We start from the raw sequence: 250,440 nt of genomic DNA on the forward strand, positions 1-250,440 counted from the left end.
AGTAACCATATCTCCACAGGACCTTCATATACCCTGTGACTGCGGTCACGTGACTGGGATCAACCAATCAGCGCGGCCTCATCGGCGCATGCGCTCTGAGGTCGGCAAGCACCGCTGCACAGAACAGGCGTCATGCTGAACACAGGACACCGGTCAAAAGACCAAGGCGCCCGTGTACAACATAAAGACGCCCATCTGTCAGCAGCACAATTACCACCGCAGAGAGATGCGCACAGCCGCCCATAATTGTATCCCATATATAGGGTAAATGGAAATCCCAAAAATCCATACCGTTAGATGAATGATTTTTAAAGGGGTCATGGCCATACAAAAGAATCATCACATACATACATGGATATGCATCACATATAGCCCAGGCGATAAAGAGTCTCATATATTAAATACATCAAATGCATAAAACGAATATATGGTCATGACACATACAACTATAAAGGCCACTAGATCCGATTCACATGTTTGATATAATATGCTCATAATTATATCCCATACATGGGAAGAACCCTAAGGTCCATGCAGACAATAATCCTAATCGGGTCATGACCGTAAAAAAAGTCATCACATATATATAAATGTACATCGTATATGACATAAACAGTGAAAAAATCTCACATACTAAGTACATAAAATACATAGAATACAATATATGGTCATGATTCCCACAACTGTAGAGACTGCTGGATGCGGTTCACATAGATATGGTACAGGGTGAGGGTCCAAGGAGACATATGGTGTCCTCAAGGTCACTAAATATAATTGACATACAAGAAAAGATTAGTGAAAATAAAGAGTAAAAATTAAAAATAATATAAAAACAACACACTGCCAGAAAAAAGGAGGGAGTGTGATATAGACCTGTGGAGGAAAAAGGACAGGAGGAATTCTCATTACCTATTGTGAGAATCATGTGGGAATAGTGGATGAGGGCAGGTATATCTCGCCCAGATTCCTTTCCTATGTGGCCTAGTCTGGTCAGTATCGCACCTGCTTGCTAATGAATAATGGGAGGTGGATATAAAAGGATGCCAGGTGGTTGTGTGAGTGTCTCAGCCTGGGAACACAGAGAGTCTGTCTGTGTGAGACACACACGTGAGTGAAAGCAGTGCCCACTGCAACTGTGGTTTGGCTGGACGGGAGAAGCCCGCCAGTTGGTAGTTAGGTTGTCCATTGTTTAGTTAGTGCCGGACAGGCAAGGATTTGTTTTATGTTTTATTTCCTTTTGCATTGCTTTCACCGTTAATAAACCTGACCCAGGGTCAGTTACACCCGAATCCCAGCTCTGCGCCTGAGTTTCATGCTGAATGCACGTGACCTTTGACCCCAGCAAAGGCGATCACGGAGTGTTTTATTACATTGTGGTGGAGAACGCGGGCATCACGTTGCAAGCATGAGCATGGAGGACGTGGTGAAAACGCTGGTACAGTCCACCGCCGTCCAGCAAGAAGCTAATCGGGTGATAATGGCCCAGCTGAAGGAGTTGGTGGACATGACAGTTACCGATCGTTCGCTTCTCCAGCAGGTGGCGCAGCGCTTGGCAAGCTTACCTGAGCTTAACCCGGAAGCCGAGTCGAGAGTGATTCACGTGAGTCGGTATAGGCAGAAGATGACGACCGAAGATGACGTCGAGCCATACCTGACCACGTTTGAACGGACAGCGGTGCGAGAAAAATGGCCGAAGGCACGATGGGCCGGCCTGATTGCCCCGTTTCTTTCCGGTGAGGCCCAAAAGGCGTATTATGACTTGGAACCTGAAGCTGCGCAGGACTTTGACAAATTGAAAGCCGAGATCTTGGCCCGGCTGGGAGTGACAACCGCTGTCCGTGCACAGAGAGTGCATCAATGGACTTATCAGCCGGATAAACCACCGCGGTCACAGATGTTCGACCTGATCCACGTGACGAAGAAGTGGCTACAACCCGAGGTGTTGACAGCGCCAGAGATAATCCAGAGAGTCGTCATGGACAAGTACTTGAGAGCTCTACCGCCAGCCCTGAGGAAGTGGGTAAGCCATGGAAATCCTACGACGGCAGATCAACTGGTGGATCTGGTTGAACGTTACTCCGTGGCGGAAGGACTCCGAGACGACGCTACCCCACCTTGTTCTTCATCATCTCCACGTGGAACCGGTATGACTGTTCCAGGGAGTAGGGGAGATGGAAAAATCCCTAAGACAGTGGGGGAGGAAAACGGGACTGCCCGCACTGCGAGGCCGAGAGTAACGAACTATGGTCTAAGCAAGGGGCCCGTTAGGTGTTTCCGCTGCCAAGAGATGGGACATATTGCTGCGAACTGTCCGGTCACTACTGAACCCATGCAGTGCGACGTCACAGACTCTAAAAACCGCATGTCTATGGTTGCACGGGTAGTGAGTGTGAATGCCGGTCAAAAGGATGTGGAAAAACACTTGTGTGATTTAACTGTTGATGGCAAAAATGTGGTGGCATTGTTAGACTCGGGAAGTGTGGTGACTCTGGTGAAGGCCAGTCTGGTGTCAGACCCGACTGGACCATCAGACAAATTTTCTGTAACGTGTGTGCATGGAGACACCTGTTCGTACCTCACCGCGGTCATATGCATTACTACTTCCTATGGGTCTGTGCAACATAAAGTGGGACTCGTCCCTGCGTTATTGCATGATGTTATCCTGGGCCGGGATTTTCCCCACTTCTGGCAATTGTGGGAGAATCAGTTGATGCCCTCGGGTAATAGTGTACATGATTCTTCTCCGAGGGCTCGTGTGGGTCCCGAACCCCTGGAAGAGGTCTCCCCGGAAGACTCGGGGGAAGAGTCTGCTGGAAATGACCTACAGTTCCCGTTTTCAGTCATGACGGGTGATACGGAGGAGACCGGGGAAGAGGAGGAGGCCGACAGCCGTCCACCTCCCCATTTGCCAGATTTAGAAGTTCAGAAAGATGACTTCCAAAGCGAGCAAATAAAGGATCCTTACCCTTTCTCAGGCTAGGACAAATGTAAAAGTGATAAATGGGGTACCCGTAGAACCTGGCTCTAGGCTGGCATATCCTTACATGGTTCTGGAGAATGATTTACTCTATCAGATAGAGAAAAAGGGGGAAGACACGGTGCGACTATTAGTCGTGCCAAAACCCTACCGGCGGCAGGTGCTAGACCTGGCCCACGGACATGTGATGGGAGGTCACCTGGGTGTCCAGAAAACCACCGAAAGGATATTACACTGTTTTGTTTGGCCCGGCATGCATCACGATGTTCGTGTATATTGTGAGTCTTGTCCTGACTGCCAAGCCTCTGCACCTAAGCCCCGGTTCTGTAGCCCTTTGGTACCCCTACCTATTATTGAAGTCCCGTTTGAGAGGATTGGGATGGATTTAGTTGGGCCCCTTCCACGGTCTGCACGTGGACACCAACATATCCTGGTCATCTTGGATTATGCCACTCGTTACCCGGAGGCCATACCTTTGCGTAACACGGCCACCAAGACGATTGCCAAGGAACTGGTGCATGTGTTTAGTCGGGTCGGTATACCAAAACAGATACTAACCGACCAGGGGACCCCCTTTATGTCCAGGGTAATGAAGGAGCTCTGCCGATTGTTACAAATCGAACCATTACGCACATCCGTGTATCACCCTCAAACAGACGGGTTGGTCGAACGGTTTAATAAAACTCTGAAGCAGATGCTGAGAAAGGCGATAGACAAGGATGGGAAGAACTGGGACTATTTACTTCCGTATTTGCTTTTTGCCATCAGGGAAGTGCCCCAGTCTTCCACGGGGTTCTCGCCTTTCGAGTTATTGTACGCCCGACGTCCTCACGGACTGTTAGACGATGCAAAAGAAACCTGGGAGGGTCAGGTCACTCCGTTTAAAACGGTGATAGATCACATCACACAAATGCAGAACCGTATTGCGGCTGTTATGCCTATCGTCAAAGAACACATGATGCAGGCTCAAGGAGCCCAAAAAAGAATCTATGATAGGGGCGCCAAGATCCGTACGTTTGCACCCAGAGATAGGGTGTTGATCCTGGTCCCCATGGTGGACAGTAAGTTCCTGGCAAAGTGGCAGGGCCCCTTTGAGATCAAGGAAAGAGTTGGTGAAGTAAACTACAAGTATACCAGGCAGGTAAACGGAAACCTGAACAGATTTATCATGTAAATCTGATAAAGCCCTGGAAGGATCGGTCTGCCTTGTCAGCGGAGCTGGCCCGTCCTGTCTGCTCGCATACCATACCGGAGGTACGGGTTGCAGAGACTCTCTCGGAGCGGCAAAAGACTGAGGTCAGGCAGTTTCTACTTCACAACCAAAAGTTTTTCTCAGAAAAACCCGGGCAGACTACGCTAATAAAACATGACATCTTAACGGAACCTGGTGTCACAGTTCACGTAAAGCCCTACCGAATCCCGGAAGCGCGCCGTGAAGCCGTTTCCCGAGAAGTGAAGGCAATGTTAGAGTTAGGTGTCATTGAGGAATCGCACAGTGCTTGGTCCAGCCCAATTGTGCTAATTCCTAAACCGGACGGCACCATCCGATTCTGCAATGACTTCAGGAAACTGAATGCGGTCTCAAAATTTGATGCCTACCCCATGCCCCGGGTCGACGAGTTAATAGATCGGTTAGGAAAAGCCCGGTATATTACGACCCTAGACCTAACAAAGGGGTATTGGCAGATCCCTCTGGTGGAGGCTGCCAGAGAAAAGACAGCATTTGCTACCCCAGAAGGTCTATTTCAGTATGTGTATATGCCGTTTGGACTGCACGGAGCACCGGCGACCTTCCAGAGACTGATGGATCGAGTCCTGAGGCCACATAGGCAGTACGCTTTGGCCTATTTGGACGACATTGTCATTTACAGCTTGGACTGGGAGACTCTTCTCCAGAAAGTACAAGCTGTGATTGACGACCTGTGGGAGGCAGGTCTAACCGCGAACCCCAAGAAATGTCACATTGGGCTAGAAGAAGCCCGGTATTTGGGGTATGTAATTGGGAGGGGTGTTGTTAAACCCCAGGTTGATAAGATTCAGGCGGTTCAGGACTGGCCGCAACCTGTCAACAAGAAGCAGGTGCAGGCCTTCCTGGGGATCGCCGGTTATTATCGCCGGTTCATACCCAATTTTGCAGCCATCGCTACCCCCCTGACGGATCTTACAAAAGGGAAAGACTCCGTCATGATTAAATGGAGTTTAGCGGCTGAAGAAGCCTTCCATAGCCTAAAACGGGCACTTTGCTCTCAGCCCGTACTGGTGACTCCGGACTTCCGCAGCGAGTTTGTGGTACAAACAGATGCCTCTGATACCGGTATCGGGGCCGTACTCTCACAAGTGAGGGACGGATTGGAACACCCAGTCCTCTATCTCAGCAGGAAGCTGAATAAACACGAGCAAAGGTATGCAGTCGTAGAAAAAGAGTGCCTCGCCATTAAGTGGGCTCTAGAGGCCCTCAAATATTACCTGGTGGGCCGAAAGTTCAGGCTGATCACTGACCATGCCCCTCTCAAGTGGATGCACTTGAACAAGGAACGGAATAGCCGGGTGACCCGGTGGTACCTTGCCCTGCAGGCCTACACTTTTACGGTGGAGCACCGCCCAGGGGTACAGATGGGAAATGCAGATGCCCTGTCCCGAGTGCACTGTTTGGCGGGTGTCATTGCTCGACCGGAGTGGTCTGAGCAGAAGGGGGGGATATGTGAGAATCATGTGGGAATAGTGGATGAGGGCAGGTATATCTCTCCCAGATTCCTTTCCTATGTGGCCTAGTCTGGTCAGTATCGCACCTGCTTACTAATGGATAATGGGAGGTGGATATAAAAGGATGCCAGGTGGTTGTGTGAGTGTCTCAGCCTGGGAACACAGAGAGTCTGTCTGTGTGAGACACACACGTGAGTGAAAGCAGTGCCCACTGCAACTGTGGTTTGGCTGGACGGGAGAAGCCCGCCAGTTGGTAGTTAGGTTGTCCATTGTTTAGTTAGTGCCGGACAGGCAAGGATTTGTTTTATGTTTTATTTCCTTTTGCATTGCTTTCACCGTTAATAAACCTGACCCAGGGTCAGTTACACCCGAATCCCAGCTCTGCGCCTGAGTTTCATGCTGAATGCACGTGACCTTTGACCCCAGCAAAGGCGATACCGGAGTGTTTTATTACACTATATATTATATGCCTATAAACATACCCATATATCCATATGGAATATACTATAAAGAGAATAATGCAAATCATCCCATTGGGAATCCATTAACAAAAAAGAAAATAATATCCGGGACCAATTAATGCATAATTGTTAAATCCCCAAAGACTATAGGAATGGGGCGAAGCTCAAAACTTCATTGAGTCCATTAGGGGTCATGGTGTCCAGTTGAATGAACCACCTGAGTTCCATCTGTGATAAAAAAATGTTTGTTGTGACCCCCCCTAATCCCCATATGAAGCGCATCAATCCCTCTAGTTCTCTTCTCATCAGATGGGACAAGGGAATTCCAGATTAGACAGAGAATTTCCTGTGGAACTTCAAACGTGATTTACTATGCCACGTGCCCTTGTCCCAAAATATATGTGGGTCTGACAACAAGAGAACTCAGGATTCGAGTGCGCGAGCATGTGCGGGACATTGGCGCGGCCAAGACAGTGTCGATATTGGGGATCTGGAAACCATTCCCCAACATTTTAGATCATGTCATAATAGCGATGCGACCTTATTGAAGATTAGAGGGATTGATGCGCTTCATATGGTTTATATGGCTTCATACTCTAATTACACCAGAGAGGTTTCACCACTAGTTACTCATTTATTACTGATGGAGACTGTGGAGTTTGATCATTTCAGTAGTTCCTAATCAGGCCCCATCATTAATATCTGACGTGTGTCACTTTATGTGGTGGTAAGTTTGGAATTCTTCACAAAGGATAATAGAAAACAAATGGATCTTAGAAATTATTTTCCAGCTTCGCACTATACCCTACATACGGTTGTACACTACTGTCTGGGCACACGGCAGTGTTCAGAAGGGAAGGAGCGCCATTTAGCTATATGAATGCAGATCTAGCTGGAATAGTTTGCAGACACAATGTATTGGGAGCACTGTTCATGGTCACCTGGCAGCTCAAAAGATGTCCACCATGAACATGCTTGGCTCTATCTTCTCTGCTTTCTATATCACAAGGATTGCCTTGCTCATCGCCCTTTAACACAATTACATGGATCTCGACTTACACTGGGACCCCTAGGCTTGGACCATGGTGTTACCTGCTATTGTGTGGTGTTAGATGGCGAGAAGAATAGTCAGGTAGCTGGGTCAGAACCAGAAGGACAGAATCAGAAGACACAAGAGTAGTCAGTAAACGGGCCACGGTCACAGCAGGAAACAAATACACAAGCCACAAGGTGAGCACAGAGGACTGAACCAGAGGAGAACAGCGCTGTATTTGGCGGATTCCGGCCATGTGCTTTGCGCTTTAGTAGGGTGTGCTACTTTCCAATTGGCTGAAGTAGGGAGCAGATTACTCCAGCTGGACAGCAGGAACAGATCCCAGATGAGATTGGACACACCATATGCAGAAGCCCTAATATAACTAAATGACAGAAAACCAGAATAGTCGAAATCCCAATAAAGTGATTCCATTTTATAAATTAATTCACTGCGGGTTATAAACCTTAGGAGGAGTGAATATTTTGACTCCACAGCCACTTTCTGGGAATTAACACGCAGTGGATGTTTGAGAGTGAAAATTACACATTTGCCATTTTATTACCCAGCACATAGTGCCCAGATTGTGCTCCTGGAGACACACACCAAATATTAAGTGGATTCTTCTCACTATAATATTGCTAAATACAGGGATCCTAAATGTTGTTTGCGCACACTGCAAGACCCCGAAGTGAGAGCGGATTTTGCTGGATTGGTTTATAGAAACCTTGTTGCTTTTCAACAGCCTTTGAGCCACTGATAGTGCGGGAACCTCTGTTTTTCAATTGACAGATGATGGACCTGAGTGGGGACTTGTTTTTGTGAGATGAGAATTGGTATTATTTTCGCCTACATAACATTGATTGGTTTCTTTATATTTGATATTTGGGAGGCAGAATGAACAAACAGTTGAACACCGCACACTACTGGTTCATCCAACAAGATTTTCTATTAGACTGTGAACTGTCATTGTCTTGGTAAATAATTAAACTTTTTACATAGCTTGCCATTTTTATGGACAGTATAAGTAGTAACGTTCAAAAATATAAAAAACTCAAGGATATTTTATTTAAAAAAAGTTTTTTTATCTTAGCAGATGACTGTACCAGGAGATCAGAGCAACGGATGACATCTTCAATTTTTAAATCTGATGATCTTGAGATCCTACAAGATATAACTGAAATGATTACTGTTACTCCAGATATATCATCTATTCACAGCAAAGATCTGTCCTCTGATCCTATGAAACAGGTCCCATCTTCTGATTCATTACTGACTACTAAGGAAAATCAAAGTCACAAAAGAGGCATTAAAAAACAAACTGCTCCTAAAGCAAAGAAGTCATTTTCATGTTCAGAATGTGGGAAATATTTTGTATGGAAATCGCATTTTGTTACTCACCAGAGAACTCACACAGGGGAGAAGCCTTTTTCATGTTCAGAATGTGGGAAATATTTTGCACAGAAATCACATTTTGTTATCCACCAAAGAACTCACACAGGAGAGAAGCCTTTTTCCTGTTCTGAATGTGGGAAATGTTTTAATAATAAATCTTATTGTGTTAAGCACCAGAGAACTCACACAGGGGAGAAGCCTTTTTCATGTTCAGAATGTGGGAAATGTTTTATGAATAAATCAGATTGTGTTAGGCACCAGAGAACTCACACAGGGGAGAAGCCTTTTTCATGTTCAGAATGTGGGAAATGTTTTGCACATAAATCACATTTTGTTACCCACCAAAGAACTCACACAGGGGAGAAGCCTTTTTCCTGTTCAGAATGTGGGAAATGTTTTAACACTAAATCAGAATGTCTTAAGCACCAGAGAATCCACACAGGAGAGAAGCCTTTTTTATGTTCATAATGTTATAATGTTAGAATAGTTTTAACCAAAATTGAATCTTCATGGGTTGTCTCTTGTCATTCCTCATGTTTGCTGATGAAAGGATAAAACTAAACCTTATTGCAAATGTAAAACTATACCCATAATTCACCCCCTGAAGGTTAGTCGGAAAGTGACTAATAGAAAAAACATCTACCCCACATCTCAGTATATAGGGTGAGGTGACATATACACACTCACTCTCATTTCTACGGGTTTCATCATCCTCACCAAAGGCGACTCATTAAGAGACTATTTAATATTGACCTATAGTCAAGAGAGACTAAATGAGAAAAAAAAACCTAAAATCATATATCATGTTATCCGAAACAGTCAGAAAACTAGCCCCATATTGGCAGATCCCACACCTCAAACTATATACTTCGGAAGTTTATAAGCCACTCCAGTGTCAGGAATAGATAGTATGAATTTGAATTTACCAAACGGTTGCAATGAAATAAAGAGTGAAAAATTTAAAGGGGTCTGAATACTTTCCATACCCACTGTATCAGTAAAAATAACTCCTCTTTATTAGGTAAAGTGTAAAAGAATTGCACCATTTTCCGATACCCGTCGCGTCTCCATTTTTCATGATCTCGGGTTGGGTGAAGGCTTATTTTTTGTGTGCCGAGCTGACGATTTTAATGGATACTATTTTGGTGCAGATACGATCTTTTGGTCGTCCTTTATTGCATTTTAATGCAATGATGCAGCGACCAAAAAAAGTGATTCTGGTGTTTTGACTTTTTTCTCGTTATGCCATTTAGCGATCGGGTTAATTCTTTATTATAGTGATAGATCGGGCGATTCTGAACGCGGCTATAACAAATATGTGTATGTTTGATTTTTTTATTGTTTTATTTTGAAAAGGGGGGTGATTTGAACTTTTATATTGTTTTTTATATTTTTTAAAAATTTTATTTTTACTTTTGGCATTGTGAAGACATCCAGCATTGTATCTTAATTAACCAGATGACTATTTTTTAGCAAATGAAGAATAATAGAATGTTATCTGTATGTTGGCTTTCAATTTAAGTGTTGATTTCTAGTTGGTCAAGAAAAGAGACTTTTGTGTGTGTAAGCCGGTAATATTGACTTTTAATGTGCGCTTATCCTTGATCACTAGTGATGTTTGCTGATATGCTAATTATACATTGTATTATGGAGCCAATTTGGTGACATCTAAAGCAGAGAGGGAAAAACTATGCAAATAGTTTAAATAATCAAGTAATGCTATAATAATCTCACCTCCATTCTTACCCTTTATGTAAATACTGAATGAGGGACACTTGTTAAGTGTAAAAATAGGTTACATGCCTCTGTATAAAGAGACTGAGAGAAACAGCCAGAGAGATTCTGCCAAGACATCTATTCATCCAAAGGACAAGAGACAGGACAGCAGCCACAACATCATCACAAGGGACACGGATCTATCATTCTATAGGAAACAACCTAGGGGTTTTCAGCGTTGGTTGGAAGAATACAGATCTGCTCCACTGACCATCACTGAACCATGGCTACATTTGGAGAAGCCAGGTTGTGATCTTTGGATCAACTGGCCTTGTACCTTGTATGGACTCAATGGACTGTCATCTTCCTACACTTTTTGTTACCTCCTCTCTGTGTGTATGTGCCACAGGTGGAGTAACAGACCCTGGAAGATGAAGCCAGGTTGTGATCCTCAGATCAACTGGCCTTGTATGGACTGTCATCTTCCTACACTTGTCATTACCTCCTCTCTGTGTGTGTGACACAGCTGGGTAGCGACCCTGGAAGATCTGAAGTCACAGAAGCTATTTTCCTGGCGGGTCAGTGGAAGGGTGAGACTGTAATGTGGCCCATCTTGAATATTTTGCTGGGACTGTTCTATGTGTTATCTGCCTGTTCTGTGGTAGAATAAAGCATTGCCCATACTTTTACCCTCACCCTGTGTTGTCTGAGTAGCGTTTTGAACATGTTAAAAGGAGATCAGGAGTTCGGCGGGACGATCCCTGGTCCATGCGGTTTTGGCTAGTGGGTGGCGCTCATAGCATTCCGGCAGTGACAAGCATAGAGGTCTGCTGGAGACCTCTGGTTGTCATGCCAACCCATCGGTGACCTATGATCATGTGACGGGGTCACCGATGGGCGGGATTTCCGATGTGCTTGCTGGAATTGCGCATTAAATGCCGCTGTCAGAGGCTGTTAGGGGCAAATGGCAGATGTTCAATACAGCTGACATGTGACGGAAAAGATGTCGGCTCACCGCCGGAGCCCACATCAAAGGGAGGAAGTACATTTACACCCAATGTTAGAAAGGGGTTAAAGGGGATTGTTTTTACAGAGCCAGAAGTGGTAATCAATCATGTATACATACAAATAATTACAGAAATACACAGCTCCTAATGGTAAATAGTATAGAGTTACCACAAGAAAATATAATTTGTGTAAACCAGGTGTAGATATAAAAATTCAGGCAAATGTCAAATGTAGCGCCATCTAGTGGCCATGTGCAAAAGTGCCATCATAGAGTAACATGTATCCTAAGAGAGCGTCACTATCAAGGTGGACATGAGATAAGTGCACCGTATTTATTGAGTGTAAGATAAATCCATACATAGATATATGTAACCGGATTGTAGATCTATCACTGGATATCAGTGTATAAGGGGAATAGATCCTGTGCAATTATAGATGAATAGCTTATATAATGAGAGGACACAGAGCAAAGGGTATAAATAGTGAGAGAATAAAGAGCTAACAGCGCATTACATCCCTGGAGTACAGAGAGGAGATATAAAGTGCAGCCAGTGCTATATGGGATATCCCAGGAATACAGTACAGCCCATATAGTGTAAAGGAGGAACCATCCTAACAAGAGATGGAGATTACAGATCCTACAGACGACATGCTGGGAGTGTACAGAGAAAGATGGCAGATTCACCACTATTCCCTCTTACGGGCGTTTCACCCCGTCAGCTTCCTCAGAGGGTACGGATAAGTGTTTCCAACACGCCAAGGTCCTGCACTAATCCAGGCAAGGGGAGTAACTCTGGGGTAAAGTGGGGGTGTTCCTAAAGGAATTGGGGCTGATCCCCGGTCACATCTTCCCCAGTGAAGCAGGAGGATCAGGATGAAAACCTGTTGGTAAGACCAAGATGGATAATGCTGCATAGAGCCATCTGGTAGCGATCAGTCAGGTGAAGTGATAGTGAGGGGGTCCGGAAACAAAACAATGCAGGTGAAAAGGGCCAAATGTGACCCCACCAAGTGACCAGTGAGAGTGCAACTGTGCAACGGGTAAGAAAAGAGAATAAACAGTGATATGGTAAAGATATAAAGAGAAAAGCAGCTTAATAACAGTGATGATAATAAAATCTATGGGAAGTGTTTGTGGTGAAGTGTATACACTCCTAGAAATGTTTCCTCTACAATATAGAGATATAAATGATCAGTATTAGGACGTGTAACAAAGAGAAATCTGTTATTATATAGAGAGAATGTAATGAGCAATAAATGACGGGAATAATCGGGAATGAAATTGTTATTAATAATATAATGAGATCCCAGCACCTGACACTTCCCGGGATATATGGGATTATATTAGAATCCCAATTACCAACCGGAAAGATAACAACAAAGGGAAAAGGGCGGAACAAAAAACAAGCCCCAAACACCTCATAACCCACAATGTAAGGGCAGAAAAATACCGGAAATATAAGTTTCTATTCACACTGCAATATTAGTCACATGTGATCTGTGTCTCTCCCAGAAGAGAAGTCATCACAGCGTCATTCCCCGTAATAACCGTATAGAGGAGGAAATGATCGCGGAGAGAGCGTCCATTGTTAGAATAGTGGGGAGACACAGATGGGATCCAATGCTCCTGACTGTCCGGATGTCTAGAGGATCGTCACCATCGGAGAGTAAAGTGCAGATCGGCGATCTTGTGACCGTTGTATTATGGGGAAATAAGAAACAAACAAGACACATTGAGATCAGAGAAAACTGTTCTATGTAATAAAGAGTGCAGAGAACGAATTCCACCAAACCCCCTATAGGAAAGGGGAGAAGCGGAGAACTTCATCTACACCATTGGGATGTCAGGGATTTAATTGCCGGATCCATTTAGACAGGTAAGTATAATGTTTATTATTAATTTTATGCTATTACAAGCTTTGGATCAGAACTTTACAGTTTGGGTTCGTCCATCCCTAGTGACCAGATCTTTTTCCAGTCGCCCCGTATTGATAACCAGGACCCTATCGGTGCCAGAGACACGGAGTAAGCTGGAATCACAGGTATGTGTTTTATAGTCAACTCCTCTAAATCAGAAGCCATGAACATAATGCTGAACTGACACAACTAATTTCTATCTTTCCCTTTAAGTGGCAGAAAGACGCAATTAACCCCTTCATGCTGCGGCCCATTTTCGTTTTTTTGTTTCCATTTTTCCTTCCCTTCTTCCCAGAGCCATAACTCTTTATCTCTCTGGCCACATAGACATATGAGGGCTTGATGTTTGCGGGGCGAGTTGTACTTTTCAATGACTCCCTTAATTTTACCACATATTGTACTCAAAAATGAGGAAAAAATTCCAAGTGAGGTGAAATTGTGAAAAAAACAATTCTGACATTGTTTTTTGTGAATTGTTTTTGTCCATTTTGTGGTAAAATTGACCATGTAATATGATTCTCCTCATCACTATGATTACGGCAACACCGAACATGTCCAGTTTTTATTATTCTTTTAGTGGAGAAAAAAAAATCTGAGGTTTGCAAAGAAAGATTTTCTGAGTAGTTTCTCCATTTTCCGAGACCCGTAACATTGTTATTTTCCTCCGGTGGAGCTGTATGATGGATTATTTTTTGCAGGACGAGATAACGTTTTTATTAGTACAATTGTGATCGCTCATTACAGCATTTTTTGTGGAATTGTGCCAACCATAAAAACGTGATTTTGTCATTCTCACATTTTTTCTATTTCCGGTGTTTACTGATCGGTGTTATGAATGAGTCACCGGAGGAGGAAAAAAACAAAAATACAAGCTAAGTCTAGAAAACCGGAGAGGTTGGTAGCTATCGGATTGCAGACCCCTGCTCCTATCCACAACAACTAAAAGTAGCCGTGGGGGGTTCCTACGATGCCCTAGACCCTTCGATCACAGCCGGAGAACTAAATAGGCCTAAAGAAAGAAAGGGGAAAACTAAACTGCCCCAGAGCAGACCCCAAAGCAATAGGCAGCCCCCAACATACACTCACTGGCCACTTTATTAGGTACACCTGTCCAACTGTGTGTTAAGACTTAATTTCTAATCAGCCAATCACATGGCGGCAACTCAGTGCATTTAGGCATGTAGACATGGTCAAGACAATCTCCTGCAGTTCAAACCGAGCATCAGTATGGGGAAGAAAGGTGATTTGAGTGCCTTTGAACGTGGCATGATTGTTGGTGCCAGAAGGGCTGGTCTGAGAATTTCAGAAACTGCTGATCTACTGGGATTTTCACGCACAACCATCTCTAGGGTTTACAGAGAATGGTCCGAAAAAGAAAAAAAATCCAGTGAGCGGCAGTTCTGTGGCCGGAAATGCCTTGTTGATGCCAGAGGTCAGAGGAGAATGGGCATACTGGTTCGAGCTGATAGAAAGGCAACAGTGACTCAAATTGCCACCCGTTACAACCAAGGTAGGCAGAAGAGCATCTCTGAACGCACAGTGCGTCGAACTTTGAGGCAGATGGGCTACAGCAGCAGAAGACCACACTGGGTACCACTCCTCTCAGCTAAGAACAGGCATCTGATGGCTACTTTCAGCAGGATAATGCGCCATGTCATAAAGCTCGAATCATCTCAGATTGGTTTCTTGAACATGACAATGAGTTCACTGTACTCAAATGGCCTCCTCAGTCACCAGATCTCAATCCAATAGAGCATCTTTGGGATGTGGTGGAATGGGAGATTCGCATCAGGGATGTGCAGCCGACAAATCTGCGCCAACTGTGTGATGCCATCATGTCAATATGGTCCAAAATCTCTGAGGAATGCTTCCAGCACCTTGTTGAATCTCTGCCACGAAGAATTGAGGCAGTTCTGAAGGCAAAAGGGGGTCCAACCCGTTACTAGCATGGTGTACCTAATAAAGTGGCCAGTGAGTGTATAATGACGGAGAAGCAAGATGAAAACACTAACACAGATAGAAAGATAGGTTGAGCAAACGATGGGGCCCAAGCTAACTAAAAAAGGACAGGATAGAAAAGCTGCTGTCTGCAATCCATAAAAAACCCTACCAAAAAATGTCCCAACCGTCTGATAGGAAAAAACAGGCCCTGAAGTCGCTAGGACTTCAAAATGACTATATCAGCACTCAGGTAAATTCTGAAGACAGAGCAAAAAGACAAACTGATAAGAGACAAAAATGGAACTCAGCACACCCCCGACTGGGGATGGCTGAACTCCAAAAAACAAGGTAAACAAAACAAAACTAATAAGTTCAATAGCAGAGAAAAAACTTATCTTTGGGACTCAGACTGGTCTCCAAGAATCCAGCAGAGAAATCACCAGCGGCTCAGAAGGGCGTCGACTGCCTTATATCCAGTCAGAAGTTCTTGTTACCCAGTCATCATCTACCAGATCAGGTGTTTGGTAATCAGCCTCACTACCTTCCTTCACCAGAAGAGGGAGTTCATCAGACATCGACGGTGAAGGGGAAAATCAACTCACAACAGATCGGGTTAATTGTTTTTATGTTTTTTTACAGAGTGGTAAAAGACACAGGTAGTGCTGTACAAAAACAACAGATAATGTAACAAAAAAGAACAGCGAGCACTGAAGGAGATAAAAACTGCCAAGATCCTGTTATTAGAGAAGCCGATAAAGGCAATAATGTAGTGTTAGTAGCAATGGACAATATAGTAAGGAGCAGAAAGACAGCGATCAGAGAGCAGCACAGAGAAAAACAAGCGCTGATCCCACAAATAACGAGAAGGAACAACTAAGATCTTCTCTGAGATTTCACATCGAGAAGGGACGATTGTCTAAGAAATACCAGAGAAACTCTTCCCTGAATTTCCACACAAGCCACATTGGTATTATATTCCTAAAGTTCACAAAGACGCAGCGCCCCCACCAGGCCGCCCGATAGTGTGCGGGGTCGGATCAGTACCAGAATCTTTATCTACATTTATAGACCGGTGTCTGAGACCATTACTGAGAATAGCACCTGCTCACATCAAGGACACCGGAGATTATAGAGAATTGTGCCCGATATAGATTGGCAGGAGGGTTATAAATTGGCTTTGATCGACGTCGGGAGCTTGTACGCACGAATTTCACAAATCACAGGACTGGAAGCAATAAAAAATCTATGGAAAAAACTGCTGAAACAGATGACTATATTGGATTCATCCTGGAAAGCCTGAATGTTATATTGTCCCATAAGGCCTTCTCTTTTGGGGGCAGCTGGTCCACCCAGATGACGGGGACAGCGATGGGGCACCAGATGCTGCAGTTTCACTAATTTGTTCTTGTCAGACTGAAAATAAATATATTTATAGTGTAAACCCCCACCTGACACCTCCGTGCGGACCACCGGTACGTGGATGATGTGTTTCTGGTGTGGGCTGGTACAGAAAGGGGTTAATGATTTCATGAAATATTTGAACGAGGAGAATAAGGTTAATATGAGATTTATTCACAATTTGCACAGAATAACTTAGATTTCTTAGGTGTGAATATTATCTGCCATGGTCTCTATGAATTCACCCTTATTTCTACTGGTGAAAATTTTCCCGATCAAAACTCCCATGTCATGTTCCACCAGTTATGTTACATACGTGATTATATGCTCATACCAGAAATTATATGTGGGAAGGACGACCCAACCCCTCCACAAAAGGCTGAACTCACACCGTCCCAATACTCCATAGGGTTTTCTCCAACATGGGCTTTCACGTCACTGCACCATCAAACACAAGAAAGATTCCACACAACTGAGAATATTCCCCACAGAGGAGATTCCCCCACAGGATCAGAATCGCATTGGACAACTACATCGGGAAGAAATCTTCTGGATTTATAAACTAAACCCCCTTACTCCAAATGGGCTCAGTGAGATTACAGATGTTACAGAGGCTCCTGCTGCACCAGCCTGGGATAAGTCAGATCATCGCCGGATCCCCGAACACCTCCTGTGACCCGGCTCCACCAGCGCTGCCGATCCCCCCCCCGGGTTTACTGAATTCAGACTGTGGGACAGACCCCCATTTGACGCATTAACTTTTGCCCTATTATCCTTCTGAAAATTTGGGGTGCGTCTTATGGTCCAGTGCGGCTTATAGTCCAAACCAATGAAGGGACTGCTGGGACCGTAATGGGGTCCATCTGAGACCCCAATGCAGAAGCCTAATGTCCTGAGAACTGGACCTGCTGTACCACAAATTGACATTTCTCCAGGTTACCAAATAAATAGTTGTCACGTAGAACCTGGAGAACCTGTCTGACATGCTCAGCATGCTCCTCCAGAGGACGGGAGTAACTCAATATATCATCCAGGAAAATTACCACAAATCTACCGATCAGTGAGAAAAATATAATTACTGACATTGTCACAGACTGCCGGAGCATTGGTTACCCCGAATGGCGGCATCAGGTTGGGTTTTCTTACAGCGAATATCCGATTTATGTTGGGGCCCCCTGTCCCTGACAGCCGGTGTCGTTTCCCCTACAGAGGCTAATCCACAAGGGCCCTGAGGTGCGAGACTCGGGCGAGTTTCTCCCAAGTGTGACCCCGGCCTCAGCCAGACTCTGGAAGGGAGGAAATAACCGAGATTTGGACATTTTAGCTCCTGGTGTGGAGTCGATAGCACAATCATATGCCGCCATATAGTAGACGGCCAGTAACTGGTGAGAATTCCCTCATGTGTGGGGTCTATTTCCCTCCAGAGAAATCACACGTTACATTCCACACATAACACTGTGTAGAGGAGGCGGCGCGGGGTAATTGTGCCAGTAGTGAGGGGCGAATAATGGCGGGAATGTCACTGACTGAGGAGAAGTCTCCATGGAGCCTCTTCACTCCGGAGATCATGTGACCCCTGACTCCTCCCCTCCTGTGACCTCATCACAGGTCCTGTGCACAGAGCAGTCATATATGTGGAGTGCGGCTCTGCAGGTTAGTGATGGGCAGTCCGGCTCTTCTGGCTCCTTTCCCCACTTTTCTCCCTATTGTCCCTTCACTATAAAGCCTGGGCCTCATTATACAGCTGTACAGGGGTCTAGTGAAGGCTTTTTTGCCCTTTCCTCAGACTGTAGCTCGTGGGAACAGGCCCTCACTCCTGTCCCTTCACTATAAAGCCTGGGCCTCATTATATAGCTGTACAGGGGTCTAGTGAAGGCTTTTTAGCCCTTTCCTCAGACTGTAGCTCCTGGGAACAGGCCCTCACTCCTGTCCCTTCACTATAAAGCCTGGGCCTCATTATACAGCTGTACAGGGGTCTAGTGAAGGCTTTTTAGCCCTTTCCTCAGACTGTAGCTCCTGGGAACAGGCCCTCACTCCTGTCCCTTCACTATAAAGCCTGGGCCTCATTATACAGCTGTACAGGGTCTAGTGAAGGCTTTTTAGCCCTTTCCTCAGACTGTAGCTCCTGGGCACAGGCCCTCACTCCTGTCCCTTCACTATAAAGCCTGGGCCCCATTATACAGCTGTACAGGGGTCTAGTGAAGGCTTTTTAGCCCTTTCCTCAGACTGTAGCTCCTGGGAACAAGCCCTCACTCCTGTCCCTTCACTATAAAGCCTGGGCCCCATTATACAGCTGTACAGGGGTCTAGTGAAGGCTTTTTAGCCCTTTCCTCAGACTGTAGCTCCTGGGAACAAGCCCTCACTCCTGTCCCTTCACTATAAAGCCTGGGCCTCATTATACAGCTGTACAGGGTCTAGTGAAGGCTTTTTAGCCCTTTCCTCAGACTGTAGCTCCTGGGAACAAGCCCTCACTCCTGTCCCTTCACTATAAAGCCTGGGCCTCATTATACAGCTGTACAGGGTCTAGTGAAGGCTTTTTAGCCCTTTCCTCAGACTGTAGCTCCTGGGAACAGGCCCTCACTCCTGTCCCTTCACTATAAAGCCTGGGCCTCATTATACAGCTGTACAGGGTCTAGTGAAGGCTTTTTAGCCCTTTCCTCAGACTGTAGCTCCTGGGAACAAGCCCTCACTCCTGTCCCTTCACTATAAAGCCTGGGCCCCATTATACAGCTGTACAGGGGTCTAGTGAAGGCTTTTTAGCCCTTTCCTCAGACTGTAGCTCCTGGGAACAGGCCCTCACTCCTGTCCCTTCACTATAAAGCCTGGGCCCCATTATACAGCTGTACAGGGGTCTAGTGAAGGCTTTTTAGCCCTTTCCTCAGACTGTAGCTCCTGGGAACAGGCCCTCACTCCTGTCCCATCACTATAAAGCCTGGGTCTCATTATACAGCTGTACAGGGGTCTAGTGAAGGCTTTTTAGCCCTTTCCTCAGACTGTAGCTCCTGGGAATAGGCCCTCACTCCTGTCCCTTCTCTGTAAAGCCTGGGCTTCATTATACAGCTGTACAGGGGTCTAGTGAAGGCTTTTTAGCCCTTTCCTCAGACTGTAGCTCCTGGGAACAGGCCCTCACTCCTGTCCCTTCACTATAAAGCCTGGGCCTCATTATACAGCTGTACAGGGTCTAGTGAAGGCTTTTTAGCCCTTTCCTCAGACTGTAGCTCCTGGGAACAAGCCCTCACTCCTGTCCCTTCACTATAAAGCCTGGGCCCCATTATACAGCTGTACAGGGGTCTAGTGAAGGCTTTTTAGCCCTTTCCTCAGACTGTAGCTCCTGGGAACAGGCCCTCACTCCTGTCCCTTCACTATAAAGCCTGGGCCCCATTATACAGCTGTACAGGGCTCTAGTGAAGGCTTTTTAGCCCTTTCCTCAGACTGTAGCTCCTGGGAACAGGCCCTCACTCCTGTCCCATCACTATAAAGCCTGGGTCTCATTATACAGCTGTACAGGGGTCTAGTGAAGGCTTTTTAGCCCTTTCCTCAGACTGTAGCTCCTGGGAATAGGCCCTCACTCCTGTCCCTTCTCTGTAAAGCCTGGGCTTCATTATACAGCTGTACAGGGGTCTAGTGAAGGCTTTTTAGCCCTTTCCTCAGACTGTAGCTCCTGGGCACAGACCCTCACTCCTGTCCCTTCACTATAAAGCCTGGGCCTCATTATACAGCTGTACAGGGGTCTAGTGAAGGCTTTTTAGCTCTTTCCTCAGACTGTAGCTCCTGGGCACAGACCCTCACTCCGGTCCCTTCACTATAAAGCCTGGGGCTCATTATACAGCTGTACAGGGGTCTAGTGAAGGCTTTTTAGCCCTTTCTCCAGACTGTAGCTCCTGGGCACAGACCCTCACTCCTATCCCTTCACTATAAAGCCTGGGCCTCATTATACAGCTGTACAGGGGTCTAATGAAGGCTTTTTAGCCCTTTCCTCAGACTGTAGCTCCTGGGAACAGGCCCTCACTCCTGTCCCTTCACTATAAAGCCTGGGCCTCATTATACAGCTGTACAGGGGTCTAGTAAAGGCTTTTAAGCCCTTTCCTCAGACTGTAGCTCCTTGGCACTGGCCCTCACTCCTGTACCTTCACTATAAAGCCTGGGCCTCATTATACAGCTGTACAGGTGTCTAGTGAAGGCTTTTTAGCCCTTTCCTCAGTCTGTAGCTCCTGGCAACAGGCCCTCGCTCCTGTCCCTTCACTGTAAAGCCTGGACCTCATTATACAGCTGTACAGAGGTCTATTGAAGGCTTTTAAGCCCTTTCCTCAGACTGTAGCTACTGGGCACAGGCCCTCACTCCTGTCCCTTCACTATAAAGCCTGGGCCTCATCATACAGCTGTACAGGGGTCTAGTGAAGGCCTTTTAGCCCTTTCCTCAGACTGTAGCTCCTGGGAACAGGCCCTCACTCCTGTCCCTTCACTTTAAAGTCTGGGCCTCATCATACAGCTGTACAGGGGTCTAGTGAAGGCTTTTTAGCCCTTTCTCCAGACTGTAGCTCCTGGGCACAGACTCTCACTCCTGTCCCTTCACTATAAAGCCTGGACCTCATTATACAGCTGTACAGGGGTCTAGTGAAGGCTTTTAAGCCTTTTCCTCAGACTGTAGCTCCTTGGCACTGGCCCTCACTCCTGTCCCTTCACTGTAAAGCCTGGACCTTATTATACAGCTGTACAGGGGTCTAGTGAAGGCTATTTAGCCCTTTCCTCAGACTGTAGCTCCTGGGAACAGACCCTCACTCCTGTCCCTTCACTATAAAGCCTGGGCCTCATTATTCTGCTGTACAGGGATCTACTGAAGGCTTTTTAACCCTTTCCTCAGACTCTAGCTCCTGGAAACAGGCCCTCACTCCTGTCCCTTCACTATAAAGCCTGGGCCTCATCATACAGCTGTACAGGTGTCTTGTGAAGGCTTTTTAGCCCTTTCTTCAGACTGTAGCTCCTGGGCACAGACCCTCACTCCTGTCCCTTCACTATAAAGCCTGGGCTTCATTATACAGCTGTACAGGGTCTAGTTAAGGCTTTTTAGCCCTTTCCTCAGACTGTAGCTCCTGGGAACAGACCCTCAGTCCTGTCCCTTCACTGTAAAGCCTGGACCTCTTTATACAGCTGTACAGAGGTCTATTGAAGGCTTTTAAGCCCTTTCCTCAGACTGTAACTCCTGAGAACAGGCCCTCACTCCTGTCCCTTCACTATAAAGCCTGGGCCTCATTTTACAGCTGTACAGGGGTCTAGTGAAAGCTTTTTAGCCCTTTCCTCAGACTGTAGCTCCTGGGAACAGGCCCTCACTCCAGTCCCTTCACTATAATGCCTGGGCCTCATTATACAGCTGTACAGGGGTCTACTGAAGGCTTTTAAGCCCTTTCCTCAGACTGTAGCTCCTAGGAACAGGCCCTCACTCCTGTCCCTTCACTATAAAGCCTGGGCCTCATTATACAGCTGTACAGGGGGTCTAGTGAAGGCTTTTTAGCCCTTTCCTCAGACTGTAGCTCCTGGGAACAGACCCTCGCTCCTGTCCCTTCACTATAAAGCCTGGGCCTCATTATACAGCTGTACAGGGGTCTAGTGAAGGCTTTTAAGCCTTTTCCTCAGACTGTAGCTCCTTGCCACTGGCCCTCACTCCTGTCCCTTCACTGTAAAGCCTGGACCTCATTATACAGCTGTACAGAGGTCTATTGAAGGCTTTTAAGCCCTTTCCTCAGACTGTAACTCCTGAGAACAGGCCCTCACTCCTGTCCCTTCACTTTAAAGCCTGGGCCTCATTTTACAGCTGTACAGGGGTCTAGTGAAGGCTTTTTAGCCCTTTCCTCAGACTGTAGCTCCTGGGAACAGGCCCCCTTCACTATAAAGCCTGGGCCTCATTATACAGCTGTACAGGGGTCTAGTGAAGGTTTTTTAGCCCTTTCCTCAGACTGTAGCTCCTGGGAACAGGCCCTCGCTCCAGTCCCTTCACTATAAAGCCTGGGCCTCATTATACAGCTGTACAGGGGTCTAGTGAAGGCTTTTAAGCCCTTTCCTCAGACTAGCTCCTGGGCACTGGCCCTCACTCCTGTCCCTTCACTATAAAGCCTGGGCCTCATTGTACAGCTGTACAGGGGTCTAGGGAAGGCTTTTTAGCCCTTTCCTCAGACTGTAGCTCCAGGGAAAAGGCCCTCACTCCTGTCCCTTCACTATAAAGCCCAGACCTCATTATACAGCTGTACAGGGATCTACTGAAGGTTTTGTAGCCCTTTCCTCTGACTGTAGCTCCTGGGAACAGACCCTCACTCCTGTCCCTTCACTATAAAGGCTGGGTCTCATTATACAGCTGTACAGGGGTCTAGTGAAGGCTTTGTAGCCCTTTCCTCAGACTGTAGCTCCTGGGAACAGGCCCTCACTCCTGTCCCTTCACTTTAAAGCCTGGCCTCATTATGCAGCTGTACAGGGGTCTACTGAAGTCTTTTTAGCTCTTTCCTCTGTCTGTAGCTCCTGGGCACAGGCCCTCACTCCTGTCCCTTCACTATAAAGCCTGGGCCTCATTATACAGCTGTACAGGGGTCTGTTGTGAATTCACTTTCTGGCCTACCTCTGGTTGCTGGTGAAGGTAGTGGAGATGGTTGTATTGACAGAGGGGTTGCGAATTCTCTTTCTGGGCTGCCTCTGGTGTTTACAGGAGGTAATGGAGCTGATCTAATTAACAGAGGCCTGCCACCTGATAATGAGGAGGACGATTGGACATTGGGAGTTTCTGACTGGATTTTAGACAGCCGACTCCCTCTATCCCTACTGGTGATTTTTTCCTGCCTCCTGAGGCCTTAGTTTCCAGCTCAGTCCCTGCATGCTCAATCTAAGTGTTCTTTTGCTATTGTTCACATTTGATTTGGTTTTGTCTATTTCAGTTCTGTGTGGTCAGCCAGCCCCGCCTGCGGCTGTGCTGAATTTCCATCCTTATGTTACTGTTTGTGCCAGTTTGTTTTTGTCCCTTATTAGATTGGCCTCTCTTTGCTCTGTTTTCAGAATATACCAGAGTGCTGATATAGTGGGCGAAGTCTAGTGACTTCAGTATTTTTTCTATCAGACGTGTTGGGCATTTTTTGCAGGGTTTTTTGCGTGATTGCAGACAGTGTCTTTCCTTTCCTGTCCTGTCTAGTCAGTGTGGGCCCCATCGTGTGCTCAGTCTATTTTCCTACCTGCGTTTGTGTTTTCATCTTGTTTCACCGACAATATATGTTTGGGGGCTATCTATTCATTTGGGGTCTGCTCTGGTGCAGTTTAGATTTCCCCTTTCTGCTTTAGGCTTATTTAGTTCTCCGGCTGTGTCAAGGCATCTAGAATCATCGTAAGTACGCTCTACGGCTACTGCTAGTTGTGTGGACAGGATCAGGGGTCTGCATCCGCTTAGTTACCAACCTCTCTGGTTTTCTGTGGCTTAGCTTGGTCTTGCTTTCCTCCTCGGTGACCCAATCATAACAGGGGTCTAGTGAAGGCTTTTTAGCCCTTTCCTCAGTTTGTAGCTCCTGGGAGCAGGCCCTCACTCCTGTCCCTTCACTATAAAGCCTGGGCCTCGTTATACAGCTGTACAGGGGTCTAGTGAAGGCTTTTTAGCCCTTTCCTCAGTGTGTAGCTCCTGGGCACAGGCCCTCACTCCTGTCCCTTCACTATAAAGTCTGGACCTCATTATACAGCTGTATAGGGGTCTAGTGAAGGCTTTTTAGCCCTTTCCTCAGACTGTAGCTCCTGGGATCAGGCCCTCACTCCTGTCCCTTCACTATAAAGCTTGGGCCTCATTATACAGCTGTACAGGGATCTAGTGAAGGCTTTTTAGCACTTTCCTCAGACTGTAGCTTCTGGGAACAGGACCTCACTCCTGTCACTTCACTATAAAGCCTGGGCCTCATTATACAGCTGTACTGGGGTCTAGTGAAGGCTTTTTATCCCTTTCCTCATACTGTAGCTCCTGGGAACAGGCCCTCACTCCTGTCCCTTCACTATAAAGCCTGGGCCTCATTATACAGCTGTACAGGGATCTAGTGAAGGCTTTTTAGCCCTTTCCTCAGACTGTAGCTCCTGGACACAGGCCCTCACTCCTGTCCCTTCACTATAAAGCCTCGGCCTCATTATACAGCTGTACAGGGGTCTAGTGAAGGCTTTTTAGTCCTTTCCTCAGACTGTAGCTCCTGGGAACAAGCCCTCACTCCTGTCCCTTCACTATAAAGCCTGGCCCTCATTATACAGCTGTACAGGGGTCTAGTGAAGGCTTTTTAGTCCTTTCCTCAGACTGTAGTTCCTGGGAACAGGCCCTCACTCCTGTCCCTTCACTATAAAGCCTGGGCCTCATTATACAGCTGTACAGGGGTCTAGTGAAGGCTTTTTAGCCCTTTCCTCAGACTGTAGCTCCTGGACACAGGCCCTCACTCCTGTCCCTTCACTATAAAGCCTGGGCCTCATTATACAGCTGTACAGGGGTCTAGTGAAGGCTTTTTAGTCCTTTCCTCAGACTGTAGCTCCTGGGAACAGGCCCTCACTCCTGTCCCTTCACTATAAAGCCTGGGCCTCATTATACAGCTGTACAGGGGTCTAGTGAAGGCTTTTTAGTCCTTTCCTCAGACTGTAGTTCCTGGGAACAGGCCCTCACTCCTGTCCCTTCACTATAAAGCCTGGGCCTCATTATACAGCTGTACAGGGGTCTAGTGAAGGCTTTTTAGCCCTTTCCTCAGACTGTAGCTCCTGGACACAGGCCCTCACTCCTGTCCCTTCACTATAAAGCCTCGGCCTCATTATACAGCTGTACAGGGGTCTAGTGAAGGCTTTTTAGCCCTTTCCTCAGACTGTAGCTCCTGGGAACAGGCCCTCACTCCTGTCCCTTCACTATAAAGCCTGGGCCTCATTATGCAGCTGTACAGGGGTCTAGTGAAGGCTTTTTAGTCCTTTCCTCAGACTGTAGCTCCAGGGCACAGGCCCTCACTCCTGTCCCTTCACTATAAAGCCTGGGCCTCATTATACAGCTGTACAGGGGTCTAGTGAAGGCTTTTTAGTCCTTTCCTCAGACTGTAGCTCCTGGGAACAGGCCCTCACTCCTGTCCCTTCACTATAAAGCCTCGGCCTCATTATACAGCTGTACAGGGGTCTAGTGAAGGCTTTTTAGCCCTTTCCTCAGTCTGTAGCTCCTGGGCACAGGCTCTCACTCCTGTCCCTTCACTATAAAGCCTGGACCTCATTATACAGCTGTCAGGGGTCTAGTGAAGGCTTTTTAGTCCTTTCCTCAGACTGTAGCTCCTGGGATCAGGCTCTCACTCCTGTCCCTTCACTATAAAGCCTGGGCCTCATTATACAGCTGTACAGGGGTCTAGTGAAGGCTTTTTAGCCCTTTCCTCAGACTGTAGCTCCTGGGAACAGGCCCTCACTCCTGTCCCTTCACTATAAAGCCCGGGCCTCATTATACAGCTGTACAGGGGTCTAGTGAAGGCTTTTTAGCCCTTTCCTCAGACTGTAGCTCCTGTTCACCATGTGATCTCACCATAACCCTAACAAGCTACCGTATATACTTGAGTATAAGCCGAGATTTTCAGCCCAACTTTTTGGGCTGAAAGTGCCCCTCTCGGCTTATACTCGAGTCACCCCCACTGGTCTGTCTCCCCTGGTATACATCTCTTCTCTCGGGTGTTTCTTACCCCCTTCCTTCACAGCAGCAGCTACGCACACTTCACTTCCGGTCCCGCTCGTTTCATGAAACGAAACACGACCCTAGGATGAGGTCGGCCATGAGGTCGGCGACTTACGTGCCAAAGACGCGTTTCAAAAGTTTGTTTTGCGCTCTTTTTCAGCCAATCAGGATCCACGCACACTGTGGGCAACGTGATGACATAGGCATGGGTCACCACCATCTTTCAGAAGGGCATGCAAGTGATTGGCTTGCTTTGGTGGGCGTCACAGGGGGTATAAAAGGGCGTGCACGCCGACCGCCATCTTACTTCTGCCGATCTTAGTATAGGGAGAGGTTGCTGCTGATTCTGTAGGGAGAGCGTTAGGCAGGGAAGAAGACAAAATAACTGCTTCTGCTGCTAGCGATTTGGTCTGCACAACACACCAGTCACTGTGTGTGCAGTGCAAGGGGAGGCTATATAGTGGTGTATCAGTGGTGTTGGTTGTTGGGCTGCCTTCTAAGGCTTCCTGACATTCCTGCATTGCTGTTTACCCACTGCTCCGCAAACTGCTTTTTTAAAAGCAATCCCAATTTTTTTTTTGTCCTGCTGAGAAAACAAAAAAACTGCTTCTGCTGCTAGCAATTTGGCCTGCACAACACACCAGTCACTGTGTGTGCAGTGCAAGGGGAGGCTATATAGTGGTGTATCAGTGGTGTTGGTTGTTGGGCTGCCTTCTAAGGCTTCCTGACATTCCTGTATTGCTGTTTACCCACTGCTCCGCAAACTGCTTTATTAAAAGCAATCCAATCTCCCTTATCCTCTAGTCACTTTTGTCACAGCTGTGCCATCGAGCCTGTCACATAGCGCTCAGATATTCATTGGGCCTCACACAATCCAAAAGTGTCCAGTGTCCAAAAGTGTGTGCAGAGATTCAAAATCTCCCTTATCCTCTAGTCACTTTGGTCACAGCTGTGCCATCGAGCCTGTCACATAGCGCTCAGATATCAGTGGGCCTCACACAATCCAAAAGTGTCCATCCAGTGTCCAAAAGTGTGTGCAGAGATTCAAAATCTCCCTTATCCTCTAGTCACTTTTGTCACAGCTGTGCCATCGAGCCTGTCACATAGCGCTCAGATATCAGTGGGCCTCACACAATCCAAAAGTGTCCATCCAGTGTCCAAAAGTGTGTGCAGAGATTCAAAATCTCCCTTATCCTCTAGTCACTTTGGTCACAGCTGTGCCATCGAGCCTGTCACATAGCGCTCAGAAAACAGTGGGCCTCACACAATCCAAAAGTGTCCATCCAGTGTCCAAAAGTGTGTGCAGAGATTCAAAATCTCCCTTATCCTCTAGTCACTTTGGTCACAGCTGTGCCATCGAGCCTGTCACATAGCGCTCAGATATCAGTGGGCCTCACACAATCCAAAAGTGTCCATCCAGTGTCCAAAAGTGTGTGCAGAGATTCAAAATCTCCCTTATCCTCTAGTCACTTTGGTCACAGCTGTGCCATCGAGCCTGTCACATAGCGCTCAGATATCAGTGGGCCTCACACAATCCAAAAGTGTCCATCCAGTGTCCAAAAGTGTGTGCAGAGATTCAAAATCTCCCTTATCCTCTAGTCACTTTGGTCACAGCTGTGCCATCGAGCCTGTCACATAGCGCTCAGATATTCATTGGGCCTCACACAATCCAAAAGTGTCCAGTGTCCAAAAGTGTGTGCAGAGATTCAAAATCTCCCTTATCCTCTAGTCACTTTGGTCACAGCTGTGCCATCGAGCCTGTCACATAGCGCTCAGATATCAGTGGGCCTCACACAATCCAAAAGTGTCCATCCAGTGTCCAAAAGTGTGTGCAGAGATTCAAAATCTCCCTTATCTTCTAGTCACTTTGGTCACAGCTGTGCCATCGAGCCTGTCACATAGCGCTCAGATATCAGTGGGCCTCACACAATCCAAAAGTGTCCATCCAGTGTCCAAAAGTGTGTGCAGAGATTCAAAATCTCCCTTATCCTCTAGTCACTTTGGTCACAGCTGTGCCATCGAGCCTGTCACATAGCGCTCAGATGTTCATTGGGCCTCACACAATCCAAAAGTGTCCAGTGTCCAAAAGTGTGTGCAGAGATTCAAAATCTCCCTTATCCTCTAGTCACTTTGGTCACAGCTGTGCCATCGAGCCTGTCACATAGCGCTCAGATATCAGTGGGCCTCACACAATCCAAAAGTGTCCATCCAGTGTCCAAAAGTGTGTGCAGAGATTCAAAATCTCCCTTATCCTCTAGTCACTTTGGTCACAGCTGTGCCATCGAGCCTGTCACATAGCGCTCAGATATCAGTGGGCCTCACACAATCCAAAAGTGTCCATCCAGTGTCCAAAAGTGTGTGCAGAGATTCAAAATCTCCCTTATCCTCTAGTCACTTTGGTCACAGCTGTGCCATCGAGCCTGTCACATAGCGCTCAGATATTCATTGGGCCTCACACAATCCAAAAGTGTCCAGTGTCCAAAAGTGTGTGCAGAGATTCAAAATCTCCCTTATCCTCTAGTCACTTTGGTCACAGCTGTGCCATCGAGCCTGTCACATAGCGCTCAGATATCAGTGGGCCTCACACAATCCAAAAGTGTCCAGTGTCCAAAAGTGTGTGCAGAGATTCAAAATCTCCCTTATCCTCTAGTCACTTTGGTCACAGCTGTGCCATCGAGCCTGTCACATAGCGCTCAGATATCAGTGGGCCTCACACAATCCAAAAGTGTCCAGTGTCCACAAGTGTCTGCAGAAATTCAAAATCTCCCCTGTCCTATAGACACCTTGTACCTTGTTTTACATTACTATATAGTTTGTTGGATTTTGTCTACATTTCTACCAAAAATGAGGAAGGCTGGTGGAAGAGGCCGTGGAATTGGGCGGGGGTTGGCAGCTGGTAATGATGGTGTTGGTGGTGGATCTGATAGTAGTGGCAAGAGCAAAATAGGACCGAATGCAGGAGGTGCTGACCCTGCGTCATCGTCTGGCTACATAAGGCCTCGAACGCTTAGTTTTCTAGGAGTTGGCAAACCGCTTTTAAAGCCAGAGCATCAGGAAAAAGTTTTGTCTTACATTGCTGACTCAGCCTCCAGCTCTATCGCCTCCTCTTCTTCAGTTGTAAAAAGTAAAAGCACTGAGTCGTCATTGGAGGCTCATGTTCATGAACCACACCTTTCCTTGTGTCCTTCACCCCAACCAAGATTGAAGGATGACGCAGGCCATACTACTGATTACTCCATGGAGCTGTTTTCACATACCATGCCTGGATTATCAAGTGAAATGGTGAATTACCCAGGCCAAGATGAATCTGACATGGAGTGCACTGATGCACAGCCGCTGATGGATGATTCTGCTGGTACATTCACTCAGAGCACTACATTGTCCTCGCAGTGTACAGAGCCAGATTCTGACCCTGATGAGACTCAGGTGCCCCTTCCCGCACACTATACCACCATACACGGTGACACAGAGGAAGGTGCACATGACATAGAAGAGGAGGTGATGGATGACCCAGTTGTTGACCCAGATTGGCATCCATTGGGGGAAGAGGGTGCTGCTTCCAATAGCTCAGATGAGGAGCATCCACAGCAGACATCAACATCGCAACAGCTGTTATCTGGCAGGCCCGGAGCACTCCAAAGACAGGTTCCAAACATCAAAAGAGTTGCTGGACAGCTTGTCCAGAGGGCCAAAAGATCACAGCGTGCTAGGCCGCAAAATGTCTGCCAAAGTAGGAAGAGTGCAGTGTGGCACTTTTTTGAACAAAATCCTCATGATCAGGCCAAGGTTATCTGTAAGAAGTGCGCAAAGACCTTTAGCCGAGGGAAAAATCTGAAAAATTTGAATACCAGTTGCATGCTTAGACATTTAACCAGCATGCACTTGCAAGCGTGGACACAACACCAAACCTCAAGTGCCACATGTGCAACTGATCACAACGAAGGTAGTCAGCAACGCTGCATTGTTTCCCCCACTGTAAGCCCACCGGTTAGCACAGCAGAAAATGTTGAGGTGTCGTTGCAAGACCACAGCAGTCAGGGAATCCCACTGTTATATCAACGAAAGACTGATTCTAGGCCATCAGAAAGAACACCAACTCCATCACCATCATCAACCCTCTCTCAGTCCGCCCTGTCCACCGCTACTTCCACCATATGCAGCTCTCAAGTCCAGCTCACCCTCCCAGACACTATGAGTAGGTCAAGAAAGTACTCAGTCTCTCATCCGCGTACACTGGGTTTGAACGCCCACATTGCCAAACTAATCTCGTTTGAGATGATGCCCTTTCGGTTGGTGGAAAGCACAGCTTTCCGCGAACTCATGGCCTATGCAGTACCACGCTATGACCTACCCAGTCGCCACTTCTTCTCTCGCAAAGCCATCCCAGCCCTCCACCATCATGTGAAAGACCGCATTGTCAATGCACTCAAGCAGTCAGTGAGCGGAAAGGTGCACCTCACAACTGATGCATGGTCCAGTCGGCATGGCCAGGGCCGTTACGTGTCCATCACTGCACACTGGGTTAATGTGGTGGATGCAGGGTCCACAGGGGACAGCGGTGGTGGGACAGTGCTGCCTAGCCCATGGTATAGGAAACAGTTGGCTGTAGGCGTTCGACCCTCCTCCTCCTCCTCCTCCTCCTCCAGAAGCGAAAGCTCGTCCACAGAGGGCAGTCGTACGAGCACTCCATCTGCAGCTGCCACTGTTGCACACGATGTGTCCCCCTATCGAGCAGCTAGTGGAAAGCGTCAGCAGGCTGTGTTGCAGATGATGTGTTTGGGCGACAGACACACCGCCGAGGTGCTGGCCGAGTACTTGAAGCGACAAACTGAGTCATGGCTGGGCAGTGTACATCTTGAGGCAGGCAAGGTAGTTAGTGATAACGGCCGTAATTTTGTGGCAGCCATAGCCCTTTCAAAACTCAGCCACATACCTTGCTTGGCTCACACCTTGAACCTGGTGGTGCAGTGCTTCTTCAAAAATTATCCGGAGTTAACAGCCCTGCTCCAGAAGGTGCGAAGACTGTGCGCGCACATCCGCCGGTCGCCTGTACACTCCGTTCGTATGCAGAAGCTGCAGCGATTGCTCCACCTTCCCAACCACCGCCTCATTATCGACATTGCAACAAGGTGGAACTCCACCCTGCACATGGTGGAGCGGCTGTGCGAGCAGAGGCAGGCCATAATGCATTTGTTGGAGGATACACGGCCAGGCACTTTGAGAGCAGACATGGAGTTGACAGGTGTGCAGTGGTCGAAGCTGAAAGACCTTTGTAAAGTCCTTCAGTGTTTTGAGGAATGCACACGGCTGGTAAGCGCAGACGACGCCATCCTAAGCATGAGCATCCCACTTATGCGTCTGCTCATGCAAACTTTGACGCACCTTAAGGAGCAGGCGTCTGCAGCCAATGTTGATGAGGAGGAAGAGGAGGAGGGAATCCTTGATGACATTCAGCCATTGTCTGCTCAGGGACCTCTCCTGGACGAGGTGGAGGAAGAAGAGGAGGAGGAGGATGATGATGGGGATGATTACTTAGGGGAGGAGGATGCATCTCGTGGGGCAAGTGAAAATGTTGGCGTGGCAAGGTCTGGTACAGGGTTTGTGCGTGACTGGAGGGATGTGGATTTGCCAGAAAGTGCTCCTCCACCCAGCACTCGCAGTGCATCATTGACACCGGGAACATTGGCCCACATGTCAGATTATGCCTTGCGGATCCTAAAAAGGGACCCCCGCATTGCCAAAATGATGAACGATGACGACTACTGGTTGGCCAGCATCCTGGATCCACGCTATAAAGGCAAATTACAAAACATCATGCCACAGGAGAACCTTGACCTAATATTGGCTAATAAACAAGCAACTCTGGTAAATCGGTTGCTTGAGGCATTCCCAGCACACAGCAGCGGTGATGGTTCTCACATGAGCCATACGGGCCGGGGGCAGCTTGGCAGAGGTGTTCGTGGTGCACACAGCAGAAGTGGCGTTGGAGACAGGGGTTTCATGACAATGTTGTGGACTGATTTTTCAAATACCGCTCACACAACTGGTAATACTGCATCGATGGAAAGTGACAGGAGACAGCAGTTGTCAACTATGGTTACAAACTACTTTTCCTCCCATATCGATGTTCTCCCACACAGGTCATTCCCCTTTGACTATTGGGCCGCTAAACTGGACACCTGGCCTGAATTGGCCCAATATGCCTTACAGGAGCTCGCTTGCCCAGCTGCAAGTGTGCTATCGGAAAGAGTCTTCAGTGCAGCTGGATCAATCCTGACAGAAAAAAGGACCCGTCTGTCAACCCAAAATGTGGATGATCTAACCTTCATTAAAATGAACCACGCATGGGTTTCCAAGGATTTTGTCCCACCTTCCCCTGATGACACATAGGGTGACAGAAAAATGGCTTGCTTTGGTCCACCTCTTCCTGGTACTTCACCTATTTCGCCTTTTGCATCAGCTGAATGTCCAACATCAACATATGCCACTTTCTAAAACTCCCTAACTGTGCTGCCTCCCCCCCCATGGCCGGGGTCACCACCTAGCGCACGACACCGTGCGAGTGCCGTTGCCCTGGACAGGTGGGTAGGCCGACTCTTGGGCGCGGGCACTGGCACAGGGTCCCTCATAGTGCAATCAAGTGTCTCTGACGGTGGTGGTGCACACCCGCCGTCAGACACACCGCTGTACTATGAGGGGCCCAGTGCCAGTACCGACGCCCACGAGTGGGCCCCCCTTGCTTGGGCAGGGCCCCAGCATTTGCAATCTTTACCTCTCCCTGCTCCTCCGCTGTGTAATCTGGGCCGTCAAATCCATACTGTGCCTGACACCGTCTGAGCCTGCCTCCTGATGTATAGACATATATTTTGAATGTGTACGCTATCCATACATGTTATTCGGGGATATGGTACCCTTTCTAACCTTTGTGCAATCACGTGCAATCCATACTGGGCCTAACACCGTCTGAGCCTGCCTCCTGAGACATATATTTTGAATGTGTACGCTATCCATACATGTTATCCGGGGATACGGTACCCTTTCTAACCTTTGTGCAATCACGTGCAATCCATACTGGGCCTAACACCGTCTGAGCCTGCCTCCTGAGACATATATTTTGAATGTGTACGCTATCCATACATGTTATCTGGGGATACGGTACCCTTTCTAACCTTTGTGCAATCACGTGCAATCCATACTGGGCCTAACACCGTCTGAGCCTGCGTCCTGAGACATATATTTTGAATGTGTACGCTATCCATACATGTTGTCTGGGGATACGGTACCCTTTCTAACCTTTGTGCAATCACGTGCAATCCATACTGGGCCTAACACCGTCTGAGCCTGCCTCCTGAGACATATATTTTGAATGTGTACGCTATCCATACATGTTATCTGGGGATACGGTACCCTTTCTAACCTTTGTGCAATCACGTGCAATCCATACTGGGCTTAACACCGTCTGAGCCTGCCTCCTGAGACATATATTTTGAATGTGTACGCTATCCATACATGTTATCTGGGGATACGGTACCCTTTCTAACCTTTGTGCAATCACGTGCAATCCATACTGGGCCTAACACCGTCTGAGCCTGCCTCCTGAGACATATATTTTGAATGTGTACGCTATCCATACATGTTATCCGGGGATACGGTACCCTTTCTAACCTTTGTGCAATCACGTGCAATCCATACTGGGCCTAACACCGTCTGAGCCTGCCTCCTGAGACATATATTTTGAATGTGTACGCTATCCATACATGTTATCTGGGGATACGGTACCCTTTCTAACCTTTGTGCAATCACGTGCAATCCATACTGGGCCTAACACCGTCTGAGAATAATAGATGGGGCCCACCATACACTGGAACATTCCAAAGGTGGACATCAGACACTGGAGCAGCATTTACAGGGCCCATTATACACTAGAGCATTAGAAATGGGGCCCATTATGTTTGGAGCATTATTTGGGCCCATAAGACAGTGGAGCTTCATCCATGGGGACCAACATATACTGTAGCATTATGTGGAGCTCATCATATACTGTTTCAAACATTATATGGGACCAATGATTCTGTATGGAGAAATAGATGGGCCTCATCATGAGATGTAAAAAGTGAGGTATTTTTCATTGTACTATACCGCTATTTCTCTGCCGTATCGGAGCATGATGAGTTGTGGTATGTGATAAAGGGGCGCTCTTTCGCCCAGGGCACATGAAAACCTGCAGCCAGCCCTCCCCCCCACAACTTTAGCCAAATAACCCCCATTTTTCAGTGCGTAACTTGTATTATGAAGTTAATTAAGGTTGACAAGCTTAAGTAAGAAGAATTGATGCTTTTGGCATTCAAATGGGCACTGTAGGTGTGTTTCCTGTCCTCCTCTCACTGCCGACTTTTATTCCCCATTGACTTACATTGGGTTTCGTGTTTCGGGACGACCCCGACTTTTCCCTATAATCGGACGATCTTGCTCGACCCGACTTTTGGAAAAGTCGGGTTTCACGAAACGAAACGCGACCCTAAAAAACCAAAAGTCGCTCAACTCTAATCTCTTCATGTTACAGAAAGAGAAGAAATTCGAAGTGCACCTAAAGAAACAGAGGAATGGAAACATGTGACCCAGAGAAGCAGGAGGATCAGGAGGCAGTCAGCACCCATACTGCTCAGGAACCAGTACCAGGCTCTTACGCAGGAGAATGATGAAGAAATACATCAGGATAAGACTCTGCCCACAAACAGCAACCTTGTACACCTTCTGAATCCTCCTGGATGGAGAAAGAAAAATGTTGTGAAGAAGAAACGGAGAGTGGCGGTCATGGGGGATTCCCTGTTGAGAGTAAGAATACAAGGACAGAACAATGGAAAGGACACCATTGTAGGCATTTACTACAGGCCGCCTGTGCAAGCTGAAGATATGGATGAACTCTTTATGCATCAAATGGCCAAGTTCTCCAAAAATATGACATAGTTTTCATGGGAGATTTCAACTATCCTGACATTTGTTGGGAATCAGACAAAACTAGCAGGTCAAGGAAATTCTTATCCTCTCTTGCTAACAACTTTATCTTCCAAAAGATAGGGGAGAAAACAAGGGGAACTGCTACCTTGGATCTAATCCTTCTAAACAGGGAGGAAATGGTTGAGGAGGTAAAAGTGGCTGGGACCCTAGGAGGTAGCGACCATGCTATTTTAGAATTTTGGATAACTAGAGGAGGAAGACCTGTGAAGACTCAGATGTCAAGGTTAGATTTCAGAAAGGCAGATTTTAAGGGATTCAGAAAGAGAATTGGAGGGATCCATTGGCTGGATATCCTTAAGGACAAAACTGTCCAGGAAGGATGGGAAATCTTGAAAAATGAAATTCTCAAAGCACAATTGTTAACAATTCCAAAAAGAGGGAAGAACAGGAAGCATTTCAGGAAACCAGGATGGATGAACACAGAACTTAAGCACATGCTATAAAGGAAGAATGAAATGTTTATAAAATGGAAAGAGGGAGGCATATCTAAAGAAGAATATAATGCTGTCTGCAGAACTTGCAGGGCACAAATCAGATTTTCTTAAGCTGAAAATGAATTGAGGCTTGCAAGAGTTGTCAAAAGCAATAATAAAGGATTTTGGGGATATCTCAAAAGTAAAAGAAAAGTCAAAGATGCTATAGGATTTTACCGGATGAAAATGATGAAATGGTAAGAAAGGATGTTGAAAAGGCCGAACTTTTAAATTCCTATTTTGCATCTGTTTTCTCTCAGAAAGGAAATGTAACATCAACTGTTATTCACTGTCCTATTAAGGGGATAGAGGAATCCAGGATATCTATAAACAGGAAGATAGTGAGGAAACAGCTAACCTAAATGAATTCAAGTCTCCAGGTCCAGATGAACTACACCCCAGAGTACTGAAGGAGATAGCAGAAGACATTTTTGAACCCCTCTCCATAATATTTGAAAATTCTTGGAGTACAGGAGAAGTCCCAGAAGACTGGAGAAGAGCAAATGTTCCTATCTTCAAAAAGGGAAGAAAGTGGACCCAGGCAACTATAGGCCGGTGAGTCTGACTTCTATACCAGGAAAGATCTTTGAACAAATTATTAAACAACATGTATGTAAGTACCTGGATAAGAATGAAATGATTAAACAGAGTCAGCATGGGTTTGTAGCTAATAAGTCATGTCAGACTAACTTAATTTCCTTCTATGACAGAATCACTGATTGGGTGGATCAGGGAAATGCTGTAGATATAGTATATCTTGACTTCAGCAAAGCATTTGACAAAGTATCTCACACAATCCTTCTTGAAAAAAATGACTTGGTATGGAATGGACAAGGCAACTGTTAGGTGGATTTATAACTGGCTTAGTGATTGGACCCAAAGAGTGGTCGTAAATGGCTGCACATCCAGTTGGAAGAATGTCTCAAGTGGGGTACCACAGGGCTCTGTCCTGGGCCCTGTATTGTTCAACATCTTTATCAACGATTTAGATGAAGGAATTGAGGGTAAACTGATTAAATTTGCTGATGACACAAAGCTAGGAGGGATAGCTAATACTAGAGAAGAGAGAGAGAGGATTCAAAAAGATATAAATAAACTGGAGCAGTGGGCAGCAACTAACAGAATGGTTTTTATCAGGGAAAAATGCAAAGTACTACATCTGGGCAATAAAAATGAAAAAAGCATATACAGAATGGGAGGAATAGGGCTAAGTGACAGAACATGTGAAAAAGACTTGGGTATACTAATAGATCACAGACTGAATATGAGTCAACAGTGTGATGCAGCAGCAAAAAAGGCAAATGCAATTCTAGGATGTATTAACAGAAGCATACAGTCTAGATCACGTGAAGTCATTATTTCCCTCTACTCCTCTTTGGTCAGACCTCATCTGGAATATTGTGTCCAGTTTGGGGCACCACATTTTAAAAAAGACATCAACTGGAGCAAGTTCAGAAAATAGCGACCAGAATGGTGACCGGTCTGCAAACCCTGTCTTATGAGGAAAGGTTGCAGGATTTGGGAATGTTTAGTTTGCAAAAGAGAAGTCTGAGAGGAGACTTAATAGCTGTCAACAAATATCTAAAGGGCTGTCACATTGTAGAAAGATCATCTTTATTCTCAATTGTACAAGGAAAGACTAGAAGCAATGGGATGAAACTGAATGGGAGGAGGAGAGAGACACAGATTAGATATTAGAAAAAACTTTTTGACAGTTAGAGTGATCAATGAGTGGAACAGGCTGCCATGAGAAGTGGTGAGTTCTCCTTCAATGGAAGTCTTCAAACAGAGGCTGGACAGACATCTGTCTGGGATGATTTAGCGAATCCTGCTTTGAGCAGGGGGTTGGACCAGATGGCCCAGGAGGTCCCTTCCAACTCTACGATTCTATGATTCTATGATTCATATAGCATGGTCAGTTTTACCATAAAATGTACACCGTAAAAACAATTCACAAAAAACAATGTCAGAATTGCTTTTTTCACAATTTCACTGCACTTGGAATTTTTTCCTTGTTTTTGAGTACACTATGTGGTAAAATTAAGGGAGTCATTGAAAAGTACAACTCGCCCCACAAACATCAAGCCCTCATATGTCTATGTGGCCAGAGAGATAAAGAGTTATGGCTCTGGGAAGAAGGGAGGGAAAAATGGAAACAAAAAACGAAAATGGGCCGCAGCATGAAGGGGTTAATTGCGTCTTTCTGCCACTTACAGGGAAAGTTAGAAATTAGTTGTTTCAGGTCAGCGTTATGTTCATGGCTTCTGATTTAGAGGAGTTGACTATAAAGAAACATACCTGTGATTCCAGCTTACTCCGTGTCTCTGCCATCAATAGGGTCCTGGTTACCAATAGGGGGCGACTGGAAAAAATTCTGGTCACTAGGGATGGGCGAACCTGAACTGTAAAGTTCCGACCCTGTACCAAACACATACTGCTCGGTCATAAGGTCCTGAACATGGATTTCCATGGGAAACCCGTGTTACAGTTCGGGTCCAGGGCCTGTAATAGCATAAAATTAATAATAAATATTATACTTACCTGTCCAGCGACGTGTCCTCCCATCCCGCTGACTCCCGGCCACATCTGCTTCCGGGGCCGCGCATTATCTTCCGGCGGTATTCACTGCTCTCGGCAGTCTTTGGCTTTTTCCTGCAGTGTTCGTGTGGTGATGTCAGGGTTCATCCCGGTTCATGGGTCGGGCCATGACGTGGGGTGAACCCTGATGTAACCGCATGAACACTGCCGACGCCGGCTGAAAATTGCCGAGCAATGGAGTGAATAACCCGGAAGTTAATGAGCGGCCCCGGAAGTAGATGCGGCCGGGAGACAGCGGGACGGGAGGACGCGTCACTGGACCAGTAACTATAATTATAATGTTTATTATTAATTTTATGCTTTGTTTTACAGCCCCCCCGCCCCATTCCATATCTGTAAAGTCCAAGCTCGGGGTTCGGATGCAAGTTCGCGTCATCTCTGGCCCCAAGCTCAAAGTTTACAAAAAAACTCGGGAGAACCCACCGATCCCGATCATCGGGGGATTCGCCCATCACTACTGGTCACAATTAGAGACTAAATGGATCCGGCGATTAAATCCCTGACATCCCAATGGTGTAGATGAAGTTCTCCGCTTCTCCCCTTTCCTATAGGGGGTTTGGTGGAATTCGTTCTCTACACTCTTTATTACATAGAACAGTTTTCTCTGATCTCAATGTGTCTTATTTGTTTCTTATCTCCCCATAATACAACGGTCACAAGATCGCCGATCTGCACTTTACTCTCCGATGGTGACGATCCTCTAGACATCCGGACAGTCAGGAGCATTGGATCCCATCTGTGTCTCCCCACTATTCTAACAATGGACGCTCTCTCCGCGATCATTTCCTCCTCTATACGGTCATTACGGGGAATGACGCTGTGATGACTTCTCTTCTGGGAGAGACACAGATCACAGGTGACTAATATTGCAGTGTGAATAGAAACTTATATTTCCGGTATTTTTCTGACCTTACATTGTGGGTTATGAGGTGTTTGGGGCTTGTTTTTTGTTCCGCCCTTTTCCCTTTGTTTTTATCTTTCCAGTTGGTAATTGGGATTCTAATATAAGCCCATATATCCCGGGAAGTGTCAGGTGCTGGGATCTCATTATATTATTAATAACAATGTCATTCCCGATTATTCCCGTCATTTATTGCTCGTTACATTCTCTCTATATAATAACAGATTCCTCTTTGTTACACGTCCTAATACTAATCATTTATATCTCTATATTGTAGAGGAAACATTTCTAGGAGTGTATACACTTCACCACAAACACTTCCCATAGATTTTATTATCATCACTGTTATTAAGCTGCTTTTCTCTTTATATCTTTACCATATCACTGTTTATTCTCTTTTCTTACCCGTTGCACAGTTGCACTCTCACTGGTCACTCGGTGGGGTCACATTTGGCTCTTTTCACCTGCATTGTTTTGTTTCTGGACCCCCCTCACTATCACTTTACCTGACTGATCACTACCAGGTGGCACTATGCAGCATTATCCATCTTGGTCTTACCAACAGGTTTTCATCCTGAACCTCCTGCTTCACTGTGGAAGATGTGACTGGGGAACAGCCCCAATTCCTTTAGGAACACCCCCACTTTACCCCAGAGTTACTCCCCTTGCCTGGATTAGTGCAGGACCTTGGTGTGTTGGAAACACTTATCCGTACCCTCTGAGGAAGCTGACGTGGCGAAACGCCCGTAAGAGGGAACAGTGGTGAATCTGCCATCTTTCTCTGTACACTCCCGGCATGTCGTCTGTAGGATCTGTAATCGCCATCTCTTGTTAGGATGGCTCCTCCTTTACACTATATGGGCTGTGCTGTATTCCTGGGATATCCCATATAGCACTGGCTGCACTTTATATCTCCTATCTGTACTCCAGGGATGTAATGCGCTGTCAGCTCTGTATTCTCTCACTATTTATACCCTTTGCTCTGTGTCCTCTCATTATATAAGCTATTCATCTATAAGTGCACAGGATCTATTCCCCTTATACACTGATATCCAGTGATAGATCTACAATCCGCTTACATATATCTATGTATGGATTTATCTTACACTCAATAAATATGGTGCACTTATCTCATCCCCACCTTGATAGTGACACTCTCTTAGGATACATGTTACTCTATGATGGCACTTTTGCACATGGCCACTAGATGGCGCTACATTTGACATTTGCCTGAATTTTTATATCTACACATGGTTTACACAAATTATATTTTCTTGTGGTAACTCTATACTATTTACCATTAGAAGCTGTGTATTTCTGTAATTATTTGTATGTATACATGATTGATTACCACTTCTGGCTCTGTAAAAACAATCCCCTTTAACCCCTTTCTGACATCGGGTGTAAATGTACTTCCTCCCTTTGGTGTGGGCTCCGGCGGTGAGATCACATCTTTTCCGGCACATGTCAGCTGTTTTGAACATCTGCCATTTTCCCCTAACAGCCTCTGACAGCGGCATTTAATGTGCACTTCCAGCAAGCACCGGAAATCCTGCCCATCGGTGACCCCGTCACATGATCATAGGTCACCTATGGGTTGGCATGATAACCAGTGATCTCCAGCAGACCTCTATGCTTGTCACTGCCGGATTGCTATGAGCGCCGCCCACTAGCCAAAACCACAAACCAAGGATCATCCTGCCGAACTCCACCTCTCCTTTTAACATGGGCAAAACGCTACTCAGACAACACAGGGTGACGGTAAAACAGTGTGGGCAATGCTTTATTGTACTACAGAACAGGCAGATAACACATAGAACAGTCCCAGCACAGGACCCAAGATGGGGCACATTACAGAGTCTCAGCCTTCCGCTGACCTGCTGGGATAATAGCTTCTGTGACTTCAGATCTTCCAGGGTCGCTACCCCAGCTGTGGCACACACACAGAGAGGAGGTAACGACAAGTGTAGGAAGATGACAGTCCATACAAGACCAGTTGATCCGAGGATCACAACCTGGCTTCATCTTCCAGGGTCGAATACTCCACCGCACACATAGAGGAGGTATGACAAGCATAGGAAGATGACAGTCCATTGAGTCCATACAAGGTACAAGGCCAGTTGATCCAAAGATCACAATTTGGCTTCTGCAAACGTATCCATGGTTCAGTGATGGTCAATGGAGCAGATCTGTATTCTTCCAACCGAGGCTGAAAACCCCTAGGTTGTTTCCTGTAGAATGATAGATCCGTGTCCCTTGTGATGATGTTGTGGCTGCTGTCCTGTCTCTTGTCCTTTGGATGTATAGATGTCTTGGCAGAATCTCTCTGGCTGTTTCTCTCTCAGTCTCTTTATACAGAGGCATGTAACCCATTTTTAGACTTAACAAGTGTCCCTCATTCAGTATTTACACAAAGGGTAAGAATGGAGATGAGATTATTATAGCATTACTTGATTAAATTATTTAAACTATTTGCATAGCTTTTCCCGCTCTGTTTTAGAAGTCAACAAACTGGCACCATAACACAATGTATAATTAGCATATCAGCAAACATCACTAGTGATAAAGGATAAGCGCACAATAAAAGTCAATATTACCGGCTTACACAAACAAAAGTCTGTTTTCTTGACCAACTAGAAATCAAAACATAAATTTAAAGCCACAATACAAGTAACATTCCATTATTCTTCATTTGCTAAAAAATAGTTGTCTGGTTATTTAAGATACAATGCTGTATGTCTTCATAATACCAAAAGTAAAAATAAAATGTTTAAAAAATATAAAAAACAATATAAAAGTTCAAATCACCCCCTTTTCAAAATAAAACAATAAAAAAATCAAACATACACATATTTGTTATAGCCGCGTTCAGAATCGCCCGATCTATCAGTATAAAAAAGAATTAACCCGATCGCCAAATGGCGTAACGAGAAAAAAGGTCAAAACACCAGAATCACTTTTCTTGGTCACCGCAACATTGCATTAAAATGCAATAAAGGATGGCCAAAAGATCGTATCTGCACCAAAATGGTCTCCATTAAAATCGTCAGCTCGGCACACAAAAAATAAGCCCTCACCCAACCCGAGATCATGAAAAATGGAGACGCGACATGTATCGGAAAATGGTGCAATTCTTTTATACTTAACCTAATAAAGAGGAGTTATTTTTACTGATACAGCGGGTATGGAAAGTATTCAGACCCCTTTACATTTTTCACTCTTTGTTTCATTGCAGCCATTTGGTAAATTCAAATTCATACTATCTATTCCTGACACTGGAGTGGCTTATAAAATTCCGAAGTATATAGTTTGAAGTTTGGAATCTGCCAATATGTGGCTAGTTTTCTGTTTCGGATAACATGATACATGATTTTAGTTTTTTTTTTTTGTTTAGTCTCGTTTGAATATAGGTCAATATTAAATAGTCTCTTGATGAGTCGTCTTTGGTGAGGACGATGAAACCTGTAGAAATGAGAGGCTTGGAGAGTGAGTGTGTATACGTCACCTCACCCTATATACTGAGATGTGGGGTACATGTTTTTTCTATTAGTCACTTTCCAACTAACCTTCAGGGGGTGAATTATGGGTATAGTTTTACATTTGGAATTAATAAAGTTTACTTTTTATTATTTTGTAAGCAAACATGAGGAATGACAAGAGACAACCCATTTGAGGAGGTGCAATTTTGGTTAAAACTATTCCAACATTATGAACATAAAAAAGGCTTCTCCCCTATGTGACATCTCTGATGTTTATTAACAGTTGATTTCCAGGTAAAATATTTCCCACATTAAGAAAATGAAACTGGCTTCTCCTCTGTGTGACTGCTCTGATGTCTAACAAGAAGCGCTTTCTGGTTAAAACATTTCCCACATTAACAGGAAAAAGGCTTCTCTCCTGTGTGGGTTCTTTGATGGCTATCAAGACTTATTTTCCATTTAAAACATTTCCCACATTCTGAACATGAATATGGCTTTTCTGCTGTGTGGATTCTCTGGTGCCTAACACAACTTGATTTATTGTTAAAACATTTCCCACATTCTGAACAGGAAAAAGGCTTCTCCCCTGTGTGGATTCTCTGGTGCTTAACACAATCTGATTTACTGTTAAAACATTTCCCACATTCTGAACAGGAAAAAGGCTTCTCTCCTGTGTGAATTCTCTGGTGGGCAAAAAAATGTGCTTTCTGTGCAAAATATTTCCCACATTCTGAACAAGAAAAGGGTTTCTCCCCTGTGTGAATTCTTTGATGGGTAACAAAATGTGATTTATGTGCAAAACATTTCCCACATTCTGAACATGAAAAAGGCTTCTCCCCTGTGTGAGTTCTCTGGTGCATAGCACAATCTGATTTATTCCTAAAACATTTCCCACATTCTGAACATGAAAAAGGCTTCTCCCCTGTGTGAGTTCTCTGGTGTGTAACAAATTGTGATTTACGTGCAAAACATTTCCCACATTCTAAACATGAAAAAGGCTTCTCCCCTGTGTGAGTTCTCTGGTGTGTAACAAATTGTGATTTACGTGCAAAACATTTCCCACATTCTGAACATGAAAAAGGCTTCTCCCCTGTGTGGATTCTCTGGTGATTAACACAATCGGATTTATTGTTAAAACATTTCCCACATTCTGAACAGGAAAAAGGCTTCTCCCCTGTGTGAGTTCTCTGGTGGATAACAAAATTTGATTTGTGTTCAAAACATTTCCCACATTCTGAACAGGAAAAGGAAAAGGGCATCTCCCCTGTGTGAGTTCTCTGGTGTCTATCAAGAACCGATTTCTGATTAAAACATTTCCCACATTCTGAACAGGAAAAAGGCTTCTCCCCTGTGTGAGTTCTCTGGTGAGTAATAAAATGTGATTTCCATGTAAAACATTTCCCACATTCTGAACATGAAAATGACTTCTTTGCTTTTGGAGCAGTTTGTTTTTTAATGCCTCTTTTGTGACTTTGATTTTCCTTAGTAATCGGTAATGAATCAGAAGATGGGACGTGTTTCATAGGATCAGATGACAGATCTTTGCTTTGAATGGATGATGGTATATCTGGAGTAATAGCATTCACTTTAGTTGTATCTTGTAGGATCTCAAGATCATCAGATTTAAAAATTGAAGATGTCAGCTGTCCCTCTGATCTCCTGGTACAGTCATCTGCTAAGATAAATCAATTATTTTTTAATAAAATATCCTTGAGTTTTATATTTTTGAACACTTCTACTTAAACTGTCCATAAAAATGGCAAGCTATGTAAAGGCTTTAATTATTTACCAAGTCAATGACAGTTCACAGTCTAATAGAAAACCTTGTTGGATGAACCAGTAGTGTGCGGTGTTCAACTGTTTGTTCATTCTGCCTAACAAATATCAAATATAAAGAAACCAATCAATGTTATGTAGGCGAAAATAATACCAATTCTCATCTCACAAAAACAAGTCCCCACTCAGGGCCATCATCTGTCAATGGAAGAACAGAGGTTCCCACACTATTAGTGGCTCAAAGGCTGCTGAAAAGCAACAAGGTTTCCATAAACCAATAAAGCAAAATCCGCTCTCACTTCGGAGTCTTGCAGTGTGCGCAAACAACATTTAGGATCCCTGTATTTAGCAATATTATAGTGAGAAGAACCCACTTAATTTTTGGTGTGTGTCTCCTGGAGCACAATCTGGGCACTATGTGCTGGGTAATAAAATGGCAAATGTGTAATTTTCACTCTCCAACATCCACTGCGTGTTAATTTCCAGAAAGTGGCTGTGGAGTCAAAATATTCACTCCTCCTAAGGATTATAACCCTCAGTGAATTAATTTATAAAATGGAATCACTTTATGGGGATTTCGACTATTCTGGTTTTCTGGCATTTAGTTATATTTGGGCTTCTGCATATGGTGTGTCCAATCTCATCTGGGATCTGTTCCTGCTGTCCAGCTGGAGTAATCTGCTCCCTACTTCAGCCAATTGGAAAGTAGCACACCCTACTAAAGCGCAAAGCACATGGCCGGAATCTGCCAGATACAGCGCTGTTCTCCTCTGGTTCAGTCCTCTGTGCTCAGCTTGCGGCTTGTGTATTTGTTTCCTGCTGTGACCGTGGCCCCTTTACTGACTACTCTTGTGTCTTCTGATTCTGTATTGTGTCCTTCTGGTTCTGACCCAGCTACCTGACTATGCTTCTCGCCATCTAACACCACAGAATAGCAGGTAACACCATGGGCCAAGCCTAGGGGTCCCTGTGTAAGTCCAGATTCCATGTGAGGTTGTTAAAGGGCGATGAGCAAGGCAATCCTTGGGATATGGAGAGCAGAGAAGATAGAGCCAAGCATGCTCTCGGTGGACATCTTTTGAGCTGCCAGTTGACCACGAACAGTGCTCCCAATACATTGTGTCTGCAAACTATTCCAGCTAGATCTGCATTCAAATAGCTAAATGGCGCTCCTTCCCTTCTGAACACTGCCATGTGCCCAGACAGTAGTGTACAACCGTATGTAGGGTATAGTGCGAAGCTGGAAAATAATTTGTAAGATCCATTTGTTTTCTATTATCCTTTGTGAAGAATTCCAAACTTACCACCACATAAAGTGACACACGTCAGATATTAATAATGGGGCCTGATTAGGAACTACTGAAATGATCAAACTCCACAGTCTCCATCAGTAATAAATGAGCAGCTAGTGGTGAAACCTCTCTGGGGTAATTAGAGTATGGGTCTCTGAGACTTCACAATCTATACTATCGTAAGCTCCAATATTTTCTGTCAGATGAGTTTCAAAAAGAAATATTGGTCATTAAAAGAGAACTGTGTATAAGGCCGGTTTCACACGTCCTGATATTTCCGGTACCGGAGATGTCCATGTGTGTAATACTCGTGGCACACGCGTGACAACTATGTCAGCATCATTCTCCCCTGCTCTGCCGGCAGAGAGAATGATGAGAGTTATATTAACGTGAGAATGATGATAGTAGGTGCGGGCGTTTGGGACTATTACTCCCATCAGCCTACACCTGCTGCTGCCAAGAACAGTGACAGCAGGAGCGGATGATTGGAGTATTCCTCACCCACTGCCTGCGTTATAACTAAAAAAATGAATGAAAAAAACGGTGTGGGTTCCCCTGTATTTTCTATAACCAGTCTGGCAAAACTCACAAGTGAGGGCTGCAACCCAAGAATAGAGGGGTCCTTACACTGTTTTTTTAATTATATAAAGAAATAATTTAAAAACATGGCATGGAGTCCCCCCATTTCTGACAACCAGCCTTGCTAAAGCTGACAGTTGGGGGCTGGTATTCTCAGGCTTGTAAAGGGCCATGGATATTGACCCCCCAGCCTAAAAACAGCAGCCCACAGCTGCCTAGAAAAGGCACATCTATTAGATGCGCCAATTCTGGTGCTTTGCCCGGCTCTTCCCACTTGCCCTGTGTTTTGTTTTATTTCTAATAAAAGACTTTATTCTGGCTGCATCTTTATTTATCATATAACTATAGGATTAGTTATGGATAGGTGTCTTACTTTGATACCTGGTGATGAAATCTTTATTTGTAGCTTTCCGTTAATGAGATTCTCGTGCTCTGGGGTGGGGCTGTGGGTGGGGCTGTGGGCGGGGCTTTATGAGGTGTGCTGATTACATATTCATCTGTATTGGCTTATGACAGGTCGCTGATCCCTCACTGACCTGCCCCCCATTATTACATAATACATTTAATAGTGTGGATATTATTGGTGATAATGCCTATAATATTGTGGCTGTTGTGAGGCTTAGAAAAAAAATTACATCCAGTAAAATGTCACCAGTGGCCCCTGTCCAGTAGCCTGTATCTCTTACTTATAGATGCTACTGTGCAGGCGCCGCCATCACCGGTGACATTTTGCTGGATGTAATTTTTTTTCTAAGCCTCACAACAGCCACAATATTATAGGCAGTATCAACAATAATATCAATGCTATTATATGCATTATGTAATAATGGGGGCAGGTCAGTGAGGGATCAGCGACCTGTCATAAGCCAATACAGATGAATATGTAATCAGACCACATAAAGCCCCGCCCACAGCCCCGCCCCAGAGCACGAGAATCTCATTAACTGAAAACTACAAATAAAGATTAAACAACAACCACAAGACGGATTTCATCACCAGGTATCAATGTAATCAGTATAACGGCGCTGACCTGACAGTGTCTTTAGGTTACTGAGCACAATCCTGCTGACAGGGGCACTTTAAATTTAGATCTTATGCATTTGGAAGAGGCAATGGAGAGATTTTTTGAAGACTATCAGGGAGTTACAGACTCACATTAGGCAGGAAGGCCGATCCCACCACAATCAAACTATCATACAGAATGAACAGGTTAAAAAAAAAAGACAGAATAAAAAAATATGTTACATCCCCAACAACAACATATGTACGAGGGGAGAACACTAAACTGGAGCTGCCCTCATTTATAAAAAAAGAAAAGAAGCCAGCGCTGCTTAAGGTTAGAACGCATAACATAAAGTGCATATGCACATAATATCTAACTGTATTCAAAATGAGATATTTGAATACAGAAATGCTCAGGTACGGATTGCACTTAAAGTGGTCTTGCTTTTAATGTATCTAGGAGGCCGTAATGGCACAGTGTTTATTAAAAATGTAGAGTAGGACCCCCCACATGAGATTGCCTTGGCGTGGCGGGGTGGCTCAATTGAATTGATCAATTTTTTTGCCAAATATCTCATTTTGAATACAGTTAGATATTATGTGCATATGCACTTTATGTTATGCGTTCTAACCTTAAGCAGCGCTGGCTTCTTTTCTTTTTTTATATGTTGGTATATGGCTGACCACCACTTTTGCCGTGCGCGCTGGGTTATGTTCGCCATTTTTTCTGTGTTGACTGTGATGGATCTAGGCTGCTGTGCACACACACAGCAGCCCCGCCCTGCCCCAAGCCTTATTTAATTGTGCACCTGTGTCTGAACCTGCATTGCCCTTCATCTATGTTTGCTGGTCGGGCAATGTGTGGAGGGTAAACCTGATATGTCTGCATTCAGACCTGGTTGGCCTTCATCTGCACTTGCTTTTTCTGGCTTCATGGGAGCGATCCAGAAATGCTCAGGTACGGATTGCACTTAAAGTGGTCTTGCTTTTAATGTATCTAGGAGGCCATAATGGCACAGTGTTTATTAAAAATGTAGAGTAGGACCCCCCACATGAGATTGCCTTGGCGTGGCGGGGTGGCTCAATTGAATTGATCAATTTTTTTGCCAAATATCTCATTTTGAATACAGTTAGATATTATGTGCATATGCACTTTATGTTATGCGTTCTAACCTTAAGCAGCGCTGGCTTCTTTTCTTTTTTTATATGTTGGTATGTGGCTGACCACCACTTTTGCCGTGCGCGCTGGGTTATGTTCGCCATTTTTTCTGTGTTCACTGTGATGGATCTAGGCTGCTGTGCACACACACAGCAGCCCCGCCCTTCCCCAAGCTTTATTTAATTGTGCACCTGTGTCTGAACCTGCATTGCCCTTCATCTATGTTTGCTGGTCGGGCAATGTGTGGAGGGTAAACCTGATATGTCTGCATTCAGACCTGGTTGGCCTTCATCTGCACTTGCTTTTTCTGGCTTCATGGGAGCGATCCAGAAATGCTCAGGTACGGATTGCACTTAAAGTGGTCTTGCTTTTAATGTATCTAGGAGGCCGTAATGGCACAGTGTTTATTAAAAACGTAGAGTAGGACCCCCCACATGAGATTGCATTGGCGTGGCGGGGTGGCTCAATTGAATTGATCAATTTTTTTGCCAAATATCTCATTTTGAATACAGTTAGATATTATGTGCATATGCACTTTATGTTATGCGTTCTAACCTTAAGCAGCGCTGGCTTCTTTTCTTTTTTTATATGTTGGTATGTGGCTGACCACCACTTTTGCCGTGCGCGCTGGGGTATGTTCGCCATTTTTTCTGTGTTCACTGTGATGGATCTAGGCTGCTGTGCACACACACAGCAGCCCCGCCCTGCCCCAAGCTTTATTTAATTGTGCACCTGTGTCTGAACCTGCATTGCCCTTCATCTATGTTTGCTGGTCGGGCAATGTGTGGAGGGTAAACCTGATATGTCTGCATTCAGACCTGGTTGGCCTTCATCTGCACTTGCTTTTTCTGGCTTCATGGGAGCGATCCAGAAATGCTCAGGTACGGATTGCACTTAAAGTGGTCTTGCTTTTAAAGTATCTAGGAGGCCGTAATGGCACAGTGTTTATTAAAAACGTAGAGTAGGACCCCCCACATGAGATTGCCTTGGCGTGGCAGGGTGGCTCAATTGAATTGATCAATTTTTTTGCCAAATATCTCATTTTGAATACAGTTAGATATTATGTGCATATGCACTTTATGTTATGCGTTCTAACCTTAAGCAGCGCTGGCTTCTTTTCTTTTTTTATATGTTGGTATGTGGCTGACCACCACTTTTGCCGTGCGCGCTGGGTTATGTTCGCCATTTTTTCTGTGTTCACTGTGATGGATCTAGGCTGCTGTGCACACACACAGCAGCCCCGCCCTGCCCCAAGCTTTATTTAATTGTGCACCTGTGTCTGAACCTGCATTGCCCTTCATCTATGTTTGCTGGTCGGGCAATGTGTGGAGGCTAAACCTGATATGTCTGCATTCAGACCTGATTGGCCTTCATCTGCACTTGCTTTTTCTGGCTTCATGGGAGCGATCCAGAAATGCTCAGGTACGGATTGCACTTAAAGTGGTCTTGCTTTTAATGTATCTAGGAGGCTGTAATGGCACAGTGTTTATTAAAAACGTAGAGTAGGACCCCCCACATGAGATTGCCTTGGCGGGGCGGAGTGGCTCAATTGAATTGATCAATTTTTTTTGCCAAACATCTCATTTTGAATACAGTTAGATATTATGTGCATATGCACTTTATGTTATGCGTTCCAACCTTAAGCAGTGCTGGCTTCTTTTCTTTTTTTATATGTTGGTATGTGGCTGCACTCATTTATGGTGGACCATTGGAGCCACTATGAGTCCTGACCGGAAAAGTAGAGAAAGTATTAGCGCCCCCATTTCAGGAGAGATTGTGCAGTAATGTGAAATCCTTAGGCTGGAAAAGATAATGGAATTCATGACGTTTAGTAAATCTATGAAACCAGGGCTGGAGCCAACACATCTCCTACAGGTGTGGATAAATGTATATTACAGCCATCAGTCACGCACAGCTTAGAAATATATCATGGCACAGGTGTAATGTTTGTCCTGTAGTTTATCACAATCCTCCTTGAAATTACTGTATTTTTTGGACCATAAGACGCACCTAGGTTTTAGAGGAAATTAGGCAAAAAAAATTGAACCAAAAAATGTGGTCAATTCTGTACTTATTATCCCCTATCCTGGTTTACATGGCCCCCTCATCCCCATTCTGATACACATGGCCCCCTCATCCCTATCCTAGTATGCATGGCCCCCTCATCCCTACCCTGGTATCCATGACCTCATCCCCATCCTGGTATGCATGGCCCCCTCATCCCTACCCTGGTATGCATGGCCCCCTCCTCCCCATTCTGATACACATGGTCTCCTCATCCCTATCCTGGTATGCATGGCCACCTCATCCTTAAACTGGTATGCATGGCCACCTCATCCTGGTATGCATGGCCCCCTCATCCCTATCTTGGTATGCATGGCCACATCATCCTTATCCTGGTATGCATGGCCCCATCCATACCCTTGTATGCAGGGTCCCCATCTCATCCTAGTATGGATGGTCCCATCCCTATCCTGGTATGCATGGTCCCATCCCTATCCTGGTATTCAGGGACCCCATCTCGTCCTGGTATTCAGGGCCCCCATCTCGTCCTGGTATGCAGGGCCCCATCTCGTCCTGGTATGCAGGGCCCCATCTCGTCCTGGTATGCAGGGCCCCATCTCGTCCTGGTATGCAGGGCCCCATTTCATCCTGGTATGCAGGGGCCCATCCTTATAAGTGGCCCCCACCCACATTCCTATCCTGGTATGCATAGCCCCAACAGAAAACAGAAAAAAAACCAAACCATTACACTTACCTACCCGGCGCTCCCTTGCAGCGTCCTGCTCCGGTGCCAGCAACTGCTTTATGCTTGTAAGCAGCGCTGAGAACAGTGAGTATTCACAAATATTCATTTCTCTTAAGTAGCGGCACACGTGACCGCCAGTAACAGCAGGAAGCCGGTGGCTGACACTGCGCGCTACTGAAGAGCAATGAATACTCAATGCCCTTTGCGTACATAGTCCTGGCAGCTGTGCTCTGCTTGTGAGCAGCACATGACGTCCCTGCCATGCGCTGCTTACAAGCATATAGCAGTTGCTGGCACTGGAGCAGGACACTGCAAGGGAGCGCGGGGTAGGTAAGTTCAATGGTTTGTTTTTTAATGTTTTCTGAAGGGGCCATGCATACCAGGATAGGAATGGGGATGGGAGTGTGGGCCAATTATAAGGATGGGGCCATGCATACCAGGACCGGGGTTGGAGGCTAATCATATCAAGATACTATTATTAAAGAGAAATGAATATTCATTGCCCTCCAAGCCCATGGGAGTGGAATGCAGTGAATATTCATTTCTCTTTAGCAGCAAGAACAGGAGTTAGCCGCAGCCATCGGCTCCAGCCTCGTGTGACCCGCTGCTCCGCCGATGCCATTCCCCCACCTCCCCACCACAGCCAGAGCCGGTACATCCGGACTATAAGACGCACCCCCCATTTTCCTCCATATTTTGGAAGGAAAAAAGTGTGTCTTATAGTCCGAAAAATATGGTAGTTTTAACACAAATTGAAAAGTCAGGATAAAGGGAAACTCTGCTGTTATTGGACAGAAATTCACACTTGGCCTCACTGCACATTTACTGCTGTCGATCATAAAAGGGAAGTTTAGCCAGAAAGACTGGACCTGGTCTTGTAGGGACCATGAGACATTCAGCAGCACAGAAGGGAGAGAAGATTCATCCGATAAGATTTCAGGGATCTAGGAAGCCAACATCATCATTACCCTCCGCTTTCTTACAGGCTCAGCATAATATTTTTCTTCAAGTGAGTTTCTAACCTGTCAGCACATTCTACGTACGCTGTCATTTGACTGTAGTTTACAGAACTGGGCAGGTAAAGGTCAGTGTCTCCTAATCCCAGGGGGTAGGTGGATCCTCCAAGTCGTATGGTCTATAGAAAAGGGCTTTCAATGCCCAAAGTCATTTGAACAGTTTTGGGTGGAGGAGAATGTTGTGGTCTAGAGGCAAAATGGTGATCATGGTAATACGGCCGGACTACACCACCGATAAAGCAGCCACAGCCGGTGACTGAGAGGAATCTGTGACTTCTCTGCATTCAGTGGTTACTACTCACCTGGGTAGTCATATGTGGGAATCTCCTCTTTACACCACTCATCACCCCTCACATATGTCTCTGTAGTATTAATATGGGTCAGATCTTCACCCTGAAACAAATATTGTAAAAGTCACCGACAGATGGAGAAGTCCCATCTATGATCAGCTCTAATCCTGCCATCTCCACCGCTCTCATTACACAAGTATAAAACATATAATACTGGTGGATAAAACAAGACTGAGCACAAGACCTTCACAGCCGTCTACACATCATAGGGGAGATCTCCTGACACCTTCTCTCCATCTACCTGATGATCCTGAGGAGCACTGGGATCTTCTTGTTTACAGTCCTGTGGAAGAAGAGGACGGGGACATCTCTCTGGTGTTGTCCTCTTACTGGATAGATCTGGAGGAAACACACACAGGGACTGAATTCATTCTCTACATACAGATAATTATAGGCCGTGTGTATTTAGTCCTGTCTATTACCTGGTGATGTGAGGGGCTGGGGAACCTCCATTATGACGTTCTTGTACAGATCTTTGTGTCCTTCTAAATACTCCCACTCCTCCATGGAGAAATAGACAGCGACATCCTGACACCTTATAGGAACCTGACACATACAATGATACCGTCATCCCCCCAATCCCTTCATAATGTTACTGTATAATGTCCCAGCATTCCCAGCAGTGTCACCTCTCCAGTCAGCAGCTCCATCATCTTGTAGATGAGTTCTAGGATCTTCTGGTCATTGATGTCCTCATGGATCAGGGGGTGAGGTGGAGGCCCCGTGATTGGGCTCAGGGGTCTTCCCCATCCCTCAGACACAGGGTCCTGACAGCGATCACTAGAGGTCTTCTTCACCACTGTGTAATCCTGGTTATGGAGAGACACATTAATAAATCTCACTACAGACATTTCCAGAGTCCTCACCTCTCCAGTTCTGTCCATCTGTTATTCCCATAGATAAGAATGATGTAATGTGACGTCATCAGAGTCTCTCACCTCTCCAGTGAGACGGAAGAGGATCTCTAGGGTGAGGTGTAATATCCTCTCCGCCATCTTGTGTCTGTCAATATCCATCCCTGATGGGTAAATGAGGAAAATTCTCTTTTGTAGAAGATCTTCACTGAGAGGATCCGATATTGTAGAGACCTGAATGAGAAGAAGATGATCCGATGTAACATCATAAGAATCCTGTGTAATAATACAATTACTGGAGATAATAAGCGAAACATAGGAGGAGATTTATTATTCTACAGGGTTTAGTTTTCTTTCCTGATATCTACTAATAAAACCTATTGTAACAACTCCTGGAGTGGACTCTCTGGGCCGTGATATCAACCCACCCTGGGTGAGATGACCTAGTGAGTACCACCCCGTATACAGGGAGCGTCAGGGGTAGACCCAGGGGGATGAAGTACCACGACTGCTGGTACCAGGTGGCCAGCTCAAAGAAGGCACGAGAGACCGTGTCTAGCAGGGTGAATACAGGGGCACGCTGGGTACAGGAGGGTGCAGAGCGCATACTCGGAAGCATGCAGGGTATAAGAGAGTGCAGAGCGCATACTCGGAAGCAAGCCGGGTACACGCAGGGACCTGAGTACAAAGGGCGACCATGTAGGAACCCAGCTGGCCTAGCAGGGAAGCAAAGTGATAATCAGGCGCCTCCCCTAGCAGGAAGCAGCCTGATATACTAGTGGCTACTGCAGGTCAGGAAAGACTTCCGGGTCAAGAGATTCATTTAGAATAAGAGGCCAGAGACATGCGCAGCCACGGCCTAAGCAGAGGACGGAGCGCACACGAGTCACCGGATCCAGAGAGCGACCGTGAAACCAGAAGCGAGGACACCCAGTGGCACGCCCCTCGTCCAGAGACCTGCCAGGATGCCGAAGTAAGGTAAGTCGAGGCGGCGCAGCCCGGGTTGTAAGACCTATATATTTAGGCCACAGACAACAAGCAGTTTCTTTCTCGGAGTCGGCAGCTGAACATGTTACACGCGACATGTGAAATAACTACTTCATGATGAGGACGACATCTTCATCTTCTACTGCGGCTCTAGAGACAGATTTGGCCAGCGTCGGTCACTGCCTCCATCCGCACCGACCGTCTATATGAAGGTTTCCCGTCTTCCCCGCACTGGAATCTTCTCTCACGTTAGATCTCAGCTCTGAGTCACACACAGAAGTTTGAGGCTTTTAGAAAAGATTTTTTGTTTCCACAATCAACACAGACAGAAATGATCTGATCCCAAAGTCTCCATGTACAATGATTTATGGGGTTTATTTCTGGTCTTAGGCTTTCCTAATTAGCAAACGATATAATTCCTTATGATAACATATTATATAGACACAGAGGATGTCCCCAGAAGTTCCATAGGATTTGGGAAAGGTGGTGTAACTCACCCTTGTCACACATGGCTCTTAATGCCATGGTCTCCTTCATCTCGCGATACAATCCCTGATGTATATCCCTTCCAGAGTATGAAAGTGGTGATATGTGTGGACTTGAGAATATGTGTTAATTATAACCTGACCTGGTACGAGCTCAAAACTGATCTTTTTTGTCCTCTCTCTGTACATGAAGCCAGGATGGAGACACATGGGGGGCAGGATGGCTACACATGGAGGGGCCAGGATGGATATACATGGGGGGCCAGGATGGATACACATGGGGGGCCAGGATGGATACACATGGGGGGCCAGGATGGATACACATGGGGGGCCAGGATGGATACACATGGGGGCCAGGATGGATATACATGGAGGGGCCAGGATGGATACACATGGGGGGGCCAGGATGGATACACATGGGGGGCCAGGATGGATACACATGGGGGGCCAGGATGGATACACATGGTGGGGTCAGGATGGATACACATGGGGGGGCCAGGATGGATACACATGGGGGGGCCAGGATGGATACACATGGGGGGCCAGGATGGATACACATGGGGGGGCCAGGATGAATACACATGGGGGGGCCAGGATGGATACACATGGGGGGGCCAGGATGGATACACATGGGGGGCCAGGATGAATACATATGGAGGGGCCAGGATGGAGACACATGGGGGGCCAGGATAAATACATATGGAGGGGCCAGGATGGATACACATGGGGGTCATGCTGGATACATATGGGGGCCAGGATGGAGACACATGGGGGGTCAGGATGTTTAATCATGGGGGCCAAGATGGATACACATGGGGGGCCAGGATGGATACACATGGGGGGCCAGGATGGATACACATGGGGGGCCAGGATGGCCACACATGGGGGGCAGGATGGATATACATGAGGGCCAGGATGGATACATGTGGCGCCCCTGAGGGTTCAGTCGCCACAGAGGTACTGCACCTCCTCCTGAGGTGTGGTACCCCACTATCCAGTTAAGGTGGAGACACCTGACCACACTCCAACACCTGCACCCCACACGCAAAGTAGTGTAGCAAAGCACCTTCGGCGGCTCCCTGCTTGGAGTGTAGCATAGCACCCCTTGGTGGCTCCCTGCTTGGAACACGAAACGTGCTGGGAGATGGGTGGAGTTTAGTTCACATAAAAGAGCAGGAAGAGTTGAGTCAGTCGTTCAGTCTTTCATTCAGTCAGTGAGTGAGGATGTAGTAGGACAAAGTGTGAGACAGAGAAGATCCCCAGGAGAGGGATGGAAGAAGGAAGTGCTGCAGCAGGCCACAGTGCTCTGGGTCTGCTGGCACAGGAAAGAGACAGAGAAAGGAAGCTTGATTCTCCATTGGGAAGAAGGATTAGCATGGAACATGAGGAGAATAAGAGAACAAGGACCAGGGTTAGAGGAGAACCCTTTTCAAGTTCTAAGCGCAAGGCCGGGGTCCGGTCCCCGAGGTTGTACGGATACTAATGGTCCTGCAGCAGACACCGGAGGAATAGAAATAGTGACCACTTTATACCCACTCAAGACTTGGGGGCACAACAGCAACATATTAGTGAGCCGGGACTCAGTAGCAAGGAGTCACCGAAGCAGGCTACAGTTGTCTGCCGTACAAGTAGAGTTCATAGGAACATCTGACAGGAGGAACTTCAGTGTAACTCAGTACTAGGAGTACTTCACTCAAAGGCGCTATAAGAGGAGACGTTCAGAAAAGGCACATATGTTGGCGGAGTGTTGGAAAGGAGTACTTCATCTTGCCTGGATGTTGGTTGAGCTCCTGACCTGGAGGACACGGCAAGGATGCGGGCACCTGTACCACAACAGACTATGAGTAAACCTTTGGAACTACATGCCCTGGTGTCCTCCACTTATTCCTGCACCAACCCACTCCGCACTGCTACATCCCCTGCGCCCGACACTACACCATCTAAGTGTCACTTCACCTACACTGCCCTGGGACTACAGCCCTGCCTGTGGAGGGCTATATCATCACTGTTGCACCACACCATCTGTCCCAGAGGATCTGTCTGCAGCATCGGCTTACATCTCTATTGCCAAACACCACAGGTGGCGTCATGAATCACTCATCATAAGCACACTGAACATTCCCCTTTTACAATGGACGCCCAGGGCCACGGGCCGGGTCCCAGCTGCCGTGACATCTCCCATTGAAGCTCATCGGACCCGGTACCGAGTACCCCACAGCCCTGGGTGTGAGGGCGTCCCATTTTTGGTGTCACGAACAGGATGACGAAGCCCGGTGCCACCGGGTTCTGTGTGCCTACGATTTATTGGACTTAAAAAGTTTTGTGGAAATGTGCAGAAGACCCAATTTGATAGACTGTAAAATGAATGCTAAAAATGGCCGCCGGCGTGGAGAAGAAGGACGTGACAACATGGGTGGTCTTAAGAAAAGACCACGAACTGTCCTGGGCCTCCCCTGTCTGAACTTCTATGCGACAGCAACATGGCCCACCCCCCGAGGGGTTTGTATACTGGCCTGGTATGGAGGAGTAGGAAGGAGACGCTGCCCCCAGAAGGAGGAGCGGGGGCCGGTGGCGGGAAAAGAGGCGAGACAGGAAGAAGAAGAAGAAGGAAAGAACGCCATGATGGAAGGAGCGCGGAGGCCAGAAGAAAATGGCGGGGAGAAGCCATCCTCCCCCAAGCAACACCCGCGGAGCATACGGCCGCTGCGACACACCCTTTACAGCGGCCGCCACCACCTTCAGGCTGGTGCTGTCACTGGCCTGCCAGAGGAAGGTACATGAGGGTTCTGGAGGCTGTGGGACAGGAGCTGAGTCCCAGCCCGGCTCTAGTGCAGCCGCACAGGCTTTTACCGGCATGCCCCCGTCCTGTGCCAACACGGATGCAACTACCGGTCGTTCATTAGTCCACTCCCGGGGTTGCGGCTGCCATCATTCGTCCCTCAGTACCTAAGCAGGAGTCAGCACATCACAGGGAAGCACCGGGTATGGTCGCCGCCCCTGCCATGATCCTGGTACTAGGAGCCGTGCCTGTGGACAGAAATGGCCCGGTGATTACTCAAACCATGAGTGGTGGCATTCCAATTGCATCCAGCCCGCAACAAGCGGCCTTAGCACCAACTGTGGTACCACTTGGGATCCCAGAGCAGCATCTATCGGTACCGGCTACAGCCCTTGCTGACTTGTTGGCAGCAGAAGCACCACCTGCAGTAGCTGATGTGCACCCAGTACCGGTAGCAATGACCATCGCTGCCATTCCACCGGAGCCCGTGGCAACCCATCCCTCACCAGGAGAAAAGGAGTACCTGCAATTTGTAGACTGCCAGCAACAGGATGAAGACACCCAGATCATCTCCCCTGGAAGCAGCCCAAGTCAACAGCTTCCAGAACCCCAGGAGGGGATTACTAGCCATAATAAGTAACTTTGTTACCTAGGAGGGTATTTGCACCTTTGTGCCTTTTTCTATTTTGTTTAGTTTGTTCATCATGCTTTTGTTTTTCCAGTTGTTGCCCAGTTTTATTGGCAGCGTTTTTCATGCTTGAACTGTGGAGATCATGGACGCTGAATGATCCAGAACTGTATTGTAAATAGTTGCACCTCCTTTGGTGCCCTTTCTTGGTTTTACCTAGGTCTTTTATAAATAAGGCCTACCTCATCGTGGAGCATGGCTCCATTCCAAGGACACTGCAAGAGATCCTGGCTGGGAGCGGTGTCCAGCACGTACAAGAATTATTGAAGTTTTTTGATGTGAAGTATTTGATAATGTGCTTTATGAAAGTATTAATAGATAGAAAACAGCTTTTAATGAAGAGATGAGAAATTTGAATAAAGATAACTTCTAATAATAAGTAGAAAGTGTGAAAGGAAAGATGATGAAGAAATGTGTTGATGCAGAATACTTGAAGTGGTAGTAAGGTATTGCCAAAAGCACGTTTGAATTAGGTACTGTATTGAAACATAGATAGTTAGTTAAAAATTGTTTGCAACGTTCAAGAAACAGTGCCTCTCATATTGAGAAGATTAGATAAGAACTGTTTATTAGCATTACAAAAATTTTGTCCTTTGTTTGTCAACTTTTGTTTTCTTGCAGCCCGCGGACATGCTGTGTTTAACGGGGGGGTATGTGGCGCCCCTGAGTTCAGTCGCCACAGAGGTACTGCACCTCCTCCTGAGGTGTGGTACCCCACTATCCAGGTAAGGTGGAGACACCTGACCACACTCCAAGACCTGCACCCCACACCACAAAGTAGTGTAGCAAAGCACCTTCGGCGGCTCCCTGCTTGGAGTGTAGCATAGCACCCCTTGGTGGCTCCCTGCTTGGAACACAAAATGTGCTGGGAGGTGGGTGGAGTTTAGTTCACGTGAAAAAGCGGGAAGAGTTGAGTCAGTCGTTCAGTCTTTCATTCAGTCAGTGAGTTAGGATGTAGAAGGACAGAGTGTGAGACAGAGAAGATCCCCGGGAGAGGGATGAAAGAAGGAAGTGCTGCAGCAGGCCACAGTGATCTGGGTCTGCTGGCACAGGAAAGAGACAGAGAAAGGAAGCTTGATTCTCCATTGGGAAGAAGGATTAGCACGGAACATGAGGAGAATAAGAGAACAAGGACCAGGGTTAGAGGAGAACCCTTTTCAAGTTCTAAGCGCAAGGCCGGGGTCCGGTCCCTGTGGTTGTACGGATACTAATGGTCCTGCAGCAGACACCGGAGGAATAGAAGTAGTGACCACTCTATTCCCACTCAAGACTTGGGGGCACAACAGCAACATATTAGTGAGCCAGGACTTGGTAGCAAGGAGTCCCCCGAAGCAGGCTACAGCTGTCTGTCGGACAAGTAGGGTTCATAGGAACATCTGACAGGAGGAACTCCAGTGTAACTCAGTACTAGGAGTACTTCACTCAAAGGCACTATAAGAGGAGATGTTCAGAAAAGGTACATATGTTGGTGGAGTGTTGGAAAGGAGTACTTCATCTTGCCTGGAAGTTGGCTGAGCTCCTGACCTGGAGGACACAGTACGGATGCGGGCACCTGTACCACAACAGACTGTGAGTAAAGCTTTGGAACTACATGCCCTGGTGTCCTCCACTTATTCCTGCCCCAACCCGCTCCGCACTGCTACATCCCCTGCGCACGACACTACACCATCTAAGTGTCACTTCACCTACACTGCTCTGGGACTACAGCTCTGCCTGTGGAGGGCTATAACATCACTGCTGCACCACACCATCTGTCCCAGAGGATCTGTCTGCAGCATCGGCTTACATCTCTATTGCCGAACACCACAGGTGGTGTCACGAATCACTCATCATAAGCACACTGAACATTCCCCTTTTACAATGGACGCCCAGGGCCACGGGCCGGGTCCCAGCTGCTGTGACATCTCCCATTGAAGCTCATCGGGCCCGGTACCGAGTACCCCACAGCCCAGGGTGTGAGGGCGTCCCATACATATGGGGGCCAGGATGGAGACACATTGGAGGCCAGGATGGCTACACATGGGGGGGTCAGGATGGATACACATGGGGTCCAGGATGGATATATGGGGAAGGGCCAGGATGGACATATATGGGAGCAGGTTGCATATATGGGGGGCAGGACAAAAGACCAGGAAGCATATATATGGGGGTCCAGGATGCACAAATATGGGGGACCAGGATGGATATATGGGGGAGCAAGAAAAGGGACCAGGAAGGATATATGGTGGTCCAGGAAAGATATATGGGGGCAGTATAAGACATATGGCCAGTATGTATAGCTGGGGGTGTAGGATGGATATCTGGGAGCCAGGCTGGAAAAGGGACATAGGGGACCAGGCTGGAGCATATTATAAAATAAAGGGGGCAAGGCTGAGGGACTAAATTACTGTTTGAGGGCCAGAATGAGGAACACGCTATATTAATTTATCGTGACAAGTGGGAAACATAATTTCTTTAGGGTCCAATTAGGGACATTATTACTACTGTAATATAATTTACTTTTTAGGAAACATATTGGGGATCCGCACGACGGAGGCAAGCGCAAAGCAACAGGATTAACCACCTCTAAAATTTCGTAAGGACCAATAAACTTGGGACCCAACTTAGCAGAAGGAACCTTCAACCTTATATTCTTGGTGGATAACCATACCTTATCCCCCACTTGGAACGCCGGTCCCACCAATCGTCGTTTAGCCGCAAAAAATTTATACTTGCCCTGAGACTCTCCAATGTTCCTCTGGACCTCCCTACAGACCTCAACCTACTGCAGAATGGCCGAATCAGCCCCAGGACACCCCAAATCCAGCCAGGAAAATTCACCAAAATGAGAGTGAAAACCATAATTACAGAAGAACAGGGAAGTACCAGTGGACTGATTGACATGATTATTAAATGCAAATTCTGCCATAGGTAATGAAGAGCACCAATCATCCTGTCGAGATGTGTAAGACACCATAAAATATACTTCAAAGACTGATTGGTCTTTTCAGTCTGACCCTTGGTCTCGGGATGATAGGCTGATGAAAAAGTCAAACGGATACCCAGCCTTTTACAAAAAGCCCTCCAGAACTTAGACACAAACTGCACCCCTCTATCAAACACCACTCTCATAGGCACACCATGTAATCGCACAACATGCTCAATGAATAGTTTCGATAAAGTCTCAGCATTAGGCAGTTCCGCCAACGGTACAAAATGCGCCTGTTTTCTGAACCTAACCATTACTACCCAGACCACAGGTTTGCCATTGGAAGGAGGGAGATCAGTGACAAAATTCATGGACAGATGAGTCCAAGGTCTATCTGGAATTGGAAATGGCACTAATTCCCTGGCCAGCCAGTTATGGGAGGTTTTAGCACTGTCACATGTTTCACAGGAGGACACAAATACAGTGACATCAGAAGCCAATGAGGACCACCAAACAGCCTAGCAATGGCTTTACACGTGGCCGAGATTCCAGGATGCCCACTAAGAGCTGAGTCATGGAACTCCCAGAGCACCCTTAACTGATATTGGACCGGCACAAAGAACTTATCAGGCACAGACGGAGGAGCAAGAGACTGGGCCTCCCGAATCTCCTGCTCCAATGCCGAGAAAACCCCAGCCACAACTACTCCGCGCTGTAGAATGGAGGAAGGAGGTTCAGGAGGTGACATTGGATCCAAGCTGCGAGATAAAGCATCAGCCTTCACATTCTGGACCCAGGCCTAAAAGTGATAGAAAACTGAACATTGAGAAAAAAAAAAGTGACCACCTTGCCTGACTCGGAGTTAAACGTTTGGCGGACTCAATGTACGACAGGTTCTTGTGGCCAGTAATGACTGTGATTCGATGGACAGCCCCCTCCAAAAAGTGCATTAATTCTTCAAAAGCCAGTTTAATAGCTAATAACTCCCAGTTAACCACATCATAATTCCTTTCAGCAGAGAAAATTTTTTTTTCAAAAAGAAGGCACATGGTCTTAAACTGGTTAACGTGGTGGGCCTCTGGGACAACACTGACCCCACTCCCATCTCCGAGGCGTCCACTCCCACAATAAATGGTTCAGATAGATCACGTTGAATTAGTACAGGGGCAGACAAAAAAATTATTTTTTAGAAGAAAACGCCGCTAAAGCTGGAGCTGACCAGTTTTTGAGATCAGCCCCCTGCAAGTTAAATGCGTGAGGGGTTTAACCATCTGAGAAAACCACTTGATGAATTTTCTATAATTTCTATAATAATTGGCAAAACCCAGAAAACGCTGAAGACCTTTGAGATCTCGGGGTTTCACCCAATCCACAATAGCCTGTACCTTTCTAGGGTCCATGCGAAACCCCTCAGCAGACAAAATGAACCCCAGAAAGGACAATTCTTAAAAAAAAAATGAAGCCCTCCAGTTTAGTAAAGAGGGAGTTCTCCCTAAGCCTATGGAGGACTGCACGAAGGTAACCCATGTGCTTCTGTTTATCAGCAGAATTTATAAGGTTATCATCCAGATAAACTACCATGAAGCACCCAATAAAATCAGAAAAACAATTGATAATATTTTTAAACACTGCTGGAGCGTTAGTCAGGCCAAAAGGCATAACCAAAATCTCAAACAATCCCTTGGAGGTGAGAAATGCCGTTTTCCACTCATCCCCCTCCCGCACACGGATGAGATTATATGCTCCCCTGAGGTCCAACTTACAGAACCACCTGGCACCAGACAATTGATTGTACAAATCAGGAATAAGAGGGAGGGGTAAGTATTCCTTATGGTGATTTTATTTAATTCTCGAAAATCAAGGCATGGGCATAAACGACCATCTTTTTTTTTAACAAAAAAAGAACCCCGCCGCCACAGGAGAAACAGAAGGACAAATTTGTCCTTTATGAAGGCTCTTGGAGATATACTCCTTCATAGCAGCCTGCTCAGGGCCAGAGAGACTGTACAAACGGGCCTCAGGCAATTTGGCACCAGGAACGAGATTAACAGCACAATCAAATGGGCGGTGTGGTCATAAGACCTCAGCCTCCTTTTCGGAGAACACATCCTCAAAATCCTTTAGGTACTCTGGAATACCTTCCAGACTGACAGATGACACAGGTACATTTACAATGCACGCCATCAAACAATTAGGACCCCAATTAACAATGTCCCAGGATTCCCAGTTAATAATCGGGTTATGTACTCGTAACCAGGTAAATCCATGCACCAATCCCACAGGAAGATTGTCCAGAACAAAACATGTAATACGTTCTTGATGACAGTACCCCACCTTGAGGATAAACTCCTCGACGACAAACTTAATAACATTATTAGGAAGAGGTGTTTTATCAATGGCCACGATATTAATTGGAGTTCCCAACTTGACTGTCCCTAACTTACATTTGGCCACCAATTCAGAGTCAATCAAGCTCAAGATGACCTGAAGTCCACAAAAGCTGAAGTGGGAATAGAACAGCTCTGGACATAAAGTTCCTCTTCCAGCAGTAACTTAACCAATGAGGAAAAAGGTACCTGAGAGTCTGGGCAACCTCCTCGATAGTTAGTCAGACTTAGGTGTTTCCTGGCACATTGGGAATTGGAGGACAGGAGGGACAGTTCTTTTTCTAGTGTCTCGAACTACCACAGTAGAAGCAGAGTCTCCCTTTCCATCATTGTTTCCTCTCCTTTTCCTTGACGGCAGTGGCCCCCACCTCCATGGGCTCAGAATGTGGTGTAACGTCAAGATTACTCGGAAGAAATGGAACTTCCTGCTACATAACACCCCTCTTCTGTAGTCTTTGATCCATCCGGATGGCGTGAGTCATAGCCTCCTCCAAGGAACTACGTGGTGGATGGAGAGCCAGAGCGTCCTTCAGATGATCAGAGAGTCCCCTCTGGAACTGACACCAAAGAGCAGAGTCATTCCAGGACACCTCGGGGTACTATCGTCTCAACTCGGAACAATACCACTCGGCTGAGCGGTTTCCCTGAACAAGATCCATGATAGTGTCGTCTGCCAACCTGACACAGTTCGGTTCGTCATAGATAAGTCCTGAGGTCTCAAAAAACCTATCCACCGACATCCGTTCAGGGGCAGTAGGGAGCAGCGAGAAAGACCAGTATGGAGAATCCTCCCTGAACAAGGATATAATAATCCCCACCCGCTGACTCTCATGCCCAGAGGATCGAGATCTAAGCGAAAATAATAATTTGCAACTCTCAGTGAACGTACAAAACTTATCCTTCTCACCAGAGAAGATGCCAGGTAGCTTGACCGAGGGTTCGGGAGAGTACAAGGTGACATCTACAAAATCACCAGTCCTACCAACAACATGAAGGAGGGGCACCCTGCACAGTCTTAACAGTCTCCGTCATCTCTTTCTGCAAATGAGTATGGGACGTGGCCAGGGTCCGGTGCTCCACCGACAATCCCTGCATCATTTGCATCAAACTGGACACCTGATCCACCAAGTTACGAAGCAGATTCATAACCAGGGAAAAAAATGATAAACCCCTTTAAATATAATGTCAGTTATAATGTAATGCTGCTGCAGCACAGTAGCATGCAACCTCCACCAGGGGGTGCTGATGAGGGAAGAAAGGTTGCACGCACAGCGTACCACCACAGTGCAGCAGCGCAGGTGCCACTAGGTGGCAAGAGAGTGGTCAGATGAGCCGGGTCAGTAACGGACAGGGAATGCAGTACCAGAGGAAACAGCAATACACGTGGTTAGCTACAAGCCAGAAAAGTCAGAGCCAGTTGGGAGCAGAGATGCCAGAGACGTAAGCCAGTAAAACAGGTCAGAGAACAAGCCGGGTCAAATACCAAGAGGCCACAGCACGGGGAGCAAACACGAAGATGAGCAGGGTAGCAGGAGTGGGGAAGGCACGGGAACTCAGGCAACGGGCAGAGGACAAATCAGGGTGTAACGGGGTTGGCCGGTCAAGCCAGGGGAACTATAACTGATGCTGCCTGCAGGCAGCAGTGGAATGAAATAGTCTAACAGATCCCAAAACAAGGTAGAGAAGGTTAACACCCGCACGACCAGGCCGGGGAGAGAATAGCAAGAAACAAACCCTGAACTGGATCATGACATCAGACCTCCCACCTGCCACTCCATTTTAAAATGGGGATAAGTGTCCTAGCAACAACAAAAGTTCCTCATTCTTCTGAACGGTGCAGTTTCTATTGGTCAGACCTAAATGATCACCTATCCTGTGGAGCCCAAGGATCAGTGAAAACTTGTTTTAATCAAAGAACCCCATTAATGTAAACTACCGCAATTCTACATCCCAGTTATGGGGGTGCACAGTAGATGTGCAGGAGCCGCTTGTGTTTTACAGTCGATGGTCCACTATAATCAGGACAACGAATGACAGATATTTGCATATAGCTGTAGGGTGGGCCCCTAGGGTCCATTCCCACTGTGGACCACAGACACCCCAGTCCGACCCGGTATATACATATATATATTTCGAGGGGTCATATCTCCCGACTCTGCAGACCGCATGCTGGTGTTGTACTTGGTAAGCCCGGACCAGAGGTTATGGAGATGAATGAGGGAGACCAAAAGTTCAAAAATAAACTTTCCTTTACATAGCAAGAACTTGATGAGAAGCATGTACATCACATTGCAGTTGTCACACTTTATGAATGCTTCTTCTGCATTATGCAGAGTCAGGAACTTTCCGGCTTCATGTGGCGGTACATAATTTTTGTTATAAGTCACAATAGTGCAGCAAACCTGAGCTAATGACCTCACCCTACTCTGTGTCTCCGCTATGTTCCCTGCCTTGAATCCAGATTCCCACTGACATTATATATTTGCTTTACATCAGAACGTACTATCTGATGTCTCCCTCCTGACACACAACACCATATCAATTCAAGTCTGCAATCAGATAGACCAAAGGTCACTAATGACAAGGAATTAGCTCTCCTGTGTGCCCATGTAGCTCAGTATGAGGGCTCCCACACAGTATGGTGGCCTCCACAAACCCCACACAGTATCACGGCCCCCACAGCACCTCACACAGTATTATGGCCCCCACACCCTGCTACAGAAAATAAGGACCCCCAGTCAGTATGGAGGAATTTACAGTCCACCACAACCCCTTACTCAGTATAATGTCGCGTACCAGCCACACATCCAGTATGAGAGTCCCAACAGCTCTTCTCTTAATATTAAGCCTCCACAATTCCCGATTAAAAACACACACACTATTCACCCAACCCCATTCCCGAGGTGACCTGCTCCAGTCTGTGCGATGTGAGTACTGAGGCTCCATACTACAGGTGTGATGTAGTGACTAGAGTTGAGCGACTTTTGTTTTTTTAGGGTCGAGTTTCGTTTCGTGAAACCCGACTTTTCCAAAAGTCGGGTCGAGCAAGATCGTCCGATTATAGGGAAAAGTCGGGGTCGTCCCAAAACCCGAAACCCAATGTAAGTCAATGGGGAATAAAAGTCGGCAGTGAGAGGAGGACAGGAAACACACCTACAGTGCCCATTTGAATGCCAAAAGCATCAATTCTTCTTACTTAAGCTTGTCAACCTTAATTAACTTCATAATACAAGTTACGCACTGAAAAATGGGGGTTATTTGGCTAAAGTTGTGGGGGGGAGGGCTGGCTCCAGGTTTTCATGTGCCCTGGGCGAAAGAGCGCCCCTTTAACACATACCACAACTCATCATGCTCCGATACGGCAGAGAAATAGTGGTATAGTACAATGAAAAATACTTCACTTTTTACATCTCATGACGAGGCCCATCTATTTCTCCATACAGAATCATTGGTCCCATATAATGTTTGAAACAGTATATGATGAGCTCCACATAATGCTACAGTATATGTTGGTCCCCATGGATGAAGCTCCACTGTCTTATGGGCCCAAATAATGCTCCAAACATAATGGGCCCCATTTCTAATGCTCTAGTGTATAATGGGCCCTGTAAATGCTGCTCCAGTGTCTGATGTCCACCTTTGGAATGTTCCAGTGTATGGTGGGCCCCATCTATCATTCTCCAGAGTATAGTGCTCCCCAAAAATTGCTGTCCCAACATTGAAAACAATCAAATAAGTCTCCTCGCTAGGGATTCCCTGTACTAGTCTGGACTCCTCGTCGTCCCCATCTTCCATCTCACTGCACAGTATTTCAACCTTGCAAGTGCTGTGATCCTGAGCAAGCAGGGGGGGCCCACTCGTTGGCGACGGCACTGGCACAGGGCCCCTGATAGTACGGTGGTGTGTCTGATGGCGGGTGGGCCGAACCTGCACTTTCATCTGCAGCTTCCTCTTTGTCACCGTGTAAGATGGAACTGTATATGGGAAGGGTAACCTGAGTTTCATCAGGGTCAGATTCAGGCCGTGTAGCGTGCGAGGGGAATGTAGTGGTCTGGGTCAATGTACCAGCAGATTCATCGAGCAGTGGCTGGGCATCAGTGCACTTGTGTCGCCCCCAGGAGTACGGTCGCCACAGTGGCATTACCTTCCTCCTAGGGAGTGTGATGTCATGCTTGGGAGCAATGAAGGATCTCTCTAGCAGGTTAACTGATTGGGCGGCGTTATTCCCACGAGTCATGACCCTCCAAACAGCGTTCATGAAGGCAAAGTGTTTGTTTTACGTGGGCAGTATGGTTGCAAAGCTGAACCTTAAAGGAATGTCCAGAAGGGCACCACCAGGAGTGGAGCCTACGGTTAAATTCGACTCCACCTGGGAAACCTCAACCATGCCAGCTACAGAACAGATGCAAGCTTAATTCCGTTAACGAACGAGACTCCGTCATGCCCCGCGGTCCGAGTCCGGCTTACTAGAGGGACACGTGAGGCTCTGGCACATGAGATTGGCCAATAACTGGTGTGTCATGCCCTTACATGTCCGTGGCTGCATGTGCGCTACACTGAAAAGGCCAGCGTTTGTCGCTTACAGGTGCAGATAACCCGCTGAACAACGTTAGTGATGGGGATCACTGATTACAATTATTACCCGCGAACGATGATTTCCCAGTAAGTGCAGGTCAACCACAGTTCCGGAATTAGGCCTAACCGTCATTCCTGAAAAAATTAAAAACTTACGTGTGCAAACCACAGGTGCTGTAGCTTGCTTAACAGCTCGCCAGCCGTTCTCACGCCCAGTATGGATTACACGTGATTGCACAAAGGTGAGAAAGGGTACCGTATCCCCAGATAACATGTATGGATAGCGTACACATTCAAAATATATGTCTATACATCAGGAGGCAGGCTCAGACGGTGTTAGGCCCAGTATGGATTGCACGTGATTGCACAAAGGTTAGAAAGGGTACCGTATCCCCAGATAACATGTATGGATAGCGTACACATTCAAAAGATATGTCTATACATCAGGAGGCAGGCTCAGACGGTGTTAGGCCCAGTATGGATTGCACGTGATTGCACAAAGGTTAGAAAGGGTACCGTATCCCCGGATAACATGTATGGATAGCATAGTGTACACATTCAAAATATATGTCTATACATCAGGAGGCAGGCTCAGACGGTGTTAGGCCCAGTATGGATTGCACGTGATTGCACAAAGGTTAGAAAGGGTACCGTATCCCCAGATAACATGTATGGATAGCGTACACATTCAAAATATATGTCTATACATCAGGAGGCAGGCTCAGACGGTGTCAGGCACAGTATGGATTGCACGTGATTGCACAAAGGTTAGAAAGGGTACCGTATCCCCGGATAACATGTATGGATAGCATAGTGTACACATTCAAAATATATGTCTACACATCAGGAGGCAGGCTCAGACGGTGTTAGGCCCAGTATGGATTGCACGTGATTGCACAAAGGTTAGAAAGGGTACCGTATCCCCGGATAACATGTATGGATAGCATAGTGTACACATTCAAAATATATGTCTATACATCAGGAGGCAGGCTCAGACGGTGTTAGGCCCAGTATGGATTGCACGTGATTGCACAAAGGTTAGAAAGGGTACCGTATCCCCAGATAACATGTATGGATAGCGTACACATTCAAAATATATGTCTATACATCAGGAGGCAGGCTCAGACGGTGTCAGGCACAGTATGGATTTGACGGCCCAGATTACACAGCGGAGGAGCAGGGAGAGGTAAAGATTGCAAATGCTGGGGCCCTGCCCAAGCAAGGGGGGCCCACTCGTGGGCGTCGGTACTGGCAATGGGCCCCTCATAGTTCAGCGGTGTGTCTGACGGCGGGTGTGCACCACCATCGTCAGAGACACTTGATTGCACTATGAGGGACCCTGTGCCAGTGCCCGCGCCCAAGAGTCGGCCTACCCACCTGTCCAGGGCAACGGCACTCGCACGGTGTCGTGCGCTAGGTGGTGACCCCAGCCATGGGGGGGAGGCAGCACAGTTAGGGAGTTTTAGAAAGTGGCATATGTTGATGTTGGACTTTCAGCTGATGCAAAAGGCGAAATAGGTGAAGTCCCAAGAAGAGGTGGACCAAAGCAAGCCATTTTTCTGTCACCCTATGTGTCATCAGGGGAAGGTGGGACAAAATCCTTGGAAACCCATGCATGGTTCATTTTAATGAAGGTTAGATCATCCACATTTTGGGTTGACAGACGGGTCCTTTTTTCTGTCAGGATTGATCCAGCTGCACTGAAGACTCTTTCCGATAGCACACTTGCAGCTGGGCAAGCGAGCTCCTGTAAGGCATATTGGGCCAATTCAGGCCAGGTGTCCAGTTTAGCGGCCCAATAGTCAAAGGGGAATGACCTGTGTGGGAGAACATCGATATGGGAGGAAAAGTAGTTTGTAACCATAGTTGACAACTGCTGTCTCCTGTCACTTTCCATCGATGCAGTATTACCAGTTGTGTGAGCGGTATTTGAAAAATCAGTCCACAACATTGTCATGAAACCCCTGTCTCCAACGCCACTTCTGCTGTGTGCACCACGAACACCTCTGCCAAGCTGCCCCCGGCCCGTACGGCTCGTGTGAGAACCATCACCGCTGCTGTGTGCTGGGAATGCCTCAAGCAACCGATTTACCAGAGTTGCTGGTTTATTAGCCAATATTAGGTCAAGGTTCTCCTGTGACATGATGTTTTGTAATTTGCCTTTATAGCGTGGATCCAGGATGCTGGCCAACCAGTAGTCGTCATCGTTCATCATTTTGGCAATGCGGGGGTCCCTTTTTAGGATCTGCAAGGCATAATCTGACATGTGGGCCAATGTTCCCGGTGTCAATGATGCACTGCGAGTGCTGGTTGGAGGAGCACTTTCTGGCAAATCCACATCCCTCCAGTCACGCACAAACCCTGTACCAGACCTTGCCACGCCAACATTTTCACTTGCCCCACGAGATGCATCCTCCTCCCCTAAGTAATCATCCCCATCATCATCCTCCTCCTCCTCTTCTTCCTCCACCTCGTCCAGGAGAGGTCCCTGAGCAGACAATGGCTGAATGTCATCAAGGATTCCCTCCTCCTCTTCCTCCTCATCAACATTGGCTGCAGACGCCTGCTCCTTAAGGTGCGTCAAAGTTTGCATGAGCAGATGCATAAGTGGGATGCTCATGCTTAGGATGGCGTCGTCTGCGCTTACCAGCCGTGTGCATTCCTCAAAACACTGAAGGACTTTACAGAGGTCTTTCAGCTTCGACCACTGCACACCTGTCAACTCCATGTCTGCTCTCAAAGTGCCTGGCCGTGTATCCTCCCACAAATGCATTATGGCCTGCCTCTGCTCGCACAGCCGCTCCACCATGTGCAGGGTGGAGTTCCACCTTGTTGCAATGTCGATAATGAGGCGGTGGTTGGGAAGGTGGAGCAATCGCTGCAGCTTCTGCATACGAACGGAGTGTACAGGCGACCGGCGGATGTGCGCGCACAGTCTTCGCACCTTCTGGAGCAGGGCTGTTAACTCCGGATAATTTTTGAGGAAGCACTGCACCACCAGGTTCAAGGTGTGAGCCAAGCAAGGTATGTGGCTGAGTTTTGAAAGGGCTGTGGCTGCCACAAAATTACGGCCGTTATCACTAACTACCTTGCCTGCCTCAAGATGTACACTGCCCAGCCATGACTCAGTTTGTCGCTTCAAGTACTCGGCCAGTACCTCGGCGGTGTGTCTGTTGCCCAAACACATCATCTGCAACACAGCCTGCTGACGCTTTCCACTAGCTGCTCGATAGGGGGACACATCGTGTGCAACAGTGGCAGCTGCAGATGGAGTGCTCGTACGACTGCGCTCTGTGGACGAACTTTCGCTTCTGGAGGAGGAGGAGGAGGGTCGAACGCCTACAGCCAACTGTTTCCTATACTGTGGGCTAGGCAGCACTGTCCCACCACCGCTGTCCCCTGTGGACCCTGCATCCACCACATTAACCCAGTGCGCAGTGATGGACACGTAACGGCCCTGGCCATGCCGACTGGACCATGCATCAGTTGTGAGGTGCACCTTTCCGCTCACTGACTGCTTGAGTGCATGGACAATGCGGTCTTTCACATGATGGTGGAGGGCTGGGATGGCTTTGCGAGAGAAGAAGTGGCGACTGGGTAGGTCATAGCGTGGTACTGCATAGGCCATGAGTTCGCGGAAAGCTGCGCTTTCCACCAACCGAAAGGGTATCATCTCAAACGAGATTAGTTTGGCAATGTGGGCGTTCAAACCCAGTGTACGCGGATGAGAGACTGAGTACTTTCTTGACCTACTCATAGTGTCTGGGAGGGTGAGCTGGACTTGAGAGCTGCATATGGTGGAAGTAGCAGTGGACAGGGCGGACTGAGAGAGGGTTGATGATGGTGATGGAGTTGTTGTTCTTTCTGATGGCCTAGAATCAGTCTTTCGTTGATATAACAGTGGGATTCCCTGACTGCTGTGGCATTGCAACGACACCTCAACATTTGCTGCTGTGCTAACCGGTGGGCTTACAGTGGGGGAAACAATGTAGCGTTGCTGACTACCTTCGTTGTGATCAGTTGCACATGTGGCACTTGAGGTTTGGTGTTGTGTCCACGCTTGCAAGTGCATGGTGTTTAAATGTCTAAGCATGCAACTGGTATTCAAATTTTTCAGATTTTTCCCTCGGCTAAAGGTCTTTGCGCACTTCTTACAGATAACCTTGGCCTGATCATGAGGATTTTGTTCAAAAAAGTGCCACACTGCACTCTTCCTACTTTGGCAGACATTTTGCGGCCTAGCACGCTGTGATCTTTTGGCCCTCTGGACAAGCTGTCCAGCAACTCTTTTGATGTTTGGAACCTGTCTTTGGAGTGCTCCGGGCCTGCCAGATAACAGCTGTTGCGATGTCGATATCTGCTGTGGATGCTCCTCATCTGAGCTATTGGAAGCAGCACCCTCTTCCCCCAATGGATGCCAATCTGGGTCAACAACTGGGTCATCCATCACCTCCTCTTCTATGTCATGTGCACCTTCCTCTGTGTCACCGTGTATGGTTGTATAGTGTGCGGGAAGGGGCACCTGAGTCTCATCAGGGTCAGAATCTGGCTCTGTACACTGCGAGGACAATGTAGTGCTCTGAGTGAATGTACCAGCAGAATCATCCATCAGCGGCTGTGCATCAGTGCACTCCATGTCAGATTCATCTTGGCCTGGGTAATTCACCATTTCACTTGATAATCCAGGCATGGTATGTGAAAACAGCTCCATGGAGTAATCAGTAGTATGGCCTGCGTCATCCTTCAATCTTGGTTGGGGTGAAGGACACAAGGAAAGGTGTGGTTCATGAACATGAGCCTCCAATGACGACTCAGTGCTTTTACTTTTTACAACTGAAGAAGAGGAGGCGATAGAGCTGGAGGCTGAGTCAGCAATGTAAGACAAAACTTTTTCCTGATGCTCTGGCTTTAAAAGCGGTTTGCCAACTCCTAGAAAACTAAGCGTTCGAGGCCTTATGTAGCCAGACGATGATGCAGGCTCAACACCTCCTGCATTCATAGAATCATAGAATCATAGAATCGTAGAGTTGGAAGGGACCTCCTGGGCCATCTGGTCCAACCCCCTGCTCAAAGCAGGATTCGCTAAATCATCCCAGTCAGATGTCTGTCCAGCCTCTGTTTGAAGACTTCCATTGAAGGAGAACTCACCACTTCTCGTGGCAGCCTGTTCCACTCATTGATCACTCTAACTGTCAAAAAGTTTTTTCTAATATCTAATCTGTGTCTCTTCCCATTCAGTTTCATCCCATTGCTTCTAGTCAGTCCTATTTTGCTCTTGCCACTACCATCAGATCCACCACCAACACCATCATTACCAGCTGCCAACCCCCGCCCAATTCCACGGCCTCTTCCACCAGCCTTCCTCATTTTTGGTAGAAATGTAGACAAAATCCAACAAACTATATAGTAATGTAAAACAAGGTACAAGGTGTCTATAGGACAGGGGAGATTTTGAATTTCTGCAGACACTTGTGGACACTGGACACTTATGGATTGTGTGAGGCCCACTGAGTATCTGAGCGCTCTGTCACAGGCTCGATGGCAGAGCTGTGACCAAAGTGACTAGAGGATAAGGGAGATTTTGAATTTCTGCACACACTTGTGGACACTGGACACTTATGGATTGTGTGAGGCCCACTGAGTATCTGAGCGCTCTGTCACAGGCTCGATGGCAGAGCTGTGACCAAAGTGACTAGAGGATAAGGGAGATTTTGAATTTCTGCACACACTTGTGGACACTGGACACTTATGGATTGTGTGAGGCCCACTGAGTATCTGAGCGCTCTGTCACAGGCTCGATGGCAGAGCTGTGACCAAAGTGACTAGAGGATAAGGGAGATTTTGAATTTCTGCAGACACTTGTGGACACTGGACACTTATGGATTGTGTGAGGCCCACTGAGTATCTGAGCGCTCTGTCACAGGCAGAAATTGGCTAATGTATCACAAACTACAAGGTGTATGTAGAATTGGGCAGAATTGGAATCTCCCTAGAGTGCAGGTCTGTAAGAACGGAACATGTCCTCGACTTATTCTCACAGAGTGACTCACTGATAGCTTCACTGTGGCTGTGATAACAGCCGTTACACGGTACTGTGTGAGGAGCGTACACCGCTGTATGGTGTGAAAAAATGCACGCTCAGTACCTCAGCAGGACAAAAAAAAAAATTGTGATTGCTTTTAAAAAAGCAGTTTGCGGAGCAGTGGGTAAACAGCAATGCAGGAATGTCAGGAAGCCTTAGAAGGCAGCCCAACAACCAACACCACTGATACACCACTATATAGCCTCCCCTTGCACTGCACAGTGACTGGTGTGTTGTACAGGCAAAATCGCTAGCAGCAGAAGCAGTTTTTTTTTCTTCTTCTCAGCAGGACAAAAAAAAAAATTGGGATTGCTTTTAAAAAAGCAGTTTGCGGAGCAGTGGGTAAACAGCAATGCAGGAATGTCAGGAAGCCTTAGAAGGCAGCCCAACAACCAACACCACTGATACACCACTATATAGCCTCCCCTTGCACTGCACAGTGACTGGTGTGTTGTACAGGCAAAATCGTTAGCAGCAGAAGCAGTTTTTGGTGTCTTCTTCCCTGCCTAACGCTCTCCCTACAAAATCAGCAGCAGCAGCAGCTCTCCCTATTCTGAGATCAGCATGAGTAACATGGCGGTCGGCGTGCATGCCCATTTATACCCCCTGTGCATGCCCTTCTGAAAGATGGTGGTGACCCGTGCCTATGTCATCACGTTGCCCACAGTGTCCGTGGATCCTGATTGGCTGAAAAAGAGCGCAAAACAAACTTTTGAAACGCGACTTTGGCGCGTAAGTCGCCGACCTCGTGGCCGACCTCATCCTAGGGTCGGGTTTCGTTTCATGAAACCCGACTTTGCCAAAAGTCGGTGACTTTTGAATTTTTTCGACCCGTTTCGCTCAACTCTAGTAGTGACGCCATTATGCCTGCAGTGCACTGAGTCTCAGACTCACAGGTGAAGGCTGAATGGTGGATCAGGAGCTTTGGACTCCCTGACTCACTATTCTATTCAATGGTATCACCGTCATGGGAGTGTGGATATCGCTGAAATTGTGACGATGGGAAAGAGAGGGTGACCAATACCACACCCCACGAGCCATCTCAATGTATGGGCATCATAGCAACCAAGTGGGATACCTTTATGGATTATACACTTCTGCCTATCCAACTATTGTATGGTAAATATCTCATAGATCCTGGGTTCATTAGTATCTGCACCAAGAATGAGGCGAAGTGAGTATTTGTTGATTAGCTGTGAGGTTGTCGGTGGGGTGGATGGAATCTTCTTGTGCATGTAGGGGGCAGTACTGTGGGAACATTAGAAAGTAGGGGAAAGGCAGTACTGTGGGATCAATATACTGTGTGTGAGGGGGATGACAGCCCTGTGGAAACATTATCCTGTGTGTATGGCAAGCTGCTATTGTGGGAACATTTTAATTTTACTATGTAGGGGGATGGTGATACTGTGAGAAGATTATACTGTGTGTGGTGGGATGGTGGTACTGTGAGAAGATTATACTGTGTGTGGTGAGATGGTGGTACTGTGAGAAGATTATACTGTGTGTGGTGGGATGGTGGTACTGTGAGAAGATTATACTGTGTGTGGTGGGATGGTGGTACTGTGAGAAGATTATACTGTGTGTGGTGGGATGGTGGTACTGTGAGAAGATTATACAGTGTGTGGTGGGATGGTAGTACTGTGAGAAGATTATACTGTGTGTGGAGGGATGGTGATACTGTGAGAAGATTATACTGTGTGTGGTGGGATGGTGATACTGTGAGAAGATTATACTGTGTGTGGGGGGATGGTGATACTGTAAGAAGATTATACTGTGTCTGGTGGGATGGTGGTACTGTGAGAAGATTATACTGTGTGTGGTGAGATGGTGGTACTGTGAGAAGATTATACTGTGTATGGTGGGATGGTGGTACTGTGAGAAGATTATACTGTGTGTGGTGGGATGGTGGTACTGTGAGAAGATTACACTGTGTGTGGTGGGATGGTGGTACTGTGAGAAGATTATACAGTGTGTGGTGGGATGGTAGTACTGTGAGAAGATTATACTGTGTGTGGAGGGATGGTGGCACTGTGAGAAGATTATACTGTGTGTGGTGGATGGTGATACTGTGAGAAGATTATACTGTGTGTGGTGGGATGGTGATACTGTGAGAAGATTATACTGTGTGTGGTGGGATGGTGATACTGTTAGAAGATTATACTGTGTGTGGTGGGATGATGATACTGTGAGAAGATTATACTGTGTGTGGTGGGATGGTGATACTGTTAGAAGATTATACTGTGTGTGGTGGGATGATGATACTGTGAGAAGTTTATACTGTGTGTGGTGGGATGGTGATACTGTGAGAAGATTATACTGTGTGTGGTGGGATGGTGATACTGTGAGAAGATTATACTGTGTGTGGGGGGATGGTGGTACTGTGAGAAGATTATACTGTGTGTGGTGGGATCGTGGTACTGTGAGAAGATTATACAGTGTGTGGTGGGATGGTGGTACTGTAAGAAGATTATACTGTGTGTGGAGGGATGGTGGTACTGTGAGAAGATTATACTGTGTGTGGAGGGATGGTGGTACTGTGAGATTATACTGTGTGTGGTGGGATGGTGATACTGTGAGAAGATTATACTGTGTGTGGTGGGATGGTGATACTGTGAGATTATACTGTGTGTGGGGGGATGGTGGTACTGTGAGAAGATTATACTGTGTGTGGTGGGATCGTGGTACTGTGAGAAGATTATACTGTGTGTGGTGGGATGGTGATACTGTGAGATTATACTGTGTGTGGTGGGATGGTGATACTGTGAGAAGATTATACTGTGTGTGGTGGGATCGTGGTACTGTGAGAAGATTATACTGTGTGTGGTGGGATGATGATACTGTGAGAAGATTATACTGTGTGTGGTGGGATGGTGATACTGTGAGAAGATTATACTGTGTGTGGGGGAATGGTGATACTGTGAGAAGATTATACTGTGTGTGGTGGGATGGTGATACTGTGAGAAGATTATACTGTGTGTGGTGGGATCGTGGTACTGTGAGAAGATTATACTGTGTGTGGTGGGATGGTGGTACTGTGAGAAAATTATACTGTGTGTGGGGGGATGGTGATACTGTGAGAAGATTATACTGTGTGTGGGGGGATGGTGATACTGTGAGAAGATTATACTGTGTGGGGGGGATGGTGATACTGTGAGAAGATTATACTGTGTGTGGTGGGATGGTGATACTGTGAGAAGATTATACTGTGTGTGGGGGGATGGTGATATTGTGAGAAGATTATACTGTGCGTGGTGGGATGGTGATACTGTGAGAAGATTATACTGTGTGTGGTGGGATGGTGATACTGTGAGAAGATTATACTGTGTGTGGTGGGATCGTGGTACTGTGAGAAGATTATACTGTGTGTGGGGGGATGGTGATACTGTGAGATTATACTGTGTGTTGAGGGATGGTGGTACTGTGAGAAGATTATACTGTGTGGGGGGAGGTGATACTGTGAGATTATACTGTGTGTGGTGAGATGGTGGTACTGAGAAGATTATACTGTGTGTGGTGGGATGGTGATACTGTGAGAAGATTATACTGTGTGTGGGGGATGGTGATACTGTGAGAAGATTATACTGTGTGTGGTGGGATGGTGATACTGTGAGAAGATTATACTGTGTGTGGTGGGATGGTGATACTGTGAGATTATACTGTGTGTGGGGGGATGGTGGTACTGTGAGAAGATTATACTGTGTGTGGTGGGATCGTGGTACTGTGAGAAGATTATACTGTGTGTGGTGGGATGGTGATACTGTGAGATTATAGTGTGTGTGGTGGGATGGTGATACTGTGAGAAGATTATACTGTGTGTGGTGGGATCGTGGTACTGTGAGAAGATTATACTGTGTGTGGTGGGATGATGATACTGTGAGAAGATTATACTGTGTGTGGTGGGATGGTGATACTGTGAGAAGATTATACTGTGTGTGGGGGAATGGTGATACTGTGAGAAGATTATACTGTGTGTGGTGGGATGGTGATACTGTGAGAAGATTATACTGTGTGTGGTGGGATCGTGGTACTGTGAGAAGATTATACTGTGTGTGGTGGGATGGTGGTACTGTGAGAAAATTATACTGTGTGTGGGGGGATGGTGATACTGTGAGAAGATTATACTGTGTGTGGGGGGATGGTGATACTGTGAGAAGATTATACTGTGTGGGGGGGGATGGTGATACTGTGAGAAGATTATACTGTGTGTGGTGGGATGGTGATACTGTGAGAAGATTATACTGTGTGTGGGGGGATGGTGATATTGTGAGAAGATTATACTGTGCGTGGTGGGATGGTGATACTGTGAGAAGATTATACTGTGTGTGGTGGGATGGTGATACTGTGAGAAGATTATACTGTGTGTGGTGGGATCGTGGTACTGTGAGAAGATTATACTGTGTGTGGGGGGATGGTGATACTGTGAGATTATACTGTGTGTTGAGGGATGGTGGTACTGTGAGAAGATTATACTGTGTGGGGGAGGTGATACTGTGAGATTATACTGTGTGTGGTGAGATGGTGGTACTGAGAAGATTATACTGTGTGTGGTGGGATGGTGATACTGTGAGAAGATTATACTGTGTGTGGGGGATGGTGATACTGTGAGAAGATTATACTGTGTGTGGTGGGATGGTGATACTGTGAGAAGATTATACTGTGTGTGGAGGGATGGTGGTACTGTGAGAAGATTATACTGTGTGGTGGGATGGTGATACTGTGAGAAGATTATACTGTGTGTGGTGGGATGGTGGTACTGAGAAGATTATACTGTGTGTGGTGGAATGGTGGTACTGTGAGAAGATTATACTATGTGTGGTGGGATGATGATACTGTGAGATTATACTGTGTGTGGTGGGATGGTGATACTGTGAGAAGATTATACTGTGTGTGGTGGGATGGTGATACTGTGAGAAGATTATACTGTGTGTGGTGGGATGGTGATACTGTGAGAAGATTATACTGTGTGTGGTGGGATGGTGATACTGTGAGAAGATTATACTGTGTGTGGTGGGATGGTGGTACTATCAGAACATTATACTGTGTGAGCGGTATCATATATACGACTTAAGGGGTGTAAAAAGGAGCGTCATAAGAACAAATCCTCAGGGCTGTGCGGCATTTGTACATAGACTGCCATCTGCCATTCAGACAGGACTATGTGGAATCAAAGGGAAGAGGGAGAGCTTCAGGAAGGAAGAGTCTAGATGGAACACCAGGTCATGTGACCTTGATGACGCAGTTTCCTGTTATTATAAAGGCCATAGCCCCAAAGTAAAGGGGTGCGGGGAGGAATGTGAGGTATCGGCCATGGTAAAGTGCCCGAGGCAGCTGGTTGTGGGGCAGAACCCTGCTTACAGGGGCATAATGGGGGCATTACACTGTGTGGGGCCAAGAAAGGTGCCTTGTACTATGGGAACACTCAGTCTCCTCACTGCCTGTGCTCCATAGTGGGGTCGTATGTATCTATTACAGGAAACTGTCAGGATCCTGACAGCGCCGGCATGCAGCCTCCGCTGGGCAGGGACTCACCAGTGCTGTAGGTGTCCCGGGGACAGTAACAGCTGGAAAGTACAGACGCACAGGATCTGCACACTGAAGTATTAGCAAGCAGGCACGGGACCTACGGTCATGTGACCACAAGGGGGCGGGGCTTAGCGTTCTGCTTGCTAAGATGGAAGAACACTCAGAGTCGGGCAAACCAGAGATCATACACAATACTGGCGAACGAGGTACAGGAGGGACAAGCAGATGGGAGGTCAGACGAAGCCAAAGGTCATACACAAGAAGGCGGTGCGGTACCAAAGGGGAGGAGCAGTCGAGTCACAAGCAGAGGGTCATACACGAGAGGTAGCGCAGTACAAGAGGGTCAGACAGAACTCGTAACAGGGACAGAATCGGATCACAACCAAGCAAGCAAGCAAGTTATCAGGCACAAGGCACACGTATACAAGAGGTCACTTAACTCAGCCGAGGGCAGGAGTATAACTGACACCGGACCCAGGTCCAGTGAGCATCAAATAGCCGCCCTTTACCAGAGAGAGGTGGAACAATTAACCCCGTCTGGCCAGGACGGGCCAAAGCGAAACCCCGTCCTGGATCATGACAAAACAGAACAGAAACGTGATGATTCTTATAAAGAGTCTCAGTGCAGAAGGGGTTAATGTCCCCTGCGCTCAGTAATGGGGGGAATCTCCACATACCTCCACCTGCAGAGCCGCACTCCACATATATGGCTGCTCTGTGCACAGGACCTGTGATGAGGTCACAGGAGGGGAGGAGTCAGGGGTCACATGATCTCCGGAGTGCAGACCTCCATGGAGCCTTCTCCTCAGTCAGTGACATTCCCGCCATTATTTGCCCCTCACTACTGGCACAATTACCCCGCGCCGCCTTCTCTACACAGTGTTATGTGTGGAATGTAACGTGTGATTTCTCTGGAGGGAAATAGACCCCACACAGGAGGGAATTCTCACCAGTTACCGGCCGTCTACTATATGGCGGCATATGATTGTGCTATCGACTCCACACCAGGAGCTAAAATGCCCAAATCTCTAATGTAACCGCTATAAGAGAAGATATAACAAATTTCTCCTAAACTCACACAGCGGAGGAGGCCTCACTTGGAGCAATGTGACTCGCGCACAGAAAATCTATTCCCGGTTCTGTGATTAAGTTAGCGGCCGACAGGAAGAAGAAAGGTCTGAATTACAGCCCAGACTGGAGGAGAAACTGCAGGAGTTAGAATTGGCCAATCAGCGCTCTTCACCCCTATACTTATCTACACAAATACAAGATATGAAATGACAATTAGACGCCATTCTCACCACCAGAACGGAGAGGCGCTAACTTGGAGTAAAGCCGCGTTTTATCACCATGCCAATAAGCCTAATAAGATGCCGCTCGTAAGCTCAGAATGAGAGAGTCACTGCATATAATCTCCTCTATAAAAGACCCTAAGGGTCAGACCTCAGCCCACCCCGATGTCATGTATAGCACTTATAATGAATACTCCCAGAGTTTGTATTCGCCCCCACAATCACCCCCCCTCACTACTGGAGTCATTCCTTCACACACTACATCTACCTAACCTGACTGAGTCCGCGGCACAACAACTCCATTTACACATCTCTGAGGAGGAAATAGTTTCACCAACCAAAAAACTAAAAAGAGGAAAGTCCCCGGGACCGGATGGTCTTACAGCAATATATTATAAAAAATGCAGCGATGTGCTGACACCACATATAAAAACCTCTGTAATTCACTACTAAATGGCTCACAGCTGCCCCCTGAGTTCTACGTGCCGCATGTAACCGTAATCCCTAATCCTAAGAAAGATCATCTCACCACAAATTATAGACCTATATCCCTCTTATACATTGACTTCAAAATCTTTACATCCATTGTGACTAACAGGATCAATAAAATCCTCCCTCACCTCATCCATCGGGATCAGGTTGGTTTTATACCAGAGCGACAGGCCCCAGATAATATTAGGAGAGCGTTAAATATTATTCATACAACTAACCTACAGCGAAAGCGACTTCTCCTGCTTGCATTAGATACTGAGAGGGCTTTCGATTCGGTGTCCTGCACATATCTTTTTACGGTTCTATCGGAAGTCGGATTCTCCCCTAAACTCATAAAGTGCCTCCAATTGTTATATGATAGCCCTATCGCTTATGTAAAACTCCCGTCAACACATTCCACTCCAATTAATATTCAGAGGGTACCAGGCAGGGCTGTCCTCTATCTCCGGCTCTTTTTGCACTTGCAATGGAACCCATTGCGGAAGCAATAAGGAGAGATCAGAATATCCTGGGCCCTGAGAATATGGGAGACCAATATAAAGTCAGCCTCTTTGCGGATGATCTCCTGCTAACATTAATAAGTCCCCACACTACACTCCCTCACTTGTTTTCCCTCCTTCACAAATTTGAGAAGATCTCAGGGTTAAAGATTAACATTGATAAACCCGAAGCATTATTTGTAAATTTTCCTAAGAGCAAACTAATATAGCCTCCCATTTTGGGTTTATACACAAAGAACATTATCTAACATATCTGGGTATCAACTTAACAGCCAACAGGTCAACTCTGTTTAGGTGGAATTACACTCCACTGATCCGAAACTTCCAGAGGGACCTGGATAGATGGGCTCCCTCAAAGTTATTCTGGCTCGGCAGAACACATGTGGGATGCCCTCCCAGGGCTGTGGGGTACTCGGTACCGGGCCGGTGTCAGGGGGATGTGTCACAGCAGCGTTGACCCAGTCCGTGGCCCTGGGCGCCCAAGTAATGGGGAACGTAGTTAATGCAATAGTTCATGATGCCACCTGTGGTGTTCGGCAAGTGAGATGTTAGGCCGACGCTGCATACAGATCCACTGGGACTGATGGTATGGCGCAGCAAAGATGTAGAAGTTCCCACAGGTGAAGTTGTAGTCCCAGGGCAGTGTAGATGTGGTTGGCATGGGGATGTAGCAGTGCCAACAGGGTAGGAAGCAAACAAGACACAGCGGGGTGCAATTTCTGTACCTTTACTTGATAACTACATCGAAGGGTCCTGATTACAGATGGTAACGGAGCAGGCTAGCCTGGAAGCAATTCAGGGATTCTCTCTCAGCAGACAGGCTGTGCAGTCTCCTTCCTAGCGCCTTTAGTGTGAAGATCTCTTAGTACTGAGTTACACTGAAGTTCCTCCTGTCAGATGTTCTCAAGAACCTTACTTGCACGGCAGACAGCTGTAGCCTATCTCGGGGACTCCCTTCTCCTGAGTTCCGGCTCTCTATCCAAGCTGCTGTTGTGCCCTCAAGTCTTAGATGGTAGTAGGGCATTTACAGCCTCCTACTCCTCTGGTATCTGTTGCAGGACCGTTAGTATCCGTACAACCGTGGTGACCAGCCTCCAGTTCATGCGCTCTCACGCTGAGGGAGCTCGCCTTCCGCAGCTAAACCTCCAGCTCCTCTCTACACGTCTGCACACTTCACCCTCCGCAGACCAACTGACCACTCCTTCCTCTTGGCCCTCAGGGAGTACTCCTCCCCTTAATCCTGGTTCAGAGTTCCCCCTGCTGGCCTGGAGTGGAACTGTGTTGCATGTATGGATTGACTGCGAGAGAGACCCATCATTGCCTCCAAGCCTGGCATTACCTTCCCCTGGAGGAAGGCAAAGACAGTGTGGCGACCATAACCCTGGGGGCGCCACATTTGCATTAAAAATGGTGTCACTGCCTCACTTCTTATATCTATTTAGGTCCCTCCCAATTATGGTACCAGCCAGAACATTCACTCAGTTACACTCTATGATGTCTAAGTTTCTTTGGCTAGGAAAACAACCCAGAATTTATGTTCCGTCATAGAAAAGAAGGGGGTTTATCCCTTCGTAATTTTACACTTTATTACAAGTCGGCACAGATTGCTCAATTAATAAGTATGTGCTCTTATCCCAATAGTCTGAGATGGGTTATTCTGGAATCATTTCTCTCCAAACCATTCTCTTTATCAGGCCTAATGTGGACCACAGACCGACTTCCACTGGGGTTAATGAATGTGGCTCATGTTACAGTCCACTTGTTGCTTCTTTGGAGGAAAGTCCGGTTTAAATATTACTTACAATCAAGCCCTTCTTCCCTGACAGCTATATTACAAATCCCATGTTCCCACCAAGCCTTGAGCCACAATTTTTTTCTTGGTGTAAGCTGAAAGGTATTCATGTACTTAAACATTTGTGTTCCCCATTTAATATCTTACTTGACAGACAGGAATTTGTTCAAAAATTTGACCCTCCAGTTAGGGAGGTAATGCGCTTGAACCAGATCTCCCACTTTGCAAAGCAAATCCTCCAGAGCAGTACTACTCTCAGGGCAACGAGTTTTGAAAATAAATGTCTAAATGACCCTTTGGGCAGGGGAACGATCTCATTGATCTACTATGCTATAAACTCCCCACAAGATGATAAAAAATTGAAGTACAGTGGGGCAAAAAAGTATTTAGTCAGTCAGCAATAGTGCAAGTTCCACCACTTAAAAAGATGAGAGGCATCTGTAATTTACATCATAGGTAGACCTCAACTATGGGAGACAAACTGAGAAAAAAAAATCCAGAAAATCACATTGTCTGTTTTTTTTTTCATTTTATTTGCATATTATGGTGGAAAATAAGTATTTGGTCAGAAACAAGCAATCAAGATTTCTGGCTCTCACAGACCTGTAACTTCTTCTTTAAGAGTCTCCTCTTTCCTCCACTCATTACCTGTAGTAATGGCACCTGTTTAAACTTGTTATCAGTATAAAAAGACACCTGTGCACACCCTCAAACAGTCTGACTCCAAACTCCACTATGGTGAAGACCAAAGAGCTGTCAAAGGACACCAGAAACAAAATTGTAGCCCTGCACCAGGCTGGGAAGACTGAATCTGCAATAGCCAACCAGCTTGGAGTGAAGAAATCAACTGTGGGAGCAATAATTAGAAAATGGAAGACATACAAGACCACTGATAATCTCCCTCGATCTGGTGCTCCACGCAAAATCCCACCCCGTGGGGTCAGAATGATCACAAGAACGGTGAGCAAAAATCCCAGAACCACGCGGGGGGACCTAGTGAATGAACTGCAGAGAGCTGGGACCAATGTAACAAGGCCTACCATAAGTAACACACTACGCCACCATGGACTCAGATCCTGCAGTGCCAGACGTGTCCCACTGCTTAAGCCTGTACATGTCCGGGCCCATCTGAAGTTTGCTAGAGAGCATTTGGATGATCCAGAGGAGTTTTGGGAGAATGTCCTATGGTCTGATGAAACCAAACTGGAACTGTTTGGTAGAAACACAACTTGTCGTGTTTGGAGGAAAAAGAATACTGAGTTGCATCCATCAAACACCATACCTACTGTAAAGCATGGTGGTGGAAACATCATGCTTTTGGGCTGTTTCTCTGCAAAGGGGCCAGGACGACTGATCCGGGTACATGAAAGAATGAATGGGGCCATGTATCGTGAGATTTTGAGTGCAAACCTCCTTCCATCAGCAAGGGCATTGAATATGAAACGTGGCTGGGTCTTTCAACATGACAATGATCCAAAGCACACCACCAGGGCAACGAAGGAGTGGCTTTGTAAGAAGCATTTCAAGGTCCTGGAGTGGCCTAGCCTGTCTCCAGATCTCAACCCTATAGAAAACCTTTGGAGGGAGTTGAAAGTCCGTGTTGCCAAGCGAAAAGCCAAAAACATCACTGCTCTAGAGGAGATCTGCATGGAGGAATGGGCCAACATACCAACAACAGTGTGTGGCAACCTTGTGAAGACTTACAGAAAACGTTTGACCTCTGTCATTGCCAACAAAGGATATATCACAAAGTATTGAGATGAAATTTTGTTTCTGACCAAATACTTCTTTTCCACCATAATATGCAAATAAAATGAAAAAAAAACAGACATTGTGATTTTCTGGATTTTTTTTCTCAGTTTGTCTCCCATAGTTGAGGTCTACCTATAATGTAAATTACAGACGCCTCTCATCTTTTTAAGTGGTGGAACTTGCACTATTGCTGACTGACTAAATACTTTTTTGCCCCACTGTATATGTTGCAGTGGGAGGAGGATCTGGGGTTTGAACAGTCAATTGATGAATGGTATCGTAGCTGTGACACCCTATCAGAAGGTAGTCATCAGACTTCTCTTGTGGAGACCTCCTTAAAACTATTGCACAGAGTCTATTATGTACTGGAAAAAAATCACAGCATTTTTCCTAATGTCTCGGGAGACTGTTTTAGGGGTTGTGGATTTTCTGGTGACATGAAACATATTTGGTGGTCTTGCACGGTGGTTTCTGGGTTTTGGGAGAAGGTGAAGCATCTGATAGCACAGATGTATGGTTGACCGGTTGTTCTGGAACCTTCTATCCTTTTACTGGGAACCAGGCCTTCCTGGCTTCCAAAAAGCTTTCAGAAGCTAGTAAACTACTTATGTATGGCCACTAAAATCCACATTGCAGCAAAGTGGAAGTCGCCCTCACTGTCAATATCTATGGTGAAAGAGAAGATGAACGACATTATGCTATATGAAAGAATAGAAGAAACTAGAACCGACACTGTTGTGAACTCATTTTCTGGTTTACCTCTGGCTTCTGGTGAGGGGGATGGAGCTGGCTGTGCTGACAGAGGAGTCGTGAGTTCTCTATCTGGACTCCCTCTGTTGGTGACAAGAGGTAATGAAGCTGATCTAAATGGCAGAGACCTGCCACCTGAGGAGGAGGACTGCGATTGGACATCAGGAGTCTCTGATTGGATTTAAGGCAGCCGACTCCCTATTTTCTTGCTGGTGATTTCTCCTGCCTGGGGCTTCTGGTTTCCAGTTTGGTTCCTGCCTTTTGCTCTGCTATTGTTCATTTGAGTTTCTGTCTGGTTTACTTAGTTTTTTGTGTTCAGCCAGCCCCGGCTGGGGCTGTGCTGAATTCCCATTTTTGTCTCTGATTATTTCAGTTTGTTTTTGTCCCTGATCAGTTGATCTCTTTTGCTCTGTCTTCAGAATATACCTGAGTGCTGATATAGGGAATTGAAGTCTAGCGACTTCAGGGCTTTTTTCTATCAGACGTGTTGGACATCTTTTTGGCAGGGTTTTTGCGTGATTGCAGACAGCAGCTTTCCTTTCCTATCCTTTCTAGTTAGTGTGGGCCCCATCGTTTGCTCAGCCTTTCTATTTGTGTTTGTGTTTTCACCTTGTTTCACTGGCAATATATGTTGGGGGCTGTCTATTGCTTTGGGGTCTGCTCTGGGGCAGTTTAGATTTTCCCTTTTCTTTCTATTATTTAGTTCTCCGGCCATGTCGAGGCGTCTAGGACCATCGTAGGTACGCTCCACGGCTACTGCTAGTTGTGTGGATAGGATCAGGGATCTGCAATCCGCTAGTTACCAACCTCTCTGGTTTTCTGGGCATAGCTTGCTTTTTGTTTTTCCTCCTCTGTGACTCATTCATAACACGACACGTGGGATTCTTTCTTCAGGGTTTGGCATCCCTGGATGGAGCTTCACTCAGATACTCGACTGGATCAGGCACGGAGGCTATCTCTATAGCCAAATGAGAACTGGTCACGGCCTGGGACGGGATTTATATATGTTCCTACAATAGTGGGTTGCATAACCGCTTTAAACGCCCTGGATTGGTTATTGATGATACCATTATAGATTATTGGATATTGTATAATTAAATCCTTTGTGCCTTTCCCTACGCCTGTCTATGTCCTGTCTCCCTTTATATTATTTGAAGTTTATTGAATGTATGGTAAATTGTTAGTTTACGCTCCCTTGCATGAGAGTTCATAACTTGGACTTGGTTTAATAAGTTTCAAAATACAACTTTATTGAAACTAAAATCAGTATCAATGGTACAGTTCCTTTTGATACGGCGAAATTGATTGTTGGGGATATTTTTCAGCCACTTAGGATAGTGCCCACTGCTGAAGTGGATATAGCTATTAGAGTCAACTTTCTTAAAAAAGGTTGTGCTACAGATCTTGTTATTTTCTACGAAAAGAGTGACATCTAAAAAATTAATACTAAAAACATCATAAAAAGCAGTAAAGGAGATACCCCAGTTGTTATTGTTCATTTGTTGGATAAAATCATTTATATTGTTTTCTGTAGTGTGCCAAATAAAAAATGTCATCAATAAATCAATTATAAAATACAATATATTTTTGCCAGGTTTCATTAAAAAACCATGAAAAGATTCACAAGCGTAGGTGCTACTTTCAAGCCCATCGCGGTCCCATTTGTTTGATGGTAAAACTCATTTTCAAAAGTAAAATAATTATCCTTTAATATAAATTCTAGTCCCTTGGCTAAAAAGTTTTTTGTAAAATAGAGAGCCTCTCATCAAATTTAAGAAAGTAATAAAAACACAGTAGTCCCACATCATGTGGCATATTGGAACAAAGTGATGTAACGTCCATGGTTAAAAAAAAATAGCTGGTTTTCCAAGGGATATTTTGTAGTAGCGCCAGTAGATGAGAGGAGTCTCGAAGATGACTCTTGAGGATAAAAACATGTATAAGGCTAGTTTCACACTAGCGTTACAGGGCGCAGCGCACGGTCGCTGCTAAGCCCTGTCCCCGGCCGCGCCCCCACCGGTCAGTTCCTCCTCTGATCACATGACGCTGCATGCGATCAGCGTACACTATATTTAGCGTTGGGTACGCTGGTCTGATTTTGCTGGCGCTGCGCCCTTTTGGCACTGCGCCCAGTGCACAAAAATGCAACAGCGCGTTTTTGGTAATTTTCAGCTCTTTCGTTTTCTCCCTTTTTTTGACTTGTTTTATTTTTATAATCACCTCTATCTCTCTGTAGTTTTTTAGATTTTCTTAAAATTGTTTCATTTTCAAGCTGCATAATAAAAGTGGTTACATTTGAATTAATTTTCTTATGTTCAGGATGTGAAAGGAAAGGTGTTAGATCTTCAGAGAGCTGCCTAATGTTAATAGTGGCAATATCGCACAATTGTGTTTTTTTTTATACAGACATTTTAACATGTTACTCATGCAGCTCTCTGGATGCTAGCCGATTCAGAAAGTAATCCATGCTGCTGGAGGAGTTGAAAATGGAACGGACCCTCTGCTGCTGATAGATCTCAAAGCCGGGAGGATTTCCAAGGGTCCCGCCAGTAAGCAACTAGTATTGTGAGGAAAGAGGGAGACACAAGCGCAATATAGGGTCTTATTCCACAAATACAGTAAGTGGTTTGACCAAAAACTGCTCCCCTGGTAGTAGGTATTCAAAGCATGTGTAGATAAGGGCTGCCGCAGATCCACAAGTCGGTCACCGACTATATGAAACAGAACTCTGCAAAGGAATACGTGGATTTCATCCGTGCTGCCCAAATGATGAACTTCCAGTAGGGTAATAACGTTTGACAGTGGTTTATTCTACGCGTTTCAAGGTTTTTTTTGAACCTCTTCTTCAGGAAATACCACATGACGCATACATAGGTGATGCATTAAGTACACACAGATTTCAAAAAAATGAGCTCCAGTCAGATGACAGATGCCAAAGCTCATAGTTAGCAGACAGTATAAATATTCATAGTAAGAGTCAGAAGCTGTTCTTATATTCACATGTCTATTATAATTTCACAGGTTGTTGAACAAAAGGAAAAAAATAAGGAAAATTAAAAAACACAGATATACTGAGCAAGAAAAGCAAATCTCGGACACGAACTCCTAGAGATCTGCCTCAGCTTCCTCCAGCTCTGCCGCCCGACAATCAGACAGCTCGGCTATACTAACAAGCTCCTGCAAGCGGATCCGATGTGGAAGAGACATAGGATGAAGTAAACCATTAGATAGAAATTAAATTGTAAGGATCTAAATTTTAATCAATTAAAAATAAATGTTTTATTATTAAAAAATAAAAAATTTAGAATAAATATTTTTTAAAATCTTAGGTTCGGCTTATTATTCCTATTTAATGATGAATTAGAATAAAGGGGGAAAAAAGGGAATCACTCATCTGCCAAATTATAAAAAAGCACCCTTAAAGAATATACTTCATCTATAGTGAAATATAATGAATTCATTTTAGAAAATTTTGAGTTGGATATTTTTAATAAAAAAGAAAGGAATTTTTTAAGCATAAAAAACACTAGTGTCCCATTTTTTTTACCATCTCCCAAAAATACATAACAACATACAAAACCCCCCAGGCAGACCAATTATCGCAGGAATTAACTCATTAACCTCCAATTTGGCACATTACATCGATAGCACCATGCTAATACATGTTTTTAACCTCAAGAGTCATCTTCGAGACTCCTCTCATCTACTGGCGCTCCTACAAAATATCCCTTGGAAAACCAGTTATGTTTTCTTAACCATGGACGTAGCATCACTATATTCTAATATCCCACATGATGTGGGGCTACTGTGTTTTTATTACTTTCTTAAATTTGATGAGAGGCTCTCTATTTTACAAACAAACTTTTTAGCCAAGGGACTAGAATTTATATTAAAGGATAATTATTTTACATTTAAAAATGAGTTTTACCATCAAACGAATGGGACCGCGATGGGCTCGAAAGTATCACCTATGTTTGTGAATCTTTCTATGGGGGTTTTTGAAGAAATATTTATTTTTAATGAAATTTGGCAAAAATATATTGTATTTTATAAGAGATTTATTGATGACTTATTTTTATTTGGCACACTACAGAAAACAATATTAATGATTTTATCCAACAAATGAACAACAACTGGGGTATCTCCTTTACTGCTTTTTATGATGTTTTTAGTATTCAATTTTTAGGTGTCACTCTTTTCATAGAAAATAACAAGATCTGTAGTAAAACCTTTTTTAAGAAAGTTGACTCTAATAGCTATATCCACGTCAGCAGTGGGCACTATCCTAAGTGGCTGAAAAATATCCCCAACAATCAGTTTCTCCGTATCAGGAGGAACTGTGCCACTGATACTGATTTTAAACACCAGTCTGCTATTCTCAGAAAAAAATTTTTAACCCAGAAATATCCCTCCCACCTGGTAAAACATGCCTATAAAAATTCTATGTGAATATGGCTTTAAGGTGCAATGATACACTGCGCTGCTGTAGGTATAATTCAAGGAAATTTATTGGTGCCTACGCGTTTCCTGAGCTGTCCCAGCTCACTTCATCAGGGCATGATACAAGCACGCAATGCAGGAGTTTATATACAATCCAAAGTGTAAAAAAAGGGGGCAGGACAAGTAACTGCCACATCAGCAAGGCAATGGTATAAAACACATTAAAATAATTGTATTTAATAGAATATATTAAAACAGCACATAATAAGAATACATACTCAAGAACAATAAAAAAGAAAATGTATATATTTCTTTTGAAATAGACACGGGGGATCACGGGGTCCAATAAAAAAAGTAGTTAAAACCATCCTCAAGGAGTCTAGAACCCAGTTCCAAAGTTGAGTGTATGGTATTTTAATCCACATGACCATGGTGACTAGTGAGGAATGGGGCATGATTTTTCAGATCAATGTTAACATCAACCTATTCACTTCCAGAATAAAGAGTAAATTCAAAGAGATGTACCCTGAACAATGGATTTAAAAAAAAAAAAAAATATATATATATATATATACCATTGCCTTGCTGATGTGGCAGTTACTTGTCCTGCCCTCTTTTTTTTTTTTTTAACACTTTGGATTGTATATAAACTCCTGCATTGCATGCTTGTATCATCCCCTGATGAAGTGAGCTGGGACAGCTCAGGAAACGCGTAGACACCAATAAAGTTCCTTGAATTTTACCTACAGCAGCGCAGTGTATCATTGCAATTTAGAGCCATCTTCACTTACAAGTCCTTGGACCCTGTGCAGACTGCAGCAGCTGTTTCATGCGTTAGTAGGTGGAGTGACCGAAGTTTCACAACCCTATCAGGTGAGTCTCTCCTTGCCTCACCATTACAAATTGTGTTTTAAAGGTTTCACACAGTGGATGCGCCCTGTTTTTTGTTTCTTTTATAAAAATTCTATGAAATTGAAACAGACCGCTGTTAGAGAATAATGTTAAAAATGGTACTGATAATACATTTTGCATGAATTTTATAACTCAATATAGCAATCAACACAAGGAAATCCGCGAGGTTTTACAGAAAAATTGGTACATCCTACTTGATGACCCTGTCCACAGTAAAATCCTCCGAAGAAATCCTGGAATAATGTACCGTAGAGCACCTACTATCAGGAGCATCATAGCACCAACTATCAGGAGCATCATAGCACCAACTATCAGGAGCATCATAGCACCTACTATCAGGAGCATCATAGCACCTACTATCAGGAGCATCATAGCACCCACTATCAGGAGCATCATAGCACCAACTATCAGGAGCATCATAGCACGTACTATCAGGAGCATGATAGAACCAACTATCAGGAGCATCATAGCACCCACTATCAGGAGCATCATAGCACCCACTATCAGGAGCATCATAGCACCTACTATCAGGAGCATCATAGCACCTACTATCAGGAGCATCATAGCACCTACTATCCGGAGCATGATAGCACCCACGATCAGGAGCATCATAGCACCAACTATCAGGAGCATCATAGCACCAACTATCAGGAGCATCATAGCACCTACTATCAGGAGCATCATAGCACCTACTATCAGGAGCATCATAGCACCAACTATCAGGAGCATCATAGCACGTACTATCAGGAGCATGATAGAACCAACTATCAGGAGCATCATAGCACCCACTATCAGGAGCATCATAGCACCCACTATCAGGAGCATCATAGCACCTACTATCAGGAGCATCATAGCACCTACTATCAGGAGCATCATAGCACCTACTATCCGGAGCATGATAGCACCCACGATCAGGAGCATCATAGCACCAACTATCAGGAGCATCATAGCACCAACTATCAGGAGCATCATAGCACCCACTATCAGGAGCATCATAGCACCCACTATCAGGAGCATCATAGCACCAACTATCAGGAGCATCATAGCACGTACTATCAGGAGCATGATAGAACCAACTATCAGGAGCATCATAGCACCCACTATCAGGAGCATCATAGCACCCACTATCAGGAGCATCATAGCACCTACTATCAGGAGCATCATAGCACCTACTATCAGGAGCATCATAGCACCTACTATCCGGAGCATCATAGCACCCACGATCAGGAGCATCATAGCACCAACTATCAAGAGCATCATAGCACCAACTATCAGGAGCATCATAGAACCAACTATCAGGAGCATCATAGCACCCACTATCAGGAGCATCATAGCACCTACTATCAGGAGCATCATATCACTAACTATCAGGAGCATCATAGCACCAACTATCAGGAGCATCATAGCACGTACTATCAGGAGCATCATAGCACCTACTATCAGGAGCATCATAGCACCAACTATCAGGAGCATCATAGCACCAACTATCAGGAGCATCATAGCACCTACTATCAGGAGCATCATAGCACCAACTATCAGGAGCATCATAGCACCAACTATCAAGAGCATCATAGCACCAACTATCAGGAGCATCATAGAACCAACTATCAGGAGCATCATAGAACCAACTATCAGGAGCATCATAGCACGTACTATCAGGAGCATCATAGCACTAACTATCAGGAGTATCATAGCACCTACTATCAGGAGCATCATAGCACCAACTATCAGGAGCATCATAGCACCTACTATCAGGAGCATCATAGCACCCACTATCAGGAGCATCATAGCACCCACTATCAGGAGCATCATAGCACCAACTATCAGGAGCATCATAGCACCCACTATCAGGAGCATCATAGCACCCACTATCAGGAGCATGATAGAACCAACTATCAGGAGCATCATAGCACCTACTATCAGGAGCATGATAGCACCAACTATCAGGAGCATCATAGCACCAACTATCAAAAGCATCATAGCACCAACTATCAGGAGCATCATAGCACCAACTATCAGGAGCATCATAGCACCCACTATCAAGAGCATCATAGCACCCACTATCAGGAGCATCATAGCACCAACTATCAGGAGCATCATAGCACCAACTATCAAGAGCATCATAGCACCCACTATCAGGAGCATCATAGCACCAACTATCAGGAGCATCATAGCACCAACTATCAAGAGCATCATAGCACCTACTATCAGGAGCATCATAGCACCTACTATCAGGAGCATCATAGCACCTACTATCAGGAGCATCATAGTACCTACTATCAGGAGCATCATAGCACCCACTATCAGGAGCATCATAGTACCAATTATCAAGAGCATCATAGCACCTACTATCAGGAGCATCATAGCACAAACTATCAAGAGCATCATAGCACCTACTATCAGGAGCATCATAGCACCTACTATCAGGAGCATCATAGCACCCACTATCAGGAGCATCATAGCACCTATTATCAGGAGCATCATAGCACCTACTATCAGGAGCATCATAGCACCCACTATCAGGAGCATCATAGTACCAACTATCAGGAGCATCATAGCACAAACTATCAGGAGCATCATAGCACCAACTATCAGGAGCATCATAGCACCAACTATCAGGAGCATCATAGCACCTACTATCAGGAGCATCATAGCACCTACTATCAGGAGCATCATAGCACCTACTATCAGGAGCATCATAGCACCAACTATCAGGAGCATCATAGTACCAACTATCAGGAGCATCATAGCACCAACTATCAGGAGCATCATAGCACCTACTATCAGGAGCATCATAGCACCTACTATCAGGAGCATCATAGCACCAACTATCAGGAGCATCATAGCACCTACTATCAGGAGCATCATAGCACCTACTATCAGGAGCATCATAGCACCCACTATCAGGAGCATCATAGCACCTAGTCGCCTCAAGCCAGTAATCAACAACCATGAGGGGCATATTTCAAACACTATTAAACGGCCTTTTAAATGTGGAACTAAGAACTGTTTATGATACCATATAAACAGTAAAATGATTCAAATTGATGGTGTCGGCCCTTTAAAGAACAATGAGGGTGAAATCTTAGAGAGCGATGTGGGAAAAGCAAATGTTTTAAATACTTTTTTCTCAACAGTGTTCACACAGGAAAAGGATTTGCCAGGGGAAATGCAGAGTAAACTCCCCATTAAGTATTACCTGCCTAACCCAGGAAGAAGTGCAGGACCGCCTTAGTAAGATTAAAATTGACAAATCACCAGGCCCTGATGGCATTCACCCTCGGGTATTAAGGGAGTTAAGTTAAGTTGATAGACAGGCCTCTATTCCATATATTTAAAGACTCTATAGAAACAGGGTCTGTTCCTTTTGATTGGCGGCAAGCAAATGTGGTACCAAGATTCAAAAAGGGGCGTAAAAGGGAACCTGGAAGCTATAGGCCGGTTAGCTTAACATCTGTTGTGGGTAAAAGTTTTGAAGGATTTCTAAGGGATACCATTATGGAATATCTCAATGTTAATAAATGTTTAACTCCATATCAACATGGATTTATGAAGGATCGCTCCTGTCAGACTAACCTGATCAGCTTCTATGAGGATGTAAGCTCTCAAATGGACCCAGGAGAATCATTGGATGTCATTTATCTCGACTTCTCTAAAGCATGTGACACTGTCCCACATAAAAGATTGGTGAGTAAGAGGAGAAAGCTTGGGCTAGGGGAAAATGTGTGTAGATGGGTAGGGAGCTGGCTCAGTGATAGAAAACAAAGAGTGGTTATTAATGGGGCATCCTCAGATTGGGCCAGGGTTACTAGTGGGGGACCATAGGGGTCTGTATTGGGCCCCCCACTATTTAATATATTTATTAATGATCTAGTGGATGGCTTACACAGTAAAATATCAGTATTTGCAGATGATACAAAACTATGTAAGGTAGTTAACAAAAAGGAGGACAGTTTGCAACTACAGACAGATCTGAGTAAATTGGAGAATTGGGCTGAAAAATGGCAAATGAGGTTTAACACAGATAAGTGTAAGGTTATGCACATGGGAAGGAGAAATGCTCAGCTACTTACCGGTAGCGGTGTTTTTCAGGAGCCCATGACCCTCCCTAATTGGGTGGTGCAGTGAGATTCCGTGTGCCCCACAATTAGTAGATCGTCTAGATAGGGGATCACAAGAATGTCTTGTTCGTGCAAATGAGCCATAACCTCCGCCATTATCTTTGTGAAGACCCGGGGTGCCACCGCCACCCCGAAGGGAAGTGCCCTGTATTGAAAATGGCCTATAACTCCGCCCACTGAAACAGACACCCTTAGGAATTGCTGATGATCTGCATGTATCGGAACATGATAATAGGCGTCTTTAAGGTCTAAGACTACCATAAAGCACCCACCGAATAGCAATTTAATCGCCGATTTCACAGACTCCATTTTGAAAGAGTGAATTTCAATGAATTTATTGAGGCTTCTGAGAAGGAGCAGTCTAGCTTCTTAACTAGAAAGAGGGGCGAGTGGAACCCCTTACCTCTTTGTAGCTCAGGAACCTTCACCAAGACACCTTTCTTAGGGATCCCCTCTCATGCTCTGTAATCCAACTGAGGTGGGAGAGAGGGCCGCCCTTTTTATGTTTGTAGGTTTCACTAGAAGCCTTCACTAGACCTTTGTACAGCTGTATAATGAGGCCCAGGCTTTATAGTGAAGGGACAGGAGTGAGGGCCTGTTCCCAGGAGCTACAGTCTGAGGAAAGGGCTAAAAAGCCTTCACTAGACCCCTGTACAGCTGTATAATGAGGCCCAGGCTTTATAGTGAAGGGACAGGAGTGAGGGCTTGTTCCCAGGAGCTACAGTCTGAGGAAAGGGCTAAAAAGCCTTCACTAGACCCCTGTACAGCTGTATAATGAGGCCCAGGCTTTATAGTGAAGGGACAGGAGTGAGGGCCTGTTCCCAGGAGCTACAGTCTGAGGAAAGGGCTAAAAAGTCTTCACTAGACCCCTGTACAGCTGTATAATGAGGCACAGGCTTTATAGTGAAGGGACAGGAGTGAAGGCCTGTTCCCAGGAGCTACAGACTGAGGAAAGGCTAAAAAGCCTTCACTAGACCCCTGTACAGCTGTATAATGAGGCCTAGGCTTCATAGTGAAAGGACAGGAATGAGGGCCTGTTCCCAGGAGCTACAGTCTGAGGAAAGGGCTAAAAAGCCTTCACTAGACCCCTGTACAGCTGTATAATGAGGCACAGGCTTTATAGTGAAGGGACAGGAGTGAAGGCCTGTTCCCAGGAGCTACAGACTGAGGAAAGGCTAAAAAGCCTTCACTAGACCCCTGTATAGCTGTATAATGAGGCCCAGGCTTTATAGTGAAGGGACAGGAGTGAGGGCCTGATCCAAGGAGCTACAGTCTGAGGAAAGGGCTAAAGAGCCTTCAATAGACCCCCTGTACAGCTGTATAATGAGGCCCAGGCTTTATAGTGAAGGGACAGGAGTGAGGGCCTGTTCCCAGAGCTACAGTCTGAGGAAAGGGCTAAAAAGCCTTCACTAGACCCCTGTACAGCTGTATAATGAGGCCCAGGCTTTATAGTGAAGGGACAGGAGTGAGGGCCTGATCCCAGGAGCTACAGTCTGAGGAAAGGGCTAAAAAGCCTTCACTAGACTCCTGTACAGCTGTCTAATGAGGCCCAGGCTTTATAGTGAAGGGACAGGAGTGAGGGCCTGTGCTCAGGAGCTACAGACTGAGGAAAGGCTAAAAAGCCTTCACTAGACCCCTGTATAGCTGTATAATGAGGCCCAGGCTTTATAGTGAAGGGACAGGAGTGAGGGCCTGATCCAAGGAGCTACAGTCTGAGGAAAGGGCTAAAGAGCCTTCAATAGACCCCCTGTACAGCTGTATAATGAGGCCCAGGCTTTATAGTGAAGGGACAGGAGTGAGGGCCTGTTCCCAGAGCTACAGTCTGAGGAAAGGGCTAAAAAGCCTTCACTAGACCCCTGTACAGCTGTATAATGAGGCCCAGGCTTTATAGTGAAGGGACAGGAGTGAGGGCCTGATCCCAGGAGCTACAGTCTGAGGAAAGGGCTAAAAAGCCTTCACTAGACTCCTGTACAGCTGTCTAATGAGGCCCAGGCTTTATAGTGAAGGGACAGGAGTGAAGGCCTGTTCCCAGGAGCTACAGACTGAGGAAAGGCTAAAAAGCCTTCACTAGACCCCTGTATAGCTGTATAATGAGGCCCAGGCTTTATAGTGAAGGGACAGGAGTGAGGGCCTGATCCAAGGAGCTACAGTCTGAGGAAAGGGCTAAAGAGCCTTCAATAGACCCCCTGTACAGCTGTATAATGAGGCCCAGGCTTTATAGTGAAGGGACAGGAGTGAGGGCCTGTTCCCAGAGCTACAGTCTGAGGAAAGGGCTAAAAAGCCTTCACTAGACCCCTGTACAGCTGTATAATGAGGCCCAGGCTTTATAGTGAAGGGACAGGAGTGAGGGCCTGATCCCAGGAGCTACAGTCTGAGGAAAGGGCTAAAAAGCCTTCACTAGACTCCTGTACAGCTGTCTAATGAGGCCCAGGCTTTATAGTGAAGGGACAGGAGTGAGGGCCTGTGCTCAGGAGCTACAGTCTGAGTAAAGAGCTAAAAAGCCTTCACTAGACTCCTGTACAGCTGTATAATGAGGCCCAGGCTTTATAGTGAAGGGACAGGAGTGAGGGCCTGTGCTCAGGAGCTACAGTCTGAGGAAAGGGCTAAAAAGCCTTCACTAGACCCCTGTACAGCTGTATAATGAGGCCCAGGCTTTATAGTGAAGGGACAGGAGTGAGGGCCTGTTCCCAGGAGCTACAGTCTGAGGAAAGAGCTAAAAAGCCTTCACTAGACCCCTGTACAGCTGTATAATGAGGCACAGGCTTTATAGTGAAGGGACAGGAGTGAAGGCCTGTTCCCAGGAGCTACAGACTGAGGAAAGGCTAAAAAGCCTTCACTAGACCCCTGTATAGCTGTATAATGAGGCCCAGGCTTTATAGTGAAGGGACAGGAGTGAGGGCCTGATCCAAGGAGCTACAGTCTGAGGAAAGGGCTAAAGAGCCTTCAATAGACCCCCTGTACAGCTGTATAATGAGGCCCAGGCTTTATAGTGAAGGGACAGGAGTGAGGGCCTGTTCCCAGGAGCTACAGTCTGAGGAAAGGGCTAAAAAGCCTTCACTAGACTCCTGTACAGCTGTCTAATGAGGCCCAGGCTTTATAGTGAAGGGACAGGAGTGAGGGCCTGTGCTCAGGAGCTACAGTCTGAGGAAAGAGCTAAAAAGCCTTCACTAGACTCCTGTACAGCTGTATAATGAGGCCCAGGCTTTATAGTGAAGGGACAGGAGTGAGGGCCTGTGCTCAGGAGCTACAGTCTGAGGAAAGAGCTAAAAAGCCTTCACTAGACCCCTGTACAGCTGTATAATGAGGCCCAGGCTTTATAGTGAAGGGACAGGAGTGAGGGCCTGATCCAAGGAGCTACAGTCTGAGGAAAGGGCTAAAAAGCCTTCACTAGATCCCTGTACAGCTGTATAATGAGGCCCAGGCTTTATAGTGAAGGGACAGGAGTGAGGGCCTGTTCCCAGGAGCTACAGTCTGAGGAAAGGGTTAAAAAGCCTTCACTAGACCCCTGTACAGCTGTATAATGAAGCCCAGGCTTTACAGTGAAGGGACAGGAGTGAGGGCCTGTTCCCAGGAGCTACAGTCTGAGGAAAGGGTTAAAAAGCCTTCACTAGACCCCTGTACAGCTGTATAATGAGGCCCAGGCTTTATAGTGAAGGGACAGGAGGGAGAAAAGTGGGGAAAGGAGCAAGCAGAGCCGGACTGCCCATCACTAACCTGCATTAGTGATCTGTCGTTCATGAACGATCCAATTCAAAGAGCCGGCTCCCCGCTGGTAACGAAATGAGCTGGCTCTGCACTGTGAACGAGCCGGTTTTTTTTTTTTTTTTCTGGTGCCAGGCAGTGGCAGTGACTCATCTGGGAGGAGGCGGAGCTGTCAGGAGACAGGGAAATGTGTGCTGGAGTGAGTGGAAATATTTAAAGTGATATACTCCTCCTAGCTTCAGACATGCATGGCATACAGTATATGGCATGTGACTGTAGAGGGGTTAAACTCAAGTGACTCAGCAAATTGGTCTCATGTAGACTCTCACATATACTATAGTATACTATTAGTTAACCCCTTTCTGCCATGTGACGTACTATCCTGTCCATGTGCCCTGGGACTTAATTCCCAGGGACGGAATAGTACGTCTAATGCGATCAGCGGCGGCCACGTGGTGAGCGCTGCTGATCGCGGCCGGGTGTCAGCTGATTATCACAGCTGAGACCTGGCACAATGTGTCAGGGGCGGTCACGGACCGCCCCCGACACTTTAATCCCTTTTACACCGCGATCAAACACAATCGCGGTGTACCGGGGGTTAAAGGGAAGCATTGGCAGGGAGGGGGCTCCCTCCGTGCTTCCCTGAGCCCCCCACAGCAGCGCAATGTGCAGCGCTGCTGCGGGGGGCTCCATCCCTGCAGGTCCCCGAATCCAAGATGGCGATCTGCAAATCGCAGACATGAGGAAGTCTGCTTCAATGCCTGTGACAGATCGCTGGTCTGTCACAGTGATCTGTGATGTGACAGATCAGCGATCTGTCACATGACAGGTATGTCCCCCCTGGGACAACCTAATAAAGTTTAAAAAAAAAAAAAAAAAGTGTAAAAATAATTTTAAAAAAATCGCTAAATAAACTAGTAAAAAAAAAAAAAAATTCCCCAATAAATTCATTTTTTGAAAATAAAAAAAAAAAAACAATAAAAATACACATATTAGGTATCGCCGCGTCCGTAACGACCCGCCCTATAAAACTGTATCATTAGTTAACCCCTTTAGCGAACCTCTTAAAAAATAAAAATAAAAAACGAAGCAAAAAATAATGATTTAATATCATACCACCAAACAAAAAGTGCAATAACGCGCGATCAAAAAGACACATATAAATATCCATGGTACCGCTGAAAACATCATCTTGTCCCGCAAAAAAAGAGCCACCATACAGCATCATCAGCGAAAAAATAAAAAAGTTATAGCTTGCAGAATAAAGCAATGCAAAAATAATTATTTTTTATATAAAATTGTTTTCATTGCAAAAAACCGACAAAACATAAAAAATGACCTAAATGAGGTATCGCTGTAACCGTACTGACCCGAAGAATAAAACCGCTTTATCAATTTTACCGCACGCGGAATGGTGTAAACGCACCCCCCAAAAGAAATTAGTGAAACGCTGGTTTTAGTTCATTCTGCGTCACAAAAATCGGAATAAAAAGCGATCAAAAAAGTCACGTGCCCGAAAATGGTACCAATAAAATCGTCAACTCATCCCGCAAAAAATAAGACCTCACATGACTCGGTGGGTCAAAATACCGAAAAATTATAGCTCTCAATATGTGGTGATGCAAAAACTATTTTTACAATAAAAAGCGTCTTTTAGCGTGCGACAGCCGCCAAACATAAAAACCGCCATAAATAGTAAATCAAACCCCCCGATATCACCCCCTTAGTTAGGGAAAAATAATAAAATTAAAAAAAAGTATTTATTTCCATTTTCCCATTAGGGTTAGGGTTAGGGCTAGGGTTAGGGTTAGGGCTAGGGTTAAGGCTCAGATTAGGGTTAGGGTTAGGGCTAGGGATAGGGCTGAGATTAGGGTTAGGGGTGTGTTGGGGCTCGGGTTGGAGTTATAATTGGGGGGTTTCCACTGTTTGGGCACATCAGGTGCTCTCCAAATGCAACATGGCGTCCGATCTCAATTCCAGCCAATTCTGCGTTGAAAAAGTTAAATGGTGCTCCTTCCCTTCCAAGCTCTGCCATGCGCCCAAACAGTGTTTTACCCCCACATATAGGGTTATCAGCATACTCAGGACAAATTGCAAAACAACTTTTGGGGTCCAATTTCTCCTGTTACCCTTAGGAAAATAAAAAATTGGGGGCAAAAAATCATTTTTGTGGAAAAAAATGATTTTTTTATTTTCACGCCCAGGCGTTATAAACTTCTGTGAAGCACTTGGGGGTTCAAAGTGCTCACCACACATCTAGATAAGTTCTGTGGGGGGTCTAGTTTCCAAAATGGGGTCACTTGTGGGGCGTTTCAATAGTTTAGGTACATCAGGGGCTCTCCAAACGCACATGACACCCGCAGACCAATCCATCAAAGTCTGCATTCCAAAACGTCAGTATTTCCCTTCCGAGCCCCGACGTGTGCCCATACAGTAGTTTTCTCCCACATATGGGGTATCAGCCTACTCAGGACAAATTGGACAACAAGTTTTGGGGTCCAATTTCTCCTGTTACCCTTGGGAAAATAAAAAACTTGAAGACTAATTGATCATGTTTGTGGAAAAAATACGATTTTTTATTTTCATGCCTGGGCATTATAAACTTCTGTGAAGCCCTTGGAGGTTCAAAGTGCTCACCACACATCTAGATAAGTTCCTCAGGGGGTCTAGTTTCCAAAATGGGGTCACTTGTGGGGCGTTTCAATAGTTTAGGTACATCAGGGGCTCTCCAAACGCACATGACACCCGCAGACCAATCCATCAAAGTCTGCATTCCAAAACGTCAGTATTTCCCTTCCGAGCCCCGACGTGTGCCCATACAGTAGTTTTCTCCCACATATGAGGTATCAGCGTACTCAGGACAAATTGGACAACAAGTTTTGGGGTCCAATTTCTCCTGTTACCCTTGGGAAAATAAAAAACTTGAAGACTAATTGATCATGTTTGTGGAAAAAATACGATTTTTCTATTTTCATGCCTGGGCATTATAAACTTCTGTGAAGCCCTTGGAGGTTCAAAGTGCTCACCACACATCTAGATAAGTTCCTCAGGGGGTCTAGTTTCCAAAATGGGGTCATTTGTGGGGGGTTTCCACTGTTTAGGTACATTAGGGGCTCTCCAAAGGCAACATGACACCCGCAGACCATTCCATCAAAGTCTGAATTCCAAAACGTCACTACTTCCCTTCCGAGCCCCGACGTGTGCCCATACAGTAGTTTTCTCCCACATATGAGGTATCAGTGTACTCAGGACAAATTGGACAACTTTTGGGGTCCAATTTCTCCTTGTACCCTTGGGAAAATGAAAAATTGGTGACTAAAAGATCATGTTTGTGGAAAAAATACGATTTTTTTATTTTCACTCCCGGGCGTTATAAACTTCTGTGAAGCACTGGAGGGGTTCAAAGTGCTCACCACACATCTAGATAAGTTACTTGGGGGGGTCTAGTTTCCAAAATGGTGTCATTGGTGGGGGTTTTCTACTGTTTTGGTACATCAGGGGATTTCCAAACGCAACATGGTGTCCGATCTCAATTCCAGCCAAAAACATCAAATGGTGCTGCTTCCCTTCCGAGCTCAGCCATGCGCCCAAATAGTGGTTTACCCCCACATGTGGGGTATCAGCGCACTCAGGACAAATTGCACAATATCTTTTAGGGTCCTGTTACCCTTGGAAAAATAAGAATTGAGGGTGAAAAGATCATTTTTGTGGAAAAAATATGATTTTTTAATTGTACGGCTGTATGTTATAAACTTCTGTGAAGCCCTTGGGGGGTTCAAAGTTCTCACCAAACATCTAGATAAGTTCCTTGGGGGGTCTAGTTTCCAAAATGGTGTCATTTGTGGGGGGTTTCCACTGTTTTGGTACATCAGGGGTTTTCCAATCGGAACATGGTGTCCGATCTCAATTCCAGCCAAAAACGTCAAATGGCGCTGCTTCCCTTCCGAGCTCTGCCATGCACCCAAATAGTCATTTACACCCACATATGGGGTATCAGCGTACTAAGGACAAATTGCACAATAACTTTTAGGGACCTGTTACCCTTGGAAAAATAAAAATTGGGGGTGAAAAGATCATTTTTGTGGTCAGGGCTGCAGTGTAAAGCATGGGGACTGCAAATGGAAAGCTGACCCTCTGCTAAAGAGCAAGGCTGCAGTGTAAAGCATGGCCACTGAGAATGGAAAGCTGAGCCTCTGCTAAAGAGCAGGACTGCAGCGTAAAGCAAGGCCTCTGAGAATGGGAAGCTGAAGAGCATGGATGCAGTGTAAAGCAAGGCCACTGAGAAAGGGAAGATGAAGAGCAGAGCTGCAGTATACAGTTGAATGTTGGAGTTGGAAGAGAGGTCAAAGGTCACTGTGTCTAAGGAGCCTGCAGCAGCAGCAGCAGCAGCAACCACTGAAACCCTCTCAAAGAGATGTCTGTCCAGCCTGTGTGTGTGTGAGACCAAACCCAGTAAAGGAGAACTTGTCATCCACTCCTCCTCTCTCTCGTGGCCGCCTGTTCCACTCTTTGATCACCCTCACGGTCACAAAAGTTTTTTCTAATCTGTGTCTCTCTCCTCCTCCCATTCGGTTTCATCCCACTGCTTCTAGTCTTTCCTTGTGCAAATGAGAATAAGAAGGATGATCCTTCTACCCTGTGACAGCCGCCCTTGAGATATCTGTAGACCGCTAATAAGTCTCCTCTCGGTCGTCTTTTCTGCGAGCTAAGTCTTCCCAAATCCCGTTACCGTTCCTCATAATGGGACATGGTTTGCAGACCGGTCGGTCACCATTTTGGTCGCTTTTCCCTGAACTTGCTCCATGTGGTGCCCCGGACTGGACACGGTATTCCACATGAGGTCTGACCAAAGTGGAGTAGAGGGCCATAATGACCTCCCGTGATGTAGACTGTAGGCTTCTAGAATACATCCCAGAACTGTATTTGTCTTTTCTGCTGCTGGATAGCATACCACCCAAGTCTTTTTCACATGTGCTGTTGCTTAGCCCTGTTCCTCCCATTCTGTATGTGCTGATTTCATTTTTATTGCCCAGATGTAGCACTTTGCATTTTTCCCTGTTAAAAACCATTCTGTTAGTTGCTGCCCGCTGCTCCAGTTTATTTCTATCTCTTTGAATCCTCTCTCTCTAGTATTAGCTATCCCTCCTAGCTTTGAGTCATCAGCAAATTTAATCAGTTTACCCTCAATTCCTTCATCTAAATCATTGATAAAGATGTTCCATATGGAGGGAGGTGTATTCTGGCGGCTTCCGACAGGACGCGTCTCCGGTTGTATTTAGATAGGCGTGGCCGAACGCGTTGGCACGCCCTTGACACTGTTCCAGAAAAGGATTGCAATTCCACGTGACTTGCTCCACACATGTTTCTTATCAAAAAGTGTGTACAGACGATGGAATAGCCATGAGCTTTTGGTGGGGAGACGGACAATTAGGGGGTTCGGTGGACCACGCATCGATGGCAGCAACGTAATGTCATCAAGGTCGCTCCTCCATCGGGTACACTCCGCAAGGAGAGGGGCGCGCCAGGGGCCGCCGCCGCCACCGCGGCGATGAGCCTCCCGAGTGCTTGTGATCCACCAAGCCATCTGAGCCCACAAGTCCATGGCCAGAGCTCGCTCGCCGCACACAAGTATATAGCCATGCCTCGGCTGTATTTATGAGCCAGTAACAGCAACGCCTGTTACATTATGGAGAGATTGTATTTTCCCAGCAGCTCATTTGCCTATGTCGATGAGCAAGCGCTGTGATTGGCTGCCTGTTCTACACTGTGTGTGCAGAATTATTAGGCACGTTGTATCGGAGAGGATTCTTTTTCTTTATTGAACAGCAGCAACTATGTTCTTCTCAATCAGCCCAGATGGCTCCCCGCTATCAACGCTTACTATTTTTGGAAGTTGGAGTGGGGTTTTTTTGGTTGGATGTGGCTATCTTAGGAGGATGGAGATCTGCTTGTGCAGGTCACTATCACGGGACAGATTTATTAGGCCACGTAATAAACACCCAATCTATCCCCATCTCACTGGTTTATTTTCACCAGGTAAACCAATAGAACAAGGCAAAATTTAGAAATAAACATTTCTGACATTCAAAAGCAAAAAAAACAGTGACCAATATAGCCGCCCTTCTTTCCGATGACACTGGCCTTCCTCCCATCCATAGATTCTGTCGTCAGTTGCTTGATCTGTTTACGATCAACATTGCCGTGTGCAGCAGTAGGGCTGCAGTGTAAAGCATGGGGCCTGAGAATGGAAAGCTGAGCTTCAAACAAAGGTCAGGGCTGCAGTGTAAAGCATGGGGACTGCGAATGGAAAGCTGACCCTCTACTAAAGAGCAAGGCTGCAGTGTAAAGCAAGACCTCTGAGAATGGGAAGCTGAAGAGCACGGCTGCAGTGTAAAGCAAGGCCACTGAGAATGGGAAGATGAAGAGCAGAGCTGCAGTATACAGTTGAATGTTAGAGTTGGAAGAGAGGTCAAAGGTCACTGTGTCTAAGGAGCCTGCAGCAGCAGCAACCACTGAGAACCCTCTCAGAGAGATGTCTGTCCAGCCTGTGTGTGTGTGAGACCAATCCCACTAAAGGAGAACTCGTCATCCCCTCCTCCTCTCTCTCGTGGCCGTCTTTTTAATCACCCTCACGGTCAAAAAAGTTTTTTCTAATCTGTGTCTCTCTCCTCCTCCCATTCAGTTTCATCCCACTGCTTCTAGTCTTTCCTTGTGCAAATGAGAATAAGAAGGATGATCCTTCTACACTGTGACGGCCGCCCTTGAGATATCTGTAGACCGCTAATAAGTCTCCTCTCGGTCGTCTTTTTTGCAAGCTGCGGTAAGCATTCCCAAATCCCGTAACCGTTCCTCACAATGGGACATGGTTTGCAGACCGGTTGGTCACCATTTTGGTCGCTTTTCCCTGAACTTGCTCCATGTGGTGCCCCGGACTGGACACGGTATTCCACATGAGGTCTGACCAAAGTGGAGTAGAGGGCCATAATGACCTCCCGTGATGTAGACTGTATGCTTCTAGAATACATCCCAGAACTGTATTTGTCTTTTCTGCTGCTGGATAGCATACTACCCAAGTCTTTTTCACATGTGCTGTTGCTTAGCCCTGTTCCTCCCATTCTGTATGTGCTGATTTCATTTTTATTGCCCAGATGTAGCACTTTGGTTTTTAACAGGGAAAAATGCATTCTGTTACTTGCTGCCCACAACGCGTAGGCGCAATAGCCTGATATCGGTTCTAGGGCAGCGCGCACTACGCATGCCCGAGAATGCTTGTCACAGCGCAGGCAACAGGATTCAAATCAAGAGGAGGTAGCGACGCATGGGGCATCATGATGGACAGATGGTGGGTGGCGCCGAGGCGCCACTCATGCATGATTGACGGATGGTAGGCGGCTGATATAGGGGGACACATCATACCTATGGGAAACATTACAGGTAAGAGGAGCTAATTATAAAAGTCAATATTTTGGCATTACTCGGGGTCAGAAAAAGAAGAGCCACCTTCACAGAATGCAGCCTTAGTGCTGCTGAAGGTGGCTCTTTAACTGAAAAATGCCTCTGGGGGGTGACAGGTTCCCTTTAAGATGAGTCCCAGGAGACCGAGGTCAGTCAGACCCACACTAAAGGGACTTGAATTCTTTTGCTAGGGGGCTCCATCCAAGTGGAGCCAGGGTCACGTTTGACCCTCAGCTGCATTGGACATAGGCTGTACTAACTGTATATGTGTTTAAAAAAAAAATTATAACAGTTTTAAGCTTAGAGGTGCCGCCATGTTCAGGGATGACCATATTTTAGGAGGGAGGAGTGTAAGGAGGTGGCGGGGACCCTCACATTCCTCCTCTTCCCTGGACGCTGTTCTCATGGTTACGTGTGGCACCTCATTGTTCACTAACGTCATTATACTTGTTATGTACTGTAATGTGATATATCTGTCATGTACGATGTATAGGCTTAGGGCCAGGATAGGATCTTAGATAGTATAGGACCGTAGGGGGATTAGAATAGAGGGGGTCATCATAGAGAAAAGGAATAGAATAAAATAGATTAGGAGTGTTAGTTAGGTACAGTTAGCATAGAGGTTTGTCAGTAGGGAGGAGTCAGAGGTGAGCAGGGCAGAGCAAAGGGATATAGTCAGGACACTTCCTGGCTAGGCAGCAGAGCCCGGGCAGCCTTGCCTAGGGCAAGGTGCAAGGAGTAGTGAAGGAGACAGTCTGCCGGCTGTGGGGATGGAGCTGCTATAGCAGGAAGGGGTCCCAGGCTGAGGATCATGCAGGTGGGCACCAGCTTAAGGGCTGTCTCAAGAAGGATCTGGGGTCTACAACCGAGGCAGGAGTAGCTGAGATGTCTTTCCTGGAACCTTTCCCTATTGGAACCGGACAAGGGGATGGCAGGGAGTTGGTGACACTGAAGGCATTGGATAACACCCAAGCATGCTTGGATCAGACGTTATCCGAACATGTTCGCTCATCACTAAAAACCATATACAGTGATAACTTGACTTACAAGTTTAATTCATTCTGTGGCCGAGCTCTTAACTCAATTTGCTTGTATATCAAATTAAATGTCCCCATTAAAAGGAAATGAAATACAATTAATCCGTTCCAGCCCCCCAAAAACCACACCAATTATTTTATTAGGAGTTTTAAAAAAAGATTCATTAACAGCAAAATTAGCAGAAGAATGAACCAAAAAATAACCATTATCCTATGAACAGCCCCATGTCAAATACATGCAGCATGCAGTGCTTAAAATAGAGTCCACCTCAGGAAAATGGCAACGTTGGTAATACTAAAAACCTGTGTGCAGCAAAAGATGGTAAGGTCCTGAATCACAAGAAAAGATAAAAAGAACTGACAGGGCAACTCACTTTTTTAGGACCCATAGTCGAAGAATGAAGCAACGACAGAGGTGCTTGTGTGGCGCCCCTGAGACTCAGTCGCCACATAGGTACTGCACCTTCTCCTAAGGTGTAGTAGTGCCCCACCACCTAGGTAAGTTGGGAACTCCTTTCCTCGCTACAACATCTGCATCCCACACAAAGGATAGTTCAGTAGGTCCACCTAGCAGCTTCAAGCTGGGGGTAGCAGAGCACCCTTCGTGGAACCCTGCTTCGTAACACGAGATGTGCTGGGAGGTGGGTGGAGTTAGTATAAAAGAGAGGGAAAGTTTAGAATTACAGGTCAGTCTGACAGAAGGTCAGACGAGAAGGAGTTCAGTTCTGAAGTTAGAGTTTCAGTTTTGAGTTCAGTTTAGAAAAAGTGCTGCAGCTGCCTCAGTGATCTGAGCCAGCTGGCACGGGAAAGAGAAGAGAAGGAGAAAGACGTAGACCTGCAACCTAAGCTTCCATAAGAAAGAGAAGGAACAGCGTGGAACGAAGGAGTAGGAGAACAGAGAGGGGTTGTGGGTTGAGAGAGTACCCTGCCTATAGGTTCTCAGCGCAAGGCCGGGGCCCGGTCCCCGAGGTTGTAAGGACACTTATGGTTCTGCAGCAGACACCGGGGGAGTAGTTGGCTGTAAATGCACTACTCCCATCCAAGACTTGGGACACAACAGCAACTGATTCGGGAGCCAGGACTCTGAGAGGAGTCCCAGATAGAGGCTACAGCTGTCTGTCATACAAGTAGAGTTGTTAGGAACATCTGACAGGAGGAACTTCAGAGTAACCACGGTACTGGAGCTCTTCACACTAAAGGCGCAATAGAGGAGTCGTTCAGGAAAGGCACATGTTGGTGGAGTGTTGGAGAGGAGATCCCTGACTTGCCCGGGAGGTTGATTGAGTCTCTACCCCAGAGGACACGGCACGGAGGCAGGCACCAGTGGGTACCATGAACTGTGAGTAATGCTTTGAAACTGCGAGCCCTGGTGACCTCCATTCATTCACCGCTAAAACCTTCAGCACCGCTACATCTGGGTACCAGCATCTATACCATTCTGCGCCTCTCCTCATCCATTGCACCTACACTGCCCTGGGACTACAGCTCCACCTGTGGGGAGCTACACCATCTTTGCTGCACCACACCATCAGTCCCAGTGGATCTGCACGCAGCGTTGGCTTACCATCTCCCTTGCCAAACACCACGGGTGGCGTCATGAACTATACTATCCCTATAAACTATACTATTAACATCACTGCCATTGATATTGGGCACCCAGGGCCATGGACCGGGTCACCGCCGCTGTGACACACATCCCACGGACACCGGCCCGATGCAGAGTAACCCGCTGCCCTGGGTGTGAGGGCGACCCACTTGCACGGCAGGGTAACCACGAGGTGAGTGCTGTAAGCTCGCTCGCTTGTAACTCAGATCTCGGCTCACATCATAAATCAAAAATTGACAGAGCGACGGCTCGCATCTCGCAAAATTCATAAGTAGATGCACTCGTTAGTCAAGGTATTACTATAATGTACTGATTTTTATAAATTTTATAGAAAACAGCAACTGCTTCTGTTATTTAGCCTTAATCCAAAGGCATGTCTAGGGGAGGGCAGGAGGGGTATCTGCCCCGGTTCAGCTGGCAAGGGAACACCGTTGAGCCGCCTCATCCGGCGGTCCGAGGAGATTTCCCGGAGGTTGCATTATGGGCCAGGCAGACTATGAGTCGGCTGTTCTCTGACACAGATGTCAAGCTCAGAGAAGATGAAGTGCGCCGGATCCCAGTGATCAATTGTACTTGCATTTTTCAGACGGACTGAGCACAATTGAAGCCCTGACCACCGGGATATGGCGATGTCAGCAACGTGATCAAGTCATGTGATCACCCTGTTGACGTCATTCGACGGCGCCTCAGAGGCGCAAACAGCATCGGTGCTAAGTGCTCCAATGGAACTGAAGAAACTGACGATTTATTGTAATGGGGTTAGGGAAAATTTGAATACACAGCTTTGGGGGCAAGGAAGAGATGTATGCGTATACAATATGGGGAGAGGGAAAAATCTGAGACAGCAAATAAACCCTAACTAAAGTCTACTAAAATATAACTTTTATTGAAAAATTATATAATGATAAGATTAAAGTGCAATTAGAAATACAATAGTTGCTGATAGTAGAGGGATACATTTAGCCAGACCATTAGCCAGCAGGATAGGTATACTGTATAAAGCAGTAGAGCTATCACTACTGGGATACAATTTCCCAGGTCCTGGAATATAAGGTATTTATCTGGCCAATGGGATACAGTTATCCAGATTTAGAGACAATGTATCAGTGACCATTCACTTACAGGATATAACTACACAGATTTAAGAGATAGAGGACTAAATAATAGTGTTATTAACAAGTCTCTACAGGGATACAGTTACCCCGGACAAAGCTCAACCTCTCTCTGTAGTGTTGTATATTGGTAATCGATGGTAATTGGTAATGCCAACTTGTCAGTTGTTATGTGCGGAGACTGATCGGAATACTGACAGGCATGTTGTAGCTCGTATTCAACTACTGCCCTCTGCTGCTCACAAACACTTGCCAACATATGTAATGTGGGGTTCCAGAGTATGGTCACGTCGCACACCAGTGTGTGAACTGGCACTTGCAAGAGCTGCTGAAGCACTGCTAGATCAGCGGCAGCTGTAGCTGTCTTGTGGAAATGTGCGCACACGAGGCGTTCCTTCACAAGTCGCTCAGGCAAATCGGGGTGTTATGCCTGTGTGGTAACTCACTTGGGAAAATAGGTTATACACTAAATAGCTGCAACTGACCCTGACGGTTCTTGTACAGAATAGATCTCTTGGCACCGTAGTCCCTAGTGGTGCCTACGGGGCAGAGCTAGCCTAACCACAGACTAGTGGATGGCAACTTGGACCTATCTGCCTAAAAGGCTGTCAAATTGCTTCATGTTCCTTCTAAAGAACTGGAGGGCAGAGCAGAATGTGAATTCAAGTAGTTATTCCTTCCAGATTAAATATTAGAACATCCATGGTACAAGATTAAAAACATGTTCATTCTGACGCGTTTCTGGCTGAAGACCTTAGTCGTAAAATAATCTTGTACCATGAATGTTCTAATTTTTAACCTGGATGGAATAAAGGTGACTTGAATTTTATATTCTTCTGTGATGCGCTTCCTTCTTTTCTTATGTATCTGTCACCAGTAGTCAAGCCCAGAAGTGGCAGGCCAAGAAAAATATCAGAAACGCAGAGAAGAAGAATGGTGAGAACAGTCAAGGACAATCCACAGACCACCTCCAAAGACCTGCAGCATCATCTTGCTGCAGATGGTGTCACTGTGCATCGGTCAACAATACAGCGCACTTTGCACAAGGAGAAGCTGTATGGGAGAGTGATGCGAAAGAAGCCGTTTCTGCAAGCATGCCACAAACAGAGTCGCCTGAGGTATGCAAAAGCACATTTGGACAAGCCAGTTACATTTTGGAAGAAGGTCCTGTGGACTGATGAAACAAAGATTGAGTTGTTTGGTCATACAAAAAGGCGTTATGCATGGAGGCTAAAAAAACACAGCATTCCAAGAAAAGCACTTGCTACCCACAGTAAAATTTGGTGGAGATTCCATCATGCTTAGGGGCTGAGTGGCCAATGCCGGCACCGGGAATCTTGTTAAAGTTGAGGGTCACATGGATTCAACTCAGTATCAGCAGATTCTTGACAATAATGTGCAAGAATCAGTGACGAAGTTGAAGTTACGCAGGGGATGGATATTTCAGCAAGACAATGATCCAAAACACCGCTCCAAATCTACTCAGGCATTCATGCAGAGGAACAATTACAATGTTCTGGAATGGCCATCCCAGTCCCCTGACCTGAATATCATTGAACATATGTGGGATGATTTGAAGCGGGCTGTCCATGCTCGGCGACCATCAAACTTAACTGGAATTGTTTTGTAAACAGGAATGGTCACAAATACCTTCATCCAGGATCCAGGAACTCATTAATAGCTACAGGAAGCGACTAGAGGCTGTTATTTTTGCAAAAGGAGGATCTACGAAATATTATTGTCACTTTTATGTTGAGGTGCCCATACTTTTGCACCGGTCAAACTTTGTTTAAATGCAGATTGCACATTTTCTGTTACTACAATAAACCTCATTTGAATCCAGAAATATAACTGAGTCCATCAGTTATTAGATATATGAAACTGAAATAGCTGTTGCAAAAACCAAAATTGTTATAAAGAAAAAAGGTTAACATTAATAGGGGTGCCCAAACTTTAACTTATGACTGTATATACAAAGCGCTATGTGAGGGCTGATATTGAATATAGAGAGGATATGTGGGGGCTCATACTATATATAGAGAGGCTAGGTGGGTTCTTACAATGTATGTGGAGGGGCTATGTAAGGGCTCATACTGTATGTAGGAAGCTAGGTGTGAGCTCTTACAGTATATAGAGGTATAAAGGGGGCTGTATATGGGTTCATATGGTATGTAGGGGGTGTCAGCATATTTAATTCTACTCAATATTAAGTTACACAATTATTATTAATATAAAGTAATAATTGTAATTAATATGTTATGGTCTCTCATATAGCCACTTGGGAAAACTAATAGCCCAATCCTGGTATATAGTGACATTGTCTATAGTGTCCTCCCCTATTTACTGGCCATTTATCCTACAGTAGCATGTCCACCTCCACATCCAACCATCCATATCATCTAATCTTCTGTAATACTGGGATATATGGGTTATTATTGTTGATTTATCACTGTTCACATCAGTGGAAACTACTCCGGAATTACAATGTATGGTAATAATGACATTGTGGCATTTTTTGAAAGTTTTAAGAGGTCAAGATGGATAATTAGAGTCAATTTCATTTATATGGTAATGAATGGGTTGTATGGCCTGCTCTGGTCTCTGTAAATAACTGCTGCTCCTGCTGCTGATGTCACGGAATGTTGAGGTTTCTGGCTCCGCCCCCTTGCCTTATGACATCACACACATTGTGTATGGAGCTGCAGAGCCAACATTCCGTCTGACAGTTGCAGACGGTGGAGAGAGCGGTAAGTCGGCTCTATGTCATCTCTTGTTGTGTCCTTCATTCTCTTCTATCATCTATTTCTCATGTATTATTTATTCATTATGGAGTCTTTATTCCATATAATACAAGCAGGTCCAAAATAATTAGTGAACCCCTCAGATTAGGAGCTGTCCAAGCATTACAGCTCTTCCACCAATAGTAAAGGGAGATATATAGGGTGTGACGGGATTTATCTTCAAGCCCAGAAATGACAGCGATTTACCGATTATCCATCACATGATTCTGGCTTCTGACTTTCTTGCTCATCAGCTCCATAGATTAGTTATAATTGAGAGAATCCCCTCAGCCAGAACTGGAACATGACGACTTCTCGATTTTTAGGCCATGTATTGTTAGAGAATCATCCAAATCTGGGAGATTAACGTTATATCCTGTAAAGGGAACACATGTAACATGAAGATAACTATGTAATTGTCGGATGTTATTGAGACATATAGTAATATACAGTCCAGATCAAAAATATAAATCCAACCAATATTGGGAAATCCTTGTACAACACCGATGTATATACATATTAGCTCCATATGCAGTGAAGCAAGTCAAATCTTCCCCCACATTGGAGGATTCATAGCGTTTGATCTCTAGTATATTGGGCAATGCACTTCAATGGAAGTGAGGTTCTTGGCTCCGCCCACATTAGCTCTTATTTGTCATTTCACGGAATGTTTTGGTGGTTAGTTTTGCCCCCATAAGCTACTACTTGTGATATCACCAAATGTTTTGGTTGTTGGCGTCACCTCCATTAGCTTCTACTTGTGATGTCACTAATGTGGATAGTAGCCCTTCAGAAGACAATGGCGCTTGACTGCCTGTTAGCAGGTGAAGGGGGCACTTGCACTGTTATAGGTGAGCAATGCTGCTCCTAGAAGATGCACATGATTCAATAATGGATAAAGTAAAGGAGCTGCAGGAAAAAGCTGGAGATATATCCAAGGAGGGATGGAATCCCTTTTTCTGGATGGGGTCTATCAGAGTTGGGTTAAACAATTTACTCTCAACTTTTCAAAAGCCCACACAGTATTGGTAGTGATAGGATTGATTGTATTGCGCTTGATTGCCTGGAAATTATTAATGTGCAGGAAATTAATTATATATTGGAGCCACTGGAAGACACAGGCAGAAGAGGGACACTGTGCATGAACAATATATGGATCCTTTGCAGCCCAATAACTCATCATTGCGCCCAATTTCATCTGCTTTGGAGGTGGAAATGGGTCCCCTTACCTCTTGGCCCGTGGGCAGTTGCACAATTTGCACCAATAACATGTCCAACCCTGTCCACCCCTGAATGGAACCACAGCTACAGAGGTGACCGTCTGATAGCCTAGCTCGACTACCCACCTCTCCTGAAGACCCTTTCAGCTTTTTGAGACTTGGGTGGAGGACATCATCTCTGAAAATAGGGTCCCACAGCTGCACCCCAACAGTTTGAGCAGACACTCCTAGATGAGTAAGTAGCCTGAGATCAGAAGGGGGCGCATAGCCCCTCACTGTGTCACTGAGGATGATAGCATTCTCCAGGGATTACTCTGGACTGTTTCTTGTGGTGGGATGCAGGTCTGGACAGCTGTCGTCATCCTATTATATATATTAATTCTTATCTATGTGTGTTTATGCTTTAACGGTAATCTGTCACCCCCCGGGACGTATATGACCTATTAATTTGGGCATACAGGTAATAGAAATGTTACGCTAGACCTACCTGTATGCCTCATATTAATGGTCTTGTGGATATATTATGTCTTTATGCTAAAGATCAGCCCAATAACTCATCATAATGCACAATTGTATCTGCTTTGGAGGTGGAAATGGGTCCCCTTACATCTTGGCCCGTGGGCAATTTCACAATTTGTACCAATAACATGTCCACCCCTGTCCACCCCTGAATAGTACCATAGAAAGGATGACTACAGCTACAGAGGTGACCGTCTGATAGCCTAGCTCGACTACCCACCTCTCCTGAAGACCCTTTCAGCTTTTTGAGACTTGGGTGGAGGACATCATCTCTGAAAATAGGGTCCCACAGCTGTACCCCAACAGTTTGAGCAGACACTCCTAGATGAGTAAATAGCCTGAGATCAGAAGGGGGCGCATAGCCCCTCACTGTGTCACTGAGGATGATAGCATTCTCCAGGGATTACTCTGGACTGTTTCTTGTGGTGGGATGCAGGTCTGGACGGCTGTCGTCATCATATTATATATATTAATTCTTATCTATGTGTGTTTATGCTTTAAAGGTAATCTGTCACCCCCCGAGACGTATATGACCTATTAATTTGGGCATACAGGTAATAGAAATGTTACGCTAGTCCTACCTGTATGCCTCATATTAATGGTCTTGTTATTGAGAAATGTTACTTTTTTTAAGTTAATGAGTTCTTCCAGGCACTGGGGCTTGCATTGCCTGGAAGAAATCCCTGCCTTCTCTCTTCATTGTAATACTAACACCCTCTCATGCACGGCAGTTTTGGCCCTGGAATCCCACTCCTGCGCCCTGCACTCCCCCAGAAATACATATCTCATCCACCCTTCTATGGGTACTGCACTCAGGGATCTTCTGCACAGGTGCCGGCGCCTTCCGCTCCAGTAATCTCTGGTGTGCGCCCCGACAAGGTGCATGGCTGAGGCACAGGATTCTGGGGCTATTACTGGCGCTGATGGGAGGAGGGTAGTATTGTAATGAGGAGAGAGAGCAGGGATTTCTTCCAGGCAGAGAATGCCCCGGAGCCTGGAAGAAATCATTAACGTAAAGAGAGAATATAACATTTCTCCACAACAAGACCGTTAATATGAGGCATACAGGTAGGACTAGTACCTATTACATGTGTGACCATATTAATAGGTCATATATGACCTTGGGGGGTGACAGTTTCCTTTTAATATAGATTGACTGAATACTTAGATGAAATGGCAACTGTAGGTAGCCAGGAATGGATGTCCGACATCCCATGATCTATGCAGACTATCTACATACTTCATGTAGGCAGGGACAGGGCCGCCATCAGGGCATTACTGCCCTTACTAGTGTATGGTGTCCGGTGAGCAGAAGCAAAGAGGGGGGTTGGACCTGCTTCAGTTCCTTAGATTGTGTGCAATACTCTTTGTTGTTTTTATATTATGCTTCTCTGATCTCACAAAATGACCTTATTTTCATTGTGTTATATGTTATTGTTATATGTGTTGTTTTTGTTTTGTCTGTTTTCTTTGTTTTCTCTATTGTTATTGGCACTGTAATTTTGCACTTTATGTAATTGACCAAAGGATTTAACTAAATGACTCTTATGAAAATAGATTTAGTTAGCAAAACATTTAGTGGGAATGTGTTATGAAGCTTTTATGTTTTGGGCATTGTCCACTCTCTAGTTATTATTATTAACCAATGAGTATATTATTATTATTTATTATTATAGCAGCATTTATTCCATGGCGCTTTACATGTGAGGAGGGGTATACATAATAAAAACAAGTAGAATAATCTTAAACAATACAAGTCACGACTGGCACAGGAGGAGCGAGGACCCTGCCCGCGAGGGCTCACAATCTACAATTATATGAGATGATTAAAAGGCATTTAGTGCAGAAATTCAGCATAGCCTATATTTCTATTTCCCATATTTCATATTTGTTGCTGTAATTCAAGAAAGGCCATATTAGTAAGAGCCCTATCATCTCAAACACATTCGTGACCAATAACCAGAACATGGCCAATCCTTTATAGTTAATAAAGTTTTGCAACAATTGAGTTTAAAGTATGTAACCTCTTATATCATAAAATAATAAATAAACAGTGATGATTCTGTCACACTAAGGTGCGACCCGTCTTAATTGTCTGTGGCCGAATTGTAGCTTTGGCACAAGGTATACGTATACTCGAGGAAAGAATACACAAGACAAGAGGGTATCGTGTCAGTATGATTCTTCTCTGTCTTTAATCCAAGGTGTACAGTTTTTATAACAGAAATCACTGTGTTACATCATGGGTGCATTTCCAAATTACTGTTTACCACAAATAGTAAATTAGTATTGATCTCGTGGGATCTCATATGTTCCCATATCGCTACATGATCATTATGTACATAATTATTGTCTTCTAGCCCGATCCACCCTAGTCCACCCAGTCCACCCAGTATTGCATGAAGCCTAGGTGGGTTATACAATGCAGAAAACAATTCTCAGAAAATCTGAAGTATCTTAAAGCAACATGATCCCAATATCCAGCAAAGCGTCCATATAGTGATACAGTTTTGATTCTTGTATATATTCAGGTGCCATATATTCTTCCCTTAACAGTCCCTCCTTTGGAGATATGCAAAATCAAAACCCTAATCTCGTCGAACCTATCGATCTGTCCTCCCGGCCTACCTATCTCAACAATGCTGGAACCTAACTAACTAATCTTCACCGTATATACGAGACGACCCATCTCTAGTAGATGGACCCCCTCCTAACGGACTTTGCACAGGAGGAAGTCAGATCCTGGACTTTCCCTCGTTGGTTTGCTTCAAGCAGGCATATTCCGGAGGTGGTGCTTGCATGTTTTCATTGGGACATCTTTCATACAGGGGATCTTCAAAATCGGCATGCATGGTCATCACTGTGGTTTCCATAGTTTTCATCATCATTTTCTTAAGGCATGGCACTATGCAGCATAGAATTAAAGAAAATATGATCAAAGGACATAAAATAACTTTTGCAAACTTAATGGGTCAATAATTGCCTTTATGGCATCCCCAGTGTATTTTATAAACCGTTGTTGATTATTGTATAAATAGTTTATCCGCTTTGCATTCTTATTTGCGGGGATGGTGGGTTTAAACACAACTATTGTCTCGTTCTCGACTTTGAATTTGTCAGGTGCTCCCTGTGTGCCCCCACTGGTATCTATGCTTCTTAGCCAAAATTTACCTTTTGTGTCACCATTTTCCCTCCCAAGTTTAGTACTTGAGCCTAGTACATATAACCCTTGCTCATACTCTGAAGGGTTGTCAATAGTAAGGTACAGAACTATGCATCCCTCCTTGGGGCAGTGAGTGGCAGTGACAGGGAGTATTGAATCTGGAAGGCCACTCTGGCCCTTAAAATGGGCTTTGGACAGGGTCATGCGACTTAATAGGCTTATTCCCCATTTGTCCCTTCGCTGTAGGGCCTGGGCTGGTTGATGTCTCCAGTCACTTTCACCAGTGTGCCACCCAACAAGAGACTAATCCTCCCAGTTTGAACCTTCCCCTATTTCAGCAGTAGTGACACAAATGAATTGTGTATTAAACCTGATATGAAACTGTGCCATGGGGCCTGGACATTCTTATTGTGAGACAGTAGTCAAATTGATATGTTACTCTTGGGGTGGAGACATTATACCAGAAAGTCAGTATGCCCTTCTCATGAGTGACTACCCCTTGGTGACTGACTACCCCTTGAGCTAGGAGAAGGATAAGTGCCAGATGGATGAAGAGTGGCAGCCGCTACTGGACTCTGGATCCGGCATCTCCTTGCAGTGGGAAGCGAGGACCCATGGACTGCTGCGATAGTTGACAGGACTTGGAACAGGCTGTCATCTCTAGGTTCAAGGGTACGTCTGTTGAACCTCTTGGTGATGAGGACTCAGTCACCGGGCAGGATCTGGTGGGCTCCTATGTCCTCAGGATCTGGGATGGATGAAAAGACTCGAAAATGCATTTTAGTCACATGTTTTTAAACTTAGTCTACATATAGGCAATTATACTTGTGCGTGTATGTGACCCAAGGGAAAGACTAAACTCTTATGCTATGACCCCTGTTTCCTGTATAGCATCAAGTATGTAGAGTTTTGTTCGAGGCCTTAAATTTTCCTTGTTCATCCTTAGGCGTATTTCATCCTGTATAACTTCATCTTAGGTCCATTTCTTCTTTTCTTCCTTGGATACTTGTTTCTGGAGTGTTATTCCTTTTCCTCTGTTTCCGTGTCAACCGGTATTACTGCTGCTTCTTTTGCTGTTACTTCAGCTAGTCTGTTGCCCACTGCTTCCCTTGAAGTGTCTCCAGTGTGTGTGCTTTTACTTTTACCACCGCAACTCTTCCTGGCATCAACAAGGACTCCATTAATTCTTGTATGGCTTTGTGGTGTCAGACTGGCGTTCCGTTAGCCGTGATGAAGCCTCTTTCCCTCCAGATTGATCTTGACAGCTTCATGTTGAGTGGACCTCTCGTATGCTTCTGTCAAGGCCCGCAGTCCTGCCTTTGGATGTAGGCAGTGGTTTTGCTGGCAGCAAGTTACTTCTGTGGCTACTGCTATACCAGTGTGCGAACGGCCTTCTTGGTCTGCATACCTTGGTCTAGCCACAAAGAGCATCAGGTCAGGATCTTCCAGGTGTTCTCTTGCCTCATGACAGCAAGACAATCGCGTTCAGCCATTTCAGAGTCGACTACCTCTTCCACTAATGTGTCAGAGATGTGGTTTTCATCCTCCATCTTCCTCCCCCCTTTGGCAGAGGTAGAAGAGTAGCTGGATTATGGACAGCACATCTGGAGATGGTGACGTTGTCCGGGAGCAGAGTAGGGCATTGCAGACAGAAATATCAGAAGCTTTATCCAGCACAGGTGGGTTGCAAACACGGTTCTCATGCAGGTTTGGACTTCACGAGTCACTTGGTCAGGTTTTGGAGAGTAGAAGCCAGGAGGGCATTGTCTTCCTCCGTGAAGCTGTGTTAGGACTCCATTTACATGGTCAGGCTTCTTCATGACAAACAGACAAAACAGTTCAGTATAGCGTGGCAGTCCTAGAGCTGTGAAAATGTGATTGCAATTTAGCATATAAAACACACTGATACCTTCTTTGGTTAACCTTAAAATAGTTATAAAAAAGGTTGCATGTGTAGAAGAGCAGTATTGTCTTGGTTGTCTTCAGTCAGGGTCGGAGGTCATCCATATGTATTGTAAAAAAAAAAGTGGCTGTGGGATGTATCCTCTTCCAGGGCTCCAGGACCGTGGTCATGGCTCGGGTGAACATAGAGAGGCTATACTGTGCCCCTTGAGGCATCATAGTCCAAATATATTGCTGGCCCTCGTGTGAAAACAAGCAGGTACTGGCTTGCAGCATGTAGAAATAAACTGAAGAAAGCATTGGCCAGGTCAATCACCGTGAACCATAGAAAAATAAATAGAATTGATAAAAACAAAACATAGTGTGTGGGTTTGGTACCATAGATGTGTTCAGTACTATAACTTCATTGACAGCACATAAGTCATGTATTATCCATAACTTCATAGAAATAATTGCAAATTATGAAATGGAGGGTAAATATTGCAATTTCCTTGGCAGCTGGGCTACTGGCTTCTGCCCCACCTTTACAAACTGGATTTTCAGCCTGCCAATATTGAGTCTGGAATCAGTGCCATTAGTTCAACGCCCACATGATCTACAGATGTGTCCTGTAAAAAAAAAAAAGAAAAGACTACATACTTCTTCAGCAAGTAGATCAATGTCCCTGATCAATCTTCTGATTGCATCGGGACCCACCAGGAATTTGAGAGGAGTATCCTCAACCTCTGTCTGGGTGAGAGATGTTGTTTCTCTATTGTATTTTTGTGGGGGGGGGCTGCAAGAGTATTTCAAATCTGAGATCCAGAAACTTTTTGTTACATTGGTGGAAGAAATTATCCACAGGTTCTCCTTTTCCCTGCATATTTCCAGGAGTCCTTGTGTGGAGTAGATTGTGTACAAAAGAATGAGCTTTGAGGCTTAAAAGATGATGATGATAATTATGTCCACTCACCATATAACGATAAATACTGTAGATTATCAGTCTGAGCTATTTATTTCCTGTCTCCTCCTGTTCTGTTTAATTATATACCTCCATGTCATATTCATCTTTTTCTTCATTATTCTTTTCATAAATTACATTAATTAATAAAACTATAATGGATGCTGGACAGGATGTAGCACAAGACGTGCCGTCTATATAAATAGTTGGAAAGAAGGTACGGCTCTTTGGGTTGGTCATCTGACAGTCAGAACAGGTCTCACGATATTCTGCATTCTGCGTTTGACAGCTGGCACACGTCCAGTCATCGGGAATGTATATAGAAGTATGAATGAATGTAATGCAGATATTGCAACTGACATCTTCCTGTGTAAATATTTGTTTTGCACAAAATTCAGCAATCTTGTTATATTCCTCTCCTCATGCCTTTTTTTTCCTAACTTCCTCTGCCATCTTATAAAATGCTTCCGGGTCCTGTTACACCTCATAATACCTGAGGCTGGGACGCTGCTCTCCACTCATTAACACATTCTTCTATCCCTTCTTATCTAATGCTCCTCCCCTCGTGATCGGAGGGTTTCTTAACGTACATTTTCTTTCTCACTCCACTATGGGTCATATCTGTCTTATAGATATTGACTGACTGCTCCCACCCATTCTATCATCTGAATTCTGAGTATATCTGAAAAACATGTGTATGTGTGCGTCTTGAAACAAATTCTCACGGGGTTATGAACAGTTGGATATGTGACTGTAAAAGCTGTATGTACTCCTTATGTCCGAGTAAAGGGGTCTTCAGTGAACATAGTGATGTCTAGCTATCTTGAACACAGTAATATAGGGAATTAACCAACAACTAACACCAGAGTATTTCACAAATCTTGTGTATCCAGAAACTGCGTAGTATAAAAATACCTTATAAATTGTTAAAATTTCTGTTTCCTCAAAACTTTCGCTCTAAAATATTTCAAAGAAAACTATCTCATAGAGAAATGTAGTGACATTAGTAAAACAATAACTAAAAAGTAACAATAGACCTCGGATCTCACAGAGATATCTGTACAAATCAAGCAATTACCATTCAAGTAATTCTCTTTCTACCTGAACCAACTAACCTTATAATTATAGTATGCAGAACAAAACCAGTTTATCCAATTCTCTAATTTCACAACATATATATGTATACACACATAGAATGCATTCAAAAATTTTAACCACATGCTAGTACGCCTCCTGCAAATTATACACACTACAAAAGACAATGAATTTAAAACTGGTACTGACATCAAATACTGCGAATCCTTGACACCAAAACAATTCGCAATTTACCTATCCATATGCCAGCCTGATTTGTAGAGGTGAAAAATCTACACCTGGGCAAACCATACTTTTCAGGGAGAGAGCAATCACTCAGTCACATCAACACGGTAATTTAAATTACCCTTCCACCCATATAACTTATGAACCTATGCTGCAGCTAAAACACCATAATCTTAGCCAGATGATGTCCGGTGGGAAACCCGCAAGAAGTCACCAACCACTTAGAGGTTGGAAAATCACTGAGAGTAATCAAGCCCCTACTCCCACTTGCCCACTGGGAGAGACACAGTTCAGACTTCTGCGATCATCGGTCAAGCCGAGAGCAGGACCGGAACCAGAGTGACCGTGAATTTGCTCAGTACGTCTCCCTATCTATATTTTTTTCCTTTTCAGGCTGGCTGAGGTAACAATCACGTATGCAAACAACCAAAACAGCAAAGCAGAGAGGCAAAGCAGATAAGGCAGACAATTAAACTTTTAGATTACCGTAATTATAAATATGCTTGAAGGGTTACTGTGTGTATACTATAAAACAACTTATTACACTCTATATTTTATATCCTCCGGACTGAATACAGATAATGTAGCGTGATTGTTAAACACTTTGCATTCAGGAAATGCAGCTGAAATAGCAGTCTAACCAGTATGGCAGTATATTCAATATGAGAGCTGCGGACAGGCGTGTCACAACAATGCATCAATACTTCAAACATAAAAAAAAAATATTATGAATGTATTCCTTATCCCTTTCACTGTTCTTTTGTTACCAAGGCAACTAGGGCTGGGCTTTTTGTCACTTTAGGTATAGTAAATAGTGGTAATCACCTCTAGATAGGTGGTTGATATTTCAGCAGAGGGGGGAAAAATTAGTAATCACCTCTTTCCTTAAAAACTACCGTGTCATTCACGTCACCGGGCCCAGTTTATACTGTGGGCGTATGGCCGGACGTGAGCACCTATATGTGTATATATATACCTATAACTTCTTCGACCTTCTAAGGTCGGAACCAGGGTGATAACCCAGTGTGAACACCCCCTTTGTACTCTGCTCTGTTTTGTTTCTAGTAGCGCTAGTGCAGTATGAAATAGTTTTTATCAGATACTTGACAGATTCTAGACACACCCTCCGAATTGGTTAGACCGGACAATACACACAGACAATTAAGGAATTATATACCTGACCGGGTCCGTAGGCTCAGGACTTTCAAACGTGGTCAGTTTAAGGGTTCAGAGAAGACAGCCAACTATCTCCTCCCAGCCGGACGTGAATACAGAAGGTTAGGTAAGATGATATATTTTCTCACCAGGTCTCGAGCTGCAGTCTCGTCCCGCTGGAAAGACGTCCGTCCTGGGGGGAGATTTTGTTGCGGCTGTGATCATCTGGTATCGTCCTGAGCCCCACTGTTTGAGCGCCAACTGATGATTCTGTCACACTAAGGTGCGACCCGTCTTAATTGTCTGTGGCCGAATTGTAGCTTTGGCACAAGGTATACGTATACTCGAGAAAAGAATACGCAAGACAAGAGGGTATCGTGTCAGTATGATTCTTCTCTGTCTTTAATCAAACTTGTACAGCTTTTATAACAGAATTTGAGCTACATCATCAGTTACATCATGGACATGTTTCCAGTTACTATTTGCTTTTCCCAGGTCGCTACACAATCATTATGTACATTTCTGGGTTACCGTTTACTGCTCCCATATTGCTAAACAATACTTATATACACAAGTATTGTTTTCTAGCTTGGCTTACCCTGATCCACCCAGTTTATTCAATATTTGATGAAGCTTAGGTGAGTGATACCATACAGAAACAACTCTAAGAAAATATAAGAAAATCAGAAGTATCTTAAAGCAACATGATCCCAATATCCAGCAAAGCGTCCATATAGTGATACAGTTTTGATTCTTGTATATATTCATGTGCCATATATTCTTCCCTTAACAGTATAAGAGCCTCTTTGGTCTTCCTCCAGACCTGGGAAAACTCTTGGGAGAGAACATCGGCGGCGGGTACGCCGGAGGATGAAGATAATGGAAGAGGCACACCTGGATTCGGACCGGAGCCCACAAAAACGGATACCTGGTGGTAGATTCATTGGAGTGATAGTTATGCGCAAAACTCTGCCCATGGAAGAAGATCGACCCAATTGTCATGATGAGCGTTAGAGAAGTTCCGCAGGTAGGAGGTCAAGACTTGGTTGATCCGTTCGACTTGCCCGTTGGTCTGTGGATGATAAGCGGAAGTGAAATCCAGGGATATGCCCAAGAGTTTACAGAGTGCTCTGCAGAAGCGGGAGGTAAACTGTACCCCGCGGTCAGACACGATTTGCTGAGGAAGTCCGTGTTATCTGAAAATCTGATGAATGAAGATTTTAGCCAATTCAGAAGCTGTGGGCAAGCCGGGTAACGGGACAAAATGGGCCATCTTGGAAAATCGATCGACTACCACCAAAACAGTCGTACATCCAGAAGAGCGGGGTAAGTTGGTAACAAAATCCATGGTGATGTGTTGCCAAGGAGCTTCGGGAACAGGCAACGGCAGAAGAAGGCCGGAGGACAAGCTTCTAGGTACCTTGTTCCTGGCACAAATTGAGCAGGAGGCCACGAAGTCTGACATCTTGGCGTAGAGAAGGCCACCAGTAATAACGGAAAACCAGCACAAGGGTCCTCTTGATGCCGACATGTCCAGCGATCTTGGAGGAGTGGCCCCAGCGTAGTACTTCTGCCCTTTTGTCTTGCGGGATGAGGGTCTTGCCAGGCGGCACGGAATCAAGATTCACAGGAGCTACTGTGATAACTCGGGCAGGATTGATAACATTCGACGGAGCCTCCTCCACTTCAGGTGACTGCAGGGACCGGGAGAGAGCATCTGCTTTGGTATTTTTGTCACTGGGTAGGAAGTGGAGCTCAAAGTCGAAGTGAGAGAAAAACAATGACCACCTGGCTTGTCTGGAGTTAAGTCTTTGAGCCGACTGGAGGTAGGCCAAGTTTTTGTGGTCAGTGAATATGGTGAAGGGATGGACTGCCCCTTTCAGGAGATAACGCCACTCCTCCAGCGCCATCTTTATGGCCAGCAACTCCCGATCCCCAATCATGTAGTTACACTCTGCAGGTGAAAATGACTTGGAGAAGAACCTGCATGGAGCCAAGCGCCCTTTTGGGAAAGAATCGCCCCAGCCCCAGTAGAAGATGCGTCTACCTCGAAGACGAAGGGCTTGCCGACCTCTGGCCGATGCAAAACCGGAGCCGTAGCAAAGGCCCGCTTCAGGGCGAAAAATGCATCTTCAGCTTCCTAGGGCCAGATGTTCGGTCTTGCTCCCTTCTGGGTAAGGGCAACAATAGGCTTGGTTAAAGCAGAGAAGTGCGGGATGAATTGCCTATAGTAATTTGCGTTGAATGGCCTTCACTCCGGCAGGTCGTGGCCATTTGAGCAGCGTGGACAATTTCTCTGGGTTCATTCGCAACCCCAAGTCCATGATGATATACCCCAAGAAGGGTAGGGAGGTCTGCTCGAACAGGCATTTCTCCAACTTGGCATAAAGTTGATTCTCCCGCAAGCGTTGCCAGACCAGGCGAACACTCCTCCTGTGAGAGGACAGGTCTGATGAAAAGATGAGGATGTCATCTAAATACACCACGAGGCACAAGTAGTTTAGAAGATCCCGGAAAACGTTGTTAACAAATTCTTGGAAGACCGCTGGGGCGTTACAAAGTCCAAGGGGCATGACCAAATATTCATAATGGCCGTGTTGAAGGCAGTCTTCCACTCATCTCCAGCAAGTATTCGGACCAAATTGTAGGCCCCCCGTAGATCCAGTTTGGTAAAGATCCGGGCACCACGCAGGCGGTCAACAGTTCGGGGATAAGTGGTAGAGGATACCTATTCTTGACCATGATGTTATTTAAGCCTCGGTAGTCAATGCAAGGTTGAAGGGATCCATCCTTCTTACGAACAAAGAAAAACCCGGCCCCTGCTGGAGAAGACGACTTCCGGATAAAGCCCCTGGCCAAGTTTTCCTGGATGTACTCCAACATGGCTGAGGTTTCTGCAGGCGACAAAGGGTATATTCTTCCCCTGGGAGGAGTAGCTCCAGGAACTAGCTCGATTGAGCAATCGTAGACCCGATGCGGAGGAAGGGTCTCAGCTTCCTTCTTGTTGAAGACATCCGCAAATGAATGGTTGGCCACGGGAAGCCCCGGAAGGTCTGCGGGCACTTGGTGCAGACTGGTACGGGTAACAGGCAGCAGACAACGTTCTTGGCAAGCGTGACCCAGCGGAGGACTTCCCCGGAGTGCCAAGCAAGGACTGCCTCATGCGACCTGAGCCAGGGCAGGTCATGGAGCAGAGCGTGAAACAAATTAGGCAAAACATAAAAAGCTATTCTCTCCCGGTGAAGAGCTCCGATATGCATTTCCAGCACGAGAGTGACCATGGTGATGGGAACAGGTAACGGCTTGCCATCCACTGAGGTGATCACACACGGCTCTTCAAGGGTGACGACAGGAATCCGGAACTTGTCCACCTTTTCCATCCGAATGAAGTTGCCCGCCACACCCGAGTCCACATATGCCTCCACAGATCTACGCTCCCGACCTAGGAGAATTAAAGCTGAGATGGTAATGAGTAGAGAGGGAACAGAGTCACCTAGGAAGGCCTCTCTTACCTGGCCTAGGCGGAGGAGTTTCCCGGCCTCTCAGGACAGGAACGCAGGGAGTGGTTGGTTCCACCATAATAGAGGCATAAACCTTGCTGTAACCTTTCCCTGCGCCGCAGCTCTGATAGCTTAACGCGATCCACCTGCATGGGCTCCGGGGCAGAACTACTGGCAGGCTTGAACAAATGAGGACTGGGGGCAGGATTGAACCTAGACGGGCCTCTCTCCCTGACTGTCTCATGGGAGCGTTCCTGGAACCGCAAGTCAATGCGAGTAGCCAGAGATATAAGGTCCTCTAAAGAGGTGGGGGTGTCCCGACCAGCAAGCTCGTCCTTGATTTTCCCCGAAAGCCCCCTCCAAAAGGCCCCTACCTATGCCTCATTATTCCACCTGAGCTCTGAGGCCAGGGTCCGGAAGCGGATAGCGGACTATCCCACGGTAAGAGTTCCCTGTCGGAGATTGAAAAGGGACTCCGTGGTGGAGGCCAGACGCCCGGGCTCATCAAAGACCCGGCGGAAAGTATCCAGAAAGTCATGTAGGCTGGATACCACCGGATCATGCCGCTCCCACAGGGGGTTCACCCATGCCAAGGCCTCCCCCTCGAGATGGGACACGATAAATGCCACCTTAGCCCTATCAGACGGGTATTGCTGGGGCAGCAGCTCGAAATGTAGGCGGCACTGGTTAAGAAACCCCCGGCATAATTTGGGATCCCCGCTATACCTAGGAAGCTTCCCCAAACGTGGCGGTGGGTGAGGTGCAGGGTCGCGGGGCGGGACAGAGGCCGCTGTGGACGACTGCAGGGACTTCAAACGGTCATCAACAGACGAAATGTAATTTAGAATATGGGACTGAGTATCACGCTGCTGTGCGAGCTCCTGCTGGAGTCCCACCAGCAGAGGGGCGCTCCCTGGATTGGAGGTTTGAATGGCGGATAACCAAGTGTCCATGGACTTCATAAAAGCCATAATCCGGGTTTGGTTCTCCCGCAAAAAGAGTAGTTCCTTTTGGGTGGCTGCCGAGGCACCAGCGGGGTCCATGGCCTGATTATACTGTTATGAGTAGCAAGAGTGGACCCTCTGGGTCACGGTACCGGGATCCCTGGGGAGAGCTGGCCAGGTGGTGCCGACCCCTATACAGGGTCCGACAGGAGCAGGCCCGAAGGAGCCGAATACCGTGACAGCTGATACCAAGAGGGGTGGCTCAGGTGCGGGTGAGACAGACAAGGCAGAGCGACTGGAGTCAGGAGTGACCGGAGTCAGGAGTGACCGGAGCCAGGAGCAACAGGGGTCAGGAGCGACAGGAATCAGGAGTAACCAGAGTCAGGAGTGACAGGAGTCAGGAGCGACTGGAGTAAGGAGCGACAGGAGTCAGGAGCGACAGGAGTCAGGAGTAACCGGAGTCAGGAGTAACCGGAGTCAGGAGCGACTGGAGACAGGAGCAACAGGAGTCAGGAGCGACTGGAGACAGCAGTGACCAGACAGGGCCAGAATACCGTATGGAAGGCACACAATAATCAGGCGCCTCCATGAGGGAGGAGCCGCCTGATATACCCTGTGCAGGAGCTTGATTGGTGATCGCTCCACATGGGGTGGTGCAGAAGGGGTTAAGTGAGGAGAAGGGAGCACGCCCGCGGCCTAAGGTGCATACCTGGAGCAGGACAGGAAGAGGAACCCTCTTGCTGAATCCCCCGGGCTGCAGGATGGGAGGCTGAGGGTGTCGTGCGGCGGCCAGAGCGGTAAGCGGGGATCCGAGGGGGAACCCTGGGAGCAGCAGCAGCAGGAAGAGCGGGACCCGGTGAGATAGGTGACGCCGGCCCCTACCTGACAGGCGGCACCGGTACTGGTGGCGCAGGCATGACAAGATCGCTCTCCACAGCGTCTCCAGACTCTGTCACATCTGTCACATGTGCTCAGTGTGAACCTGCTTTCATCTGTGAAGAGCACAGGGCGCCAGTGGTGAATTTGCCAATCCTGGTGTTCTGTGGCAAATGCCAAGCATCCTGTACGGTGTTGGGCTGTGAGCACAACCCCCATCTGTGGATGTCAGGCTCTCAGACCATCCTCATGGAGTCAGTTTCTAACCATTTGTGCAGACACATGAACATTTGTGGCCTGCTGAAGATCATTTTGCAGGGCTCTGGCAGTGCTCCTCCTGTTCCTCCTTGCACAAAGGTGGAGGTAGTGGTCATGCTGCTGGGTTGTTGCCCGCATACAGCCCCCTCCATGTCTCCTGGTGTACTGGCCTGTCTCCTGGTAGCGCCTCCAGCCTCTGGACACTATGCTGACAGACACAGCAAACCTTCTTGCCACAGCTCGCATTGATGTGCCATCCTGGATGAGCTGCACTACCTGAGCCACTTGTGTTGGTTGTAGAGTCCGTCTCATGCTACCACGAGTGTGAAAGCACAACCAACATTCAAAAGTGACCAAAACATCAGCCAGAAAGCATTGATACTGAGATGTGGTCTGTGGTCCCCACCTGCAGAACTACTCCTTTATTGAGGGTGTCTTGATAATTGCCAATAATTTCCATCTGTTGTCTATTCTATTTGCACAACAGCATGTGAAACTTATTGTCAATCAGTGTTGCTTCCTAAGTGGGCAGTTTGATTTCACAGAAGTTTGATTTACTTGGAGTTATATTCTGTTGTTTAAGTGTTCCCTTTATTTTTTTGAACAGTGTATATAGATACAGTAGATAGAGATATTTTTTTTTCTTTACATTGGAGGGTCCAGTTCCAGCTATTGCTGTGGGACCTGTGATTTCTATCTACTCCACTGTGTATAGGATAATAGAGTATAATAAAGTAGTTATGGATGTGACGTAACTAACATTGTGCAGTGACTCTGCTTTCCATATAGTGACAGATATTTCTTGTTGCTGAAACTGTGATTTTTTTCCACTTTAAACCTTTTTTAAACCCCTCTGATCAGTGCGATCATACAACATACAAGCCTCTGATGGCTCCGGTGATGCCCTGTACTACTGTAGTGCCGTGTATCATCACTGCCTGTCAGTGTAATACTAACGGCCCCATACACATGAGATCAGAGTTGGCTGAACGGTCATTTGGCAGACGGCGATCTCTCCCGACTCCCCCATACACACAAATCTTCCAGCTTTCCTGTGGTCTGTATGAGAGAGTCGCCTCCAGACTCCTCTAGAGGAGGATTATCTACAGGAAGAGCAAACGGATTATCCTCTGAAATTCAGGATGCCAGATCCTTCTCTACCCTGACATCATCTGTCGGGAGGCCCCCAAATACATTATATGGTCGGCCAAACCCCCCGAAATCAGTGCTTTCCTGGAATTTTAGTCTAATGTGTATGGGGGCGTTATAAGGTAACTTATTGGACGCTGCCTCTGGCCCGGCCTAATAGACCTTCATACATTGCAGCCCAGAACCCATTATTAGGCATGTAAGTATCGGAGTAACTAGGCCGCCCCATACTATCGAGTACTTGGGGGCGGGGGGCATTCAGCCGGACTCTGTCACACCTTCTTAGATGTCATATTACCTTCTTAGATGTCATATTTGCTTTTCAGGGTTTTTGTTAAAGCCTCATCTGTGCCGTCCCTGCGGTGTACATCTATGTTCTGGTGCCCAAAAAGATTCATTTCTTTTTAATAAATGTTTAACATGTGATAAATTATAAAATGTGTCTTCTGATTTTTTCTTCTTACAAGAATTGTTGGAGCCAGTTTTCTTTAGAAACATTTTAATATCACCTTTTTCTGGAGTTTTTCTTGTAATATAGGAAAGCCTAAGGCCAGAAATAAACCCCATAAATCACTGTACATGGAGACTTTGGGATCAGATCATTTCTGTCCACGTTGATTGTGGAAGCAAAAGATCTTTTTTAAAGCCTCAAACTTCTGTGTGTGACTCAGAGCTGAGATCTAACGGGATAGAAGATTCCAGTGCGGGGAAGACGGGAAACCTTCATATAGACGGCCAGTGGGGATGGAGTCAGTGACCGACTCTGGCCAAATCTGTTTCTAGAGCCGTAATAGAAGATGAAGATGTCGTCCTTACCATGAAGGAGTTATTTCTCATGTCGCCTGTAATGAATATCTGTTGTGAGTTCATTTTCCCCTTCAGCATTGATGTCTGATGAACTCCCTCTGCTGGTGAAGGGAGGTAGTGAAATTGATTTAGATGGGAAGAACCTGTCATCAGAGCAGGCGGAGGGTGATTGGACATCTGGAATCTCTGAGTGGATATAAGGCAGCCGACGTCCTGCAAGGTTGCTGGTGATCCTTTCTGCTCTGAGCTCTGGCCTCCAGTCTAGTTCCTGTCTTCTAAAGCTAAGTTTTTGCCCTGCTATTATTCCATGAGATTTTGTCTGGTTTACTTAGTGTTTGTGTTCAGCCAGCTCTTGCTGGGACTGGCTGAATTCCATTTTTGTCTCTGATCAGTTGATCTCTTTGCTCTTTTTTCAGAATATACCTGAGTGCTGATATAGTGATTTTGAAGTCTAGCGACTTCAGGGCCTTTTTTCCTATCAGACGGTTGGGACATTTTTGGCAGGGTTTTTGCAGATTGCAGCCAGCATCTTTTCTGTCCTGTCCTATCTAGTTAGTTGGGCCCCATCGTTTGCTCAGCCTGTCTTTCTGTCTGTGTTTGTGTTTTCATCTGTTTTTCACTGACAATACATATTGGGGGCTGTCTATTGCTTTGGGGTCTGCTCTGGAGCAGTTTAGATTTCCCCTTTCTTTCTTTAGGCTTATTTAGCTCTCCGGCTGTGACGAGGGGTCTAGGAACACCGTAGCAACCCCCCACGGCTACTGTTAGTTGTGGTGAATAGGATTGGGGTCTGCAATCCGATAGCTACCAACCTCTCTGGTTTTTCCGGACTTAGCTTGTATTTTTGTTTTCTCCTCCTCCGGTGACTCATTCATAACAGAATCACCAGCCATACCGCAGATTCTAGGGTACTCAATAGCAGGAAAGAATTGTTAAAAAAAAAAAAAAGTGTCAGAATTTTTTTTTTGTGTATATTTTTTCCTCTATTTCTCTGAGGCCGTAGGGGGAATTTTTTCTTAATGGAGATTAAGCAATTGTCTGATCGTGTGGAGCAGCTCACTGCTGAAGTGCGGGAAATTTCCGCCTATCTTGCTCATTCACATGCTGCTGAACCAAAAATCCCTACTCCTGATGTGTTTTTTGGGGATCGGTCTAAATTTTTGAATTTTAAGAATAATTGTAAATTATTTCTTGCCTTGAAGCCTAACTCATCAGGGAGCTCCGCGCAGCAGGTTAAAATTGTCATCTCTTTGCTGCGCGGCGATCCCCAGGATTGGGTGTTTTCTTTGAAACCTGATGATCCTATTCTAACTAATGTGGACGCATTTTTTCAAGCCTTGGGGTTGTTGTATGATGAACCTAATGCTATTGATCAGGCTGAAAAGGCCCTGTTGGCATTGAGCCAGGGTCAGGATGCTGCAGAGTTGTACTGTCAAAAATTCCGAAAGTGGGCGGTCCTTACTACCTGGAATGATGGTGCCTTGGCAGCTCTCTTTCGGAAGGGTTTGTCAGAAACCGAAAAAGATACTATGGTGGGATTTCCTGTTCCCTCTGGTCTTGACGATTCTATGTCATTAGCCATTCAGGTTAATCGGCGTTTGCGTGAACGCAGGACTTGCACGAGAGGTGTTGCCACCTGTTGAACAAGTGTCTGAACCTATGCAATGTGATAGGTGTAATAAGCTGTGTTTTTTTGTGGAGATGCCTCGCATATTATTTCTCTCTGTCTTAAACGAGAGAAACGCTTTGCACACACGTTTTCTGTGGGTGGTGTTCAACCTAAGTTTCTTCTGGCAATTACTCTGATCTGCTCCCTGTCCACATTTTCCGCCAAGGCTTTTGTGGATTCGGGAGCAACCCTGAACCTAATGGACTTGGATTTTGCTAAACGTTGTGGATTTCCTATGACACCTCTGTGGACGCCTATCCCTTTGAGGGGGATTGATGCTACTCCTTTGGAGAAAAATAAACCTCAGTTTTGGACCCAGGTGGTAATGCGGGTCGCCCCAGACCATCAAGAAAATTGCAGATTTTTGGTGTTGCATAATTTGCATGATACCATTATTCTGGGGTTTCTCTGGTTGCAAATCCATAATCCAGTTTTGGATTGGAAATCTGTGTCTGTGGTGAGTTGGGGTTGTCGGTGTGCCCTTAGTGACGCTCCTGTTTTCTCCACCTCTCCCCAGTCGCATGAGGTTCCTGACTATTTGGCTGATTTTTATGATGTGTTTAGTGAGAGTAAGTCTGCGTCTTTGCCTCCTCATAGGAGTTATGACTGTGCAATTGAGCTGAGCCCTGGGTGTAAATTTCCCAAGGGTCGTCTTTTCAATTTATCTGTACCCGAGCACGAGGCTATGCGATCCTATATTTAGGAGTTTTTGGAGAAGGGTCATATTAGACCATCCTCTTCACCCTTAGGTGGTGGGGTTTTTTTCGTGGCCAAGAAAGATGGTTCATTAAGGCCTTGTATTGACTATCGTTCCCTCAACAAAATTACTGTTAAATATCAGTATCCGTTACCCCTGATTTCTGATCTATTCTCCAGAGTTAAAGGTGCTTGCTGGTTTACCAAGCTTGACCTCAGGGGGGCGTATAATCTTATTCGCATTAAGCATGGGGATGAATGGAAGATGGCGTTTAATACTCCGGAGGGACATTTTGAGTACCTGGTGATGCCTTTTGGGCTCACTAATGCCCCTTCTGTCTTCCAGTGCTTCATGAATGATATTTTCCGGGACTTTGTGGATAAATTTTTGATCATCTATCTGGATGATATTTTGATCTTTTCCAAGGATTGGGACTCTCATGTGGAACAGGTTCGGACTGTGTTCCGGATTTTGAGGGAGAATTCCCTGTATGTCAAGGGATCGAAATGCCTTTTTGGTGTACAGAGGATTTCATTTTTGGGATTTATTTTGTCTCCGTCAACTATTGAAATGGACCCGGCCAAGGTACAGGCCATTTATGATTGGGTTCAGCCCACTTCTTTGAAGGCCCTCCAGAAGTTTTTGGGTTTTGCTAATTTTTATCGTAAATTTATAGCTAATTTTTCTGGTATTGCCAAACCATTGACTGATTTTACTAAGAAGGGTGCTGATGTGCTGAATTGGTCTCCGGAGGCTGTTTCTTCCTTTCAGGAGCTGAAGCGGAGGTTCACTTATGCTCCGATTTTGCGGCAACCTGATGTCTCATTCCCGTTTCAGGTAGAGGTGGACGCTTCTGAGATTGGTGCAGGAGCTGTTTTGTCCCAAAAAGATCCTGTAACATCTAAAATGAATCCCTGTGCTTTCTTTTCCCGAGAGTTCTCCCCATCCGAACGTAACTATGATGTGGGGAATTGGGAACTGTTAGCCATGAAATGGGCATTTGAGGAGTGGAGACATTGGTTGGAGGGAGCTAAACATCAAGTCGTGGTCCTTACTGACCACAAGAATTTGATTTACCTTGAGTCGGCCATACGCTTGAATCCTAGACAGGCCAGGTGGGCCTTGTTTTTCACACGTTTTGATTTTGTGGTCTCTTTTCTTCCGGGCACTAAGAATGTCAAGGCAGACGCCCTCTCTAGGAGTTTCTTTGCTAATTCTCCTATTGTGACCAAGCCTGCTACCATCTTAGGTGAGGGGGTAGTTCTTTCTGCCATCTTGCCCGATTTGAGACATGCTCTGGAAGAGTTTCAGGAGGACAAACCTGATCGTTGTCCCATTGGAAAATTGTATGTTCCTGACCAGTGGAGGAAGAGAGTAATGTCTGAAGTTCATTGCTCCGCATTGGCTGGTCATCCAGGTATTTTTGGTACTAGAGATTTGGTGAGTCGGTCTTTTTGGTGGCCCGCCTTGTCTCGTGATGTCAGGAATTTTGTGCAGTCCTGTGGGACTTGCTCTCGGTCTAAACCTTGTTCTCGCTCTAGTGGGTTGTTGATGCCTTTGCCGGTGCCCAGGAGGCCATGGACCCATATTTCAATGGATTTTATCTCTGATATGCCTGTCTCTCAGAGAATGACTGTTATTTGGGTGATTTGTGATAGACTCTCTAAGATGGTCCATCTTGTACCACTCCCTAAGTTGCCATCTTCCTCAGAGTTGGTGCCCTTGTTTTTGCAACAGTTGGTTCGCTTGCATGGGATTCCTGAGAACATTGTATCTGACAGAGGAGTTCAGTTTTTTTCTAGAATTTGGAGGACTTTCTGTTCCAAGCTGGGAATTCAGTTGTCCTTCTCCTCTGCGTTTCACCCTGAGACCAATGGGCAGACGGAGAGAACAAACCAGACTTTGGAGTCGTATTTGAGATGTTTTATTTCTGCTGATCAGGATGATTGGGTTTCATTTTTGTCCTTGGCCGAATTTGCTTTAAATAATAAAGCTAGTTCTGCCACTTTGATGTCACCTTTTTTTTGTAACTTTGGGTTTCATCCTCGATTTTCTTCAGGACAGGTGGAGTCTTCTGCCTGCCCAGGTGTTGACACTGTGGTGGAGAGAATGCACCAGATCTGGGACCACGTAGTGTATAAGTTGTCTCTTTGCCAGGAAAAGGCCCAGCGGTTTTCCAACCGGCATAGGACCATTGATCCCCGGTTTAAGGTGGGTGATATGGTTTGGTTGTCATGAAAGAACATCTCTATGAAGGTGGCTTCTCCAAAGTTTAAACCTAGATTTATTGGACCTTACAAGATTTTGGAGATTCTTAATCTGGTCTCTTTTCGATTGGCTCCTGTTACATTCAAGATCCATAATGTGTTTCATAAGTCTCTGTTAAAGAGTTTTGTTGAGCCAGTAGTTCCTGTGGTGGCACCTCCTGACCCTGTATTGGTTGAAGGTAATGTGGAATATGAGGTTGAGAAGATACTGGATTCTCGTCTGGCTAGACGGAAACTCCAGTATTTGGTTAAGTGGAAGGGTTATGGCCAGGAGGATAATTCTTGGGTCCCTGCATCCGATATTCATGCCAAAAGATTGGTTCGTGCTTTTCATCGGGCCCATCCTGATCGCCCTGGAGGCGTGGATGAGGGTTCGGTGACCCCTCCTCAAGGGGGAGGTACTGTTGTGAGTTCATTTTCCCCTTCAGCATTGATGTCTGATGAACTCCCTCTGCTGGTGAAGGGAGGTAGTGAAATTGATTTAGATGGGAAGAACCTGTCATCAGAGCAGGCGGAGGGTGATTGGACATCCGGAATCTCTGAGTGGATATAAGGCAGCCGACGCCCTGCAAGGTTGCTGGTGATCCTCTCTGCTCTGAGCTCTGGCCTTCAGTCTAGTTCCTGTCTTCTAAAGCTAAGTTTTTGCCCTGCTATTATTCCATGAGATTTTGTCTGGTTTACTTAGTGTTTGTGTTCAGCCAGCTCTTGCTGGGACTGGCTGAATTCCATTTTTGTCTCTGATCAGTTGATCTCTTTGCTCTTTTTTCAGAATATACCTGAGTGCTGATATAGTGATTTTGAAGTCTAGCGACTTCAGGGCCTTTTTTCCTATCAGACGGTTGGGACATTTTTGGCAGGGTTTTTGCGGATTGCAGCCAGCATCTTTTCTGTCCTGTCCTATCTAGTTAGTTGGGCCCCATTGTTTGCTCAGCCTGTCTTTCTGTCTGTGTTTGTGTTTTCATCTGTTTTTCACCGACAATACATGTTGGGGGCTGTCTATTGCATTGGGGTCTGCTCTGGGGCAGTTTAGATTTCCCCTTTCTTTCTTTAGGCTTATTTAGCTCCCTGGCTGTGACGAGGGGTCTAGGAACACCGTAGGAACCCCCCCACGGCTACTGTTAGTTGTGGTGAATAGGATCAGGGGTCTGCAATCCGATAGCTACCAACCTCTCCGGTTTTTCTGGACTTAGCTTGTATTTTTGTTTTCTCCCCTCCGGTGACTCATTCATAACAAATATCTCCTGCAGTATTACTAATGCCGATTCCAGTGTCGGTAATGAGATGAGAATTAGCGTTATGGAAGATGAGTCTATGAGGAACGTGTTCAGCTGCCGACTCCGAGGAGGAAACTGCTTGTTGTCTGTCGCCTAAATATATAGGTTTTATTAGAAGATGTCAGGGAAGAAAACTAAACCCTGTAAGATAATAAATCTCCTCATATGTTTCCCTTATTATCTCCAGTAATTGTATTATTACACAGGATTCTTATGATGTTACATCGGATCATCTTCTTCTCATTCAGGTCTCTACAATATCGGATCCTCTCAGTGAAGATCTTCTACAAAAGATAAATTTCCTGTTTTACCCATCAAGGATGGATATGGACAGAGACAAGATGGCGGAGAGGATGTTACACCTCACCCTAGAGATCCTCTTCCGTCTCACTGGAGAGGTGAGAGATTCTGATGACGTCACATTACATCATTCTTATCTATGGGAATAACAGATGGACAGAACTGGAGAGGTGAGGACTCTGGAAATGTCTGTAGTGAGATTTATTAATGTGTTTCTCCATTACCAGGATTACACAGTGGTGAAGAAGACCTCTTGTGATCGCTGTCAGGACCCTGTGTCTGAGGGATGGGGAAGACCCCTGAGCCCAATCACGGGGCCTCCACCTCACCCCCTGATCCATGAGGACATCAATGAGCAGAAGATCCTAGAACTCATCTACAGGATGATAGAGCTGCTGACTGGAGAGGTGACACTGCTGGGAATGCTGGGACATTATACAGTAACACTATGAAGGGATCGGGGGATGACGGTATCATTGTATGTGTCAGGTTCCTATAAGGTGTCAGGATGTCGCTGTCTATTTCTCCATGGAGGAGTGGGAGTATTTAGAAGGACACAGAGATCTCTACAAGAACGTCATAATGGAGGTTCCCCAGCCCCTCACATCTCCAGGTAATAGACAGGACTAAATACACACGGCCTATAATTATCTGTATGTAGAGAATGAATTCAGTCCCTGTATGTGTTTCCTCCAGATCTATCCAGTAAGAGGACAACACCAGAGAGATGTCCCCGTCCTCTTCTTCCACAGGACTGTAACCAAGAAGATCCCAGTGCTCCTCAGGATCATCAGGTAGATGGAGAGAAGGTGTCAGGAGATCTCCCCTATGATGTGTAGACGGCTGTGAAGGTCTTGTGCTCAGTCTTGTTTTATCCACCAGTATTATATGTTTTATACTTGTGTAATGAGAACGGTGGAGATGGCAGGATTAGAGCTGATCATAGATGGGACTTCTCCATCTGTCTGTGACTTTTACAATATCTGTTTCAGGGTGAAGATCTGACCCATATTAATACTACAGAGACATATGTGGGAGATGATGAGTGGTGTAAAGAGGAGATTCCCACATATGACTACCCAGGTGAGTAGTAACCACTGAATGCAGAGAAGTCACAGATTCCTCTCAGTCACCGGCTGTGGCTGCTTTATCGGTGGTGTAGTCCGGCCGTATTACCATGATCACCATTTTGCCTCTAGACCACAACATTCTCCTCCACCCAAAACTGTTCACATGACTTTGGGCATTGAAAGCCCTTTTCTATCGAACTTACAACCTGGAGGATCCACCTACTCCCTGGGATTAGGAGACGTTGACCGTTACCTGCCCAGATCTGTAAACTATAAAGCCAAATGACAGCGTACGTAAAATGTGCTGGCTAGTTAGAAAATCACTTGATGAAAAATATTATACTGGGCCTGTAAGAGAAAGCGGAGGGTAATGATGCTGTTGGCTTCCTAGAATCCTGAGATCTCATTTCAGGGCTGAAATCTCATATCCTGAGATCTTGATACCGAGATTTCCATCTGCGTATGCGCCGCGCCCCAGCAGCCATGTTCACGGAGTCCACCGCACTGGAGGAAACCACGGACATGCGAGGGGCTCTGGCCTATCACGAAAAGTCGGCATAGTCCCCCCCGCAGCAGCAGACACTTCAGGCAGCAGCAGCGGTGGACACCCCGAGCTGCGGCAGCAGCAGCGGAGGCGGCCACCTTGGGCAGCAGCGGGCACCCCGGGCAGCAGTGCCAGGCACCCCAGCCGCTGCAAACACTCACAGCTGCGCACTGCACATCGGACACCCCCTCATCCCACCCTGCGGTCTGCAGCATCACCCCACTCCTGCCTCCTCCAGCAGCGACCCTGGGACCCGCTTCACCACAGAAATAAGACGCATGGATTATAAGAAGCACCACCGTGTTATTAAAAAAAAATTCCTATTTTTCTCCTCAAAATTTGGGGAGCGTCTTATTATCCAAAAAATACGGTAACATGTTTTTTTTTTCTAGTTCTTTTTGTACAGGTTCATTTTGTATGGTAGTCTGATGATGGTGGGATCGGCCTGCCTCACTTTGGTGAGTCTGCAACTACCTGGTAGCCTTTAAAATAAGGTCTCCATTACCTCTGCCAAATGCCTGAGATCTAAATTTAAGACACATCATCTCTGCACTATTATAAAAAGTTCTCTATGAATATCTAATATTTCGTCTTGAAACTCAACTGATGGAAAATATTGGCCCTTACGATAGTTTAGATTGCCAAGAGCCACCGAGCCCCATACTCTAATTACCCAGAGAGTGTTCACCAGAATCATAGTAAACAAATGGACCTTACAAATTATTTCCCAATGTCTCTTCAATCCAACAATCCCCTGTATATGGTTGTACACTACTCTCTGGGCACATGGTAGGGCTAAGAAAGGAAGGAGCGCCATTTAGCTATTCGTACACAGATCTTGATGGAATAGTTTGCAGACACGATGTATTGGGAGCATTGTTAGTGATCACCTGGCAGATCAGAAGATGGCCACCACGAGAAGGCTTGGCTCTATCTACTCTATTTTCCAGATCCCAGTGATTGCCTTGCTCATCATCCCTTAACCCCTCTTCATGGATCTGGACTTACACAGAGACCCCTAGGCTTGGGCCAAGGTGTTACCTGCTATTCTGTGGGGTGAGATGGCAAGAAGAATAGTCAGGTAGTTGGTCATAACCAGGCGGGCAGAGAAAATACAAAATCAGAAGACACAAGTGTAGTCAGTAAGCGGGCTGGGATTACACCAGGAAACAAATACACCAGCTGAGCACAGAGGACTGAACCAGAGGAGAGCAAGGCTGTATCTGGCAGATTCCGGGAATAGGCTTCAAGCTTTAGTAGGGTTTGGTGCTTTCTAATTGGCTTAAGCAGGTAGCAGATTGCTACCAGATTGCTGGACAGCACATAAACCCATACTGCCAGGCTGGATGAAACTACTGGTCTCAGGCACCCTAATCTTAGTGGCTGGACAGAGCCAGCGCCACCCAGAGCTTCTGGTTTCGATGTCTCTTCTATTACCAGCAACGCCTGCACCATAAATAAGGCGCTGCTTGGTGATGGAACCAAACATCGCAGGAGCAGATTCCAGGGGAGAGGGGACACACCATCTGCAGATGCCCTAATATAACAAAATTACAGGAAACTAAAGCAGTAGAAATCCCCATAAAGTGACTCCATTATGGAAAATATAACCCTCAGTGAATTATTCTATGGGAGTAGTGACACTTTCCAGAAATTAGCTCGCACTGGATGTTGCAACATGAAAATTGCACATTTGCCATTTTATTACCCAGCACATAATGCCCAGATTGTGCTCCAGGAAACACACACCGTAAATTAAGTGGGTTCTTCTCACTATAGTAATGCCACATATATGGATGCTAAATATGGTTTGGGCGCACTACAAGGCTCAGAAGAGAGTGGATATTTGACTTTGGGAGAGCGGATATTGCTGGATTGGTTTATGGAAGCCATGTTGCTTTTCAAGAGCTTTTGAGCCACAAATATTGTGGAAACCTTTTGATTTTTCCTCTGACAGATGATGGACCTTAGTGGTGTCTTGTCTTTCCGTGAGATGAGTAGAAGTTTTATTGGTATAATTTTCACATATATAACATTGTTGGCTTTTTATTCCATGTTTGGGAGGCAGAATGAACAAACCATTGAACACCATGATGCACTGGTTCATGCTATGAGGCTTTCGATTAGACTGTGAACGGTCATTGTCTTGGATAATAATTCAATATTTTTAAAAAGCTTGTATTTTTTATGGACAGCTTAAGTAGAAATGTCCAAAAGTATAAAATTTGAAGATATTGTATTCAAAATTATTATTTGGTTTTATTTTTAGCAGATGATTGCACCAGGAGATTAGAGGGAACGCTCACATCTTCAATTTTTAAATCTGATGATCTTGAGATCCTACAAGATACAACTGAAGTGACTGCCATTACTCCAGATATACCATCATCCCTTCATAGCAAAGATCTGTCATCTGATCCTGTGAAACAGGTCCCATGTTTTAGTTTATTACCAATTACTAAGGAAAATCAAAGTCACAATATAAGCATTAAGAAATTAATTGATTTTAAAGGAAAGGAGCCATTTTCAGATTCAGAATATGGAAATAGTTTTCTTGAAGAGACTTTTCGTAAACATGAAAAAATTCACATAACAGAGAATAGATTTTCTTGTTCAGAATGTGGGAAATGTTTTACTCAGAATTCACATCTTGCTACACATGAGAGAATTCACACCGCAGAGAAGCCATATTCATGTTCAGAATGTGGGAAATGTTTTAGCCAGAAAGCAAATTTGGTTAGGCACCAAAGAACTCACACAGGGGAGAAGCCTTTTTCCTGTTCAGAATGTGGTAAATGTTTTAAACGGAAATCACATTTCGTTAACCACCACAGAACTCACACAGGGGAGACGCCTTTTTCATGTTCAGAATGTGGGAAATGTTTTATACAAAAATGTAATCTTGATATACATCTAAAAATTCACACAGGGGAGAAGCCTTTTTCATGTTTAGAATGTGGGAAATGTTTTATCCAGAAATCAGATTTGGTTAGGCACCAAATAACTCACACAGGTGAGAAGCCTTTTTCCTGTTCAGAATGTGGGAAATGTTTTATCCAGAAATCAGATTTGGTTAAGCACCAGAGATCTCACACAGGGGAGAAGCCTTTTTCATGTTCAGAATGTTGGACATGTTTTATTCGAAAATCAGATTTGGTTAGGCACCAAATAACTCACACAGGTGAGAAGCCTTTTTCCTGTTCAGAATGTGGGAAATGTTTTATCCAGAAATCAGATTTGGTTAAGCACCAGAGAACTCACACAGGGGAGAAGCCTTTTTCCTGTTCAGAATGTGGGAAATGTTTTGCAGATAAATCACATTTTGTTACTCACCAGAGAACTCACACAGGGGAGAAGCCTTTTTCCTGTTCAGAATGTGGGAAATGTTTTGTGATGAAATCATCTCTTCTTAGTCACCAAAAAACTCTCACAGGGGAGAAACCTTAATCATGTTCTTAATGTGGGAAATGTTTTCTACTGGAATCAACTCTTAATAAACATCAGGGAAGTCATACGGGGAGAAGCTTTTTTCATGTTCAAAATGTTGGAAATATTTTAACTCAAAATTGTATCTTCTTAAGTGTTGACTAGTGTTGAGCGACTTTTGTTTTTTTAGGGTCGAGTTTCGTTTCATGAAACCCGACTTTTCCAAAAGTCGGGTCGAGCAAAATCGGCCGACTATAGGGAAAAGTCGGGGTCGTCCCGAAACACGAAACCCAATGTAAGTCAATGGAGAATTAAATTCGGCAGTGAGAGGAGGACAGGAAACACACCTACAGTGCCCATTTGAATGCCAAAAGCATAAATTCTTGTTACTGAAGCTTGTCAACCTTAATTAACTTCATAATACTAGTTACGCACTGAAAAATGGGGGTTATTTGGCTACAGTTGTGGGGGCGGGAGGGCTGGCTCCAGGTTTTCGTGGGCCCAGGGCCAAAGAGCGCCCCTTTAACACATACCACAACTCATGATGCTCCGATACGGCAGAGAAATAGCGGTATAGTACAATGAAAAATACTTCACTTCTTACATCTCATGACTGATATCCATTTTAAATTCTCCAATACCTCCAAAAACGGACAGTATATAACTCCATACAGTATTATGGCCAGCGCTTAGTGCGCTATACAGAGTAATGAGGCCCATATATTTCTCCATACGGAATCATTATTCCCATATAATGTTTCAAACTGTATATGATGAGCTCCACATAATGCTACAGTATATGTTGGTCCCAATAGATGAAGCTCCACTGTCTTATGGGCCCAAATAATGCTCCATACATAATGGGCCCCATTTCTACTGCTCTAGTGTATAATGGGCCCTGTAAATGCTGCTCCAGTGTCTGATGTCCACCTTTGGAATGCTCCAGTGTATGGTGGGCCCCATATATCATTCACTAGAGTATAGTGCTCCCCAAAAATTGCTGTCCCAACATTGAAAACAATTACATAAGTCTCCTTGCTAGGGAATCCCTGCACTACTCTGAACTCCTTGTCGTCCCCATCTTCCATCTCACTGCACTTGGCTGTTTAGGCCCTCCCACTGGCAGAGACACTTTTGCATACTATGCGGTGCCCTGTGCCAGTGCCATCGCCCATGAGTATGCCCCCCCACCTGCTCAAGGAACCTGCACTTTCATCTGCACCTTCCTCTTTGTCACCGTGTAAGGTGGTATAGTATGCGGGAAGGGGAACCTGAGTTTCCTCTGGGTCAGATTCTGGCTGTGTAGAGTGCGAGGGGAATGTAGTGGTCTGGGTCAATGTACCAGCAGCATCATCCAGCAGTGGCTGGGCCTCAGTGCACTTGTGGCGTCCCCAAGAGTACGGTCGCCACTGTGGCATTGCCTTCCTCCTAGGGAGTGTGTTGTCAAGCTTGGGAGCAACAAAGGATCTCTCTAGTAGTGAAACCAACACACAACACATTTCCCACTCCAGGCCAGCAGGGAGACCTCTGAACTTGACTGCTGAGCAGCTGCTCTCTGTGGTCGGGAGGAGGTAAGCTTGGGCACTCTGTGCAGGGAAGGGGAAGTGTGTGGACGTGAGAAGGGGAGCTGGAGGATGAGCAGAGTTAAGGCTCACTTCTAGCTGGAGCGCATGGTCCGGATTCCGGTCTCCGAGTTTGTAGGGACACTGACGTTCCTGCAGCAAAAACCGGGGGAAGTAGCAGCTATAAATGCTCTATACCCAACTAAGGCTCGGAGGCCCCAGCATCGACGTGTGCGAGGCAGAAGGAAAAGGCTACAGCTGTCTACCATACAAGTAAAGTCTGAGGAACATCTGTTAGACAGGAGGTGTTTCAGTGAACCACGGTCCTGTGAGTGCTTCCCCCACAAGCGCTAGAAAGGAGACGTTCAGGAAGGTACATGTTGGCGGAGTGTTGGAAGGGAGCTTTCCATTCTGGTCCCGGAGGTTGGCAGAGGTCCTGACCCGGAGGACACAGCACGGAGGCAGGCATCTGTGTAACCTGCAGACTGTGAGTAAAGCTTTGGAACTGCACGCTCTGGTGTCCTACAGTTATTCCAGCACCGCTACATCTGGGTACCAGCACCTACACCGCCTGTGCCTTTCCCCCATCACTACATCTACACTTCCCTGGGACTCCAGCTCCACCTGTGGGGAGCTTCACCATCTTTGCTGGACAACACCATCAGTCCCAGAGGATCTGCATGCAGCGTCGGCCTAACATCTATGTTGCCGAACACCACAGGTGGCGTCAAACTATCTATATAAACTCTTTACCGTTATACCACGCCATTTACATGGGCGCCCAGGGCCACCGTCCGGGTCACCGCTGCTGTGACACATCCCACTGACACCGGCCCAGTACCGAGTACCCCACAGCCCTGGGAGGGCGACCCATATGCCGACTGCTGATCGGGCGGCGTTATTCCCACGAACCTCCAAACAGCGTCCCTGAAGGCAAAGTTTTTGGTTTCCGGGGGCAGTGTGATTGCAAAGCTGAACCTTAAAGGAATGTCCAAAAAGGCACCACCAGGAGTGGAGCCTGTGGCTTAATTGGACTGCACCCGGGAAACCACTACCATACAAGCTACAGAAAAGATGGACAGATTGCAAGCTTTGTCGATTCTGTGTGTGGTGTGGTATGTCCGTTTGTAGTTGTGCTAGCAATTTCTCAGCTTTATTCCGTTAACGACCGAGACTCCGGCATGGCCCCGCGGTACGCGTCAAGCTTACTAGAGGGATACGCGAGGCTGTGGCACGTGGGATCGAGCAATAACAGGTCTAGCATTCCAGTACATGTCCGGGGCTGCATGCACGCTACACTGAAAGGACCAGCTTTTGTCGCTTACAGGTGCAGATAACCTGCTGAACTCCGATAGTGATGGGGATCTGGGATTCAGATTATTCCCCGCGAACGATGATTTCCCAGTAAGTTCAGGTCAACCGCAATTCCGGAGTTGGGCCTAACCGTCATTCCTGAAAAAATTACGTGTCCAAACCACAGGTGCTGTAGCTTGCTTAACAGCTCGGCAGCCGTTCTCAGGCCCAGTATGGATTCAACAACATTGTAGATGTAAGGTACTCCTGGGGTGGACCCACTAGACCGTGGCAACGAACCTCCCGAGGGCGAGCTGACCAGGTGGACCACCCCCTATACAGGGAGTGTATGGGGCAAGCCCACGGGTAACTATCACCACGGTAGCCGGTACCCGGGAAAGTATAAGCGGACAGACGGATAGATCCAAATAGCAGGCACTGGACAGATGACACGGCTCGGAGACACAGGAGAGACGGCACGTCTTGGTGAGACAGGAGGGATGGCACGGCTAGAAGACACAGGAGGAACGGCACAGCTTGGTGAGACAGGAGGGATGGCACGGCTTGAAGACACAGGAGGGAAACGGACGAGGACTGAAGCCACAGAACCTAGGAAAGAGAGCACAAGAGGAACTGGGTAAATGCACGGGAGAAAGCTAGGGAGTACTAGGAGGGCGGCCAGAGTCACTAGCAAGTTCTAGTGATAGTCAGGCATCGCCTCCAGAAGGAGGCGGCCTGATATAGGGAGAGAGAAGGGCTTCCAGGTCATGACCTCCAGCTGGAGGAGGAGACGCGCGTCCTCATAGCGAGGAAACGCGCCCGCCGAGGAGGAGGAGCGGGAGCGCGCACCAGGGGGCTGGACCGAGGCGGCCGTGGGCCGTGGACGGGAGACCGGGAGAGACCATGCCGAGGCCTGCAGCGGCCGGCGCGGCAGCGAGGAGACCCCCGGAGAGCGGGTGAGCCGTGGCCGGAGGGAGGTAAGAGGAGAAGTCCGCGGCAGCCGCCGTGTGACAGTACCCCCCCCTTACGCGCCCTCCCCCGCAGACCGGACAAAAATTTAGCCAGGATTCGAGGAGCTTGGATATTCTCCTGGGGCTCCCAGGATCTCTCCTCAGGACCAAAGCCCTTCCAATCAACCAAAAAAAAGGTTTTCCCTTTTTGCTTTCTCATGGCCAAAATATCTCTCACCTCAAATACATCGTCTGCGGCGGCAGGCGGAGGTGAATGAGGAGCTTCAGAAAGGAAACGATTGAAAATAACTGGCTTAAGCAAAGACACATGGAAAGCGTTAGGGATGCGGAGAGAGGCGGGAAGACGCAATTTATAGGAGACATCATTAATACGGGACAAGACCTCAAAAGGTCCAATATAGCGGGGACCCAGTTTGTGGGACGGGACTTTGAGGCGAATAAACTTGGAGGCTAGCCAAACTTTATCACCTGGGTGATATGGTAGAACATCCAGGTGCCTCTTGTCTGCGTATTCTTTCACCCTGTTACGCACCAACTCGAGAGCGGTCTTGGTCTCCTGCCAGATCCTGGAGAATTCGCCGGACAGAAGATCTGCCGCCGGTACACCCGAGGCGGGGGGAACTGGTAGAGGTACACCAGGATGTAGACCGTAGACGACAAAGAACGGGGATTTGCCAGAAGATTCACTGATGTGGTTATTATAGGAAAACTCAGCCCACGGGAGTAATTCAGACCAGTCGGCCTGGTGGATATTAGAAAAGTGCCGGAGGTAGTTCACCAAACTCTGATTCGTCCGTTCTGCCTGACCGTTGGACTGTGGATGATAAGATGAGGAGAAGTCAAGAGTGACATCCATCGATTTGCATAGAGCTCTCCAGAAGCGAGAGGTGAATTGGACTCCTCTGTCCGAAACAATATGTTGGGGCAGTCCATGGAGACGAAAGATGTGCTGGACGAAAATCTTCGCCAAGGCGGAAGCCGATGGCAAGCCAGGCAAAGGGATGAAGTGTGCCATTTTAGAGAATCTATCTACTACCACTAAGACGACAGTACACTTGGCAGAGGAGGGTAGGTCCGTAATAAAGTCCATGGCGATGTGTTGCCAAGGTGACGAGGGTACTGGAAGCGGATGTAGAAGACCAGAAGGCAGCTGCCGAGGCACCTTGATCTTGGCACACGAGAGACAGGAGGCGACGAAATCCCGGACATCTTGGGAAAGGGTAGGCCACCAGTAATAGCGGGACACCAAAAGAAGTGTCTTTTTATGGCCGAGATGACCCGCCAGCTTAGAAGCATGGCCCCAGTGGAGGATTCGTCTTCGGTCCCTCTCAGAAACAAAAGTCTTGCCAGGTGGGGTAGCGAGGAGAGAAAGCGGTGCCACGGTGATGAACCTGGATGGGTCCAAGATATGTGCAGGTTCCTCCTCGACATCCGTGGAAAGAGAGGACCTGGACAAGGCGTCGGCTTTGAGGTTCTTGTTGCCTGGACGAAAATGCAGGTCAAAATCGAATCGGCCGAAGAACAGAGACCACCTGGCCTGCCGAGGGTTGAGTCTTTGTGCAGACCGCAGGTACGCTAGATTCTTATGGTCTGTGTAGATTGTGAAGGGATGTGCGGCGCCCTCCAACAAGTACCTCCACTCCTCTAGGGCTAACTTGATGGCAAGCAGTTCTCGGTCTCCGATGGAATAATTCCGCTCTGGGGTGGAGAATGATTTTGAAAAGAAACCGCACGTAACGAGCCTGCCGGAGGAGGACTTCTGAGACAAAACAGCTCCAGCTCCAGTTGCGGATGCATCCACCTCAAGGACGAATGGTTTGTTGACCTCAGGGCGATGGAGTACGGGAGCCGTGGCAAAGGCACGTTTCAGAGATAGAAAGGCTCCTTCTGCTTCAGGGGTCCAGATGTGTGGGTTGGCTCCCTTACGGATCAAAGACGAGATAGCGCCAGTCAAAGAGGAGAAATGGGAGATGAACTGCCGGTAGTAGTTTGCGAAGCCGAGAAAGCGCTGAATGGCTTTCACCCCTTGAGGACGTGGCCAGTTAAGCACGGCCGAAACCTTCTCAGGATCCATACGCAGACCAGAGTCGGAGATGATATAGCCCAGAAATGGAAGAGAGGACTGTTCAAAGGCACACTTCTCCAACTTGGCGTACAGACGATTCTCCCTCAAACGGAGCAGTACGCGGCGGACATCTCTTCTATGGGTGGACAGATCAGGAGAGAAGACCAGGATATCGTCGAGGTACACCACCACACAGGAATACAGAAGGTCTCGGAAGACGTCGTTCACAAATTCCTGAAAGACTGTGGGAGCGTTGCATAACCCAAAGGGCATGACGAGATACTCATAGTGTCCATCTCTGGTGTTGAAGGCGGTCTTCCACTCATCTCCGGAGCGAATACGGATGAGATTGTAGGCTCCACGGAGATCCAATTTAGAAAAGATTCGTGCCCCACGTAGCCGGTCGAACAACTCGGGGATGAGAGGTAGCGGATATCTATTCTTAACGGTAATCTCGTTGAGACCACGATAGTCAATACAGGGGCGCAGGGACCCGTCTTTCTTCTTGACAAAAAAGAAGCCAGCTCCAGCAGGGGAAGAAGACTTTCGGATGAAGCCCCTGGCCAAATTCTCCTGTACATATTCGGTCATGGCCTGGGACTCGAGTGGACTCAACGGATAGATCCGCCCTCGGGGCGGAGTCGAGCCAGGAACAAGCTCGATGGGACAATCATATTGCCAGTGCGGAGGGAGGACCTTCGCTTCCTTTTTATCGAAGACGTCCGCGAAGGCCCAGTAAGCCGAAGGCAACTCCGCCGGACCCGAGACAGGAGACGAGCATTTGAGGGGTCGTACTGGGCGGAGACATCTGGTTTGGCAGAAGCGGCCCCAGCGAAGAATGTCTCTGGACCGCCAATCCAGAACAGGTTCATGCATCCGCAACCACGGAAGACCCAGGAGCACGGTGTGGGACAAAGACGGCAGCACGAAGAAGGTTATCTTTTCACGGTGCAAGACCCCGATCTGTAACTCCAGCTCTTCAGTGACCAGTGTAACGGCTTCGCGCAAGGGAGCACCGTCGACAGAGGCTAACTGCCGGGGAACCTCCAAGGACCTGACAGGTATCCCTAATCTCTTCACCGCCTCGAGTTGGATGAAGTTTCCCGCAGCCCCAGAATCAATATAGGCTAACTCCGAAAAACGTTTGGAGCCCAGGAAAAACACAACAGAAAGGGTCAAGGGTAGAGAGGTGTCAGTGACACCTAGGGAGGCCTCTCTTACCTGTCCTAGGCGGAGGAGTTTCCCGGCCTCACAGGACAGGAACGCAGGAGATGGGAGGCGCTGCCACAATAGAGACAAAGGCCATGAGCGATTCTGTCCTGGCGGCGAAGCTCCGCGGGCCTGAGTCGGTCCACTTGCATGGGTTCGGGAGCTGCGGCCGCGGCGGAGGACCGCGAGCGTGGTGGGCTGTGTGTCGGAGGAAAAAAACGATTGGGCCTTCTCTCCCTGGCGATCTCGCGGGAACGCTCCCGGAAACGTGGATCAACTCGTGTTGCCAGCGAGATGAGGTCCTCCAAAGACGTGGGTGTATCCCGGCCTGCCAGCTCGTCCTTGATTCGGGACGATAAGCCTCCCCAAAAAGCCCCAACCAGGGCCTCATTGTTCCACCCCAGCTCCGAGGATAACGTACGGAACTGGATGGCGTACTGTCCTACCGAGAGAGTACCCTGGCGAAGGCAAAATAAAGACTCGGTAGCAGAGACCAGGCGACCGGGCTCATCGAAGACCTTACGAAAGGTCTCCAAGAAGGTCGCGAGCTGGGAGACTATCGGGTCATCGCGTTCCCACAAGGGATTCACCCAGGCCAGTGCCTCACCCTCAAAGTGGGAAATCATAAAAGCCACTTTGGCCCGGTCGGAGGGATACTGTAGGGGAGCCAACTCGAAATGCAACTGGCACTGGTTGATGAACCCCCGACAGAGTTTGGGATCTCCGCTATAACGTGGGGGTTTGGCCAACCGGGGAGAGGAGTGTGGGATTGCCACAGGTGCCGGGACTGCGGCTGCCGTCTGTAGGGCTAGTAAGCGGTTATCTACAGAGGCAATGTAGTTCAAAATATGGGCCTGGGTGTCGCGCTGCTGGGCCAGTTCCTGCTGCAGGCCAGAGATCTGGGAGGCAATTCCCGGATCGGAGGTCTGCAAAGAGGAAAGTCGGGACTCCATCGATTTGAGGAACGACATGATCCTCGCCTGGTTCTCACGAAGGAACAAAAGTTCCTTTTGGGTCGGGGTCGAGGTACCAGCGGGATCCATGGCCTGACTATCCTGTAAGGTACTCCTGGGGTGGACCCACTAGAAAGTGGCAACGAACCTCCCGAGGGCGAGCAGACCAGGTGGACCACCCCCTATACAGGGAGTGTATGGGGCAAGCCCACGGGTAACTATCACCACGGTAGCCGGTACCCGGGAAAGTATAAGCGGACAGACGGGTAGATCCAAATAGCAGGTACTGGACAGACGACACGGCTCGGAGACACAGGAGAGACGGCACGTCTTGGCGAGACAGGAGGGATGGCACGGCTAGAAGACACAGGAGAAACGGCACAGCTTGGCGAGACAGGAGGGATGGCACGGCTTGAAGACACAGGAGGGAAACGGACGAGGACTGAAGCCACAGAACCTAGGAAGGAGAGCACAAGAGGAACTGGGTAAATGCACGGGAGAAAGCTAGGGAGCACTAGGAGGGCGGCCAGAGTCACTAGCAAGTTCTAGTGATAGTCAGGCATCGCCTCCAGAAGGAGGCGGCCTGATATAGGGAGAGAGAAGGGCTTCCAGGTCATGACCTCCAGCTGGAGGAGGAGACGCGCGTCCTCAGGTGGGGGAGGGCGCGCGCCCGGCCATAGCGAGGAAACGCGCCTGCCGAGGAGGAGGAGCGGGAGCGCACACCAGGGGGCTGGACCGAGGCGGCCGTGGGCCGTGGACGGGAGACCGGGAGAGACCGCGCCGAGGCCTGCAGCGGCCGGCGCGACAGCGAGGAGACCCCCGGAGAGCGGGTGAGCCGGGGCCGGAGGGAGGTAAGAGGAGAAGTCCGCGGCAGCCGCCGTGTGACAGTAGAAAGTTGATAAAGGGTACAGTTTCACCGGATAACACGTATATATGTAGCCTAGTTTACACATTAAAAATATATGTCTATAGATCAGGAGGCAGACTCAGATGTTCTCAGGCCCAGTATGGATTTGACCAGATTGTACAAAGTTGAGAAAGGGTACTTTATCACTGGATAGCAGGTATATATAGCATAGTTTAAACAAGTAAAATCTCCGTGTTCTCAGTATGGATTACACAGCAATCTAAAAAGTGGAAAAAAGGAAATGCATTTGAGGCGTACACAACTATATACTGTACTTTTGGTGTTATTTTTAAATCTTCATATATAGTTCTGTCTCAGTAATACAGTCCAGCCTCTCCGCAATAGGAAATGAGATGCATACAATTAGTGACATAAAGGCTATTGATTGCAGAAATCTAGGAATTATTATTCACGGGAAAAACTTCCGTCACAATTCTCATAGGCGAAGCTGACCCTCAATTAATTTGTGTGTTGAGACAGTGAAAACATTTTTTTGTGAATAAAGTCTTGCTGTATCGCACTTCCGTTGATTCCATCACTGTTACTCATCTCAATCCAATTTTTATCACAGGGAGCGATGTAAACATGGTGCTCACTGGCTATCATGATCTGTCACGTAACTTTGGAGTGCAAAAGACAGAAGCCACAGGCCGTAGGCGATTCTATTTGATTGGCATGAGAGGGCACATTTTGAAATGTGCGCCGGAATGTCACACGTTTGTGAGTAGGAAAACTGTGAAAGCTGATGATAAACCACCACTGCATGTAATTGTGAGTCGACGTCCATAAGAAATGGAAGCCATTGATCATCTGGAGCTAGAGCCCGGCCAGCAGGACAGGGCATAGCTACATCTTAACCATCATCTTTCAGTTCAATCAATTTGTAGTGGCAGTCCCAGTGAAGGATTTGACAGCCCAGACTACACAGCGGAGGAGCAGGTAGAGGTAAACATTGCAAATGCTGGGGCCCTGCCCAAGCAAGGGGGGCACACTCGTGGGCGTCGGTACTGGCACTGGGCGCCTCATAGTACGGCGGTGTGTCTGACGGCGGGTGTGCACCACCACTGTCAGAGACACTTGATTGCACTATGAGGGACCCTATGCCAGTGCCCGCGCCCAAGAGTCGGCCTACCCACCTGTCCAGGGCAACGGCACTCGCACGGTTTTGTGCGCTAGGTGGTGACCCCGGCCATGGGGGGGGCCGCCCACTTAGGGATGTTTACAAAGTGGCATATGTAGATGTGGGTCATTCAGCTGCTGCAAAAGGCGAAATAGGTAAAGTTCACGGAATAGGAGGAGGACCAAAGCAAGCCATTTTTCTGGCAACCTATGTGTCATCAAGGGAAGGTGGGACAAAATCCTTGGAAACCCATGCATGGTTCATTTTAATGAAGGTTAGATCATCCACATTTTGGGTTGACAGACGGGTCCTTTTTTCGGTCAGGATTGATCCAGCTGCACTGAAGACTCTTTCCGATAGCACACTTGCAGCTGGGCAAGCGAGCTCCTGTAAGGCATATTGTGCCAATTCAGGCCAGGTGTCCAGTTTAGCGGCCCAATAGTCAAAGGGGAATGACCTGTGCGGGAGAGCATCGATATGGGAGGAAAAGTAGTTGTTAACCATAGTTGACAACTGCTGTCTCCTGTCACTTTCCATCAATGCAGTATTACCAGTTGTGTGAGCGGTACTTGAAAAATCAGTCCACAACATTGTCATGAAACCCCTGTCTCCAACGCCACTTCTGCTGTGTGCACCACGAACACCTCTGCCAAGCTGCCCCCGGCCCGTACGGCTCGTGTGAGAACCATCACCGCTGCTGTGTGCTGGGAATGCCTCAACCAACCGGTTAACCAGAGTTGCTTGTTTAGTAGCCAATATTAGGTCAAGGTTCTCCTGTGGCATGATGTTTTGTAATTTGCCTTTATAGCGTGGATCCAGGATGCTGGCCAACCAGTAGTCGTCATCGTTCATCATTTTGGCAATGCGTGGGTCCCTTTTTAGGATCTGCAAGGCATAATCTGACATGTGGGCCAATGTTCCCAGTGTCAATGATGCACTGCGAGTGCTGGGTGGAGGAGCACTTTCTGGCAAATCCACATCCCTCCAGTCATGCACAAACCCTGTACCAGACCTTGCCACGCCAACATTTTCACTTGCTCCACGAGATGCATCCTCCTCCCCTAAGTAATCATCCCCGTCATCATCATCCTCCTCCTCCTCTTCTTCCTCCACCTCGTCCAGGAGAGGTCTCTGAGCAGACAATGGCTGAATGTCATCAAGGATTCCCTCCTCCTCTTCCTCCTCGTCAACATTGGCTGCAGACGCCTGCTCCTTAAGGTGCGTCAAAGTTTGCATGAGCAGACGCATAAGTGGGATGCTCATGCTTAGGATGGCGTCGTCTGCGCTTACCAGCCGTGTGCATTCCTCAAAACACTGAAGGACTTTACAGAGGTCTTTCAGCTTCGACCACTGCACACCTGTCAACTCCATGTCTGCTCTCAAAATGCCTGGCCGTGTATCCTCCCACAAATGCATTATGGCCTGCCTCTGCTCGCACAGCCGCTCCACCATGTGCAGGGTGGAGTTCCACCTTGTTGCAATGTCGATAATGAGGCGGTGGTTGGGAAGGTGGAGCAATCGCTGCAGCTTCTGCATACGAACGGAGTGTACAGGCGACCGGCGGATGTGCGCGCACAGTCTTCGCACCTTCTGGAGCAGGGCTGTTAACTCCGGATAATTATTGAGGAAGCACTGCACCACCAGATTCAAGGTGTGAGCCAAGCAAGGTATGTGGCTGAGTTTTGAAAGGGCTATGGCTGCCACAAAATTACGGCCATTATCACTAACTACCTTGACTGCCTCAAGATGTACACTGCCCAGCCATGACACATCATCTGCAACACAGCCTGCTGACGCTTTCCACTAGCTGCTCGATAGGGGGACACCTCGTGTGCAACAGTGGCAGCTGCAGATGGAGTGCTCGTACGACTGCGCTCTGTGGACGAGCTTTTGCTTCTGGAGGAGGAGGAGGGTCGAATGCCTAAAGCCAACTGTTTCCTATACCGTGGGCTAGGCAGCACTGTCCCACCACCGCTGTCCCCTGTGGACCCTGCATCCACCACATTAACCCAGTGCACAGTGATGGACACGTAACGGCCCTGGCCATGCCGACTGGACCATGCATCTGTTGTGAGGTGCACCTTTCCACTCACTGACTGCTTGAGTGCATGGACAATGCGGTCTTTCACATGATGGTGGAGGGCTGGGATGGCTTTGCGAGAGAAGAAGTGGCGACTGGGTAGGTCATAGCGTGGTACTGCATAGGCCATGAGTTTGCAGAAAGCTGCGCTTTCCACCAACTGATAGGGCATCATCTCTAACGAGATTAGTTTGGCAATGTGGGCGTTCAAACCCAGTGTACGCGGATGAGAGACTGAGTACTTTCTTGACCTACTCATAGTGTCTGGGAGGGTGAGCTGGACTTGAGAGCTGCATATGGTGGAAGTAGCGGTGGACAGGGCGGACTGAGAGAGGGTTGATGATGGTGATGGAGTTGGTGTTCTTTCTGATGGCCTAGATACAGTCTTTCGTTGATATAACAGTGGGATTCCCTGACTGCTGTGGCCTTGCAATGACACCTCAACATTTGCTGCTGTGCTAACCGGTGGGCTTACAGTGGGGGAAACAATGTAGCGTTGCTGACTACCTTCTTTGTGATCAGTTGCACATGTGGTACTTGAGGTTTGGTGTTGTGTCCACGCTTGCAAGTGCATGCTGGTTAAATGTCTAAGCATGCAACTGGTATTCAAATTTTTCAGATTTTTCCCTCGGCTAAAGGTCTTTGCGCACTTCTTACAGATAACCTACAGATAACCTTGGCCTGATCATGAGGATTTTGTTCAAAAAAGTGCCACACTGCACTCTTCCTACTTTGGCAGACATTTTGCGGCCTAGCACGCTGTGATATTTTGACCCTCTGGACAAGCTGTCCAGCAACTCTTTTGATTTTTGGAACCTGTCTTTGGAGTGCTCCGGGCCTGCCAGATAACAGCTGTTGCGATGTCGATGTCTGCTGTGGATGCTCCTCCTCATCTGAGCTATTGGAAGCAGCACCCTCTTCCCTCAATGGATGCCAATCTGGGTCAACAACTGGGTCATCCATCACCTCCTCTTCAATGTCATGTGCACCTTCCTCTGTGTCACCGTGTATGGTGGTATAGTGTGCGGGAAGGGGCACCTGAGTCTCATCAGGGTCAGAATCTGGCTCTGTACACTGCGAGGACAATGTAGTGCTCTGAGTGAATGTACCAGCAGAATCATCTATCAGTGGCTGTGCATCAGTGCACTCCATGTCAGATTCATCTTGGCCTGGGTAATTCACCATTTCACTTGATAATCCAGGGATGGTATGTGAAAACAGCTCCAGGGAGTAATCAGTAGTATGGCCTGCGTCATCCTGCAATCTTGGTTGGGGTGAAGGACACAAGGAAAGGTGTGGTTCATGAACATGAGCCTCCAATGACGACTCAGTGCTTTTATTTTTTACAACTTCTGTGCTGTTCCATGCATGTTTCTAGTTAAAGAAATGTATTTATGTTTTTTCGCTTGTCTCTGCTGCCATCTACTGGCCAGACCATTTAGTTCCTCGGTCTTTCCTTGTTCAGCCTATGGGGAGGGGCTTCTCTTCAGCCTCTTCTCTTCCTGTTTGCTCAGTCATCGGCAGACATCTTACCTGAGAGAACTGTTCTCCCTCATGAGCTGAGGAAGCAAAGTCTTTTGACCCGCAAGTAGCGACTCCAGAGACAAGCTCCATGCAAGAGATTCAATGTAATGTTTGGATCGTTATCTACGGAATAAACCAACATTGTTCTTCATCACAACGCGTGTATGCTTATCTGAGAAGCTGCTAAGGGTCATGTCTGCCTCGCTTATTGGATACACAAAGGTAGGAACTTCTCTCACTTACATGTCTGCATACCTTTAATCGCCATTAAGTGGGGACAGAACAGTCAAAAGACTAGCTTGCCGGCCCATACAAGTCAGAAGACTACTTTTAAAGCTCATAAGCAGCTAGAAAACCTCCTTATAGCCCAGCACCCCAGCTACAGATCTCCATCTGCCCCGTCTCCCTATGTGTAATCTGCCCAGCAACAAGCCTCGCACACCAGTCTGCCTGCAGCAGTGCACGTCTGGACAAGCCTAGAAGTAGCTCCACCACCTGCCACATCTTGCAATAACTCTGCTCGTACTGTTAATGAGGACTGTCTATGCACCTGCTGTTTCCTTCTGGCCACATCGCTCCTAAAGGCCTGCAGTACTCCATACCTCATTACCGCGCATCAGCGATCCGCGAACCCCCAAGTTTCGCCAAAGCCACTCTGGGAATCTCATCCGGGACCTCCCGCAGAGCCGCACAGCGATTTTCGGACCCCGATTCAAAAGTTGAATTTTTTAAAGAGACAGTACACCTTTATTCAAAATGGCCGAAAAAGACCTCGGACAGGTCCCTACTGCTGAAACAGTGCAAATACAACCTGATACCGTCCACGATGAAGCCCAGGAGGCAGACCCCACATCTCAAGCAGACCAAGTCACCCGACCAAAACGTTCTGCCAAACCAACTATAAAGGTGCTTGAAAACTATCACAATATGAAAGATGAGCTATGTGATCACCTGGAAGAACAGTGGGAATGCGTCACCTCTTATATGTCAAGACTCGAATCCTCATCAGGCAATGCCGCAAGCTTGCAATCCGTCATGGAGCGGCTGAACACCGCCCGTGAAAGGTACAAGAGACTATCAGCAAAGTACATCGCTCTTCTAAAAGATTTTAATTCTGATGAAGCTCTTCCAGACCTCAGTGAGGCGCTAGAGACGGACAAGGAGAGAGACGCCAAGGTCCAACATGCCATAAACAAGGCTGAACACCGTATCTCTCACCTGCAAGAAACCAGGTCACACCGATCGACCTCATCTAAACGTTCCTCTCGGTCATCCAGGGCATCGTCCTCAAGAAGTTCAACCATGAGCGACAGGATACTAGAGGCCCGCATAAAGGCAGAGGAATCCAGAGTGAGACGTTCTTTCACTGAGAGAGAAGCTAAGGCAGAGGCAAAAAGGGCAGAAGCAGACATGGAAGCAAAAAGGGCAGAAGTGGAAGCCAAGAGAGCAGAAGCAGAAGCGGAGGCTCAGCTGAAGATTCTTCGGTCACAGATGGAAGAGGAGGTCGCATTAGCTAAAGTGAGACTACTTGAGCAGGCGTTGATCCAAGGTCCTGATGCAGCTAACTCGCCACCACTGGAATCAGACGATCCAGTCAATCGCACGAAAGACTATGTACTAAACCAGCTACCTGTAGCAACCCCGGTCTACAGTACCGTCCAAGTCGACGACACCAAAACCTCCAACGTACTTCCAGAGGCGCCAGTACCCTCGAAGGCACCCGAGCTAATTAATGACAGTCACCCAGAGATACCTTCTCAAACACAGTCACCACCACAAGATGGCAACCAAGTGTTTCCTGACCCACCTTCACAGCTCAAGCGGTATTCGTCAGATTCTTCAAGGGCTAAACCACAGCTCAACCCTGCAGCAACATCATTCTATCCGGGAACAGCTCATCCATTCACACCAGGCGGCCCATACGCCCCAGGGGCATCACGAGTCGTCGTGGCAACGAGTGGTGAGAAGTTGGATATGTCCGAGTTCGCCAGGTTCATGGTGAGCAGAGAGCTAATCAACACCAGTCTTACGAAGTTTGATGATCGTGCAGAGAGCTACAGGGCCTGGAAAGCAACCTTTAAGGCAGCCATCGCCAATCTCAACCTAACTGAAGAACAGGAACTTGACCTCCTGATAAAGTGGTTAGGTCCAAGCTCTTCAACCCGCGTCAGGAGCCTCAGAGCGGTCCACGTGGGACAAGCAGATGCAGGTCTCGCTGCCGCATGGCAAAGGCTGGAACGCACCTTTGGCAGCGCAGAGGCAATAGAGAAAGCCTTATTCAAGAGACTGCAGGATTTCCAAAAGATCAACCTTAAAGACGTCCACAAGCTGCAAGACCTAAGTGACCTGCTAATGGAGCTGGAGCTCGCCAAAAGAGACCCTCGTCTGTCTGGGCTGTGCTATCTGGATTCAGCCCATGGAGTAAACCCGATCGTGGTGAAGCTGCCATACAGCCTGCAGGAAAAGTGGGCAATGTCAGTATCAAGATACAAAAGAGTGAACGACGTTACCTTCCCTCCATTCATCCACTTCTGCAGGTTCATCGATGAACAGGCCCAGATGAGGAATGACCCCAGCCTCGACTTCCTAGAGTCCAACGCTTCGACAGCCGCACCAACTCCTGCGCCAAGGTATGAAAACACCACAAACAAACGCAGAGACACTAAGAGAGCTGTGAGCGTTAGGAAGACCGAGCTACCGTCACCTGCAACGCCCACAGACGAACAGAACATCGTCTCATCACGAGATAAATCCTTTAATCGTGAATGTCCCATCCACAAGAAGCCACACTCGTTGACCAAGTGCAAAGGGTTTAGATCCAAAACCCTACAGGAGCGCAAGAAGATCCTCACAGAGCTCGGGGTTTGCTTCAAATGCTGCGCATCACTTGAGCACATGGCCAAGGACTGCAAATCCACAGTCAAGTGTGGGGAGTGCCACAGCGAAAAGCATGTTTCAGCCATGCACTCAACCCGAATAGCTAGAGACACACCGGCTGCAGTCACCACCGCTCCCGCTCCAAGTCATGGCGGGGAGCCACAGAATCAGACCGACACCGCCACAACTGTCTCCTGCTCATGCTCAGAAGTATGTGGAGAGGGCCGCATGGAGAAATGTTGCGCCCGAATATGCCTCATCAAGGTTTACCCCGAAGGACATCCAGAAAAGGCAATGAAGGTGTATGCAATCATAGACGACCAAAGCAACCGGTCCCTGGCAGGAGCCAAATTCTTTGAAGCCTTCGGAATTAGTGGACCATCAGAGCCCTACACCTTGAACACCTGCTCAGGCCGCATAGAGACTAGCGGCAGAAGAGCCCAGGGATTCATCGCTTCTCCTATCAACGGGAAGACTGAAATACCTCTGCCAACGCTAGTTGAATGTGACCAAATACCCAGCCATAGGAGTGAAATTCCTACCCCAGAAGCTGTACTTCATCAGCCGCACCTGAAGCACCTCGCAAGCGTCATCCCACCTATGGACAACAACGCGGAGATTCTACTCCTGCTCGGCAGAGACAACCTGAGGGTACACAAGGTGCGACAACAGTGCAACGGACCTGACTACGCACCATACGCCCAGAGACTGGACCTCGGATGGGTAGTCATAGGAAACGTGTGCGTTGATCGATCAGAAATCGACTCCTTCAGGACCTACGTCCATGGAGACGGACGCACAACCTGCCTAAGGCCATGTCCTCATCACTATGAAGTGAAAGAGAAGCCCCCAGACTCAATACAGCTGCCTGACATCGCTTCTTCTCTGCGTACCGACAACTTGGGAAGATCAGTCTTTCACATCACCAAGGACGACGATAAAGTAGCCTTGTCAGTGGAGGACAGAGAATTCATCGACATAATGGACCGTGAGTTCTCTAAGGACAAAACCGACCACTGGGTCTCTCCATTACCCTTCCGATCCACCAGGGTAAGACTGCCAAACAACCGAGACCAAGCTCAGAACAGATTCAACTCTCTTCAACGTTCAACGAACCACAAACCTGAAATGAGGGAGCATATTGTCGCCTTTATGGACAGAATATTTCGCAACAACCACGCGGAACCCGCTCCTCCCGTGAAGAAGAACGAAGAGTGCTGGTATCTGCCTTCATTTGGTGTCTACCACCCACGGAAACCGAACCAAATCAGGGTTGTCTTTGACTCCAGCGCCAAACATGGAGGCGTATCACTCAACGATGTCCTCCTCACAGGTCCCAACCTGACGAACAACTTAGTAGGAGTGTTGCTGAGGTTCCGGAAAGAACTCGTCGCCATCACTGCCGATATCGAACAGATGTTCCACTGTTTCCTAGTCAGGGAGGACCACCGGAACTTCCTCAGATTCCTGTGGTTCAAGGACAACGACACCAACAAAGAGATGGTGGAATACCGAATGAGAGTCCATGTCTTCGGGAACAGCCCTTCACCCGCAGTAGCAACCTACGGTCTCCGAAGGACCGCATCAGAGGGAGAGTCTGAGTATGGCACAGACGCAAGAGACTTCGTTGAAAGAGACTTCTATGTAGACGACGGGCTCAAATCACTGCCCACTGAAGAAGCAGCCATTGATTTGCTCAAGAGGACCCAAGGTATGCTGGCCCAGGCAAGGCTCAGGCTTCATAAAATCGCTTCAAACAGCCCGACCGTAATGAGAGCCTTTGATTCGGGTGATCACGCCCCTGGATTCAAGGACATTGACTTGGGGCTAGACAGCCCACCCGTGCAGAGGAGCCTAGGCATCAGATGGGATCTCGCAGCCGACTCCTTCGGGTTTCAAGTGAATTGCTCGGACAAACCGTTCACAAAACGTGGTGTCCTCTCCATAGTGAACAGCTTATTTGACCCGCTGGGGTTCGTGGCGCCCATCACCATACAAGGCAAATCCTTGTTGAGACAACTATCTGAAACTGTCAAGGATTGGGATACCCCGCTCCCCTCCGACAAAGAGAAAAAATGGGAAACTTGGAAACAGTCGTTGTGCGGATTGAACAATATTCACATCCCGAGATGCTACACCAAAATCTCCCTTGCCTCTAGCGGAAGGAAAGAACTCCACGTCTTTTCAGACGCCTCCACAGAAGCCATAGCGGCGGTTGCATACCTGAAGGTGATGGACGCCAGCGGGCAAAGCTACGTTGGATTGGTGTTCGGCAAGGCGAAGCTAGCCCCGAAGCCCGACCACACCATCCCCAGACTCGAACTCTGTGGAGCCGTCTTGGCAGTGGAAATTGCTGACTTCATACTACAAGAACTGTGTATCGAAATAGATGAGGTCCAATTCTACACCGACAGCAAGGTCGTTTTGGGTTACATCTACAATACATCGAGACGATTCTACGTGTATGTCAGTAACCGCATCGAAAGGATCAGGAGATCCTCCAAACCGGAACAATGGCGTTACGTACCATCGGAGCTGAATCCAGCAGATCTTGCAACCAGACCCATGTCTATATCTTCTTTCGTTAACTCTTCTTGGCTTACAGGTCCAGAGTTCCTGCTGAGACAGTCAGAAGAAGGTGTCCAGGAAGACTTCAGCATCCTAGATCCAGACAACGATCCAGATGTCCGAACTGAGGTCCATACCCTGACCACCAGTGCTAAGAAAACATCCAACCTCGGCTGCCAACGTTTTGAACGTTTCTCCAGCTGGTTAAGACTCGTCAGGACTGTTGCCAGGTTAGTGCACATCGCCAGATGTTATCGTGCAGACTTTAAAGACAAGGACTGTCATCGCTGGCATGTATGCCACAGACCTCTTTCTGCTGAGGACATCTCCCGTAGTGAGTCCCTCATTATACGCCACCTCCAACAGAGCGAATTCGCCACCGAATGGAAGTGCTTAAATAACAAACAGCAGATTCCATTAAGAAGCCCCCTCGCCAATTTAAACCCAGTAATGGACAGCTTCGGCTTACTGAGGGTTGGCGGTCGTTTAAGCCAGGCTCGTTTCGGTGTCGCAGAGCAAAATCCTCTCATCATTCCCAACAAACACCACGTTACAGTCTTACTGATCCGTCATCATCATGAAAGGGCTGAACACCAAGGCAGGCAAATTACAGAGGGCACTCTACGGTCTGCAGGCCTCTGGATTGTCGGGATGAAGAGACTTGTAGCACAAATACTTCACGATTGTGTGCACTGTCGCAAAGTGAGAGGAAAGCAACTCTGCCAACAAATGGCCGACCTACCTACAGATAGACTTTCCATGGAACCACCTTTCACCTATGTGGGCCTAGACGTTTTCGGACCATGGATGGTATCCACACGCAGAACTCGTAGCAGCCGTGCGGACAGTAAGCGGTGGGCTGTGCTATTCACCTGCTTGAGCATCCGAGCTGTTCACATCGAGGTGTTAGAGTCCATGGATACCTCCTGCCTGATTAACGCCTTGAGAAGATTCCTCGCCATCAGAGGACCAGTAAAGCAGCTGAGGTCCGACCGCGGCAGCAACTTCGTCGGTGCATGTAGAGAGCTGAACATCGACACCAAGCCAATCCAAGACCAGCTGGCAGACAAGGGTTGCACCTGGATCTTCAATTCTCCTCACAGCTCTCACATGGGAGGCTCCTGGGAGAGGATGATTGGAATCTCACGCAACATCCTGAACTCCATGCTAAAGGACGTCAACTCCTCGAGACTCACGCACGAGACTCTAGTGACTCTTTTAGCCGAAGTCTCAGCCATCATCAACTCGAGACCCCTTGTGCCGGTGTCAATGGATCCAGAGGTACCAACCATGTTGACTCCCAACATCCTTCTTACCCAGAAGATCGACAACGCGGTAATTCCCAGCGGAGACTTCACTCATGCCAACACCTACCAAAGACACTGGAAACGAGTCCAATATTTGGCCGACTACTTCTGGAACCGATGGAGGAAGGAATACCTTACCATTCTTCAAGGGAGAAGGAAGTGGCGACATCCCAAGCCGAATATCAAGGAAGGAGATCTGGTCCTCATGAAAGACCAGACCACTGAAAGGACTGACTGGCCTCTGGGACTTGTTACCAGGACACTGCCTAGCCAGGACGGCAACGTGCGGAAGGTGGAGCTGAGGGTCTTTAGGAAGGGTGAGACGAAGATCTTTGCGAGGCCAATCCATGAACTCGTCCTCTTACTGCCTATCGAGAGCGCCACTACGGGATGAGCGTTCTGCACCCGAAGTTTGGCCGTTTTTCTGATTTTTTGAACTTTAATTGTTGCATTTAACATGCCCTTTCTTTTAGGTTTATTATTATTATTGACAATAGTGGAATCCCCATAGTGAATTCCAGACGGGGAGTGTGCTGTTCCATGCATGTTTCTAGTTAAAGAAATGTATTTATGTTTTTTCGCTTGTCTCTGCTGCCATCTACTGGCCAGACCATTTAGTTCCTCGGTCTTTCCTTGTTCAGCCTATGGGGAGGGGCTTCTCTTCAGCCTCTTCTCTTCCTGTTTGCTCAGTCATCGGCAGACATCTTACCTGAGAGAACTGTTCTCCCTCATGAGCTGAGGAAGCAAAGTCTTTTGACCCGCAAGTAGCGACTCCAGAGACAAGCTCCATGCAAGAGATTCAATGTAATGTTTGGATCGTTATCTACGGAATAAACCAACATTGTTCTTCATCACAACGCGTGTATGCTTATCTGAGAAGCTGCTAAGGGTCATGTCTGCCTCGCTTATTGGATACACAAAGGTAGGAACTTCTCTCACTTACATGTCTGCATACCTTTAATCGCCATTAAGTGGGGACAGAACAACTTCAGAAGAGGAGGCGATAGAGCTGGAGGCTGAGTCAGCAATGTAAGACAAAACTTTTTCCTGAAGCTCTGGCTTTAAAAGCGGTTTGCCAACTCCTAGAAAACTAAGCCTTCGAGGCCTTGTGGAGCCAGACGATGACACAGGCTCAACACCTCCTGCATTCGGTCCTATTTTGCTTTTGCCACTACCATCAGATCCACCACCAATACCATCATTACCAGCTGCCAACCCCCGCCCAATTCCACGGCCTCTTCCACCAGCCTTCCTCATTTTTGGTAGAAATGTAGACAAAATCCAACAAACTATATAGTAATGTAAAGCAAGGTACAAGGTGTCTATAGGACAGGGGAGATTTTGAATTTCTGCACACACTTGTGGACACTGGACACTTTTGGATTGTGTGAGGCCCACTGAATATCACAGCGCTATGTGACAGGCTCGATGTCGCAGGTGTGAAAAATGTCACTAGAGGATAACGGAGATTTTGAATTTCTGCACACACTTGTGGACACTGGACACTTTTGGATTGTGTGAGGCCCACTGAATATCACAACGCTATGTCACAGGCTCGATGTCGCAAGTGTGAAAAATGTCACTAGAGGATAACGGAGATTTTGAATTTCTGCACACACTTGTGGACACTGGACACTTTTGGATTGTGTGAGGCCCAGTGAATATCACAGCACTATGTCACAGGCAGAAATTGGCTAGTGTATGACAAACTACAAGGTGTATATAGAATTGGGCAGAATAGGAATCTCCCTAGAGTGTAGGTCTGTAAGAACGGAACATGTCCTCGACTTATTCTTAGAGAGTGACACACAGATAGCTTCACTGTGGCCGTGATAACAGCCGTTACACGGTACTGAGAGAGGAGCGTGCATGTACACGGCTGTCCGGTGTATGTAAAATTGTCAAGCTCCGTGTTTTTTAAGTATACAGACTGACACATGCTGTCTCTCTATAGTTTTGAATGTGATCAAACAGCAAATGTATTTAACTGTTTGAAAACTAGACAAAACTAGAAGGTGCAGGTCTGTAAGAACGGAACATGTCCTCGACTTATTCTTACAGAGTGACACACAGATAGCTTCACTGTGGCCGTGATAACAGCCATTACACGGTACTGAGAGAGGAGCGTGCACGTACACGGCTGTCTGGTGTACGTAAAATTGTCAAGCTCCGTGTTTTTTAAGTATACGGACTGACACACGCTGTCTCTCTATAGTTTTGAATGTGATCAAACAGCAAATATATTTAACTGTTTGAAAACTAGACAAAACTAGAAGGTGCAGGTCTGTAAGAACGGAACATGTCCTCGACTTATTCTTACAGAGTGACACACAGATAGCTTCACTGTGGCTGTGATAACAGCCGTTACACGGTACTGTGTGAGGAGTGTGCACCGCTGTATGGTGTGAAAAAATGCACGCTCAGTACCTCACCAGGACACAAAAAAAAAATTGGGATTGCTTTTAAAAAAGCAGTTTGCAGAGCAGTGGGTAAACAGCAATGCAGCCGTCAGGAAGCCTTAGAAGCCAGCCTAACAACCAACAACGCTGATCCAGCAAAATATAGCCTCCACTTGCACTGCACACACAGTGACTGGTGTGTTGTACAGGCAAAATCGCTAGCAGCAGAAGCAGTTTTTGGTGTATTCTTCCCTGCCTAACGCTCTTCCTACAGAATCAGCAGCAGCAGCAGCTCTCCCTATTGTGAGATCAGCATGAGTAACATGGCGGTCGGCGTGCACGCCCTTTTATACCCCCTGTGACGCCCACCAAAGCAAGCCAATCACTTGCATGCCCTTCTGAAAGATGGTGGTGACCCCTGCCTATGTCATCACGTTGCCCACAGTGTCCGTGGATCCTGATTGGCTGAAAAAGAGCGCAAAACAAACTTTTGAAACTCGACTTTGGCGCTTAAGTCGCCGACCTCATGGCCGACCTTATCCTAGGGTCGGGTTTCGTTTCATGAAACCCGACTTTGCCAAAAGTCGGGGACTTTTGAAATATTTCGACCCGTTTTGCTCAACTCTATTTGTAACTAATAAGTCATGTCAGACTAACTTAATTTCCTTCTATGATGGAATCACTGATTGGGTGGATCAGGGAAATGCTGTTGATATAGTATATCTTGACTTCAGCAAAGCATTTGACAAAGTATCTCATACAATCCTTATTGAAAAAATGACTAAGTATGGAATGGACAAGGCAACTGTTAGGTGGATTCATAACTGGCTTAGTGATCGGACCCAAAGAGTGGTCGTAAATGGCTGCACATCCAGTTGGAAGAATGTCTCAAGTGGGTACCACAGGGCTCTGTCCTAGGCCCTGTATTTTTCAACATCTTTATCAATGATTTAGATGAAGGAATAGAGGGTAAACTGATTAAATTTGCTGATGACACAAAGCTAGGAGGGATAGCTAATACTAGAGAAGAGAGAGAGAGGATTCAAAATTATATAAATAAACTGGAGAAGTGGGCAGCAACTAACAGAATGGTTTTTTAACAGGGAAAAATGCAAAGTACTACATCTGGGCAATAAAAATGAAAAAAAGCATATACAGAATGGGAGGAATAGGGCTAAGCAACAGCACATGTGAAAAAGACTTGGGTATACTAATAGATCACAGACTGAATGAGTCAACAGTGTGATGCAGCAGCAAAAAAGGCAAATGCAATTTTAGGATGCATTAACAGAAGCATACAGTCTAGATCACGTGAAGTCATTATTGCCCTCTACTCCTCTTTGGTCTGACCTCATCTGGAATACTGTGTCCAGTTTTGGGCGCCATATTTTAAAAAAGACATCAACAAACTGGAGCAAGTTCAGAAAAGAGCGACCAGAATGATGACCGGTCTGCAAACCCTATCTTATGAGGAAAGGTTGCATGATTTGGGAATGTTTAGCTTGCAAAAGAGAAGACTGAGAGGAGACTTAATAGCTGTCTACAAATATCTAAAGGGCTGTCACATTGTAGAAGGATCAACTTTATTCTCATTTGCACAAGGAAAGACTAGAAGTAATGGGATGAAACTGAATGGGAGGAGACACAGATTAGATATTAGAAAAAACTTTTTGACAGTTAAAGTGATCAATGAGTGGAACAGGCTGCCACAAGAAGTGGTGAGTTCTCCTTCAATGGAAGTCTTCAAACAGAGGCTGGACAGACATCTGTCTGGGATGATTTAGCGAATCCTGCTTTGAGCAGGGGGTTGGACCACATGGCCCAGGAGGTCCCTTCCAGCTCTACGATTCTATGATTCTAGACATCATAGAGTGTAAATGAGTGAACGTTCTGGCTGGTACCATAATTGGGAGGGACCTAAATAGATATAAGAAGCGAGGCCGTGACACCATTTTTAATGCCTGTGTTCTGCCGAGCCAGGATAACTTTGAGGAAGCCCATCTATCCAGGTCCCTCTGGAAGTTTTGGATCAGTGGAGTGTAATTCCACCTAAACAGAGGTGACCTGTTGGCTGTTAAGTTGATACCCAGATATGTTAGATAATGTTCTTTGTGTATAAACCCAAAATGGGAGGCTATATTAGTTTGCTCTTCGGAAAATTTACAAATAATGCTTCTGGATTTATCAATGTTAATCTTTAACCCTGAGATCTTCTCAAATTCGTGAAGGAGGGAAAACAAGTGAGGGAGTGTAGTGTGGGGACTTATTAATGTTAGCAGGAGATCATCCGCAAAGAGGCTGACTTTATATTGGTCTCCCATATTCTCAGGGCCCAGGATATTCTGATCTCTCCTTATTGCTTCCACAATGGGTTCCATTGGAAGTGCAAAAAGATCCGGAGATAGAGGACAGCCCTGCCTGGTACCCTCTGAATATTAATTGGAGGGGGGTGTGGTGACGGGAGTTTTACATAAGCGATAGGGCTATCATATAACAATTGGAGGCACTTTATAAGTTTAGGGGAGAATCCGACTTCCGATAGAACCGTAAAGAGATACGTCCAGGACGCCGAATCGAAAGCCCTCTCAGTATCTAATGCAAGCAGGAGAAGTCGCTTTCGCTGTAGGTTAGTTGTATGAATAATATTTAACGCTCTCCTAATATTATCTGGGGCCTGTCGCACTGGTATAAAACCAACCTGACCCCGATGGATGAGGTGAGGGAGGATTTTATTGGTCCTGTTAGTCACAATGGATGTAAAGATTTTGAAGTCAATGTATAAGAGGGATATAGGTCTATAATTTGTTGTGAGATGATCTTTCTTAGGATTAGGGATTACGGTTACATGCGCCACGTAGAGCTCAGGGGGCAGCTGTGAGCCATTTAGTAGTGAATTACAGAGGTTTTTATATGTGGTGTCAGCACATCGCTGCATTTTTTATAATATATTGCTGTAAGACCATCCGGCCCCGGGGCCTTTCCTCTTTTTAGTTTTTTGATTGTTGAAACTATTTCCTCCTCAGAGATGTGTAAATGGAGTTGTTGTGCCGCGGACTCAGTCAGGTTAGGTAGATGTAGTGTGTGAAGGAATGACTCCAGTAGTGAGGGGGGGGTGATTGTGGGGGCGAATACAAACTCTGGGAGTATTCATTATAAGTGCTATACATGACATCGGGGTGGGCTGAGGTCTGACCCTTAGGGTCTTTTATAGAGGAGATTATATGCAGTGACTCTCTCATTCTGAGCTTACGAGCGGCAACTTATTAGGCTTATTGGCATGGTGATAAAACGCGGCTTTACTCCAAGTTAGCGCCTCTCCGTTCTGGTGGTGAGAATGGCGTCTAATTGTCATTTCATATCTTGTATTTGTGTAGATAAGTATAGGGGTGAAGAGCGCTGATTGGCCAATTCTAACTCCTGCAGTTTCTCCTCCAGTCTGGGCTGTAATTCAGACCTTTCTTCTTCCTGTCGGCCGATAACTTAATCACAGAACCGGGAATAGATTTTCTGTGCGCGAGTCACATTGCTCCAAGTGAGGCCTCCTCCGCTGTGTGAGTTTAGGGGAAATTTGTTATATCTTCTCTTATAGGGTTACTAGAGTTGAGCGAAACGGGTCAAAAAAATTCAAAAGTCCCCGACTTTTGGCAAAGTCGGGTTTCATGAAACGAAACCCAACCCTAGGATGAGGTCGGCCACGAGATCGGCGACTTACGCGCCAAAGTCGCGTTTCAAAAGTTTGTTTTGCGCTCTTTTTCAGCCAATCAGGATCAACGGACACTGTGGGCAACGTGATGACATAGGCACGGGTCACCACCATCTTTCAGAAGGGCATGCAAGTGATTGGCTTGCTTTGGTGGGCGTCACAGGGGGTATAAAAGGGCGTGCACGCCGACCGCCATCTTACTTCTGCCGATCTCAGTATAGGGAGAGGTTGCTGCTGATTCTGTAGGGAGAGCGTTAGGCAGGGAAGAAGACCAAAAAACTGCTTCTGCTGCTAGCGATTTGGCCTGCACAACACACCAGTCACTGTGTGTGCAGTGCAAGGGGAGGCTATATAGTGGTGTATCAGTGGTGTTGGTTGTTGGGCTGCCTTCTAAGGCTTCCTGACAGGCTGGCATTGCTGTTTACCCACTGCTCCGCAAACTGCTTTTTTAAAAGCAATCCAATCTCCCTTATCCTCTAGTCACTTTGGTCACAGCTGTGCCATCGAGCCTGTCACATAGCGCTCAGATATTCATTGGGCCTCAAACTGCTTTTTTAAAAGCAATCCCAATTTTTTTTTTGTCCTGATGAGAAGAAAAAAAAACTGCTTCTGCTGCTGATAGCAATTTGGCCTGCACAACACACCAGTCACTGTGTGTGCAGTGCAAGGGGAGGCTATATTGTGGTGTATCAGTGGTGTTGGTTGTTGGGCTGCCTTTTAAGGCTTCCTGACAGGCTGGCATTGCTGTTTACCCACTGCTCCGCAAACTGCTTTTTTAAAAGCAATCCAATCTCCCTTATCCTCTAGTCACTTAGGTCACAGCTGTGCCATCAAGCCTGTCACATAGCGCTCAGATATCAGTGGGCCTCACACAATCCAAAAGTGTCCAGTGTCCAAAAGTGTGTGCAGAGATTCAAAATCTCACTTATCCTCTAGTCACTTAGGTCACAGCTGTGCCATCGAGCCTGTCACATAGCGCTCAGATATTCATTGGGCCTCACACAATCCAAAAGTGTCCAGTGTCCAAAAGTGTGTGCAGAGATTCAAAATCTCACTTATCCTCTAGTCACTTAGGTCACAGCTGTGCCATCAAGCCTGTCACATAGCGCTCAGATATCAGTGGGCCTCACACAATCCAAAAGTGTCCAGTGTCCAAAAGTGTGTGCAGAGATTCAAAATCTCACTTATCCTCTAGTCACTTAGGTCACAGCTGTGCCATCGAGCGTGTCACATAGCGCTCAGATATCAGTGGGCCTCACACAATCCAAAAGTGTCCAGTGTCCAAAAGTGTGTGCAGAGATTCAAAATCTCACTTATCCTCTAGTCACTTAGGTCACAGCTGTGCCATCGAGCCTGTGACATAGCGCTCAGATATTCATTGGGCCTCACACAATCCAAAAGTGTCCAGTGTCCAAAAGTGTGTGCAGAGATTCAAAATCTCACTTATCCTCTAGTCACTTAGGTCACAGCTGTGCCATCAAGCCTGTCACATAGCGCTCAGATATTCATTGGGCCTCACACAATCCAAAAGTGTCCAGTGTCCAAAAGTGTGTGCAGAGATTCAAAATCTCACTTATCCTCTAGTCACTTAGGTCACAGCTGTGCCATCGAGCCTGTGACATAGCGCTCAGATATTCATTGGGCCTCACACAATCCAAAAGTGTCCAGTGTCCAAAAGTGTGTGCAGAGATTCAAAATCTCACTTATCCTCTAGTCACTTAGGTCACAGCTGTGCCATCAAGCCTGTCACATAGCGCTCAGATATTCATTGGGCCTCACACAATCCAAAAGTGTCCAGTGTCCAAAAGTGTGTGCAGAGATTCAAAATCTCACTTATCCTCTAGTCACTTAGGTCACAGCTGTGCCATCGAGCCTGTGACATAGCGCTCAGATATTCATTGGGCCTCACACAATCCAAAAGTGTCCAGTGTCCAAAAGTGTGTGCAGAGATTCAAAATCTCACTTATCCTCTAGTCACTTAGGTCACAGCTGTGCCATCAAGCCTGTCACATAGCGCTCAGATATCAGTGGGCCTCACACAATCCAAAAGTGTCCAGTGTCCAAAAGTGTGTGCAGAAATTCAAAATCTCCCCTGTCCTATAGACACCTTGTACCTTGTTTTACATACTATATAGTTTGTTGGATTTTGTCTACATTTCTACCAAAAATGAGGAAGGCTGGTGGAAGAGGACGTGGAATTGGGCGGGGGTTGGCAGCTGGTAATGATGGTGTTGGTGGTGGATCTGATGGTAGTGGCAAGAGCAAAATAGGACCCAATGCAGGAGGTGTTGAGCCTGCGTCATCGTCTGGCTACATAAGGCCTCGAACGCTTAGTTTTCTAGGAGTTGGCAAACCGCTTTTAAAGCCAGAGCATCAGGAAAAAGTTTTGTCTTACATTGCTGACTCAGCCTCCAGCTCTATCGCCTCCTCTTCTTCAGTTGTAAAAAGTAAAAGCACTGAGTCGTCATTGGAGGCTCATGTTCATGAACCACACCTTTCCTTGTGTCCTTCACCCCAACCAAGATTGAAGGATGACGCAGGCCATACTACTGATTACTCCATGGAGCTGTTTTCACATACCATGCCTGGATTATCAAGTGAAATGGTGAATTACCCAGGCCAAGATGAATCTGACATGGAGTGCACTGATGCACAGCCGCTGATGGATGATTCTGCTGGTACATTCACTCAGAGCACTACATTGTCCTCGCAGTGTACAGAGCCAGATTCTGACCCTGATGAGACTCAGGTGCCCCTTCCCGCACACTATACCACCATACACGGTGACACAGAGGAAGGTGCACATGACATAGAAGAGGAGGTAATGGATGACCCAGTTGTTGACCCAGATTGGCATCCATTGGGGGAAGAGGGTGCTGCTTCCAATAGCTCAGATGAGGAGCATCCACAGCAGACATCGACATCGCAACAGCTGTTATCTGGCAGGCCCGGAGCACTCCAAAGACAGGTTCCAAACATCAAAAGAGTTGCTGGACAGCTTGTCCAGAGGGTCAAAAGATCACAGCGTGCTAGGCCGCAAAATGTCTGCCAAAGTAGGTAGAGTGCAGTGTGGCACTTTTTTGAACAAAATCCTCATGATCAGGCCAAGGTTATCTGTAAGAAGTGCGCAAAGACCTTTAGCCGAGGGAAAAATCTGAAAAATTTGAATACCAGTTGCATGCTTAGACATTTAACCAGCATGCACTTGCAAGCGTGGACACAACACCAAACCTCAAGTGCCACATGTGCAACTGATCACAACGAAGGTAGTCATCAACGCTACATTGTTTCCCCCACTGTAAGCCCACCGGTTAGCACAGCAGCAAATGTTGAGATGTCGTTGCAAGGCCACAGCAGTCAGGGAATCCCACTGTTATATCAACGAAAGACTGATTCTAGGCCATCAGAAAGAACACCAACTCCATCACCATCATCAACCCTCTCTCAGTCCGCCCTGTCCACCGCTACTTCCACCATATGCAGCTCTCAAGTCCAGCTCACCCTCCCAGACACTATGAGTAGGTCAAGAAAGTACTCAATCTCTCATCCGCGTACACTGGGTTTGAACGCCCACATTGCCAAACTAATCTCGTTTGAGATGATGCCCTTTCGGTTGGTGGAAAGCACAGCTTTCCGCGAACTCATGGCCTATGCAGTACCACGCTATGACCTACCCAGTCGCCACTTCTCTCACAAAGCCATCCCAGCCCTCTACCATCATGTGAAAGACTGCATTGTCCATGCACTCAAGCAGTCAGTGAGCGGAAAGGTGCACCTCACAACTGATGCATGGTCCAGTCGGCATGGCCATGGCCGTTACATGTCCATCACTGCGCACTGGGTTAATGTGGTGGATGCAGGGTCCACAGGGGACAGCGGTGGTGGGACAGTGCTGCCTAGCCCACGGTATAGGAAACAGTTGGCTGTAGACGTTCCACCCTCCTCCTCCTCCTCATCCAGAAGCGAAAGCTCGTCCACAGAGCGCAGTCGTACGAGCACTCCATCTGCAGCTGACACTGTTGCACACGATGTGTCCCCCTATCGAGCAGCTAGTGGAAAGCGTCAGCAGGCTGTGTTGCAGATGATGTGTTTGGGCGACAGACATACCGCCGAGGTGCTGGCCGAGTACTTGAAGCGACAAACTGAGTCATGGCTGGGCAGTGTACATCCTGAGGCAGGCAAGGTAGTTAGTGATAACGGCCGTAATTTTGTGGCAGCCATAGCCCTTTCAAAACTCAGCCACATACCTTGCTTGGCTCACACCTTGAACCTGGTGGTGCAGTGCTTCCTCAAAAATTATCCGGAGTTAACAGCCCTGCTCCAGAAGGTGCGAAGACTGTGCGCGCACATCCGCCGGTCGCCTGTACACTCCGTTCGTATGCAGAAGCTGCAGCGATTGCTCCACCTTCCCAACCACCGCCTCATTATCGACATTGCAACAAGGTGGAACTCCACCCTGCACATGGTGGAGCGGCTGTGCGAGCAGAGGCAGGCCATAATGCATTTGTGGGAGGATACACGGCCAGGCACTTTGAGAGCAGATATGGAGTTGACAGGTGTGCAGTGGTCGAAGCTGAAAGACCTCTGTAAAGTCCTTCAGTGTTTTGAGGAATGCACACGGCTGGTAAGCGCAGACGACGCCATCCTAAGCATGAGCATCCCACTTATGCGTCTGCTCATGCAAACTTTGACGCACCTTAAGGAGCAGGCGTCTGCAGCCATTGTTGATGAGGAGGAAGAGGAGGAGGGAATCCTTGATGACATTCAGCCATTGTCTGCTCAGGGACCTCTCCTGGACGAGGTGGAGGAAGAAGAGGAGGAGGAGGATGATGATGGGGATGATTACTTAGGGGAGGAGGATGCATCTCGTGGGGCAAGTGAAAATGTTGGCGTGGCAAGGTCTGGTACAGGGTTTGTGCGTGACTGGAAGGATGTGGATTAGCCAGAAAGTGCTCCTCCAACCAGCACTCGCAGTGCATCATTGACACCGGGAACATTGGCCCACATGTCAGATTATGCCTTGCGGATCCTAAAAAGGGACCCCCGCATTGCCAAAATGATGAACGATGACGACTACTGGTTGGCCAGCATCCTGGATCCACGCTATAAAGGCAAATTACAAAACATCATGCCACAGGAGAACCTTGACCTAATATTGGCTAATAAACAAGCAACTCTGGTAAATCGGTTGCTTGAGGCATTCCCAGCACACAGCAGCGGTGATGGTTCTCACACGAGCCGTACGGGCCGGGGGCAGCTTGGCAGAGGTGTTCGTGGTGCACACAGCAGAAGTGGCGTTGGAGACAGGGGTTACATGACAATGTTGTGGACTGATTTTTCAAATACCGCTCACACAACTGGTAATACTGCATCGATGGAAAGTGACAGGAGACAGCAGTTGTCAACCATGGTTACAAACTACTTTTCCTCCCATATCGATGTTCTCCCACACAGGTCATTCCCCTTTGACTATTGGGCCGCTAAACTGGACACCTGGCCTGAATTGGCACAATATGCCTTACAGGAGCTCGCTTGCCCAGCTGCAAGTGTGCTATCGGAAAGAGTCTTCAGTGCAGCTGGATCAATCCTGACAGAAAAAAGGACCCGTCTGTCAACCCAAAATGTGGATGATCTAACCTTCATTAAAATGAACCATGCATGGGTTTCCAAGGATTTTGTCCCACCTTCCCTTGATGACACATAGGTTGCCAGAAAAATGGCTTGCTTTGGTCCTCCTCCTATTCCTGTACTATGAGGGGCCCAGTGCCAGTACCGACGCCCACGAGTGGGCCCCCCTTGCTTGGGCAGGGCCCCAGCATTTGCAATCTTTACCTCTCCCTGCTCCTCCGCTGTGTAATCTGGGCCGTCAAATCCATACTGTGCCTGACACCGTCTGAGCCTGCCTCCTGAGACATATATTTTTGAATGTGTACGCTATCCATACATGTTATCTGGGGATACGGTACCCTTTCTAACCTTTGTGCAATCACGTGCAATCCATACTGGGCCTAACACCGTCTGAGCCTGCCTCCTGAGACATATATTTTGAATGTGTACGCTATCCATACATGTTATCCGGGGATACGGTACCCTTTCTAACCTTTGTGCAATCACGTGCAATCCATACTGGGCCTAACACCGTCTGAGCCTGCCTCCTGAGACATATATTTTGAATGTGTACGCTATCCATACATGTTATCCGGGGATACGGTACCCTTTCTAACCTTTGTGCAATCACGTGCAATCCATACTGGGCCTAACACCGTCTGAGCCTGCCTCCTGAGACATATATTTTGAATGTGTACGCTATCCATACATGTTATCTGGGGATACGGTACCCTTTCTAACCTTTGTGCAATCACGTGCAATCCATACTGGGCCTAACACCATCTGAGCCTGCCTCCTGAGACATATATTTTGAATGTGTACGCTATCCATACATGTTATCCGGGGATACGGTACCCTTTCTAACCTTTGTGCAATCACGTGCAATCCATACTGGGCCTAACACCGTCTGAGCCTGCCTCCTGAGACATATATTTTGAATGTGTACGCTATCCATACATGTTATCTGGGGATACGGTACCCTTTCTAACCTTTGTGCAATCACGTGTAATCCATACTGGGCGTGAGAACGGCTGGCGAGCTGTTAAGCAAGCTACAGCACCTGTGGTTTGCACACGTAAGTTTTTCATTTTTTCAGGAATGACGGTTAGGCCTAATTCCGGAACTGCAGTTGACCTGCACTTACTGGGAAATCATTGTTCGCGGGTAATAATTGTAATCAGTGATCCCCATCACTAACGTTGTTCAGCGGGTTATCTGCACCTGTAAGCGACAAACGCTGGCCTTTTCAGTGTAGCGCACATGCAGCCACGGACATGTAAGGGCATGACACACCAGTTATTGGCCAATCTCATGTTCCAGAGCCTCACGTGTCCCTCTAGTAAGCCGGACTCGGACCGCGGGGCATGACGGGGTCTCGTTCGTTAACGGAATTAAGCTTGCAATGTGTGCATCTGTTCTGTAGCTGGCATGGTTGAGGTTTCCCAGGTGGAGTCGAATTTAACCGTAGGCTCCACTCCTGGTGGTGCCCTTCTGGACATTCCTTTAAGGTTCAGCTTTGCAACCATACTGCCCACGTAAAACAAACACTTTGCCTTCATGAACGCTGTTTGGAGGGTCATGACTCGTGGGAATAACGCCGCCCAATCAGTTAACCTGCTAGAGAGATCGTTCGTTGCTCCCAAGCATGACATCACACTCCCTAGGAAGAAGGTAATGCCACTGTGGCGACCGTACTCCTGGGGGCGACACAAGTGCACTGATGCCCAGCCACTGCTCGATGAATCTGCTGGTACATTGACCCAGACCACTACATTCCCCTCGCACGCTACACGGCCTGAATCTGACCCTTATGAAACTCAGGTTACCCTTCCCATATACAGTTCCATCTTACACGGTGACAAAGAGGAAGCTGCAGATGAAAGTGCAGGTTCAGCCCACCCGCCATCAGACACACCACCGTACTATCAGAGGCCCTGTGCCAGTGCCGTCGCCAACGAGTGGGCCCCCCCTGCTTGCTCAGGATCACAGCACTTGCAAGGTTGAAATACTGTGCAGTGAGATGGAAGATGGGGACGACGAGGAGTCCAGACTAGTACAGGGATTCCCTAGCGAGGAAACTTATTTGATTGTTTTCAATGTTGGGACAGCAATTTTTGGGGAGCACTATACTCTGGAGAATGATAGATGGGGCCCACCATAGACTGGAACATTCCAAAGGTGGACATCAGACACTGGAGCAGCATTTACAGGGCCCATTATACACTAGAGCATTAGAAATGGGGCCCATTATGTTTGGAGCATTATTTGGGCCCATAAGACAGTGGAGCTTCATCCATGGGGACCAACATATACTGTAGCATTATGTGGAGCTCATCATATACTGTTTCAAACATTATATGGGACCAATGATTCTGTATGGAGAAATAGATGGGCCTCGTCATGAGATGTAAAAAGTGAGGTATTTTTCATTGTACTATACCGCTATTTCTCTGCCGTATCGGAGCATGATGAGTTGTGGTATGTGTTAAAGGGGCGCTCTTTCGCCCAGGGCACATGAAAACCTGCAGCCAGCCCTCCCCCCCACAACTTTAGCCAAATAACCCCCATTTTTCAGTGCGTAACTTGTATTATGAAGTTAATTAAGGTTGACAAGCTTAAGTAAGAAGAATTGATGCTTTTGGCATTCAAATGGGCACTGTAGGTGTGTTTCCTGTCCTCCTCTCACTGCCGACTTTTATTCCCCATTGACTTACATTGGGTTTCGTGTTTCGGGACGACCCCGACTTTTCCCTATAATCGGACGATCTTGCTCGACCCGACTTTTGGAAAAGTCGGGTTTCACGAAACGAAACGCGACCCTAAAAAACCAAAAGTCGCTCAACTCTAGCGGTTACATTAGAGATTTGGGCATTTTAGCTCCTGGTGTGGAGTCGATAGCACAATCATATGCCGCCATATAGTAGACAGCCGGTAACTGGTGAGAATTCCCTCCTGTGTGGGGTCTATTTCCCTCCAGAGAAATCACACGTTACATTCCACACATAACACTGTGTAGAAAAGGAGGCGCGGGGTAATTGTGCCAGTAGTGAGGGGAGAATAATGGCGGGAATGTCACTGAGGAGAAGGCTCCATGGAGCGTATTCACTCCGGAGATCATGTGACCCCTGACTCCTCCCCTCCTGTGACCTCATCACAGGTCCTGTGCACAGAGCAGCCATATATGTGGAGTGCGACTCTGCAGGTTAGTGATGGGCAGTCCGGCTCTTCTGGCTCCTTTCCCCACTTTTCTCCCTCCTGTCCCTTCACTATAAAGCCTGGGCCTCATTATACAGCTGTACAGGGGTCTAGTGAAGGCTTTTTAGCCCTTTCCTCAGACTGTGGCTCCTGGGAACAGGCCCTCACTCCTGTCCCTTCACTATAAAGCCTGGGCCTCATTATACAGCTGTACAGGGGTCTAGTGAAGGCTTTTTTGCCCTTTCCTCAGACTGTAGCTCCTGGGAACAGGCCCTCACTCCTGTCCCTTCACTATAAAGCCTGGGCCTCATTATACAGCTGTACAGGGGTCTAGTGAAGGCTTTTTAGCCCTTTCCTCGGTCTGTAGCTCCTGGGATCAGGCCCTCACTCCTGTCCCTTCACTATAAAGCCTGGGCCTCATTATACAGCTGTACAGGGGTCTAGTGAAGGCTTTTTAGCCCTTTCCTCAGACTGTAGCTCCTGGGAACAGGCCTTCACTCCTGTCCCTTCACTATAAAGCCTGGCCTCATTATACAGCTGTACAGGGGTCTAGTGAAGGCTTTTTAGCCCTTTCCTCAGACTGTAGCTCCTGGGAACAGGCCCTCACTCCTGTCCCCTCACTATAAAGCCTGGACCTCATTATCCAGCTGTACAGGGGTCTAGTGAAGACTTTTTAGCCCTTTCCTCAGACTGTAGCTCCTGGGAACAGGCCCTCACTCCTGTCCCTTCACTATAAAGCCTGGGCCTCATTATACAGCTGTACAGGGGTCTAGTGAAGGCTTTTTAGCCCTTTCCTCAGACTGTAGCTCCTGGGAACAGGCCCTCACTCCTGTCCCCTCACTATAAAGCCTGGACCTCATTATCCAGCTGTACAGGGGTCTAGTGAAGACTTTTTAGCCCTTTCCTCAGACTGTAGCTCCTGGGAACAGGCCCTCACTCCTGTCCCCTCACTATAAAGCCTGGGCCTCATTATACAGCTGTACAGGGGTCTAGTGAAGGCTTTTTAGCCCTTTCCTCAGACTGTAGCTCCAGGGAACAGGCCCTCACTCCTGTCCCTTCACTATAAATCCTGGGCCTCATTATACAGCTGTGCAGGGGTCTGGTGAAGGCTTTTTAGCCCTTTCCTCAGTCTGTAGCTCCTGGGCACAGGCCCTCACTCCTGTCCCTTCACTATAAAGCCTGGGCCTCATTATACAGCTGTACAGGGGTCTAGTGAAGGCTTTTTAGCCCTTTCCTCAGACTGTAGCTCCTGTGAACAGGCTCTCACTCCTGTCCCTTCACTATAAAGCCTGGGCCTCATTATACAGCTGTACAGGGGTCTAGTGAAGGCTTTTTAGCCCTTTCCTCAGACAGTAGCTCCTGGGAACAGGCCCTCACTCCTATCCCCTCACTATAATGCCTGGGCCTCATTATACAGCTGTACAGGGGTCTAGTGAAGGCTTTTTAGCCCTTTCCTCAGACTGTAGCTCCTGGGCACAGGCCCTCACTCCTGTCCCTTCACTATAAAGCCTGGGCCTCATTATACAGCTGTACAGGGGTCTAGTGAAGGCTTTTTAGCCCTTTACTCAGACTGTAGCTCCTGGGCACAGGCCCTCACTCCTGTCCCTTCACTATAAAGCCTGGGCCACATTATACAGCTGTACAGTGGTCTAGTGAGGGCTTTTTAGCTCTTTCCTCAGTCTGTAGCTCCTGGGAACAGGCCCTCACTCCTGTCCCTTCACTATAAAGCCTGGGCCTCATTATACAGCTGTACAGGGGTCTAGTGAAGGCTTTTTAGCCCTTTCCTCAGACTGTAGCTCCTGGGAACAGGCCCTTCCACTCCTGTCCCTTCACTATAAAGCCTGGGCCTCATTATACAGCTGTACAGGGGTCTAGTGAAGGCTTTTTAGCCCTTTCCTCAGACTGTAGATCCTGGGATCAGGCCCTCACTCCTGTCCCTTCACTATAAAGCCTGGGCCTCATTTTACAGCTGTACAGGGGTCTAGTGAAGGCTTTTTAGCCCTTTCCTCAGAGTGTAGCTCCTGGGCACAGGCCCTCACTCCTGTCCCTTCACTATAAAGCCTGGGCCTCATTATACAGCTGTACAGGGGTCTAGTGAAGGCTTTTTAGCCCTTTACTCAGACTGTAGCTCCTGGGCACAGGCCCTCACTCCTGTCCCTTCACTATAAAGCCTGGGCCTCATTATACAGCTGTACAGGGGTCTAGTGAAGGCTTTTTAGCCCTTTCCTCAGACTGTAGCTCCTGGGCACAGTCCCTCACTCCTGTCCTTTCACTATAAAGCCTGGGCCTCATTATACAGCTGTATAGGGGTCTAGTGAAGGCTTTTTAGCCCTTTCCTCAGACTGTAGCTCCTGGGAACAGACCCTCACTCCTGTCCCTTCACTATAAAGCCTGGGCCTCATTACACAGCTGTACAGGGGTCTAGTGAAGGCTTTTTAGCCCTTTACTCAGACTGTAGCTCCTGGGCACAGGCCCTCACTCCTGTCCCTTCACTATAAAGCCTGGGCCTCATTATACAGCTGTACAGGGGTCTAGTGAAGGCTTTTTAGCCCTTTCCTCAGTCTGTAGCTCCTGGGCACAGGCCCTCACTCCTGTCCCTTCACTATAAAGCCTGGGCCTCATTATACAGCTGTACAGGGGTCTAGTGAAGGCTTTTTATCCCTTTCCTCAGTCTGTAGCTCCTGGGCACAGGCCCTCACTCCTGTCCCTTCGCTATAAAGCCTGGGCCTCATTATACAGCTGTACAGGGGTCTAGTGAAGGCTTTTTAGCCCTTTCCTCAGACTGTAGCTCCTGGGCACAGGCCCTCACTCCTGTCCCTTGACTATAAAGCCTGGGCCTCATTATATAGCTGTACAGGGGTCTAGTGAAGGCTTTTTAGCTCTTTCCTCAGTCTGTAGCTCCTGGGAACAGGCCCTCACTCCTGTCCCTTCACTATAAAGCCTGGACCTCATTATACAGCTGTACAGGGGTCTAGTGAGGGCTTTTTAGCTCTTTCCTCAGTCTGTAGCTCCTGGGAACAGTCCCTCACTCCAGTCCCTTCACTATAAAGCCTGGGCCTCATTATACAGCTGTACATGGGTCTAGTGAAGGCTTTTTAGCCCTTTCCTCAGACTGCAGCTCCTGAGAACAGGCCCTCATTCCTGTCCCTTCACTATAAAGCCTGGGCCTCATTATACAGCTGTACAAGGGTCTAGTGAAGGCTTTTTAGCCCTTTCCTCAGACTGTAGCTCCTGGGCACAGGCCCTCACTCCTGTCCCTTCACTATAAAGCCTGGGCCTCATTATACAGCTGTACAGGGGTCTAGTGAAGGCTTTTTAGCCCTTTCCTCAGACTGTAGCTCCTGGGCACAGGCCCTCACTCCTGTCCCTTCACTATAAAGCCTGGGCCTCATTATACAGCTGTACAGGGGTCAAGTGAAGGCTTTTTAGCCCTTTCCTCAGACTATAGCTCCTGGGCACAGGCCCTCACTCCTGTCCCTTCACTATATAGCCTGGGCCTCATTATACAGCTGTACAGGGGTCTAGTGAAGGCTTTTTAGCCCTTTCCTCAGACTGTAGCTCCTGGGCACAGGCCCTCACTCCTGTCCCTTCACTATAAAGCCTGGGCCTCATTATACAGCTGTACAGGGGTCTAGTGAAGGCTTTTTAGCTCTTTCCTCAGTCTGTAGCTCCTGGGAACAGTCCCTCACTCCAGTCCCTTCACTATAAAGCCTGGGCCTCATTATACAGCTGTACATGGGTCTAGTGAAGGCTTTTTAACCCTTTCATCAGACTGTAGCTCCTGAGAACAGGCCCTCATTCCTGTCCCTTCACTATAAAGCCTGGGCCTCATTATACAGCTGTACAGGGGTCTAGTGAAGGATTTTTAGCCCTTTCCTCAGACTGTAGCTCCTGGGCACAGGCCCTCACTCCTGTCCCCTCACTATAAAGCCTGGGCCTCATTATACAGCTGTACAGGGGTCTAGTGAATGCTTTTTAGCCATTTCCTCAGACTGTAGCTCCTGGGAACAGGCTCTCAATCCTGTCCCTTCACTATAAAGCCTGGGCCTCATTATACAGCTGTACAGGGGTCTAGTGAAGGCTTTTTAGCCCTTTCCTCAGACAGTAGCTCCTGGGAACAGGCCCTCACTCCTGTCTCTTCACTATAAAGCCTGGACCTCATTATACAGCTGTACAGGGGTCTAGTGAAGGCTTTTTAGCCCTTTCCTCAGACTGTAGCTCCTGGGAACAGGCCCTCACTCCTGTCCCTTCACTATAAAGCCTGGGCCTCATTATACAGCTGTGCAGGGGTCTAGTGAAGGCTTTTTAGCCATTTCCTCAGTCTGTAGCTCCTGGGATCAGGCTCTCACTCCTGTCCCTTCACTATAAAGCCTGGACCTCATTATACAGCTGTACAGGGGTCTAGTGAAGGCTTTTTAGCCCTTTCCTCAGACTGTAGCTCCTGGGCACAGGCCCTCACTCCTGTCCCTTCACTATAAAGCCTGGGCCTCATTATACAGCTGTACAGGGGTCTAGTGAAGGCTTTTTAGCCCTTTCCTCAGACTGTAGCTCCTGGGAACAGGCTCTCACTCCTGTCCCTTCACTATAAAGCCTGGGCCTCATTATACAGCTGTACAGGGGTCTAATGAAGGCTTTTTAGCCCTTTCCTCAGACTGTAGCTCCTGGGAACAGGCTCTCACTCCTGTCCCTTCACTATAAAGCCTGGGCCTCATTATACAGCTGTACAGGGGTCTAGTGAAGGCTTTTTAGCCCTTTCCTCAGACTGTAGCTCCTGGGAACAGGCCCTCACTCCTGTCCCTTCACTATAAAGCCTGGGCCTCATTATACAGCTGTGCAGGGGTCTAGTGAAGGCTTTTTAGCCCTTTCCTCAGTCTGTAGCTCCTGGGATCAGGCTCTCACTCCTGTCCCTTCACTATAAAGCCTGGACCTCATTATACAGCTGTACAGGGGTCTAGTGAAGGCTTTTTAGCCCTTTCCTCAGACTGTAGCTCCTGGGCACAGGCCCTCACTCCTGTCCCTTCACTATAAAGCCTGGGCCTCATTATACAGCTGTACAGGGGTCTAGTGAAGGCTTTTTAGCCCTTTCCTCAGACTGTAGCTCCTGGGAACAGGCTCTCACTCCTGTCCCTTCACTATAAAGCCTGGGCCTCATTATACAGCTGTACAGGGGTCTAATGAAGGCTTTTTAGCCCTTTCCTCAGACTGTAGCTCCTGGGAACAGGCTCTCACTCCTGTCCCTTCACTATAAAGCCTGGGCCTCATTATACAGCTGTACAGGGGTCTAGTGAAGGCTTTTTAGCCCTTTCCTCAGACTGTAGCTCCTGGGAACAGGCCCTCACTCCTGTCTCTTCACTATAAAGCCTGGGCCTCATTATACAGCTGTACAGGGGTCTAGTGAAGGCTTTTTAGCCCTTTCCTCAGTCTGTAGCTCCTGGGAACAGGCCCTCACTCCTGTCCCTTCACTATAAAGCCTGGGCCTCATTATACAGCTGTACAGGGGTCTAGTGAAGGCTTTTTAGCCCTTTCCTCAGACTGTAGCTCCTGGGCACCATGTGATTTCACCATAACCTTAACAAGCTAATTAAGGTGTGAAATCTTGATCAAAATTATCTCAGTACACAAATCTCCAAGGGTGCCCAAAGTTTTGCATCGCCCTTTTTCCTTTTTGCAATTATGAAATTGTAAAAAAGTCTAATATATGTTTTATTATTATTTTTGCCTAAAATACAAAGGCCATGTGCAATCTTAGAGGTTTGGCCTTTTAGAGATCATTTCATCTTCATCTTACTACTGCTCACAATAACGGTCATTTTGACCCGGGGCGCCCACACTTTTACATGCCGCTGTCAATGCTTCATCCCGCTGGTGCTCAATATTTAATAGGGTCTTGCTATTAAACTTAATGAAAAGTTTGGTGAATTTCTTTGAGCTGTTATTACTAGAGATGAGCGAATATCCTCGGAGAAGTTGTTATTGGCTAATATCGCTTACCGAATAGCTTCATCGGGACCCCGGATCCCTGGAGCGCTCCCGATAATCAGCTGCATGTGTCGCCCTCCATGCAGGTGCTGTGACTATCACACAGCGCGACACATGCAGCTGATTATCGGGAGCGCTCCAGCACACTGAGTCCTGCACACACTGAGGCCCCTGATCATGTGACCCCTGACTCCTCCCCTCCTGTGACCTCATCACAGGTCCTGTGTGCACAGAGCAGTCATATATGTGGCGGACACTCCTGGATCTTCTGCTTTCTGGGCTGGTTCCTCCTGTGAGTCCTATTAACCCTTTCGCTCCCTGTATTCTCCATTCTGATAGGACACTATCTGAATTCGGATAGTGTGACGGGAATATAAGCAATGTGGAAGGAAAGAATGACATTTTACTTTATTTCCTCACAAAAATGTGAGTTTACCCCGAAATTGGCAGCGTAACAAATCCTTATTCCCCCACTGTAGTTTGTAGACTCCATATACAGATCCCTTAAGTGTGAAAAGAGCTGAATTCCCCACTTAAGTTATTGCATTTTGGAAATTGCCCCCACTGGGAATTTATCTCCAGGTAAAGGCACAATTGTGTCTCCATGGGGGTTGTGCTCACAGCCCAACATCGTGCGGCCTCCAAAGAAATGCCACCCCACACCATTACTGACCACTGCCAAACCGGTCATGCTGAAGGATGTTGCAGGCAGCAGATCGCTCTCCACGGCGTCTCCAGACTCTGTCACGGCTGTCACATGTGCTCAGTGTGAACCTGCTTCCATCTGTGAAGAGCACAGGGCGGCAGTGGTGAATTTGCCAATCCTGGTGTTCTGTGGCAAATGCCAAGCGTACGGTGTTGGGCTGTGAGCACAACCCCCATCTGTGGGCGTCGGGCCCTCAGACCATCCTCATGGAGTCAGTTTCTAACCGTTTGTGCAGACACATGCACATTTGTGACCTGCTGAAGATCATTTTGCAGGTCTCTGGCAGTGCTCCTCCTGTTCCTCTTTGCACAAAGGTGGAGGTAGCGGTCCTGCTGATGGGTTGATGCCTTCATACGACCCCCTCCACATCTCCTGGTGTACTGGTCTGTCACCTGGTAGCGCCTCCAGCCTCTGGACACTACGCTGACAGACACAGCAAACCTTCTTGCCACAGCTCGCATTGATGTGCCATCCTGGATGAGCTGCACTACCTGAGCCACTTGTGTGGGTTGTAGAGTCTGTCTCATGCTACCATGAGTGTGAAAGCACAGCCAACATTCAAAAGTGACCAAAACATCAGCCAGAAAGCATTGGTACTGAGATGTGGTCTGTGGTCCCCACCTGCAGAACCACTCCTTTATTGAGGGTGTCTTGATAATTGCCATTAATTTCCATCTGTTGTCTATTCCATTTGCACAACAGCATGTGAAATTGATTGTCAATCAGTGTTGCTTCCTAAGTGGACCGTTTGATTTCACAGAAGTTTGATTTACTTGGAGTTATATTCTGTTGTTTAAGTGTTCCCTTTATTTTTTTGAACCATGTATATATGTCACGTTGCTGTCAGACTCGGGGCCTGCTGTTCCGGCTTCGGCCACTAGGAGGAGCCGGACTGGCATGTCGCTGCCAGACTCGGGGCCTGCTGGTCCGGCTTCGGGCACTAGGAGGCGCCGGACTGACACGTCGCCACCAGACTCGGGGCCTGCTGTTCCGGTCTCGGCCACTAGGAGGCGCCTGGCCGTCTCGTCGTCATCGGACTCGGGGACGGCTGTTCCTGCCTCGGCCACTGGGAGGCACCGTGGTTTGCCCCTGGGTGAGGGTGGTGACAGAGAAGAGGCTCCTGCGCAGGCATCTGGTGGGCGCAGGCTCCGCCCCTCTGTCAGTCATGTAGGGCTTATTGCATCACCATCTGGCCTGGTCCTGGGGGCGGTCCTAATTTCATCATCAGTCCGGGAACCTGTGAGGGATGACCTGATCCCTCAAATACCTTGGGACTGGTCTTGCAAGCCGCCAGATATATTCTTGGTTCCCCTGCGTGTTACTGTGTGAATTGCTATAGTTAACTCTGACCTCAGCCTGGATTTCTGACCATTCTATTGCCTGCCATTTTTGTACCTCTGCCTCTCTTCCGGTTTTTTGACACTGACCTTCGCTTGGATTTCTGACCCTTCTGCTGCCTGCTGATTCTGTACCTTTGCTGCCCTTCTGGTTTTACTGACCTTGGCCCAGACTTTTGACTCTCTGCCTGCTGATTTTGCACCTCTGCTGCCCTCCGGCCTCCGACTACTGCCTCCTGACCACGATTAGGGTTTTAGTTTTAACCCCTTGGCGGCTGTCCAGCTCTGGTCCACTGCTCCACCAAACAGCTACCCCATGGGCCTTGCTACAATTCCAGATCCCTGTATAGGGGTTAAGGGTCTCGGGGTTACTCGGGGTGCTGTTCCTACTGCAGCCCAGATTCACAGACGGCCATGACATTATATCCGGCCCAAAAAACTGCTTTTTGTATATATGTCCATCATATATAAAAGCAGTCTCCTTAACTTTTTTTTTCCCCTTCTTCTCCTGCCTGAGCTGATTTCTTGGCCTAACACCTGCTTCAGTGCACAGCCTGCAGGAACACTCCCATCTTCCTATACTAGCATGCTGCAGCCTGGAGACTTCAAGGGAAATGCTGAGCGTCAGAAATCCACATTCCTGGGACATCGGCCTCTGGGCAGCTCTGGTCGTGCTGGCCCAGAGGCTCCGGTAAGTTTTGTTACCCGTCTCTCTCTCGTTTTCTAAGAAATCTCTGTGTGTGAAGGCTTATGTGGATTGTGGTTCTGCAGGCAACTTCATGGATTTTTTGCTTGCAAGGAATCTTTGTGTACCTTTGTTAAGACTTAATGCCCCAATTCACACCACTGCAATTAATGGTACATCTATTGTCCAGGGTGGAGTGGAATTTGTCACTACAGAAATTGCTATGTCAGTGGGGGCATTACACACCGAACAGATGTCGTTTTTTGTTATTCACAATTTATCACATGCAGTTGTGGTAGGCATGCCATGGTTGCACCAGCATAAACCTGTTATTGACTGGCACTTAGGTGATATCGTGCGCTGGAGTCCACAGTGTCAGAATCTCTGTATGTCGCTCTCAGTGAACCAAATTAAAATTAAAACACCCTTTATACCATATGCATTCAGGGACTATGAGGATGTTTTTTCCATAGTGGAGTCTGAGAAATTACCTCTTTAGAGATTATGACTGTCCTATAGACTTGGTCCCATGTGCTCGTCTCCCTAAGGGGAGAATATTTAATCTCTCTGGTCCAGAGCGTGTAGCCATGAATGACTACATAACAGACAGCTTCCGAAAAGGTTTTATTAGACCCTCCACTTCACCTGTAGGGGCTGGGTTTTTCTTTGTGGAAAAAAAGATGGTGGACTCAGACCTTGTATTGATTATCGTGAGCTGAACGCTATTACTGTAAAAAATCAGTATCCGCTTCCACTCATCCCTGATCTGTTTAACCAGCTACTGGGAGCCTGTTAGTTCACTAAGCTTGATCTCTGGGGAGCTTACAATCTTGTCCGCATAAGAGATGGAGATGAGTGGAAAACCGCGTTTAACACGATCTGTTATGAGCTCATTTTCTGCTCCACCAGTTGAGAGTTCTCCTTCTGTTCTCCCTCTGGTGGTGACAGGAGGTAGTGAGGTTGGTTTAAGTGGTAGTGATCTACCACCTGATGAGGAGGATAACGATTGGATCTCTGGAGTATCAGACTGGATATAAGACAGCCGATGCCCTATCCTAGTGCTGGTGATTCAGTCTGCTTCTCAGGTCTTGGACTTCAGCTCTCTTCCAGTCTTCTCAAGTTAAGTTTGTTTTTTGCTAATGTTCACACTTGCGCTTGTTGGTCAATTCAGTTTCTTGTGTGGTCAGCTTGCCCCAGCTGGGGCTATGCTGAACTTCCACTCCTATTTATCTGTATTTGACAATTTGCCTTTGTGGCCCTTATTAGATTGGCCTCTTTTTGCTCTGTTTCAGAATATTTCAGAGTGCTGATATAGTGGGAGAAGTCTAGTGACTTCAGGGTTAATTTTGCTATCAGACGAGTTGGACATTATTTTGGTAGGGTTTTTTGGCAGATTGCAGACAGTGGCTTTCCTTTCCTTTCCTTTATAGTTAGTCGGGCCCCATCGTTTGCTCAGCCTATTTTCCTGCCTGTGTTTGTGTTTTCATCTTGCTTCACTGTCAATACATGTGTGGGGGCTATCTATTCCTTTGGGGTCTGCTCTGGGGCAGTTAGTTTTCCCTTTTCCTGCTTTAGGTTTATGTGGTCCTCCGGCGGTGACGAGGCGTCTAGGAACATCGTAGGAACGCTCCACTACTACTGTTAGTTGTGTGGTTAAGATCAGGGATCTGCAATCAGCATAGTTACCAACCTCTCTGTTTTTTCTGGGACTTAGCTTTTTTGTTGTTCCTTCTCGGTGACCCATTCATAACAACGCCCCTTGGTCATTTTGAGTATCTTGTGATGCCGTTTGGGTTAAGTAACGCACCTGCCGTGTTCCAAAACTTTGTGAATGATATCTTCAGGGATATCTGTGGGTTATATGTAGTGGTTTATTTAGATGACATCCTGATCTACTCTGCTGATGTTCTTACACACGCGCAACATGTCCGTTCTGTGCTCCAGAGACTTAGAGAACATTCTCTATTTGCCAAGCTGGAGAAGTGTGTTTTTATGGCTGAGGAGGTACAATTTTTGGGGTACATGATTTCTGCTAAGGGGTTCTGCATGAATCCTGCCAAGATCCGACCAATTAGAGAATGGGTGCAACCCAAAACTAAATCACAAAACTCAAGATAAAAAGCGGACGGCACCGCTGTTACCGTGTGACTTCAAATGATGTGCGGCATGCAGAAGCCCAGCATCTGGAAACCTCGGGTGCCAGACCTGGAAACAGTCAATCCTGGGAATCCATGCAAAGAGAAGAGGTCGCACTCATCGAGATTGAAGTTTCACTGATTTATTGACATATCAAGAACATGTCAAGTCGGGGGAGTGACATAAGGAGTGCAAAGTAGGCTGATGGATATTTCTTGTTGCTGAAACTGTGATTTTTTTCCATTTTAAACCTTTTTTTAACCCCTCTGATCAGTGCGATCATACAACATACAAGCCTCTGATGTCTCCGGTGATGCCCTGTACTACTGTAGTGCCGTGTATCATCACTGCCTGTCAGTGTAGTACTGACGGCCCCATACACATGAGATCAGAGTTGGCTGAATGGTCATTTGTCAGACGGCGATCTCTCCCGACTCCCTCATACACACAAATATTCCAGCTTTCCTGTGGTCTGTATGAGAGAGTCACCTCCAGACTCCTGTAGAGGAGGATTATCTACAGGAAGAACAAACGGATTATCCTCTGAAATTCAGGATGTCAGATCCTTCTCTGCCCTGACATCATCTGTCGGGAGGCCCCCAAATACATTATGTGGTCGGCCAAGCCCCCCGAAATCAGTGCTTTCATGGAACTTTAGTCTAATGTGTATGGGGGCGTTATAAGGTAACTTATTGGACGCTGCCTCTGGCCCAGCCTAATAGACCTTCATACATTGCAGCCTAGACCCCATTATTAGGCATGTAAGTATCGGAGTAACTAGGCCGCCCCATACTATCGAGTACTTGGAGGCGGAGGGCATTCAGCCAAACTCTGTCACACCTTCTTAGATGCCATGTTTGCTTTTCACAGCAGCAAGTGGTTTTGTTGCAGCCTCATCTGTGCCGTCCCTGCGGTGTACATCTATGTTCTGGTGCACAAAAAGCTTAATTTCTTTTTAATAGATGTTCAACATGTTAAAAATTATAAAATGTGTCTTCTGCTTTTTGCATATTTTTTTCTTCTTACAAGAATTGTTGGAGCTAATTTTCTTTAGAAACATTTTAATATCGGCTTTATCTGGAGTTTTCTTTAATATAGGAAAGCCTAAGGCCAGAAATAATCCCCATAAATCACTGTACATGGAGATTTTTGGATCAGATCATTTCTGTCCGTTGTGTTTGTCGAAACAAAAAATCTTTTCTAAAAGCCTCAAACTTCTGTGTGTGACTCAGAGCTGAGATCTAACGTGAGAGAAGATTCCAGTGCGGGGAAGACGGGAAACCTTCATATAGACGGCCAGTGGGGATGGAGTCAGTGACCGACTTTGGCCAAATATGTCTCTAGAGCCATAGTAGAAGATGAAGATGTCGTCCTCATCATGAAGGAGTTATTTCTCATGTCGCGTGTAATGAATATCTCCTGCAGTATTGCTAATGCCGATTCCAGTGTCGGTAATGAGAGGAGAATTAGCGTTATGGAAGATGAGTCTATGAGGAACGTGTTCAGCTGCCGACTCCGAGGAGGAAACTGCTTGTTGTCTGTGGCCTAAATATATAGGTTTTATTAGTAGATGTCAGGGGAGAAAACTAAACCCTGTAAAATAATAAATCTCCTCATATGTTTCCCTTATTATCTCCAGTAATTGTATTATTACACAGGATTCTTATGATGTTACATCGGATCATCTTCTTCTCATTCAGGTCTCTACAATATCGGATCCTCTCAGTGAAGATCTTCTACAGAAGAGAATTTTCCTGATTTACCCATCAAGGATGGATATGGACAGAGACAAGATGGCGGAGAGGATATTACACCTCACCCTAGAGATCCTCTTCCATCTCACTGGAGAGGTGAGAGATTCTGATGACGTCACATTACATCATTCTTATCTATGGGAATAACAGATGGACAGAACTGGAGAGGTGAGGACTCTGGAAATGTCTGTAGTGAGATTTATTAATGTGTCTCTCCATTACCAGGATTACACAGTGGTGAAGAAGACCTCTAGTGATCGCTGTCAGGACCCTGTGTCTGAGGGATGGGGAAGACCCCTGAGCCCAATCACAGGGCCTCCTCCTCACCCCCTGATCCATGAGAACATCAATGACCAAAAGATCCTAGAACTCACCTACAAGATGATTGAGCTGCTGACTGGAGAGGTGACACTGCTGGGAATGCTGGGACATTATACAGTAACGCTATGAAGGGATCGGGGGGATGACGGTATCATTGTATGTGTCAGGTTCCTATAAGGTGTCAGGATGTCGCTGTCTATTTCTCCATGGAGGAGTGGGAGTATTTAGAAGGACACAGAGATCTGTACAAGAACGTCATAATGGAGGTTCCCCAGCCCCTCACATCACCAGGTAATAGACACGACTAAATACACACGGCCTATAATTATCTGTATGTAGAGAATGAATTCAGTCCCTGTATGTGTTTCCTCCAGATCTATCCAGTAAGAGGACAACACCAGAGAGATGTCCCCGTCCTCTTCTTCCACAGGACTGTAACCAAGAAGATCCCAGTGCTCCTCAGGATCATCAGGTAGATGGAGAGAAGGTGTCAGGAGATCTCCCCTATGATGTGTAGACGGCTGTGAAGGTCTTGTGCTCAGTCTTGTTTTATCCACCAGTATTATATGTTTTATACTTGTGTGATGAGAACGGTGGAGATGGCAGGATTAGAGCTGATCATAGATGGGACTTCTCCATCTGTCAGTGACTTTCACAATATTTGTTTCAGGGTGAAGATCTGACCCATATTAATCCTACAGAGACATATGTGAGGGGTGATGAGTGGTGTAAAGAGGAGATTCCCACATATGACTACCCAGGTGAGTAGTAACCACTGAATGCAGAGGAGTCACAGATTCCTCTCAGTCACCGACTGTGGCTGCTTTATCAGTGGTGTAGTCCGGCCGTATTACCATGGTCACCATTTTGCCTCTAGACCACAACATTCTCCTCCACCCAAAACTGTTCAAATGACTTTGGGCATTGAAAGCCCTTTTCTATAGAACTTACAACCTGGAGGATCCACCTACCCCCTGGGATTAGTGTGAGGGTGATCCCTTAAGGCAAGATCTGTATGATTGCTCGTACCTGACCCAATATAGGCCGAGTGCGCGCTTAAAGAGTCACACTGAGCACAGAGTTAGATGTCTACTCCTTTCTCAGCAAAGGCTTGCACACAACTGAAGTTTATTCTCAAGACAGAGAGACAGGAAATGGGTGTCACACAATCTTCTGAGTAGCCAGTGTCAGTCTATGATAGGTCCATTTCAGCTTCACTTCCATATATGGTATCCAGTATCTCAGCTTCTGCATTCCAAGGATTCCTTCCAGGGTGTTGTCTGAAGACACAGACGCCATCTTGGTACACCATATCTGAACTGACTTATATAAGGTTTAATAATTGATTTCAGTAGCCATTCTCTACTTCACATTAGGAGACACTGATCGTTACCTGCCCAGATCTGTAACTATAAAGCCAAATGACAGCGTACGTAGAGTGTGCTGAGAAGATAGAAAATCACTTGTAGAAAAATATGTGCTTTATGTGGTGCTCTGATTACATATTCATCTGTATTACATCCAGCAAAATGTCACCAGCGATGGCGGCGCCTGCGCAGTAGTATCTATAAGTAAGAGATAGAGGCTACTGCGCAGGCGCCACTGGTGTCGTTTGCTGGATGTAATTTTTTTCTAAGCCTCACAATAGCCACAATATTATAGGCATTATCAACAATAATATAAATGCTATTATATGCATTATGTAATAATGGGGGCAAGTCAGTGAGGGATCAGTGACCTGTCATAAGCCAATACAGATGAATATGTAATCAGAGCACCACATAAAGCCCCGCCCACAGCCCCACCCACAGCCCTGCCCACATGCCGCCCACAGCCCCGCCCCAGAGTACGAGAATCTCATTAACTGAAAACTACAAATACAGATTAAACAACAACCACAAGACGGATTTCATCACCAGGTATCATTGTAATCAGTATAACGGCGCCGACCTGACAGTGTCTGTAGGTTACTGAGCACAATCCTCCTGACAGGTTCCCTTTAAGACTTCTCAGCTCTGCACTATTATACACAGTTCTCTATAAATGTGTAATATTTCTCCATGAAACTCATCTGACAGAAAATATTGGACCTTACGATAGTTTAGATTGTGAGGTCACCGAGCCCCATACTCTAATTACCCCAGAGAGGTTTCACCACTAGCTACTCATTTATTACTGATGGAGACTGTGGAGTTTGATCATTTCAGTAGATGTTATTGTCTATAGTCACAGTGTGTGATTACAGTAGTGTCCAAAATCCTCTGATTTAACCTCTTCCTGCAGCCAGTTTTGTGTTCTTAATCAGGCCCCATTATTAATATCTGACGTGTGTCACTTTATGTGGTGATAAATTATTCACAGAGGATAATAGAAAACAAATGGATCTTACAAATTATTTTCCAGCTTCGCACTATACCCTATATACGGTTGTACACTACTGTCTGGGCACATGGCAGTGTTCAGAAGGGAAGGAGCGCCATTTAGCTATTTGAATGCAGATCTAGCTGGAATAGTTTGCAGACACAATGTATTGGGAGCACTGTTCATGGTCATCTGGCAGCTCAAAAAATGTCCACCATGAACATGCTTGGCTCTATCTTCTCTGCTTTCCATATCCCAAGGATTGCCTTGCTCATCGTCCTTCAATACCCTTACATGGATCTGGACTTACACTGGGACCCCTAGGCTTGGACCATGGTGTTACCTGCTATTCTGTGGTGTTAGATGGCAAGAAGAATAGTCAGGTATCTGGGTCAGAACCAGAAGGACAGAATACAGAATCAGAAGACACAAGAGTAGTCAGTAAATGGGCCACGGTCACAGCAGGAAGCAAATACACAAGCCGCAAGCTGAGCACAGAGGACAGAACCAGAGGAGAACAGCGCTGTATCTGGCAGATTCCGGCCATGTGCTTTGCGCTTTAGTAGGGTGTGGTACTTTCCAATTGGCTGAAGTAGGGAGCAGATTACTCCAGCTGGACAGCAGGAACAGATCCCAGATGAGATTGGACACACCATATGCAGAAGCCCTAATATAACTAAATCACACAAAACCAGAATAGTCGAAATCCCCATAAAGTGATTCCATGTAATTAATTAATTCACTGAGGGTTATAATCTATACACACGTGGTCAAAATTGTTGGTACCCCTCTGTTAATGACAGAAAAATCCACAGTGGTCACAGAAATAGCTTGAATCTGACAAAAGTAATGCAAAAGTAATAATAAATAAAAAATCGATGAAAATGAGCAAATGAAAGTCAGACATTGCTTTTCAATCAAGCTTCCACAGAATGTGTAAATCGCGGTGTGTCCACTACTTTGCATCACAGGTGTCTACAATCCTGGAATCAGTGAGTGGCCTGTATAGAGGCTACAGATACTCACTGTGCTGTGTGGTGACATGGTGTGTATCACACTCAACATGGACCAGAGGAAGCGAAGGAAAGAGATGTCTCAGGAGATTAGAAAGAAAGTTATAGACAAACATGTTACAGGTAAATGTTATAAGACCATCTCCAAGCAGCTTCATGTTCTTGTGACTAAAGTTGCACATATTATTCAGAAATTTAATATCCATGGGACTGTAGCCAACCTCCCTGGACATGACCATATGAGGAAAATTGATGACAAATCAAAGAGATGGATAATATGAATGGTAACAAAAGTGCCCAGAAAAACTTCTAAACAGATTATAGGTGAAGTTTAAGCTCAAGGAACATCGGTGTCAGATCGCACCATCCGTCGTTGTATGAGCCAAAGTGGACTTCATGGGAGACGACCAAGGAGGACACCATTGTTGAAAAATAATCATAAAAAAACAGACTGGAATTTGCCAAACTACATGTTGACAAGCTACAAAGCTTCACATAATGTCCTATGGACAGATGAGACAAAAATGGAACTTTCTGGCAAGGCACATCAGCTCTATGTTCTCAGATGGAAAAATGAAGCATATCACAAAATCAACACTGTTCCTACTGTTATGTTCTTGGGCTGCTTTGCTGCATCTGGCACAGGGTGTCTAGAATCTGTGCAGGGTACAATGAAATCTCAAGACTATCAAGGGATTCTACTAGAGAGAAATGTGCTGCCCAATGTCAGAAAGCTTGGTCTCAGTCGCAGGTCATGGGTCTTGCACCAGGATAATGACATGCAATACACAGCTAAAAACATGCAAGAATGGCTGAGAGGAAAACATTGGACTATTCTGAAGTGGCCTTCTATGAGCCCTGACCTAAATCCTATTGAGCATCTTTGGAAAGAGCTGAAACATGCCATCTGGAAAAGGCAACTTTCAAGAACTGGAGCAGTTTGCTCTTGAGGAGTGGGCCAAAATACCTGTCGAGAGGTGCAGAAGTCTCATAGACAGTTACAGAAATCGTTTGATTGCAGTAAGTGCCTCAAAAGGTTGTGCAACAAAATATTTTAGTTAAGGGAACCTTCATTTTTGTCCAGGCCTATTTCATGAGTTTTACTTTAAATTCTGTGGAAGCATGGCTGAAAAGCAATGTCTGACTTTCATTTGCTAATTTTCATAGATTTTTGATTTATTACTACTTTTGTCAGATTAAAGTTATTTCTGTGACCATTGTGGGTTATCCTGTCATTAAATGAGGGGTACCAACAATTTTGACCACGTGTGTAGGAGCAGTGAATATTTTGACTCCACAGCAACTTTCCGGAAACTAACACACAGTGGATGTTGGAGAGTGAAAATTACACATTTGCCATGTTATTACCCAGCACATAGTGCCCAGATTGTGCTCCAGGAGACACCGCAAATTAAGTGGGTTCTTCTCACTATAATATTGCTAAATACAGGGATCCTAAATGTTGTTTGCGCACACTGCAAGACTCCGAAGTGAGAGCGGATTTTGCTGGATTGGTTTATAGAAACCTTGTTGCTTTTCAACAGCCTTTGAGCCACTAATAGTGCGGGAACCTCTGTTATTCCATTGACAGATGATGGACCTGAGTGAGGTCTTGTTTTTTGTGAGATGAGAATTGGTATTATTTTCACCTGCATAACATTGATTGGTTTCTTTTTATTCGATATTTGGGAGGCAGAATGAACCAACAGTGGAACACCACACACTACTGGTTCATCCAACAAGGTTTTCTATTAGACTGTAAAGTCTCATTGTCTTGGTAACATAGTAACATAACATAACATAGTTTTGAAGGCTGAAGGAAGACCTTATGTCCATCTAGTTCAGCCTATTTTTAGTGCAGCTGTTCTGTATTGTTGATCCTGGGGAAGGCAAAAAACCCACAGAGTAGAAGCCAATTTTCTCCATAGGGAAAAAAATTCCTTCCCCAAAGCTGGGTCAACCATCTACCTATAATATTATATTATTCGTAACCTTCTATACTGTTACTCACAAGAAAAGCCTCCATTCCTTTCTTAAATTCATTCAGTGAGTTGGCCATCACCACTTCCTCAGGAAGAGAATTCCAGAGCCTCACTGCTCTTACCATGAAGAACCCTCTTCTATGCTGGTGCAGAAATTGTCTTTCCTCCAAACGAAGAGAATGCCCCCTTGTTCTTGTCACAGTCCTTGGTACAAACAGTTCATTGGAGAGATCTCTGTATTGCCCTCTGATATACTTGTACATATGTATTAAGTCTCCCCTAAGTCTTCTCTTTTCTAGAGTAAATAGACCTAATTTTGATAACCTTTCTGGGTATTGTAGTGAACCAACTCCATTTATCATTTTAGTAGCCCACCTTTGAACCCTTTCAAGTTCAGTAATGCCTTTCTTGAGCACCGGCATCCAAAATTGCACACAATACTCCAAGTGTGGTCTGACGAGTGATTTGTACAGAGGGAGAATTATGTTTTCATCTCGTGCCCCAGACCTCTTCTAATGCATCCCATGACACTATTTGCTTTGGTGGCAGCTGCCTGACACTGGGCACTCCAGTTTAGCTTCTTATTGACTAAGATGCCTAAGTCTTTTTCCATGTCTGATTTCCCCAGCAGTTTCCCATTTAGTAAGTAACTGTAGCATCTGTTTCTCCTTCCCATGTGCATAACCTTACACTTATCTGTGTTAAACCTCATTTGCCATTTTTCAGCCCAATTCTCAAATTTACTCAAATCTGTCTGTAGTTGCAAACTGTCCTCCTTTGTGTTAACTACCTTACATAGTTTTGTATCATCTGCAAATACTGATATTTTACTGTGTAAGCCATCCACTAGATCATTAATAAACATATTAAATAGTAGGGGGCCCAATACAGACCCCTGTGGTCCCCCACTAGTAACCCTGGCCCAATCTGAGTATGCCCCATTAATAACCACTCTTTGTTTTCTATCACTAAGCCAGCTACCTACCCATCTACACACATTTTCCCCTAGCCCAAGCTTTCTCATCTTACTTACCAATCTTTTATGTGGGACAGTGTCACATGCTTTAGAGAAGTCGAGATAAATGACATCCAATGATTCTCCTGGGTCCATTTGAGAGCTTACATCCTCATAGAAGCTGATCAGGTTAGTCTGACAGGAGCGATCCTTCATAAATCCATGTTGATATGGAGTTAAACATTTATTAACATTGAGATATTCCATAATGGTATCCCTTAGAAATCCTTCAAAACTTTTACCCACAACAGATGTTAAGCTAACCGGCCTATAGTTTCCAGGTTCCCTTTTACACCCCTTTTTGAATATTGGTACCACATTTGCTTGCCACCAATCAAAAGGAACAGACCCTGTTTCTATAGAGTCTTTAAATATAAGGAATAGAGGCCTGTCTATCACATTACTTAACTCCCTTAATACCCGAGGGTGAATGCCATCAGGGCCTGGTGATTTGTCAATTTTAATCTTACTAAGGCGGTTCTGCACTTCTTCCTGGGCTAGGCAGGTAATACTTAATGGGGAGTTTACATTATCACTCTGCATTTCCCCTGGCAAATCCTTTTCCTGTGTGAACACTGTTGAGAAAAAAGTATTTAAAACATTTGCTTTTCCCACATTGCTTTCCATGATTTCACCCTCATTGTTCTTTAAAGGGCCGACACCATCAATTTTAATCCTTTTACTGTTTATATAATTAAAGAATAGTTTGGGGTTTGTTTTACTTTCCTTAGCAATGAGTCTCTCAGTTTCCACTTTTGCTAAATGTATTTGTCTTTTACACATTTTATTTTTTTCTCTATAACTTTTTAATGCTTCTTCATTGCCTTCTTGTTTTAGCTTCCTAAATGCCTTGTTCTTGTTCTTTATTGCCCTTTTTACATCCTTATTTAGCCACATTGGTGTTCTCCTGTTCCTAGCCCTTTTATTTCTGTATGGTATGGCTAGCTTGCAGTGGGGGTGTAAAACTGATTTAAATATTTCCCATTTATTTTCTGTGCTCCTATTTTTGAGGACATTGCCCCAATCAATTCGGCGAAGGTCCTATCTAAGCTGATCAAACTTTGCTTTCCTGAAATTCAGCGTTTTGGTAACGCCCTTCCAGGGAACCTTACTGAAGAACAAGTGGAATTGTGTTATATTGTGGTCACTGTTCCCTCGGTGCCATCGACTCGGACTTCTGTTATTCTATCTGGCCTGTGGCTTAACATTAAGTCCAGAAGGGCCGTCCCTCTAGTTGGGCCCTGCACAAGTTATGACAGAGAATTATCCTTGGTCACTGACAGAAATTGGTTTCCTTTCTGAGATCCGCAGGTTTCAGTTTCCCGGTCTATGTCGGGGTAGTTGAAGTCCCCCATAATAATCACCTCATTGGGATTTGCTGCTTTGTCTATTTGTTTCAATAATACATTCTCAGTGGCTTCTGTTATATTTGGTGGCTTATAACAAACCCCTATGAGGATTTTATTACTTTTCCCTCCTTGTATCTCCACCCATAGAGACTTCACCTCTTCATTTCCCTCTTGTATATCTTCTCTTAGTGTGGGCTTTATATATAGACAGACTCCACCCCCTTTCCTTTTTTTACGATCCCTTCTAAACAAATCATATCCTTGCAAGTTAGCCGCCCAGTCATAGCTGTCGTCTAACCATGTCTCAGTTATTCCTACTATGTCGTATTTTTCCTCATACATTACCAACTCCAGATCTTCAATCATATTGGTCAGGCTTCTTGCGTTGGTCAGCATGCAGGAAAGAAGTTTTGCTTAATTTTTCTAAGCTTCCTTCTGAGTACCCTGCCTTGGGTCCTCTTTACCACATCTAGTATCCTTGATTAGTTTGTCCTTCTGCTGCATGTTCTTATCTGCTGTTTTTCCTCCCATCCCCTCTTCTAGTTTAAAGCCTTCTGTGCTGCTGAATGTCTCATGGTCCCTACAAGACCAGGTCCAGTCTTTCTGGCCAAACTTCCCTTTTATGAGTGACACCAGTAAATGTGCAGTGAGGCCAAGTGTGAATTTCTGTCCAATAACAGCAGAGTTTCCCTTTATCCTGACTTTTCAATTTGTATTAAAACCAACTAACTTCAAGGAGGATTGTGATAATCTCCAGGACAAACATTCCGCCTGTGCCATGATAGATCTCTAAGCTGTGCGTGGCTGATGGCTGTAATATACATTTATTCCCGCCTGCAGGAGATGTGTTGGCTCCAGCCCTGGTGTCATGGATTCACTCCACATCATACATTACATTGTTTTTGATCCTAAGGAATTCAGATTACTGCACAATCTCTCCTGAAATGGGGACCAATATTATTTTCTCTAATCTTCTGGTCAGGATCCATAGTAGCTCCAATGGTCCACCATAAATGAGGGCAACTCTGGTTTACTGTTGTGTAATCTGTATTTGTAGTTTTCAGTTAATGAGATTCTCGTGCTCTGGGGCGGTGCTGTGGGTGGGGCTGTGGGCGGGGCTTTATGTGGTGCTCTGATTACATATTCATCTGTATTGGCTTATGACAGGTCGCTGATCCCTCACTGACCTGCCCCCATTATTACATAATGCATATAATAGCATTGATATTATTGTTGATACTGCCTATAATATTGAGGCTATTGTGAGACTTAGAAAAAAAATTACATCCAGCAAAATGTCACCGGCGATGGCAGCGCCTGCGTAGTATCATCTATAAGTAAGAGACAGAGGCTACTGTGCAGGCGCCGCCATCGCCGGTGACATTTTGCTGGATGTAATTTTTTTTCTAAGTCTCACAATAGCCACAATATTATAGGCAGTATCAACAATAATATCAATGCTATTATATGCATTATGTAATAATGGGGCAGGTCAGTGAGGGGTCAGCGACCTGTCATAAGCCAATACAGATGAATATGGAATCAAAGCACCACATAAGTCTCATTGACAGTTACAGGAATCGTTTGATCGCAGTGATTGCCTCAAAAGGTTGTGAAACAAAACATTAACCCTTTTGCGCCAGAGCCTGTTTTTGCCTTTGTGACCAATTTTTTAAATTCTGATCAGTGTCACTTTATGAGGTCATAACTCTAAAAAGCTTCAACAAGTCCTGGTGATTCTGAGAATGTTTTCTCGTGACATATTGTACTTTATGTTAGTGGTAAAATTTGTTTGATATGACTTGCGTTTATTTGTCAAAAAAATGGAAAATTGGCGAAAATTTAGAAAATTTCACAATTTTCAAAATTTTAATTTTTATGCCCTTAAATCAGAGAGTCATATCACACCAAATGGTTAATAAATAATATTTCCCACATGTCTACTTTACATCAGCATAATTTTGGAAACAATTTTTTTGTGTTAGGAAGTTATAAGGGTTAAAAGTTGACCAGCGATTTCTCATTTTTACAACAAAATTTATAAAACCATTTTTTTAGGGACCACCTCACATTTGAAGTGAGTTTGGGGGGTCATTATGACAGAAAATACCCAAAAGTGACACCATTCTAAAAACTGCACCCCTCAAGGTGCTCAAAACCACATTCAAGAAGTTTATTAACCCTTCAGGTGCTTCACAGGAATGAATGGAATGTGGAAGGAAAAAATAAACATTTACTTTCACACAAATTTTCCTTTACACCTAATTTTTTTTACTTTCGCAAGGGTAACAGGAGAAAATGGACAATACATTTTGTTTTGCAATTTCTGCTGAGCATGCCGATACCCCATATGTGGGGGAAATCTCCTGTTTGGGCACACGGCAGGGCTCGGAAGGGAAGGCAAAATATGCTGCAATAATTAGCGGTTGCCATTGTCATGATCCAGGCCGGGGTTTGTTTGTTGTTATTCTCTCCCCAGGCTGGTCTTGCGGGGGTTAACTTTCTGTGCCTCGTTTTGGGATATGTTTGGCTATTTCAGTCCGCTGCTGCCTGCAGGCAGCGTCAGTTACACTTCCGGCCCCTGGTTTGAGCAACTGACCCCGTTACACCCTGATTTGTCCTCTGGCCGTTTACTCAGTTCCCGTACCTTCTCATTCCTACTACCCCGCTTATCTTGGTGTTGTCTCCTCGTGCTGTGACCTTGGTATCGGATCTGGCTTGTCCTCTGACCTGTTTTACTGTCTCACGTCTCTGGTATCTCTACCCCCGACTGGCTCCGACTTCTCTGGCTTGTATTTGACCACGTGTATTGCTGTTTACTCTGGTACTGCGTTTCCTGTGCATTCCTGACCCAGCTTGTCTGACCACCCTCACGTCACCTAGTGGCATCTATGCTGCCACATGGTGCTGTTACACTATGAGTGCAACCTTGCTTCCCTCACCATCACCCCCTGGTGGAAGATGCACGCTACTGCGCTGCAGCAGCATTACAGCCATGTCCCATTTGGAGAGTCCCTGATGTGCCTAAACAGTGGAAACCCCCAACAAGTGACACCGTTTTGGAAACTAGACCCCCTAAGGAACTTATTTAGATGTGTATTGAGCATCTTGAACCCACAGGTGCTTCACAGAAGTTTATAGCGTAGAACCGTGGAAATAAAAAAACTAAAAAAAATTTCTAAATCTTTTTAGCTCCATATTTTGCATTTTTATAAGGGCCACAGGAGAAATTGTTCCAAACAATTTGTTGTGCAATTTCTCCTGTGCTCGCCGATACTCCATATGTGGGAGAATACTACTGTTTGGGCGCATGGCAGAGTTCGGGAGGGAAGGAGTGCCATATTGGAGAGCAGATTTTGCTGGAATTGTTAGTGGGTGACATGTCACATTGTCAGAGCCCCTGAGGTGCCAGAACAGCATAAGCCCCAAAAGTGACTGCATTTTACCAAATACTTCCCTGAATGAATTCTTCTAGTGGTGCAGTGAGCATACTGACACCACAGCTGTTCCATAGAATATTATACCATTGGGCAGTGAAGAAAAAATAATTACATTTTTACCACTAAAATGTTGTTTTAACCCCAGATTTTACATTGGAAAATATATAGACAGGTAAATGGTCACTACACCCAGAGATGAATTCACAGAAGGGGGTCATTTCCTATTCCCAGAGGGGTGTCATTTCCATAATGGAGTCACTTCAGGGGGATTCTGCTTTTATGGCACTTTGGAGAGCCGATAAGTACCAGAACAACAGAATCCCCCCTGAAGTGACCCCATTTTTGTAATGACACCCCTCTGGGAATTCATCTATCGATATAGTGACCATTTTCACTACATGGATAATTTCTAGAAACACCTAGTAGAATTTTAGGGCAAAAATTGCAAAAATGTCATTGTGGTGCCCAATATATTGTGCCCAGCTTGTGTCTCTGGAGACCTCCCCCCACCTACCCCCGGAAATTGTTAAGTCAGCTCTACTCAAATGTGTCTGTCACTAAATCAAATGCTTGAATGTCAAAACAGTTCGAAAACGTGGTTCTGTGTGGAAGATTGTAAAGCCGTCATGGAGGCATAAGGCTGGCAGTGATGGTCATTGTGGGTAATAATAGCGGGGATCATGCCTCATTCCTCTCTAGGAACATACACGACATCTTCTCTGGGGGTTCTTTCTTGTCTCAGTTACTGGGATGAGTGCAATAAAATGTCGCTCAGTGAGTCTTCTTACATCTTCACATTCTAAAGGATTGGCGGGGACAAAATTTTCAAAAACAAGATTTTCAGTGACCTTTTCCTGATAATCAAGGAAAGTATCTGCATTTCCGGCTTTTTTGTATAGTAACATAGTAATTAAGGTTGAAGGGAGACTTTAAGTCCATCTAGTTCAACCCATCCTATCCTAACTTGCCCTAACATGTTGATCCAGAGGAAGGCAAAAAACCCCATGTGGCAAACAGTAAGCTTCACATTAGGGAAAAAAAATTCCTTCCCGACGCCACATACGGCAATCAGACTAGCTCCCTGGATCAACGCAACACTAAGGAAACTAAGTGTATATACCCTGTAATATTATACTTTTCAAGAAAGGCATCCAGGCCCTTCTTAAATTTTAGTAGGGAATCACTCATTACAACATCATATGGCAGAGAGTTCCATAGTCTCACTGCTCTTACAGTAAAGAATCCGCGTCTGTTAGTATGCTTAAACCTTCTTTCCTCCAGACGTAGAGGATGCCCCCTTGTCCCCCCGTCACAGGTCTAAGAGTAAAAAGATCTTTAGAAAGGTCTTGGTATTGTCCCCTCATATATTTATACATTGTAATAAGATCACCCCTAAGCCTTCAATTCTCCAAACTAAATAACCCCAATTGTAATAACCTGTCTTGGTATTGCAGACCCCCTAGTTCCCTAATAACCTTGGTCGCTCTTCTCTGCACCCGCTCCAGTTCAGCTATGTCTTTCTTATACACCGGAAACCAGAACTGTACACAGTATTCTAAGTGTGGTCGCACTAGTGACTTATATAGAGGTAAAATTATGTTCTCCTCCTGAGCATCTATGCCTCTTTTAATGCATCCCATTATTTTATTTGCCTTTGCAGCAGCTGCCTGACACTGGCCACTAAATGTGAGTTTGTTGTCCACCCATACACCCAGGTCTTTTTCAGTGACAGTTTTGCCCAGTGTTTTACAATTAAGCACATAATTATACATCTTGTTCATTCTACCCCAGTGCATGACCTTACATTTATCCCCATTAAAGCTCATTTGCCATTTATCAGCCCAAGCTTCTAGTTTACATAAATCCTCCTGTAATATAAAATTGTCCTCCTCTGAATTGATTACCCTGCAGAGTTTAGTGTCATCTGCAAATATTGAAATTCTACTCTCTATGCCCCTTACAAGGTCATTAATAAATATGTTAAAAAGAAGCGGGCCCAAAACTGACCCCTGTGGTACCCCACTGCTAACCGTGACCCAGTCCGAGTGTGCTCCATTAATAACCACCCTTTGTTTCCTATCCCTGAGCCAGCTCTTAACCCACCTACACATATTTTCCCCTATCCCCATTGTTCTCATTTTATGTATCAACCTTTTGTGTGGCACCGTATCAAAAGCTTTTGAAAAGTCCATGTACACCACGTCCACTGCATTCCCTTGGTCCAGTCCGGAACTTACCTCTTCATAAAAGCTTATCAGATTAGTCTGACAGGAACGGTCCCTTGTAAACCCATGTTGATATTGGGTCATAAGTTTATTCTTCTCCAGATACTCCAGTATAGTAACTCTTAGAAAACCCTCCAGGATTTTACCCACAGTTGAGGTTAAACTCACTGGCCTATAATTTCCAAGTTCAGTTTTTGTCCCCTTTTTGAATATTGGCACCACATTTGCTATACGCCAGTCCTGTGGTACAGACCCTGTTATTATGGAATATTTAAAGATTAAAAATAATGGTCTATCTATGACTGTGCTTAATTCCTGCAGTACTCGGGGGTGTATCCCATCCGGGCCCGGGGATTTGCCAATTTTAGTGATTTTTAGACGCCGCTGTACTTCCTGCTGGGTTAAGCAGGTGACATTTAATGGACAATTTTTTTTTCCATTAAAAACACAAAAGAATTATATGTGGCCACCTGAAAACAAATACATGACTAACTTTATATACCAGATATATGATTTTCTTGATACCTGGTATGGCTGTAGAACCTGATCTGTAAGGTCCACACCCCCATATATTTGTGGTAGTCAATGACAGACACAGGTTTTGGAGTAGTGGATCCCTGTTGGTCTGCAGTGGCCCTTGTGGCATCTGTGTGGATCGAGGTCAGGATAAAAATATCTTTTTTATCCTTATACTTAAGGACAAGCAGCTCTCCATTGTGTAAAGCCCCTGACTGCCCCTTTCAGAACTTTTTGCTGACCAATGATTTTGGAAACCCGTGACGGTTTTTGCGAATGGTCCCACAAGCCCCTATGTTATGTTCAACCAGACTTTTAAATAGGGGTATACTGGTGCAGTAGTTGTCAACATACAGATTGTAGCCTTTTTGTAAAAATGGAGTTATCAGCTCCCAAACCATTTTTCCAGATGTCCCCAGATAAGTAGGGCGTCCTGGTGGGTTTAGTTGGCTATCTTTCCCCTCATACATGCGAAAAGCTTTCATAACGGGTCCTAGGAAGAACAGCAGAAAACATTGGGGTGGCTTGAACAGGGCGGTTGGACCAATAGGACCGAATGCTCATTTCTTTATCAAGCCCCATAGCGAATGTAAGTCCTAAAAATGTTTTCATTTCTAGGATATTAGTTGGTTCCATAAATTTGACCTAGCATAATAGGATCGTGGATTCTGGCTGATGAATTGGGACACATATGAATTTGTAGGACAATATCCTCTAGCAAGCTATCTGTCATAAACAAATTTAAAAAAATAATTGGTCCAAAATTTTCCACCTCCACATTTATACCAGGAATGGCATTAAAATTAGGGATGAATGGAGTAGCCGAATCCGAAGCCTCCCATCTGGGAAATGCTACATCAAGAGGCAAAGCCCCTTGGACATTGGTGTGCGCCAATTCACGAGCACTAGGGACAGCGCTAGTACTGGGCATTGTTCCCTGAGTTGGAGACATTTCTCCAGAAGCGCTATTTGTCCTTCTTGTTGTACTGGTCCTTGTGTGTGAGGATGGACCAGAATCACTGCTCATTTCTGAGCTATCACTGTCACTGCTACTAAAGCCCTCGAAATCCACATCGCCATCTGACACTGCACTTTCTTCACTGTCAGAACATAAAAGTGCATAAGCCTCCTCTGCACTATAATAGTGACCGGCCATTTTTTTCATTTTATTTTTTTACCGGAAATAGAAAACTCTGACATGACTGACGTGACCAAATTATTGGGGAGACAATTGAGAAAAGCCTAATTCTTTACCCTACCCCTAACTTTAGAATAAACCCTATCTTTAGCCTAACACTAACCCTAAGTATAGCATTAACTCTAACCTGCCTTATCTGTTTTTCTATTGACAAATGATGGACCTGAGTGGGGACTTGTTTTTTGTGAGATGAGAATTGGTATTATTTTCGCCTACATAACATTGATTGGTTTCTTTATATTTGATATTTGGGAGGCCGAATGAACAAACAGTTGAACACCACACACTACTGGCTCATCCAACAAGGTTTTCTATTAGACTGTGAACTGTCATTGTCTTGGTAAATAATTAAAGCTTTTACATAGCTTGCCATTTTTATGTACAGTTTAAGTAGAAATGTTCAAAAATATAAAACTCAAGGATATTTTATTTAAAAAAATGTTTTTTTATCTTAGCAGATGACTGTACCAGGAGATCAGAGGGACAGCTGACATCTTCAATTTTTAAATCTGATGATCTTGAGATCCTACAAGATACAACTGAAGTGATTGCTATTACTCCAGATATATCATCATCCATTCACAGCAAAGATCTGTCATCTGATCCTATGAAACAGGTCCCATCTTCTGATTCATTACTGACTACTATGGAAAATCAAAGTCACAAAAGAGACATTAAAAAACAAACTGCTCCTAAAGCAAAAAAGTCATTTTCATGTTCAGAATGTGGGAAATGTTTTACATGGAAATCACGTTTTGTTACTCACTATAGATCTCACACAGGGGAGAAGCCTTTTTCATGTTCAGAATGTGGGAAATGTTTTATCGATAAATCAGAATTGGTTAGGCACCAAAGAACTCACACACGGGAGAAGCCTTTTTCCTGTTCAGAATGTAGGAAGTGTTTTAACAAGAAATCTAATTTTGTTACTCACCAGAGAACTCACACAGTGGAGAAGCCTTTTTCATGTTCTGAATGTGAGAAAAGTTTTATCGATAAATCAGAATTGGTTAGGCACCAAAGAACTCACACAGGGGAGAAGCCTTTTTCCTGTTCGGAATGTGGGAAATGTTTTAGCCAGAAAGCGATTCTTGTTAGACATCAGAGAACTCACACAGGGGAGAAGCCTTTTTCCTGTTCAGAATGTGGGAAATGTTTTAACCGGAAATCACAATTGGTTAATCACCATAGAACTCAGACGGGGGAGAAGCCTTTTTCCTGTTCAGAATGTGGGAAATGTTTTAACATGAAAGAACATCTTATTGGTCACCACAGAACTCACACAGGGGAGAAACCTTTTTCGTGTTCAGAATGTGGGAAATGTTTTAAACTGAAACATCATCTTGTTAGGCACCATAGAACTCACACAGGGAAGAAACTTTTTTCATTTTCAGAATGTGGGAAATGTTTTAACCAGAAAGGGAGTCTTGATGAACACCATAGAACTCACACAGCGGAGATGCCTTTTTCATGTTCAGAATGTGCAAAATGTTTCAACCATAAAGGGAATCTTGTTAGACATCAGAGCAGTCACACAGGGGAGAAGCCATTTTCATTTTCTTAACGTGGGAAATATTTCACTTGGAAATCAACTGTTAATAAACATCAGAGACGTCACATAGGGGAGAAGACTTTTTTATATTCATAATGTTGGAATAGTTTTACCCAAAATTAAATCTTCTTAAATGGGTTGTCTCTTGTCATTCCTCATGTTTGCTGACAAAAGGATAAAACTAAACTTTATTAATTCCAAATGTAAAACTATACCCATAATTCACCCCCTGAAGGTTAGTCAGTAGGTGACTAATAGAAAAAACATGTACCCCACATCTCAGTATATAGGGTGAGGTGACGTGTACACATTCACTCTCCAATAGAGTTGAGCGAAACGGGTCGAAAAAATTCAAAAGTCGCCGACTTTTGGCAAAGTCGGGTTTCATGAAACGAAACCCGACCCTAGGATGAGGTCGGCCACGAGGTCGGCGACTTACGCGCCAAAGTCGCGTTTCAAAAGTTTGTTTTGCGCTCTTTTTCAGCCAATCAGGATCCACGGACACTGTGGGCAACGTGATGACATAGGCACGGGTCACCACCATCTTTCAGAAGGGCATGCAAGTGATTGGCTTGCTTTGGTGGGCGTCACAGGGGGTATAAAAGGGCGTGCACGCCGACCGCCATCTTACTTCTGCCGATCTTAGTATAGGGAGAGGTTGCTGCTGATTCTGTAGGGAGAGCGTTAGGCAGGGAAGAAGACAAAAAAACTGCTTCTGCTGCTAGCGATTTGGCCTGCACAACACACAAGTCACTGTGTGTGCAGTGCAAGGGGAGGCTATATTGTGGTGTATCAGTGGTGTTGGTTGTTGGGCTGCTTTTTAAGGCTTCCTGACACGCTGGCATTGCTGTTTACCCACTGCTCCGCAAACTGCTTTTTTAAAAGCAATCCAATCTCCCTTATCCTCTCGTTACTTTGGTCACAGGCAGCTGTGCCATCGAGCGTGTCACATAGCGCTCAGATATCAGTGGGCCGCACACAATCCACAAGTGTCCAGTGTCCACAAGTGTACGCAGAGATTCAAAATCTCCATTATCCTCTCGTCACTTTGGTCACAGGCAGCTGTGCCATCGAGCGTGTCACATAGCGCTCAGATATCAGTGGGCCGCACACAATCCACAAGTGTCCAGTGTCCAAAAGTGTACGCAGAGATTCAAAATCTCCATTATCCTCTCGTCACTTTGGTCACAGGCAGCTGTGCCATCGAGCGTGTCACATAGCGCTCAGATATCAGTGGGCCGCACACAATCCACAAGTGTCCAGTGTCCAAAAGTGTACGCAGAGATTCAAAATCTCCATTATCCTCTCGTCACTTTGGTCACAGGCAGCTGTGCCATCGAGCGTGTCACATAGCGCTCAGATATCAGTGGGCCGCACACAATCCACAAGTGTCCACTGTCCACAAGTGTACGCAGAGATTCAAAATCTCCATTATCCTCTCGTCACTTTGGTCACAGGCAGCTGTGCCATCGAGCGTGTCACATAGCGCTCAGATATCAGTGGGCCGCACACAATCCACAAGTGTCCAGTGTCCAAAAGTGTGTGCAGAGATTCAAAATCTCCATTATCCTCTCGTCACTTTGGTCACAGGCAGCTGTGCCATCGAGCGTGTCACATAGCGCTCAGATATCAGTGGGCCGCACACAATCCACAAGTGTCCACTGTCCACAAGTGTACGCAGAGATTCAAAATCTCCATTATCCTCTCGTCACTTTGGTCACAGGCAGCTGTGCCATCGAGCGTGTCACATAGCGCTCAGATATCAGTGGGCCGCACACAATCCACAAGTGTCCACTGTCCACAAGTGTACGCAGAGATTCAAAATCTCCATTATCCTCTTGTCACTTTGGTCACAGGCAGCTGTGCCATCGAGCGTGTCACATAGCGCTCAGATATCAGTGGGCCGCACACAATCCACAAGTGTCCAGTGTCCAAAAGTGTACGCAGAGATTCAAAATCTCCATTATCCTCTCGTCACTTTGGTCACAGGCAGCTGTGCCATCGAGCGTGTCACATAGCGCTCAGATATCAGTGGGCCGCACACAATCCACAAGTGTCCAGTGTCCAAAAGTGTACGCAGAGATTCAAAATCTCCATTATCCTCTCGTCACTTTGGTCACAGGCAGCTGTGCCATCGAGCGTGTCACATAGCGCTCAGATATCAGTGGGCCGCACACAATCCACAAGTGTCCACTGTCCACAAGTGTACGCAGAGAATCAAAATCTCCATTATCCTCTCGTCACTTTGGTCACAGGCAGCTGTGCCATCGAGCGTGTCACATAGCGCTCAGATATCAGTGGGCCTCACACAATCCACAAGTGTCCAGTGTCCAAAAGTGTACACAGAGATTCAAAATCTCCATTATCCTCTCGTCACTTTGGTCACAGGCAGCTGTGCCATCGAGCCTGTCACATAGCGCTCAGATATCAGTGGGCCGCACACAATCCACAAGTGTCCAGTGTCCAAAAGTGTACGCAGAGATTCAAAATCTCCATTATCCTCTCGTCACTTTGGTCACAGGCAGCTGTGCCATCGAGCGTGTCACATAGCGCTCAGATATCAGTGGGCCGCACACAATCCACAAGTGTCCAGTGTCCAAAAGTGTACGCAGAGATTCAAAATCTCCATTATCCTCTCGTCACTTTGGTCACAGGCAGCTGTGCCATCGAGCGTGTCACATAGCGCTCAGATATCAGTGGGCCGCACACAATCCACAAGTGTCCACTGTCCACAAGTGTACGCAGAGATTCAAAATCTCCATTATCCTCTCGTCACTTTGGTCACAGGCAGCTGTGCCATCGAGCGTGTCACATAGCGCTCAGATATCAGTGGGCCGCACACAATCCACAAGTGTCCAGTGTCCAAAAGTGTACGCAGAGATTCAAAATCTCCATTATCCTCTCGTCACTTTGGTCACAGGCAGCTGTGCCATCGAGCGTGTCACATAGCGCTCAGATATCAGTGGGCCGCACACAATCCACAAGTGTCCACTGTCCACAAGTGTACGCAGAGATTCAAAATCTCCATTATCCTCTCGTCACTTTGGTCACAGGCAGCTGTGCCATCGAGCGTGTCACATAGCGCTCAGATATCAGTGGGCCGCACACAATCCACAAGTGTCCACTGTCCACAAGTGTGTGCAGAAATTCTAAATCTCCCCTGTCCTATAGACACCTTGTACCTTGTTTTACATTACTATATAGTTTGTTGGATTTTGTCTACATTTCTACCAAAAATGAGGAAGGCTGGTGGAAGAGGCCGTGGAATTGGGCGGGGGTTGGCAGCTGGTAATGATGGTGTTGGTGGTGGATCTGATGGTAGTGGCAAGAGCAAAATAGGACCGAATGCAGGAGGTGCTGACCCTGCGTCATCGTCTGGCTACATAAGGACTCGAACGCTTAGTTTTCTTGGAGTTGGCAAACCGCTTTTAAAAGGCAGAGCATCAGGAAAAAGTTTTGTCTTACATTGCTGACTCAGCCTCCAGCTCTATCGCCTCCTCTTCTTCAGTTGTAAAAAGTAAAAGCACTGAGTCGTCATTGGAGGCTCATGTTCATGAACCACACCTTTCCTTGTGTCCTTCACCCCAACCAAGATTGAAGGATGACGCAGGCCATACTACTGATTACTCCATGGAGCTGTTTTCACATACCATGCCTGGATTATCAAGTGAAATGGTGAATTACCCAGGCCAAGATGAATCTGACATGGAGTGCACTGATGCACAGCCGCTGATGGATGATTCTGCTGGTACATTCACTCAGAGCACTACATTGTCCTCGCAGTGTACAGAGCCAGATTTTGACCCTGATGAGACTCAGGTGCCCCTTCCCGCACACTATACCACCATACACGGTGACACAGAGAAAGGTGCACATGCCATAGAAGAGGAGGTGATGGATGACCCAGTTGTTGACCCAGATTGGCATCCATTGGGGGAAGAGGGTGCTGCTTCCAATAGCTCAGATGAGGAGCATCCACAGCAGACATCGACATCACAACAGCTGTTATCTGGAAGGCCCGGAGCACTCCAAAGACAGGTTCCAAACATCAAAAGAGTTGCTGGACAGCTTGTCCAGAGGGTCAAAAGATCACAGCGTGCTAGGCCGCAAAATGTCTGCCAAAGTAGGAAGAGTGCAGTGTGGCAGTTTTTTGAACAAAATCCTCATGATCAGGCCAAGGTTATCTGTAAGAAGTGCGCAAAGACCTTTAGCCGAGGGAAAAATCTGAAAAATTTGAATACCAGTTGCATGCTTAGACATTTAACCAGCATGCACTTGCAAGCGTGGACACAACACCAAACCTCAAGTGCCACATGTGCAACTGATCACAACGAAGGTAGTCAGCAACGCTACATTGTTTCCCCCACTGTAAGCCCACCGGTTAGCACAGCAGCAAATGTTGAGGTGTCGTTGCAAGGCCACAGCAGTCAGGGAATCCCACTGTTATATCAACGAAAGACTGATTCTAGGCCATCAGAAAGAACAACAACTCCATCACCATCATCAACCCTCTCTCAGTCCGCCCTGTCCACCGCTACTTCCACCATATGCAGCTCTCAAGTCCAGCTCACCCTCCCAGACACTATGAGTAGGTCAAGAAAGTACTCAGTCTCTCATCCGCGTACACTGGGTTTGAACGCCCACATTGCCAAACTAATCTCGTTTGAGATGATGCCCTTTCGGTTGGTGGAAAGCACAGCTTTCCGCGAACTCATGGCCTATGCAGTACCACGCTATGACCTACCCAGTCGCCACTTCTTCTCTCGCAAAGCCATCCCAGCCCTCCACCATCATGTGAAAGACCGCATTGTCCATGCACTCAAGCAGTCAGTGAGCGGAAAGGTGCACCTCACAACTGATGCATGGTCCAGTCGGCATGGCCAGGGCCGTTACGTGTCCATCACTGCGCACTGGGTTAATGTGGTGGATGCAGGGTCCACAGGGGACAGCGGTGGTGGGACAGTGCTGCCTAGCCCACGGTATAGGAAACAGTTGGCTGTAGGCGTTCGACCCTCCTCCTCCTCCTCCTCCTCCTCCAGAAGCGACAGCTCGTCCACAGAGCGCAGTCGTACGAGCACTCCATCTGCAGCTGCCACTGTTGCACACGATGTGTCCCCCTATCGAGCAGCTAGTGGAAAGCGTCAGCAGGCTGTGTTGCAGATGATGTGTTTGGGCGACAGACACACCGCCGAGGTGCTGGCCGAGTACTTGAAGCGACAAACTGAGTCATGGCTGGGCAGTGTACATCTTGAGGCAGGCAAGGTAGTTAGTGATAACGGCCGTAATTTTGTGGCAGCCATAGCCCTTTCAAAACTCAGCCACATACCTTGCTTGGCTCACACCTTGAACCTGGTGGTGCAGTGCTTCCTCAAAAATTATCCGGAGTTAACAGCCCTGCTCCAGAAGGTGCGAAGACTGTGCGCGCACATCCGCCGGTCGCCTGTACACTCCGTTCGTATGCAGAAGCTGCAGCGATTGCTCCACCTTCCCAACCACCGCCTCATTATCGACATTGCAACAAGGTGGAACTCCACCCTGCACATGGTGGAGCGGCTGTGCGAGCAGAGGCAGGCCATAATGCATTTGTGGGAGGATACACGGCCAGGCACTTTGAGAGCAGACATGGAGTTGACAGGCGTGCAGTCTTCGAAGCTGAAAGACCTTTGTAAAGTCCTTCAGTGTTTTGAGGAATGCACACGGCTGGTAAGCGCAGACGACGCCATCCTAAGCATGAGCATCCCACTTATGCGTCTGCTCATGCAAACTTTGACGCACCTTAAGGAGCAGGCGTCTGCAGCCAATGTTGATGAGGAGGAAGAGGAGGAGGGAATCCTTGATGACATTCAGCCATTGTCTGCTCAGGGACCGCTCCTGGACGAGGTGGAGGAAGAAGAGGAGGAGGAGGAGGATGATGGGGATGATTACTTAGGGGAGGAGGATGCATCTCGTGGGGCAAGTGAAAATGTTGGCGTGGCAAGGTCTGGTACAGGGTTTGTGTGTGACTGGAGGGATGTGGATTTGCCAGAAAGTGCTCCTCCACCCAGCACTCGCAGTGCATCATTGACACCGGGAACATTGGCCCACATGTCAGATTATGCCTTGCGGATCCTAAAAAGGGACCCCCGCATTGCCAAAATGATGAACGATGACGACTACTGGTTGGCCAGCATCCTGGATCCACGCTATAAAGGCAAATTACAAAACATCATGCCACAGGAGAACCTTGACCTAATATTGGCTAATAAACAAGCAACTCTGGTAAATCGGTTGCTTGAGGCATTCCCAGCACACAGCAGCGGTGATGGTTCTCACACGAGCCGTACGGGCCGGGGGCAGCTTGGCAGAGGTGTTCGTGGTGCACACAGCAGAAGTGGCGTTGGAGACAGGGGTTTCATGACAATGTTGTGGACTGATTTTTCAAATACCGCTCACACAACTGGTAATACTGCATCGATGGAAAGTGACAGGAGACAGCAGTTGTCAACTATGGTTACAAACTACTTTTCCTCCCATATCGATGTTCTCCCACACAGGTCATTCCCCTTTGACTATTGGGCCGCTAAACTGGACACCTGGTCTGAATTGGCACAATATGCCTTACAGGAGCTCGCTTGCCCAGCTGCAAGTGTGCTATCGGAAAGAGTCTTCAGTGCAGCTGGATCAATCCTGACAGAAAAAAGGACCCGTCTGTCAACCCAAAATGTGGATGATCTAACCTTCATTAAAATGAACCACGCATGGGTTTCCAAGGATTTTGTCCCACCTTCCCCTGATGACACATAGGGTGACAGAAAAATGGCTTGCTTTGGTCCACCTCTTCCTGGTACTTCACCTATTTCGCCTTTTGCATCAGTTGAATGTCCAACATCAACATATGCCACTTTCTAAAACTCCCTAACTGTGCTGCCTCCCCCCCCATGGCCGGGGTCACCACCTAGCGCACGACACCGTGCGAGTGCCGTTGCCCTGGACAGGTGGGTAGGCTGACTCTTGGGCGCGGGCACTGGCACAGGGTCCCTCATAGTGCAATCAAGTGTCTCTGACGGTGGTGGTGCACACCCGCCGTCAGACACACCGCTGTACTATGAGGGGCCCAGTGCCAGTACCGACGCCCACGAGTGGGCCCCCCTTGCTTGGCCAGGGCCCCAGCATTTGCAATCTTTACCTCTCCCTGCTCCTCCGCTGTGTAATCTGGGCCGTCAAATCCATACTGTGCCTGACACCGTCTGAGCCTGCCTCCTGAGACATATATTTTGAATGTGTACGCTATCCATACATGTTATCCAGGGATACGGTACCCTTTCTAACCTTTGTGCAATCACGTGCAATCCATACTGGACCTAACACCGTCTGAGCCTGCCTCATGCTGTATAGACATATATTTTGAATGTGTACGCTATCCATACATGTTATCCGGGGATACGGTACCCCTTCTAACCTTTGTGCAATGACGTGCAATCCATACTGGGCCTAACACCGTCTGAGCCTGCCTCATGCTGTATAGACATATATTTTGAATGTGTACGCTATCCATACATGTTATCCGGGGATACGGTACCCTTTCTAACCTTTGTGCAATGACGTGCAATCCATACTGGGCCTAACACCGTCTGAGCCTGCCTCATGCTGTATAGACATATATTTTGAATGTGTACGCTATCCATACATGTTATCCGGGGATACGGTACCCCTTCTAACCTTTGTGCAATGACGTGCAATCCATACTGGGCCTAACACCGTCTGAGCCTGCCTCATGCTGTATAGACATATATTTTGAATGTGTACGCTATCCATACATGTTATCCGGGGATACGGTACCCTTTCTAACCTTTGTGCAATGACGTGCAATCCATACTGGGCCTAACACCGTCTGAGCCTGCCTCATGCTGTATAGACATATATTTTGAATGTGTACGCTATCCATACATGTTATCCGGGGATACGGTACCCTTTCTAACCTTTGTGCAATGACGTGCAATCCATACTGGGCCTAACACCGTCTGAGCCTGCCTCATGCTGTATAGACATATATTTTGAATGTGTACGCTATCCATACATGTTATCCGGGGATACGGTACCCCTTCTAACCTTTGTGCAATGACGTGCAATCCATACTGGGCCTAACACCGTCTGAGCCTGCCTCATGCTGTATAGACATATATTTTGAATGTGTACGCTATCCATACATGTTATCCGGGGATACGGTACCCCTTCTAACCTTTGTGCAATGACGTGCAATCCATACTGGGCCTAACACCGTCTGAGCCTGCCTCATGCTGTATAGACATATATTTTGAATGTGTACGCTATCCATACATGTTATCCGGGGATACGGTACCCCTTCTAACCTTTGTGCAATGACGTGCAATCCATACTGGGCCTAACACCGTCTGAGCCTGCCTCATGCTGTATAGACATATATTTTGAATGTGTACGCTATCCATACATGTTATCCGGGGATACGGTACCCTTTCTAACCTTTGTGCAATCACGTGCAATCCATACTGGGCCTAACACCGTCTGAGCCTGCCTCATGCTGTATAGACATATATTTTGAATGTGTACGCTATCCATACATGTTATCCGGGGATACGGTACCCCTTCTAACCTTTGTGCAATGACGTGCAATCCATACTGGGCCTAACACCGTCTGAGCCTGCCTCATGCTGTATAGACATATATTTTGAATGTGTACGCTATCCATACATGTTATCCGGGGATACGGTACCCCTTCTAACCTTTGTGCAATGACGTGCAATCCATACTGGGCCTAACACCGTCTGAGCCTGCCTCATGCTGTATAGACATATATTTTGAATGTGTACGCTATCCATACATGTTATCCGGGGATACGGTACCCTTTCTAACCTTTGTGCAATCACGTGCAATCCATACTGGGCCTAACACCGTCTGAGCCTGCCTCATGCTGTATAGACATATATTTTGAATGTGTACGCTATCCATACATGTTATCCGGGGATATGGTACCCCTTCTAACCTTTGTGCAATGACGTGCAATCCATACTGGGTCTAACACCGTCTGAGCCTGCCTCATGCTGTATAGACATATATTTTGAATGTGTACGCTATCCATACATGTTATCCAGGGATACGGTACCCTTTCTAACCTTTGTGCAATCACGTGCAATCCATACTGGGTGTGAGAACGGCTGGCGAGCTGTTAAGCAAGCTACAGCACCTGTCCAGACAAGTACAGGGATTCCCTAGCGAGGAGACTTATTTGATTGTTTTCTATGTTGGGACAGCAATTTTTGGGGAGCACTATACTCTGGAGAATGATAGATGGGGCCCACCATACACTGGAACATTCCAAAGGTGGACATCAGACACTGGAGCAGCATTTACAGGGCCCATTATACACTAGAGCATTAGAAATGGGGCCCATTATGTTTGGAGCATTATTTGGGCCCATAAGACAGTGGAGCTTCATCCATGGGGACCAACATATACTGTAGCATTATGTGGAGCTCATCATATACTGTTTCAAACATTATATGGGACCAATGATTCTGTATGGAGAAATAGATGGGCCTCGTCATGAGATGTAAAAAGTGAGGTATTTTTCATTGTACTATACCGCTATTTCTCTGCCGTATCGGAGCATGATGAGTTGTGGTATGTGTTAAAGGGGCGCTCTTTCGCCCAGGGCACATGAAAACCTGGAGCCAGCCCTCCCCCCCCACAAATTTAGCCAAATAACCCCCATTTTTCAGTGCGTAACTTGTATTATGAAGTTAATTAAGGTTGACAAGCTTAAGTAAGAAGAATTGATGCTTTTGGCATTCAAATGGGCACTGTAGGTGTGTTTCCTGTCCTCCTCTCACTGCCGACTTTTATTCCCCATTGACTTACATTGGGTTTCGTGTTTCAGGACGACCCCGACTTTTCCCTATAATCGGACGATCTTGCTCGACCCGACTTTTGGAAAAGTCGGGTTTCACGAAACGAAACGCGACCCTAAAAAACCAAAAGTCGCTCAACTCTACTCTCCAAGCCTCTCATTTCTATGGGTTTCATCGTCCTCACCAAAGATGACTCATCAAGAGACTATTTAATATTTACCTATATTCAAGCGAGACTAATCGGAAAAAGAACTAAAATCATGAATCATGTTATTCGAAACAGTCAGAAAACTAGCCCCATATTGACAGATCTCAGACCTGCAGCAGCCAAAAAGGCAAATGCAATTCTAGGATGTATTAACAGAAGCATACAGTCTAGATCACGTGAAGTCATTATTTCCCTCTACTCCTCTTTGGTCAGACCTCATCTGGAATATTGTGTCCAGTTTTGGGCACCACATTTTAAAAAAGACATCAACAAACTGGAGCAAGTTCAGAAAAGAGCGACCAGAATGGTGACCGGTCTGCAAACCCTGTCTTATGAGGAAAGGTTGCAGGATTTGGGAATGTTTAGCTGCAGAAGAGAAGACTGAGAGGAGACTTAATAGCTGTCTACAAATATCTCAAGGGCTGTCACATTATAGAAGGATCAAATTTATTCTCATTTGCACAAGGAAAGACTAGAAGCAATGGGATGAAACTGAATGGGAGGAGACACAGATTAGATATTAGAAAAAACTTTTTGACAGAGTGATCAATGAGTGGAACAAGCTGCCACGAGAAGTGGTGAGTTCTCCTTCAATGGAAGTCTTCAAACAGAGGCTGGACAGACATCTGACTTGGATGATTTAGCAAATCCTGCTTTGAGCAGGGGGTTGGACCAGATGGCCCAGGAGGTCCCTTCCAACTCTACGATTCTATGATTGTATGATTCTACCTCAAACTATATACTTCGGAAGTTTATAAGCCATTCCAGTGTCAGGAATAGATAGTATGAATTTAAATTTACCAAATGGCTGCAATGAAGCAAACAGTGAAACATTTAAAGGGGTCTGAATACTTTCCATACCCACTGTATCAGTAAAAATAACTCCTCTTTATTAGGTAAAGTATAAAAGAATTGCACCATTTTCCGATACCCGTCACGTCTCCATTTTTCATGATCTTGGGTTGGGTGAAGGCTTATTTTTTGTGTGCCGAGCTGATGATTTTTATGGAGACCATTTTGGTGCAGATACGATCTTTTGGTCGTCCTTTATTGCATTTCAATGCAATGTTGTGGCGACCAAAAAAAGTAATTCTGGCGTTTTGACATTTTTTCTCGTTACGCCATTTAGCGATCGGGTTAATTCTTTTTTATATTGATAGATCGGGCGATTCTGAACGCGGCTACAACAAATATGTGTATGTTTGATTTTTTTATTTTATTTTGAAAGGGGCGAAAGGGGGGTGATTTTAACTTTGATATTTTTTAAATATTTTTAAAAACTTTTTTTTTACTTTTGGCATTGTGAAGACATACAGCATTGTATCTTAATTAACCAGACGACTATTTTTAGCAAACGAAGAATTCTGGTTGGTCAAGAAAACAGACTTTTGTTTGTGTAAGTCGGTAATATTGACTTTTATTGTGCACTTATCCTTGATCACTAGTGATGATTGCTGATATGCTAATTATGCATTGTGTTATGGAGCCAGTTTGTTGACTTCTAAAGCAGAGAGGGAAAAACTATGCAAATAGTTTAAATAATCAAGTAATGCTATAATAATCTCATCTCCATTCTTACCCTTTATGGAAATACTGAATGAGGGACACTTGTTTAGTCTAAAAATAGGTTACAGGCCTCTGTATAGAAAAAGCACAAAAATTGAGCTTGGTTTGAGTTGGTCCACATGCAGCATATAAATGCATGTTCACATGGCCAAAAAGCATACAAAATCTATAAAAGACAAAATGAAAAAACCCTGCTGTAATTAACCCTAGAACGCATACCTGGGGCCTCGCAGGCCTGCCAGGTTACTTTGTTTTATATTTTCTGTAAAAGTACATTAGTTAGAATTTTGAAAATCTAGGTAATCCTCAGGTATATAGTTGTTAGTAATTTCCAGTTATTCATATATTTTTATGTTACAGACATTTCGGTATAATAACCTTTTTTTGGGACTACCCCATATTCACGCACCTGGGGCCTTTTAGGCCTGTACTAGGTTTACATGTGATAGTCTTTTTGTCTGTATTGTTGCTGGGGAAGAACTTTTATGACTCTGCTATTGCTGGGAAGAGTGTGGGTTCTGCCTGACAACATGGTCATGTGATCTTGGAAGGGAGGCTGCCTCACAAAGTCATGTGTCTCTGACCTTATCGCAGGTCTTTTTGTCCTAATTGCTGGAGAGACTTTGGAGGAAGAAGTCAGCTTTCTTTTGTCTGGAAATAGAAACTTTCTGAGCTCCAAAACCAGAGGCTTCTACTGCACTACAAGAAAGTGATCTGTTGGAGGTAAGAGGAGGGGGGCTGCACTTTACCTGCTTTATATTGCTTGGTGTGCTGGGACCCTAACAAAGAGTCTTATCACATACTGTTTACAGTGCACAAGCCTGATTGTAATCTTTTTTTTTTTTTCTTTTTAGTTTACTGACATCTAAAATTACAATGGCACAGTCTACTTCCAGGGGATTGACTGACCATGAAATCGAGGTGATTGTTTTCAATAGTGATGAAGAAAGTGAAATTTCTTTGTCTGATGAAGAGTACATGCCACCAGCTAATGTATCAACTTCATCGTCCAGCGATTCTTCAGATGATGAAGAAGTAATGGATCCAGCAGAACGTTCAAATAGAACATCTAAAACGAATATTTTTTGGAACAGTACTGCTGCGGCTCCTGCACGTACCCCATCACATAACATTATTAGAGTTGCTCAAGGAGCTGTCGGAATTCCCCAATTCATGCCCAAAAGAGATGTTTTCTGTAAATTTGTTTCAGATGATATTGCAGATGAGGTAGTTTTGTGTACTAACGTAGAAGGAAAACGTATCGCGTCAGGAAGAAAAGAAACATGGAAAAATATAACTAAAGAGGAACTATATGCTTATATTGGCCTTACTCTTCTGGCAGGGTCGACAAATTCATACGATGTTCCAATCAGAGAGTTATTTCAGAACCCATTTGCAGATCCACACTACAAAGCTACTATGTCCATCAATAGATTTGAGGGTATTCGGAGATGCCTTCGTTTTGATGAAAAGAGAACTCGCCCTGTGAGGTTGGCAACCGATAAATTAGCCCCTATTAGCTATATCTGGAATCTTTTTATCAAGAACTGTACAAAGCTTTACCATTCCAGTGATAATGTGACAGTGGACGAGCAACTTCTTGCCTTTAGGGGACGTTGCAAATTCATTCAGTATATGCCCAGTAAGCCAGCTAAGTATGGCATAAAAATTTTCTGGATGTGCGATTCAGCAAGCTATTATGGGATGAAAGGTCTGATTTACTGCGGCAAAGAAGCTGATCTTCCAGTCCAGAAAGACCTATGTTCTGACATAGTAAAAACACTTGCTCTACGGATTACGGATCCATTACGGATCACCTCCTGGCGGACCCCAGCGCTAGTGGGAATGCATCCTTACTTTGCAATTGTAAAATAAATTTTGAAAAGTATTTTTATTTGAGTTATTCCGTGTTATTTGCACACAGGCCTAAAAGGCCCCAAGTGCGTGAATATGGGGTAGTCCCAAAAAAAAGTTGTTATACCGAAATGCCTATAACATAAAAATATATGAACAACTGGAAATTACTAACAACTATATACCTGAGGAATACCTAGAGTTTCAAAATTCTAACAAGTAATTTTACAGAAAATAGAAAACAAGTAACCTGGCAGGCCTGCGAGGCCCCAGGTATGCGTCCGCCAGCCTTAGCTGGGGTCACCAGGAGGTCAGATCCATTACGGAATCCCGTCCTGGCGGACCCCAGCGCTAGTGGGAATGCATGCTTTGCAATAAACTTTAAAAAGTATTTTTATTTGAGTTATTCCATGATAATTGTAAACAGGCCTAAAAGGCCCCAGGTGCATGAATGTGTAGATTTCTATGGGTATGCGTTCTAGGGTTAAGTAGGACGGATCCATTGGTGTTGACGCACCTTTGGCTTAGAACGTTGGTTGAGAAGAAAACTCCCATCTTCCTCTCTGTGGATTAGGATTCCTAAATAATATGTCATATTTCCAAGGTCCTTAGTCGTGCTGGTTGGGAATTTCACCTAGCTTTGCAATTTCTTTTTCATCTTGAGAAGACATGATTACATCATCTACATATAGGAGAACATACATCCACTCCTTTACTACATTTTTCATATACAAACATGGATCAGCTTGAGATCTTTTAATTCCTTCAGCCATCAAGACTTTGTTCATTTTTGAGTTCCAAGCTCTTGCCGACTGCTTAAGTCCATAGAGAGATTTTTGCATTTTACAAACAAGGTGCTCTTAAATATAATAACATAGTTAGCAAGGCCGAAAAAAGCCATGTGTCCATCCAGTTCAGCCTATATTCCATCAGAATAAATCTCCAGATCTACGTCCTTCTAAAGAACCTAATAACTGTGAGATACAATATTGTTACGGTCCAGGAAGACATCCAGGCCTCTCTTGAACCCCTGGACCAAGTTCGCCATCACCACCTCCTCAGGCAAGGAATTCTTCACCCTTTTTAATATACCCCTTGGGTGGGCTCATGTACCTCTTCTTCAATGTCACCATGTATTTTTTTGGAAAAAATGATATGTGGTCAATTTGAGGAGCACTATGGCAAAAGAGCACACTGCAATAAGTGAACAGCCTTTTATTAGGCCACTACGCATTTTGGCAGCGGACCGCTGTCTTCCTCAGGTGGATTTATCAATGTCACCATATAGGAAGGCTGTATTGATGTCAAAAAGTCTCACTGTCATCTGTTGAACTGCAGCTATGGACATTAAAGTTCTGAATGTGGTTTGCTTCACAACTGGAGAAAATGTAGCATCATAATCTTCACCATACTTTTGCGACCAATCTTGTCTTAAACCGATGAACGTTACCTTCAGATTCATATTTGTTTTTGAAGACCCACTTACATCCGACAGCTCTTTTTCCTTGTGGTAGCTCAGTAAGCTCCCATGTCTGGAGTTGGTGAAGGGACTCCATCTCTTCATTAGCAGCATTTATCCACTTCTGCCTCTCGTGGACAGGCAGTTTTTGCATCTCTTGCCATGACTGTGGCTCTCGTTCAGGAAGTGTTCTGACCATATCAGAAAGGCGTCTAGCTGGGATAACTTTTGTTTGGCCTTTCTGATCTCCTGGATGGAGGTTGACTTGGTTCTTCTGTGTCTTCCTTGGCTTCAGAGTTTATCCACACTTCAGTGTTTTCCTTTTCGGTGTCTGGGTTTGGTGATTGTGATTCTTGTTCTTGCTTCTTAGGTTGAATAACTGGTGTAACCTCATGGAATTTGAGCGATAGAGTTTTCATCAATCACTACATCTCTGCTGATTGTTGCTGTGTTGGTCTCTGAGTGTAGGATTCTGTATCCCTTTTGAGTTTCGCTATAGCCCACCAGGACTTCTTGCTTTGCGTGTGATTCCCACTTGGAACATTTTTCTTTGGAATCATACACAAATGTTTTGCTTCCAAATATCTAGTGGTGCTTCAGGTTAGGCTTCTCGCAGTTCCATAGCTCATATAGAGTTTTATTTGTGGATTTACCTGGCACTCTGTTTTGAAGATAGCAAGCTGTCATGATGGCTTCTACCCAATACGTTGTAGGTAGATTCGCATCAAACAACATACTACTTCCACTTTCACAGAGAGTACGGTTCTTTCTCTCTGCAATGCCTTTATGTTCTGAGTTGTATGGAATGGTTGTCTGGAACACGATTCCATCCTTTTTCAAAATGGTTTGCACCTTACCACTTGTATATTCGGTTCCATTTTCTGCACGCATGGCTTTTGGCATTCTTCCAAATTTGTTAAACACTACAGCAAGATATTCTTCAAGTTTCTGTGGAACTTCATCCTTACTGTGAAGCAGGTAGGCGACTGTATATCTGGAGTAGTCATCAATAAATGTGAGAAAATATCTCATCTTTCTAGGAGTTTGAACACTCAGTGGACCACATACATCTGTATGTATCAGATCTAGCGGCTGTGCAGATCTAGTGGTGCTTATTTTAGGAAAGGATTTTCTGGACATTTTCCCTGTAAGACAGCTAGTGCACTTCATCATTTGACTACACTGGTTGATTTCAATACCATTTGCAAGTTGAGCTAGCTTCCTTACTGCTTTTGGGTCTCTGTGCCAAAAAGACGTCTGTGCCATACATGGATACAGTTCTTATGCAGATCTTGTCTAGCACTGTACATAGAGAACATCCTTTTGTCATGATCCAGGTCGTGGTTTGTTTCTTGTTATTCTCTCCTCGGCCTGGTCATGAGGGGGTTAACGTTCTCTGCCTCATTTTGGGATCTGTTTGGCTACTTCAGTCCGCTGCTGCCTGCAGGCAGCGTCAGTTGTAGTTCCTGCCCCTGGCTTGAGCGGCTGACCCCGTTAAACCCTGATTTGTCCTCTGCCTGTTTACTGAGTTCCCGTGTCTGCCCACTCTTGCTACCCCGCTTGTCTTAGTGTTTGCTCCCCATGCTGTTACCCTTTGGTATTTGACCCGGCTTGTTCTCTGACCTGTTTGATTGTCTCATGTCTCTGACATCTCTGCTCCCGACCGGCTCCGACTTCTCTGGCTTGTATCTGACCATGTGTATTGCTGTTTCCTCTGGTACTGTGTTCCCTGTCCATTACCAACCCGGCTTGTCTGACCACTCTTTCACCAGTTAGTGGCCCCTGCACTGCTGCACTGTGGTGGTATGCTGTGAGTGCAACCTTTTTTCCTCACCAACACCCCCTGGTGGAGGTTGCATGCTACTGTGCTGCAGCAGCTTTATGCCTTTATTGGGATCTTTCTGCTTCGTGATGTGGAAACTGGACAGTGGAGGTAGCAATATACTACTCCTTCTGAAGTCATATAGTGACCATTAGCTAAGATGACCTTTTCTGATTTGCTTTCATTATGGTCAGTGAAGAAATCCTTATTATTTGTCATATTGCTGCTTGCATCAGAATCTATACACCATATACACTTTGCAGATGGGCTTGTGCTGGCATTAAATGCAGCTTCACGACATGCAGAATCTTCCTTTACAGCTCTTTTAACCTTTGATGACTTCTGCTTTTCAAGTTGACTCATTCTTGCTTTCCAAATTCTGCAGTCTGCTTTAAGGTGGCCGGGCATTTTACAGACAAAACATTCACAAGTGTCTCTTAGATTGGTCTTATATTTAGGGAAATCCTGTGTCTTTAATGCTGTTTCTGCTCTGGATTCATTACTGCTGCTTAAATGCTGGGTTTTTCTCTTGAATTTATCCACAAGTTTGCCTTTAAAATACTCTAGTGTCAGCTCATCATCTGGCCGTGCATCTAGTGTAGTCATAAGTGTGTCATAACTCTCTGGAAGATGACTTAATAGAAGTGCAGCAGCATGAAAATATTTAATTTCTTCTCCAATACCACTGACATGCTCCACAATCTCTAGGGTGTTTCTTATATAGTCCTGCATATTCTGTCCATCACTTACTTAGACTGATACAGCTTTCTCATGATATAAAGGTTATTGCTGAGATTTGATCTTTCATACACTTTCTGTAACTCATCCCACATCTGTTTTACAGTTCCACACTTGCATACAGTATATGCACAATCTGATTATCATCTACACTGAGGGAGATCGTGCTTTGTTCTTTCTGATCCTGCTCTAGCCAATCATCTGGTAATGGATGAGGCACTTGATCCTGAGTGTATTTCCACGTACCTTCTCTTATGAGCAGCATCTTCACCTTGAATTTCCAGGACTTGTAGTTCTGGTTAGTGAGGCTTGGCACTGAGAACTTGACAGGATTGCTGCTAGTGGACATCTCTATTGCTCTGTGCTGCTTTTGCTTTGGGCTATAGTTGCTGTGTTACTCTGGGGTTCTGTGTCACTCTGGGCCCATAACCTGTTGGCAGCAGATTACTCACGATTCTCTTCAAGCGTGTGACAACAGAACTTGGTTTTTCAGGAATAATCAGGAACAATATATGATAAGCTTAATAGATCAAGAATAAATCATTTATGTGTCTCTATCTGTGCAGCATCTACAACAGGCTGCTTCTCTCATACACAGACACAGCAGGAAAACAGGAAGTACAGTCACATGCTCTTCCTATGTGAGCCTCTGGGAGTTTTTTTAAACTTTATAAACAGCATACAAAACTAGCAACTAAACACTCATAGACTGGAATGGAGTTGTTGCACCAAACATATTCCAACAACTTGTGTAATGAGAACGGTGGAGATGGCAGGATTAGAGCTGATCATAGATGGGACTTCTCCATCTGCCTGTGACTTTTAAAATATTTGTTTCAGGGTGCAGATCTGACCCATATTAATACTACAGAGACATATGTGAGAGATGATGAGTGGTGTAAAGAGGAGATTCCCACATATGACTACCCAAGTGAGTAGTAACCACTGAATGCAGAGAAGTCACAGATTCTTCTCAGTCACCGGCTGTGGCTGCTTTATCGGTGGTGTAGTCTGGCCGTATTTCCATGATCAACATTTTGCCTCCCGACCACAACATTCTTCTCCACCCAAAACTGTTCAAATGACTTTGGGCATTGAAAGCCCTTTTCTATAGAACTTACAACCTGGAGGATCCATCTACCTCAAAATGCTGACCGTTACCTGCCCAGACCTGTAAACTATAAAGCCAAATGACAGCGTACGTAGAATGTGCTGACAAGTTAGAAAATCACTTGAAGAAAAACATTATGATGGACCTGTTTAGAGGAAGCGGAGGGTAATGATGCTGTTGGCTTCCTAGAATCCTGAAATCTACTTTCAGGGCTGAAATCTCATCTCCCGAGATCCTGACACCGAGATCTTCATCTGCGCAGGCGCCACCCCCCGGTGGCCATGTTCACGGAGTCCACCGCACAGGAGGAAATCACAGACATGCAGGGGGCTCTGGCCTTTCACGAAATGTCGGCAGAGCCCCCCCCGCAGCGGTGGCCACCCCGGGCAGCAGCAGCGGACACCCCAGGCAGCAGCGCAAGGCACCCCAGCAGCACCAAACACTTGCAGCGGCGCACTGCACATCGGACACCCCTTCATCCCACCCTGCGGCCTGCAGCATCACCACACTCCTGCCTCCTCCAGCAGCAACACTGGGACCCCATTTCAACAGCAATAAGACGCATGGATTATAAGCACCACCATGTTTTGTTTTTTTTTAAATTCTTATTTTTCTCCTCAATATTTGGGGTGCGTCTTATAATCCGGAGCGTCTTATAATCCAAAAAATACGGTAACATTTTTTTTTATTCTAGTTCTTTTTGTACAGGTTCATTTTGTATGGTAGTTTGATGATGGTGGGATCAGCCTGCCTCACTTATGTGAGTCTCCAACTACCTGGTAGCCTTTAAAATAAGGTCCCATTACCTCTGCCAGATGCCTGAGATCTAAATTTAAGACACATCAGCTCTGCATTATTATAAACACTTCTCTATAAATGTCTAACATTTCTTCTTGAAACTCATCTGACAGAAAATATTGGAGCTTACCATAGTTTAGATTGCCAAGAGCCACCGAGCCCCATACTCTAATTACCTAGAGAGTTTTCACCAGGATAATAGGAAACAAATGGACCTTACCAGTTATTTCCCAATGTCTCTTGAATCCAACAATACCCTGTATACGGATGTACACTACTCTCTGGGCACATGGTAGGGTTAAGAAAGGAAGGAGCGCCATTTAGCTATTCGTACACAGATCTTGATGGAATAGCTTGCAGACACAATGTATTGGGAGTAGAGTTGAGCGACTTTGGTCGGATCGGGTTTCATGAAACAAAATTTGTTTCAGATAAAACTAGTTCGACTAGGGCAAAATAAAGTCTGAGTTTCGTCTGAAACCGGACCCCAATGCAAGTCAATGGGAAATAAAAGTCGGCACTGAGCGGATGACATTCATCCACTCAATGCCGACTTTTATTCCCCATTGACTTGCATTGGGGTCAGGTTTCGGACGAAACTCCAACTTTATTTTGCCCTAGTCGGACCAGTTTTATCTGAAACAAATTTTGTTTCATGAAACCCGATCCGACCAAAGTCGCTCAACTCTAATTGGGAGCACTGTTAGTGATCACCTGGCAGATCAAAAGATGGCCACCATGAGAAGGCTTGGCTCTATCTACTCTATTTTCCAGATCCCAGTGATTACCTTGCTCATCATCCTTTAACGCCTCTACATGGATCTGGACTTACACAGAGACCCCCTAGGCTTGGGCCATGGTGTTACCCACTATTCTGTGGAGTGAGATGGCAAGAAGAATAGTCAGGTAGTTGGTCATAACCAGGAGGGCAGAGAAAGTACAAAATCAGAAGACACAAGTGTAGTCAGTAAGCGGGCTGGGATTACACCAGGACAAATACACCAGCTGAGCACAGAGGACTGAACCAGAGGAGAGCAAGGCTGTATCTGGCAGATTCCGGGAATATGCTTCAAGCTTTAGTAGGGTTTGGTGCTTTGTAATTGGCTTAAGCAGGTAGCAGATTGCTACCAGATTGCTGGACAGCACACAAACCCATACTGCCAGGCTGGATGAAACTACTGGTCTCAGGCACCCTAATCTTAGTGGCTGGACAGAGCCAGCGCCACCCAGAACTTCGGGTTTTGACGTCTCTTCTATTACCAGCAACGCCTGCACAATAAATAAGGCTCTGCGTGGTGATAGAATCAAACATCGCAGGAGCAGATTCCAGTGGAGAGGGGACACACCATCTGCAGATGCCCTAATATAACAAAATTACAGAAAACTAAAGCAGTAGAAATCCCCATAAAGTGACTCCATTATGGAAATTATAACCCTCAGTGAATTATTCTATGGGAGTAGTGACACTTTATGGAAATTAGCTCGCACTGGAAGTTGCAACATGAAAATTGCACATTTGCCATTTTATTATCCAACACATAATGCCCAGATTGTGCTCCAGGAAACACACACCGTAAATTAAGTGGGTTCTTCTCACTATAGTAATGCCACATATATGGATGCTAAATATGGTTTGGGCGCACTACAAGGCTCAGAAGAGAGTGGATATTTGACTTTGGGAGAGCGGATATTGCTGGATTGGTTTATGGAAGCCATGTTGCTTTTCAAGAGCTTTTGAGCCACAAATATTGTGGAAACCTTTTGGTTTTCCTCTGACAGATGATGGACCTTAGTGGTGTCTTGTGTTTCCGTGAGATGAGTAGATATGTTATTGGTATAATTTTTGCCTATATAACATTGTTGGCTTTTTATTCCATGTTTGGGAAGCAGAATGAATAAATCATTGAACACCATGATGCACTGGTTCATGCTATGAGGCTTTCGATTAGACTGAACTGTCATTGTCTTGGTGAAAAATTCAATAATATTAAAAAGCTTGTATTTTTTATGGACAACTTAAGTAGAAATGTTCAAAAGTATAAAATTTGAGGATATTTTATTCAAAATTATTAATTGGTTTTATTTTTAGCAGATGACTGTACCAGGAGATCAGAAGGACAGCTGACATCTTCAATTTTTAAATCTGATGATCTCGAGATCCTACAAGATACAACTGAAGTTAATGGCCTTACTCCAGATATACCATCATCCCTTCATAGCAAAGATCTGTCATCTGATCCTATGAAACAGGTCCCATCTTTTGGTTCATTACCAACTACTAAGGAAAATCAAAGTCACAATATAAGCATTAAAAAATTAATTGATTCTAAAGGAAAGGAGCCATTTTCATATTCAGAATATGGAAATAATTTTCTTGAAAAGGCTTTTCTTAAACACGAAAAAATTGACATAACAGAGAATAGATTTTCCTGTTCAGAATGTGGGAAATGTTTTACTCAGAATTCACATCTTGTTACACATGAGAGAATTCACACAGGGGAGAAGCCATATTCATGTTCAGAATGTGGGAAATGTTTTAGCCAGAAATCACATATGGATAAGCACCAAAGAAGTCACAGAGGGGAGAAGCCTTTTTCATGTTCAGAATGTTGGAAATGTTTTATCCAGAACTCAGATTTGGTTAATCATCACAGAACTCACACAGGGGAGAAACCTTTTTCCTGTTCAGAATGTGGGAAATGTTTTACAAAGAAATCAAATTTGGTTAATCATCACCATAGAACTCATCCAGGGGAGAAGCCTTTTCATGTTCTTAATGTGGGAAATGTTTTCTACCGAAATCAACTCTTAATAAACATCAGGGAAGTCATATGGGGAGAAGCTTTTCTCATGTTCAAAATGTTGGAAATATTTTAACTCAAAATTGTATCTTCTTAATCCTTTAAGCCCCAAGGGTGGTTTGCACGTTCATGACCGGGCCAATTTTTATAATTCTGACCACTGTCTATTTATGAGGTAATAACTCTGGAACGCTTCAATGGATCCTGGTGATTCTGACATTGTTTTCTCGTGACATATTGTACTTCATGATAGTCTTAAAATTTCATTCAAATAACTTGCGTTTATTTGTGAAAAAAACGGATATTTGGCGAAAATGTTGAAAATTTTGCAATTTTCCAACTTTGAATTTTTATGCCCTTAAATCACAGAGATATGGCACACAAAAAAACTTGATAAATAACATTTCCCACATGTTTACTTTACATCAGTACAATTTTGGAACCAAAATTTTTTTTTGTTAGGAAGTTATAAGGGTTAAAATTTGACCAGCGATTTTATTTTCCCAAGGGTACCAGGAGAAATTGGACCCCAAAAGTTGTTGTCCAATTTGTCCTGAGTACGCTGATACCCCATATGTGGGAAAAAACTACTGTATGGGCACACGTCGGGGCTCGGAAGGGAAGTAGTGACGTTTTGGAATGCAGACTTTGATGGAATGGTCTGCGGGTGTCATGTTGCTTTTGGAGAGCCCTGATGTACATAAACAGTGGAAATCCCCCACAAGTGACCCCATTTTGGAAACTAGACCCCCTAAGGAACTTATCTAGATGTGTGGTGAGCACTTTGAACCCCCCAGTGCTTCACAGAAGTTTATAACGACCGGGCGTGAAAATAAAAAAATCGTATTTTTTCAGCAAACATGATCTTTTAGTCCCCATTTTCTTTATTTTCCCAAGGGTAACAGGAGAAATTGGACCCCAAAAGTTGTTGTCCAATTTGTCCTGAGTAGGCTGATACCCCATATGTGGGGGTAAAACACTGTTTGGGCGCATGGCAGAGCTTGGAAGGGAAGGAGCACCATTTGACTTTTTCAACACAGAATTGGCTGGAATTGAGATCAGACGCCATGTTGCGTTTGGAGAGCCCCTGATGTGCCCAAACAGTGGAAACCCCCAATTATAACTCCAACCCTAACCCCAACACACCCCTAACCCTAATCTCAGCCCTAACCCAAGCCCTAACCCTAGCCCTAACCCTAATCTCAGCCCTAACCCTAGCCCTAACCCTAATGGGAAAATGGAAATAAATACATTTTCTTTTTATTTTATTATTTTTCCCTAACTAAGGGGGTGATAACGGGGGGTTTGATTTACTATTTATGGCGGTTTTTATGTTTGGCAGCTGTCACAAGCTAAAAGACGCTTTTTATTGTAAAAATAGTTTTTGCATCACCACATATTGAGAGCTATAATTTTTCCGTATTTTGACCCACCGAGTCATGTGAGGTCTTATTTTTTGCGGGACGAGTTGACATTTTTATTGGTATCATTTTCGGGCACGTGACATTTTTTGATCGCTTTTTATTCCGATTTTTGGGACGCAGAATGAACAAAAACCAGCGTTTCATGAATTTCTTTTGAGGGGTGCGTTTACACCATTCCGCGTGCGATAAAATTGATAAAGCGGTTTTATTCTTCAGGTCAGTACGGTTACAGCGATGCCTCATTTATTTTGTGTTTTTATGTTTTGCCGGTTTTATGCAAGAAAAACAATTTTATTTAAAAAATAATTATTTTTGCATCGCTTTATTCTGCGAGCTATAACTTTTTTATTTTTTCGCTGATGATGCTGTATGGCAGCTTGTTTTTTGCGGGACGAGATGACGTTTTCAGTGGTACCATGGATATTTATATGCGTCTTTTTGATCGCGCGTTATTGCACTTTTTGTTTGGCGGTATGATAATAAATCATTATTTTTTGCTTCGTTTTTATTATTTTTTAAAGGGTTGGCTAAAGGGGTTAACTAATGGGACAGTTTTATAGGGCGGGTCGTTATGGATGCGGCGATACCAAATATGTGTACTTTAATTGTTTTGGTTTTTTTTATTTCCAAAAAATCAATTTATTAGGGAATATTTTTTTTTTTTTTAATTTAGCGATTTTAAAAAAATTATTTTTACACTTTTTTTTTAAACTTTATTAGGTTGTCCCAGGGGGACATCACTGTCCCTGTCACTGTCAGCAATCTGTCACAGGCATAGACGCAGACTTCCTCATGCCTGCGCTTTGCAGGCACTGAGGAAGCCAGCTCCCTGCAGGCCCCCGAAGGTCACCGTCGCCATCTTGGATTCGGGGACCTGCAGGGAAAGAGCCCCCCGCAGCAGCGCTGCACATTGCGCTGCTGTGGGGGGCTCAGGGAAGCACGGAGGGAGCCCCCTCCCTGCCGATGCTTCCCTTTAACCCCGGTACACCGCAATCGTGTTTTATCGCGGTGTACAAGGGGTTAACATGTTGGGCCGTCCGTGACCGCCCCTGACACATAGTGCCGGGTGTCAGCTGTGATAATCAGCTGATACCCGGCCGCGATCAGCGGCGCTCACCACGTGGGCGCCGCTGATCGCGCTAGACGTACTATCCCGTCCATGGGCATAGGGGCCTGGGTCCCATGGACGGGATAGTACGTCTGATGTCAGAAAGGGGTTAAAGCAAAGTTAAAAAATGCTGCGTCTGACCTAATCCCAAGTGGGGGAGGAACATTTTGGTCTGGGGTTGATTATTTTGCCTTACAGGCATCATTAATCTGGAAAGGATGTACCTTTACATATTTCCCAGTAAAATCCGTTTTGGTATGTTTTTTTCTGCACCGGGAAAAATGGCACGAATCTCGGAAAAAATTGTTAAAAAACTGTGAACTAGGAGTCAGGAATGTTTCCAGGGGCGATCCCCATGATGCCCCTGTGTCATTTGAGCAGTGTTTCCATTATTTTCAGATGTTTTTACACCTTAAATGGGGGGATCGCGGCAAAAATGCTCGGGTCTCCCATAGACTTACATTGGGCTCGTTGTTCTGTCCAAGTACCCGAGTATTCCAATTTGCTTGACTCGAGCATTTTAGTGCTCGCCCATCACTAGACAGGAGATAAACCAATCAGTAGCGTTGACTTAGTCGGAAGTCATGGCAATAAGTTATTAGAGCAAGGAAAACGAAGCTAGTAATTATTATAGCTTTTACTCCAAAAAGAAATAGGCAGTGTTTACAAAAAGATATTACAAATGAGACAATTACAATGTATACAGACAATTAAAAAACAAAAGGGATTAAAGTGAAGACTTAGATATTTCAGTTACTGGCAAGCCATGTTTGGTGGGAGAGGGAAGACGTCCCAATGCATCAGGTCAGGTTGCACAGCCTCTGGTAGCTGACTTCCCAGGCAAAGACCCTGTCCTAAGTGAGCTTCAATATATTTATGCCCTCTGTCCATGACATCACTGAGGGGGTGGAGCTGTGGGATGTATTCCCCTTTTCCAAAGTTACTAAGAACTTACTAAAAACTCATAACCATCATAACTTGGGCTGCTAGGCTCGTAGCATGACAGCAAGACTATCATTCTTATGAGTATGAGATTGGCGTTAATTTGAGCCCAAACATGAAGTAGTTGTATGACCCGGATATGGAGAAATCCATTTCTTGGATTCTGCTTTTCCCAGGGCTTAGAAAACTCACTGGTGTGTAGTTCTACTGATGCACATTCCAAAAATGTATGTTTCATCCCTATATCGTTTAATCGGTGCCATTATATTTTAAGTCGAGTAACCCTGTCCAGAGACAAAGAGACATGTGCTTCCGGGTAAACCGGATTTAGCTGGTCATAGAGCTACTCTTTGTGTGGCTGGCACACACTAGGGTCTCGCGTTACAGCTGTATGCAGGGGAGATGGAAGGGGGGAGTAATTATAGTAGGGAGAAAGAGGGGCTTGCAGACATGTGCCTGCAGGGCTTTGTGTATGTCATCTATGCAATATTAATGGGGGAAGGGAAGCGTGTGTGTACTGAGCTGGCATGTAATTTACATTTCCTGACAGTTCCCATATCTCAGAAATTCAACCTCCTGCCTAGAGCAGAACAGATGCTCCCTCCTATCAATCCAGGTTTCAAACTCTTGTTTGGCCAGCTTCCTTTGTTCCCAGTTTTGAGTTGTGGGGCTCTGCAAGAACTCTGTATATAGATTTCTTAACTTTACACTAGAATCTGAATATTTTTCCGCTATTCTTTTTCTTGAGTGAGGCCACAAAGATCATGATTTTGCCTCTTAGCACTGCTTTCGTTGTATTTCAGTACAAAGCGTGTTGGTTTCCATGATCTCTGTTATCCAACTGAAATTCCTCCCTCCAGCCCCATAATTTGTCAGGTCAGATATGACCAGGTCGTGGATCTTCATTGACTTCATTCTCTTTACTAGTCTCTCTGAGATCAACAGATAGTCTATCCTTGACCAGGATTGGTGGGCATGAGAGTAGTTAAACTCTCTATCCTCTGGATGTAACCAACACCAAATATCTCTCAATCCAATTTGTTCAAAGAAGGAGGGGAGAACAGTCTCTCTTTTTGGAGGGATCAGACTCTGGCTTTTTCTGTCCTCCTCCCCATTGTGAACCGTATTCATGTCTCCCCAGTAATTATCAAAGGCGAGTTGTCCAAGACATTTTTCCTCTCCAGCTCATCAAAGAAGACTTTGTGTGAACCTTTAGGACCATATACATTGTAGATTGAATAGATTTCTCCTCCATGCTCTATGGTGACCCAAACTCATCTCCCCTGATCATCACACTCCTGGGACAGCAGATTAAAAACAAAATTACGATGGAATAGTATCACTACCCCTGCGTGTCTACCTTGAGCTGCCGAGCCCACTACTTTCCTCACCCACAACTTGCTGAGCCTAAAAAAATCCTCTTCCTGATAGGTTTCTCGAAGCAATATAATATCTGGCGAGTACCTTTTCAGATGCCTCAGTATACCACTAATAGCGTTGTGGACTTCGCGTTTTCTGAGGAAGTAAGAAGCACCACCAAAAAGAAGGGGTCTGAATACTTTCCGTACCCACTGCATAAAGAGAGGAAAACCTCCATAGGTTCACAGAAACCACCGTGTATATGCATAGCGTACATCAAACACATGAGATGACCTATAGACACACTGTTCACTATAATTATAATATATATATACAATTATAATTATAGCAAAGAGTGTGTGTATAAGTGATCTCATGTATTTGATGTACGCTATGCATATACATGGTGGATTCTGTGAACCTATGGAGGTTTTCCTCTCTTTATGCAGTGGGTACAGAAAGTATTCAGACCCCTTTAAATGTTTCACTCTTTGTTTCATTGCAGCCATTTGGTAAATTCAAAACAGTTAATTTTTTTTTCTCATTAATGTTCACGCTGCACCCCATCTTGACTGAAAAAAAACAGAAAAGTAGAAATTTTTGCAAATTTTTAACCCCTTAAACCCCCAAGGGTGGTTTGCACGTTAATGACTGGGCAATTTTTACAATTCTGACCACTGTCCCTTTATGAGGTAATAACTCTGGAATGCTTCAATGGATCCTGGTGATTCTGACATTGTTTTCTCGTGACATATTGTACTTCATGTTAGTGGTAAAATTTCATTCATATAACTTGCGTTTATTTGTGAAAAAAATGGAAATTTGGCAAAAATTTTGAAAATTTCTTAATTTTCCAACTTTGAAATTTCATGCCCTTAAATCACAGAGATATGGCATACAAACATTTCCCACATGTTTACTTTACATCAGCACAATTTTGGAACCAAAATTTTTTTCTTAGGAAGTTTTAAGGGTTAAAAGTTGACCAGCGATTTTTCATTTTTACAACACCATTTTTTAAGGGGCCACATCACATTTGAAGTCACTTTGAGGGGTCTATATGAAAAAAAATACCCAAAAGTGACACCATTCTAAAAACTGCACCCCTCAAAGTGCTCAAAACCACATTCAAGATGTTTATTAACCCTTCAGGCACTTCACTTTTTTGTTTTTTTAAAAATTAAAATTTAACTTTTTCACAAAAAAAATTAATTCAGGTCCAATTTTTTTTAATTTTACCAAGGGTAACAGGAGAAATTGGACCCCAAAAGTTATTGTACAATTTTTCCTGAGTATGCTGATAACCCATGTGTGGGGGGGAAACCACTGTTCCTGTGCATGGCAGAGCACAGAAGGGAAGGAGCGCAGTTTGACTTTTTCAACGCAAAATTGGCTGGAATTGAGATCGGACGACATGTCGCATTTGGCGAGCCCCTGATGTGCCTAAACAGTGGAAACCCCCCACAAGTGACCCCATTTTGGAAACTAGAGGTTCTTCAGAAGTTTATAACGTACAGCCGTAAAATTAAAAATTCATATTTTCTCCACAAAAATGATCTTTTCACCCCCAATTTTTATTTCCCAAGGGTAACAGGACCCCAAAAGTTATTGTGCAATTTGTCCTGAGTACGCTGATACTCCATATGTGGGGGGGGACCACTGTTTCGGTGCATGGCAGAACACGGAAGGGAAGGAGCGCAGTTTGACTTTTTCAACGCAAAATTGGCTGGAATTGAGATCGGACGCCATGTCGCATTTGGAGAGCCCCTGATGTGCCTAAACAGTGGAAACCCCCCACAAGTGACCCCATTTTGGAAACTAGACCCCCAAGGAACTTATCTAGATGTGTGAATTTTTGAAATTCCAAGTTCTTCAGAAGTTTATAACGTACAGCCGTAAAATTAAAAAAAACCCTTAACCCCCAAGGGTGGTTTGCACGTTAATGACTGGGCAATTTTTACAATTCTGACCACTGTCCCTTTATGAGGTAATAACTCTGGAACGCTTCAATGGATCCTGGTGATTCTGACATTGTTTTCTCGTGACATATTGTACTTCATGTTAGTGGTAAAATTTCATTCATATAACTTGCGTTTATTTGTGAAAAAAATGGAAATTTGGCAAAAATTTTGAAAATTTCTTAATTTTCCAACTTTGAAATTTCATGCCCTTAAATCACAGAGATATGGCATACAAACATTTCCCACATGTTTACTTTACATCAGCACAATTTTGGAACCAAAATTTTTTTCTTAGGAAGTTTTAAGGGTTAAAAGTTGACCAGCGATTTTTCATTTTTACAACACCATTTTTTAAGGGGCCACATCACATTTGAAGTCACTTTGAGGGGTCTATATGAAAGAAAATACCCAAAAGTGACACCATTCTAAAAACTGCAACCCTCAAAGTGCTCAAAACCACATTCAAGATGTTTATTAACCCTTCAGGCACTTCACTTTTTTGTTTTTTTAAAAATTAAAATTTAACTTTTTCACAAAAAAAATTAATTCAGGTCCAATTTTTTTTAATTTTACCAAGGGTAACAGGAGAAATTGGACCCCAAAAGTTATTGTACAATTTTTCCTGAGTATGCTGATAACCCATATGTGGGGGGGAACCACTGTTCCTGTGCATGGCAGAGCACAGAAGGGAAGGAGCGCAGTTTGACTTTTTCAACGCAAAATTGGCTGGAATTGAGATCGGACGACATGTCGCATTTGGAGAGCCCCTGATGTGCCTAAACAGTGGAAACCCCCCACAAGTGACCCCATTTTGGAAACTTGAGGTTCTTCAGAAGTTTATAACGTACAGCCGTAAAATTAAAAAATCATATTTTTTCCACAAAAATGATCTTTTCACCCCCAATTTTTATTTCCCAAGGGTAACAGGACCCCAAAAGTTATTGTGCAATTTGTCCTGAGTACGCTGATACTCCATATGTGGGGGGGACCACTGTTTTGGTGCATGGCAGAACACGGAAGGGAAGGAGCGCAGTTTGACTTTTTCAACGCAAAATTGGCTGGAATTGAGATCGGACGCCATGTCGCATTTGGAGAGCCCCTGATGTGCCTAAACAGTGGAAACCCCCCACAAGTGACCCCATTTTGGAAACTAGACCCCCAAGGAACTTATCTAGATGTGTGAATTTTTGAAATTCCAAGTTCTTCAGAAGTTTATAACGTACAGCCGTAAAATTAAAAAAAATCATATTTTCTCCACAAAAATGATCTTTTCACGCCCAATTTTTATTTTCCCAAGGGTAACAAGACCCCAAACGTTATTGTGCAATTTGTCCTGAGTATGCTGATACCCCATATGTGGGGGTAAACCACTGTTTGGGTGCATGGCTCGGAAGGAAAGGAGAGCCGTTTGACTTTTTCAACGCAGAATTGGCTGGACGCCATGTCGCATTTGGAGAGCCCCTGATGTGCCTGAACAGTAAAAACCCCCACAAATGACACCAATTTGGAAACTAGACCCCCAAAGGAACTTATCTAGATGTGCGGTGAGTACTTTGAACCCCCAAGGGCTTCACAGAAGTTCATAACGTACAGCCGTAAAATTAAAAAATTATATTTTTTTCCACAAAAATGATCTTTTCACTCCCAATTTTTATTTTCCCAAGGGTAACAAGATCCCAAAAGTTATTGTGCAATTTGTCCTGAGTACGCTGATACCCCATATGTGGCAGAAAACTACTGTATTGGGCTCACGTCAGGGCTCGGAAGGGAAATAGTGATGTTTTGGAATTCATACCTTGATGGAATGATCTGCGGGCGTCATTTGCATTTGGAGAGCCCGTGATGTGCCTAAACAGTAGAAACTCCCCCCATTTTGGAAACTGGACCCCCCAAGGAACGTATATAGATGTGTGGTGAGCACTTTGAACACCTAAGTGCTTCACAGAAGTTTATAACGACCAGGTGTGAAAATAAAAAAATCATATTTTTTTCCACAAACATGATATTTAGTGCCCTATTTTTTTTATTTTACCAAGGGTAACAGGAGAAATAGTTGTTTTCTAATTTGTCCTGAGTACGCCGATACCCTATATGTGGGAGAAAACTGCTGTATGGGCATATGTTGGGGCTCGGAAGGGAAGTAGTGACATTTTGGATTGCAGACTTTGATGGAATGGTCTGCGGGCATCATGTCACGTTTGGAGAGCCCCTGATGTGCCTAAACAGTGGAAATCCACAAAAGTGACCCCATTTTGGAAACTAGACCCCCAAGGAACTTATCTATATGTATAGTGAGAACTTTGAACCCCCAAGTGCTTCACAGAAGTTTATAACGTAGAGCCATAAAAATGAAAAAATAATATTTTTTTCCGCAAAAATGATATTTTCGCCCCAATTTTTTTTCCCAAGGGTAACAGAAAAAAATGGACAGCCAGAGTTATTATGCAATTTATCCTGAGTATGCTGATACCCCATATGTGGGGGTAAACCACTGTTTTGGCACCTGGCAGGGCTCAGAAGGATAAGAGCACCGTTTGACTTTTTCAACGCAGAATTGGTTGGAATTGAGATCAGACGCCATGTCACGTTTGGAGAGCCCCTGATTTGCCTGAACAGTGGAAACCCCCAAATTCTAACTTCAACCCTAACCCCAACACACCCCTAACCCTAATTCCAACCCTAACCATAGCCCTAAACTCAAACCTAACCCTAACACACCCCTAACCCTAATCCCAACCCTAACTCTAGCCCCAACCCTAACACTAACTTTAGCCCCAACCCTAACCCTAACTTTAGACCCTACCCTAACCCTAGCCCCAACCCTAACCCTAACTTTAGCCCCAACCCTAACATTAACTTTAGCCCCTACCCTAACCCTAACTTTAGCCCCAATCTTAACCCTAACTTTAGCCCCAACTCTAACTTTAGCCCTAATGGTAATATGGAATTAAATACTTTTTTATTTTATTATTTTTCCCTAACTAAGGGGGTGATAACGGGGGGGTTTGATTTACTATTTATAGCTGGTTTTTATGTTTGGCAGCTGTCACACTCTAAAAGACTCTTTTTATTGCAAAAAATAGTTTTTGCATCACAACATTTTGAGAGCTATAATTTTTCCATATTTCGGCCCACAGAGTCACTTGTGGTCTTGTATTTTGCGGGACAAGTTGACGTTTTTATTGGTTCCATTTTCGGGTACATGACATTTTTTGATAACTTTTTATTCCGATTTTTGTGATGCAGAATGAACAAAAACCAGCAGTTCATGAATTTCTTTTGGTGGGGGAGTTTATACTGTTACGCGTGTGGTAAAATTGATAAAGCGGTTTTATTCTTCGGGTCAGTGCAATTACAGCGATACCTAATTTATGTCGTTTTTAATGTTGTGGCGCTTTTAGACAATGAAAATAATTTTATATAAAAAATGATTATTTTTGCATCGATTCTGCGAGCTATAACTTTTTTATTGTTTCGCTGATGAAGTTGTATGGTGGCTCATTTTTTTGCAGGACAAGATGACGTTTTCAGTGGTACCATGTTTATTTATATCCGTCTTTTTGATCGTATGTTATTCCACTTTTTGTTTGGCGGTATGATGATAAAGCATTGTTTGCCTTTTTTTAAGGGGTTCAATAAAGGTGGTTAACTAGTGGGACAGTTTTATAGAGTGGGTTGTTATGGACGTGGTGATACTAAATATGTGTATTTTTGTTTTTTTTATTTACATAAAGAAATTAATTTATTGGGAAATATTTTTTTTTCTTTATTTATGAATTTTTTAAAAATTATTTTTGCACATGTTAATTTTTTTTTTTTACTTTTTCCCAGGGTGGAACATTGCTATATAGTGTCAGATTGCTGATCTGACACTTTGCAGAGCACTTTGTCAGATCGGCGATCTGACAGGCAGTGTAGAAGGCTTCTGACAAGGCACCTCCCTGCAGGACCCAGTGGCCATCTTGGATCCGGGGACCTGCAGGGAGGAGGCGCTCGGAACAATGTGATAACATCGCGTTGGCCTGAGGGTCTCAGGGAAGCACGCAAGGAGCCCCCTCCCTGCGCAATGCTTCCCTATGTCACAGGAACACTGCGATCATGTTTGATCACAGTGTGCCAGGGGTTAATGTGACAGGAGCGGTCCGTCAGCCAGGTGTCAGCTTTCTCCGTGAACGTGGCTGATCGCGTTGTATAACGTACTATTCCGTCCATGGGAATTAAGTCCCATGGCACATGGACTAAATAGTACATCATATGGCAGAGAGGGGTTAAAAAAGAAAAACTGAAATCTCACATGGTCATAAATATTCAGACCCATTGCTCAATATTGAGTAGACGCACCTTTTGAGCTAGTACAGCCATGAGTCTTCTTGGAAATGATGCAACAAGCTTTTTACACATGGATTTCGTTGATCCTCTGCAATTTTTCCTAGCAGATCCTCTCCACTTCCATCAGGTTGGATGGTGAAGGTTGTTGGACAGCCATTTTCAGGTCTCTCCAGAGATGCTCAATTGGGTTTAGGTTAGGGCTCTGGCTGGGCCAGTCAAGAAAGGTTACAGAGTTATTCTGAAGCCACTCCTTCGTTATTTTAGCTGTGTGTTTAGGATCATTGTCTTGTTGGAAGGTGAACCTTCAGCCAAGTCTCAGGTCCAGAGGACTCTGGAAGAGGTTTTCATTCAGGATATCTCTGTATTGGCCACATTCATGTTTCCTTCAATTGCAACCAGTTGTCCTGTCCCTGCAGCTGAAAAAGACCCCCATAGCATGATGCTGCCACCACCATGTTTCACTGTTGGGATTTTATTGGGTAGGTGATGAGCAGTGCTTGGTTTTCGCCACAAATACCGGTTAGAATTATCACCAAAAAGGTCTATCTTCATCTTATCAGACCAGAGAATCTTATTTCTCATACTCTGGGAGCCCTTCAAGTTTTTTTTAGCAAACTCTATGTGGGCTTTCATATGTCTTGCACTGAGGAGAGGCTTCCATCAGGCCACTCTGCTATAAACGGCCGATTGGTGGAGGGCTGCAGTGATAATTGACTTTGTGGAACTTTGTGCAAGTGCGTAGAAGTTGTTGTGCAGCTGCTGTGTGGTGCTGCAGTCATCGGGAGGATGGCCAATAAAGAGGACCTGTTGAACGCACATCAGTCTCTGTCTCAAGTCTGTTCGTGGCAGAAAAAGGACCACCCCCCAGTGGGCTCACGTACCTACATTTGGCATAGTCGGCAGGATCACCACTGCCAATAAACCAACTTCAGCGGTAATCCTGAGCTGAAGATCCAAAGGACCCAAGCTGAATGGGTTGAAACTTTACTTGTGTGGATTACAAACTTGGACTGAGCTCGGGATTGTTGGCTGTAATCAGGAAAATCTGGAAAGGAAAATGACTTTGCAGGATGGCGGCTCTGCGGCCTATACCTGGCCTTTTGTCTGGATTGCTGATGTCATCTCGCAGAAGAAGGCCAAAGACCGGGAGGTCTGGGCACTGCTGCATGAAGAGGGGGAGGCAGCCATATCTGTCTCTTGATCTATCGGGCAGCTCGTATACAGCAACGCAGAGAAGGGCTACGGTCTTATTCGGGACATAGAGACCGGCCACAAGGTGTATTTAAACGTCGCCTCCATCAAACACGGGCGGGCCCTGCAGATGCTAGACCAAGTCTCCTACTACAAAGAATACTGCCCCCGTGGCTACTATGCCGTGGCGGCCATCACGTACCCCGAGAGATACGAACCCCCATAAAGGAGAGGAGGACTCCTGGGTCCCGGGCATCAAGGACACTTGAGCTCAGGGCCAGTTAAAGCATCCCAGGGATTTCACGGCTGTGGAGTTCCCTGCTGTTGGCAAAACATTGGCCGTCAGGAGATGGCCCGGAGCATCATTGGAACAATGGACTGCCGGGACTGCTGTGCGCCGTTGCACAGCATGGGGACTGTTCTGCGTCCCCTCGGGGTAAAATATTCCCACTCCTGACACGGCGGGGATGCATGGGGGTGCTCTCCTCAAAGGAAGGGGGAGCAATAATGTTTATGTTTATGCAAGTGAAGAAGGTTAAAAATGTTATACGTATTAAAAGTAGTATGGTTAAACCTATGTATAGTTAGTGTAAAATGTTGAAAATAAGAAAATGTTCAACAGGTCCCGGGTGCTGGAGTAAGAAAAATGCCGACCATGACTGATTTGAACTGAAAGCCTATAAAGAGAGCACGGCACTCAGGAATAGTTTGGTTGTTGGTGCTCAAGTCGGGTATCCCACCCATCAATCAAAAATGACAAAAATCTTGGCACTCAATATGTGAAATATTCAGACACTTTTATTTTGTGCATCCAGACAGAAAGGTTTAAACGTTTTCGGCCCAGGATAGGACCTTCATCAGAAAAATCTTGTCTTCCACATAGGGCAGCCAGACCACGGACCAGGGCTTCACCAGCGCAACTCAATTCTAGAGGTTGTATACCCACTGCTATCAGCGCTGTCTTCACTCCTTATTTTAGTGACCCTGGAGGTCCCTTTTCTGAAGCCCTACGCTGTACAGCTGCCTGTTCCAATTTTGGATGGCTCAGTCCACATACGCTTTCCAGACGCCAGCCATTTAACATTTTCACTGGCCATCCAGACTCTCTACTTTGTCCTTCTTTTGGCTACCATTATAAGGATTTATTTATTTCAGTAAGCGAGATTTTTCTGATGAAGGTCCTATGCTGGACCGAAAACGTTTAAACCTTTCTGTCTGGATGCACAAAATAAAAGTGTCTGAATATTTCACATATTGAGTGCCAAGATTTTTGTCATTTTTTATTTGAACTGAAGGTACAAGACAGTGTATGGAATTGAAACAGACATCGGTCCATAGATCAAGTCCTGAGTATCACAAACATCCCAAAATGAAAAAGGGAAGCTGACGATGACCTGGTAGGCTAGAGCCTCGGTCGTTGCGCTCCAAATTGCAAAATACCACTGAAGGTGAGAAAAGTGGGAGAATCGCACCCGTTGAGAAATCCGGGTGGTCCTATTCCAACCAGAGAGAAATTGTCAGAGGCATATCCGCCGACAAGAAGCCATAAGCTACTTGGAGCATGATCGCCCCCGGTCTTGTTTGGCTCCCCGTGTATCACGGGCATTGCTTACCGACCGGTCAGACAAAAAAAAGAAGGTGCGGAAGCATCAGAAAGAAAAATAAAGGGGACGAGATTGTCGAGGACGACAATGGTAAAAGGAAGGGGCGGTGTAGGGAAGTGGACTGACCTATGGACCTGTCTGAAGCAGGAAGGTAAATGTAAAATGTGCTGGGAAAGTGCTTGATGTGGACTGCTGTACATGTGTGTGGAAAGACAGCTAGAGACAGTAGAAGATGGTAAAATACTAGGAAAGGCCACTAGGGGTAGACCAAGAACAGCAGGAAAGGGAGACGGTGCAGTACGGAAGTTTGGCCACAAGATGGAAGTAGGGAGCAGTGAGGAAAGGGCTTAAAAACAGCTTAAGGCTACGAAACCGCAGAGTCATGGGGGCGGAGTTACAGGAGCTCTGGAGGGGAATAAATAATTGGAGAGAGTTCTAGAAGAAAGCCAGTCCAGGAGGAGGAGCTCAGGAGAAGAAGAGACAGAAGGGAGAGACGGATAGAAGAGGAAGCTCCGGAAGGGACTGAGGAGAGAGACGGTCAGGGGGGTGGCCCTGACAGGAGAGCCGTAGGACAGAGAGAGCCCGGGGTACCAGACGGATGGACTCGGACAGGGGAAACGCTGTGGCCATGGGCCTAATGGCAGTCACAGGAAAAGAACCGCGAGGGACGCCACTCTAAAAGTGAAAGGTACCCGGGCCTGTGCGTAGAAGGTGTCGTGCAGCTGCTGTGTGGTGCTGCGGTCATCGGGAGGACAGCTAATAAAGAGGACCTGTTGAACACACATCAGTCTCTGTCTCAAGTCTGTTCACGGTGGAAAAAGGACCACCTCCAGTGGGCTCACGTACCTACACTGGTATGCGTGGCCCAATCCTTATAAATGGCACCCACCCCCATCCTGGTATGCATGGCCCCATCTGAAAACATAAAAACAAAAAAAATTACACTTACCTACCCGGCGCTCCCTCACAGCGTCCTGCTTTGATGCCAGCAACTGCTTTATGCTTGTAAGCAGCACATGGCAAGGACGATATGCATTGCTCACAAGCAGAGCTTAGCTGCCAGAGTACTCGCCGGGACTGGTCGCACAGAGAGCAGCGAGTATTCGTTCCTCTTCAGTAGCGCGAAGTGTCAGCCACCAGCTTCCTGCTGCTGCTGGCGGTCACTTGTGCCACTACTTAAGAGAAATCAATATTCATTGGATTCATTCATCAGAAGACTATTTAATATTGAAGTATATTCAAGCGCGACTAGATGAAAAAAACCCTAAAATCATGTATCATGTTAACCGACAGTCAGAAAACTAGCCACATATTGGCAGATCGCAGACTTCAAACTATATACTGTGTAAGTTTATAAGCCACTCGTGTCAGGAATAGATAGTATGTGACAATACAGTATAATTCTTGTGTTTTTCTCCTATAGAGACTGCCCTAGTCCAGGAGGACTCGACCATATGATCCTCTCTATGGTCCAGGAGGACCTGACCCAGCGATCTGCTCTATGGTTCTGGAGGACCTGACCCAGAAGTTCCCCCATGGTCCTGACCCAGAAGTCCTGGTGCTAATGCCCTATATCAGCCCACCCTTCCTATGGCCGGGTCCTGAGTATTGTGTTGCTTCCCTGCTAGGCTGTTTGATCTACTCGGTTGCTCCCTGTATTCTGTGCCCTTGCACTCCGCCCTGTTGTGCTTCTTCGCACACGCTCTGTGCTTGTACTTCGCCTGGTGTCCTGTCTTTATCTGGTGTCCTGTACCTGGTCATGTGTCCTGATTCTAGCCTTGTGTGCCTTCTCTGTGCTGTCTTATTGTGCTCCTTTAGCACAAGCTCTGCTCCTTTCCTACACTCTGTCCTATCGTGCTCTTTTGCACAAGTCTTTTCTGTACTATACTGTTATGAATGAGTCACCGTAGGAGGCAAAAACAGAAATGCTAGCTAAGTCCAGAAAACCAGAGAAGTTGACAGCTATGGGATTGCAGACCCCTGAACCTATCAACAACAACTAGCAGTAGCCGTGGGGGGTTCCTACGATGCCCTAGACCCCTCGATCACAGCCAGAGAACTGCCTAGCCTAAAGACAGAAAGGGAAATCTAAACTGCCCCAGAGCAGACCCCAAAGCAATAGGCAGCCCCCAACATATAATGATGGTGAAGCAAGAAGAAAAAACACTAACACAGATAGATAGTCTGAGCAAATGATGGGGCCCAAGCTAACTAGACAGGACAGGATAGGAAAGCTGCCATCTGCAATCCGCGAAAAACCCTATGAAAATAAGAGCCAACAGACTGACAGGGAAAAAGGCCCTGAAGACGCTAGGCTTCAAAAAGACTATGGCAGTACTCAGGTATTTTCTGAAGACAGAGCAACCGGCAAAAAAGGAATTCAGCTCACCCCAGCAGGGAATGGCAGAATCCAGAAAAGCAAGGCAAACTAAAACCAAAACACAAATGCAAAAAGTCAAAGCAGAAAACTTAGCTTTTGAGGAGCAGGAATCAGGCTGGTCTCCTAGAATTCCACAGAGAAATCACCAGCGAGGAGGAAGGGCATCGGCTGCCTTATATCCAGTCAGAGATCTCCGTCGCCCAGTCATCCTCTCCCAGCTCAGGTGCTTGGTAATCAGCCTCACTACCTTCCTTCACCAGAAGAGGGCGTTCATCAGACCTCAATGGTGAAGGGGAAAATGAACTCATAACAGTACCTCCCCTTGAGGAGGGGTCACCGAACCCTCATCCACGCCACCAGGGCGATCAGGGTGAGCCTGATGAAAGGCACGCACCAATCTTTTGGCATGAATATCAGAGGCAGAGACCCAGGAATTATCCTCCTGACCATAACCCTTCCACTTAACCAAATACTGGAGTCTCCGTCTAGCCAGACGGGAATCCAGTATCTTCTCTACCTCATATTCCATGTTACCTTCAACCAATACAGGGTCCGGAGGTGCCACCCCAGGAACTACTGGTTCAACAAACCTCTTCAACAAGGACTTATGAAACACATTATGGATTTTAAATGTGACAGCAAGAGCCAACCGAAAAGAGACCGGATTAATGATCTCCAAAATTTTGTAAGGCCCAATAAATCTAGGCTTAAACTTAGGTGAAGCTACCTTCATAGCGATATTTTTTGATGATAACCAAACCATATCACCCACCTTAAACTGGGGACTAACGGTCCTATGTCGGTTGGAAAACCGCTGGGCCTTTTCCTGGGAGAGAGATAACTTATCCACCACTTGGTCCCAGATCTGGTGCATTCTCTCCACCACAGTGTCAACACCTGGGCAGGCAGAAGGCTCCACTTGGCCTGAAGAAAATTGAGGATGAAACCCAAAGTTACAAAAAAAAGGTGACATCAAAGTGGCAGAACTAGCTCTATTATTTAAAGCAAATTCGGCCAAGGGCAAAAATGAAACCCAATCATCCTGATCAGCGGAAATAAAATATCTCAAATACGACTCCAAGGTCTGGTTTGTTCTCTTCGTCTGCCCATTGGTCTGAGGGTGAAACGCAGAGAAGGACAACTGAATTCCCAGCTTGGAACAGAACGTGCTCCAAAATCTAGACACAAACTGAACTCCTCTGTCAGATACAATGTTCTCAGGAATCCCGTGCAAGCGAACCACATGTTGCAAAAACAGGGGCACCAACTCAGAAGAAGATGGCAACTTAGGGAGTGGTACAAGATGAACCATCTTAGAGAACCTATCACAAATCACCCAAATAACAGTCATTCTCTGAGAGACAGGCATATCAGAGATGAAATCCATTGAAATATGGGTCCATGGCCTCCTGGGGACCGGCAAAGGCATCAGCAACCCACTAGAGCGAGAACAAGGTTTAGACCGGAAGCAAGTCCCACAGGACTGCACAAAATTCCTGACATCACGAGACAAGGCGGGCCACCAAAAAGACCGACTCACCAGATCTCTAGTACCAAAAATACCTGGATAACCAGCCTATGCAGAGCAATGAACTTCAGACATCACTCTCTTCTTCCACTGGTCAGGAACATACAACTTTCCACTGGGACAACGCTCAGGTTTGTCCTCCTGGAACTCTTCCAGAGCACGTCTCAAATCAGGCGAGATGGCAGAAAGAACTACCCCTTCGCCTAAGATGGTAGCAGGCTTGGTCACCACAGGAGAATCAGCAAAGAAGCTCCTAGAAAGAGCGTCAGCCTTGACATTCTTAGTGCCAGGAAGAAAAGAGACCGCAAAATCAAAACGTGTAAAAAACAAGGCCCATCTAGCCTGTTTAGGGTTCAAGCGTTTGGCCGACTCCAGGTAAATCAAGTTCTTGTGGTCGGTGAGGACCACGACTTGATGTTTAGCTCCCTCCAACCAATGTCTCCACTCCTCAAATGCCCATTTCATGGCCAACAGTTCCCGATTCCCCACATCATAGTTACGTTCAGATGGGGAGCACTTTCGGGAAAAGAAAGCACAGGGATTAATTTTAGATGTTACAGGATCCTTTTGGGACAAAACAGCTCCTGCACCAATCTCAGAAGCGTCCATCTCTACCTGGAACGGGAGTGAGACATCAGGTTGCCGCAAAACCAGGGCAGAAGTGAATCTTCGCTTCAGATCCTGAAAGGAAGAAACAGCCTCCGGAGACCAATTCAACACATCAGCACCCTTCTTAGTCAGATCAGTCAATGGCTTGGCAATACTAGAAAATTTTGCTATAAATTTCCGATAAAAATTAGCAAAACCCAAAAACTTCTGAAGGGCCTTCAAAGAAGTGGGCTGAACCCAATCATAAATGGCCTGTACCTTGGCCGGATCCATTTCAATAGTTGACGGAGACAAAATAAATCCCAAAAATGAAATCCTCTGTACCCCAAAAAGGCATTTCGATCCTTTGACATACAGGGAATTCTCCCTCAAGATCCGGAACACCGTCCGAACATGTTCCACATGAGAATCCCAATCCTTGGAGAAGATCAAAATATCATCCAGATAGATAATCAAAAATTTATCCACTAAGTCTCGGAAAATGTCGTTCATGAAGAGCCGAGCCTTGGGAAATTTACACCCCGGGCTCAGTTCAATTGCACAGTCATAACTCCTATGAGGAGGCAAAGACACAGACTCATTCTCACTAAATACATCATAAAAGCCCGCCAAATAGTCAGGAACATCATGCGACTGATGGGAGGTGGAAAAACCGGAGCCTCACTAAGGGCACACCGACAACCCCAACTCACCACAGACACAGATTTCCAGTCCAAAACTGGATTATGAATTTGCAACCAGGGAAACCCCAGAACAATGGTATCATGCAAATTATGCAACACCAAAAATCTGCAATTTTCTTGATGGTTTGGGCGACCAGCATTACCACCTGGGTCCAAAACTGAGGTTTATTTTTCGCCAAAGGAGTAGCATCAATCCCCCTCAAAGGGATAGGCGTCCACAGAGGTGTCATAGGAAATCCACAACGTTTAGCAAAATCCAAGTCCATTAGGTTCAGGGCTGCTCCCGAATCCACAAAAGCCTTGGCGGAAAATGTGGACAGGGAGCAGATCAGAGTAATTGCCAGAAGAAACTTAGGTTGAACACCACCCACAGAAAACGTGTGTGCAAAACGTTTCTCTTGTTTAGGACAGACATAAATAATATGCGAGGCATCTCTACAAAAAAAACACAGCTTATTACGCTTTCTGAACTCCTGACGTTGCTCCCTGGACAAAACTCTATCACACTGCATAGGTTCAGACACTTGTTCAACAGGTGGCAACACCTCTCGTGCAGTCCTGCGTTCACGTAAACTCCGATCAACCTGAATGGCTAATGACATAGAATCGTCCAGACCAGAGGGAACAGGAAATCCCACCATAGTATCTTTTACGGCTTCTGACCAACCCTTCCGAAAGAGAGCTGCCAAGGCATTATCATTCCAGGCAGTAAGGACCGCCCACTTTCGGAATTTTTGACAGTACAATTCTGCAGAATCTCGACCCTGGCTCAATGCCAACAGGGTCTTTTCAGCCTGATCAATAGCATTAGGGTCGTCATACAACATCCCCAAGGCTTGAAAAAATGTGTTCACATTAGTCAGACTAGGATCATCAGGTTTCAAAGAAAACGCCCAATCCTGGGGATCGCCACGCAGCAAAGAGATGACAATTTTAACCTGCTGCGCGGAGCTCCCTGACGAGTTAGGCCTCAAGGCAAAAAATAATTTACAATTATTTTTGAAATTCAAAAATTTAGAACGATCCCCAAAAAACACATCAGGAGTAGGAATCTTTGGTTCAGCAGCATGTGAATGAGCAAGGTAGGCGGAAATTCCCCGCACTTCCGCAGCGAGCTGCTCCACCCGATCAAACAATTGCTTTATCTCCATTGAGAGAAAAAAAATTCCCCCTATGGCCTCAGAGATATAGAGGAAAAAATATACACACCTTTTTTTTTTTTTACACAATTCTTTCCTGCTATTGAGTACCCTAGGATCTGCGATATGGCTGGTGATTCTGTTATGATTGAGTCACCGTAGGAGTCCAGAAAACCAGAGAAGTTGGCAGCTATCGGATTACAGACCCCTGAACCTATCAACAACTAGCAGTAGCCGTGGGGGGTCCCTACGGTGCCCTAGACCCCTTCGATCACAGCCGGAGAACTAAATAGCCTAAAGACAGAAAGGGAAATCTAAACTGCCCCAGAGCAGACCCCAAAGAAATAGGCAGCCCCCAACATATAATGACGGTGAAGCAAGAAGAAAAAACACTAACACAGATAGAAAGATAGACTGAGC

The 250,440-nt window shown here is 46.0% G+C and overlaps 3 protein-coding genes across 3 annotated transcripts; 2 read left to right on the plus strand and 1 right to left on the minus strand.

Annotated features, from left to right (window-relative positions):
- Nucleotides 1-40,986: 40,986 nt before the first annotated feature.
- On the minus strand, nucleotides 40,987-54,084 carry LOC141082420 (uncharacterized). Its single transcript, XM_073566361.1, has 5 exons — nucleotides 53,932-54,084; nucleotides 53,046-53,169; nucleotides 52,865-52,962; nucleotides 52,576-52,666; nucleotides 40,987-44,372 (listed from the first exon to the last, which is right to left on the minus strand). The coding sequence occupies exons 1-5, from the start codon at nucleotides 54,082-54,084 to the stop codon at nucleotides 43,096-43,098; spliced, it is 1,743 nt and encodes a 580-aa protein (XP_073422462.1). The 3' UTR covers nucleotides 40,987-43,095.
- Nucleotides 54,085-54,321: 237 nt separating this feature from the next.
- Nucleotides 54,322-207,681, plus strand: LOC141082421 (uncharacterized). Its single transcript, XM_073566362.1, has 5 exons — nucleotides 54,322-54,455; nucleotides 62,872-63,011; nucleotides 138,291-138,388; nucleotides 138,587-138,677; nucleotides 206,450-207,681. Exons 1-5 carry the CDS (start codon nucleotides 54,322-54,324, stop codon nucleotides 207,553-207,555), a joined length of 1,569 nt encoding a protein of 522 aa, XP_073422463.1. The 3' UTR covers nucleotides 207,556-207,681.
- Nucleotides 184,133-191,200, plus strand: LOC141082332 (uncharacterized). The gene is made up of 4 exons (XM_073566279.1): nucleotides 184,133-186,687; nucleotides 190,518-190,667; nucleotides 190,797-190,976; nucleotides 191,060-191,200. The coding sequence occupies exons 1-4, from the start codon at nucleotides 186,451-186,453 to the stop codon at nucleotides 191,198-191,200; spliced, it is 708 nt and encodes a 235-aa protein (XP_073422380.1). The 5' UTR covers nucleotides 184,133-186,450.
- Nucleotides 207,682-250,440: the final 42,759 nt, after the last annotated feature.

The sequence above is a fragment of the Dendrobates tinctorius genome, unplaced genomic scaffold, assembly GCF_039654945.1.
Source record: "Dendrobates tinctorius isolate UK_male_01 unplaced genomic scaffold, ASM3965494v1 ptg000017l, whole genome shotgun sequence".
Lineage (NCBI taxonomy): Eukaryota > Metazoa > Chordata > Amphibia > Anura > Dendrobatidae > Dendrobates > Dendrobates tinctorius.

What these genes read in the sequence shown, in the direction of transcription:
- LOC141082420 (XM_073566361.1), bottom strand. Translation starts at nt 54,084, where the DNA reads ATGCGCTCTGCACCCTCCTGTACCCAGCGTGCCCCTGTATTCACCCTG. An exon ending in GTGCTCCTCAGGATCATCAG is followed by an intron (nt 52,667 to 52,864) that starts GTAGATGGAGAG and finishes TATTTGTTTCAG; the next exon opens with GGTGAAGATCTGACCCATAT. An exon ending in TCCCACATATGACTACCCAG is followed by an intron (nt 44,373 to 52,575) that starts GTGAGTAGTAAC and finishes TTATCTTAGCAG; the next exon opens with ATGACTGTACCAGGAGATCA.
- LOC141082421 (XM_073566362.1), top strand. Translation starts at nt 54,322, where the DNA reads ATGCGCAGCCACGGCCTAAGCAGAGGACGGAGCGCACACGAGTCACCG. An exon ending in TGCCAGGATGCCGAAGTAAG is followed by an intron (nt 54,456 to 62,871) that starts GTAAGTCGAGGC and finishes GTTTATCAGCAG; the next exon opens with AATTTATAAGGTTATCATCC. An exon ending in GTGCTCCTCAGGATCATCAG is followed by an intron (nt 138,389 to 138,586) that starts GTAGATGGAGAG and finishes TATCTGTTTCAG; the next exon opens with GGTGAAGATCTGACCCATAT.
- LOC141082332 (XM_073566279.1), top strand. Translation starts at nt 186,451, where the DNA reads ATGTCCATCATATATAAAAGCAGTCTCCTTAACTTTTTTTTTCCCCTT. An exon ending in GTGCTGGCCCAGAGGCTCCG is followed by an intron (nt 186,688 to 190,517) that starts GTAAGTTTTGTT and finishes CTTCTCATTCAG; the next exon opens with GTCTCTACAATATCGGATCC. An exon ending in TCTTCCATCTCACTGGAGAG is followed by an intron (nt 190,668 to 190,796) that starts GTGAGAGATTCT and finishes CTCCATTACCAG; the next exon opens with GATTACACAGTGGTGAAGAA.